We start from the raw sequence: 276654 nt of genomic DNA, 5'->3' as shown, positions 1-276654 counted from the left end.
GAAAGAAAGAAAGAAAGAAAAGAAAGAAAGAAAGAAAGAAAGAAAGAGAGAAAGAAAGAAAGAAAGAAAGAAAGAGAAAGAAGGAAGGAAGGAAGGAAGGAAGGAAGGAAGGAAGGAAGGAAGGAAGGAAGGAAGGAAGGAAGGAAAGGAGGAAGGAATCCCAAACCAGCATGTGCAATGAAGAAAACTGGTTTTTTTGTTTTTTTTGTTTTGTTTTGTTTTGTTTTGTTTTTTTAAAAGCTGGGTTTTCTGAAAAGATTTTTAGAGTCATCCCATGAGCTTGCATACAAACGGCAATTTTTAAAGACTTACAAAGTCAAAACATAAAGATTAAGCTTGAACATTATCTCCAATACTTGTATCTTGACTCCAGACATGTTGAAATTACTTCTCTTTGTCTTCTCCAATGCGAGGGTCTGAGAAAGGAGTGGCATTACATAATCCTGCATCAAATAAGGACTGTATTTCCCAAAGCACTGTAATAATGCTTAAAATCTAGAGGGATCATAGGTGTCTGTGGCAAAGCAGGGAGGTTGACTATAAAGGAGTAAGTATTTTTTTAAACAACATACCAGAACTTAAAAAACCAAACGAAATGCCATCAAAATAGTTTTCTTAGGAGGCTAGCATACATATTCTAACGATGTTTCCATTGTTTAAAATTCTTCTTTTGAAGTCACCATCAGAACTCTGAGGTAGAGCTATTCAGGGCAGTGGAAAGCTGGCTGCATTTAGAGGGAAGGACCTCCATCAATCTAATCTTGTAGAGGTGATTATTTTTCAAAAAAGAAGTACCTTTGTTTCCCAGTCCTAGAACATAATAGTGCCTGGACCATAGTGGGTGCTCAATACATCAATATTGATTACTTGATTTGAGTATGGATTGGACTACAGAGTCCATGAGGTACGTTCAAGTCTGAAGCTCTGTGATTCTATGACCTTGCATGAGTCATATTTTTTTATACCTTAGTTTGCTCATCAGTAAAATGGGGATGGATGGAGGTGGAGCTAGACCAGTGGTGTCAAACTAAATAGAATTAGGGGCCACAAAATTGTATATAAGGATCCCTATGGGTCATATATTGACTTGGAGAACTACAAATTTACATTATCTATGTTTTATTGTATTTTTATTTATTTGATTAGATATTTCCCAATTACATCTAGTTCAGGCATAGAATATATGTTTGACATCTTTGGAGAAGAAGATCTCTGAAGTCCCATCCAAGCTCTACAACTGTGGAAAGCTACACTAGAAACTTAGTACCATTCCTTTATAGTCACACTCCATATGTTTACCCTAAATGGTGTCACCCACTTTGATCAACTACTTTCTTCAAAAGGCTTTCCTCTGAATAAGTATTAGTTATTTCCATAGATCAAATCTGACCTCAAGGGACAAAGATTTGTCACCACTCATTGGGTTATTCAAAAGTATGTTTCTAAAGGCAGTTCCCAAAGGGGTGTTTCAAATAGGTTGGTCTAAGCAGATCTAAGTATTCCCTTTTGTGAAATATTCCCTTTTATGAAAAACTTTCTTTGTAAAAAATTGTTGTTCAGTTGTTTTTCATTTGTGTCAAACTCTTTGTGACCCCATTTGGGGCTTTTTTGGTAAAGATACTGGTGTGGTTTGCTATTTTCTTCTGCAGCTTATTTTATAGATGAGGAAACTGATGCAAACAGGGTTAAGTGACTTGCCAAAAATAACACTTACTCAGAGTAAGTATCTGAGGCCAGATGAGTTTTCTTGACTCCAGGGCCAGTGCTCTATCCACTAAGCCATGTAGTTGATGATAAACATCAACTAACATCAACCTTTCCATATTCAAAAAGGAGTATATGTGGAAAGGGGAATTAAATATGAAACTCTGAATCTCTACTACAATCCACTTCGAATCAGCTCAGTTGGTCTAACCAGGTCTAAGCCTACCAAGGTAACTGCTTTGAAGAGACAGCATTCATTTGGGTATTGAAGCTCTTGTGTGTTCATCAAATACATACACACACACACACACACACACACACACACACACACACAGTCAATTTGTACTGTATCTTATACATGCTGGTAGATATTTGTGGTTCAATTGATTCCCTGAAGGTAGTGGACCTTCCCAGTGGTAAAGGTGTGTCTGGAATGTTCCCAGGACCCTCCCTAAGGGAGAGGTTTAGTTTGGGAAGGCCTAGTCCCCATATGTAGCCTATAGTTTCATATAGGCTTCATTGGCCACAGCCCTTGTGAACTAATGTATGTAGAGGGAAGGGATGGGGGAGGAGGAAGATAAGAGAGAGATGGGTCAGTTCCATAGCCATTCTTCAAGACTTAGCTGAATTCTTTCTTCTGTCATTACACTTTCTGTTAGTAACAGCAATAATAATAATAACTAAAATTTATTTTGCTCTTGAAAATGTGTGAAGAGCTTTACATACATTATGTCATTTGATCCTATGAGGAGTTATTATTCCCATTTTATGAATGAGGAAATTGAGCCTCAGAGAGGTTAAGTGATTTACCCATGGTCACACAGATAGGGAGGGATTCAATATAGGTCCTCCTCCAAGTTTAATAATGATTTACATCATATTGTCCTCCTCCCTAAGCACCCTATCCAACAATAAGGTTTTCTACATATGAAATTCCTTCATGTTGTCTGCATCATGGGAGCTGGCACTTGAAGAGATCTTAAAAATTATCTAGAGCAATATCCCCTTTTATGAAAAATGTTCTTTTTTAAAATTACAAGCTTGATAAACATTGACTAACATCAACATTTCCATATTCAAAAAAGATTGTATATGGAAAAGAGAATTACAAAAAAGATTATATATGGAAAAGAGAATTATATATATAACTTTGAATCTTTAATTACAATCCAGTTCAAACCAGCTGAATTTGGTTCAGACTTGCTTTTTAAACCAGATTAGTCTGATTCTATCCAGTTCAGACCAGTTCAGTCTAGTACAAATCAATTTACCAGTTCAATCTTGTTTAAACCAGTTGAGCCCAAACCAGTTTAAACTGCTTCAACCCTCCCCCTCCCTTTTTTTTTTCTCCTGAAGGGCTATGACCAAGCTAGCTGTCCATACCTGAGCAAATTACTGTAGCCTGGACCCAGGGTCTCCACAGCACTTGAAAGAGGGAGGAGAGACCATGGTGTAGGGGTGAATTTGATTATAAGCTTGTATTGCTGCCCCTAGCATGGGAGGTGGGGGAGAAGTGCCAGGTGAGTTTAGGGTCTAGCATCAGTTCATGGGTTTCCATGGGTTCTACTTTTGTTCTCAACCTTCCTTGGGATTCTGGGTATCCTTGTGGAGACAATTGGAATTGCTTTATCTTTGCTGCATAATATCTGTTTTGGAGACCTTTGAGAGGTCATGGGGATCAGAGAGAGAAAATGTATAGTCCTCCATCTTGTTGCTCATGTGACCTGGAATCCCTAACTGGTTTGTTTTTTGGTTCTTTTCACTTCTCTCTGCATCAGTTCATTTAAGTGTTTCCCAGTTTCTCTGAATTGAGCTCTTTAGTAATTTCATACAAAGCAATAATATTCCATTACATTCATGTCCCATAATTTGTTCAACCATTCCTCAAATGATGCATACCAAACTTAATTTACAATTATTTGCTACAACAAAAAGTGCTGCTAAAATATCATTTTTACATAGACATCCTTTCCCTTTGTTTTTGACTTTATTTCTGGAGTATATGCTTAGTAGTAGTTTAGTGACTTTTAGGGTATAGTTCCCAATGCTTTCCAGAATGTCTAGACCAATGCCCAGCCCCACCAACAGTGCATTACTGTGCCTGTTCTTCCATATCTGCTCCATCAAAAGTAATTTTCTTTTTTTGTCATCTTAGCCAATCTAATGGGTGTGAGGTACAACCTCAGACTTATTTTAATTTGCATTTCTCATTATTAGTAACTTAGAGCATTTTTTCCTATAGATGTCAAAAGCTTGTGATTCTTCATTCGAAATCTGCCTATTCTTATCCTTTGGCCATTTAGCTACTGGAGAATGGATTTTGTTCTTATATATTTGCATCAACTCCGTTATGTATCTTGGATACTAAAACTTTATCAGGCAATTAAATGGCATAATGGCTACAGCACTAGACTTGGAGTCAGGAAGACCCCAGTTCAAATCCTGATTCAGAAACTTTCTAGGTGAGTGACTCTGGGCAAGTGATTTAACTTCTCTCAGCCTCAGTTTCTTCATCTATAAAATAGAGATAATAATAGCACCTATGTCAAAAGGTTGTTGAGAGGAGAAAATGAGATAACACAGTAAAAGCACTTAGTAGACTTTAAAAATACTATATAATAATAGTAACTAACTTTGATATAGTGCTTATTATATGCCGGGCACTATACTGGCAAATAGTACATCTAAATGTGAGCTATTATTATTGTTTATCAGAAAAATTTTCTACAAAGATTTTTCCCCCAATTAACTGTTTTACTTCTAATTCTGTTGATTTTGCTTGTGCAAAACCATTCAATTTTATGTAATCAAAATTGTCCATTTTATCTTTTCTAATTATCTCTAATCCTTGTTTGGTCAAGACTAGTCCCCTATCTATAACTGTGAAAGTTATTCCCTTTCCTTTTCCTCTAAATTATTTATGGTATAATCATTTATATCTATGTCATGTATCCATCAGTACCTTATTGTAGTTTATGGTATGGTGTGGGATGTTGGTCTAAACCCCAATTTTTCAAGGCTTTCTCCCAATTTACTCAATCATTCTGATGAAAATCAGGGCCTTATCCCTGTGGTGGGGGTCCTTGGGTTTACTGAACACTAAGTTAATATGTACTATTTCTTGGGGGCAGCTAGGTGGCATAGTGGATAGAGCACTGGCCTGGATTCAGGAGGACCTGAGTTCAAATCTGGTCTCAGACACAAAACACTTAGTAGCTGTGTGACCCTGGGCAAGTCACTTAACCCCATTGTCTAACGAAAAAAAAAAGAGAGAAAAAAATATGTACTATTTCTTCTGGATCTTATATATCTATTTTTTCCAGTGATTGACTTTTCTATTTTTTAATTATTATAAAAAATATTTAGTGATTCCCACTTTGAATTATAATGTTCCAAGACCTTTTCCTTCCCACCTTTTCTCATCATTTTCCTGGAGATTTTGACCTCTCATTCCTCTAGATTAATTTTGTTTTTGTTTTGTCTTGTTTTATAAAGTAAGTCTTTGGTAGTTTGTATACTATAGCCCTCAACTATAAATTAATCTAGGTAGTATAGTAATTTTTATTATATTATCAGGGCTCAATAATCAGAAATTAATGTTTCCTATCATTTGTCTTTCTTTCTGTAAAGACTATTTTGTAGTTGTATTTATACAATTCCTATGTGTGTTGTTAAGTGAGCTCTCGGATATTTTTTACATTCAGTAGTTATCTTGAATGGAAATTATCTTTTTCTTTCTCCCTGTTGGACTTTGTTGGTCAATATGGAGAAAGATCAATGATTCTGTGGGTTTCTTTTATATCTTGCCACTTGACCAAAGTTATTAGTTGTTCAATTAATTTTTATTTGAATCTCTTGACTTCTCTAAGTAAATTACCATAGATGCTAGAGCTCAGTGGGAACTTAGAGGTCACCTAGTCATTTTATAGAAAGCACAAGCAGCAAACAGAAGTGCTGGCTGAGATCTGAAACATATCCGTTGACTCCAGCTTCTAAGAGTGGTATGGTTGGGAAAGAAGAGTGTTTGGGGATGAGTAATTTGAGTTAAGACTGGACAGGCAAGATGGTTCCAGGTTGCAGAGGGCATTGAAAACCAGTCGAAGAAGTTTTAAAAATTTTACTTAGAAGGCAATAAGAAGCAATAGAAGATCTGTGAGCACAGCGGATCTTTTTATAAGAAAAAGAATTATAATAGCAGTAGTATGAAGGCTGTTCTGAAGGAAGAGACAGTACAGAGATAAGAAGATCTGTAAAAAAGACCATCTAATTTAATTTAAATAGTCTAGTCAGGTCCTAGACTAATGAAGATGTAGACTAGAGTGGTAGGAACAGGAATAGAGAAGAGGAGACAGATTTTATTGATGATGATAAGAAGTTAAAGTTTGGTCAAATAGGAGAAGATTCAATTGCTCATAAATATGGGCAATTAAGTGAATGGTGGAGGCCCTAACAGAAATTGTGAGGTCAGAAGAAGCAATAGGGTTTTGCAAAGCTAGTAAGTTTGGTTTACAGTACAATGACTTTGAGGAGTCAATGGGACTTCTAGTTAGAAATGTTCTTACAGTATCATTGATCTAGAAACGAGTGACCTTAGAGATCATCTAGGCTAGGTGTGGGGAATCTGTGGCCTCAAGGCCACATGTAGCCTTCTAGGTCCTTGGGTGTGGCCTTTTGACTGAGTCTAAGTTTTGTAGAACAAATACTTTTATTAGAGGGATTTGTTCTGTGAAGTTTGGATTCAGTAAAAGGGTCACACTTGAGGACCTAGAGGGCCACATATGCCTGGAGGCCCCAGGTTCCCCACCTCTGATCTAGGCCAATCCTCTCATTTTACAGATGAGGGAACTGAGGCCAAGAGATGTTAACTCAGTTGCTCAGGGTCATATAGGTAATATTTGGCAGAACAAGGATCTGAACACAGGATTCAGTACTCCAATTTTAGCACTCTTTCCACTGAAACAAGTTATCTTGTAAGCATTGGGAGATATGGGTCCGGATCTCACAAGAGAGTACAGAGTTGGAGACACAGATTTCAGTTAGCAAATGAGATTGCCAACAGAGGAAACACAGAGAAAGAAGAGAAGGGGACAGACTCTTGGGAGATAGATGTACATGGTCAGAGGTTGGAAAGGGAAATGAGAGGCCAGAGAAGGAGAGAGAAAAGCAGTTAGAGACACAGAAGGAGAATGAAAGGAGTGTTAAATCATCCAAAATCACAGAATTTCAGTTGGCAGAACTCTCAGTGGTCATAAAGTCCAAATCATTCCTGGAAAAAGGAATCATCTTTACAAATATCTGATAACTGGTCATCCAGACTTTACTTAAAAACTTTCAGTGAAGGAGGACTCTCTACCTCACAAAAAAATTAATTCCATGTTTGGACTGCTCTAATCATTAGCTAGGTGGAACAGTGGATAGAGTGCCGGGCCTTAGGAAGACTCATCTCCTTAAGTTCAAAACTAGCCTCAGACATTGAGTAGCTGTGTGACCTTGGGCAAGTCACTTAATCCTGTTTGCCTTAGTTTTCTCACCTGTAAAATGAACTGGAGAAGGAAATGACAAACCACTCCAGTATCTTTGCCAAGAAAACCCTAAATGAGGTCACAAAGAGTTGTACACGACTGAAACAACTGAACAGCAGTAACACCAAAGACAAGAAAGCAAGAAAGGCACAGGGAGAGTATGGAGATCCTATGATCTGGCAGCTATAAGCCAGCAACTGCCCATAAGAAGCTTAAGAGAAAGCATAGATACATGAAAAGTTAGCTAAAAGTATAAGGGAGGATATGATGGCTGCACATCCGTTCAGCATCCCTGAATGGGATATTGTGTTTTCAAATATTTTCAGGACCTGAGGATGGAATTAATCTGGGCCAGGCCACTTGAACAAATCAAGAATAACTGAGTCCTCTAGAGAGAATAGTTTCAATAGAGTCTGGGGGAAGAGGTTAGAAGCCCAGTTACAAGGAGTTAAAAAAGAGAGCAAGTTTTAGGGAAGTGTTGGCAGCAGCTGTTGACGACTTTTTCAAAAAGTTTAGGAGGGAAGGACAAGAGAGAGATGGAACAGTAGCTGAAGGCACTCAAATGCTCAAGGGAAGGGTGTTTTAGACTTGAGGAGAATTCAGCACAGTTCTAAGTTCTGAGTAGGAAGGAAACAATGATAACGAAAAGCTTATGAAAGCAAAGGCAGGAACTATTGCTTTAAGAAGGTCTTGGACATGACTAGAGAGAATAGCCTTAGCAAGTAATAGGGATATCCTTTCTATGTTGGGAACAAAGGAGAAAATCAGCAGTGTTAATGCTGGGGATATTTGAGGAGGGGCACTGAGAAAATTCAAGTTGGAGTAGCAATCAACTAAGAGGCTTGGTCAAGTGTAGAGGAAAGGGGTAATGTTGGTGAAGAAAAGACAAAAGAGAGGGTCTAAAAAGTTACTCTAAGGTAGCAATTCTCAATCTTTTTGGTCTCAGGAGTTCTTCATACTCTTAAAAATTAATCAGGACTTGAGGACCCCAAAGAGGACTTCAAATCAAAACTGATTAATCTTAAAATACTTATTAATTTATTTGAAAAATAATAACTAAAAAAACTGATTACATGTTAGCCTAAATAATGTATTTTCATGAAAAATAACTATTTTTCCAAAATAAAAGGTTTGGGATAACCATCATGTAAGGTTAGTGTTGGTGGTGAGCAGGAGATAGTTTTGAGTCCAATGCCTTTGAGTTTCAGTGGAGGATGCAGGACACTGCTTATACATTCCCACTTGGAGAGCCAGATTCAGTGACATCATCTCAAACAAAGTTAATGATACATCAAGTGGGTATAATAAGAGACCTGGTATCTTGCTGACTAAGTCTCAGTTGCAATTCACCCCTCCACATACGAAAAGAATATTTCCTGTCAAACAGTGTCTCTCAAATGTTCCATAGAGGATAAAACCAAGGAAAGGACACACACACACACACACACACACACAAACACACACACACACACACCTGATTAAAAACATGCTTCTTTGCAGTCAAATGGTCTTGGGTAGGTTTTGAAATTTTAATCCTTTCTTATTACTAGCTTGTTTCCTAAAAAGCTAAAACTGAATGGAGGGAATTTTCCCTTTTGCCAGCAATTCTAAATCCCCAGATGGATTTATATTTATATCTTGTTACAAATATTTAAATAAAAGTTAGCCAACTAAACACATGTGTGTTAAATAGACTCCCAATAATAAGGAAATCTCATGTAGGGATAAAGTATAAATACATCAACAGTGTAAGAATCACATCTCACCTGTGCAATAATTGCATGAAACAGAGTGATGGACAAGCACCAATTCTCTGTTTGAATTCTCCAGACAGAATGGTATACTACAATTGAATAAGCTTAGAATTTAATCAGATTCTCCAAGGTTAGTATAAGAAAATATTCTACATTAACAATTTTTCTGGTTTGGCTTTTTCTTTGGGATTAGTTGCATGAAAAAAATGAGCATGCAGTGCTATCTTGGCCAGGGAAACTGGTGGGGTGGAAAAGTCTGGTACAGACTCCATCATTCATTCATTCATTCATTCATTCAGAATATGATTTGTTAATGGGTAGTTGTGCCACACATACATGATAAATTAGGGTTATATATATCTATGGGTTGTATTTTCAATCTCAAATCTTAGAAGCCATAGGAACTATGGAATTCCTCATTATTACCCCAGTAACATTAGGCCTTTATAACATTTCTGAGAAACTTAGTTAATTACTAAATCTATGTGAGGACAATGGTTGATAGTAAGCCATAGAAAAAGGGTGTGTCAGATCTGGAAATACAACAGTATATCTGGGCTAGGTATGCCAAGTAAAGGGGAGGGCCTAGAAGGAATTCTGTCCCAGGGAAGTCATCATGGCTTGGTGAAAACAATATTAGTTTTGGAATCAGATGAACTGGTTTTGAATCTGAGCTAAGCTTCTTATTTATGAGGCAGCATTGTTTGATGGACAGAGCACTGAACCTGGAGTCAGGAAAGCCATGGTTCAAATCCCATCTCAGATACTAGCTATGTCTCATCCAGTTCTACAAGTATGATAAAATGATTATATTTCAGAGTGGGAAGGGACCTCAAAGCCCAACTTGTCCAATTTGCCTTCAAAAGAAACCCTTCTACAACAAGTCTTCATCCAGACCATGCTGAAGACCTTCAATGAGGGATAACTCATAGAATCAATCAATGAAGAAGCATTTATTTAAGCCTTCCAGGCACTTTGCTCAATACTATATCCTGAGGCATCCCATTCCCGTTCTGTATAGCTTTACTTCCTGGGAATCTTTTCTTTACATAGAGGCAACTAGGTGGCACAGTGGATAGCATGCTAGGCCTGGAGTCAGGAAGACCTGAGTTTAAATTTGTCTTCAGACACTCACTAGCTGTGTAACTTTGGGCAAGTCACTCAATGTTTACCTCAGTTTCTTAATCTATAAAATGGGGATAATAATAATCCCTTTCTTTTCCTAGGATTGTAATGAAAATCAAATGAGAGAATAATTATAAAGTGCTTAGCACAGTTCCTGGCACATAGTAAGTGCTATATAGAAGTTAATTATTATTAATTATTATTATGCTCCTTTCTAACTTCTCCCTTGTTCTCCCCTCTGGGGCCAAGCCCAAGCCTAATACTTACTCTTCCACAGGACAGTCCTTCACATACCTAAACACAGCAACAAGGCACTTTTTAAGTCTTCTGTTCTTTACACTAAACATCTTTATTTTCTTGAAACAACTCTTTCATATAATGATCTCAAAGCCTTTCACCATCTTGGTCAACCTCCTCTGTGTTCTCACCAGCTTATCAATGTTCTTTCTAAAATGTGGTGCCCAAAACTGAGCACAATATTTAGAATGACATCTCACCAGACTGATTAGGAGACTATAGCCTTCCTAGACCCTCTCTTAATACAGCCTAGCTGAGACTGCTACCCCAGTACACTGCTGACTCATATTAAGCTTGCAGTTCATTAAAATCTCCAAATATTATTTAGAGGAACAGTTGTCTGGCCAAAACCTCCTTCAACATTTTTCATAACTTTTTGAACTTTTATATTTTATTTTATATTTATACTTATTTTATATATAAGACTTTTATATTTACACGATCTTAAAAATTTTATATGATTAGATTTGGTCCAATGCTCTGGGCTGTTACGATTTTTTTCAATCCTAGTTCTATCATCGAATGTGTTTACTTTCCCTTTTAGCTTCATTTTACCAGCAAAATTGATAAGCTAACCATGTTTGTATTTATTCAAGTCACCAATAAAAATGTTAAACTGCCTGACGCCCAGAAACTAGGTGGTTCAGTAGATAGAACACTGAGCCTGTAATCAGGAAGACCTGAATTTAAATCCAGCCTTAGATACTCATTGTGTGAGTTTGGTTAAATCACTTAACCTCTGTCTGCCTTAGTTTTTTCAACTATAAACTGGGGGTAATAATAGTACCTACCTCCCAGGGTTGTTGTGAGGATCAAATGAGACAGTATTTGTAAAGAGCTTGGCACAATGCCTGGCACAGAGTAGGTGCTTAATAAAGCCTTTCTTCCTTCCCTTTCTTTCTTTCCTTCCCTTTCTTCATTCCTTTCCTTCCTTCTTCCTTCCTTCCTTCCTTTTTTTTCTTTTCTTCCTTCCCAGCACAGATCCCTGGGAAACTCTAGTGGAGAATTTCCAAGTTGACATTGAACCATTAATGACAACTCTTTGGGTCTAGCCTTTTCATCAGTTCTGAATCCACTTAACTGTACTGTCTTTTATCTCCCATCTCTCTATTAGGTCCTTGGGAATAGCTCAAGAGACTTTGTCAAATGCTTTGCTGAAATCCAGGAAAACCATACCAAAAGTAAATTGAATGATAGGCTTGGAATTAGGGACCCAGGGGTTTGAATCCTTCCTCTGACACTTACTTAACTGTGTGGTCTTGAAGAAGTCCCTTACCTTCTCTGTGCCTCAGTTTCTACTTTTATAAAGTCAAGATAACAGTAATACCTGTCTCATGGGGTTATTGTGAGGATTAAATGAGATAGTGTATATAAAGGACTCTGCAGAGTTTCAAGCAATCTGTATAAATGCCTGTCACAACTATCCTATCTATACTGTGTCTCCTGATCTACTACTTTAGTAATTTCATGAAAAAAGAAAGGTTGTGTGGTTTTGTTCTTTATGACAGCTTGATGGTTCTTTGTGAGCATCACCTCCTTTTCTAGATGTTTACTAACCATCATTTTCATAGTATATTCTAGGTCTAAAACTTTGAAACGGAAGTTAAGGTCACTTGTCTATAGTTTGACAATTTCATCCTCTTCTCTTTAAAAAAAAAATGGAACACCATTTGCTCTTCTCTGACATTGAATCACATGCCCTGTTCTTCAAGATCATTAGATCACTGATAGTGACTCTTCAATCCCATCCAACAGTTCTTTCACTATCTTGGGGTAGAGTTCACCTGGGACTGATTATGTGACCTCATCAAGGTCAGCTAGATATTCCATTACCATATCCTATGTCTTTAGGTGTCATCTCTCTATTAGCCATCTTTGTTCTGTCATTTCCAGTTCAAGGCACATTCTGAACCTTTGCAGATGTGAGAAAAAAAAATAAGTTAAAATACCTTGACACTTATGGATTATTTCTTTAACTCCAAACCCCAGAATTTATAGGATGTACGAGATTTTCCCATTTCTGGTCAAGTATCCCTGGGTTCTTAATGTATTTTCACTTAATCACAAAGTCTGAGAAGACATTACAAGATTATGTAGTCCAACCCATAATTGAAAAAGAGTCCTCTCTTCAACATACCCAACAAGGGGTCATCAACTCGAGAATGAAGGTCAGAAAGAGCAAACAGTTATGAACCAGGATGATGGAGATTGGAGTTAGTCAGCATGTGGGCAGGTAGTTAGCAACCCTGTAGGACAGGGGAGTCTATAGATAAGACCAAACCATTTAAAAACAGCAGTAATAAGAAGCATGTGGCTTTGTTGAAGCCTCCTCATTAGGGTCATAGGGTCAAATCTAATTTTGACAGGGCCATTAGAGGTTTTTTAGCCAGTCCCTTTTATACTACTACCACAGCTACTGAAGGCCCAGAAAAGAAAGTTCCTGTTAACAAAGTTTTTGGCACTGTCAAATGGTTCAACATCAGAAACTGATATTGTTTTATCAGTGGAAATGACATTAAGTAAGACTCATTGACATCTACTTTACTGCTGTATCCTAAGGACTATGTGACTTTTCCAACTGATGCAGCAGAAACTTTCTACATGTGTCTTTTCCCCCACTACAATCTCAGTTCTCTGAGAGCAGAGACTTTCTTTCTTCTCTATTTATGTTCCTAGCACTCAGCACTAATACTTTGCACACTGTAAGTACTTAATGGATGTTTCATTCATTCATTTTACAGAGTTACCAGAGAGGTGAGAATCAGCAAGGTACAGTGAAAAGAGTCTCAGATTTGGAATCTGACCACCTGCCACTAACTACTTATGTAACCTTTGGCAAATCACTTCAATTCTCTGGGTCTCAGTTATTTCATTTATAAAATGAAAATATTGGACCAGATGACATCTACAATCTCTTCTAGCTCTAAATTTGTGATCTTGTGATCCTGTGACAAGGGGCAGAGCTGGGATTTGAACCCAGGTTTTGCAACTTCAAATCTAATGCCCTTGGTATGACATCATACTCTTTTTTGAAGACACTATCCCTGCCCTCAGGGAGATTATGGTCTAGGAAGAGGATAGGACACACACAAATAATAATAGCATATAATAACACATTATAAATGCATAAGAGAGGTTAAAAACAAAATACTGAGTGACATCCAAAGGTCATGGCTAATCAAGGATCAGTGAAAGCTCATTGGAGCAAGTGGCATTTGAGTTGGGCTTTCAAAGCTGGGTTTTAATTCAATTTGGTTAGTGAAAGGAGTTTTCACATGCCATTTAGATTACAGAGAAAGGAAAGAAGGGAGGAAAGGAAGGAAAGAAGGGAAGGAAAGGAAGGAAAAAAGGAAAGGAAGGGAAAGAGAAAAGGGAAGGAAGAAAGGAAAGAAAAGAAAAGAAGAAAGGAAGGGAAAGGAGGAAAGAAGGGAAGGAAGGAACAAAGGAAGGAAGAGAAGAAAGAAAGGAAAGTAAGGAAGGAAAGAAGAAAGAAAAGGAAGGAAGCAAAGGAAGGAAGGGAAAGAAAAAATGGAAGGAAGAAGGAAAGAAAGAAGGAAGAATGGAAGGGAGGGAAGGAGAGAAAGAGGGAGAGAGGAAAGGAACAATGAAAGAAGGGAGAAAAGATAGGGAAGGATAAAGGAAAGGAAAGGAAAAGGAAGAGAGGAAAAAAAGGAAGGAAGGAAAGAATAAAGAGGGGTCAGCTAAGTGGCTCAGTGGCCACTTAAGAGCACCAGCCCTGAAGTCAGGAGGACCTGAGTTCAAATGTGGCCTCAGTCCAAACACTTGACACTTACTAGCTGTGTGACCCTGGGCAAGTCACTTAACCCTAATTGCCCCCCCCCCAAAAAAAAAGAATAAAGAGAAATTCAGAAGATAGTAGGAGGCCAGAGAGAGAGAGGGCATTCTAGGAATAGGGAGTAGTATGAATAAAGTTGATGTTATTTTGGGACTAAAAGGGCTTAGACTTTTCCATTTATAAATCTCTCATAATAAATAAAGCAAAAATGATAGACAAGAAGATGAAATTGATCTATACAGCTTGCCCATCATTTATCTCTTGCATTCTATTAGACCGTTATGTAAATTTTTTTTTTTTATGAGAGTTCTGGTATTCTCCCTGGGGTGGCTACATGGAGCAATCTTGAATAATCAATGATGTCTCCACAGGGTAAAGCATTGAGCTAATCACATGGAAGCAGAGAAATAGCAGTTTGACATAAACATACACTGGGCATTTGGGAAGCTTCATAATTGAAAAGCCCACACTGACTGCTGCCATCTTTTTCCTTCTCTTATTTCTCTTCTCAAAGATCATATAGGCTTAGATCATAGGTAAACCTGTTGCAAACTTCTGGTTTAAAAAAAAAAAAAACAATAACACAGACAAAAACTTGGCTTGGAGAGAGAGAAATTAAATGCTTGTTTATTGAAAAAAATAAAATTTAATAAAAACAAAAGCTAGGGTCTCCCTGATCTCAGTTTCCATGTGAAGTGGACTCAGTTTACTCTATTTTCTCTATGATTTCCTTTCATATACTTACTCTATCAATCTTCCCATGGACAGATTAGTGAGTACTGCCTATAACATGCATTAGACCATGAATTTTTTCTGTTGGCCTAGGCAAGCATATTCTGTTCTATTTCTAACCCTCTACCCCAGAAAATAAATTGTGGTGTGTATTTCTTTAAACCAAACCAATTTAAACTATTTTCATCTCAAAGAGGCACTTGTTCATAGCAGTTTCATTACTTGAAACTATTTTTACAAGCCATAGAGTAAGTACACTGTGTGCCCTATGGATGGACAGGATCTCTTGCTGCTCATTGTACAGTGATAACAGTGGTATGACTGGTAGAGAAAACAGTAACAGGGTGAAAGAGGTTTGCAGCTGCCACGGGCTCCAGCATGGTTTTATTGTAATCTTATGTGTTATTCACAGTAATGTCCAGTTTATCTGCAAGAGCTCATGGTAGAAATGGGATCAGCATACTTAAAAAAATCATTTTAGACACAGTAATAAACATGCATACCAGCTCCCTATTATAAATCCATAAGTTGCTACTATTCCCTCCTTCAAAAATCCCTTCAATGATGCTCATAGGATAACCATACATATAGAACACATGCCTGTATTTTATTATCCATATATATTCCGATCCATCAAGGATTTGTGATTTTTATTGGTTTGGGAGACACCTTCTACTGATATTGATTTCAGTCACTCCATATCTCAGGTTCATAAATGACTGAGGTCCTAAAATACATCAGTTGGAGGTTCATCTTCTGGTGGTGAGCTTTCCTGAATGTAAATGAGCTGGCTTAATGGTTAAATGGACAACAGGCATGCAATCCATTGGCAATGCTTTTCTGGCTTGGTAGGACCCCCATGGATCTGGGCTTCAAGAACCATGGGTCCCTCCCTCTCCCTGATGAGGCAACCTAGCAAGATTGTGGTAGAAGATGTATCTATTCCCATTGACCTCTCCTGATCCCTACAGTTAATGTTTTCTCCCTCAACCTTCTTCATACTAGACTGGATTTCTGTATCTTCCCAACTCAGTTCATTTTTCTAACTATGCTGCTGCCTCACTAGTAGGCTTGCTCCCCTCCAGATGCATTTGTCCTTGAGCCTGTTCACCTGATTGGTAAGTCCTTGACAAGGATTGCCATTTATTTAGAAGTTCTAGCCATTCTTACTTCATTCCCAGCTCAATCTACTCTCCAGATTGTTCCACCCCTTTTATGGTTTATTTTCCCCTTTTAGATTGTAAGCTCCTTGAGAATAGGGACTGTCTTGCTTTCTTGTATTTGTGTTTAGCACAGTGCCTAGAAAAATAAGCATTTAATAAGTGTTTTATCTTTATAACTGATATGTTCTTCCAGCAGAAGGTAAGCTCCTTGAAGGCAGGGAATGTATGTTTGTTGTTTTTTGTCTTTATATCCTTAGCACCTAGCACAAAGTAGGCATTGAGAGTTGAATTTATTTGGCAGACACAAAATCAGCCTAAGAGAGTGCTCCAAAGCCCTTCCGAGACTTTGGTGCAGGATATTAGTTGCATATGAAAGCAGCAGAAATTTAGTTGAGGTGACAGCAAAGACAATGACTTTGCCTTCAGCGTTTAAGCATCTCTGTCTTTTCCCCCATCCATTTGTCTGTGAGGAAAATGGAAGCCACTTTAGGGTTTGAAAGCCTGAGAATCCCAAATCTCAGAGCTGTTTTGTAGTTATAGGGCAAGCAATCTTTACCTGACTTAACTCCAGTCTTCAGATACTGAAAATTAGGAAGTATATGAAATATTCATAATAAGTTGACATGAGACTCCTGACGGGAATATTAGGAAAAAAATGTCACCCCAAAATCCTTAGGTAGTTTGTAGGATCCAGACTTTTACTCTAAAACACCTGGCACCTGGGACTGAGAATCTCTCGCTGTGGATATGAAAAATCAGTCAGTCAATACACATTTATTAAGTACCTACTAGGTGCCAGGCACTGTGTTAAGCACTAGAGATACAAAGTGAGGAAAAAGACAGAGCTCACAACCTAATGCAGAACATACACGAAGAGAAGCTGAAAAGGATGGTACCTGGTGGGGGGAATAATGAAGTCCTGCAACCAGGTGGGAAATTATGAGATGGCTGCCCTTGGCCCCTTCCTTGAATGGAGGATCTGGAAGGAGCTGTCTCATTCCTATCCACCACCTTCTCCTCTCAGAGGGAGGGAGGAGCCCCAGGGCTAGGGGTTACTGAGTTGTTAGTTTCAGAGTTGATGTGTTCTTAAGGAAAGATGAGTTTCTGGAAACAACGATTAGTCTAGAAAAGCAGCCAGGTAGCAAGTGATGAGGTCCCCTTCTTAAATAAAGGATCTGGGAGAAGCCAAGAAACTGTAAGAATAAGATAGGGACATGCAAAGGGAAGCATTTTGATGGTTCCTAAGCATGAGTTTCTGTCTTTAAAAAAATCTGGAAAAAAATCTATGGACGTTAATAGAGCCTGGTAACTCCAGCTGTTGCTCCAAGAGACAGTTAAGGATTTCAGCTGAGCCAGAAGCTGGAGGTGGTAAAGACCACATCCAGGCATCTGGCAGAGACTCACCACTTGGGAACTGGCCCAGAGGGAGCAGGGTGAGGTTATCCCTAGAAGAGACCTTGAACCATCAGAGATGTGAGTAACCTCTCTGTTCTTGTGCCTTGGCCATCCTGCTCCATACATATGTGCCTGTTTACTGGCATTCCCTAATTGTACGTACTCTTCCAAATAAAAATGTGTATTTGTGGGAGAATGATCCCCAGGTTTATGGAGGAAAAGGTTTATTACCATATTTCTCACTATGTCATTTCAGTAACTTTCTTTGCCTTGAACTAATTGTGTCCTCAGGCTGACTATTAAAGGTAAACAAATGGTGGGAAGGGTTTATGACCTATGATTTTAAGGAATGCAGACCCATAGAAAACTTTGAACTTGAAGTAGCCATATGCTCAGGTACCCTGCCTATGAGTTAGGTAGGGGTGCCCTCAGGCACTATATATGCATAAAGAATATTTATTTTTGTTTGTTTTGATCATTTCAGAAGTCAGTCTAAGATAAAATGTCCACTTTCCTGTCTTGTGATACAGAAGTTCCTTGAAAGCAAGGGATTAACTAAGTCAACTAAAATTTTGATTTCTCCTATTTTCTAGCATAGTGTTCTGCGTGCAACCGGTGTTTAATAAATGTTTTCTGAATTGAATTAGTTGAAATGAATTTTGTGATTGAAGCTCTTGTAAAATGTCAGCATTTCCACTTTTAATATTATTAGCATTGAATAGGATTATAGATGTGGAAAAAAGTGTAGGTGGTGGTATAAAGCAGAAATCTCAAACCTTCGGCCCTGGGCTCCCTGTGACTGGCAAAACTCCCCACCTTCCTGAGAGGGTCTGAACCAGATGTAAAGGTAATTGGGAAATGTTTAACAAAATAAATAAAAATCCTAGCTGGGTGACCTTCTTTAAAAAATTCCCTTTTGTTTTTGTAGCATGTTCGTTTTCAAATACATCCCTCCTTGGCCCCCCAGAAAACTATCCGTTCAATAAGTCAATCAGTAAACATCTATTAGCTGGCCACTCCAATCTGGTCAGGGTGCTGGTGTTGGGTACATGCAGACAAAAAAGAGAAAATCCCTTCTTTTAGTGAATTTGCATCCCAGAGGAGAGACAAAATGTATGCATATAAGTATGTACAATTTATATGTATATATATGTAATTAATATAATCAATATGATTATACAGAATCAATAAATATACATGGGCACACATATATGTAAATATATACGTATATACACACACACATCCTGGGATGGGGATCAGTTAAAAGCCTTATGTAGACAGCTACACATAAGCTAAGCTTCATAAAAATTAGAGCCTAAGAGGCAGAGGTGAGGAAGAAACCCATTTCAGGTATGGGAGCCAGCCTGTGTGAAGGCCTGGAGCTGCAAGCTGTCATACTGTGGTGTCTGAGCCACAACACCGAGGCCAGTTTGGCTGAACTGTAAAATGCATGTGAAGGGGAGTAAAGCAAGGATTAAAGATGGAAAGGTTAGTTGGAGCTAGGCTGTGATGGGCTTTTCTTTAAATGCTAAACAGAAGAGTTTGTACTGGAAGCCGGAGGTAACACAGAGTCACTGATTGAGTTAAGCAGGAGAGTAGCATGGTCAAACTCACTTGAGGATGGACACTTTTGATAGCTGTGTGAAGCATGGTTTGGAGAGGGCAGAGACTTGAGCAGGGAGACCAATTAGAAGACCATTTCAATAGGTCAAGTGAGAGGTGAAAAGATCCTGAGCTAGATTAGAGGCCCTTGTAACAAATATTAAGAAAGAGGGGGGAAAAAAAGCCAATTCAGTAAAACCAGTCAATCCATCTGTATCTGTAATATTCCTCACCAATAGTCCCCTACCTTTGTAACAAAAGAAAGAAGATACATTTTCTCAAGCCTTTTGTGAGTTCATCACTGTTTGACCTTTGACATGACACTTCATCTCAGTTTTCTCATCTGTAAAATGGGTATAGTAATACTTTTAGAACCTATATCAGAAGACTGCTTATGAGGATCAAATAAGATAGTATACACCAAGTGCTTCATAACCATAAAATGTCAAAACCAACCCCAGGTCATCTTCTGAGAAATGACTTTTGCTTTTTTAATGAAGACCCTGGTCTCAGTTTATGTTCTGGGCTGTGAGATTTTTCCCTTTCTCCTAACAGTAGAGGGCTGAAAAACAAATCCAGCTCATTGAGAGTTTTGATTAGTTGTATTCCAATTAATCTACATTCTGTTCTACCAATCTCTATGAAGACCAGATGTTGGATGTGTGTAAATAGGAACGATTATTTCAAAATCAATTGAAGTTGAACACGGCATAAAAGCACTTTTAGAAATTCATATTTTTCTCATTGGGAAAATCCAATTAATTAATTTTTCCTTTCCCCTCAAGCCCCCAAAAGGTTCAGTAACAATGGAACACTCATTTGCTGTGGCTGGTGTAGTCCTGCATGCAGATTTTTTTGCGGGGCCCTTCATTCACAGCAAGAGGGCCCTGCATGTGAAACTCATTCAAGGTTTGGTAATTTAGAGCAAAATTGAGTACACATGTGTTCAAATTCCCACATTCTACCAGACCCAAATGTCTATTCAAGAGCGACTTTAACCTTAGAGTCAAAACAAAAAATGCAAACATTTGACCAAATTAATTGCACGGTGAAAAACAGCAACAACAAAATACTTGAATAGAAATTAGTTTTCCCAGATTGATTGGGATTAATATCAAGACAATATCAAGATTCTGATTGTTACTATGTTCTCCTCTTTCATCTTGACCTTTTAGTATAGATAGTCTACATGCCTGAGGCCCCAAACTCCACTATGTAAAGATGGGATTTGAATAACATAGCCACTATAGATAACAGCTGTCATTATAGCTGTTGATTTGTACTTCTCATAATTTATACTTTGAGAGTTATCTGCTCTTGTTGATAGTACTTCTACTAATGATGACTTTGTCCAAGTCCTCCCATACATCCTCTTCCCCAATGTGCTAGAAGCCTTTCTGCAGATGTCTTAATATTTTGTGGGTACCAGCACTGTATGTAGGCTTTTCGTCTGCTGTTCTTTGTTCTCACGCCTACCACTCGTTCTGATTATTTTTGTTTTTGTTCAGTCATAACCCCGTGGGAGGTTTTCTTAGTAAAGATGCTGGAGTGGTTTGCCATTTCCTTCCCCAGTGGATTAAGGCAAACAGAGGTTAAGTGACTTGCCCAGGGTCACATAGTTAGTGAGAGTCTGAGTCGGCATTTGAACTCAGGGCTTCTTGACTCCAGGCCTAATAGTTATATCCACTAAGCCATTTAGCTGTCTCTTTTGATTTTACACGTTTCTGATGACTAATGGCCTCAACAGGCAGCAGAAAGAGCCCTATATTTGAAATCACAGAACCTTAGGTCAAGTTTCAGCTCTGCTCCTTAATACCTGTTTGACCTTCTCAGGTCACCTTACCTCCCCTAGGCCTCAGGTTCCTCATCTGTAAAGGAAGGAAGTTGGACTAGATAATTCTAAGGCGTCTATAGCAGCTCTAAACGAATGCTCCTATGTCTTAGACCATTGCTCACAGGAAAGCCATTGGTAATATTCTGGAGCCTTCTTACACCCACCAAGCATCTACTCTGGGACATGTGGAACTTTGATCCTTTGGAGATCTTCGCCATGATTTATGTAAGTCCATGACATAGAGCCACTTGGGAGAATGCTAGTGTTAGCAAGATGGTTTGGTGGCAGAGAGCTTCCTGGGATCATTGAAAGCACTGAGCAACTTCTCACATGGGCCATGAACTCATTTCTCCAATTCAAGTCTTGTAATTGATATTTTATCATAATTATTGATCCTTGAAGAGAATTTTTTTCTTCTAATCTTAACTGATTAGAATTACCACCATCAGGTCTGTTTTACACAGCCAGAAACCTTGGAAAAGAACATATAAGCGTTTTAGAACTGGGATGCAATTTGGAAATCATCAAGTCTAATTTCACTTTATAGATGGGGAAAATCCACAGAAACCAAAACAAATCAAATTAAACTTTTTGGGTCTAACTCTTCATAACCTGGACCTTTCCTATTTTCCCAGAATTCATAGACAATAATTCCTGCCACATATCCTAGAACTTGCCACTTTTGTCTACTGGCTGTTCTTCACATGTGATGCTCCCTCTCTCCTTTTGTATCTTTGCATTGGCTGTTTGTAATTTCTGGAAGGCAGTCATTCCCTTCTCCAATCCACCTCTCAGAATCCCAGGCTTCCTTCATGATTCACCTCAAATGCCACCTTTCACAGAAAGACTTTCCCATTCTCCCCAGCTGCCGCTAGTGCCTTCCCTCTAAACCAGAGGTTCTTAACCTGAGGGGGACACAAGCTTGGTTTTGGTTTTTAATATTTTGAAAGCTGTATTCTGACATGGTTGATTTCCTTTGTAATCCCATGTACCTTTATTTTATGCATTTAAAAATATTATTCTGATAAAAGGGTCTGTAGTCTTCACCAGACTGCCAAAAGGGTCAATGACTCACAAAAAGACAAGAACTCCAGTGCTGTTTACCTTGTATCTACTCTATATCTATCTTCTCTATCTTATATATCATTATGGATTTATTTATGTATACTTATGTATATACTGATTTGTTTTCCCATTCAAATATGAGATCTTAGAGGACAGAGACTCTTTTTTAATACTTTTTTGTATCCTCCAGGCTTAATGTCTGGCATAAAATAAGTGCTTAATAAATGTTTTTATTGTTTAATTATATTTATATCCCTTGGCTTTAGCACAGTGCTTTGCATGTAGAAAGCACTTGATAAAATGTTTTTTTCCACTTTCATTAATATCTTCATGGCCTCTACCTTCAGGGAGTTTTAATCTACTTAAAAAACTAATACATAAAAATGTAAAAAGTTAAATAACACCAGAATATGTGTGCAATGGGCTCAAGACAACGCTGAAGGGGATGACAGAAGGTAATATACTGTTAATTGTCAAAAAATAAAATTGTGCCAGATTGTTCACAGAGGGAGACATTTTAGGAACCAGGGAAAACTTTCCAGGAGAGATGGGCTCTGAGCTTGACCTTGAAGATTGAGTCAGATTTGGATAGGCAGAGAGATGGGAGACAGAAGATCCCAGCTGGTTGAAATAGGGTAAACAGAATACAACTCCTCAAAGTTCCTGAGGGAGGCTCTGCTGGGATTATGGCCAATACTGAGATAAGCAATCTTTTCCTTCACTGTTGATTCTCAGGACTTCAGGGTCACTCCAGAGAAACAACAGATTTTTCACAAACCGATGATTTCATCCATGTTGAAACTCCCTGCACTAATGCTGAGCTGCCATGGCTAAAAATGTTTCTCACCTGGCAACCACTTCCCTGGCGATAAGTTTTTCCCCAGCTGAGCTCAGCTGTTGCTTAAATGAGAGACACACAATTGGTCACCAAATTGTTCTGGAAACCTTTCCAGCTTGGTAGGATTTGTCTGAGCTCTCACTGTGACATCATGACCTTCAGGAAATCGGGGTCACCTCCACACCATCATAAATGCATTGTAGTTGTCGTTGATTGGAAGTAGAAAAAAAAGTGTTGATAACTAATTCACATTATCTATAATAGTCTTATGCTTGACTTCTTGAGAAAGGAGAGATGGAAGAGCTGGGACTGGGCAAAGAATTTGTGAGGGCAAGAAATTAAGCTTGAGAGTGGGTTCAGGAGACTATTGTGTGTTCTTGTTTTCACAAATTCTTTTGTCAGCTTGGACAGACTCTGATCTATGAAGCTCTTTAGGTGGCAGCTGGAAGATTCCAGTATAGAAAGTCAATTTAAGACTCTTCTGGATATGGAGAACAGCAAAGTTGCCTCTGCTACTTCTATTGGGCAGACCATCTGGGCATGATCCTGGAAGAACCAGAGAATCATTAATGCCTGTGTCCCTGCTCCAACTGTTTGTTGACTAGAAATCGGACTCCGCTCATCACATTTTAAGTGTTAAGACTGATTCTGTTTCCTTTCCCTCCTGACCCCTGAGGCTCCCCTTAAAAAAATTAACCTTAATTACTTCAACAGAATTAAACAAAATAAAAATCATAACATAATAAACTCTGAACTATTTATATCTTAATAATATATGTACATATATAAAAAATTCAAAAACTAATAAGTTCAATTTTGTGTTTCCACCCAAGCTTTTTCTTCTGAGTAATTATCAAACTTTATTACTGTTATTATTATTCCTTAGTCATAGTTACCACATTTGTTGTCTTACTTCTTCTTTCTATAACTTTGTATCCCTTCATATGTCTTTCCATGTTTCTTTGTATTTTTCATATTTGTCATTCTCAATCAATTAAACATTCAAATAACCAGGATACAAAAAAACAGATTTTTCACAGAGGATACAAAAAAACTGAAACCATCCGTACCCTTGAAGACATTCTAATAAAGGGAATGAGATATACATATATGAGAAAAACACATTTACATGCGTCTGCAAAATACATATAAAATCAATACAAGGTATACAGGAGAATTAGGAATGGCCTTATGTGGGAGATGGCATGGGAGCTGCACTTTGAAAAAAAAACTAGGAATTTTAAGAGGTGTGACAGGACATTCCAGGCATGAGAAAGAACCTTCTCTCCTACATTCTTAGCAGCAATCTTACAGCAAGTTTTTTGTCTTTCACAGGAAATTCTTAAACCACCAACTACTACACCTGGGCTACATCCCTTTTCCATTTGTATAGTTCAGAGTCGGCTATATTTTTTCCATTTGAGGGACATCCATTCTCATTCTCTCTTGTCACACTAAGATGCCTAGAAAATCTTTGCATCAAAAGGCAACATCGTCTAGTGGAGGGGGTCCTGAAAATGGAGTCTAGCATACTTGCTTTCAAGTCCTACCTTAGACTTTTACCAGCAGTATGACTCTGGGTAAGTCACTTAACCTGTCTGTGGCTCAGTTTCCTTATCTGTAAAAAGAGCTGGTTAAACTCAATGGTTTCTAAGTTTCCTTCAAGCTCTCAATCTATGGTGGAATGATTTTGTGCCCTCTATAGCCATCCATTCTTCCTGCAACATAAATAGAAAGAAGTGGGCCAAACAGAACTTAACACCAAATAGAGTTTCTTCTCTTCACTAAACAAGATCCTGGTATCTCTTCATTCCTTATCTGGATGTTCCAAAAGGAAATAGGCAACTCAATCAGGAGGAAAAGTAATAAAATGTGAGTTAGGAGCAAATAAATGTTCAGGTAAAACTCATGTTTTTAAAATGCTTTCATTACTAGCCCGAGATCAATCGTTGCTGTCTGGCTGTGTGTTTAGCATTTCAAACCTGCCTGAATGTTACAGGACTTTAATTTGAAAAAGTGATATATTGTAATTTGACCCATAGGACATATGTCTGAAATAAAATTCTCCAGAAATTCAACATGTGTAAACTTTCATCTGCCCCTCACCCCATAGACACATGCACACCCTTCTTATTTCAGTGCAGTAAGTACAGAAATCCACTTTGTCAGTTACGAGGGATTTAAAAGGCATCAGGTGGTGAATTAGAAAGTTAAAAACAAAAACCATGGGACCCTAAAAGGCCTGATGGTCCTCTATTCAGAAAGTTTTTAAACAAAAGCAAAATCAGCAGATGGATGTGAATACTTAAAACTCAGAGGAAAGGCTTTTTCCCCCCTCAGGGAAAGGAGTGAATTTTTTGCCAGATGCTTGTAAATTGATACTCTCTGAGAAACTCATAACATGGATAAACCTTTGTCAAGACTAAATACTACAATGTTCCTATAGACAGAGACATTAGCACACATACTCCTCAGCTATGTACAAGGCCACTTTTACCATTGGACAAGAGGTAGCACTCAACTCCCAAATGGAGAACTCCTTGAATGAAATAAGGGCTCATCAGTGAAGTAATGAATTTCATCATAAACTTTATGTACTACTAGCAAAGAAAAGAAAATTCAGTAGTTAGATTCTCAAAACTGCCTTGGAACTTGATATGGAAAAATGATGAGATTAAACAATTGAAAAGAAAATGAAAATGATGATGATAGCTTTGTTATTTATATACCTTTGAAGGTATGCAAAGTACTTTGCATATGTTATTTCAATTGATTCTAACAACAAATTTGTGAGGTAGAAGTCATTTTCTCCAATTTGCAGATAAGAAAACTGAAGATAAGAGAGGTTAAATGATTTGCCCAAGGTAACATAGCTAGTATTTGAAGTAGGATTCAAACTCAGCTCTTCTGAATTTCTGCCAGAAACTCAGGAAATTTCCATAGATAACTTATCTGATTCTCTATCCATAAGAGAGATTATTATTATTTAAAATTTTTTATTTATTTTATTTTTAACTTATGAAATAAAACAGATTTTCACAACAGCATAATAATGATTGCACATGAAACTGCAAATCTATTATGTACAACTTGCTATTCTTTTAAAATATAAAATAAAGTTATCACGTACATTTCTTTTCTCTTCCCCTCCCAGGTTATTATTAATATATTTTTGGTCGGGAGCTGTGGTTTCATTAGAATAGAACTCTCACTATGGAAATTCCTACTATTCGTATAAATCAGCAGCTGGAAAGGTAACTGATAGCATTAGAGAATTGCCGAGGACCACCAAGAGGTTAAAGGACTTGTTTTTGGTGAAATAACTAATACCTGTTAGAGGCAGGTCTTCCTGACTCTAATGCTGGCCCTCTGTCCATTATGCCAATCCATCTTTGAGTTTGGAGTCTGAACCCTTGGGTTTAAATATTGGTCAGACATATTATCTGTGTGACCCTTTGTGTACAAGTCATTTAATCTACCTGAAATTCATTTTTTTCATGTGTAAAATAATAATGCTAATTATTATTAATAAGAATAGGTCTGTATTTACATGGAGCCTCATTGTACCTAATTCAATTCAACAAACATTTTACAAGAACCTACTCTATAAAATGCACTGTGCACTACAATCTCTGTTCTCAAAAAGCTTTCATTCTGCACCAAGTGGTAAAGTACAGCAAGGAGAGAAGAAATATTCCATTTTTTGAGAACTATGTTGCCTTACACCTGTAGTCTCTTCATTTCTGGGCAAGCTCTATGTAAATACAGACCTATTCTAATTATGCATCAGGCTATGCTAAGCACTTTACAATGATCTCATTTGATCCTCACAACAACCCTGGGAGGTGAAGTGCTATTATTATTCGAATTTTACGGAAGAGGAAATTGAGGCTAACAGACTTTGTGACTTGCCCAGGGTCACACAGTTAGTAAGTGTCTGAGGCCACATTTGAACTCCGGTCTTCCTGACCCCAGGCCTAACACTCTATCCACTGTGCCATCTAGTTGTCCTAAAATGAGAGGGAGTGGGCTAGATGACCCCTAAGATACCTTCTAATTCTAGGTCTATGTAGGATTGATTCTAGATAGGAACATAATTTATACTTCTTTTACAGATGGAGAAACTAAGACTCAGTAGCATTAAAGTGACTTATTCTATGATCACACAGCTAATGTTATGACAAGAAGTCAAAAGTTCGGGTCTTCTAGTTCTAATTCTTGTGTTTTCCCCACCACACCGAGATACTAGGAAGTTCTGTGTTTGGGGAGAATAGCTTAGAAACTAACTGAAAGACTCATACTAATTCACACCTATAAAAACAGTATGTCTTGACCCAAGCATTTCAGGAAGTAGCACAAAAAGTTATGCCTCCTGTGCTTCCTCCTATTAGTTGAATTTTCATGTGTTACCATTTATTAGCTGCTGTCACACTGTTCACTTGGGGGTGATAGTGCATTCATGCATGTGCATTCCTGATTAATGAAATTCCCAGAGTTTAAGACATTGAATAGTGGTGGTCAAGAAGTCAGTGCTATGCATATTGTAAGGCTGAAACAGACAGTCTCATTTCAGAACTGCTTTGTTATCAAGGCAAATTATGTAAACAATTTAGTAGAGTAATATTTAGTAGAGTAATACCATTTAATGGTAGATGTTTTCACCTTTTTTTGGAGATTGTGCTCATAGATACTGACTTTCCATTTTTTCTTAAATTTTTTAAACTTAATTTTTAAAAATTTAATTTATTTATTTTTCAATTAACAAGTATTTTTTTCTTTTCCCACCTCTATGCCCCCCACTGGAAAAAAAAAAACAGAAACAGAAACCCTTTGTAACAAATATGTGTAGTTAAGCAAACAAATTTCCACATTGGTCATACCTAAAAATAAGTGTCTCATTCTGCCTATTTAGTTCATCTCTTCTCTCTTACAAGATGGGTAGCATTCCTCATTGACCAGGAATCCTCACTGGTCATCGATTTGATCAGAATCCTCAAGTGTTTCGAAGTTGTTTGTTTTTATAATGTTATGGTATGAATTTTCTCCTGGTCTGCTCACTTTACTTTGCATCAGTTCATACATACCTTCCCAGGTCCCTTTATTTTTTCTTATAGCACAATAGTATTGCATTATATTCATATATCCATAGTTTGTCTAGCCATTCTCTAATTGATGGGCACCTCCTTCGTTTCCAGTCCTTAGCTATTACCAAAAGTGCTATGGGAAAACAGTAACATTGATGCACTGTGAATTCATGGAGCTATGAATTGGTTGAGTCATGCTGAAAAGCAATTTGAAGCTATGCCCCCAAAGTTACTAAGTTGTTGTCGCCATTGAACCATTATAGGTCTACTATTAGACCTATACCCCAATAAGATCCAAGAGAGGAAAATGGACTGTGTTTCAACTGCCAGTATGCTCCTGCCTCATCGTACCTAATTCAATTCAACAAATATTTTACAAACACCTACTCTAGGAAACGCATTGTGCTAGGCACTACAATCTCTGTTCTCAAAAAGCTTTCATTCTTCACCAAGTGGTAAAGTACAGCAAGGGGAGATGAAATATTCCATTTTTTGAGAACGATGTTGCCTTAAACCTGTAGTCTCTTCAATTCTGGGCAAGCAGTGAAGCCTGAGAACAGGTATGGCAATTAGAGAGACACATGTTCAAACTTGATGCTGTTATTCATTCACGCAGATAAAATACGTGTTTCCTCATTCTTAATGATCATTCTATGTTAGGTGTTACAATGTTAAGATGACTTCTATGTAGATGAATATGTATAATTTGCTGGTAATTATAAAGTCCATTAAATTCATGAAAAGTATTCAGAACTGGAGATCCTGAAAACAGGGCTCCAATGGTTACTCTGCAGTCCCTAGTCCTGTGACTTTGTGGGGTTCTGCCTCACTGGGAAGCAGCACACATGGGCTAGCCCTTCCCACACCAAGAAGGATGCTCTAAACCATAGCAGGAGGCAAGTAAGCTTGAAGATTGTCTATAATCATCCTTAGCCCCTTGTTGTGTAGTCTGCCTGTGTCAGACTCAGAACACCATTCCTAGGCTTATCCAGGAGTTTGTGATGAATCAATCCCCTACCCCTCCACTCACCACCCCTCCTCCTGACCAGTCTGGACTTTTGCACTTTTAATCCTACCTGTATCCTTGAACTTCACATCTATTCATGCATTCCAAGATCACTGCTTTTGCTGTGTCCTCCTACTTGTTCCAGATCTCTTGACACCAACAAAGTAATGCCTCCTTGGCTATTCCTTCACATTTGGCCAACCAATTCAGACTGACTTTTGCATTGCTGTCTGATTTCACCAGATTTCCACACAGATCTGACCACAATAATTCTTTGGTCAAGAAACTTCAGTAATTCCCCATCATTTTGATGTTAAAATACAAACTCATGTGTTCTGAATTTAAAATCCTTTGTAATCTGGCTCCAGACTATGCACTCTATGCTTTAGCCAAACTGGCTTGCTTGCTGTTTCTATACTCAACCTTCTATCTCCTGCCTCCATATCTTTGCTGAGGCTATCCTGAATGCTGAGGCTATCTCAAACGCCTGGAATGCTCTCCTCACTCTTTTCTCTTGAAACCCTGGCTCCCTTCAAGACTTAACTGAAATGCTATCTCATTTGGGAGACTCTCCTAATTCCTCAGGTTAGTAACCTTTTTTCAACTCTATATTTTTTCATATAGCCTAGATTTATCTGAGAATATGTTGTCTCCTTAGCAGAATGTAAGGTCTTTGAAGGCAAGGACTGTCTCACTTTGGGATTTGAATCCATAGCACCTAATGCAGTGCATGGAATGGAGGCAATTAATAAATACTTGTTGATTGAGAAGATTGATGCCCTTTCTATGTGACTGACCACTCCCTCCGTAACTATGACTTCTCTGTTGATGTTGCATTCTCCATCAGGCCTTACCAGCTTAATCAATCCCATCTGCCTCTACTTTATCACACAGCTTCCCACAATCCAACCCAATTATCAAAAGGGAAGCATGCGGCCTTGCTTCTTATTCTTGACTCCATCAAATGGCTAGTGAGACTCTTCTCTTATATCTCAATTATCCCAGTCTACAAAATGGAGATAGATGGTACCATGGATAGAGCATTGGACTTGGAGTCAGAAAGACCTGACTTGAAATCCTGTTTCACATATTTACTAGCTGTTTAATCCTGGCCAAATCACTTAACTTCTTTCAGCCTCAATTTCCTTATCTGTAAAATGGGGAAACTAACACCTTCCTCCCAGAGTTGTTGTGAGGATAAAATGAAATAATATTTGCAAAGCACTTTCCAAACTCAAGAGCTAGATAAATGCTAGCTAAAAAAACCAAGATAAAACAACCTCCAGTTTCCCTTGTCATATGAAATACTGAGAGATTGGAAAATGAGTTTACTTCCATTTTCACATACAATCACTAGGTCAGAGCAGGGGAGCATTGTGACTTAAGAATAAAAAGCGTTGTGGACAGTCTGAGGGTCATCATTTAGCTAATTCTTCCTTTGCTTTTCTGGCATGAGAAAAGAGTTGGCTTACAGCTTCAACAAACTGGCACATCATATGTTACAAAAATTGGTCAAAGGATGCTCTAATTATGAGCCATTTTGCAAATTTTCATTTCTTTCCCAGTGAGAATTTTTTAAATGGAAATACACATATTCATTTGTTTCTAGTTCTTGTTATCTGAACTCTTGTCTCCTGAGAGAAACAGTTCAGGAGAACTTGGTTTATTTGTCCTTAGCACCTGTCCTGTTCTAAGCCCTGGCTTGTAGTATTTTCCTGATGAGGAAAACAACCTGAAGATCATTTCAGACAAAACAATGTTAGCCTTCCTTCTGGTCCCATCCCATTTTTTTTTTGGCATGTCACAAAGTTTAGTGAAATGTGTGCTGGATTCAGAACCAAGGGACTTGCGTTGAGATCCCAACTATGCTACTTATACCCTGTGTGACTTTGGGCACATCAAATTAACTTCTTTGGGTGTCAGTTTCCTCATCTGTAAAATGAGAAGGTTGGATTACATGACCTATAAGATCCCCTACAGCTCTAAATCCACATCTTACTTGGTTTTGTAACTGTCCTCCCATTCACCTATTATTAGTCCTGTGTTCATTGGTATCTAACTTTCACCTGACATTTTTAGGGAATGGATTGTCTAATCAAGGAAAGCCAAGAGCTTCAAGTCTGACAAACCCAAATGCATGGCTTTCAGTGACCTGGAGAATGAATGCAAGCATTAGATGATGTCATATTTTAAAATTAATGTAGTCCCCTTCTCTCCATCTTGTAGGGATATTCCATATTTAATTCTTACTAGTGATATTAGATTTGTTTAAAGTATATACTTTTTATTTTAAAGAAGAAATTACTTGCTAGACAAACTTTATTAACATCTTTACCTACAAAGAAATACGAGGAGGCAAGAGGGATAGGACTTAATATATCAGCAGTCACCTTAATCACATAGAGTCTTAGTCTCCAAAGTAAGGGACCAAGGCTTGATCCTAGGGATTGTGTGATCAATTAATCAGAAAGAATGGGAAGATAGGACACATTTTCATCCTTTCCACAACAGCCAATCGTAGGGTTTGTTTCCAACACAATCATACCTATACATATCCATCATACTCTCCTATTCTATCTTTTTCCTCCTCTTTATGAGTTCCGAACTTCCTCTCTTCTGATCTCGGTATTGGCTGCAGAGGGCAATTATAATCTAACCATTTTGTGCACATTTATGGGAGCAGAGTAGGTGTCTCTGGGAGAATACCCTTCTATACCTCAGAAAACCAACTAGTCTCAGGCAAGTGCCATCTACCCACTACCCCTTTTCATGTGGAACAGAGTGAGAAATTCAGAAGAAGCAGGAATGGATGGGTTGTGATCTTCATCCCCGATTTCATTAGAAGATCTTTCCTCTTCCAAACTTATCTGTTATTGTTGAAGGCACCATCATCCTTCTCTTAACTCAAGATCAAAACTTTAGTGTCATCTTTGACTTTTCATTCTACATCATTCTCTCCCCTCCTCCCATGGCTAATTTGTTGCCAAATCTTATAATTTTTATCTTTTCATCTCTTGTCCAAATTATAAATAGCCTATTCAGTTTTTATGCCTCAAAATTCTCCCTTTTTCAATCCATCCTTTCACTTGCCAAAGTGATTTTGCTGATGTGCATGTCTGATTATGTCACTTCCCTACTTAAGAATCTTCAGTGACTCCCTATTGACTATTACATTGGATGTTATTTCATCATCATCTCATGTTTTGTTTTTTTTAAAGTCTGTTTTTTTGTACAATATGCATAATTATTATTGCAGTAGTCAGTGCATATCATTTATAAACAAGCAAATATGCATATATTAGAGATACAGTCTCAAATTCTTACGGATGAGGGCAAGCTAAAGAAATGTTTGGAGACCCATGATTTAGAGGAAAAAAAGACAAAAAGAAAAAAATATTAAATATCCTAGAAGCTTTCTATACCATGAAAACCCTTAGATTTGAACCTTTCTAATTCTCCTCTCCCTTAGTTTAGGGTCTAGTTTTATATTATGCCTTTATGGATTATGACATGTCTTCAATTACATGTTCTACTAGTTGGAGGAAAAAAAGATATAGATCAGAGAAGTAATATAATAGTACTGGCCCATTGTTAATTAAACTAGAAAAACCTGATCCTTGTTGGAGTAAATTAAGACATTCTTAGACTATTTCAAAAAATTACAGCTATCAATCAAATTTCACTTTTTGTTGGACATGTAAAGAACACAGTGCTTTGATTAAATAGTACCCCTTCCTCCCCACTCTCCCTTCCTGCCCAGGGTCCATATAAATACTCTTTTACCATCCTACAGAGCATTGACATGATTAGTCAACTATGGCAGTAATTTGAAAAGCAAATTCACATTTGGCCTCTTTCCTAGGTCAAAAGAGCAGAAAGTATACCCTCAAGTTTTATCATCCTCCCCATAATGCTTAGGACATCTGGAATGATGTAGAAAAGGCAGGCAGTGCAGTAGATGAGTAGTTAGAAGTGGAATTAAGAAGATGAGTTCAAATCCAGCCTCAGACACTTACTAGCTGTGTGACCCTAGAAAAGTCACTTAACCTCTGTCTGCCTCAATTCCCCCTGCTGTAAAATGGGGATAAAAATAGCATCTATCCCTCAAGGTTATTGCGAGGATAAAATGAAATAAAATTCGTGAAGTACTTTGAAAACCTTAAAGTGCCATATAAATACTAGTTATTATTACTAAATCATTGGTCTGATTTTTCATAAGATACAGTAGGCAGTAGGCAGAATTAGATTTTCTTTCTCCCCATATTATAATGAAATTTGGCATAAAAATTTAGGCCAGTGTTCTTCATGCTAGAAATTGGGGAAGAGCAGTTTCAAGTGTTCAAGGATATACCTCACTTATCCTCCCTTTAAGCACCCCTTTAACCCACTATGTCCCAAATCAAGCATTTGTGAACTGAGAATATTGGAGAGGTGCCTTTTTCTTCAAAGTGGTTTGTTTAGTGTCACATAGTTGAACAACTGTGGCAGAAAGAAAACTATGAAGGAACAGTGGGATCACTAGAGTGAACTGGGTTTGACTCGGCTGTCTTGTACATTTATCACATACAAGCCATTGTTGGTGATACGCTGTAGTATCTACTCACAACACCATGAGGCAGCTGATGGCACAGTAGATACAGTGCAGGAAGATCTGAGTTCAAATTTGGCCTCAGATAACTTGCTTGCTGTGTGACTCTGGGCAAGTTATTTAACCTCTGTTTGCTACAGTTTCCTCATCTGTCAAATAGGGATAATAATAGCACCGACCTCCAATGGTTGTTGTGAAGACTAAATGAAATAATCGTAAAGCATTTACTTCAGTGTCTGGCACATAGAAAACACTATGTAAATGTTAGCCATTATTATTATATTTTTATTGCTCATTTGCAAGTTTTCTGCTTCAGAGATCATAGTGTTCTATGATTCCAAGCCATATACCATCACTAGGGATATTGGTGTTAAAAAGGGATTTTGCAGTAGAATCAATGAAAGTGCAGTGACACTCCCCTAATACCTTTGTAATTCTGGGCCCAGTTTACTGTCCACAACCATACCTAAGACATTTATCACTTGCAGTAACTGGGGATTGTTAGCCTAGAGGCAAGATTTCAGGAGTGGGGTGAGGAGGGAAGGGGAATGTTACTTGTCTTCAAGTCTGCTGAGGGCTGGAGCAAAGACTTGATTTGTTTTGCTTGGTCCCAGAGGATAGAAAAATGGGCAGAAGATGCATATTGTGTTTGATATCAGGAAAAACTTCTTAACAATTCAATTATTCAAGAGGGGAATGGATTGCATGGAGGAGTGGGGGGTGGTTGCCCCTCCCATGGCTTCAAACAGAAAATGACCACTTACCAAATATATTAGAGTGGGCAGTTCCTTCATGTCTGGGCTGAACTAGACAGCCCCTGAAGATCTATTGAACTCTTAAACTTGAAGATATTTTTACTAACGAACCTCAATCAGCTTCCAGTCTAACTTCAAATTAATATTGGGCAATACTTATTACAGTGAGCTATGAAATAAGGAAAAATATAAGGCAGCAAAATTTAGTAGCAGTCTAAGTATTGTTGAATTAATAATTGCATGCAAATTTCTTTTTATTTCAAAGGGAAATAGTCTGTTACCTTCAAAGCAATCATGGGATCATCATTCTTTTGGTGACTGACCGTAAGTAAACAAAGCTGACTCAGTTCTCTCTCCCCTGTGTTTTCATTAAGCACTTTGTATCTTACTGAATGAGTACACTTCCACCAAGTACACATGCTTTTATGGAAGGAAAAAAAAAAACACTGTGGTAAAATGTGATGAAATGATCCTGATTGGCTGTACTGTCAAAATGCACCCTGATTTTTGAATTCCTGCCAAACATATTTGCCTTCACAGTATTATCCTTGAAATGTCCTTGATCAATGAGATGAGATACATCTTTTAAATTGCAGCCTACTCAATTGCCTAATGTCTTTGAACTCAGTGGGATGGATTGATCATGATAGAGCAGCTCCAAGCATGTGCCCCATTATTTCCTAAGATGATTATTATCTGCAAATTAACTGAAATAATGATTAGTTTCTGATTGGTTGCTACCCATTGTTCATGTAGATATTCAAGATGGCATTTGACCCTTGCTTGGAAAATTCAAATGACAGGCAGCAGGTAGAACTTTAAAAACTACTCAAAGACCTGCTAGATTAAAATAAAAATGCCAAATGTTTGGAGGCTCTCTCTCTGTGTTGCAAATGCCATTAGGCACTGGGTTGTCAGATGTTGATGTAAGTGGTTCTTACTGGGGTTTGTTGGTGGTTGGGAATTTAGTCATTCTCAATAGGGCCATGCCAACACCATCACACTTGCCATAAACTAATGGAAACATATGTCCTGAATTTTTAATATGACTATTTTACAGAGGATAGTGGGGGGTAATGTGGCACAGTGGATAACCTTGGAGGCTAGAAGCCTTGGATTCAACTCTAGTCACTGACACAAACTATTTGTGTGAATATGGGCAAGTCGTTTCATGTCAGGCCATTTCATATCTCACTCCAGACAGCTCTCTAAGGTTAAGTTACAGAGCAATTGTTGATCTGCATTCGTAGAGGGAGTATCCATATTGGGAGTTCCCTAACCAGTGAAATTACAGATTTGGCTCAACAATACTTAGGGTAAAAAAAAATCACTAATAATTACTACTATTTTCCATTCATGCTTTTTAATTTATAAGGAATTTTAGAAATTAATAAATTCCCTCAAGCAGAATAAAAGTCCATAGAAATAGGGATTATTACTCATTATTCTTTTTAAACCCAGTTTCCTAGCTCAATGCTTGGCATATAATAGGCATTTTAATGTTTGTTGAATTGAATTGACTCAAGCCTTGAAAAAGTCACAACTGTACTCAATTTGTTTGCCTAGGGTTTATTAATGGTTCAGTTTGCAAAAATGGTTTCCAAATTGTTCTTTATCAGTCTGAGAACTTAATGATGAGCATACCTAATGTATAATACTTCCATGAACAGATGACCAAAAGCCCATCAAGAACTAGAATGAAATTGGGATGAACATCTCCAAAACGTCACCATTTGTACAAAGAGGGCAATGCAAAGTTTCCTTTCCATTGCCTTCCTGAGATTTGCTCTGAATACAACTTGCCTGTGCTTTTTTTTTTGTTTGTTGAAGCAATCAGGGTTAAGTGGCTTGCCCAGAGTCACACAGCTAGTAAGTGTTATGTGTCTGAGGACAGATTTGAACTCAGGTCCTCCTGACTCGAGAGCTGGTGCTCTATTCACTGTGCCACCTAGCTACCTCTTGCCTGTGCTTTTGAGGGAGGAAATAAGCATTTATTAAGTGCCTACAACGTGCCAGGCACTGTGCTAAGTGCATTACAAATATCTCATTTGGTCTTCACAGCAATGAGGGGCCAGGTGCCATTATTATCTCCATTTTACAGATGAAGAACCCAAGGCAGACAGATTAAATAAGTTGCCCAGCTAGAAAGTATATTAATCTGAACTCAGTATATTAATCTTCCTGACTCCAGGCCCAGCCCTCTATCCACTGTGCAACCTACTTACTTCTGAGAACAAAGCCACTACAAAACACATAACTTATGGCCTCAAAGCACTACTTGCCAAGAGGCAGCATCTTGTGTGGGCAAGAAGATCGACTTGCAGTCAGGAATATAAGGGTTTGAATTCTGCCTCAGACACTTACTCAACTTCTCTCAGCCTCAGTTTCCTCATTGGTAAAATGGGGATAATACAACCTGTAGTATGTATCTCATTTTTCAAAAAGATTCAGTAAGATAATGTCAGTAAAGCACTTTGCGAGACATCAGTTATTATTAATGTTCTTACATGAGAGATCTGTTCCTCTCTGAAAAAGTAAAAAAAAAATGTTGGCTAAAACTTGTTCTGGGTCAACAGAGAAAAAAAAAGAAATTATTCCAGTTGTTTCTTTATCTATAAAATATGGGGGTTGGATTAGACAGCCTATATGGACCCTTCTAGCTTCCTACAATGTTATGAACTACATTTTTAAAAAGTCCTTTTATCAGTCCTATTTCAAATTCAAGTAGGACTCACAACAGAAAAAATAACTTATAGAAAAGTTAGGATCTCTATATTAGATTCACAGTCCCCTCTCCCTATTTTTAGAAGAGTAGAGAGTGAAAGGACTCATGGGTTTATGAGAAATGATATACGGGAGTCCTGTATTTTCTTTGTCGGTTTCTGAAAAAGTATATTTGAAAGACAAAACCTCATAGGGCCTAATTACAAGTGGGCCTACACCATAATATTTACTTTTCCAATTATGTTCATCAAACTGTTACACTAGAAGGAGCACTCAATTTTCAGTGAGAGGAACAGGATTCAAATCCTGCCTTGGACACTTTGGGCAAGTCATATCCTTTCTGGGCTTCAGTTTTCTCAGGACTAGAGAACCTTTAAAGTCTCTTCCAGCTATAAATCTCAGATCATGTTTCCTTTTTTTTTCTTTTGGTGAGTCATAGGGTATAGAGATGGGGAGGATTCCATTTGTAAACAAAGTATTTACAGCACCATATTTTTTTAATACCTACGCAACAAATAAATGTCCATGTCTACCGTCCTATTTCCTCCAACTTAGGAGTGATTGGGTCCAATGATGGCAGAAAGAATAACACCTAAGGGAACTGAAATATCTCCTAAAACAGAAATGTGAAAACTGCAGATAATTTCAGTGTTAACAGTGTTAGATTTCTTCAAATAAAAATGAAATAATGCCTTCTCTGTAAAAACATATAAATATTTACTACTGAGGAGTCATGTGAAAGACTTGCAAGAGATGTCAGAAATAGAGGCTCAAGACAAGAAAAAACCCAATCCTGTCAGGTAAGTGTGAAATAAGCAAAGAAGTAAGAAGCTATTTTGGGAGTTGGGGTGAAACTCTTCTAGATCGGCAGGAAAATGTTGCTATAGCTACAATTAAAAGCACTGATGCTCAGAATAATGGGAATTGGGTAGAAATTCACCACAGCAGAGTTTAATCCAGACTGCTTCCAATAACTATGGTTCCTAAAGATACTATGGGGGTGGGAGATAAAAAGGATAAAGAGAAAACACCACCAAGAATGGCTGCACCAGGAGCAATTTATTAGCATAACACTTTTTTTTTTAAGATTTCATAACAACTGAAGTATGTACAAAGTCTTACAGCATTTACACCATAAAAAAAAGTTTCTTATTAGCTGATGAAGTATATAAGGTAGGGATGCAATGTACTTCAAAGCATGAATATGATAATGATGAAGCAGGCCACTGTACTTTCAACTTTTTTGCTACCACACCACAACTGTCTGCTGAATGACAGTTCATGAAATCATTGGGAAGACATCGATTGTCTTGAAAGGGGTTTGGGGGTGAGAAGCAACAGGTCAATGTGTTGCACTAACAACCATAAGAAGAAGGAAAAAGAAAAAGAGAAACTACATACTGTTGTATTTCTACAGTTTCTAGAGCTGTAACAGATGTTCACAGCCTGAGATATAACATATGCAAGACAACAGAATCACGCCTTGTCAGATATAGTTCAGCTACTGAAGATCTTTACTTTTGAATAGGAGGCTTTCTGCTAATATGGCTGTGTGTTTCCATTTTTTTTTCATGAACTCTTCAAATAGGTCTAACCCCACAAGCCCACCCGTCCCCTCAAGAAAAGAAAAAAAGAAAAAAAGAAAAAAAAGAAAACTTGGAAGAATGTATTTGATAATTTTTCAAAAGGGAGAAAAACAAGGCATTTAGTATCAGCTTTAGGGTCCAGTCATTCCTGTCAAAAGTTTAAGACTGGGAATCTTTGAATGATCCACAAAACATCGCTCCAACCCTCTGCTTCCTCACATCAAATATCACTCACACCACCACCTCCTATTTTTCCTTGGGATCAGGCTACGTAGACCCAGAGGTATTTCTATACCGACTCAAATTCAAGGTTTGGCTAAATTATTTCACTTAAAAGAAATGCTTAATAGTTTGTGTCTCCAGACTACAGCTTCAGGATGTTGCATGAAAATTTCAGGCAGAAAGTGATAAGTATTTTATTTCCCATTCTATTCCTCTAGAAACTTAGATCTCTTCAACTTTGCTTAGGCCAATGCCATCATTTTTGAGATGAAATCCACTTTCCCCCCCCATTCTTACTCTTTAACTTGTAGGCTAAGTGGGCATTATTTAAAAAAATAATTACTTAAAAAAATTACATTCCCAACTCAAAAGCCAGTAATGAAGGTTGACAAATTTTAATTAAGACACATAAAGGTGGGCTATAAAAACACAACTACATAAATATTGAAGAAGTCATTATTCCATTTTCATGTAAACAGTTCTGATTAGAGAATGAAGCCCTAACTAGATTCTAGTCTTAAACTTTTGGCAGATAACATGTATGCTCAGCCAGGCTCTGCGGTTATTGTTCAAGTGGAAGCCAGATCAGTTCACATGTTGACAGGCATGCAACTTGAAAACATTGCACAACAGGCAACACAAAGAGATTGGAGAAGTTTACGAAACTTCAAGTAGACTTCACAACCCTTCACAACTGACTATTCACAGACAAAGATATGGACCTTCCTCATCTTACTACGGGGAGTGTGCCTCCCCCCTTCTCTCACACATGAGATACTTTCTGTGACTCTCTTGCTTGCTTGATGCTATACAACCACTTGATGATTCGGGCATTTCTCTCGATTGCAGAAATGCCATATGGCACACGGTCATTGGCACTGTCGTCATTTCTAAGGTCGCTGTTGCTGTCCTGAGACTGTTCACAGTCTGAGCTGATCATGCTTGCACTGCGAAAGTTGAGGGATATTATATCGGAGTTAGCCCTTGCAAAGTTTTCCATCCCAAGGTTTTCAAGCTCTTCGGGATCCAAGCCACAGTAGTTAAAGAATCTCTCCACATCTGCATCCACACGAAAGTATCTGTCACTTAAGTCTGATTTGGACCGTTGCAGGGAAGGTCTCCGGCTGACGCCACAACTGGACTCTACTGTGTCAATTTCGGGAGATTTCATTGTGGCAATGGCAGCGACCTTGGGTTTGGGGGGCAGCGGTGGTGCTGAACTACTGCAAGGTATTGCTTTTAAAGGTTTCACGCTACTCACTTTCCGAATGTCCGAGGAGCTATGGGAAACATGCAGGAAGGACTCTGCTGAGTGTTCAAGCAGCCTTCTGCTAACATTTGAGTTGCTCTCCTGGGGGCTGCTGCGGCCTTGGGTGGGGTAAACCTTTAGGGATTCTGCAAACGAGTGTCGGTTTAGTTCCGTGGAATCCGACCTGTGGGGTGGCCAGTTTCTGGCACTGTGTTTGTGACCTGAACCTGAGCTGGAGCCTTCAGAACTATTAATAATGTTTTTCAGTATCTCAAGTTTTAAGTTCTCCCTTTGCACACCACTCTCAGTCTTTGCACTGTTGTTAAACACTTTCAGGGTAGGGCTGCCCAAGGCTCGCTTTGCAGCAGGGCAGACAGGTGGCTTCGCAAGCACAGCTGGTTTCACAGGCTCCTGTTTGGCATTGATGACCTCTTGGCTCTTGACATATTTTGCCTTATCAGCTTCTAATCTTTCCACCGCACTCAGTCTTTTGGGATTAGGCTCTGCTTGCCTGCGGAAATAGTCTGGTCCTTTGTTCAAGATGCGGAGTGGAACGGCCGATGTGAACGTAACAGCCGGACTGACAGGTTTCACCATGCTACCTGTCTGTAGTGTCTCTGTAGGCATGTTGGGTGGTCTTTCCCCCGCAGCCGTTTTGGATTCTTTTCTGGGCTCTTCTGAACGGACTTTGTAGAAACATATACATTAAGCACAAGGAATAGTGGATGAATCTTTGGAATCTGGCGTTAGCAGTGCCTCATCTCACAGAGTTCATTAAATGCTACTGTGTTTCTCTCCTCCCTTCCTTTAAAGGCAGGCTTGTGTGCAAAGGGCCACCAGGCACAAGTCCGTTTAAATATGCTCTGCTGATTCCTTTCTTCTCACTAAAGGATGTGAGAGTCTCTCTTCCGTGGTCTTTGTGCTCAAGACAGGCAGGGATCTGAAAAACAAAATAACCAACCACGGGTTAGGATCAGTGCGTGACATCATAGCTATAGCAACAGAGAAACTCTGTAGACTCCTTTAGTCACTGGCTGAATTGCAGCTCCAGGCAGTGCAGTCAAAGCAAGCTGTCTCATCGGAAGCATTCATACCATCACACCTTTGGATAGCGTGCATCAGTTACAAATGATGAAAAATTTGGATTAATGGATGAATGCACGTATGCATCTGAGCCGGCATCTAATTTAATCAATTCTACACAGACAGGCTGAAGGAAACAGCAGCTCAATCAAAACTAAGCAACTATTCCAGCTGTTTTTCCAGAAGTGAGGAGCCTCCTCTGGGCTGTGTTGAACAAAGGCGCTGTGTAGAAAGAAACATGGGCACTGGAGTCCAAGTGCTAGGAGTGGCATCTTATCTCAACTTTCTAAATGCCACTCTGTTTCTGAGAGAAATCTTACTTTGGTCTGAATTGCACTTTCCATTGTCTGTAATCCATTCTTTTTCAATGGAAAGAATGATCCTAATTTCTGGATCACGCAGGAAATAATCACTTCCTTTTCAAGTCTCTCAAAAGCAGAAAGAATGGGTCAGGGGTTTAGACAAGAGGGACAGATAGAGAGCATTAAAGCCTCTCCTTGTTATCCACACACATCCATTGTAAGACATTCTATCTCAGCATCTCAGCTCTGAGCATTTTCTGTGACTGTCCTCCGTCCCTGGAATGCTCTGAATCCTGGCTTCCCTCAAGCCCCAGCTAAAATCCCATCTCCGAGAGGAAGCCTTTCCCAACCCCTCTTAATTCTAGTGCTTTCCTTCTTTTATTTTTTTCTCTTTATGCTGAATAGAGTTTGTATATATTTATTTGCTTGTTGTCTCTTAATTCTAGTGATTTCCTTCTTTTATTTTTTTATTTATGCTGAATAGTGCTTGTTTGTATATATTTATTTGCTTGTTGTCTCACAATTACGTTGTGAGCTCCTTGAAGGTAGAGACTGTCTTTTGTCTCTTTTTTGTATTCTCAGCACTCAGTACAGTGTCTGTCACATAGCAGGCATTTAATAGTAGTAGTAAAAAAAAATAGTATAGTAGAAGTACAGTGCCTGTCACATAGTAGGCACTTTCACATACAGGTGAGAGGCAGTATTTAGGATAAAGAGCTGGCTATGGAGTCCGGAAGACCTGGATTCAAATTCTGTCTCTGATACACACTGGTATTGGTATGACCTTAAACTTCCAATGGCCAAAGTAAATATCAATTTATAGGAGTTGGTAATCTATATTAGTGGGGGGAAATTTTACATAGGAAATTCCCTAAAGTGATGAAATCAATCAAGGGATGTTTATTAAGTTTCTACTATTTCCCAGGCACTGAAGCTAAATTTTGGGAGTACAAAGACAACATCATGATAGTTCCTGCCCTCAAGAAGCTTACAAGTTTCAAGACACTGTATAATTTCAATACAATTTCTCCATGGAATTTTTAGATTTTCAATGAAATCACCTGTCCAAATACCTTCACTTGCCTAATATAAAACCAATCTTTCCCCTCGTAAAGCAAGACTATACAGTATAGTCTTAAAAGAGTTAGTCTATCAAATAATATAAACTTTTCTTTAAATATTATTTGGACAAGAAATCTAGACTGATTTAAACATCAGAAATAAGGAGAAACATTTTCCTACTTGGAATAACTGCAAATATATGGACCAAATCTTTCCTTATTAATGGAGTACGAGTTCTTACTTCCTCAGTCCTTTCCTCAGTACCTGGAACTTCTCACCTTGGAACATCCCTTTCCGTGAGGGCCCCCTTCTCTTATTTGTATGTTCCTGTGGGGGGGCCTCGGCTGGTCATGCCTCATTTCTCTCCCAGCTGAGTTTCTGACTCTATGGACTTTGCCTTGAATCCCCTGTATGGGTACCTTCATACCTTCTCCCTTCCCTTCAGCTCCAGTATTGTCTTCTCTCTTTAGAATATAAGCATTTTGAAGGCAGGGATTGTCTTTCTTTTCGCTTGTATTTGTATCTACCATGCTTCACATAGTGCCACATTATTACTTGCTTAACACCTAGCTAAAAACAGCAGTTTCTTTATATACTTAAATTCCTCAATTCCCTACATTATCAGTATCATAATCTTAAAATGTCAATCAAGTATGCTTTATACTGTTTAAAACTTGGGTAGTGTTGAACAGTATCTACTTATAGGAATAACAAGTAGCTTCCTGAATAATTTAATATTAAAAACAACAACAACCCCACGACTATACTTGCCAATATATAGCAAACAACATCCCACCATAAGATTGCTATGAAAGTCATGTTAACATTCAACTTAATACACAATGCCCTGAAATCTAACTTTTTCAGCTCGATGACTTCATTACCTATTACTTGGATCGGAGAACACATGAAAAAAAAAATCTGTATTCCAAAGCAATTGGTTAATGGACTTCTTAATTTTTATTGCTGTTTTTCAGTTATCTGTGTTGCCCCTTTTTTCACTTCTCATTTTGATTTTCAGTGAAATAAAAACAATTGCTTTGGCCAAAAGAAAAGAAAAAAAAAAAAAACGCCAAACCTACACTCACTCTCCCTCTCCCCCAACCCCTCCCTAGAGTTCTCTAGACCTAGGTTACTTTGATCTTAAATTTTCCCAAGATACAGAATCAGAGCATTTTATCATCTTCCTAAGAAAGTTGATTGCCATCACCTTCATGTAGAGTTATAATTAGGGAAACTAAAATTTAGAAGATTGAGGCACTGAACAAAAATGTCAAGTAATTATTTACCTACTCAAGTAAATACAGTGATATTCACATAAAAACGCTCCATTTCCATAGTAAGGAAAGAAATAAAGTGCATATAACTAGTAACAAAATTAGAAACAACTGATTTCTCTCCTTGAAGTCTTCTGAAATACATTCTCTAAATACAAACCATCAATTTTGCTTTGATGATAAACTAGACACGATTTCAGTAATCTGCTCAGGGGCCTGCCATACTAAAAACATTTTCTTATTCAGGGTCTAAGGAGCCCCAAGGCAACTTCTGCATAAATGATTTTCCCTGAATTTGCAATTTCACATTGACATTTCAATTCTGTTTAAAAAGAAACCTCTTCTCATTAAGCTCAGAATGTTGTTTGTTTGAACAAATCTGCAATGAAACTTAGAAGGCAAAAAGAAATTCTCCTCTTGAGAGTCAGCCACCAAGTTGCTGGAAAGTTTCACCTGGAAAAGTTGTCCCCCATCTTAAAATGTCATGACTATGAAGAGATTCCAACTTTCTCAGGGAAAAAAAAAATGATGGAAACAGTGGGCTACTGTGAGAGTAGAAGACCATCTTTACTTACATACCATACCAGAAAGGGAGGCACAAACCTGAGTACAGAAAGACATAGAAAGATGGAGTGCTGAACAATGTGGCAATTCTTTTACCCAACCATTTGGTACTATCTAGGGATAAGTCAGTCTCTAGATAGGGTGGTATTGCTAACCCCATTGACTACACTGGTGCTCTCCAATTAGCCTGCTTTGAGGAGAGAATATTAAAATCCATTGAAATCTATCAGCATTCACTCTAGTTTTACTTGATGGTCATTGTGACATGGTGGGATGGAAAAAATTCTTCACTCTACAGCCAACCTAGTGATGATTCTCTCTCCAGATTTAGTTGGGCTGGTCTTTGGACAACAGATAGGCAGGCTACAGCATTTGTACTAGAAGTCTTGCAAGTCTGGACCAATCTGCCAGAACTTACTCTCCAAATGGAATATTCTATGACAATCTAGAGTTTCCTCCTATATTTAAAAAAAAATAAAAATCTCAAAGAAAAAGCCTATCACTAATGATTTTACTTTTTTCTTCTCTAGTTCTGGTTATTTCATTGTCCTAACCAGAACAATATTTGGATTACAAAATAGTATAGCCTTCAACTTTAGAACAATAATGTTTTGTCTGAACACTCATTTCTCAAATGCCTCTCCTTTCAAGGGTAACATTTACCACTTACACAGCTCACAGAAATGTTATAAGGATTAATAATAACATATCCAGAAAGAGACTGGAATTCTGCTGTTGCAGAGAAAAGTAGTTTTTCCTCCCTTATTTTGTTATTAATAGTTGTTCTCTTTCTCTGGATTAGACTGCATTTGGTAAGGGAGCATAAAAGGTACAGATGAGAAGAGTGAGACAGAAGAAAAGCATGCCAAAGGATTATGCAATAGCCTGGGGGGAATCCCCAAAGCCTGGCCTATTTAATGCTTTTAGGAACAATTTAATCAACAAAATTAGAATGCTTACTATGTCCAGTACAGTGTTAGGTGCTGGAGATAATTAAACAAAACGGTGAGAATCCCTAAATCTTCAAGAGTTTATATTGTACTGAGGAGACAGAACATAAACATGGAAGAGCTAGGAGCCATGGGAGGCCATTGCAGAGAGGTAGATCAAAGCTTAATGTTCAAAACTGTATCGGGAGATGGTGGTCACCTCACTGGGAAGTATTCAAGCAAAGGCTGGATGACCACTTGTTGGTCTGTTTTGTTATGGGCTGGATGAGATGTCCCCTGAGCTGTGGCATTTTAATCTTCTTATCTCTATAACCTAGCACCATGTCTTATCCACAGACAGCCTAGATATATGTTTATTGAATTGCAAGGAATTCTACTTGACTCCAGAGGGGAGAAAAGCAGATGAAAATAAAATGAAACAAAACAAACCCAAACAATTACAAAGCACAATGTTCTCCCATTGGAAGTAGGCAGAACTACTAACTCCCCATTATTGGAAGTCTTCAAGCAAAGGTTGAATACTTGTAAATATTTCTTCTCAGGTCTGAGTTAAGTTAGATGATCTCTACTTCCCAGTCTCCTCCAGCCATGCCTTCGGTACGCATCTCCACTCATCATCCGAGAATGGATTCCATACCTGGAGCAACCCCTTGGATTTTGAGAAACCAGTTTTGACTTCATCTTGATCAGTTTCAGGCCTCTACTGCATTTCTGGGACATCCCCAGAAACATTACCATTTCCATATACATCTCCCCACTTCCAGCTCCCCAGTTTCCATTTATGTGTTGTTTCCACCTCCTAGAGTGGAAAGTTTTATTTGTCGTTTATTTGTCTCTCCAGCACTTAACACAGTGCTGGCACACTGTAAATGTTTAATAAATCCACTATCTATTTATAGCTACCTCTTAGGTTCTGTCCAATACTGAGATTCTATTGCAGAGGCTATGCAAGGTACCACCACTGCCTGGTAACAATTGTAGGACACAGCCTCAGATCAAAGTGAAAAAGACATCGAAGGGTACACCCATCCAATTCAATACCCCAAGGAACAATCTGAATTGATAGTCTACTAAAATTCTAGATTGGCACCCCAAATTTCTAGTATGACATGGCAAAACATCAAGCATAATTCACATTTATGTAACTGGAATAGCTATTTCATTTTGAGGTAAATTCTTAGAATTTTATGATCTGAAGGGACCTTAAAGAGTATTTGGTATAACTGCTCCATTTTCTAAATGAGTGAAAGGAACCCCCCAAAACTTAATGAATTTATCCAAAGTCAAATAGCATCGAATTGTTATTTGCTTATTAATTTTTGGCATAATAATCTAACTTGGCTAGAAGCCAATCCCTTCTGTCTATATTCTTGGTTGTTCCAATTTAGACAAGCAGATTCAAAGACTTCATAATTTATGCAAAGATAGTCCTCAAAGTATCAGCTGAATATTTAAAAACAAACATTTGAATTATCCCCAAATTAAAAAAAAGTACAAGAATGTTTCATTCCACAACTTAGGTATATCCTATCAAAAAAACAGCCAATGTTATCAAATACCTAATAGACAGAAGTCATCATGCTAGATGCAGTAAGGAACACAAAGAAGCATAGGGTACCCTCTCAGGAGGCCTAAAAGAATTTATAACCTATACAGGGAGACAAAACACATAGACGTAAAAAGCTAACCAATGAGACAAAGCCATATACTGGTGCCAAATGAATGAGCCAGATAGTAAGTGCCTCTGGAGTTTGGAGATGGATAAGAATGCCATGTTCTGAGGTGGTCAGGGAAAGTTTCATTACCCTTAAGATGGCCCTTAAAGGATGGATAAGATTTTAGATGGAAAGAAAAGACAGCTCCTTGCATGCTGGGGATGGATGGTGGTTTGAGCAAATCAATTAATCAACCAACCAATCAAGAAACATTTATTAACCAGCTAATACTGTCCCAAAGTCTTAATGTAGCTTAAAGCATTAAAACTTTCAGAAACATAAATGCTACAAAATTACAAAAGAACATAATTTGAAAGTCTGATTATTAGAAATGTAAAAACATTCATTTTTCTTATTAATATTCAACAGCCACCATATTGTGCTATATATCACTCTAGTTGACTTTTGAACTTCGTAAAAACTGTCATCAGCTGCTGCTCAGAGATGGAAAGTATTGCATTTGTAATAGCCTTATGATCACTCAAAGATAGTATTTGATGCAAGCATGACAGTTTTGACATGACCCCACATGAAAAAGTCTAATGGAGATAGATCAGGTGACCAAGGTAGTTAAGCAAGAAGATATTCTGTACTGATCCACCATTCTGAGAAACTGTTATCCAGAAAGTAGTGGACCAGCAAAATGCCTCATCTTGTTAAAATTTTTAAAAAGTACCATTCAAATTCACAAAATTAAAGAAGTACTTTCAAATGCTGGGTTTTTTTTTTTTTTTGCAAGTTTCTAATACACTTCTGAAGTTACTGAAGCGTAAAACTGCACTCATTCTTATGGGACACCCTGTATATTCCTGGCACTGGGCTAAGTGAAAGTATGGCAATGGAAACAAAAGAGGGATGCTGTCTATAAACTGCATACAAATGAGGTTGTGTTCAAAAACCAACTTCTTTGGAATGTGGTTTACTTTGTTAATAATGACACTGATCTAGAACTTTCAGGAATCCATAGAGCTATTCCACCTTACATATGTAGCATAATTTATTAATTTAAAAATTAGCAAATTAATACAAAAATAAGTTTTTACTATCTGAAATACATTAATACATGAAGGTTATGTGAAACAGTGAGAATGGAGTATCTCTGGGTATGAGCAAATCAACCCATCCATGATTTAGCAGATGAATCCCTCGGAATAGAGAGATTTAATGACTGAACCCAGTTCTTCCTAATGCCAAGTCCAGTGCTCTGTTTATACCATGCTGCCTCTAATCTATCCCTACCTTTGTAAATGGCATTTACTTGTCTCTCAAAACCATGGATTCATCCTTGACTCCTTCCTCCCTTCACTTCCACATCCAAAATATTCCATTAACTCTACATATTATTTCTTAGTTTGTAGACAATATTCCTCTTTTATTTTCATCATCACACTTTCCCTTAACCATTCCTTTTTATTTCTACTGTCAACCTATATTTGGACTATAGTATCCCTGTTGAAATTCCCCATTCCTGGTTAAAAGGTATCCTTACACTGATGAATCTTGCTTGAGAGCAATTTTGTACATGTTATTCTTTCTGAAGAAACTTTTTTCTCCCACAGGATAAAATCCTAATTTCTTAGCTCAGTATTCAAGAGTTCTCCCATTTTGGCTTCCAATCTTCTCCCTTTATCCTACAGAAGCTCTTCAGTCAAACTCAGTTGGTCTAACTATGTACATTTCTCCTTCTACACCTGTCTCCACTTAGAAGATATGATGCAAGTTGAAAAAAGAATTAGAAATACCTTCTTTTTCATTAAGCTGCTGGTATAAGGCTGTGTGACCCAATACTTTCTTCATTTTATCAATGATGCATGTTTGCCTTGCTAGTAATGTAATCACAAACCTCTGAAAACTGGAAATATTTTATTCTCTGGCTCTTCTAGCTCCCAATGGAACCCCCCACTTTCATATAATTCCATAGCTATTCTCTGCCATCTTAAATGATGCCTATTTTGGATAAATACCCCTTCTACTAATGATTCTGGATTTCTTCAATTACATTTCCTTAACATTAATGAAACAACCTTAAATACTTACAAAAGTTCGTATCTAATTAGTCCGATCAAAGTATGACAACTCATTTTGCTGAGGAGAGCATTAAGTATTGTATCCAACAGCATTAATGGAAATCAATTGCTTTTCTCTATATCTTCACATAACTATAGAACTATTCCTCATGTTACTTTTGTAGATGTATACCTAGAAACAGCTTACAATTTCCTTAGTAAAGAACTTTTATACTTAAGACTGTTTCAAAAAAGAGTAATATGGCATTGCATAAAATTTCCAGCTAAGGAACTTCTGACAAATTGTTAATGATATTCTGGTTATCATAAGAAAGATAAATTCGCATTTCAAAGCAAAACATACTTAAAATTTACTGGTCAAAGAAAGTAAATGTCATCCCTTTTGGGAAATTTTCATTTATCTATTCTAATTAACAGAAGGTTTCTTCTATCCTCTGTTTCTTCCCTTTGCATTTTAAAAACATGACCCCCTTACTGCTGGCGCACAATCAACAAGGGTAACTTGTAAATTCCATTTGCAGTTGAAGAATAACTTGCAAGGAATGCAAAAGGGGGAGAGAACAAAAGCCAAGAAAAAAATGGAAAAGGGACAATGAACCATAAGCTAAATTGGGAATGGATTTAAATTCATACCCTATAAATTGAACAGAGGCTAAAAAGCCACAAGGCCAATCAACTGGAAACAGTAAGTCAAAGCCACCATCCTTTTCATGACCTTAACTTTTTTTTCAATTATTAAATGATAAAGTATCTTCTTCTTTCTCATCTCCATGGCAAAATCCCTCATCCATGCTGCAATCATCTACTATTCTGACAAATGAAACTTCTCCTTACTGACCTCTCTAACCTGCCTTGGCAATTCAATTCAAAGTCACAGTAAAATAATGTCCCTTCCCTCCCACTACTATCACTGTGTTCTCTTGGAATCTGGTAGATTGATATTACTTTCCTAAGAGCATTTAAACCTCGTGTGTCTTTAAATTTGGTACTACTATACCCTTAGCTTGGGAACTACCATCCTGGAGCCATGCTATCTTGACTGGAGAGCCAGTTAGTGCAGAAACACATGTCCTGCTGTATCCAGCTTGCTCCAGACTCCAGATCAAGCTTCCTATCCCATCTAACCATCTATCTCAGACATCATACTGTCACTCCTAGTCATCTCTGCAGCTAGGTGGTACAGCAGATAGAGCTCTGGACTTGGAGTCAGGAAGACCTGAGTTCAAATCATATCTCACACATTTACTAGCTATGTGCCTATAGCGAAGTCACTCAACTACCCTTTTGGCTCAGTTTCCTCGGGTGTAAAATAATAGCGCCTACCTCACTGTGTTGTGAGGCTCAATTGAGGTAACACATGTAAAGGGCTTTACAATCCTAAAAGTGTCATATAAATGCTAGCTATTATTATCAACAATGCTGTTAATCCCTCTAGTCCACAGGACCTTCAGAGATCATGAGCGAGGTGCTGTCCTAACTGGTGAGTCTGTAGGTGCAAATGAACATGGTTGCACACTGTGCTTCATGCTTCCATTCTCCTTGCCATCAAGCCCATCCCTCCCCTACTTTTCAGGTTACTACTGTAAGAACAGTAATCTATAGTGGCCATTAGGTGGCACAGTGGATAGAGTGCTGGATTCAAAAAGACCTGAGTTCAAATCCAACCTCAGATACTAGCTTTGTGGCCCCTGGATGAGTCACTTAACTGCTGTGTGCCTCAGTTTCCCCATCTATAAAATGGGGATATTGATATCACCTGCTTCACAGGGTTTTAAGGACTGAATGAAATAATTGTAAAGCTTTTAGCACAGTGTCTGGCACATAGTAGGTGTTTAATAAACACTTATTTTTCCCTACTCCAATCATATCAATGTCACCATTACTTTTGGAAAGGATGTCTTAATTGATTTTCCTATGCCTCTGCCCCTGTACATCCCCATTTGAAGGAAAAGGCCAATTACCTGTTCCCTTCCACGCAGCTGAGACTATCCCCATAAGACCCACTTATGAGAAAGGCACTCCCTTGGGTACCAAGTCTATGAGCATAGAGGTAGCTATCTTCTTTTCTACTTCCTTTTCAAGTCACTCCAATTCAATAAACATTCATTGAGTACCTACTGTATCCTAAGCCCTAGGGTTATGACAAAAACAACACAGTATCTGCCCCAGAGGAATTATATTCTTGGGAGTGGGGTGGGGGGAATAGCAGGTATACGGATAAGTGAATTAAAACATACCCAAAATAACTGACGGGACACCAACAACTTGTATGTTTGTATGTGGGGGAATGGGAATCAGAAAACACCTTGTGTGACTCGTGCCCCTTGAGCTAAGCCTTGAGGAAAACTAGGGAATCAGCGAGGCAAAGAGAAAAAGGAAGGGCCTTCTGGACATGGAGGATATATTAAGTACTTAAAGTTTGAAAACTGATTCTGGAGAAAATATGTCAGGTACTGCAAACAGCAAGTAGGTCAATTTGGCTGGGACATAGTGGGTAGGAAGAAGAGGGTTGTGTCTGTAAGAGCTAGGACTAAGTCTTCTCTCAATGTGGTATTTCTCCTCACTTATTAGTTTCTGCATACAAGAGATGCATAATAAGTGTTTATTCAATGACTGAAGAAATTTTTTTTTGACTGAAGAAATTTAACCTGCACATGCTTAGAGTTTTATGAACTATAGAGCAGCTGTTCACCCCATCACCTGTTGATTAACTGACTTTATTTCTTCCCCTTTCACATATTCTCTGACTCCTGACCACTTGGCTTTAGGCCCCAAATCACCCCTTGTGACTAACTCTCAGATGAAACACCTTTTAGGTTTCCTGCTAATTGATCATCTATTCTGTTGCTGTACTCTTGGTCTCCAAAGGATAAACTACCTACTTATATATAGCAGGACTGACTGATTCCTGGCCTACTCTCACTCTTACCTGTGAGTTTGCTCCATTTGGCTGCTCCTCTGTCATGCTGGTGACCTTTGACATATCACGTTCTCCCAATCTCAGATATCTGATATGGATCTATAACCTGATGTCCTAGTACCAACAATCACCCACATTAGCATTTGGTTTCACACTTTCCATAATGTATGACCTGAGAATCATCAACTTAGAACTGGAAGGCACATCAGAAATAATTTAATCCAACCCTCTCATTTTAGAGATGAGGCAATTGAGGCCCAGACGTGAAGTGGCTTGTTCCAGGTCACAACGGAAATTGGTGGCAAAGTGGAACCAAAATTTAAACCTCATAACTTTAGTGCTCTTTCCTCTAAACCACACTGATCCTCTACATTTTAATTATTCCATTAATGTCAAATGACAGCGCATATACTAATTCACATAAAAGTGACAGGCACTGCTGGGCCATTTTGGCTGAAAAGTCACCTTCACATGACCCCACTTTGTGTTGTGCCTGCATTTCAATTGCGTAGGAAATACATGCTTTCAGAGATTAATGCCAGTAAAGTGGGAGAACTGAGCTAAAGTAGGGGATATTGTCCTATATGAAAAAGCAAAATCAAATCTAAAAACAGGTAATAGTTCTACACATAATACACATGAAATAAATGTTTATTAAATTGAATCTTTATAATTTTCTACCATTTTCATCTTATATCACTCTGGGAGATTAACTTTTTTCTTTCTTTAGTACTTTCTTTTTTGAGCAAGCACTTTGTCCAAAGTTGTGGTTTAGGGGATAATTTAAATGAAGATGTTTCTCCTTTTACACACTGAAAATGAGATTACAATTCAGAAAAATTACACTCTTGATTCAACTTTCTTCCCCAGGCATAAGGTGGAAATACACTGCCATTTCCAAATGACAGAGTGTCATAAAACCAGCAGAAACGGCCAAATAGCTTCCTTTTAACCTATAATTACAGAAATAAAAATTGCAATGTAGTTTGAGCCAAATGCCATTTGGAAATATTAGAGGAACACAATGAGCACCTTAATGAAAACTACTACGTGTAATCAAGAAGCAGGACTGCTAGAATTCTAAATGAAAATCCAATGAGTGGCCATATCTGGACAAATGTAAAAAAGGCCATCGCTGCCAGGTACATGCCTAGCTGAGATGTTTTGTTTGTCGAAGCTTTTCCATCAAGCAGTCTTATTATAATGTGAAGACATAATAAAAGGCTAAAGATCCTTTAGGCAAATATTATTTGAGAAAGGTATTCTTCATAGGCTTATACCTATCTCATTAATTGATTTGTCATTAATCTTATTAGAATGTTCTTTGTTTAATATATCATTTTATCACATTTTATCAGTTGAATCTAACAATTGTTTGTTGTTTTTTTGTTTTTTTTTGTTTTTATTTTTGGTGAGGCAATTGGGGTTAAGTGACTTGCCCAGGGTCACATAGCTAGTAAGTGTTACGTATCTGAGGCTGGATTTGAACTCAGTTCCTCCTGACTCCAGGGCCGGTACTCTATCCACTGCGCCACCTAGCTGCCCCCTAACAATTAAATGAAAAGGTGTCCTTAAAATTCATTTTCTATTTTAAAAAATCTTTTTCAATGATGTTGTTGAAGTCATTTGAGACTTATCTGACTCTCTATGACCTCATTTTTTTTTTTTTGGCAAAGGTACTGGAGTGGTTTGCCATTTCCTTCTCCAGCTCATTTGACGGACGAGGAACTAAGGTAAAGAAGGTGAAGAGAGTTACCCAGGGTCACACAGCTAGTATCTGAGGCTAGATTTGAACTCATGAAGATGAGTCTTCCTGATTCCAAGCCCAGTGCTCTATACACTGCGCCACTGAGTTGCTCCTACAACAACTTTTCTATACAAGCATAGCAAAAACCTTGATTTACGCTAGGGCTTCTTCAACTTTTTCCATTTGTGATCCCTTTTCCCATTTTGGCAGCATTCCTTGGCATTCATCAGCACTGCATGGCCTGAAGGTATGCGCAGTGAAAAGTGCGCATGCTCTGTGTTTAGAACCAAGGCTCCGGTGAAGTTGCATGATGCAAAATGGGCAAGGGCTGTGAGAAACTCCTCAGATTCATTACGTGTTTGATTTTGAATTAATTTTTGGTCGTTGTGGGTTTGAAAACCTTTTACTGTTGCCAAATTTTTCTGTGGGGTTGCAACCCACAGTTTATGAAGCACTGATTTATACCATCACAATATATGATTCCCACAACATACATTATCTTATTTTTCACATCCTTTATCTCGCTTGTCATTTGCATAGAGTGTCTAGACTTTTTATTAACTGCATTTCCCAGTATGCTCAAATTCTCCAACCTGTTAAATAAGCATCCTCATTATATGCTATGAAAACCAGAATTGCAACTCATATAAGCTCCTCATTTTAAAAAGATATGGACGTTCTACTCAAGTCCTTTTCTCTTCCTGCCCTATCAAGATGAGGTGAGAATCCTGGATCTTCCAAGGCTATTCCAACAGACCACAAGCTCTGGTGGGTCCTCCCACACTAGGAAGCCTTCATATATTGATGTCTATTCTCTTAGAAACAGTCTAGCTAAATTTGGAGAGGCTTTATCACCAAGCTGGCCACAGGTGGGATGTGTTTTTTGGCCATAGAAATGTATGAAAAATATCTGCTAGGTGACAGAGGAGACAATAATCTATTCTGTAGAGGGAATACCCTGATCAATGAATTTACTGATCACTGAACTATTCAAATAAATTTTCTGTCAGGATGGATCTCAGTAACCCAATGCTATCATGCTCAAGAGATAAACTTAAGCATTATATGTTCTACTCTACGATATTCCTATATTTTCCCTTCTCCTCAATCAGAAAATATTTGCTTGGCTTTAGATATTTCCAAATCAACAGTAGCACTCATCTCTCACCCTCCCTTAGCCTCAACTCTCCTCCCTTAGAAACCACTTAGAAAAGTAATTCTGATTCTAAAAGTTAGCTTCCACCTCAATTTAAGGAGAACTTCACACTCCCCTGGAATATTTAGGTTATGAGTGCTGTTGTATAGTACCACCCCTCCCAATCTGGTGACGAGGCCTTATGTTTATGTTAACTACTTTACTACCTGGAATCCTTAGCAATAAAAGCAATTGAAGGCTATGTTAGAATCCTTATATGCTGGAATGATTACAATATAATCTTAACTATATAATACACAAATTCTTTAAAGAATTTTAAAGTTTGTAATACCTGGTTTTAGAGCCAAAGAATGAAATATGCTTGAGACAGATGAATGTGTTACAAGGAAAGTGTCATATGTTTATATTTTGGGGGAGAAAAAGCAAGATAGCTGTCTGTGGGTGGCAGGAAGTTCACAGTGGGCAGTTTAGACAAATGAAACAAAGTAGTTATTATACTACAAAACATGCCACTTAATAAATATGTTATACTTCATTTGTTCTCAAACGCTACAAATTTAACTTAAACACCCAGGTCATACAATTTGTGGACAACCCTTATTCCTTTGTTTTGTATCTTTTTAATGTCTATCTTGGATATTTCTTTGCTCACTAGCCCCTCTACTAGACCAAAGGCATGGGAAGTAAGAGGAAATGCAAGTCAAATCAGGAAATCATATTACTTGCTGAAAACTAAAAGTATGGTGGTAAAGGCAGCAAAAAGTTAAAAATTACTCTATTATCTTCAGATTTCCTTTCTCTGAATTATCCCTGTCACCTCTTCCCATGGATATCTTAAGAGTCAGCCGTACCTTAATAATGAGGATAGACCCTACTGCAAAATAAACCCCAAATCATACGTCTTTATTGGCATGTAATATAAAGTTCAACACAAGATTTTATTTCACTGATCCTCCTTAGGTTACTAACTTTCACTGAAGGAAACAGATACGGAACTTGTCAAGTTTGGAGCACCATGTCTATCCATTTGAAACATTCAGTACTGTATATATTTTCTCCTCCTTGGAGAATAGTATACGAATATCCAGGAACTGCTTGTTCGCAATTTTGCTAATGCATCAAAACCACATTGTGCTTAAAGATGAACAAACAGAGAGCAGAAAGAACAAATCAATAAAAGGCTGGATTTTAGAGCTGAACCAATAGGATTACTGTGGAGTGTAACTGATACTTGTGTTTAGTTCCTTTGCCTGTCGACACTAAGGATTCTTTTTGCATCTCTTGGATTGCTCTAAGCAAGCACACAAGTGGCTATTAGAACAACCAGTACTTTCCTGGAATGTATTCTGAAAAGGCAAACAGAGGATGTCCTTTCCATCAAGAACATTTGGACTGGGTTTTAGGATAAGCACTGAATGAAAAGGAAAAAAAAATCTTAGTTAAAAAAAACTGCAGATGTTAAAGAAGATGAAACAACAACTTTATTTTTATGGGAAGGCTTAGCTATGAGGCAGCTTGGTGATGCAATGGAGAGAATGCTGGACCTCGAATCAGGAAGACCTGTGATCAAATTCAGCATTAGGCACTTATTTCATTGTGTGTCCCTGGGCAAGTCACTTCAAGCTTCTGAGCTACATTTCCCCCTTTTTTTTTTTTGAAAATGAAGGTATTGGATTCAATACCTTTTAGCTCTAAAACTGTGGTATCGAATCTCTAACTCCAGGTCCAGCACTCTTATTCCCAATAACACACTGATACGAAGGTGTCTGCAAAGGTAGTGTTTACATTTATTATACCCTTGCTTTCACACTTTAGGTTTAGGGCTCAAACATCTTTGGTCAAGGAAAGAAAAGCAAATCAGAACCATTAGTATATTTGTAGGGGTGTTAATGGGGATGGGATGGGATGCAACATTGGATGGTAACTGATTCTCTACTGTTTGGCCACCCCATGGCAAACATCTCTTCCGGCAAAGATTATTCTGCTTAAAGAGACCTTAGCCAATAGTAGTTATTGCTATTTCAAGAAGGGAAAAAATAAAAGGATGTTGAGAGAGAGTGGAGGGAAAAGTTTTTGTCAAAATGAAGGGGTGGGGGAGGAAGATCAATATGAGGTGAAAAAAATGCAGTAAATTCAGTATATGGTAATTTTTTTGGCAGTTCTTCTAATCATTAGTTATTTGTCTTGTGAGATCTCCTAAGGGCTCCAGGAGATTTACTAAATCTTCCCTAATGGAAAATAATTCTTCTATCCTGGGAAGGAAATTAAATGCTTTCTGAGTAACAGAAATAATAATAATTTAGTCATCATCCAACCAGGTAAAAAATATAGGGCCTGAAGGTACCAGAGAATAAAAACGGCATGCAAACTGAGACTGGGGTGAATTAACTCTTTCATGTTATTAGTGAGCCAGTTAACACACTAGGGAAAAAATACTCCTGCTGTTCAACAATAAAATCATCTTTTTGTAAATTGAAAGGATGAAAGTTTATATGTTTCTGAAAGGAACATTATCTAGGTAAGCCTACATGAGGAAGAAAACAGAGTTCACAGCAATTCTCAGGAGAGGGCAATAGGAATGAGGCTAAGAAACAACATTTATGGTCTCAGATGTATACACATAGTACTATTGATAGTGTAAGGGTAATAAAGTAAACTTGAAATTTTGTACAAGGAAGTAAAAAATGGCCTTTTGGATAACAGTTAAGACTTAGTGGGGGAGACTAATGATTAGAAAAGAGCAATGGAAGTACGTATGTATGTATGTCTTGTCCAAGAGAAACAGAACTAGAAGAAAAGAGTGGGAACTAGCACTATATTAACAAAACAAACTCCTGTATGTAAATATGTGAACCTGTGGGTGTACAGTGGAAAGCATTTGGGTAAAGATAAAAGGAGAAGGAAACATATATTATTATGGGAGTATACTATAAGCCTCCTCTCCAGATGGAAGCTATAGATAGTGTTTCTATACACATATTACAGGTTTGGCAAAGATCCAAGATACAGTAACTACCTGGGTTTCAATGTCTGCTGCTAACTCATTCTGCTGAAAGGAGAGGCTCTGATAAATTCTGGGCTTGTCTTGTTAGTAATTTCACTTGTTAGAAGGTGGAAGAAGAGACAAAAGAAATCTGATGCATTAGTCTCAATTCAGACCAATAAGGAAGACTTGGTTGCTTAAGATGGCACAGGAGAAAGTAGCCTTGTAACCCTAGACTTCTTAATAGTCAAAGAATCTTGGACATAATTAGGTGTATTTTAGAGTTTAAGGAAGCAATTTTTTTTTTTTACAGAAAACACAGATATTATCTTTTTTTTAGGCAGAAACTCTTAAATAAGCATGGGCAAACTGGGCATGGGGGCACCCATCTGTAATCTCTGCTACTGGGGAGGCTGAGAGCCGGCTTGAGTTCAGGAATGCAAAGACTCAGTGGGCTAAACCAACTGGGCTTCTGCACTCAAATTGGTTTCAATAAGTTGCCTAAGGAGGAACAAACAGACTTAAGACAGATATAGAAGGTGAAAGTTCCCATGCTGATCAGTAGTGGGATCAGGCCAGTGATTGGCTGCTGCACTTCCATCCTGGGTGAGATGGAGAGACCAAGCCTATATTAACTACACCAGAACAATTCTGGTTTTAAAAAGATGGGCCTTTATTTACATGGGAAAGTTGGGGGGTGGGTGTCATTAAAAGAACTTTGAAATTTTCCAAAGGCAATCCAGCCCATTCTTTTCCCTCTTACTTCTATTAAAAATAATCCTGCTAGGAATATATTTCTTCTTCTTCTTCTTTTTCTTCTTCTTCTTTAGGTGAAGCAATTGGGGTTAAGTGATTTCCCTGAGTCTCACAGCTGGTGAGTGTTATGTGTCTGAAGCCAGATTTGAACTCAGGTCCTCCTGACTCTAGGGCTGGTGTTTTGTCCACTGCACCACCCAGATGCCCCTAGGAATATAGTTCTAGAGAGATGTCTGTTTCTTATCAATAACTTTCTTGAGCACTCTCCTCTATAATAGTAACAGGTATGCAAATTGTATAATACCACATTATTGTCTAAAAATGTTGAAACAATTCACAAATCCACCAGCAACAAGACAGCAAGTCCATTTCCCACAGGTGTGTCCAGCAAAGAACTTTAGTTTGTATTATTTTCATTATTTTCATTGTTTTTATTATCTTCGCCATTTTGATAGGTGTTAGGTGGCATCTCAGAATCTCATTAATCTGCATTTCTTAGTTAAGAGATCTTGAATTTTTTTTCACGTGGTTGTTGACAATTTGCATTTCTTTCAAAAACTTCCTGTACATATCTTTTAACCACTTATCTGTTGCAGAATCAGAGTTCAGACTTTTAAAGGACATATGCAAAAGACAAGAAAAGCTCCATAAACAAGGACAGAAACAGAGGAGGGGTACTGACAGTGCCAGGAAAGCTAAAATCCAACACGAGTGGAGGCTTGTGAAAAACACGAATGCCAATAAAAGGGCTTTTTTGGTCCAGTTTGGGGGGGGGGGGGGGGGTTGTCATGGTGAAGAGAATAAGAAAAGGATCAGACCCCTTATTTTGTATGGATGGGAAGATCATACAGGAGAATGGAAAGAAGGCAAAACTATTCAATGCTTACTTATTTGTGTTTTTTTTCCACCCAGGGGAATGATCTTCAGATAGAAAATGATAAAACAAAAAATAATTAACAGGGATTTAAAAACCAAGATAAGCATGAAGATTACATGAGGGCATTGAGTTTAGAGGTTCTTAACCTGGGGTCCAGAATATCCACAGATAGATTTCAGGGGGTCAGTGAACTTGGATGAGAAAGAAATTACATAAGAAATTACATTATTTTTGTCAACTGTCCACTAAAATCTAGCTATTTAACTATTTAAAAAATTGATTTTAATAAGGCATTTAATAATCTTTCATTATACTCTGGATAAGATGGAAAAATGTATACAGGAAAATGCAAATACAATCAGCAGCTGGTTGAACACATGTATGTACCAAAAGAGCCTATGTAATGAATTTATATTACCTCTAAGGTGTACTGCAGAATTCTGTACTTGGCTCTGTCTTGCTCAACATTTCTATCAATCACTTGGATAAAGATATAAAAATCATGCTCATCAAATTGGTGGGAAATACAAATCTGGGATGGATCACTATCAGCTTGTTTGACAGAATTAAGATTTTAAAAGAGTGAATCTATATCAAAGGGTCAAAACAGATAAAATTTAATAGGGATGATTTTAATTTTCTACATTTAAGGCAAAAAAAAAATATTCTCCATAAATGAAAGACAGAAGAGATTTGACTTTATAATACTTTAACTAAAAAAGAAATGGCGATATTGTTGACTGTAACAATGCATATGGATAAATAGCAACCGTTTTAAAAGAACCTATTAATGTAATTACTATTTTAAATTTTATCAATATAATTAACACATTAAATATTAATGTGCTAATAATTATTATTAATATAGCAATTCATTTCCATAGCATTTTAATATTTACACAGTGCTTTCCCGCCAAGACTTATTTTACTCTTGTGAGGTAGGAAATACTAAGATCCTCTCAATTTTCTAGATGAGATATCAGTCTCAAGTTGGTGAAGCAATTTGTTCAAAGTCATACAAGCTGAGTAGTGGAATTCATCTCAGTTCTTCTGAATACAAGGTATGTGACTATTCCAATACACCATAGCTGCTTGGGGTGAGATTTTCTGCCAGTCAGATCCCATGTAGAGTATTATGTTCCATTACTGACCCATAATTTATGATAGGTATTTAAAACCGGAGCATATATAAAAAGAATAATCTGAGTAGTGAAAGGTCTGGAAAACACATCAAATGAACAGTAGAAGGAACTATATATGCTATCTGGAGAAGAGAAAGCTTGGGGGGAAGAAAATAGTAGCTGTCTTTACATGTGGGAGGAGAGGCTCCTTTCTTGTTTCTCCCCAAAACAGAACCAGGACTAATGAAAGGGACCATGAGACTTACGTAATAAAGAATAATTCTGAGAGTCATTACAACAATGGAATGGGTAGCCTTGTTAAGGCACTGTGGATGTAGCCTGCTGTATACACTGTCAGAAGGCATTTTGTTCAACAAGTTGGTTTTCCTGGATTTCCTTCATGATGATCAGTGGTGGGGAACTTACTGTCTCAGGTCTTGACACTTTAAAAAACTATTCATACTCAACATTTGTCAGGGCTCTCTCTTGCTCTCTCTCTACATTCTCTTGGAGCATGAATTCAGTTCCTATGGATTTAACTATCATATCAATAAAGATAATTTCAAATTATATACATCTATCCCTCATCTCTCTCTTGAGTTTACCCAGGCTTGTAACCTAATCAGCTTTGAATCTTGAGTCTCACCCATTCCCCATATTGAATCAATTACTGTGTCTTATCAATCCTATCTCCAGTACATCTCACGTATTTTTTTCTGCTCACACCGCAAACATTCTAATATAGGTTCTCATCACCAGTTGGCTGGTTTATTGTAACAGCTTCCTAATTAGTCTCGCTGTACTCAAACTTCTCTTCTTCAATCCCACTTCCACATGGCTGCCAAATTGGTGGCTTTAAAGCACAGGTCTGCCTATGTCACGCTATTATTCCAGAAGCTTCAGAAGTTCTCTATTGTCTCTAGGAAGACAGAATTTTCCATTTGGCCCCTCACATCTAACGTCAACTTATGTTTCCAGGCTGGTATCAATCTATGATTATATTTTACTTCCTCTCACATAAAACATATACTATCTCAACTGGCTCATTTACTACCATTCTCCATGTGACATGCCATTTTCTGTTTCTGCATTTTCACAGGCTGTTTCTCATGCCTGGAATAGACTCCATTTTCACTACTGCCTCTGAATCCTTAGCTTCTGTCAGACTCAGTTCTACTAAGCAATCAACAAGCATTTAAGAGCCTACCATGTATCATGCCCCATGTTAAATGCTGCTGATATAAAAGCAAAAATGAAAGAGTTCCTGCTCCCAAAAAGGTTATATTCTAGGGGATGGGGAAGAGAGACAACACGTACATATAAATATACCCAGAATAAATCCAAAAGCAATACAGAATAGTTTATGGAAGGAGGGTGCTAACAGTTGAGAGATGAATGATCAGCAGAAGTCTTATTTAGAAGGTAGTGCCTGGGAATAATCTCCTTCAAAAGGCCTTTCCTGATTCGCTCTGTTGTGATTTTAATTCTTGGTCTAGAAATCCAAAATCTCTTCTCTAACAACCTCTTCCTAACCACAGATCCCAAAATCACCTTTCTCTTCTGAATTAAATTATTTAAAGAATCAATAAAAGGGTTATAAAGATCACCCAATAGTTTTTAATTTCTTGCCCAGGGAATGTGCCTTCAAGTATCCTAGAGGTATCGTTTATTCCCACATAAATTACATTAAGTCGACAGTGGGCTCTATGCTATGTCTGGAAAGAAGATGGGATAGTCATGACTCATGTCAGGGGGCCAACGACCAACCATGATTTGTCTGTCTTCCTTCTGACCAATTTTCATCTTCTTTGCAGATGCACAAGGAGTCTAGCTCCATTCTCAAGGAAGAGCCTCCATTAAAACTGTTGCATTAAAAAGAGCACATACACTATAGAAAAGATCTATGAAAGTATAGTCTTACTACACAACTCCACTGTCAACAGTCCTACTTCTTGACTTCTCTTTCTTTAGCACATTCTTCTACTCTCCAATGTCTTGACACAGGTTAGGGTGCCCTTTGGCTCTTCAGATTCTTTTCTCTCTTTGTGTTCCTCTTGAAGCCCTTATCCCAGTCTTTCAGGAAACTTCATTCTCCCTGATAAGCCAGGGTCCTCCAATCAATTTTCCCCTCTTCTAGCAAGTGTGATATTTTTCACCAGACATATTTCAACTATAAAATAATCAACTGAAAGTCTGTCTTATAAATTTACTTTCTTGAAAGTTCAGTTAGTGTGAATCAATTTCCATAGAGCCTGATCCTCTGGGTAAATTAATAAAAATCAAATTCCTGAATCTAGAAAGTTAATGCATGGCAACCTCACCAAGATACACATAATCTAAAAAGCTTAGCTTTAACAGTCAACTAGTTAACTCATCTCTGTCTCTTTGTCTCTCCCTCTCTGTCTGACTGTCTGTCTCTCCCTCCCCGCCTCCTTTCCCCTTCCCTCTCCTGATGAGCTAGAGAGCATGACTGATGATTGCAAACTGTTGGAGTTAAGAGTCTGACTTCAACTTCCTGTCACTAAGGTGCATAAAAAAGCTGAATTTGACTTGGTAGGTATACATGGAGTTCACTTTACGTTTAAGATCATTTCTCTATCCAAAAAACACTCAGAAAACATTTAGCTAGCGTTGATAATAAGTCAATTAAATTACGCAATCCTTGCCTAGGAACCATGAAAGGAAGGCAGGGGGTCATTAGCTTAGCAGGGGAGGAAAGTGCCAGCCACTATTTTGTGTTGGAATGGCCCCCCTCTCACATCACATTTTTCAGATTTATGAATTTTCCCCTCCATTAGCTGAGAGTAAATCTAACTCTTCTGTGACATTCTTTTTTCTTCATTGATTTCTAGAGAAGATACTGGCTCTTTGCTTTTGTTTAATGGCCTTAAAGGCAGACAACAGTTTTTTAAAACTTTTAACTACTTTATTATGAAACCTTCTCTAGATCACTTCAACTAGATAAAGTATACCAAGAAATTCAAGGAGGCTGATCTTTTCTCTTTTTCTGAATATGTCTCTGGACAAATATTTAAACTAATAACACAACTATGAATATGAAATTACTTCAGCTTACTGACTCTTCACAATGGACTGTTATTGATAGTCCTGTGAAATTTAGGCTTACAGAGACAGAATGAAAAAGCTTTGCCTGAAAATTGCACGCTTCTCTGATAAAATTACTTTTCAATAATGATATATCTTAAGGTATTTGACAAAGAACCACTTAACATTCACTTTCTTTTTCCTCAACGGTAGATGCTTCTTCAAACATTATAAGAAAGCATGAAGTAACCCACCTGCTCTATCTCCTTTGAAGAACAGTGGCCCATAATTCCTATAGGCATTTCCCTGACCAATGGAAAAAAAGGAATATAAGTCATCTCCCACAGAAGGGAAGAAATCTATTCAGCATTTTTAAATGGACAATGAAAATTGACTGGTAAATATTGCCCTTATTCCTAGGATGAGAACTAGAACCTACAACTGAATCTTTATGAAAATGAAGGGCTAGGCAGGCCACTTCTACAGAAGGGGAAACTGAGGTTCAGAGAAGTTAAGTGATTTTTTTTAAGGGTCAGACAGCCAGCAACTGTCAGAACTTTATTCTTCTGATTCTAAATTTAAAGTTCTCTACACTATACCACATTTGCTTTTAAAAGCTCTTTTTTTTTAAGATGGTCACTAGATCTGTTCTCATACTTCTATCTTTTATCGCCTAGGTTTTGCTAAAACCAACTACACACTAGTAGGATGGCTAGTTAGGGGTAGGGTCTGTGGCCATGAAACAGAATTTATTAAAAGACCCACTTGTTAATAAAGTTCAAGACTTTGGTCTCACAAGCACTTTTTTTTTTAAGGCAATTGGGGTTAAGTGACTTGCCCAGGGTCACACAGCTAGTAAATGTCAAGTGCTTGGTCTGAGGCTGGATTTGAATTCAGGTCCTCCTGACTTCAGGGCCAGTGCTCTATCCACTGCGCCACCTAGCTGCCCCTTAAACACCTTTTTTTTTAACATGTTTTTTTTCAGTATCTGTTTCAATATGGGACATACCAAAGAAAATACTCCTCCCCTTTTACTGTCTTCCCAATCTATCTATAGGACACACTATGTATCAATTTACAATCCCCCGAAACAAAGCAAAATGGATATATTAAAAGTTATGTGGATACAAGCTTTTTATAAAAAGTTTATAAACTTAAAAAAATTATAATACATTTTTTTCTTTGAAAGAATGTTATTAATGATGCTTAGACTCCCAGGCCAGGTTTTAAAAACCTACTTAGGCCACAACATAGTTGAACTATGAACTATCATACTAATAGTGCCATTATAGAAAGTCAAAGATGTCTAAATATTTAGAATATACTGGAAGAGAGTTGCAAAAAATAATACAAACTCTAATTTGGCAAAAATGGATGTTAACTGGAAATAACAGTAGTCACTGTAGCATATAAGTACTACCAAACTTATCAACTTCCAACTTAAAGAAATACTGGAAAGGCCCAAAAGGCCAAAACTTAGCTCACCCAGAGCATGAAGGAGTTCACATGTTATAGTGGAAGAAATGTTGAATTTAGAGAAAAAGGATCTGGGTTCAATTCCAGCTTTTCTACTTACTACCTAGAAGACCTTGGCAAGCAATTTCACCTCTCATATCTTTAGTTCTCTGTCTGTAAAAATTAGAGGGTTGATCTAGATGACCTACCATATCACAGTTACACAGTCTAAGGATTCTGTCTTCCCCAAGGCATCATAATCCCTTCACAATTTGGGGCAAAGGAGACATTATAGACCAATTAACTGAACTACCTCCTTCCATTCTCACCATGTACCACAGAAAACACTCAATGTGAACTCTCAACCAGGAATAGCCACTTAAACTAGCACACTAATAGTCCTGCTATCTATGGACTATGGGTTAAATGTACTTTTGTGGGTTTGCCTGAAAACGCCAAAACCAATTAAAACATTGTTTACACAGGAAAATGTGTTCCATGTTGCACAGTCAAAAGTGAATGTGATGGCATCAAGAAGTGTCTTCTCCTGACTTTTATCACTATGTCACTTAGGTTACAGTGACCACAGACTTATTGGCTTATAGCAAGAAGCATCATGGCAGTTTATGGGGCATTTCATGCTTTTCAGAGCACTCTAGGGAACCTGACACCTCTGCCCCTACTGCAGGCTGGCCACTCATGAATATGAAACATTACAAATATTCTAAGACTGTCATGGAATACCTAAACACATCTCTGCCAACACTGACACCCTACATCTTGGATTCTGCTTTAACCTTGGCTACAGGTACATTCCTCCTGTACTTTTGACCTTGTGCTGAACTTTGGATCTTAGATTTATTTTCTAGACTCAAGTCCACATCTGGTTATATTACTCTTATACCCCTAAATCTCCACTGCCTGTCCATTGCTTAGTGAATAAAGTTCATACTCCACTGCCTAGCCTTTGAGACTTCCACAAGCAGGCTCCACCTGACCTTCGCAGATTTTATCTCCCATTTTCACCCTCTTATGCACTTCAGTCAAACAGGATGACCTCCTTATCCCAGCAAATATTCACTGAGCTTATTAAAGAATAGGCTGTGGTCACAGTGCCTTGATTACCCTCCCTTCCCTTCATCTGTTGAATTCCTACCCATCTTGTCAAGCCCAACTCAAAGGCCATTGCCTTCACAAAGCCTTCCCTGATCTCCCAGTTCAGGAATGATCTTCCTCCCAGAATTTACATTGAACTTCATTGGGTAAAAACATGTGCATTCATCATGTAATACAGAAAACACACACATAAAAGTCATCTGTGACAATTCTTATCTTCTGATTTAATTGAAAGTTCTTTAAGCGAAAGGGGTCAGTATCATATCTAGACTTGTAATCTCCCTCCCACCCCCAATGAACACCAAATAGTACACACTGCTGCATCATCATCATCATCATCATCAAAACAAGAATAATATTAAGTAACATTTCTATAGTGCTTCTGTGTCAGGAGCTTTACAATTATTGCCTCATTTAATCCTCACAACAACCCTGGAAGGTAGGTCCTATTATCATCCTCTCTTTTACAGATGAGAAAACTGAGGCAAACAGAGATTATGAGACTTGACTAGGGTCACACAGCTAGTAAGTGTCTGAGGCTGGATTTGAATTCAGGTTTTCCTGACTCTAGGCCCAGTGCTCTACCCACTAAGCCACCTAGCTGCTGCTAAATAAATGTTCATCATATTGCAATTATGTGCCATTATAAAATTATGGCCTCTGACTTTGCTCATGTTTAGAGCCTAGACGTTTGCCTAAATCTACAAGATTGTTTGATCTCTTGGTTCTACGCTTGTGTAGAAAGAGCTATCTAGCCACCATAAAGCATACATATATATTTACACATACTCACATAGATAAACATCCATTTATCTTATCTCTCCACCATAAGGACAGCCGGGTGGTGCAGTGGATAGAGCGTGGGCCTGGAGTCAGGAAGACCTGAGTTCAAATCTGTCTCAGACACTAGCTGTATGATTCCGGGCAAGTCACTTCACCCTGTTTGCCTCAGCTTCCTCATCTGTAAAGTGAACTGGAGAAGGGAATGGCAAACCACTCCAGTATCTTTGCCAAGAAAATGGGGTCATGAAGGGTCAGACGATCTGAACAACAACATCTCTCCACCAAGGCTAACTGCTATTATCCTCCACTCACTAGGTTAAAATGACAACTAAAACAAAAATGACTGGCAGTGTGATGAAACCTGGGAAAAAATATAATAAGGTGTGTCTTGGTGACATACTAACGTATCATACTGGCACTACTTTGGGAATACAGCCTTAAATCAACTGCCAGGACCAGTTATGGGGGCACATGTTAGTAAATCTGTCATCTCATTGAGGTGAGCCCTCCCTCCAATCATAAAGATTACAATCCATTCCCAACTTTGTGACCATGGTTCCCTATAGATGCTCTACACCAGGGCCACCCCACATCTTGAGAGACATGGACCTCTTGACACTATGTAAATTCCTACATAACATAAACATAACAAAGTATCTATTATTTAATCCTTGCTCACTCTTTTTGCTGTTCTTCAGTTGTTTCAGTTGTGTCTGACTCTTCAGGACCCCATTTGGGGTTTCCTTGACAAAGATATTGCAGTAGTTTGCCATTTTCTTCTCCAGCTCATTTTACAGATGAGGAAACTGAGGCAAACAGGTGCAGTGACTTGCCCGGGGTCACAGAGCTGGTAAGTGTCTGAGATCATATTTGAACTCAGGAAGATGAGTCTTGTTGACTCCAGGCCTGGCATTTTATCCACTGCCCCACTGATAACGCTCTCTCTACACGACTACATTTCTCCAAGGGTAGCCACACTACTTTTCCTAAGCAAGTCTCATTTATAACATGTTGCTGACTAACTTTTCACTGTTCTTTGGGTGACCCACAACTTTACTTCTCTGGTGACTTTAGTACTCCATGATTTGCAGCAATATAATACCAAAAGAAAAATGCTGAAATTAAAAATATGGGTCTTTGTTTCAGGAAAATACTTAAGATTTTTAAAACACTAAACCACTTCCTAAACGTAATTCATCTCAATGTCCTCCACCTGTTTCATTCTGGGCCCAGAGTACGATAACATACACTATATTAACCTCCTACCCAATGAAATTATTTGAAGTTAAATTGTACATAGAATAGGGGGCTTATAATGAATTTAAGCTTCTATTTTAACAAGTGATCTTTCTACATACTGAAATAGATAACATTAAAAAAAGAGTTGTACAGTCTGTTACTGAATCAGCCTAGGGTGAGAAAAGGGTTGTGTGATGTTTGTAGGCCAGAAATCCATGTCCACAGATTCTTGAGATAAAGATGGCTCGCCCTGCCTTCCCTCAAATCTATAACAAAGTTATAGGGCACAGGCAGTGCTGTATTTTTTTTCCTATATGTCTTTCCTTCCTCCTCATTCCTTCCCTCTTCCTCCTCCTTTGAATTTCATTTTTTTGGTGTGTATGGAGTGTCAGTCCAAGAAAGCCAGAGAATGTTGGCTATGAATTTTCAAATATATGCAGGTAGTGAAAGACAAAGAAAGGGTAATTTAATCAGCCAGCATCATGAACACAGCTAAGGCAGGACTAGAAACCAAACTCAGTAGCTGATTTTCTGAAATTATTTTGGTAGTTTTCCTCCCCTGTCATTTTAATCAACTAAACAGCTGTGTAATGAATGCATTGTCTCTCTGAAAATGCTTGATAGCTCAGTGGAAAAGGTATGTTTAAATTGAGCTCGAGCTCTTTATTAGTACTAAGAAATCAGGCAGCAAACTAAAGAAGAAAACATCTAAATAATCACATGGTCTTTAATATAGCATCCCAGGGTAAAGATCAGAGTAATTAAAATGTAAATAAAAATGCATATTGAACAATTAGGGTTTCTCCACCACATGCTGACTATTCTTAAAATGATACAACCTGAAGAAGTTTAAAAAAGGTGGTTAAAATAAAATTTGGTATAAACACCAGCAGCAAATTTTTAAAAATTCATATTTCCATATCAGAGATACCACTTCCAATCTACATGCACTCTACTACTGCACAGTTATAAGGACAATGCATCATTTTTCATTATGTTATTTCTTAGAGGCAGCTAGGTGGCACAGTGGATAGAATGTGTGTGAGTCAGGAAGACCTGAGCTCAGATCTAGCCTCAGACACTTATTGACTGTGTGACCTTGGGCAAGTCACTTAACCACTGTTTGCCTCAGTTTCCTCATCTGTCAAATGGGGATAATAATAGCACCTATCTCTTAGGGTTGACATGAGGATCAAATGAGATAATAATTGTAAAGTGTTTGGCACAGTGCCTGGCACATAATATATGCTATATAAAAGGTAGCTATTATTATTCTTAGCATCTCCAATACCCACTTAAAAGAAATCAGGTTAAAATTTAGAGGCATTACATATTAGCGATTCATCAGTACTAACACATTCATTTTAATTCTCAAATGTCTATTTTAGTCCAAACATCCTTAATTTGATTGGCAAAATTAACAGCATGTATACTGTTACACCAATTTATCAAGTAAAGAACTGCAGAATCCCAAATGTTCTACAACAGGAATCAGACAAAAGCAATTTTTCCTATGTTATCATATGCCATTCAAACAACAATAACAACAGATCCCTTAATAAGACACTAATATTTTTCTTAACCCTCAGTAAGACTTGGGATAGGACATTGATTATTTTTCTCTTCCTTCACTGAGATGGAGCTGTTTTCATAAAGGGCAGTGCCACAAGGAAAGAAAGGTATAGGGGAAACGACTGAACTATAAACAAAACAACAACGGAACAGACTGTTACAAGAGTAGTGAAGTGCATGGTGGTTTATGGTATGAGTGTATCTGATGCCAGTCCATTAGACCTATTCAAATTTTTTTTTTGGAACTGTGGTGGCAAGTTCAATTCAAGCCTATCATAGTGAGGAGGTTATCCTTAGAACCGTTTAAAGCAAGCATATTTTTGAATAGAATCACAGAACAGTAAAGCTAGAAGAAACTTAAAGATCAGGTGGTACAACTATATGGTCGATACAATCAGATTTCTGGCATCTGGTTCATTACTCAGGTATCTCAGAAGAAAACAAAATAAAAATACTATTAGGCATTTTAATTCAGTACAGGATAGGTCAATGTAAGGTAGAGTTAATTTTGAGGCACTTCAGTAAAATGTTGTAGAATGAGTGAAATGGCCTCAAAACATAAGTCAAAGAGACTCCTTGGATGGATGCTGAAAACCTGGAAAACTAACATCTGAAACTCAAGTAATTTGTTTTTGAGTGAAAAAAAAAAACCCTTATATTCAATACAACAGGATCAATTCAATTGAGCAAATGTTTAATGAATAAGTGAATAAAAACTATTTATTAAGTGCTTACTATGTACCAAAACATTAGCTATCTTATATGTATCTCAAACTTAATATGTTTAAAACACACCCCATTAGCCCCATCCCCAATCCCACCACTCCTAGTCACCCAGGTTTGCAACTCCAGTGTCACTTTGACTTCTCACTGTCATTTACTCTGGCAATCTAGCCTGTTGTCAAATATTTTCATTTTCACCTCAACAAAATTTCTAATATGCATATCTTTCCTTCCACTCAGGTGGTACATTGGACAGAACGCTGAAGGAAGATCTGAGTTCAAATCCAGCCTCACACATTTCCTAGCTGTGTGACCACAGGCAAGTTATTTAATCCCTCTCAACCTCACTTTCCTCATCTGTAAAATGGAGATAACAGCACCCATCTCTCAGGGTAGTTATGAGGATGAAATGTGATAATATTTGTAACGTACTTTATAACCTTTGAAGTGCTATGTAAATAGGTGTTCTTGTGGTCACACTGCCACTAGCCTCATTTCCTCTCCCTTGGAGTGATCTATCTCTGATCTATCCTCCACATAGCTGCCAAAGGGCTTTTCCTAAAGCACAAGTCTGATCATGTTAACCTCTACTCAATAAACTTCAATGGCCTTCTCTTAACTCTAGGGTCAACACCGGCACTGAAGTCAGGAAGACCTGAGTTCAAATTTGACTTCAGACCAAAACACTTGACACGTACTAGCTGTGTGACCCTGGGCAAGTCACTTAACCCCAATTGCCTCACCGGAAAAAAAAACAAAAACAAACAAAAAAACAAAACAAAACAAAACAAAAAAAACAAACAAAAAAACAAACAAAACAAAACCCCCAAAAAACCCAAGTAAAAGTCCTTTGTTTGGCAATCAAAATTCTTCGCAACTTGGTCCCTTTCTAATCTTACTCATTACTCCCCTCCACACACTCTAGGATCCAGCCATAATGTGGCTCTGGCCAAATCTGCTATTCTTCATGCATGTCACTTCATGTCTAGTCTCCACACTACTGCACTGGCTGTGGCCCATGCCTGAAATGCTCTCACCTCCACCCTTAGAACACCTTCTAGACGCAGCTTGACTGCCAACTTCGGAGGAAGACCTTTCCTGCTCTTACTGATTCCTCCAGCAACTAATGCCTAGCCCCTGAGGTTAACATGTTTGTTTTGTAACTATATTATATAGACCCCTCCAATCTTATAGAAATCATTCATGTGTGTGTGTGTGTATATATATATATATATATATACACACACACATTATATATATATACATACATACACACACACACATACAGATACACTTATATTCTGACATTCTCTAGTCCTTGGAGTGTTGTTTTCAGCCAATCCCATTATCTTACTTGGTAAATTTTACATATCCTGAAGAGATCGTCTTGAAATGCCAGGTACTTAATCATATAGCTTTTATATAACTATAAAATCTCAAAAATCTTGCTCTTGCCCTCTTTTCAGCACTAAAGCACTTATCCTTATCTACAAATGAAATGCTGCCATTTCTGGGATAGGATCCAAGTAGTTACCACAGCAAGAGCCCTAATTTGGTACTAAATTAAAGGAAAGATATTCACCTGTTGAACTGTTTAAAGCACTTTGTAAAGCTCTCTGGATTGATTCTTGGTAGGTGGTACCTGAAAGTGGTAGGGAGTATTCTCCTATCCTTTTTAGAACTTAAAGTCCTATGAAAGCATCATTCAGTGTTTTACAGTTTATAGAATAAGCCAAGCAATAAAAACAAGATTAACAAAATCAAAAAGAATGCACAGAGTTTAAATACAACATTTAATTATTTTCCAATTTCTTACAGCAGAATCTTGCCAGTGAGAAGCAGTATGTTACACTATTTTTAGGGTGTCTTATAAAATATTTACATACAAACATAATTTCTCTGACTGCTTTAAATATATTCATCTTATCTTCCTTTCATCTCACCCCTCCTTTCCCAAGTAGTTTTTAATCAAATATGGCATGCCTGGTGGGGAGAATCTTTCTAGTAATCACCGAACCTAAGAAGTTTGGATTTAAGACTTTTTGAGTTGTTTCTTTTACAGTCTCAGTCTAGTCTAATGCATGCCATGTTATTTCTCTATTCGGACTCCAGTCATGCAGTTTCAAGTCCCCAGTTCCCAAGTCTTACAGAAATTCTATTGGCTTTCAATCTGGGTTTCAATACTGTTGGACAGAACCATGACTACTTCCAGTTTTCTACCTGCAAGTTCCTTGAGAGTGAGGGACTGTTTCATTTTTGTCTTTGTAATTCCAGGGCCTAGGGTAGTTCTTGGCACAGATTGGCCACTGACTCGTTGCAACTGCCAAGTAGTATATTTTTATAGGGGCAGTGGATAGAGTGCTGGGCTTGGAGGCAGGAAGTTCAAATCTGGCCTCAGACCCTAACTAGCTATATGACCCTGGATAAGTCACTTACTCCTGTTTGCCTCAGTTTCCTCAGCTGTAAAATGAGCTGGAGAAAGAAACAGCAAGCCACTCCAGTATCTTTGTTGAGAAAACTCCAAATGTGATTACGAAGAGTTGGACAATATTATGTACAGGATGCCATATACTATTTACATATTAATTTTTCAGATTTTCCTGACAATCATGCAAAACTAAGACATAAAAAGAGATTTAGTTTCATTGTCATAATTATAATATCAAAATGAGTATTGGGAGTCAGATCACTTTGAAATGAATGAAATTTTCCACTGACTTCCCTAAATGTGTATCAACAGAGATTGCTAGTTAAGCGACTTTTAATGGAGTGTTTCTTCTTGGTTCTATCAACCTGTTACTGCCCTGTCTGGCCAGCACGGATGTTTCCATAATGATAATATATACTCATTCATCCAAGGGGCATGGAAAATTGTGTTAGAATACATAGTAAGTAAAGAGATGGAGAAATAGAGAAGGAAAATATCAAACATTTTTTCTATATCTATTAGCTTTCACTATATTGTAGAATTGCTTTTGTGCTAAGCGCTTTACAAATATCTCATTTGATCCTTACAACAACCCTGTGAGTTAGATGCTATTATTATGCCCATTTTACAAATGAGGAAACTGAGGCAAACAGAGGTTAAATGACTTGAAATTAATGTGCACCTGTACTTAATCTCTTCAGCATACCAAAAGACTTTAGTTGGGGTTAACTAAAGAACTTAAATATCTATCTATCTATTTATCAGTCTGTCTATCTGTCTTTTGAATTGGAAAAGAGATAGATAGACAGACAGACAAGACAGCATGCCAAAAAAAAAAAAAAGGATCTTTTCTTTAAGCCATCCTGTTGGGGACATAGGAAAAAAAACAAAAACAAAATTATTAGTCTGCTCACTTTGTCTTCTTCAAGTCCTGTAGGAAAATAAAGTTTTTATTAGAGAAATTTAAAAAAAAGTTTTAAATGATCTTCATGAATAAAATGCATGCAAAGGTTCTCCATTTACAATTCCACCATCCATACTCTATATGCAGATTTCTTCTCTAGTTCTAGAACTGGGAAGTTAACAATTAAAAATGAACTAAGTTCTTGAAAAGAATGCATTAGGTAGCACATTTATTTTGCTCAATATGAAGCCAATTAACCACTCAGCAAATCTGGTTCCCCTAATTTCAACTCATATGGGATCCAGAGTTCCTCAGGGAGGACAAGGGCTCCACGAACCATAGTGTTACCAATGGGCAACAGAAATAAAGAACTGGATTGTCCAAGAAAAGTAGGCTCTTTGATCTTAGAAATAATACTCTGACCATTTCCCTGGTGATCTTGCAGGGCTGATGAAAAACCAAAGGGCCTATTATGGAGGTTAGAACCAAATTCTGGGCAGTGAGCCAATCCTTTGACGCATCTCTCCCAGTTATAACTTTTACTCAATGAATACAAGCTACCTGCTCAAAGACTCCTGAAAAAGTGAACTCATACTGGCAATGATAAAAGGTTATGCTTTTGTTTCTTTCTCCCTCAAAGATGGACCAGAGCACAGACAGATATTTTTTATCTAATAATTTTCATTACCGTCTCTTGCTTGGATGACATACATATTTGCTATTATAGAGTGTTTAGGAAGACATAGCTTGTCTTAAAAAGTAAGCAAACAAACAAACAACAACAACAAAACCCAAAGAATTCAGCTTGCCTTCTCCTTTCACATATCCCAATGTGAGAACTAATTTATATAGTTATCTGTTACTTTACTTAAATGGCAGGCAATGGCAATGACAGGCTGACTTAGTCAATTATAGAAGGTGAGAGAAGAAAGGCATGACCAAAATAAATAACAGCAACCACATCCACTACCAATTAGGCCAGGAACAATGGTGGTACACTCCGGGAATCCTTTCTTGAAGGATGCTGAGGTTGGTGGATTGCTTGGGTTCAGGAGTTCCGAGCTCTAGTAGGTAGGGTAAAAGCCAAAAAGTCAGGCACCAATAAGACGAGCCCCAAGGAGTAGACAGTCACCACACTGTCTAAAGATAGATGACTGGCCAAGGTCAGAAAAATGAAGGTTAAAATTTCCATGCTGAGCAGTATTGGGATCTGGCCTTGTGAGTGGCTCCTGAATTTCTAACCTAGGCAAGATAGGGAGACACAGTCTTAAACAAAACAAAAATAATTAACTGAGAAACAGAAACAAAACTACACACACACACACACACACTATATTTTAGACCAGAGTAGGGAATCTGTGGCCTTGAGGCCACATGTGGCCCTCTAGGTCCTCAAGTGTGGCCCTTTGACTGAATCCAAACTTCACAGAACCACATGTGACCTCGAGGCAGCAGATTCCCCACCCCTGTATTTACACTGTTTGTCATACAATGGTATTTGCTATGGGAAGTGTCCAAACTAAGGGAGTTTAGTTTACCATCATATATTTAGAATGGAGAAGAGATTTAGGCGTTCCCCCTAAATCTCTTCTCCATTTTAAATATTTGGTAGATTCCTTCAAACAAGCCTCATATGGCATGAACTGTAGGCCTTTCACCTTTGTGGCTGCCCACTCCTAACACAGTCTCTAGCTATCAATAACCTTTTTTAAAATATAGTGTCAAAAATGAACACAATGTTCTGGATGTGCTTTGACCCAGGCAGGGTACAACATTTCTGTCCTCTCCGAAATCCTGCATGCTATGACTCTCTTAATGCAGCCTACAATTATTTTAGTTTTGGAGCTGCCATATCACACTGACTAATATTGAGCTTGCTGTGCAGGCTCCAGACCTTTCTCTCTTTATCATTATTTTTTTCTCTCTTACCTTTCTCACCCCCACACCTCTCCCACCTTGTACTTGTAAAGGCTGATTTATATATATATGCATGTAAGACTTCACATTTTCTCAATTGAATGTCATCTTAGGAGATTTTGCTCAATGATCTGGCCTGACAAACATTTCTTGAATATTGATGTTGTCATCCTGTTATTATTTTGTTAATGTATGTATATTTTGAGTTAATCCTCCTCACTTTCTGTTATTTGTAAATCTGATAAGTATTCCATGTATTCCTCTACCCAAGTCATTAATTACACGATTAAGTAGCAAGAAAGTCAAGCAAAAATGCCAGGAGCACTCCCCTAGAGACTTTGACTCTTTTTTTGTTTTTTTTTTGTTCTGGTCATTCAAATGAACAAAACCACTTAACTATATCTCTCCGTTTTATTTACAAAAAAGCATAAGAAATTTTGTCAAGTGATCGGCTGAAGCAAGTTATAAGATGGTGGCAGTTATTACCTTGACCTATCAGTCTAGTAACCAAATAAGGAAATAAAATTAATCTGATAAAGTATTTTCTTGAGGAAGCCACATTGGATCTTTATGCTCATTGATTCCTTTAATTCTTTCCATATATTACAGAGAAGGTTAGTTATTAAGATTCATGTAAAGGCAAGTGAATATTATGAGAGAAAAATTTTAAGAGTGGCAACAAAATGCAAATAATATATAAAATGAAACATTAGTTAGGCTTTAGGAATTTACAAATTGGAGTGGTGAAATAGATCCGCATAAAACTGTACAAACAACCTTTTTTATTGATATAATTTAGAAAATGGTAGGCTTGGAGTGAGAAGGACCTAGGTTCAAATACACAACCATACGAATATCTTTTTTTAAAAAAAAAATTGGTGTAATTTAGAAAGTGCTGGGCTTGAAGTGAGAAGGACCTAGGTTTAAATACAACCATACAAATATCTTTTTTATTTTTTATTTTTTCCCTTTCATTTATTTTTAGTTCAACATTTGCTTTTATAAGATTTTGAGTTTCAATTTTTTTTCTCCCTTCCTCCTTCCCCACACCCAAGACGGCAAGCAATCTGATATAGGTTATACATGTACAATCATATTAAACATATTTCCACATTAGTCATGTTGTGAAAGAATCAGAACAAAAGGGATAAACCAGGAGAAAGAAAAAAACAAAACAAAAAAGAAAATAGTATGCTTCGATCTACATTTAGACTCCATAGCTCTTTCTCTGGATATGGATAGCCTTTTCCATCATGAGTTTTTTGGAATTGTCTTCGATCACTATATTGCTGAGAACAGCTAAGTCTATTAAAGTTGATCATCGTACACAAATATCTTTTTTTAAGAAACTGGTATAATTTAGAAAGTGCTGGGCTTGCAGTGAGGAGGACCTAGGTTCACATCTCATTTCTGATCCTTATTAGCTTATATGGTTCTGGATAAGTTACTTAATCTTTATGTATCTCAAATGACTATAGTATAGTGGCCTGGCTCTGATGTTTACTACTTGGAAAAATCAATAAACTGTCTAGGCCGGAGTGGGGAGCCTCCGGCCTTGAGGCCATGTGGGTCTCTCTAGGTCCTCAAGTGCAGCCCTTAGACTGAATCCAAACTTCACAGAACAATTTGTTTGGATTCAGTCAAAGGGCTGCACTTGAGGACCTAGAGGGAGGGCCACATGTGGCCTCAAGGCCGCAGGGTCTCCATCCCTGGTCTAGGCCTTAGTTTCTTTAACTCTAAAATGAAAGAGATTGGACTAAATGCCATCCAACATTTTTTCCAGCTCTAAATTCATAATCCTCTGTTCATAGATAGGCTGTGATCTGTGTCGCTCAAGGGAGAAGCCACACCAGATGTTCCCTCTACTGAGGAAATCACAGTTCTCGTGTATTTTTCTAAGTTACAGACATGTAATCTTTTACAAAGAAAGCATTAACTACATGAATAAATGGATCCCGAGGCATCCACTGGATATACTATATAATGAAGGAATGACTACATAGTATGGACAATTGGAGGCTAGGAATTTAATCGGGTTAGGGTCACAGATAGGGTAAAAGTTCCATGGTGTACTGTTACTAGCATGGGGCACACTGAGGTATCAGATACCAGACTCTGGTTGTTCTACAGGAGGCCCTGGTCTGATTTAATCATTTACACGTAAATGAAGCTAGTTTTCTCCTCTAGAAGCTGGTTTTATACTCCCAAAGTTTCCTGGTATATTTGATTTGCATTCACAGGGAATTCAATTTTCTAGTCCCAGGAATGGAAGTAAACGAATAATTAAAGTAGCCTTTTAAAAGCTGGAGGAAGACAAGTGGGTGAGCAACAAAATGCCTTTGCAAAAATGTTATGCTCAGAATGAATCATAGGTTCAGAGAAAATGAGAGATCTGTGATTTATTCAAACTTTGCTATATTCAAGTTTTTTTTAAATTTCCCATTATAGGGGAGGATTCCTCATTAGAAAACTCAATAGTTTAATATATCCATGTGTTCCTACAGGCAGGAAGCCAGCTAAACACCTCAGGCTCAAATATTGCCTCTGGCCATTTAATGTGAGGTTGTTAGGTGTTATTAGCTGTGTGATGTTGACCATCTCACTTAACTGTGCCTGGAAATAGTAGTTACTTAATAAATTCTTGCTGATTAATTGATTAACCTTACTGAACATGTTTCTTCATCTGTAAAATCGGGGAGTTTCATCATAATACCTCTAAAATCTATAATCCTATGAACTAGGTACACTGGCATGCTGTTTTCCTCCCAAGGTACAAATACATTGAGAGATTCCTTCTTGATCCCGCCTCACAGAAGAATGATGTGTCCACTGGTTGGGCTGCATCTGAAATTAATGTAATATCCTGGACATTTACCCTCTTGCAGAGTTTTACTGACTGGTTAAATTGTTGAAGGAGCTGGGTCACAGAAAGCATAGGATGAAGAAATTTAATAAGTTTAAAAATGAGTTTAGGAAAATACCCAAAACTACAGTTGTTCATAGAAAATTATTTAGTTTTTTCATTTTTTGTAAAAAATATATTTGTGGTATCTAAAATTTAATTCCTGGGAACCCAAGCTATTGTATGTAATGGATTCAGCAATGCAAGAATATAAGACACCTCTAAAAGACTCACAATGGAAAATGCTATCTACACCCAGAGAAAGAAATATGGAGTCTGAATGCAGATGGAAGCATACTATTTGCTTTCCTTTTCCCTTGTCGTTTTGTTTTATTGCTTCATTCATGTCCGTATTTCAATGAAGACCCACAAATGTACATGTTTAACTTATACTTAATAGGCTTAATAATGTTTTGTTGATTAAGACCAACCAACATGACTTTCAATGAGTAAGACCTCTACAATTAATCACACCTTCTGCAACATGGTGACAATGGAAGTCACAAAAACATTACATCAATAAACTGAGAAAAAAAAGTCCAGTCTAGACAAATATCAGTCTTAATATATCAATGTGTTCTTAAGGGCTACAATTTTCATTAATGATAAAAAAGAGTAAATTCATTGCAGTTATAGACTTTAAAATTCTAGATAAGAAAGCAAAGGAAATTGGAGTAGACAGGAGGTGATGAAGTAACAATAACTTGTACTCTCTCTGTCCCATTTTAATATATTTGAAATATTGGTGGTTTAAAGTTCATCAATTGATAGTTTCCTCTCCTTTGTATTCATTACTGAATTTCCAATTATGTAGTAATTATTGGCATGAAGACATAATAAATTATGGTACACAACAGAGAAGTCTGTATTCAGTAGGAAGTCAATAAATACTTGATCACTACTGCCAGGCTGAGTGAGAGCAGTTTTTCTATTTTATGGCTGAGTGAAATATTAGCCTGAAAGTTATAACTCTAGAATGATATTTTCTATAGCAATGTATTTGGTAATATTAATTTTAAAAAGTAGCTCTTGACTTTGAATCTTAATTAGTACTACGCTGAAATAGGATGGGGACAGGTAGAACATATTATTCCTAAAGAGTAATTTCACTAAAAATATAACTAGGGAAATTAAAAAAAAGATATAGCTACAGTAGGACCTTGGGAATTTTCCCAAATACCCAGCATCACTGCCAAAAAGATTTTGGCATAGTCGATTTTACAACAAAGGTTACGAATCAATGTGAGAAGTACACAATGTTAGTATCCAAGTCTTGAGAACTCAGCCTTGCAAAGCTGGACATAACATCTTGTGCCTTTTCCAAATCTTTTTGTATAAAAAATCAAGTTAGTTATTACCTGCAAAAATTAATGAAGAAATGTCTGCCAACAGAGGCACTAATTAAAATTTTTAAAGTGGTTCTATACTGTCCTAAAATTCATTTTCCAAATATATTTTTTTGTTACAAGTATCTGGATATAATAAGTACTTAATAAATGTTGGTTGAATTGAATCATATTCTACAACTCATTCTGTAACACCTGGATCATCTGGTACTGTCAGGAATTGTGGAATTCTCTGTATGTGATTTTTTTTTGGGGGGGGGGATGTGAACTTTCAAGATAACTGAAGCCTGGCAAGTGGTAAGGCTTTATCATCTGGACCATTTTTGATATTTCCCTGCTTTCTTAAACAGGATATTAAAGACAATTCAATCTTTTCTTGAATGAGTGAAGTTTATTATTATGAATATCGATTTCTATTAGTGTGTAGTAATTACCTATGTCTGCTTTCATGGTTTTCTATGCCCTCCCTCATTACTAGGCTCTTTATTATTCTTTCCCCTACTATTATTGTGCCGACATCTCATAGATTCTCATCCCAACCAGCTTCCAGTTTGTTGCTGCTGGTAAGGAAAACAGGTAACTAAGCTTGTTGCTTATCATCTACTGAATACATGATAATAAAGTTCTGAGTGAAGAACTAAATAAAGTACATGACTACAGTATAGGAGAATGTGATAGATAGTTACAGTATTTGGAGGTCTTTTTTGTTTCTTTTCAGTGTCAGGGTTATGTTGCCTGGAGGAGGTATGTGATTGTGATTGTGTGTGTGTGTGTGTGTGTGTGTGTGTGTGTATGAGTGTGCCTGTATCCTCACAAAAGAGAATACTAAATACTATGTGAAACACAGAATTGAGTGCGGAGAAGAGATAGCAGTATTATAAGGATTATATTTTGTTCATTGCTCAAAAGTCCAAAATTTGTCAATTTTATCCTAGGAGGAATTGCTATAGCCAAGTTGCAATGGCCAATAAAATCAGTTTTATAAAGGAAAAAAAGCAGAAATGATACCCGCTTCTGATTAATAAAGTGTCGATATGATACTAACTCTAAGAAATTTATATTCTGTCTATTGCAAAATAGAGCCTATCCCTACAAGAATATACTTTGTTTCCATTTATAGTGATCAGCTTTTATTTGGAAAGCAATTATCACCAGTCTCTTCTCCCCTTAAAGTGTTTGGCATAATTTTACGGTTACTGTTCAATGGCATTTTAGCTGCCAAATATGTAATCAACTTTCTGTTGAAATTTTTATTTAAAAAATGGACAATGATAAGTTTTTTTTTTCTTCTTTCACCTGATTTCACATCACCTAATAAGTTTTAGTCCAAAACATGTGATAAGCACCATATTTAAGCAACAATTCCAGCTAGGTTCTAAAATAATTAGTCTAGACTTCAGAAATTTAAATCTTTCATGACCTAAAATAGACACTTTAGATTATGATGATGGAAGCTCTGTCAAATGAAACTAAGTTTATTTTAAAATATTAAACTACTTTTATCTATAACTAAATCAATTAATTTTGCATGAGTAAATGCAACTTGGAACTTAGAGCTAGAAGGGGTTTTGGAAATGTGGCCCAATGTTCTTAAGTTACAGATGATAAACTGAGGCCTTGAGAGGTGAGGTGACTAAACCAAGGTCTCACAGGTTGCAAAACAGCAGACCTGAGATCTTTGGATACTTCCAAATATGAACTTCATTTGGAACATCTTACAAAATCCTAGGCACTCAAAAAAAATTGTGATTATATTTTAATAAGCATCATAATAAAGCTGTATCTTAAGTCTGTTCATTTTGGGGGGATCTGGAATAAATTTTTAAACGGCGTATTTCCCAAAATAAAGATGCTTTAAAGATATTTTTTTCTATTTATACTCATATTCTCTCTTTAGTTCCTAATTATAAGTTTATCCTATTCTCTGCTCTAGAACAAATTATTTCACCACTGAGTGATTTTCACCAAATAAGTATAAGAGTGTCATAATCACCTACCTCAGCAGTTATTTGTGGATCGATGTTCTCAAGCAGCGAATATGCAAAATAAATGTATAGGAAAACCATAAAGGACATAATCCCCTCGCCCCAAATTAGAGAAGATGAAAGATTACCTCCTTTGGAGGAAGACTATTGCTAAAGCTGCCACTCTGGCAATCCCGTGACTTCCTTGCTTTTTTCCTCCCCATTCTGAATATCTCTGGGTCCTCTAATCCCATCCCAGCCCCCAAGCCCCCCTCAAGGGTTCTGGGCACCATGCCATTTTCAGTTCCTGTGTTTCCTTGTCTGTTTTTACCTTATCTTTGGTAGTAGAAGACTTGGAGTGGGTTGCAATTTACATGACAATCCAAGGCAGACAGCAATATGCTGACATATGCCCTCTCTATTTCCCAGAAACACCCTCACCAATCCCATACCCTGAAAATACCTTATCTAGGAACAAGAACCATAATATGGTGCTAATGTTTCATTCAATACATTACTGATAAATCCTACTAAATAATAGAGCAAAGTAGTTCATCAATATAGTTAATGTATCTCTCCTAATAACTTGCAAGTGAATTAAGTATGAATAACCTCCAATAGAAATATTAGCAGATAATTCAAAGTACAGGGTATAAGTACCCCAATATAAGGTAAATGTCAAAAGAATTCTACTGATGAAAATTTCCAAGCAGAGAAGGAATTTCGTGGTATTTCATGCTAATTTCATACCACAAAATTAGGCATTTCTGCTTCTCTTTGTTACTGTTCTTGCTAGATATCTTTAGATACTTGGAAGTGACTAAGAGGTTTAACCTGGTCTTGCACTCATCTGGATCCTGAGTGTATATTAGTCTAGGGCAGATCACTCAACTAATAAACATTAATTAAGTACCTACTACCGCCAGGTGCTATGCTAATCTACTACTCTTTGAGATTTATATAATCTTAAAAGGAGGCCTGAAGTGAATGAATATGGAGATCCTAATGACCTTTACATTCCAGGCCTCTCCCTAGGGTCTTATTCCTGATTGCAAATTGTCATTATCACTGAAAATCACAGAAGACCCTACCAAATTCTATCCTAATCCAAGATTTTTCTTTTTCTTTTCACTTTATTCCTGAAATCTCTGTTTCTACATGCAGGTAAAGTCACACTGAGGAAGAGGGCTTGACTGCTGTAAGGGACCTCAGAGTGCAATGTTAGCAATAATTTTACTTTTATCATAACAGCTATCATCTTACTGCCCCTTTCCTTTTATGTCATAGTCCTTTTCAGGGCAGGAATAATTGAATATTCATGAGAGTTTCATTTATGCTGACTGTCAATAAAGTAGTATATCACCACTCATATAGTTAAGTATATATAACTTACACATAGATAATACTCCTTCATTAAAGAGAATGACATATCATGAACTTGCAAAAAAATCAACTAGTTTTATTGCTAGGAGGCTATTAAGTAAGCTACTTAGAGAACAGTTGAAAAATACTTTCCACAGATGTAACAGAAGAACCCATGTCAATAGAATTCAAATTCCCTGTAAGGAGGGATCTTTTGATCTTTGTACTTGTATCCACAGTAACTGGTATATTTGTTATTGTTTTGTCATTTTTCAGTCCTGTCTGACTCTTTGTGTCCCCCTTTTGGGGTTTTCTTGGCAAAGATACTGGAATGCTTTACCATCTCCTTCTCTAGCTCATTTTACAGATGAAGAAACTGAGGCAAACAGGGTTAAATGAATTGCCCAAGGTCACACAGCTAGTAAAGTGTCTGAGGCCAGATTTGAACTCATGATGAGTCTTCCTGACTCCATGCCCAGAGCTCTATCCACTGCGCCACCTAACTCTGGAATGTAATAGGCACTTAAGAAATGATTGGGTTTTGCATTGAATAACTGATCAGCAGCTGATGCTCCTAAGTCTTCTTAGAAACTCATACACCTAAAACAGAATTAAACTTGAGGGTCACCCAAAGGGTAATGGAGAAGCCTGCAGGTTGTAATATATCACCAATGATCACTGTGCCATCAACCTGCTCAAAAGTAACAGAGAAGTAAAAGAGGTGGGGTAGCATTATATAAGAAGAAAGTATAAGGTATACTCCTTGAGGAAATCCACAACCCACATGGGGACACATAAGGGAGAGGATTTGGGTGACAATCTAAGGAAGAAGCAATTCTGTCATCATGGTATACTGCAGACCACATAACAAGATGAGGACATATATCACAAACTTGGTACAGAGGCATAATAAGTAATGGGAAATTTCACTTATGCAGATATTTGTGAGAGCTCTCTGATAAAACGGAGTAGTCAACAACTTTTTGACTTGCCTTAATAATTATTCTGTTTTTCAGAGGAATCAATATGAGCAAATTCTATTCTAGATCTGGTTCTCACTAATAGGGAGGAACTCATTCCTGAAGTACATGTGGTAGGAAATGTGAAGTGTGCACTCTCTTTTACCTAGCATTTGTGACAGAGGAGTATAAATCTGGGGATAGTCAGATATGTGTCCTGGATTTCAGGGTGGAGGAGGTGAATTTCACAGAGCTCAGAGAAATTACTGGGAAGACAACACTGATTAAAGTTCTATATGGAAGTTACCCCTGAGAAGGATGGGAAACTCAAGAACAAAATCCTCAGGACCCAGGGAGAAACAAGTCCTAACAGTAAGAAAATGGAAGTTGATATGGGTTCACCATGGAACTCACAAAAGCTAAAGCAAACAGAAAACAAAGGAGTAAAACAGGAGAAATACACCGGTGTTTCTTGATACTGTAAGACCACTGTCAAAAGTGCTAAATTTCAGAATGAGATGACAGCAGGAAAGAAAACTAAAGAGAATATTTTGTGTGTTCATACTAGAGGAAAAGAGGAGGATCAAAGGGATAGGATCACTCTCTCAAAAGGATGATATAGTAACAGAAAACAGATAGAAGGCAGGACTCCTATTTTTATTTTGCTTCAGTTTTCACTGACAAGATGGATGACCTTTGGAAGGGAAGATGGAACAACAACAATTTTAAAAAGCCAATATGGAAATGAGAGCCTAGATAAATAAGAAATATGGAGGTGATAAGTCTTAGTTGTATGCTGTCCTGGTCAGACTACAGCTGGAGTATTGCTTTTAGTTCTGGATGCCACAATTTAGGAAGGACATTGATAAACTGGAGAGCATCCAGAGGGAAACCAGTATAAGAAAGTGAAAGGCTTTGGGTTTAAGTCATAGAATAAGTGCTTGAAGGAACTGGGAATGGTTAGCCTGGAGCAGACATGTTTCAGGCGGGACTTGATAGCTGTGTTAAAGTATCTGAAAGGCTTTTCTTTGAGGGAAGAATTAATCTTGTTTTGTGTGCCCCAAAGGACTGAACCAGAAGCAACGTACAGAAGCTGCAAAGAAGTAAATTTAGGTTTGATGTTAGATAAAACTTTCTAACAATCATGGATAGTTCTAAGTGCAATGGGTTGTGATGGGGACTACTGCATTCCCCCTCATGTGAGAGCTCTGAGTGGAAGTGGTATAATGGGGGATTCCTCTACAGACATGGGTTAGACAAGATAGTCAGAGTGGTATCTTCCAACTCTAAATGCTATGATTCTACAGATGCAAATCCTGTGTCTGATACATACCAGCTGGGTGACCACATCTCATGCCTCAGGCAACTCTCTAAGAGGTACAAATATGTTGCTGGAGTTAGTTTCCACACCAAGGAGACTGTTTACATTGATGAGATCAAAGGCTTAGGCCCACTCTCATAAAAATAATTTTTAAAAAAATACATTCTGTCAATTTGACTTCTAAATTTTAAAAGTTCATCAACATTAGACCATGACTGCACCTATAAGAAGTAACAATCGAGAGTCTAGGTCAACAGATAGTTATTGAATTGGTGGCATTGGTCACAGAAAATGTATATGCCTTTAAAAAAACATTTTTTTCTATGGTCCAACTATTCTGGCATCTTGTATTCACAAAGATATTTGAAAAAGAATGCATGCTTTATTGAAACTTGATTCTGTGTTTTATCTGTCATATGGGACATGCATTTGTTAAGACCATTTTCTACTAATGAAAACAATAAAATTTTTAAGTTCAGAGTCCGACAAGATAAGTACTCCTTTCTTCAGTTAAAAAATAAAAAGCATGAATGGTAATAGCTGAAATGTTTGACAATAATATAAGAAAGACTCAAGCACAATAGCTCATCATTATAAAAATTTCTCTACTTAAAATTCTTTATAATTACCTTATTTGCTTTAATATGTCCCCATTCACAAATTGAGAAAATTATTTTCAAAAGGTATTTTCCCAATTTAATTCCCCATTTGCTCTTTCTCCTCTATATCACTTCTCCCCCTCAATCAGGGATTACATTGCTAGCAGGGTCTGGAAGATGGTGGTGTTAAAACTACAACACCTATGGCTAATAACAACACTTGGAAAGAATGTCATAGTTTTAAGAAGGAAAAAATTATAAGATGCACACAAAGTAAATATCTTATCTTTCTTCCTCCCCTTCCCCCACCTTCCTTCCTTCCTTCCTTCCTTCCTTCCCATAGCTAAGGGAACAAAGGGTCAGAGAAGTTAAGTGCCTTGTCCAAGTTTATAGATCTAAGAAGTGGTAAAATCTGCCCTAAAGAAAGCACAGGAACAGAGTTCAAGAGACGAGGGCACTAAACAGGCCCTTAGAGTAAGCGACGACCTCTGTGCCTCAGTCTCCTGACATGTAAAAAGAGGAGAATGAAGTGATGACAGCTGCATGGGGGCCATGAAGAAGTGCTGGAATTGGTGTCAGAAACCTATACTGAAATCCTGCTTCTGTTACTACTTGTGTGACCTTGAACAAATTGACTTGAGCTCCCGGGCTGCAGTTTCTTCATCTGTATAATGAAAATACTGAATGAGATCACTTCCTAGGTCTACTTTTAAGATCTCTATGGTATTTCTTTTTTAAGATCTTTAAAATTATATAGTATGATTCTCTAAGCAAAACCATTTTGTTATTCTTGGGACAAAGACAAAACAGATTTAATTTAAAAGAGAAGTTGAACACTTTTTTTGTTTGTTTGTTTTGGGGGGGGTTTGGGGTTTGCTAGGTGGTGCAGGGGATAAAGTGCTGGGCCTGGAGTTAGAAAGACTCCTCTTCCTGAGTTCAAATCTTGCCTCAGAAACTTATTAGCTGTGTGACCCTGGACAAATCACTGCTCACCCAGTTTGCCTCAGTTTCCTCCAGTAAAATGAGCTAGAGAAGGAAATGGCAAAACCACTGCAGTATCTTTGCCAAGAAAATCCCAAAGGGGGTCATGAAGAGTCAGACACGACTGACAAATGACTAAAATGAATACTTGTTACTCTAGCATTAAGAAGAAGGGAAACCTAATTAGCCCTCATTCTTCTACTCCAAATCAACTTTTTTCACCTTCCCTACCACTATGTCTTCTTTCTATCTCCTCTGGGCTATGGGTGCAGGGTTATTATATCATATCATAATATACCTTCCAACCCTATAGAGATGTTAGAAATGAATTGCGGGGTATAGCTGCTGCCAGGTCCTTCCTTTCCTAGAACCATAAGGGTTGAAGACACAAACTTAGGAGGTAAAAGTAAATTTTACATATTTAATACCACATTTCCATTTTATCCAATACCCATTTTCATCTCTAAGCATATGACCTTTATGTCACTTGCAAAGTACATCCTCCTTTTGTTTTAACTATGAAGGACTGCTAGTAGCAAAAGGGGCAGGGCATCTGTATTTCAAGTGGATTTGTCACTGATTACTGTATAAATTAGAAGTGATTTTCTATTTAGTAAATCACTTTGTGGAACTCAAAAGAATAATGATGGCTGCAAAGGATGGTGACAGCCAGATCTTGGATGTTCACACAGTTTCCTTTTACCATTCTCCTTGTTCTTCAAATGAGAACAACATGAGAAAAAGATAATTTTTTTATCCAAATTATATTTTCAAAAGCACTTATTTTTCATGGGCCACAAATCCAACAAAAGTCATTTTAAGGAGAAACAACATTTTTTTGGATTTGTTTCCAAAGTAAACTTTTTTCAGTTTTACTTAATTTACATGCTGATTTATTTCACAAAGAGAGCAAAGAGTTATCCTATTTAACTCACTTCTACAGAAAATAAGGTGTTATTTTTTCCCAACCTAAATGGTGGTAATATATTTGTTTTACAAATTAAGACAAGTAAAAGAAAGTGGGAAGGGGAGAAACCATAAAGTTATTTTAAGTACAGAAGTAAACATGACAGTTTTGTCTTAATTTTCTCATATCCTAAAAAAAAATGTGCAAATTGAGCATGATGGGAGGACAAAGACTGAAGGCATAAATATATATATGCATATATATATATATATATATATATCTCACTATTACAACCTTATGATGTTAACTCACATGACTGATACTGCATGTCTACAGAATGGAAGAAATGGCAAAAAGAATCACTTACTTTTGGTAAGGATGTCAAAATCTTCCTTACTTGGCTGGAAGAATGAAAAAGGGGAGGCCCTAAAGAGTCTTATTTAAGTACAAGTGTGACCGTGTCACTTACCTGCTCGAATCCCCAGTGGTTTCCTATTATTTCTAGCATCAAAAATGTTTTCTGTTTGGCATTTAAAAACCTTCATCATCTGATCTCATCTTAGCTTTCCAAACCTATTATTTGTTACTTCCTATCAAGGCTTCTACAATCCAATCATATTGGCCTGCTTAATGTCTCTCACATATGACATTCCATCACCCATCTCTACTTTTGCCCACTGCTTGGAACGCACTGCCTTTTCCCTCATCTTGACTTGTTAGAATTTCCAACCTTCTTCAAAATACAGCCTGAAGTATGATCTGCTACATAAGACTTTTCCTGTCTCTCCCCTCCCCACCCAAGCTGCTGCTAATGCCTTCCCCTCATAAGTTAGCTCATAGTTATTTTTGTATGCTTTCATATATACTTAGATACGCACTTGTTGTCTCCCTTGATCAATTGCAAACTCCTTAAACAGAGGGACTGATTTCTTTTTGCTTTTTATTCCCAGGGCCTAGCATAGTGCCTGCAACACAGTAGACACTTACTAAACGCTCGACTGTTTTCCAGTGCTTCTTACGGAATTTCAACTCCTAGTGACAAATTACCTAAAATTGTGGTCCAAATATCAAAATGTCTATATAAGTTTACAGATTGATGTAAAGGCTTGATTCATTTATTAGAAACTTTTTACTCAAAGAAACTGCTGAAGTTAGACTCTCTGTTCCAGAAAAACAAAATGAAACAAAACTTGACTGTTCTTTGAACCCTTTTCTTTGTAAATTAAGTATTGTTACTTGTTTATCACACTATATATAAGGAGTGTGCTTTCTCTAGTATGATGAAATCCTCTCCTCAAGGACCACCTTCCCCAACTAGGCTCATGATTAATTTTGAACACCTTACCCGACAACCAGAACCTGGTTTTAGTTTGCCATACTATCAAATTAACTTTGTTACTTAAATGTATTTTACTATGGTACAGCCAAGTAATAATATAAGTTTTGCATTGGTGAAGTTGATGGATTGAGGTTAGTAATTTTTGGTCACACCATTCAAATGAAAACAGAAAAAAATTCTTTACACTTAGAAAGATTTGTAGTTTTATTCAGGCAAGCAATCTCTCCACTAATGCAGATTGTAGCCTATTTACAACTTCTCATCCCACAGAATTCTTGTTCATTTTCTCCTGGAAAGTCTCCACGCAATGTGATACATTTTTTCCGCTCCCCCCTCCCCCCAATATGTCAGAGAAACAGAGTATCAAGAAGTCCTCTATACTGTGTCCAGTATTTGAGGTCAGATACTTTCTCCTTCAGTGAACTCATCAAGCTCTTATGATATCAGTTTTCATCTCTGTGCCGATCTATATCTATATATCCAGGCCTAATCATTCTCTTGAATTCCAGTTTCATGGTGCCAAGCACATGCTGCGAATCTCTGCTTTTATATTCTGGTGGGACTCAACATCACTCTCTAGCTCAGTAAACCCATTCCACATCAAAACATCTCAATTTTGGTTGCAGGTGTCACCATCTTTCCTAGAAACCCAGACTTATAACCTCAGAGCCATACCTGACTGCTCCCTTTCTTTCCAATCATCTGCCAAGTCCAATTTATTGTACCTTGACAATATTCCTTCAAATTCATCCTCTTGTGTACTCACACTACTACCATCTTAATTCAGGACCTCATCATATCTTATTTGAGCTACCTCCTAGATAATCCTCTATCCTTCACACAGCTGCCTAATGAAAGCATAGGCCCAACCATGTCTCCTCCCTCCTAAGCACCACACACATTCTCTCTCTCTCTCTCTTTCTCTCTCTGTCTCTCTCTGTCTCTCTCTGTCTCTCTCTCCTATTGTCCAGGAAGACCTCAGTTCAAATCAACCTTAAGACTCTTATTAGCTTTGTAATCCTGGTCAAGTCACTTAACTTGTTTGTCTCCGTTTCTTCAACTGTAAAATAGGGATATTAATAGCACCTACTTTGCAGGGTTGTTGAGGATCATATGAGGTACTATTTATGCACCTGGCACATAGGAGGCACTATAGAAATGCTTATTTGCTTCCTTTCCCATTTTCTCACAAAATAATAATACATACTACTTAGATATAATAAATATTCTACAAAATAATACTACTACTTAGATATTTAAAATTCTCCTCAATCTGATTCAGATTTAACTTTTAACTCCTTAAATTTTTTAATGTTTCAGTCTTAGGTCACATTCCTCTCCTTGGCCTATTTCAGCCAAGATGGACAGTTAACTGTTGCTGATCTCATCCCACATTCTTGTCCCCATCCTCCTCTTCATGGCTGCCCACTCTCTTCCTCTGCCTCCTCCCACATGTGGGATGTACTTCCTCCTTATCTCTTGCTTAATGATCTCCTTGTCTTCCTTCAAAGCTCAACTGAGACACATTTTCTTCTATGAGACCTAACCTGGTCCCACAAATGTAGGAGGAAACATCAAAAGGAGACCTGATCATTATTCATACAGAATTGTGGATAGGGCTGGTGTTCTATTGGTGTTCCATTTCAATACTATCTAAGTAAAGACACAGAAATGGGCAGTGAGGTGGCACAGTGGATAGAGTGCCAGGCTTGGAGTTAGGAAGATCCGAGTTCAAATTTGTTCTCAGTCCCTTACTAGCTGTGTGACCCAGGCAAGTCACTTAATCCTGTTTGCCTCAGTTTTGTCATCTGCAAAAAATGAGCTGGACAAGGAAATGGCAAACCACTCTAGTATTTTTGCCAAGAAAACCCCAAATGGAGTCACAAAGAGTCAGGCATGATTGACACAACTCAACAATAACAAAGACATAGAAAAGTTTCTTGTTCATTAGAAAAAATATAACTTTGTTTCCAAAAGACACCAAATAGTACACTAATGATGTGACTAACCCAACTAGATTTGTACATATGGAACAGAAATTTCTTTATATTTAATACTTTGAATTTTGTTGTTTCTAACAAGGATGTAGGTTGGGGACCCTTAACCTTTTGTAAGTGTCATGCAACCCATGATCTCCTGAGAATAAAGATTTTAAATACATGAACTAAAATATATAGAATTATAAAAGGAGTCAATTATATTGAAATAGAGCTGATTACAAATGAAGATAACACATTGAAAGTCATCAAAATATTCCTTTTTAAAGTTTGTGGACTTCAGGTTAAGAACCTCTGATATAGAAATATATCCACACTGAAGGAGTTGGTGCAGACACTAAACAGTTTGCAGAAGCAGCTTATCCTGAAAATTCGTCCCAAGGGCTCTATCAACAGCATAAGAGAACCAAAGAGCTTGGTATAGCAAAATTGGGAGTTTTCCAGTGACCTGCAGACATCACATTGAGTTTGTGTTTATGTCTCTACTAGGGCCAAGTAATAATCCCAGATATCCAAAAGGCAGATTAATTTCCATATGAAAAGAGAAGAGGATAGGACTGGTAGAATGTACCTCTAGGTTCCAGGTTATCAGATATATATCAAGTGTAGCAATGAGAAGATTAGATTAATTGGAATACCTCAATGATAGTGTCTTTATGCTTGAGACCCTATCACAGTATTTTAAGGGCCACTTCTATTTACATTAAATAGGCAAGGATCTGCTCATTGACAACCAAGGGCAGAACAAAATTGCTGTCATGTAGGAACAGGCAGGAAGCTAGCAATAAATAGCTTGGCAAATGGGTCCTATGCTATATTACTCTGCCATCAGAGTTTGCCATGAGAGCAACCAAAGGGCATTATAATGTACTGACGGTCTATACGGAAGGGACAAGGGAAAAACATTTTATAGTGATCTAAAAAGATTTGCTATGTCTGTGTTTCTGCTAATGCTTAAAACCACATTATTATATACAAAAAGTACAGAGATTCTCCTAAGAAGATGTTAAAGGACTGGAAAAGATAAATAATTGTTTTCTAAGTTATCAGGGAGAAAAAAGTGTTCCTTGAAAGATGGAAAAAAAAAATCCAGTGATGCTCAGAGGAAGAAGAGATGGTTGCTGGTGACTCCTATCAAGAGGTAAATTCAAGTGGCTATTTGTCTACCTGATAAATAAAAGTATGTGCCTTCCCAGGTGACTCATCTAGGATGATACAGAAAGCCTCCCAAGACTTGTGAAACAGATGACCACTACTGCCAATTCATTTGGGGACCAACAATATTACTTGAAATAACTTAGCAAGTATTGCTACATATGAATAATTACGATGATGACATCTAGAATTCATATAAGATTTTATCATTTGCAAAGTCTCTTACAAATATTATGCCATTTCAATCTTACAATAACCCTAGGCAAAAAAACATTTTAAAAAAACTTACTTTTTTAATCTCTATTTACAAATGAGGAAACAGACAGATAGAGGTTAAGTGATTTGCTCAAAGTTACACAGCTAGTGTTTGAGGATAGATTTGAATTCAAGTCTTCCTGTGCCATAGCTGCCTCTAGAAGATAAGAATTGAAGATTTTAAGTGAGGTTTTTGATCACTTCTACCAATAAAAAGAGATTTGGCTTCAGAAAAAAAAAAAGGATACCTATGAGGTTTGTCTCCTTGGATTAGAATTTCCTTTTTTTTGTTGAGGAAGACAAATGTCAGTAGAGAGGGCCAGTCACACAAGGAGATAATATTTAAGAATAAAGTCAGCAATAAAAGATGATCCTGATTGGGAAGTTATGGCTAGATCACCATTTGTATATGGGAAAAAAAATCTTAGTGTTTCAGTGTACACATTCAGTTCAACACGAGGCAACAGGTGACCTGGAAGTCAAACAAGTCTCTTCATTCTAAATGAAGCCTCATGCACCAAACCAAGGAAAGTTATAGCCCCAGATGTATTCTACTCTGGTCATGTCACACTGGGAGTACGGCATTTAGTTTTGGAAGCTTTATTTCAGGAAGGACCCTGACAAGCTGAATGGGACTAGTGGAGGAAGAGAGAGACAAGGTTAGAAATGGACTAGAGTTGATGCTACAATGAGAATTAGTTGAAGGAACTGGTATGTTTAACCTGGAAAAGAGAAGACTTCTGGCCAACACATTAGCTATCCAGTATTTAAAAGGAAAACCCTTTAAACATGTAGAAGAAGGATCAGAGCTTTTCTCCTTCGCCCCGAAGGGTAAAATAAGAAGCCATGTATGAAAGATACAACGACAGAGATTTCAGGGAAATTAAAAAAAAAACAAAAACACCATAACACCAACAACCCTTCCTTACAATCAGAATTATCTAAAAATAGAATGGGCTTCCTCAGGAGATAACAGGTTTCTCCTCTTTTGTGTGTTCCCAAAGTTTAACTTTCAGGAAAAACTGTAAGATTGAGTTGTAGAACAATTGCTGGTCTGAACTGGGAGAGGGAAATTTCTATACTGTCGGTTTTGCAAACCAATGCCAATGAAATCAAAGATCCAGTCCCAAAGTCTACAGGTACATTTTCTTCTTTCTTTGTTTTGTTCTATTTTGTATGATCATGTCCATCAGAGAAGGAGAGGAGGGGGAGATGTTAATTATTTTTAGTAATATTTTTCTCTATCATCAAAGTTGTAAATCGAGACTTTTTTTTTCGTTCTACCACATCAAAGTTCTATGCATTCTTCAGTCCTCATGGCTCTCTCTGCATGGGGGCCACTGGTGAGTTGGAGTAAACCACCAGAGGTCTGCTCTTGACAAGTAAAATATAAAGAGCAAGAATTCGATTAAGTTGTGCTTAGTGGGAAACATCAGAAAATACTTCTTTTAAAGCACAGAAGTCTTCTCACAGTGCAAAAAAATTTTTCACCAAAAGCATGATAAATACCTCCAGTTATTTAACACCGTGGCACATTATATTAAAGGAAAAAAGAAACTAACAGGTTAGAAAGTTTGATTAGTCAACATAGTCAGTAAGAAACCACAGGAATATTAACAACTTCATAAAGACAAAGAAACCATGAGTATAGTTTGGGGTCTGCCTACCTGCAGGAAGTTCAGCTTTCTCCTGCAACTCCCCCTCCACCCCACCCCTGCCTCCTCATGGTAGTAAATCTAAATAGTCACTAGGAATTATTTGACATTAAATGACTATTTAGATAAAGGACTGAATAGAATTCCTATTAATGTAAGAATAAACTCAAGGAAGGAGGCATTGCCAATCTAATTAGAATCATCTTTACTATTGTCTTGTAGCTCCACTGAGCACAAATGACCGGAATTCTTCTGTGTTCATTTCTTTTGGGCTCAGACTTCCCATTTCCTCACATGCCTACAGTGAGATCCACTTGCATGCCTGTAGGAAATTGGAACTGAATATAAGAGTAGTAAGACTTCTTCTAGTGGATCCTTTTGAAGAAATGAAATAAATGTGATTCATCTAGCATGGTCTAGTGATAAAGGAAAATATTTAGCAATGAGATGCATTTAGGCCACATTTGGGAAGCAAGGGACTTGTAGAGGCAGGAACAGTGAAAGATGTCATGAAAATGCACTGAAGAGAATGAACTGCCAATCTGAATTTTAAAACCACAGAAAAGATGATTACTGTCTAAAGCATAGGAGAGCCTGACTTAGATTATGGAACTCAGGTTGCATGGCTTAAAATTATTCATTTGAGGAAGAGAGTAAATCTAAAGGGAAAAAAAAAAGAGGAAGAAGTATTTCCCTCCTCCCTCCAAAGAATTTCTGGTCTGGGAAACGATAAACCTGACATGCTGTGTCAGTAATATGAAGAGACTAAAGGGAAGTCAGAAGGTTAAGTTGAAAGGAAATATACATCCCCAGGAGGCAATGGGCTTTTGGTTTCTCTACTGACAATTGGTATTTTTATAGTTGGATAAATCATTAACCAACTCATTTAAGAAACATTTCAAAATGGTGCTTGAGATGATGCCATTTTGTTCTGATTGTTTGTTGTGTCATTTAAAAACCCAGGGTTGTAAAAATTCAAGTTTGGCAATGGAAATAAAAGATAACCTGATTTTTATTTAAGGAAAGAAAGATGTTAGGATTTTTTTAAATTGTAAACAGTAATTGTAACAGTAATGTAAATTGTAAACAGTAATCTCTCTCAAATTGCCTCGGAAGTTCCAACACAAAAATTCACCAGAACTCCCTAAAAAAATTTGGAAAAGAGATAAGAAGATAAAGCACAAAATCTAAATCATGAGGAGTAGCATATTTTTAAAAAGAAGATTTCAGAGTCAGGAAAATGGGATTTGAACTTTGGCTCTGCTGTGAACAAGCAGTGTTATCTTCGTCACTGACTCAACTGGTCTGAGGAATGCTATCTCGCATAGTAGAAAGAACACTAGACTGAGAGTCAAAAGATTGGTTTCCAATTCTAGCTCTAAGGCATTGTCTGACTGTTCAATTCTATGGTTCAAGATAAGGAGTACTAGTGCAAATATCTTTAGACATTACCAATAGCGTGCCAGCAATTGGAGCAAATTATACCAATCCAACCCTACAACCAGCGCTGACACTATGTCCTTGGCCAAAATCTCCACTTTACTTCAAGCCCTGACAATTAGCTAAGGGAAGGTAATAATAAATTTTAAGAAAACAGTGCCTAGAAGGGATACAGAAAGAGCTTTCATTATTTATATAGAAAATCCCAGCATTTGGAAAAACATAGGGAGATTCTAACTCTGAAGTTTCTGGGATTATAATTCTTTTTCCTAATTTTGCAGTTCTTGAAAGGAGAATACAATCATAAAAACAATGGAGATGAGGCTAATATGTATTCAGTGTTTATGACTAACATTATTATAAGTCTGAAGCTGACAACATTGACTGACCAGCTATTGTAAAAATATGGTATGGCTAAATCAATTCTATGACCTTTGCCATTAAATGTCATCAAACTTTCCTTCACTTTGAGAAACAATTTCACCCAAAATGACTTTGCTCAACAAAAGATAAGAAATGTGAAGAAACCTGTGACTTAAGGATTTAGCTTCATGCTTCTAGTTTTGCCTAAGGTGGACCAGATACTCAAGTAGTAATATCAGTGGCATTTTTATAAAGGGAATTGCTACAAAGAGATACTGCAGAATAAGACTAAAAAGTTTTGCTGTTGTGTCTGAAATAGTCATTATTACATATTCTAATTGGCTCTATGAGTCAGTTTAAATCTGACTTTGTTTTCTAGATGGTAACTTGCTTAATGCCTCATTTAAAGGTACAAAATGACAAAGATCTTAGAACAAAGACTTTTTTGCTTTGCCATGTGAATCATTGAACCCACACATAAAACAGGGAACAAGATCATAGACTTGAGGCTGGAAGAAAACTTAAGTGGCCACTTGGTCCAACCTCTTCATCTTAAAAATAAAGAAAATGAAACTTAGAGGTTAAGAGATTTACTCAAGATCATATATGCAGTAAGATTAAAATTCAAATCCTCCAACTACAAGTCTTACGCTTCTCTCCACCACATCACAAAGTTTTTCTGTCCCCCAATGCAAATCAACAGTTTCTCTGTTTTACTGCTTGATCTTACCAATGATCAAAGACAGTTTCCCTAGTAAATAGTAAAAAAAACCTCACAATATATTTAATTATTAAAATACGTAGTTGTGGGAGAAAAAAGATAATCTGTCTTGAAGAAACCAAAACCAGTTTATTTCTACTAACAATATGATTAGTCACATAGAAATACTTGCAAAAATAAATTCATTAGCATAATCACAACTATGTTGTAGTCCACTAGTTGAATAAACTTTTAAATATGTCCTATTTATGTTAATTTACAAATATCCAGAAGCCAAAGTTAGAGCTAAATAATATTAATTTTACAGAATGCTAAATTATGTAAGCAGTGGTGATAACTTATATACTAACAAAATAACAATTCATATTTACACAGCATGTTATGGTCACAAAATATTTTACATGGAACTCTATGATCATGTGCAAATTTCTTCTTCAGGCCTTAGTTCCTGATCTGTAGAGTGAAGAGGTTGGATTAAATGATCTCAAGTCCCTTCTCTTCATAATGATTAATGTATGAACTATAATTTGATTATTTATAATAACCTGAGGTAGATAATATTATTAGCTCTACTTTATAGATGAGGAAGTATGCTTTATCAAGGTTAATGGATGTAGGATCAAAGATTTAGAACTGGAAAGACAGTTAATAAGCACTTTTAAGCACATATGCCAGGCACTGTGCTAAGCCCCAGGGATACCAAGAAAAAAAAAAAAAAAGGCAAAAGACAGTCCCTGCCTTTAAAGAGCTCATAATCCAATAGGGACAGGAGAAGTCATCTACACCAACTCATTATTGTATAAATGACAAAACTGAGGCCTTAAGCGGTAAGTAAGTTGCCCAAGACCACTGCAGTAGTGAGAAGTAGAGCTGAGATTTAAATATAGATCATCTGATTACATATACAGTCAATGTTATTCCTACTATATTATGCTCCCTCACTGGTTAAACAAGTGTCAGAGCCTAGACTCAGGTTTCTGGATATTTTCCATGTGAACAGGCTGTATCTCTTTCAAACAATCAAGGCCAGAGGCCCCATGATATTAAAATCTTGGGATACAAGTTCTCAAAGATTGTATGCCAAAGGTAGGATTTGAATCCAGGTCCTCTGATTCTAAATTCAGCGGAATTTCCTACGTACCACATTACCATACACAAGCCACTTCAAGACAAGCTGGATACCACAGGGCACCAGGACCAGCTCACGGGAGACTGGGAAGAAATATAGGTAAGACATATGAAGTGAAACGCGATTGGTGCCCTCCTAAGGGGCTTTTGATTTTAAACATGACTATATTACATTATAGAATACAATCATATAGACCTTTTAATTCTTGAAATATATAAAATGTTAGCTTTGAGAAGTCATTTTATCTAAACCAGAATAAATATGGTTCTAATTAATGTTAACCGTGTTTAATTTGAAATTATAAATCCATTATGATGTCTGATTTATTTAAAAAGAAAACAAAGATCCAGTTTTGAATCTGAAAGAAAATACCAATTGATGAAAAGGTTAAAAATGACATTTAGACATTTCATTGCCATCTGGCAATAACAACAAATTCTGGCAGCCAGTTCAGAGACAATTAATATATTTTAAAATGAGATTCATAGACTTCTATTAATAACAAATAGAACACCCAGGTGCATGAACAATTAGAGTTCATGACAGCAAAGCAGGGAATGCTGAACATGGTGCATAATATGCATCTAAGCGTTTAGGAAAATGAATTTCAAAAAGTTCAGAAAAAAAGTCATGTATAATCTCATGGCTTGAGGGAAATGGGAAAGTGGCTTAAGAAGAACGACTTTCAAGATGAAACTCTTGACCACACTGTCAAAATGAACTTGATCAGAAAGTAATGGGGAATCACATGAAAGAATGCTCCAAATCACAAACAATAAGAAAAATGTAAATCAAAGCAGTCCTGAGATTTTACTTCATACTTTGCAATTAGCAAAGATAACAAAAGATGGGAATGGTTAATGTTGGAGGAGTTGTGGGAAGATCGGTATTCATTGCTGGTGGAACTGTGAATCAGTACAACCATTTTGGAAAGCAATTTGGAATTACGCAAATTAAATCACTAATGTAACCCAGAAATTCTATCACTAAGATAAGAAAAAAGTTCCTATACACACCAAAATAATTATAGCAGTACTTTTTATGGTAGCAAAGATTGAAAAAAAAAAAGATGTCCATTGATTGGGGTGGGGGTTAAACAAAACGTGGTACATAAAGGCAATGGTAAGAAATGATGAATGGGAAGAATACAGAGAAGCATGAAAAGATCTACAAGAACTGATGCAGGGTGAAGTAAGCAGAGCTAAGAAAGCAATATAAATAATAACTACAACAATGTAAACATAATGAACATCTATACAAAAAAAGTCAAAAAATGAATGTTGTAAAATTGTAAAGAACAAACACAGCCTGAGATACAGAAAGACACTCCTTCTTCGTAGAGGTGGGAAGTTTACAAATGTTTTCAGACATTTTTATATATTGATCAATTTTGTTTGTTTTTTTTTCTCTTGGTCTTTTGTAATACAAGATGGCTCTCTGGTAGGGGTAGGAAGAGATATACTGAGGGAAACTATAATTATATAAAAAAAACAATAAAAACTTATTTAAAAAAAGAAGCAAACTCAAAGGAAAAAATGAAATGGGGGAACATCTCAAGATCCCAATGGGACCACAGAAGGAGTTCTTCAATGAGCTCTGATTTTAAAGGGACAAGTTCAAAATATGCAACCAAAATATAATATAATCTCCAAGAGGGCAGGGGCAGCTTAATTTTTTTTTGATTCTGTATTCCCAGCACCGTACTGAGTACACAGTCACAATAAATACATGTTGTTGATTGAGTGAATGTTTAATTACAGTAGGGGAAAGTAAAAGACAAATACGGAAGAATGGCAGGAATCCGTAAGAATAACATTAAGAAAACTAAAGCCTGACATGAAAGAGTCTTGCAAAATTGACTAAGGACAGCAAAAGGAGCTTAAATATGCTAAACTGTTGGGGGAAAGAGGGAGACCAAAGACCAAAAGAAGGTACAGGACTATTGCTTTTGATAATGGGCAGTAATATGTAAATGAACAACAAAGAGGAAAAATTACTCAAAATCTATTTTGCTTGTTTTCTCTATCCAGGAGAGTTATTTTCCATACAAAAGGGTTAGAATACAAGTGATTAACAATGAATTCAAAGACAAGAGGGGTAGGTGAGAATATGGCAGTAAGACTACCTATATGTTCCCCACCCCTGTTAGCAGAAAGACCCTTGGATCTGGAGTCTGAAGACCTCATCTCTGCTAGTTATTAGCTAGTCACTTCTTTAAAATTTCCTTTTCTCATCTGTATAATGAGGTGTTCTAATTAGATGGCTTCTTTGAGCACTTCCATCCAGCTTTAAAATCTCAAATCCTTTGGTCTGGCCGGGATGAACTACAAATAGGATTATGGAACCACTACTTAAGATCTTGAAGATATCATGGAGAACAAGAGGGGTGCAATAATACTAGAGATGTCCCAGTTTTCACACAAGGGCGATTCTCAAACTAAAAGCCAGTAAGCTTAATGCCAATTCCCAGAAACATTCCAAAATTAATGATTAAAAAGGAGATTTGTGAGCACTTAGGCACCCATTAGATTAATGACTAGGTCATCATTTGCATAGCTATATAGATTAGAGTAGCTCTGAAAACATCCCAACTCCTGTATTTCTGGAGAGTTTAAAGGAACAGGAATAATTAGAAATATCAAAATGATACCAAATTCATTAACAATCTTTCCACTGTCAAGGAAATGTGACTAAATATATTTTAAGAATTTGCTAGTTATTATTTACTAAGGACTCATCAAGTACTTGGCATGGTACAAATTCCAGCATCCAGAAGATGTATTCTTTGCTTGCTAGGAGAGTTTAGACACAATCTGATGAGAAAGACATACATGAAGACAAGGTAAAAGAATTAGTTGTTTTTTTTTAAAGCAAGGAGATTGGCAACCTGTTCTAGTTGAATGAGATGTCATATGTAAGAGGTAAGTTAGTAGAAAAAAAAATGTTAAATCCATGCAAATATAAAAGGCAAGTAGTAGGAAGGAAATAAACATTTATATAGAGCCTACTCTATGTCGGGCACTGTGTTCAGTTTTTCTTCTCCCCTCTACAAATATGATCTCATTTGATCCTCACAACAACCCTGCAGGATAGATTTTTTTTTTTACAGGTTAGGAAACTAAGGTAAACAGAAGTTAAGTTACTTGCCGAGGATCACACAGTTGATGTGTATGAGGCTGGATTTGAACTCAGGTCTTACTGACTCCAGGCTCAGCACTCTATCTACTGTGCCACCAGCTGCCTAGTAGAATAAGAAGAAAAATATGGCTAAAAACAAAGATGAAAGAAGAGATGAAAAGTTTATAATTAGAACACTGGTGAATTTAGAGATAATGTGTTCTTATCAGGAGAGTCAGGCATAGAAGTCAAGAAGGTGAGGATACTTGATGCACAATATATATAAAATTTCATTTTTGGAGGGAGAGGGGACACTAGGCAGGGAAGAAAGACTTCTGAGTATTCTGAGTATTAAAAAACTATGTAGATTGCCACAAGCAATATAATTTTTAAAGATAAAAGAAAGTTCATATAATGAGAGAAATATCTTCAAACAAAAACCATATTCCCAAGAGAACTAATCTTATGTCAAAGGCACTTTCTTATAGGAACAAAAAGTTGAGGAGAACCTGGTGCCAATTCACAAGAGCCAATTCATCTGCCTCTTGTGGTCAGAATCATGCAGGTCCCAACCTCTATACATCTGTTTTCTCCCAATTGCCTTAACCATTTAAAAGTCATTGAGATTTTGAGTCTTAGATGTTTGCTTTGTATACTAGTATAGAGTTAATGTTCTTGGAAGTAGCCTGAAGGGTTTCTAAACCAGTAAGTGTGTTTCCATGGTAACAGACTGAATTAATGAGTGAAATCATTTCACACATTCCGAGGAGCCCAGTGACTAGGCAATAGGTAAAAAACGCTCCAGGTTAGGTTTTGGTTTTATAGTATCTTCCCATTCAAATCAATTCAACATTTGCTACATGAGAATACTGGGCATCATTACGGATGATTTTCAAATGTTCTTTTGGTATGGTATCAGCTTTTGTCCCAGAGAATAATGTGGCCAGTTATGTATTTATTTTCTGAAGTTCTCTGGGCTCCCTGGGTCTCATCCTTATTTTCCTGCCCTACCATCACATTCATATGCTTTGTCTGTTTTAGCAGTGACATGGTGCTAAAGAAAGCGGTCCACAGATTCCACCTTAATTTCATTAGAAGAGTTAGACCAGATGAGAATATAATGTAGCAATCTGGAATCCTTGGCTGAAAAAAAAATGAGACAAGACTTGGAGTGGAGAGGCTCTTTAATGAATGATCTTCAACAAAGCCAGAGAAATGACTATGCTTTGTAAAAAGCAAGCACTTAAGAAATGCTTGGATGAATTGATATTTTAAAATTGAACTAGTGTCCACGTGGACAAGCTTCTTCTTATGCTAAGTGAAGGAGCTTAAACTATAATTGGAGGTGTTTGCAAAAAAAACTTTTAAGACTGAGGAGAACCTTGCATGAGCTAGGGAGCACTGCATTTGGAGCCAGAGAGCCTGGGTTTGAATCCTGTATTGCTGCCTAGTACTTCTCCCTTAGACCAGTTAGTCCATCTCCCTATCTTGGTGCCTTTGCACTGTCCCCTTTACCTGAAATGCACTCTCTTCTCACACCACCCTCCTGGAATCCCTGGATGACCTTTAAGATTAGTTTAAGTGCAACATTTTACATGAAATCTTTCTTGATCACCTGGGGCTGCTTAAAAGATACATATATATTATGTACACACACACACACACATATATAAATATATGTAAACAAATGACATATATAAATATATTATGTACAAAATGTAACACAAATCTATGTGATTGATATATATATATATATATATATATATATATATATATAATATATATATATACACATGGATGCTTATATATGTACAGGTTGTCTTCTCAGTTACAAAACAAGCTCCTTGTAGCAGGGACTGTTTTGCTTTGGTCTTTTTATTTCCAGATCTTAGCTCAATGGCTGGCATAGGTTAAGTGCTTGATAAAGGCTTATTGATTAGTTTTTGATTGATTGATTGATTGGTTGGCAAGTCACAGCCTCTCTAGGTCTCAGGTTCTTCAGCAATAAAATGGAGGGACATTAGGTGGGTTACAGATGGAAGGGATCTTAGGTCATCTAGTACAAACCCCTCCTTTGACAGATGAGGCCCAGAGAAGTTCAGTGACTTGAGGAGCCAATGAGAGTCTTTTGGGAAAATATTAAAAATACTTGAGCTAAATCTATGCTGTTATGATGGCACAAATGAAGGATGTGAATGAGTTTTCTTTAAGGATTTTAAAGGGAAAAGGCCAAGTATATATTTTCTTATTCTTTGAAGCAACAGTCATGCCCGGAGGTATGAAAATTACTTCCCTTCTATTAGAAGGTGCATTTTTTTGAAGCTTCATTAACTTTCCAACCATTAGGGGACTATTTGGTGAACTAAAAGTACAACATTCACTAAATAGTCTTAGGTAAGTACCTAAGAATGCTAAGACTCATCAGTAAAATCGACAGTTCTTGTCTGCTCACTAGCAACATTCAGACTGTGACAGATATTTCAGGAAAGCTAATTATTTCATTTTAAATTAGACTTCATACTTAATGAGTCTTGTGGGAAAACATACAAGTTAATCTTTCTCTGTGACAAAATAAGACTCTAGGATTCTCAATGGGACATTAAAAAAATGTAATGGTAACGGGTTTTATTGTTGTTATAACAGGCTAAGAGGGGGTCTGTTACTAAGAAATAAATCTAAAAACTAAAGTATATATTCTAATCAATGTGAAATCATATTTTAGATCATAATAATAATGCTGATATATAATTATAATAACATTTGTAAAGTACTTTAAGTTTTATAAAGCACTTTACAAATATTACCTCATTTGATCCTCACAACAACCCTGGGAGACAGGTGCTATTATTATCCCCATTTTACAGAGGAGTAAACTGAGGTAGTCAGGGATCAAGTGACTTGCCCTGAGTCACACAGTTAGTAAATGTATGAGGCCAAATTTGAAATTAAGTCTTCCTCACTCTATTCCCAGTGTTCTGTCTATTGTACCTCCTCTTTAACATAGCCTTTTCTCCACAACAATTTTACAAAGGGAGTAGTGCAAGTATTTTATATTATCCATTTGTCAGTTGAGGACACTGAAACTCTGAAAGGTTAAATGTCTTACCTATTTAGGATCACAAAGAGCAAGTGTAAGAGTTGAGATTTGAACCTGGGTCATGTAATTCGAATTCTAGTTAGTTCTTACCCTACCTACCAAGCTACTCAAATAAAATATAAATTTTATATGAATATCTCAATAATATAAGAAGTTCCCTAAATTAATGTCAAAATCTGAAATAACTCACAATCTAAAGAAACTCTACTATTAACACCTAATTGTACTTGCTAGAGATTGATTTTATTCAAGCAGCATCCATAATTTATAGTCATTATGGTAAAATAATTTTCTTGGAAGAAGAACTTCACCCAGTTGACTATAAGTTTCTCAGTTGTTACCATAATCTTGATCCTCTTTGGAGGACTGACCAGGTGACTAGAATCAGAAACACTTTTCTTCATTCTAATAATAATAATTATTAATAATAAAAATTTCCTACAATTCTCATAAGAATTAAAAAACATCCATGTGTGTTAACAGCTAAGCATACTCTTTTTATTAGAGTTCTAAAATTTAAAATAAGCTTCCTATAGTACATCCTCATAGGGAAGTCAAAGTTTATACCAATCAATTTTAATCTTTGTGCTAAGGAAAGTAAGGATTTTTATATCACAGGCAGTGTGGTACACTGGAAAGAACAAGAGATTTGTAGTTAGAGGACCCAGGTTTGAATCCTTGCTCTGCCACTTACTCTGAGTGACCTTGGACAAATTGCTTAAGCTCTGGAACTCAGTTACCTCATCTGTAAAATGGTCAGGGAGAGGGGATTGGTATAGATTTCCTCCAAAGTCCCTTCCAGTTCTAAACCTATTATCTTATATTGGGATTAACACAAATTACAGCAGCAGGAAAAAAAAAAATCTTAAAGCAAGATCTTGACAGGAGTGAAATGAGGAAAACAGGCAGTTAGCATAACACAAATGAATAGTTTTCGATTCCAAGACTGTTTGTTTCCTTTCGAACAGAAAAATAATAGTTATTAAACTATGGGATTATAAAAGGGAAATGATTTCCCGACTAAATAATGGCCACTTAATACAACGTTTTAAATATTCAAACTGTAGAATGTAACTCATTTCAAGGAACAATATTCTAAAAATAGATCTATCGTTTAAATCACAACATCTGGATAACAGGAGTTTGTGATATGACTTTTCTCAGAATGGAAGGACTCCAGTTCAAAGGTAGCAGGTTTGCCAAAAGAAGACATTATCTACAAATCCTAATCTTTTCAAAATCTTTGATTCACTGGTATACTGCATATAGGAGTACCAGATGTTCTCTTGTTAGGAATGAATACTCTTTTTTTTTTTTAATTAAAGGAAAATCCATCAGTTGCAATACATAAGTAATTTTAATCTCTATCTGCCCCTTGATCATAGTAAGCTCATCTGATTGCCATCTTTAAAACTTGAGAATTTTACTGCAGACTTTTCACCAGTTACTGAAAGATTATTCAAGACCTGCTTTCTTGTCTTGTCAAAGGCAATATTTATGTACATGAGAATTTAAAACTCCCCTAACAAGGTAAAATGTCACAAATTTATAAGGGATAAGACTTATAAGGGAACAAAGTTGATGCATACTGGCATCACCTTGTAAGCCATCTGATTAAAAAAAAAGGTAGTTCTAAAGAAGGAAAAAAAGATCTTGATGGCTTTTGGAAAAAATATTATTTCACCTTGCTATAGCACTCATAATTCCTTCACCCTTCTTTCCCACTCCAAGGACATCACTGCATCAAGGATGAAGGCATAATTTTGAATTGTTGTTCAGTTTTCTAGTAACCTCCATAAAAAATTCTAGTGCACTCAATCAATGCTGTGCCATAAACCTCTCTGAAGTTTAGAAAGTGAGAAAATATAATTTGGTTTGTTAAAAAATATTCGTATTCATAGCATCCCATAAAAAGTAACTACCCACATATACAAATCATTTCATTTTGACAAGCTACTGGAGTCTGACAAAAAGAAAGTGAAAATAAAACAGAAATCTTGTTGCAGTAAAGGGGAATGAACTCCGCACTCAATGGAAAGTTAAGTTAGAAGGGTAGATGGTTCTATGTGGAAATGCCCTTTTATGTACTTAGTTCTTAATATGCCTTACGGATTACTGGGTAAAGGATCTGTCTTAGTCTTGATGGCACTGCTGTTGATCAATTATCAAGTCAGTCAATTAGCTGATAGCTGGATGAGTAGCTAACAGATAGGATGGCCGTGTACCTATGGCAGTGGCATATGTCAAAAAACACCTAAAATAACTTCTGATAATGAACCCAAAATGCTATATTATCATTCCTTCAAAATTAGTTATAATATTTATAATCCTGACAAATTAAAAGGTATCTGAATTGGATGTCTTGCTTTTTTTTTCCTGGAGAGCTCACTACCATTGACAAAAATATCATATAATTTATATATACAATGCCTTTGATTTCATTAGCATAGGGAACTCAAGATAAAGAAACTAACTCGACCAGTACAGATATGCAACTACTCTAAAACTAACCGATCAATAATTTATTAAGCACCTACAATACGCAAGGCATTGTGCTAAGGGCAGAGGAAAGAAAGACAAAAATGAAAAAGACCCAGCCCTTCAGGTGCTTATCTTTTATTGCGGCAAATATACATAGTGTGTATACATACATACATACGCACATACTACATACATACATGTACATATCTACATTTAGCTATAAAATAAAAGTATATTCAACATATGAGGTAATTTAGACAGTACAAGGAGTTGAGAAAGGTGGTGCTTAAACAGTTTGGAAGGAAATGATGTTCTCACAGATAAAGATGACTTATAGTCCTCCAGTTTCCTTGACTCACTGAGAGGTTGGATGACTTGCTTGGGTCACATAGGCAGTAGAGGCTAGTGGGAGAACTTGAACTCGGATCTTCTTACCTCCCTCTCTATCCATGCTATTTATCACTCTGCCTCTCATTTATACACAATAAATATAATCACGAAAATATACAAATTCAACTTTTAAATACAAACCATATTTTTTCATTAATATCTCCAATATACTCATCTTAATTTCTAACTTGGTTTCTGTAGGGAGTGGTCCCAAGGGCATTATGTTTGAAAACCCACCTCAAACTGTATATCGGAATTCATAGGGTCACAAACTTCGAGCTCGATGGCACCATAGGGGTCACTGAATCCAACTCCCTATCTTTACAGGTGAGGAACCTGAAGCATATAAAAGTAAAGTACCTCACACCTGGCTAATAAGCATCTGGGGCAGGATTTGAGCTCAGGTCTCCTCAATTCTAAGTCCACCAACTCTACCCACTATGCCATCTCATGCTTTCGTTTTTTATTATGATCAGGGCCTGTGATTTCATCCTAGTAGGGAGCTCTTGGTGGACAAAGTCCCTTTAGTACCCACTTCAAAATCTTTGTTACTTTGTTACTAGAAGGGCTATGGTGGCACCAGCTTGAACTGGAGAGCTGACTTTTAAATTTTCAGCATGAGTAGGTAAGCACCTTGGAAATGCTAAAAATCAGGGCTAGATTTGTTGTTCTGCTGATTGTCTAGAAGGACTCAAGAAAGTGATGTAGAAAATGTTAATACAGATTAAAAGTGTGCCCTGCATTTTTCCCCCCTGGCGAGCCCACCACCATAAACAAACAATTATACTCACAAAACTAGAGTTGAAAAGAATCTTACTTAGGTACATTTGGTCCAAACTCTTCAATTTACAAATGAAGAAATTGACACCTACCACCACTAAATGACTTGTCAAAGGTTATAAAGCGAGTTAATAGCAAGTAGAGCCTTGTTTGAAATCCAGCTATCTTGACTCCCAGACCTGTGTACCTTCTACTGCTATAGGTCTTCTTAAATATAATTTAAGTGGTCCGTCTTAAAGAAATCCCAGAGCATATACTTTTGTGAAGAAAAATGAATTTGTAAAGCAAATGATCAAATTTCTCAGTTTTGTGAGCATATGCCTTAATAACTGGATCTTTATTATTGGAGACAGAACTTTTGCTATCTCTGTGAAGGGAGGGACAGGCTTTGGTGTCTCCTCCAATATCCAACACAATCCACTGCACTTATCTGGTTCCTAATAAATGGTTACTGAGTCTCAGAAACTCCCAAAGAATCGGGTAGTCTACCAAATGGTATCTTTAATGACTTTATTATTACTTAAAAAAAAATAAAACAAAAATACATTTTTGATGGGACTTGCAAAAATAAAGACAAATACAGTTTGGAAATGCATCATCTATTATCAAAAACAAAGCATGGGAGCTCCTTCAAACAATATAATAATATTATACCACCATTTAAGACAGGAAAATATCTCCTCTGCAGAACATCACAAGACTCTTACAGTTTTCCTACTTATCTATTAGGATAATTGCTATTAAAGTGGGAACTTATTAGTTTAAGAAGTACAAGAGTCCTTGTCAGAACTTCAAAACTAAGATTCAATAGCCTTAAAAACAAATCTATCAACAGGAGACATCATATCTCATTTTCATAATAATACTATGATAAACATCAGTTTTTTCTCCAGAGCTCTCAAAATACTTTGCAACATGTTTTTATTTTTACAGGTCAATTATTTCTATTTAGAAATAAGCCACTGTGAGTCTTCTTGGTCTTTAGGAAATGGAAAACTCTTTCAGGCCTGAGAACATTTGTTTGTAGTGAATACATATAGAACTGCCTTCTCCCTTTGTATAATTCTTGGTGATAATTCTTCCTAAAAGGATTGAACCTGCAAGTTATACTTTCTCCTTACATCTCACAGAATTTAGATTTTTCACTCAACCTACACATTCGAAAACATTGTCCTTGTATCTAAGGATATGCGCATATCAAGGCAAAGGGATCTTTGGTTGGTTTCACGCACAGGCAGTCAAAATTCTGTATTAGCAAGTTACTTGGCTCTCCAGGTTCAGGAACCTGTATCTCTACACAGGGAAACAAAAAGGGGAAGAAGGAAAAAGAAGATTGTCCCAACCACCTTTACGCAGGAATTGCTTATCTCTGGATCTGCTGCTCAATGGGAATAGGGCTTAGCTCACATAGCTCCAAAAGGAACACAAAAGAAACAGTTAAGGTGTACCTACAATGCATCTGGTCAAAAAATCACCAGCTCCCCAGGAGGGGCCATTACTTGAAGGAAATATTGAATTTTTCTTAAAAAAAAAAAGGTGTATGGGATGTTAAGCTACAAGTAAATCTAAGGAAGTAATAAAGAGAATGAAGTAAGGGGTGTTTTCTTGATACTTAATGCTGATGTGTTATATTAAAAGAATACCTCTCATGGAGTTAAGCACAGTGAGTTGATGGGAAAGCCGGGATAATGACTCAATTTCCAATTCTGTTTTAATAGGGACACTCTGTGAGCCTCAGTAATGATGCTGACACTTTTTATAGCAGTAGTGTGGTATAGACAACTCTTGGAAAATTTATGTGTATGTCCTACTGCAAGAAATAGGGGCCTGACTACCCCTGACTGAATAAAAACTAGATTACTCAGAAATTGAATGCCATTTTAAATTACCTCAGCAGTGGCTCAGGAATTCTCTAGTGGGCCTTGACTGCTGCTCCTTGAAAAGATTCACATTAATAAGAGAACACAAAAGCTCTGATAATTTAGCCTAATTGGAGGGTAAGGTGGGGTTTATAGGGGAAAAATGGGAATGCCAGGAAAAGAGACAAAGGGGAAAAGTCAATCTGACAGGGAAAATTGTAATTAAAAAAAAAACTATCCATAAGCATATTAGTAACAGAATGGGGAAAGCTTGATGTCTTTAGATATTCTTTTAAGTGCTTAATTAACAATGACAATTCATTATAGCATAAAGTGGTGTTTGAAAAGTGTCTGTTGACCTTCACTCTGAGCAAATATTTCCATTGTTAATGCATTAGTAAGGCTATCTGACTCATTATCTACCCACCACCCCCAGCTCCTTGTAACATCACACATCCATATACATACAAAGGACACACTTTTGACTTTATGGCCAAATAAATAACCACAAATTATGAATTAGTATAATCTGAATTAACGAAGTTTCACTGTACTGAAATCCGAAATTTTGCCTGTGGAGATGTTCTCGTGTAATGACTGCAAGAACACCATACAAAACAGGGCACAAAATTAGGTTGTTCTAAAAACTGAATATAAAGAGAAATTTTGCAGAAATAACTCCTAGATAAGGGGGCAGCCAGGTGGTACAGTGGATAGAGTACTGGGTTTGGAATCAGGAAGACTCATGAGTTCAAATCCTTCTTCAGATACTTACTAGCTGTGGGAGCTTGGTCAAGTCACTTAACTCTGCTTCAGTTCCTCATCTATAAAATGAGCTGGAGATGAAAATGACAAACCACTCTAGTATCTTTTCCAAGAAAACCCCAAATGGGGTCATGAAGAGTCAGACTCGACTGAAAGGACTCAACAACAACAAAAAAGTAGAGATGACCTGACATCAAGAAGAGTGTCTTAGGGAAACTCACACAACTTCTAAGTTAAAGCATTTAAAAAAAAAAGTCAAATTCATTTATTTGGGTTACCTCTGTGCTTTGAGATGATTGGGAGGAAGTAGATACAACTGAAGATGAAATTTGAAAAGCATTTTTTTTCACTCAAAAAGGGTATTTCAAGATATAAACAAACACTATTAGGATTGGCCTCTGCCACTGACTGACCTGCATATTTGGCTTATTAGTTGAAGCAAACAGAAATTTGGATCAACTTTCAATCTGGAGAGGGCACTGTTTCCATTCCAAAGTTTCACACTCTAATTACTTTATGTGATAAATATGCATGCTAAAAAAGGGCATTTCAATTTCACTGGACAAACATTTATATTATTTTGAGCAACAGATGTGTACCTGAAAAACTGTACAAAAACTGTTTTTTTTTTTTGAAAGGAGGAAATCTTTTCTTAGTTTAAAAAGGTAGCATAGAATATTTAGAATAGAAGAATAACTTGGTGAAATAAAGAATCCTTTCATAATGGAATTATTTTTTAAATTCATATTTGGTGAATAAAAGGGCTTTATCAGATTGAGATACAATTCCCTAAATATATTAAGCTGCACCATATTTTTACAGTTACCTTTAGAAAAAAACAATTTGTCATGTTTTCACATAACACAAAAGATCTAACCCAATTTTCCTTCATTTATGTCTGCTCATCCTTCTTTTATGACTATTTTTGCTCTCTTAATTCTGTATGACCTTTCCTACTTCTCACTGAAACAATCATACTAGCTCTCAACACCAGTGTCACTGACTTCCAAATCTAAAGAGGCTTCTACCTCCTAACTCCATATTTCCCCTATGTGTGGTGGTGGTATTAATTGAAAGCCTGAGTAACCATTTGCACCTTCCTTACTGCACACTCATAAACGCAGTCCTTTGGTTTACAGCCATAGTTGTTGCTTACTGGGATTAATAAAACAGGACATGAGCTTCTTGAGAATAGAGACAATTTCATTTTTGCTTTTGCATCTTGACCACTTAGCACAGTGCCTTGTGCATATGGAGTAGGTTTTCAGGACATGCTTGTTAAGTGTTGAGTGACTAACTTCCTTCCTTTCCCTCAAGGCCTATGCTCATTCATCTACCTAATATTTTCCCTCAAAGATGCCATTCATCTCTTGGTGCAGCAGAAATGGTTTTATTTGGTACATTCCTGCTCCCCAGAGGTCCAAACCTAGGCTGCCTGGCATCTTGCCCAACTTCCTTGCATTCATACTATATCAGATCACTATATGCTAGCTATTTAGGTAACTAGCTTTTTGTCTATACTTCATTCCTCTTGGGGGACCTGTATTACAGTAAGTATAACCTCTTGGTCAGTGAATTTACCAACCTAGTTGGTGCCTCTAGCGCCTTAATGATGCATTTTGATAAGACGTTAGAGTTGTTTTATTAAGAATGCTTGCAGGGATTGGGGGTTATGCTTCTGAAACTGCTTTAAACAAGACATAAGTGAATACGATGTTTATGGTGGATCTAAGTATCATAAGTCATGTCAAAGTCTGGTCACTACAGTCTTGGTTTCAGCCTAAAGCTTAATGTCCCATTGCCAGCATATTCAGTCTTCATGCTGAATTTCTTGATTTGGTTTTCCACTTGTCTATCCACATGTCATTGTGCTAAGGTGCCAGTATTAACAATAGCTTTCAATTCTACATTATCAACTAAAATTTGACTGTATGGTTGGTTACCCTGGTTGGTACAATAATTTCACTTATTTCCAGGGAAAGTATGCTCAGTCCATAGAACTGCGTTGACACTAACTATATCATGATTGGGATCATTCATTTTAATGTTTCCCAGGACAGTATATTCTCTTACAGAACATGTCAGGATTTAGAGATTTCTGGATTACTTAATGATACAATTCTTCAATTTTTCCTAGTAAGCATTTGCTAAAAGTCTGAGTATCTCATAGTTCTATAAATAAAGAGGAAATGAAAAAGAAGACCACAGAGTCTTTGCCCTAAAAGGTACTAGCACAATCCATTTGGGGAGGCAAAGTATACTGCCATTTACAAAAAAATAGGAAAGAGCTACAATAATAAGAGTTAGCATTTCTATGGTGCTTTAAGGTTTATGAAGTGCTTTACAAATATTTTCTCATTTGATCTTCATGTCAACCCTAAGAGATAAGTGCTGCTATTATTATCCTCATTTTACAGATGAGGAAACTGAGGCAGACAGAGGTTCAGTTACTTGTCCATGGTCACACAGCTAACTGAGCCACCGAGTTAGTTACTTGAAGGTATAGTGACACACAAGATAAAGGGAATTATCAGAAAGCAGGGCTGTTTTTTTTTTTTTTTTTTGAGCAGTGGAGTTTTAAACTTAGTCTTAAAGGAAGTAATGAACATTGGCAGAGCTTTACAGAAAAGAACAACATAAGGAAGGTCCTCAGGTGGGAATGAGTAATATGCATGCAGAGGATAGTAAGGATGGTGGGAAAAGGAAAATGCCATTAGTAGCTGAATAATGATGACTCATAAGACAATCAGTACGTAGGAGCCAGGTAATTGAGGACCTGCTTGGCTTTTTAGATTGAATTTTATATAAAAATCATTTTTGCAATAGACTAGAGAACTAGCCTGAGAACTAGATGAACTGAAGGCTAGAAAACCACTTTAAGCTACTGAGTTAAGCCAGGGAATGAATGATATAAATAGTGATTGTGGAAATGGAAAGGAAATGTGAAATCTGAGAGACAATGCAGAGGAGGAACATGCATGACTAAGAAATTGACTAGGGATTAGGGACAAAAGAGTAAGGAAGGAATGAGGACAAAGAAAGAGTAAAAGATAACTGATATTTAGAGATGAGAAAGTCAGAAAGACATTGTCATTGACACTGAGGGAGAGAGTTGAGAAATCATACCTATGGATGAGGAGGGGTCAGGCTAAGTTAAGTTGTCAAGCTGTCTTAAGGACATTTTGGAGACATGGGATTCAAAGAAGGCAGCAAACGCAGAACAGCAGAGATTCAGAAGTTATCTATGCACAAGTAGTAGCCAGGAGTTTAAAAGTAGATAAGCTTTCATTGAGAGGGAGTGAGGAGGGAAGATGCTCAAGGCTCCTTAATCTCATGAATTTTCTGAAGGATCAGAAATGGTCTAGCAAGAGTTCAGGTTTCACAGTGCATCCTTGAGAACAGTCACATAAAAATAGAACAGAATAACAGCAAATATTTCCCAGAATTCTTTCCCACTCTATTGGTAAGTATTAGATTGAAGAGTCTACTATCATGGATTATCATTAGCACCAATCTAAATTTACCCAGGTATTCAAATCTGCATGATAACAGCTTGAACCTAGACTTGGTAACAGGGTCGTACACTGTAGATTGATTAATACAATTTAAAAGACTTAAATCTCCTTTATCACCTTTGGATCTATACTTCCATCTCTTGGCTTCTGCTTTCCTCACTTTCTGCTCATCTAATTACTCTCCTTGGTTATTTAACTACCTCTTCTGACTTGTCTCCTTGGAAGACTTAATTGAAGTGTATCATAGCTCCCATCTGCGGGGCCTGATATCTCACCAAGCTACTAATCTCCCCTTACAACCCACATGTTCCAAATTGCTGGAATGTCACCTTTCCCACTCACTGCTTCTTTTCTTTCACTACCCACTTTCCATTCCATTTCTGCCCCTATCACTTATATGAAATTATTTAGAAGATTGAAATAACTAAAATGAGTTTAAAAAATTTTATAGATTTCAATTGTGTTATTTCTTCCCTTTGCCTCCCCTGTTACCATAGATAATAGAAATATCTTTTTGAGGATATTCAAAACAAATACTTTAAACATGCTAAATAACATTGGTCAATTTAGCATTTATAAAATAGTTTATAAATGTAAATACATTATACAAATATAAATATACAAGTCATACTTATGTAAAATATAAAATTTAAAACACCAGTGGCTCTTTTAACTAAAGAGAATAAGGCCCTTAAAATTCTTGTTCCCCAACTCCAAACCTGCCCTACCAGAATTTTCTTCTTTTTCTCTAAAAACAAACATAGAGAAATGCCTGGCTCAGCAGGAACCTCTCATTAGCATGGCCAACTTCCCTGTCTTGCAGGGAACTCCCCTAGTCAGAGCCAACTGTAAGCATTGTGGGGGAGCCTGTACCTGACTGCACTCCCCTGCCAAACAGCTGATTAGGGAAGAAACAAAGTCCCAGCTGCTTAGCAGAGAGAGGTAGATGAGCCAGAGACAAGTTACTTAGGGCACAGACTGCCTTTGGCAGCCATTAAGAGATGTGGAGAGAAGGAAGGCGCAGCTTCAAGCACAAGTAAGATATAGAAGAAAAAAAAAAGTATCCTAGGGAAACCACAGTGTATTTTTGGCCAGGACCATTTAAACACACAGAAAATCTACAAATGTTGTTCTTTCCTGGAAGTTTCCTAGGGAACCAGCTCATACTACGTAAAAGATTAAATTTGTCCCTGAGTTTCTCAAAAGAAAAATACTGTATCAATTAAGAGTTTGACTCAGATTGCAAAGAAACAAAATGTTTAAAGAAAACCTTTAAATTACTGACTGAATGAAGAATATACAAAGAAGTATGCATGTATCAATAATCTCTTTAAAAGATGACCTATCAATGCATGTACCAGGAAAGGTGGGCATCTTTTACAGGTGGGTACAAAATCAACACAATTTTATTAAAGATGTTATTTTGTTTTTCAGATTCTTCATTTTTCAGATTCTTCAAGTTAGTTTTCACTCAGAAATGGGCCCCTCCTCCATGCTTCTAAACATGAGAAACATATTAGGTATAGTTCTTTTTTTCCCCTCTAGACTTATGATTTCACTGGTGAAGGTAATTTTGAATGAAAGGAATCTCTCTACCAATGGAGATAGGACCTTTTCTGCAACTGCCTCAGAGAGTTGCTTAGGGCAATTAGATATTAGGTACTTACATAGATAGGGTCACATAGCCAGCAAGATCCCCCTTGAAGAGTATAGGAAATTTGAATTTAATATACCTTAACAGTAACATTCAATCAATGAAGGACCTGTTATTTAGTCAGCCTGGAGAACTTCCTCCCCCAAAGCAGATCTCAACTCACCTATGACTTAGTAGATATGTCCCACCTCAGGAGTTGCCCAGTTAATAAGTAAATATAAGTGTGAGAGACAAGAGGCAGTTAGGTGGTGTAGTGGATAGAGTGCTGGGCCTGAAGTCAGGAAGACTCATCTTCCTGAGTTTAAATCTGGCCTCAGATACTAGCTGTGTGAGCCTGGACAAGTCACTTGACCTTGTTTGCTTCAGTTTCCTCATCTGTAAAAGGAGCTGGAGAAGGAAATGAGAAACTACTCTAGTATCTTTGCCAAGAAAACCCCAAATGGGGTCATGAGGAGTCAGACATGATTGAAACAACTCAACAACACAAAAGACAAGATTTGAACTTGGGTCTTTTTGGCTCCAGGCCCTAGTGTTCAATCCATTAAGTTGCCTGCAGTATAATAGAAATAATACTAATAATACATAACACTCACACAGCTACGTGTGACAGCTGTATGCATGCACATACATATATGTGCATGTATATATGTAAATGTATGTATATACTCTTATTGGACTCTATTCTCAGCACTATCAGAAAGTAATTTAGACACCTATGGAAGCAACCTAGCTGTAATACACTAAGTGGTATGTATACTAACAGCCTTAAAGGAGTTAATACATCTTCCTAAATGCCTAATTGACTAAGAAAGGATAATAGCAGCAGCGGGAGAAAGAAAGCTCATGAATTCTCATAGTATCCTTTTGAGATTACTTACTCACATTTTTATTTCCATTTTATATATGGGGGCAATAATGTGGGCAAGTTACCCAAGGAGTTTTCCAATCACTTGATATTTGTGCTACAAATAGAGACAGGATTCAAGTTTCTAGATTCGCCGTGTAATACCTTATTTTGCTAAAATTATTTCTACTCTTGTCCCTCTCAGGAATATACAAAAAATATACACTGTTACAAATGCTTAGGTCTTTTCAAAAGCATTCTATACCAGGAAAAACAGTACTCATATCCAACATCAAGCATAAACGGGGTGGGGGACAATAAGGACAGGACCCAATTAATAATGTGCTAAAGAAGTACATTCAAATCTTTATTTTTTAATCATTGACTGTGTGTAGAACATTGTGTTATGTAGGCAAGGCGCAAATCCTTGCTATCAGACCTATCAACCGGAAAGATAAAAAATATTTAAGTTATATTACTCTATCCACAGAGATCTATCAAATAATTTATTGTTATAGTTAATAAGGAAGGAGTGTGGTTCAATGCAAAGAATACTAACTCTAGAATTAGAGGTCAAATTGTGTCTCTGATGTTTACTTTTTGTGTCACCTTGAGCAGGTGACTTCACTTCCCTGGGCCTCAGTTTCCTCCTTTGTAAAAATGAGGGGGTTGGATTAGATGCCACTAAGGTCAAGTCAAATCAACAAGAATATATTAAGCACATACTATGTGCCAGGTACTGTGCTAAGTGCTGGGGATACAAAGAAATGCAAATATGATCCCTCCTTTTTTGGAGCTACTAAATCTTCAAACTGTCCTAAGACTTTTAGAACAATGGGCAGACAATGTGCAAATAACTATAAAATATATACAGGATAAACTGTAGATAATCAACAGAGAGGAAAGCATTACATTAAGAGGGGATTGGGAAAGGCTTCCTGTAGAAAGGATTTTAACTGAGACAAAAAGGAAAATTAGATTTGAAGGAACTCAATAAAACTAGGAGATAAAGAGGAGGAAGAGAATTCCAAGCATGAGGGACAGCCACTAAAAAAATGCAGAGTCAGGAGTCAGTCTCTTTTAGCTCAAAATCTATGATCCTCTAATCCTGGGATTTATATAGCACTTTAAAGTTTGCAAGGCTCTTTAAATATATTATTTCATCTGATCATCATAACGACCTTGTGGGGTACTATGGGTAGCATTCTCCTCCTTTTACAAATAAGATAGCACTCAGAGTGAAGTGGTTTGCCCACAGTCAAACATGGGGAAAATGCTTGAGGCAGGTGGTTTTATGAATGTGACATAAATATCAGCTGATTTTCTAATCTAGTGCTTAAATGAGACATCATGTCCATGAATATTTACTTTCTTTCATGTTATACTGTTTTCATTTGCAGTTAGCAAATTCTGGGAAGTCTTTTTTTTAATTAAATTTTATTTTTTCCATTCAACAAAAGTCAATTTTTTTCTCCCTCTATTTCTTCATTATTGTGGGGGTGGGAAGGGAGAAAAGAGAGGACCCTTGTAACAAATCTGTATAGTCAAGCAAAACAAATGGCTACACTGACTATGTCCAGAAAATGTCTCCTTCTGCATTGATAATCTATCATCTCTTTGTCAGGAGTGGCATAGCATGCCTCATCATTGAGCCTTGGGAATCAGTGTTGGTCACTGCACTAATCAGAGTTCTCAAGTCTTTCAAAGTTGCTTCCTTTTACAGTGTTGCTGTCGTTGCATAAATTGTTTTCTTGTTCTACTCACTTCTCTCTGCATCAGTTCATGAGTCCTGTGAAATTGCTCTTAGTCTGCCTACACTCAATGCAGCCCAGGCCAGCCAATGATGAGTGAGGAATTCCAATTAGCCTCATTGTATGAGGAGACTTTCTCCATTTGCTCCTTTAGTAAATTTTTGTTAGTTTTTCTTGTTTCTTACATGTTGGCTAAGGTTAGTCAGTCAATAGTCAGTCAATAACCATTTATTATGCTCCTACCATATGCTGGGCACTATGCTAAACTGTAGATTGTAAAATCAGTAAGCCGGGGAAGCCATCTTTCTGACAACAATATAATGCAAATGATACTTGCATTATAGAAATAATAATATAATAATATAATGCAAACAATATAATACAAAGTAATAACATTAAATATGACATGGTATGAAAGTATGCTACAGCAAGACTCATCAAATTTTGAGAAAGGCTGCCAATCAAATTAGAATATTCTGCAGACAGCTGATAAGCAGCTGGGGACAAGGGGGAGAAATGATTGGGTCTAAGCAGTGCACTTATTAATTTATTTTTTTCATCCACTCCACGAAAACTACCAACACCACCACCCAAAATCTTTGGGTTCAATGAGAGTGAATTAAAATGCCCACAAACGGGGAGAGCTGAGTTGTAGAAACCTCAGACCTATGGCCTGTGGGTAACCACGCCTGATCAGTTTCCTTAGCCCAGATGCAAGCAGGATTCAGTAGTCATCAACTGTGGAATGACAACAAAATTTTCCCATGCTTTAGGTCAGAATGTGATAGAGCTACATGAAGGTAATGTAGAATGGAAAAAAATCCACACCTAGTGCAAGTCAGACTCATCCCTTATTGTTGCCCCCCCCAACTCCGTACCACCCCCACCTTCCCACACACTCTGGGCATCCCTGGGGTTGAGCTACTGTTCAAGGGTTTCATCTCACCTGGAATGCTTTCCTCTCTCCTCTCAGCCTATCTGAATCCCTTAAGACCTTGTTTGAGTATCACTTCTTTTGTGAAGCCTTCCCTGACAACTCCAGCTCATAATGTCTCCCTCCTCACAACTCCTACTACACTATTTACATGGCACAGCTTCACACAGCATAATATACCATATTGTTCCATAATCATAAATTTTGTCTCTCCAATAAGCTTATAACTGGTTGAAGAAAGCATGAGGCTTTGTGTGTATGTATATTTATAATATATACAAAAAATAAGTGGCAGTACTTTACTATTTTATACATTTTAAGAAAAGGATTATCCTTAAACACTGAGGTTTAGTAACTTAACAATTGTAAAAATCCAGAAAGAGATCCTAGAAACCTACATGCCAATATGATGAACATTACTAGTGATAACCAGATCAATTAAGGGAGGTCATGGATACATTGCCTAAATATTAAAGGGTAACAGGTATAATTTAGTCTTCTTGTTTTTATGTATTAATGATGCCAATATTTTTGTTTAAAAAAGAAAGAAAACGCCAAGACAAATATACAACATGAATAATGGTATTTACCTGCAATGAAGAAGTGAATGGTAACCAAATGTGATGTAAATTCTTCTCTTTGAAATATGAGCTTGAGTGCTATATCTGAAACAAAGAAACAAAAAAGATTGTTATCACTTTTGGTTTAATAAAGTGTGTATATATTTGGCAAAATATTCAAAAATTTGTCAGAACTTTGGAGGAAGTTAATTTTGCAGGCTATCAAATAAGCAAAAATAATGGTTTTCTTCTTTATCATTTAACTTTCTACTCAGACTCCTCAGCAGCCAAAATGTGTTTTTCCTGTCATTTTTACCAGTTGGCCCTAACTCTGTCTTTTGGAGTCAAGCAAGTCTAATTCCTCTTCCATAACAGAATCATTGATGAAAAACTGCACAGGGGAAGTAGTACAAAGATGATTAAAGAAATAAACAGAAAAATAGGCTGGGTGGTCATGCAGCAAAACCAAAGGATAATAAATGAGTAGCCCATTCATTCCCCTGTGAGGAGATCTAGAAGGAAACAGCAAATCCAGTGCTCTGTGAAATAAGAGATAAGAAGGCCTGGATGGAACAATCAATACTATTGGTATACAATAGTTCTCCCTCACAAAGATGAGCTCACAGGTCCATTAAAAAACAAAACAAAACAGAGAATTTGAAGACTACCATGTTCCCTATAAGTTTTCTCAAGGCTAAACATAGCCAGTTCCTTTAACCAATCCACACATGGTATGGTCTAAAATTTATCCTGGTTACCCTCCTCCAGATTAATTCTAACTCATCATTAGAATTGGACATGATACTCCACTGGTGGGCTAACCAATGCGAGAGGACTTTCACTCCCTTCATTGTGCTCATTATGCTTTCGTTGACAGAGTCATAATCTCTTCACTTTTATCCTGGTATCCCTAAGCAGTTGGCACAGTACCTTGAGCTAGTAGACCCTTAATGAAATTCTTGTTGAATTTAATGGGAAAAGTCAATGTGAAATGCCTGGCATTTGAGACCTATCATAACCTGGTAGAAACGGCCTCACATACTACTAGGCTTATACTCCTCCGATATATCTATCATAAGATATGGTGATATTTTCATTTTTTAAAATTGAATTTGGCTATTTGTGTATAAGCCACAGTTCTTCATTAGATTATAAACTCCTTGAGGGAGAGGACATATTATCTAAACTTTATCTCTTTAATATCCACTCTACATGTGAAGGATAGAGGTGTTTGGGGGACATTGAGGGAGGAAAAAAGAAATAATCAGAAGTGGTTGCTAGGTGACAAGAGGTAGAGTTCATCAATGGCAAGTGTAATGGTACAAGGTCATCCCAAGACTTTTCTGCTCAGGCCAGAGAAAGGAACAAATGATAAGAGAATATACTGATACCAAGATTAGCATAGAGGTCAGCATTAATTCAGGCCTATTTCTTAAACTCTATCCTCATGTACCTCTCTGTTCCAATCTGACCTACTAGCAGTTCCCTACACATGACACTTCACTTCCTGAGATTTTGCAAAGGATATCCCCCCCATCCTCAGAATATATTCTCTGCTCACTTGTCTCTTAGAATCCCCGGTTTCCTTCAAAAGGGATAACACAGGTGGTATAATGGATAAAGTGCTGGACCTGTAGTGATGAAACCCTGAGTTCAAATCTAGCCTCAGACACTTACTAGCCATGTAATCTTGGACCAGTAACTTACCTCTGTCTGCCTTAGTTTCCTCATGTGTAAAATGGGAATAATAATACTACCTACCTCCTGGGATTGTAAAGAAGATAACATGAGATAATATTTGTAAAGTACTTTTCAAATCTCAAAGTGCTTTATGATTGCTAGCTATTATTACTAATATTCACGGCTTAATGACTTTCTATATGAAACCCTTCACAATCCCACCAGCTGCTAGTTCACTGATTCTCAAAATTATCTTCTATTCATCAGGTACATTTTAAGTATACATTTCTACATATACATGTTGTCTCTCCCATTACAATGTAAGCTTTTTGAGGGTAGGGGCTATTCAACTTTGTCTTTGTATCCACAGAGTCTGGCACATAGTAGATGCCTAATAAATGCCTGTTAAATCAATTATTGATTGAATATATAAAACCAAGAACCAGTAAGCAAAAACTGGCCAAAAGATCAGCAAACAATTCTCAAGACAACTGCAAACAATAAACAGCCATATGGAAGTTTGCTATCAATCACTCATAAGTGAAATTCAAATAAACACAAATCTAAAGTTTCATCTCATGCTCAGAAAATTGGCAAAGATTACAAATGATGAGACTAGTCAATAATGGAGGAATGATAAAAAAACAAAACAAAACAAACAACAACAAAAAATCCCAAACCAAAACAAAACCTTGGGCATACTTTGTCCACTGCTGAAGCTGTGAATTAGTCTAACCATTCTGAAAATCAATTTGGAATCATGCTAAGAAAGTGGCTAAAATGTCCACATCACTGACTCAGAGGTTCTACTGCTAGGAATATACGTCAGGGAGATCCATGAGCCTCCACATACACTATTATATTTATAGTAGCCCTGTTTGTATTAGCAGAGAATTGCAAACAAAGTAGATGCCCATTGACTAGAGAATAACTAAATAAACTGTAGTACTTAGTAATTTGGTAATATGTGAGGCCAAATATGAAGAATTCAGGGAATGAATGAAAAATCAGTTAAGTGTTTACCATGTACCAAACACTGTGTGCTAAGCATGAAGGACCCAAAGAGAAAGGAACAAAAAATTGACAAAAAAACCCAAACAAGCCGGGCAGTCCCTTCTCTCAAGGAGCTCCCACTCTCTAACTGGGGGAGACAATACATAAAAGAAAATTCAGCAGTAGGGCTTGGAAATCTGAATGATTGCTTAGCAATGGGGCAGCAATGGAGCAAGACTGTGGCACCTTCACGATTTACGGATTTACATTATATCCTAGCGGCAAAAGGGAGTCACTACTTTTTTTAGCAGGTAATTATGAGCTGATTACTTTATTCTTATTTGGGGGGCGGGAAAGTGGAGGGGGGGGGTCTAAAGGGCAGAGAGGCAGGGCAGATGGTAAACCTGAAGAGGAAGTGGTAGGAAAGATGGGTAGGGCCTAGTGGTCATCTGATTCATGAGCAGGAATAGAGCTGGTGAATCCAATCTCATTGAAGCCATGTGAGCATTTAAGCAAGCCTATCTGTATGTTTTGGGTGGCGGGGATAGGGCGAGGTAAGAAGGCATGGGAAGCATAAGATTTTTAAGAATTAGGGCATGAAATATACAGAACAGGGAGAGAAAAGATAATGTCTGCAACAATGTAAATGGAAAAAACAAACAAAACCAGAAATATCCCAAAACTGAATGTTGTATAAGTATATTGACCAAGATAGACCCAGGAGAAGACATGAGAAAATGCACCTGACCTTTCTCTCCTTAAATGGGAGAAGTATGAGTGCGAAATATTACATGTATAGTCAAACTCGGTCATTTACTCTTGATCTTTTTTTTTTTTAACATTTTTTTATTTAAAGTTTTGAGTTCCAAATTTTTTTGGGGGGGGGGGGCTACGCAATGGGGTTAAGTGACTTGCCCAGGGTCACACAGCTAGTGTCAAGTGTTTGGTCTGAGGCCGGATTTGAACTCAGGTCCTCCTGCCTTCAGAGCCGGTGCTCCATCCACTGGGCCACCTAGCTGCCCCTACTCTTGATCTTGTTAAATGGAATTCAACAACCTGTTCAGATTTTAAAAGGGGGTAGGAGTGGAGCAGGAAGCCAAGTGTGAGATTATGTACTGGAAGAATGAAAAAAAAAAAAAGATTTGGTTTTCACATATTAACAATGGTGCTGAAGGTGGCCACTGGTTTAGAGTAATGTTTTTCCCCCAAACAAAGATTAAAACTAAACAGAAGTGACAAACAACACAAATAATACTTTTTCCACTTTATCAGCAGCTGGTTTCAACTCACGCAGCTAGAATAGACAAGCACCTATATGTATCCTACCCTAATGCAGAGAAATAGAGTCTGGTAGTTTTCAAATTAGATATAACACTTCTACATTACAATTCAAAACTACCAGTTCAGGTGCCCATCTTTGTAACTGACCCACAATTAACAGATAAGTCAGGGTTTGTTACTCTGGCTTCCCATCCATGTGACAGCACAATGCTCACTTAATGAGAGCAACAACAGACAGTAATGGCTCATTACGGAGCTATTGTAGCATTCACTAGACATATAACTCTCTTAATGACTAGGACACCCTTGGCTACTTTAAAAAAGAAAATAAAAAAAAAACTCTGGGATTTTCTAATAATTATTACCATCCTTTATGATTTTGTGAAAAACATTTCAGAGCAACTAAGTAATTAAATCACAGCAGCTCAATGTGGGGGGGGGGACAGGAATGTAACAAAATTTGCATCTCTGTATAAGGCAGCTAGGTGGCACATTAGAAGATAGAATCTGGAATCAGGGTGACCTGAGTTCAAATCCCGCTTAGCACACTAAATGATATAACCCCTGGATGCCTCAGTTCCTCATCTGTAAAACGGGGATAATAATAGCAACTACCTCCCAGGATTGTTGTAAGTAAAAACTGAGATATCTGTAAAGCATTTTGCAATCCTTAAAGCAATATATAAATACTAGGTATTACTAGGTATATTATAATTATTATCACTAACCTATAATAATATATTATTATTGTTATTATCACTAACCTCAGATACAATATATGGTGCAAAATACAGTACGTATATAAAGATTTCTTCCTGTTGCAAAGTCAAACAATCTCTTCAGAGCTTTCTCATCAGATAAAAAAATTGGGGGGAGTGGCAGGGGGTCTATCTACCTGACAGTTATAAAATTCTCTGATGATATAATTATGGTCAGCAGGAAAGTAAGATTCAAAATTTCACCTTTTATACAACAATAACTCACATTTCTATTTAATATATACAAATTATTTTGATTCAATTGGATAAATTTTTACTATGTGCCTAATACGTGCAAAGCACTAACCATGCTAGGTCCTGTATAGGACATAAATGACATAAGACATAAATGAAACAATGCCTGCCCTCAAGGGAAGACGTAAGATGTACACAAATAAACACAAGGAATTTGATAGGCTGAGTACTGACAATGAATAAGGGATCAGCCTTATAATCAGGAGGACTGGGGTTCACAACCAGCCTTCACATATTCTAGCTGTGTGACTTTGGGCAAGTCATTAAACTCTCAGTAATCCAAGAGCATAATGCCCTAAACCCCAGAGGAAGAGATGTAATGTCAAGTATAGTAAGAGTTTGTGGAATAGTTTGGATGGAATGTAGTGTTTGAAGAGGAGTGGTATAAAGTAACAGCTAGAAAGGTTCAATGGAGCAAGACTGTGGCATCCTCATGACTTACATTATACCTAGTGGCAAAAGGGAGTCACTATAGTCTTGTTTTGTTTTGTTTTTTAGCAAATAATGACAAGCTCAGATCCTTGCTTTAGAAATAATATTTTGTTGCATTTGTATGAGAGATTGATAGGAATATAATGGAAACAGCACTAGATTTGACTTTAAGAAGCTGGGTTCAAATGCTAGCTCTGCTGTTTGCTAAAACTACAAGGTCTTGGGCAACTAATATAACCATTTTGAGCCTCAGTTTGCTTAATAGTAAAACAAGGTTATCTGCTTCAGGGATTCTTAATTTGGGGTCTGAGAACTTTTAGAAAATATTTTTACAACTGTATTTCAATACTGATTTCCTATGTAATCCTATATATTTTATTTTATTTATTTTGCTTTTAATTTATGGAATAAAACAAGTATTTCCACAACATAGTATAATAATAAAAAAGATGATTGCACATGAAATTGCGAATCTATTATATACACCTTGCTATTCCTTCTAAATATAGAATAAAATTATCATGTAAATTTCTTCTTTTTCCTTTTTTCTTCCCCCCATAACTTCCATTAGACACAAATATGTATATACATATAAAATGGTTTTACATAAATGTATGTTTATAATTACATATATGTATATAAACTCATTTTATATGTAATTTGTTTTATGAATTTTAAAACATTCTGAGAAGTTATCTGTGGACTTCACTGGAATGCCCAAAAGGGTTCATGGTACAAAAAAGGTTAAGAATCCCTGGGTTAGATAATCTCTTGGGTACCAGCCTGATCTAACCATCTTTGATGCTGTGGACAATAAAGTGCTGAATTAGGGTGCTGGTCATAGGAAAAGGAGACAAATGTGAATGTTTGGGAAGTTAAATTCATGAAGTTAGCAACTGACAGGATTGGAAGGTGGGAGGAAGGGGAATGCAAGGAAAAATGAAAAGTAAAACATTATTTGAAATTACAAACTTGGGTAACAAGGAAGACCTTAACAGAAATAAGTAAGTTTGGAAGGAGGCAGGGCAGAGTGGAATATGATAAACTCTATAATAGACATGTTGAATCTGAAGTAGCAGAAGGACATCTAGGTAGTAACCAGCAAGTTGCTGGTCTGATTTCCTCACAACACCACTGTGGGCACAAGAATTATGCTCATTTTACTTCCTGAGGAAACTAAGGTCCAGAAAAATTGAACTGGACACTGCCAATCAGGACATGAGTTTTGGATATGAGATTAATCAAGGTCCCCTGAATCCAAGTACAGTGTCTTTTTGCCTACACAGTTACCTTTCTAACTTTTTATGATCATCAAGTCTGTATCATGTCAGAAGTCTGGAATTATACTAATTTCTTTGCATTATTTGACTATAACATATCACAGACACTCATAGTGCATATCCCACAATAAAATACTGTACAATTCTCTATTTTTTAATATGAGATCTTTCAGTGTTTGAATATGCCAGACCAAACTGATGTATTAGTTCTAAAATTAACTGCTACTTTAAATCTGGTAGTTTTAAGTACATCTAAATTCATTTAATAGCTAACAAAACAGAACATTTTAATCAAAGTTTTATCGTACTGTTACAATCTTGCTACTGATTTCCCAAGTCTTATTGGACTTTTAATGAAAAGCCATAAAACAGTACATTAAAAAAATCAAATATAGAAACAAAATTTAAACGTTAATTCCAGGAAACTTCAGTAGTTTCAAAAGGATTAACTATACAAGGAAACATCTTTGATGTAATAAATATTTCAAAAAATGTTTTGTGTTCCCTTTGCCAGAGATACATCTCAGCTGATAGATAACAAAATATCTCCAATTTATATGTACCACCTTCTTTTTAATTTGACTCTATCAGTACTGAAATTATCCTTATTCATTGTGTTATGGGAAGAATTTGCACAAGTAAATTTGCTTTAAATACAGAACTAGCAGGAAATCATGGATAAGACACTGCACACTGGAGTCAAGAGATACCAGGGCTCACATCCCACCTGGAACAAGTTTAACTCTCACAGCTTCCATTTCTTCATCTGTAAAATGGAGATAATAGCTGGAGCATTTAACTCATGAGGTGGTTTTGAGGAAATATATGTAAAGTGCTTTGTAAACCTAAAAGTGCTACATAAAAATCAGATATTATTATGTGTAAGAAAACATATAATTTTCAAGGTTTTGTCAGACCAAAATCAATACAGCAAGAATACAAATCAATTGAAAAACATTTATTAAGCACCTACTACAGACAACATGTAAGCATTAGGGATAGAGGCATATACCAAAGTGAGACTGTCTCTTCCTTACTTCCTTCAAGAAGCTTATATTCTCCTGGAAAGATACAACATATCTGCAAATATAAATACATTATACATACATACATATATATTTGAAGAGAGAGAAAGAGACACAGACAGACAGACAGTCAGACACGGACAGACAGAGATAGACAGACAGACAGACAATTATGGGGAAGGGGAGGCACTGAGGATTCCTGAAGGGTCTCTTAAAGGGGGTGGCACTTGAACTTTGAAAGTTACTCTGAATGAAACAAGGACCTAAGAGGCGGTGGAGAGTAGGGAGAGCATTCCAGGTATGAGGGTCAGCCTATGCAAAAGGCCAAAGAGAGACAGCACATGAAATGTTGTTTACAGGGAAAAAGCAAGCAGACCAGTCTTGCTGGAGTTATAGCATACATAAAGGGGAGGGATGAGTAATCAGAATGAAAGAATAAAGCCAGTTTGAGAAAGCCTTTAGGTACTAAATGGGGAATTCCAAAGTTTGTCCATTAAAGGCAGTGGGGAACCAATGAAGCTTCTTGAACAGAAGATCACTTGGAATTTTAGGATTTGAAATTTGGAAGCAATGTAGAGGAAGATGTATTTGAGAGGGGAGAGACCGATCTGGGAAGACCAATTATAAGGTTATTATAGCTGGCCAATTGAAAGGTGATGAAGACCTAATTTAGGGTGATGGTTGTAGGAGCAGAATAAAAGGGATATCGGGGTGGAGAACTTGTGGCCTCAAGGCCACATGTGGCCTTCTAGGTCCTCATATGCGGCTTTTGACTGTGTTCACGTTTTATAGGAGAAATCCTTTTATTAAGGCTATTTGTTCTGTGAAGTTTTGATTCACTTAAAGGGCCGCACGTGAGAACCTACAGGGCCACACATAGGCTTGAGGCTGCAGGTTCCCTATCCCTGGTAGATGTTAGAGATGTGGAGGAGGTGGAATCGATAAGACAACAAGAAGAATAACAACAAAAACAAAAATAATAATAGTTAGCATTTACATAACACTTTAAGGTTTGTAAAGAATTTTACAAGTACCTCACAACAACCCTGGGAACAATGTGTTATTATTATTTCCATTTTACAAATTTAGAAACTGAGACAGGGGCAGTTAGGTGGCACAGTGGATAGAGCTCTGGCCTTGGAGTCAGCAGGACCTGAGTTCAAATCTGGCCCCAGATACTTAATACTTACTAGCTGTGTGACCCTGGGCAAGTCACTTAACCCCAATTGCCTCACCAAAAAAAAAGAAAGAAAAAGAATAAAAAACTGAGACAGACAAAATTTAAGTGACTTGCCCAAGGTCATACAGCTAGTAGATTTGAACTGAGGTCTGCTTTTTTTTTTTAAATAGTCTAAGATATTAGCTTTTATACCTGTCATATCTCTGTTTTGAGCTTGTAGTTGACTAAATCTCTCTGCTCTTTTTTAGACTAACTTCTACCCACTGTATCTACCCTTCCAACTTGTCTACTGCTTGCAAAATTTAAGTTAACTCAAACAGAACTTTAAATTTATTACTAATTAACTTTCATGTTATTATTCAGCAATCACAAAATCCTATCAAGATCTTTCTGCAGCTTGACTTTGTTTATCCAACAAGTTAGCTCTTTACCAGCCTTTTTTTTTAATCTTCTATGCCTTCATCTGTCACTAACTAAAAATTCTGAATAGCACAGGACCATGGACAGATCCCTGAGGACAGTCTACTATAGATCTCCCTCCAAGTTGCTATCAACTCATTAATGTCTAGTCATTCAATTAGTTCTGAATAAACAAAATTACACTATTTATAACTCAATCTTTCTCATATTTTTTGAGTTTAATATACATTGCATTATACTGATGCCTAGTATTATTGTCATATTTGCTCAGAACGTTTTCATTTTACAAATACATTTTTATCTTGCATCAACACTGAAGCATAGAGAAACAATTCAGCATGTACAAGACATTTATTTTCTATACTCCTATGAAATGCAAAAAAAATCAGTAAAGAAAAAATATAGTGTATACATCATATTTCTAATCCTTTTAAATATAAGAGTAACCAAGATGTACATCTTTGTTACTTTACAGAGACAATGTTTTACTAGTGACAATTCTCTAGAACTGTGTTCCTTTAAGTGAGGTTAGTTTTAAAAGATAGTACTGTGCATTATACTATTAAATCACCACAACCTGAACTCAATTTTATATTTTTAAATGATATAAAACTTCATGACACAGAAAAATATCCTAAATATAAATTCGTGGGAATTCCCACATCAATTAGTAACTGATTTGGGGATCTCAATCTCCCCATACATAGCTCAATAGTGACATGCTTCAAAAGCAGCAAAATTTGCTTTTGAATAATCTAAGTAATGCACACATTTTAAGCTTAGATTTGATATTGTTCAGCAAGGGGGGAAAAACATCGACAATTTTCTTTTAAATCAGGCTACTTCTTATAGTCATTAGAAGAGCCTGAATGATTTAGTAGGTATTTCAGAAGACAAAGGAAATAGAGGAAGATGACTGAGGTGCCTACGTTCTGTTCTCATCATCACTGCCCATTCCTAACTGTTGATACACAGAAAGTTTGCCAGCCAAGTATAAAGGAGTAAAGCATTTCATGGAAAGAACAAAAGACACAAAATGTACAAACACAGGGCAGTAAACTATCATCACAAATTTTGCTGCCATCATTGATGCAGCCATGTAATCTTGTTAAATCACAGCAAAGCACAGCCTTTTAATCAATTATGCTGAAATGTTAACCAAGTGCCATTATTAGAGTTACAGTTCTAATGTTTACATTGATCACACCTGGCATGTTGAAACTAAAAAGAATACAAATTTAAGGTCATACAAAATGCTCAATTGTGGTAATTTTCGGTGAAACTTATTCTTTCTAAGATATTTTTTCTCAAATGTGTTATTTATGAAAAAAAAATCCTGATACACAGATAATCTATTAGACTTAAATGTGGACTCTGAAAGAAATGAATGTTTGGGGAGGGAAGGCAACAGAGAATGTTAGCATGGAGCTTTTAAATACAGCAAAAGATACACTATTTCTGAAAGTATATATTTTTAAAATGAAGTCAGCTATTTAATAAACAATTACTTAAAAAGATGGCCTGCTAAACTATTTTGTCTCTGCAGAAAAAGGAAGGAAAAGAAACATTTCCTTATACCTTTTGGATTTTAGCAAAGCTTTTCATCGTTACCAGACGCATGGTGGCAGACAGCCAGCTGAATGACTGGTGACTCAAGACACAAGTTTCTGTGGACTCTACAGTCTGATAAAGACAAGGGCATCAATTTTAAGTTGTGACAGCCAGCTGTAGCTGTAATCTATTTTTATATAAAACTGGCAAACATGTAGAGAAGATAGTTTCAGGTAAATATACATTTTATCAATGGTCTCTTCTCCCCCCACCCTCAATCTTGTATATTAAATACAAATGCCTTTAAATATGCCATTTCTAAACTAAGAGTTAAGGCCCTTTAAAAATGTAGTGTAAGAACAAGAATTGGAATGCAATAATACGTTCAATAAAAACTGTACAGAAAATGTCTGAAACAAATTCAAAGTGAATGATAGGAACCCCACCTTCCTACTCTCTCATTCCAACTCTAAAGGCAATGCTTGTCCATACCAAAACAAGCCCACGAGCCAAATTTGTCTCTTGGAAATAATTACACAATGAACCTTTTCCTCCCTAGACTGGGATATGCAATAACTTACTACTTAATTTTTAAAAAGAGCCTCTTAATGGAAAATACAGAAAGAGGAAACAAAGAAACCATCCAAAATGAAGGCTGAGAGCATCTCTGAAAAAATAACAACAACACATTACTTCCCGTTCTTCAGTCTCTTAGGATAGTTACTGCCCTATGTCTCATTAGAATACATTTCACAAAATTTCCGCTGACCTCTCGTTATTCAGAACAATCTTATCTCAATACAAACAGAAGCTACCAGGGATAGACATGAAGCGGCAAAGATACCTGAATCCATGAAATGACTAGGATTACCAAAACAAAAGAGGACCAATAAGAATTCCTCACATGCACATGCACCCTAGAATTCATGTTAAAAACAATGTTCCCACATGAATATATTCGATATTTTCTCAAGTATTTTTTTTTTAGGGGAACATGTTTAATATTAGAAGCTGTACTACACATGCTATTAACAAAAGCAAGATCAAATTAAACAGATGACAAGATTAACAGTATTCATTTCATGCACGGCTGTGCTTTATGGCATAGATAAAGACAGAAAGTAATTACCATGAACTGAAACTCCTCCACTGACCCTGCTTGCTGCTAGCAGCCGTTCACTAGTGATGTTTTACAACAAAGACTAATGCCTTTCTTCCATCAGAGGCTTTCTCTTTCTTTTATGCTACAAGCTAAGCACCTCTACTGTTGCAAGAACACAGTACAGTACCTCTGTATCTATGTCTCTAATGCAGCATAAAGATTACTGTGGAAACCTATCAAACTGGCGAGCAGCAATGTCAACAGCCAATGGGAAAAAGGCACATGTAGAATCTAGCACATGCTCTCTGAGGCTCAGATACTGTCACCACTGCTTAGCAGCCTGGTAATCTAATTATAGCCATTTGCTAGCACAGTGCTATTGGAGCAAAGCACATGAGCAAATTAAATTTTAATAAATTAAACCTCATAGACAAAACAATCATGATTTTGTCATTTGGAGGACTGTCTCACCTTACAATCTATAAGTGATTCTAAAGATTTTCCTCCCAATCCAAAGAAACAAAGTGATTAAATCACATTCAATCCAACACCAGCTTGTTTAAATTTAATCTATTCTAGTGTTGAAGCTCAAATATAAAATCCATATTGTATACTTATCATTAGTGCAATAAATTCATATTCAGATTTGATTTACCTTGATTAGCAATTTGATGCACATTGGTACAATTCCTTCTATATTTTTTGAAATGCCACATAAATTTCTGCCACATTGGAAAAGTGGGAAGCAGTTCTGAAAACTTATATCATGGGCTTTTATATCTTATTTCAGAGAATTAAGATGGGTAGGTCCTTGGAGATCATCCAGTTCATCTTATAGCATACATGATGATGAAACTGAGACACAGGGAAGTGAAATACCTACAGAGCCAACACTCAAACTTTTCCCTTCTTAAATAATTCATTCTGTCACTATTTATCAAGCATCTATTTCTGTGCAAGCATGATACTTTTTCTACTACACCAAGAGGACTGATCCAGCTTGGACAGTCCTGTAACAAAGTATCTATCCAACAAGCATAAGCTAGTAAAGATCCATTAGGAGTTAAGATAAAATCAAAGCATTTTTTGATTCAATAAGTTATTATATAATTTTCTGATGTTGGACCCTTTCTTTCTAATACTTAAATGATTAAAAGGTAATGACAGAGTGTTTTTAATGAAAAATTTTAAATTAGTTAAATTATTTTTAAAACTTCTTTTGTTACAAAAATAACCATTAAGTTTTACTAGATTCTACATGCACCCAAGCTTACTAAACCAATGATCTGAGACCAAACAAAAAGCATACCTTGTGCAGATCAGAAATGTCTTACAACAAGTACGATTACCAAGTATAATGGTATTTTTTCCCTTGATTCTTTATCAATGGTCACCAATAAAATTAACATTTCTGCTGTTGTGTCACATTTTCATTGATAGTGGAATCAATTTGTTATTCCTTATAAGTCTTGGTCACAAGAACCTTCTTTCACTCTATCAGTCAGATTCAAATTCGTGGATAAAGTTAGAATGTATAAGCACCAGAACTTTTTCATTCTGCTACTAAAAACTTCAAGTTGTCATATTCAACAAGGAATTATTTGGTCTTTGGAACAATCAATCATCAAACTAATGAGCCTTTATCAAACCCTTATTATGTGCCAAGCACTACCACTAAAAAATGATACAAATACAATCAAATAGTTTTTACCCTCAAGAAACTTATACTCCATAGGGAGAGACAATACAAACCTATAAGTATATTCAAAATATATACAAAAGAATTTTCCCCTTTTTGGGAGGTGGAGAGGGAGATACTAGCTCCTGCAGGGATCAAGAAAAACTTCATGTAGAAAGGGTTGCTTGATTAAAACTTTGAAGAAAACAGAAATTCTCAGAGGCATGGATGACGAAGGTGTGCATTCCAAAAATTGGGAAGAGGCAATGCAAAGGCTCAGAGACAAGAGACTGATTATAATGAATGGCAAAAAGGTCAGTGTGACTGGACCAGAGCATAAGAGCAGTAACGATTGCTAAACCTAAAGAGGTTGGATGCAGGTTTTGAAGGCATCAAAAGCCAAACAGAGAATTTTGTATTTGATTCTACTTGGCAGTGAACATGTTATTTTGGAACATCACTTGGCAGCTACGCAGTGGATCGATTGGAGAGAAGAGACACTTAAGGCAGGTGGACAAATTAAGAGACACTAGTCTCGTCACGAAGTGGAGAATGCTGAAGGAAGAATGCGCTGTGAGTAAAGAGAGTGAGATGATGCAAGAAATGCCATGGAGGTAAAATCAACAAGATGTGGCAACTGACTGGATGGGAGATGAGGGAATGAGGAAGTGAAGATGACTCCTAGTTTTCCTACCTTTATGACTGGAGTTGCAGACTAGTAGATAATGATAAGGAATGCTGACTCAGCTGCATTCCATTCCTCCCTTCAATCTTTGTACATTAAAAACTATTCTGGAAACATCAGTGACAGGAGAGACATGATCCCTGAACTTTGTGAAAAACCATAGAAACATACAGGTCTTAAACTCTAGCATGGAAAAAATGCACAAGAATACAGACAACCAAACTAGAAAATATAATTGAGACAAATCTATAAAAGGAAATTACTGTTCTGTTACTACGGAACACTCACCTATGGAAATTATCAAAGGAGGAGAAAATCCAAGAGGAATTGGCTTCAGTAATTTTGGCCTAAGGCACAACTCAATAAAGACTGACAGTATATAGACTAGTAAAACTTCTAGGCATTCATGTAGAAAACATCTAACAATTCTGATTTTCTGTTCAGTTAAGAAAATGCCAACCTGAAAAGACACTATAAAAGCTATCTTGCCAAATATGTCAAGCCTGTGTTCCATGAGACACTCTGAAGCAACTTTCCAAAAGGGCAGAGTCTGTTCTTAGGTCAAATCTTTAAACATGTCAAGATCATCAACTTTTGTTTAAAAAATTAGAAAAAAAAAACTACTCAAAAATGCTTTTATCTGTCTCTACGTCCAGCCACTCTGCTCCCATACTACCCAGGCTCCCACAGATTTCCTTTAACTTTTTTTTTTGGCTTTGTTGTGAGTTGATCGGGTTAAGTAACTTGCCCAGGGTCACACAGACTAAGTGTCAAGTGTCTGAGGTCTGATTTGAACTCAGGTCCTCCTGACTCCAAGGCCGGAGCTCTATCCACTGTGTCACCTAGCTGCCCTCCTTCAACTTTTATTAACTAATCATAGGATCCTAAGTCTCTGGTTGCAAATGACCTCAAATGCCATCCAGTTCAACCTAAAAGTCCAACCTAAAATTTTGCCTAAAAGATCCTAGGAGTTTGACTACCGTTCTTCCCTTTCTCTTGTTATTGTAATTCTCTCTAATTCATTCCCTCCATATCCAAATCAGCAAACACTTTTACTGGCATCTTTCGCAATAAGATATGTCCACATTAGGACATAAAAAACACAATCAGAGATTCAGAGTTGGAAGCAACTTTATAGGCCATCTATTACAACCTCTTCATTTTACAGGTGGGAACACTGAAGCCCAGAGAGGTTAAATGATGGCCCAAGATTACAGAGGTAATAAGTAATGAAGGCAGAATTTGAACCCAGGTCCCCTAACTCCAAAGCCAGTGTTTTGTTTATAACATAGTTGTTTAGAACTTAGAATTAGTTTCCCTATATAAATGGTGGTCAGCCAGCCCATAAACCCTATTTAGTCATAGCAATTAGACCAGGGTTCTTAATATTTTGTGTGTCTCACTGACCCTTATGGCAGTCTGGGGAAGCCTATGAAAAACTATTCTCAGGAAAAAAAATGTTTTTAAATGCACAGCATGAAATATTTGGATTATAAAATAAAGCAATTATATTGAAATGTAGTTATCAAAATACTTAAACAACCCCAAAAAACAAGTTTATGGACTCCAGGTTAGGAATCCCTGATAAAATAATATAAATTCTATGAGTAAAGAGATTGTGCCTCACCTAAACTTTGTATCACTGCCACTACCCTGACCCAAAAATTATTTTGCATTTATTTTGAACATATTTCATACATACTTATATATTTATATGTTGCCTCCTCCTACAGAATGCAAGCTTCTTGTAAACACCGGCAGTTTCCTCTGTCTTTGAATTCCCACTTCCTAGGCCAGTGCCTGGCATACAATAGGCACTTAACAAATGTCTGATGATTGATCCTATAGCTCCCTGCTCCCCAGATATATTCTGGGTTAAATAATGCTTCAAGAGGCAGCCTCAAAACTGAACTAAACTGTTTTAGTCAGGAAATAAATTCTAAGTTCAGAAGCTTTAACATAAGTTATACATTTCTATCAGTAGAGGGAGTTTCTACAGAGGACGTTGCTTTACTAAGATGAAATCACAAGACCAAAATGAAACAAAAAACATATTCTAGAGGGATGAGATAGAGATCGACAGGTGACACAATTAACAGGTGAATGAGTCAACCCATAAAAATTCCTTTAGTGAAAGTAAGCCCATCATCTTATGCTGTTTTAACACACACACAGACACACTCTCTCTCTCTCTCTCTCCTTCCCTGCCTCCCCTTTCCTTTCCCTCCCAAACAAACAAAACAGAAAACATGTGTACGGTTCATCACACATAGACAATCACAGTTTGCAGTATTATTACTTATGTTTATTTCTTATATCACTTTCTGTATTATAAGCTCCCTAAGGTAGGAGCTTACCTTCCACTTCCTTTATAACCCCATAGTGCCCAGTGCAATGACCTATACAACACAGAAATTCAAAAAAAATCTTTGATGAATGAGAGGACAAACTAAAAACCAAGCAAATAAGTAATTCAGCTATTTTTATTTCTTATTTATTGACACAAGCAGAGATAATTCATCAAGTTGAATATTATAACTTCCACAGGGCAAAGACTATATTTCCTTAGTTCACTTATAGCACCTAGCACAATACTTTATGGGGTACAGAAAATGACAAATAATGGCAACAATATTAGCCCACTGTATACTAAACACTTAACTGTTACATTCCTCCACCTAAGTCTAATGCCTTGCTTGGGTCATCAAGCGATCCTAGTCATACCTGAGTAAACCTTATTTTTAAAGACAGTATTGAGGCCGCCTCTAAAAGCTTTATTTAATCCAAAATATATCTAGAGTGCCAGGGGGTTATGGGAGCAATCATCATACATTTATTAAGTGCCAATTACATGCCAGGCAGTGCCTTAGGAAGAGGAGAACTCAAAGTCAAAGGAAACTGCCCCAGCTTTCAAGAAGCTATTTGTAAAGGTACACAGTAGTGTTCCTGAAAAGTGGGAAATGGATAAGAAAGACATCAACATGGAACATCACCATTCCTTAGAATGCTAAACAATGACCGCAACAAGGAGACCAAAAGGACTCAGAAACTGTCTCAACTTGCAAATGCTTTATTTCTGTACCAAGCCAAGAGACAGAAGACAAAGGGAAGACTGGTGTGGGATATACTTTTATTTATAAAACACAACAGCAGAAGATAGTAGATACTGGCATTTTCATCTTATTAAAAAAGTGGAAAGCAGTGCTTGCAAAAGTCTGATGTGAGACCCAATTAATTATGCCAGACTATTCAAAAAAAAATCTACCCATGGAGGAAACTGGAAGCAAGGGAACAACCAGAAAAAAATATACATCTATCAGTGTTTGTCTAAATTAATGACATTGGGACCACTACATTTAGACTCTGACATCTTTTACTTGAAGAAGTAGAAACAGTGATAAAGAAAACCAACCTAGAAAGTACAGTTGGAACAGATCAAGTACACATTTTAAAAAAAAAATCCATGCTAGAAATTACAGAGTTTCAAAAACACCGATGGATCAATTTTCAAGATATGCAAAAGAGGCTAAAATACTGAACAAATGTGGGGGGGGAGGCAAGGCAATCATGGCTAGTATGGCTACAGAAAAAATGTGTTTGACCTAAAACCTGCAGCAAGCATCATATATAATAGGGGCAAGCTAGAAGCATTTCCAATAAGATCAGGGGTGAAATAAGGATGTCCATCATCACCACTGTTGTTCAATATCGTACTGGAAACGTTAGGTTTAGCAATAAGAGAAGAAAAAGAAATTGAAGGTATTAGAATAGGCAAAGAAGAAACAAAGCTATCACTCTTTGCAGATGGCATGATGATATACTTAGAATCCTAGAGAATCAAGTAAAAAACTACTTGAAATAATAAACAACTTTAGCAAAGTTGCAGGCTATAAAATAAACCCACATAAATCATTGGGATTTCTATATATTACCAACAAAGCCCAACAGCAAGAGATTGAAAGAGAAATTCCATTTAAAGTTACCGTAGATATTACAAAATATTTAGGAGTCTACCTCTCGAAATAAACCCAGGAACTATATGAACACAGTTACAAAACACTTTTCACACAAATAAAGTCAGATCTAAATAACTGGAAAAACATCAGTTGCTCATGGGTAGGCTGAGCTAATATAATAAAAATGACAATTCTACCTAAGCTAATTTACTTATTCAGTGCCATACCAATCAAACTACCAAAAACTATTTTACAGAGTTAGAAAAAATAATAACAAGATTCATTTGGAATAACAAAAGGTCCAGAATATCAAGGGAACTAAGGGAAGGTAGCCTAGCCGTTCCAGATCTTAAATTGTATTATAAAGCAGCAATCATCAAAATGGCTTGGTATTGGCTAAGAAATAGAATGGTGGATCAGTGGAATAGGTTAAGTATGCAAGACACAGTAGTAAATGACTACAGTAATCTATTATTTGATAAACCCAAAGACCCCAGCTTCTGGGATAAGAACTCACTATTTGACACAAACTGCTGGGAAAACTGGAAGAGAGTATGGCAGAAACTAGGCATAGATCAAAATCTCACACCATGTACCAAAATAAAGTCAAAATAGGCTCATGATTTAGATGTAAAGGCTGATATTGTAAGCAAACTGGGAGAGCAAGGAATAGTTTACCTACCAGATTTAAGGAGAACAGAAGAATTCATGACCGAACAGGAAATAGAGAACATTACAAAATGCAAAATGGATAACTTTAATTACATTAAATTGAAAAGTTTTTGCACAAACAAAGCCAATGAAACCAAGGTTAGGAGGGAAGTACAAAATTGGGAAAGAATTTTTACAACCAGTCTTTCTGATAAGGGCCTCATTTCTAAAATATATAGAAAATTAAGTCAAATTTATAAGAATACAAGTCATTCCCCAATTGATAAATGGTCAAAGGATATGAACAGGCAGTTCTCAGATGAAGAAATTAAAGCCATCTATAGTCATATGAAAAAATGCTCTAAATCACTATTGATTAGAGAAATGCAAATCAAAACAACTCTGAGGTACCACATCATACCTATCAGATTAGCCAACATGACAAAACAGGAAAATGATAAATGATGGAGAAGATGTGGGAAAATTGGAACACTTATACATTGTGGGTGGAGTTATGAAATGATCCAACCATTGTGGAGAGCAATTTGGAACTATGCCCAAAGGACTATAAAAATGTGCATATCCTTTGACCCAGCAATAGCACTTCTAGGGCTATATCCCAAAGAGATGATACAAATGGGAAAAGGACCCACATGTACAAAAATTTTTACAGCAGCTTGAGAGGATGCCCAACAATTGGGGAATGGCTGAACAAGTTGTGGTATATGAATGTAATAGAATACTATTGTGCCATAAGAAATGATGAACAGGCTGACTTCAGAAAAACCTGGAAGGACTTGTATGGTTTGATGCTGAATGAAGTGAGCAGAACCAGGAGAACGTTGTACACAGTAACAGCCACGTTGTGCGATGACTAATATTGATAGACTTTTTAACCCTTTTAACCCTATTAACCCTTTTCAGCAATACAAGGATCTAAGACATCTCCAAAGCCCTCATGATGGAAAATGCTATCCACATCCAAAGAAAGAACTATGGAGTTTGAATGCAGATGGAAGCATACTATTTGCTGTTTTTTATCTTCTGTAGTGTTTTGTTTCCTCTTTCTGGTGGTTCCTCCTATTGATTCTAATTCTTACTTACAACATCACTAATATCAAAATATGTTTAATAGGAATGTATATGTATAGCCTATATCAGATTGCATGCCATCTTTGGGAGGGAGGGGCAGAAAAATTTAAAACTCAAAAGCTTATGGAAGTGATGTTGATAATTCAAAATAAATAAATAAATAAAATAAAAAAATGTGTTTGAATCATTTCTTTTTTTTTTTTAGGCAGTTGGGGTTAAGTGACTTGCCCAGGGTCACACAGCTAATAAGTGTCAAGTGTTTGGTCTGAGGTCGGATTTGAACTCTGGTACTCCTGACTTCAGGGCCGGTGCTCTATCCACTGCACCACCTAGCTGCCCCTGAATCATTTCTAAAATTACCAACCTATATGCCAACCTTTTCTTATCCATAAAATTTGTGGAAGCAAGATCTACACATATATTTTGGGTTTTGCAACCTAATTGAAAATGAGAAGGAAAAATAGAGGATTTTGCAATTGATATTCTATAGAAGACACAACTTCTCAGTCCAAAATGGCTGAAATATAGTGAATAGTAGGTCTTATTCTATGATATTGATAGTTTTAAAGTATTTTATTTGACAGAATAAGAGATTCTTCTTTAACAAAGATACCTCATCCATGCATGTATTAAGATTATGCAATATACCTTGACAGAACAGAGAATTTTTTTATTGATCTTATCAATTCAATTCAACAAGAAATTTTTAAGCATCAATTATATGCCAGGCACTGTAGTAACCACTAGAAATTTTAAAGAAGACATATAAACAAAACAGTCCCTGCCCTCAAGGACTTACATACCAATGGAGGAAAAGGATAAAGGCCTAAAACAAACAAAAAAAAATTATACCAACCAAAGGTTTTTTCACACTATGATGGGGTGTGACTAGAGCAGACTAGAAAAAGGAAAAGGGATTGTATATTAATGGCATTGTTTTCCATGTGCATCTGCTTCTTCATGACATGTTTTGATTACAGTAAGTCCTAGACTCTCTAATAAAATCCATAATCACACAGTAGAGTTTGGCTTAACAATCAACAGAGGAAAAACCAAGTGGATGAAAAATGTTTACTGTAAAAGGATGAGATGTCTTTGGAGAATCCACTGAGTTCATCCATCTATACACATATCTTAAACAGATACTATCACTGGACAAGGATCCAGGCCCAGAATTGAATAGTAGGAAGACAATAAGCTGTACTGCGTTTGGGAAACTGAATAGAATTTTCAATGATTTCAAGATGATCTCTAAAACAAAAACCTAACTCCAAGCCTTTTTTCTGGGTAATTTTACATTATCTGAATCATGTAATATCACAATCTCTAACAAATGAAAATTGTAGATAACCCAAAGACATTGGAGATATGTATAATGAAAATAACTTGCTATATATTAACAAAATATGACTTGCACAAAAGTGTCATAAAAGATAGGTTTTCATAAATGTATGACTGGAAAATGAGGTGGACTGCTCAAGTGCTGAAAACAAGTGATAATACTGATGGATTTATGCCCATGTTAAAACAAATTTAGAAGAAAGCCACTAGAATATTGGTGGATCCTCTATGGAGGATTTAAATTCATGTTTGCTGGCATCTTCTTGTATGTATAAAGAATTCTTCAGTTCAAGTTTATTTCTATTCTAACTTGGTTTATCCTTAGTGGAGGAAGGTTAACAATAAAACCAATACCTCACACTTAAAATTTGCAAACTAATTTTCTATTTTCCTCACAATGACCCTGTGAGGAATAGTGTAAATATTATTATCCTCTTCCTATGGATGGGGAAACTGAGGCTCAGAGTTGTTCAGTGACTTGTACAGAGTCATATAGCTAGTAAGTGTCAGAGTTGGAACTCTAATCCAGGTCTACTGACTCCAAATGTACTTTTCTATCTAGTAAAGTATACTAAGATGGATAATTTATTTCTTATCCAGTACATAATAATTCCATATGAAAAGAATCTATGATTTCAGTCTTCTTCAATAAGTGAAAATAAATTTATTAGGCGCTTACTATGTGCTACACTACAGAGACAAGTAGAAAAAAAAGACAATGCCCATTCTCAACATGCACACTTTTATTGGGGTAGACAAGAAAGCTGAGCAGCAGTGCAGATGGAAAGTCACAGAAGGCCTAAGGATTCAGTTGGGGGGGCAGAGCGCAAAGCCCAGTGGTCTTTGGAGTATATCAGTAGGTCAGATAATAGGCAGCAAGGGTGTAGAGGGTATAGTGGCATGGCAGATGTTGGGATCTGGTGGTCCTCCTTCACATCAGAAGGAATGGAATTGGTTATTCCCATTTCATCCAAGTTATATGAGCTGTCAAACATTCTGGGTGGGTTCTAGGCAGATAAGGGTTAAAAAGAAAGCAAGTCAGGATGGACGCTCCCCCTCAACTACCATCTTCTTTACCTACCTGGATGAGTTCTGGGTAAGGTCTCAAGGGGAAGGCTGGTGGGGGTGGAGGTAAGGATTAAGAATAATGTTGAAATGGAAAAGAAAGAACATGTAACAAGAGGAATGTATTATTTTATAAACCAAATAACTGTACAAATAATGTGAGATTTTGATGCAAAGATTTATGCAAAAGATGGTTTATTTCACTTTTAAGTGTAACGAATGCATCACACCAAGTTGAATATTCATTAAAATAATTGACTTAGTTCAACCTCTCAAGGCTACAATTTGGAAATGTACACATTATTTACTGTCTTTAGAAAAGCATCTTTTTGATTCACTTGTCCTCCAAGGCAGCTCAATTTTATTCAAAGAATGTTTTTTTCACTGTAAAGCTAAACAGCCTTTCATAGATACTTAATGTAAACACTATGTAAGTCTGCAAGTGTTATCTGGTATAAATGCTTTTCCTCCCATATGTTTAAAAAAATTTTCTCCCACACTGGGAGATATGTTCTGAAAATCAGAGTTGGGGTTATTCAGATAATTTGGTTTGTTTAGGTAAATTTCAAAATCTGGAAGCGCCTACTGGCCTGTACATATTTGAGCAGAACCTGGAAAACTGATCATCTAGTCTGAGATTAACTATGTCGGCCTGGGAGTCACCAAGGACATTTGTTTTATTGCTCTGGGGAAGCTACGCTAAGCACAATTCTTCCCATTCTGAATTAGATATGAAATTTGCCTGAAACTACCTAGACTTTACTTGTGCCTCACACGCTCAGCCTTGTCTTTCTCCAAAGTGACAGGTGAGTAGTGAGCACAAGACGTCCCATCTGGCAGAATGAGGAAGGGATCAAGACCAAGAAGGAAAAGGATGTTGTACTCTGAGACTGAAAACTGTGGGAGAAGAACTTTGTCATGTCATTCTGTTTCTGCTCTGTCTTTCACAGAGGGAGATAGAATTAGAAAGTAGAAATAAAACCTTGTTTACAATCTTCGTGTCCATATGATGTCAAAAGAAGCAGCTGATTCGTTTAAGTACTGGCCTTTGTCCTGATTAAAATACTAAGCAATAACTTAGATGAAAACTATAAATGATAGGCTTACCAAATTTGCAGATAATAGAAGATGATACAAAGATGAAAAAGCAATAGCACACTGGAGGAGAGAAATCAGGATCTAAAAAGGGACTCAGAACAATGCATGAAATGTAATATGATGAAATTTCAGAGATAAATGGAAATGTTATCTAGGTGGGGAAAAAAAGCAACCAAACGAAAAGAAGCATGATATGGCTGTCTTAAACTGCATTAATAGCAAAGTCATAACTAGGGAAGGGGTGACTGAGTTCTTTCCCTAGGATGCAAAAGTTTAAATGGTAGCGATAACACGCTTCCTCCTCCTGCTCCCAGAAGCTTTACCCTAGGTGATATCTTCCCCAACCCACCCTATTCTTGATGACAACAGCTTCTTCACAATGACACTAACACTCCTTAGCAGCAGATGCCCTAGCATCCACATCTCCTTTTCGGCTGGTCCCGAACAGCGTAACAACTGTGAAGTATGTTGCAATATGCTTCGTCTCCCTGATGACCATATGCTAGGTAAGCTTCCCCAGACCCACAGCCCGCACCACTCCCTTTATCCCAGGCCCCCAAAGCACAGGTTACAGTGATGGCTCTGATTAAGAGAATTACAGTGTCTACGCACAGGAGATGATACAGTTCCCCTGTGTTCTTTACTAGTTATAATACATCTGGAATACTGTATTCTATTCTGAGCATCACATTTTAAGAGGGTCATTGGCTAATCAGAGAGAAATCAAGGAGAACAACCAAGATATTAAGCAGATTCATAAACTTATCATACAGTATGAGGAACAGGAGAAGGAACCGAGAACATTTAGCCCTGAGAAAAGACTTGGTGAGTAATTAGGGAGATTGGGGAGGGAAGAGGAAGGAGATGGTAAAGGTCTTTATATATTTAAAGAAATGTTAAGTGAAAAACAATTAGACTTATTCTGTGTAGTACTGAAAAGCCGTAGAAACAAAGATGGAAGTTTCAGGAAGGTAGACCTTAGCTCAATGTGTAACAGAATGGTCCAAAAATAGAATGGATAATTTTGTAAAGTAGTGAGTTCATCATTAGATGTAGGTACATTATAAATGCATTTGTTAGAGCCAGACTAAAAGTTTTCAAAATTCTCATCTAATATTCTATAATTTGATGTTCAGATTTAGATTAAGATTAGATTTAGATAAAGATAGGGGAAAAGGGGGTTTAAGTCATCTGCTAGATTTATATTTTATATTTATAAATATATATTTTAATATATATATAATATATTTATATTTTTTATGAAATCCTGAGAAGAAACCCCTTGTATCTGTTTTCTCAACTGGAATGCTAGAAATTTTTCAGCTAATTGGTACGCTCATTAATTACAGGTAATACTATAGTTTTAAATAGTCTTTTTGTTATGTTTTACCATTAGACAGCATCATAGACTTACTTTCAATGTGAAGATTCTATTTAAAATAAATGTCCACATTCCTGAGGAGTGTTAAGAGACTTTGTACATGTTTGGAGGAATAAGCCTGGAGTTTTAGCTATTTAGTTTGGAGTTTTAGAAGTGTCATCAATTTACACTACTACAAACCTAGCAGAAACAAAAGCTATACTGATACTAAAAAAAAAAAAAAAAAAAAAAAAAAAAAAAATCAGTCAAAAGCCTTAATTTTGCTACTTGAGAAATTAACACTTCCTACCTTGAACAAAGTATTTAATTTTAAACACCTGAAAAATGTCTGATTTTGGTTACAGCTAAAAGGTGGACTTTTTGGAAATATTGTACACTCACATACACACACGTTCAGTTTTTTCAGTTATGTCTGATTCTTCGTGACCCCATTTGGGGTTTTCTTGGCAAAGATACTGGAGTGATTTGCCATTTCTTCCTCCAGCTCATTTTTTACAGGTGAGGAACTGAGGCAAACAGGGTTAAGTGACTTGCCCAGGTTCACACTGCTCATAAATATGTGAGGACAGATTTGAACACAGGAAGATGAATCTTCCTGACTTCAGGCCTGGTGCTCAATTCTCACACGCATACACACATACACACACACACACACACACACACAGACACACACACACACACACACACAGAGATATATAGATGTCTCTATATATCTATATATGTGTGTGTATGTATCCATGTGCTTACATGGGTATATATGTGTATGTGTGTGTGTGTGTGTGTGTGTGTGTGTATAGATATATATATATATATATATATGGATGTATATGAAAATCCACTTCTATGTCAATAGTATTTGGCATTTTTTGTGGTTCCTTCTAGAACTAATTTGATTGTCTCCCTGTCCTCTCCACTATTCTCAATAAAAATAAAATAATAAAAAAAAATAAAAATAAAAACCTTGGCTGTGGGGGTGGGGAGGTACTGAATGAGGACAATGCACAGGAATCCTAAAAAACATTATATAACTAATCCCACATTGAAAACCTTGAGTCATAAATAGCATAAATGCTCATAATTCTCTATTAACCAAAGATCTTTTATTCATACTGAAAGGTACAAACAGCTAGATCTTTAAACAAAACTGATGCCTCATTAATGACTATTTCAGATCCTTATTCATTATGAAATCAATCTGGGGTCTTTCTGAATCCCAAGGGCTTAGTGTTTGTTTCTAAGATCCACATGGTACGAGTGATTTGGAGTCACACTCACTCAAGGCTTCTCAATCTTCAGTGTCCCTTGCTGTCATAAGAAAAGACAGCTCACCGGGGAGAAAATTTTCACTTGCTATATTTACCAAATAGTTTAATTGTCTCTCCCTTTAACGCATACACCCTTTCTGGCAAAGGAATAATTGTTCAAAAGGCTATATATTTTAAAAAATAGAAAAAAATAATACATGCAAATAAAGTTAATATATACAACATAAAACTAATAGCCAGTATTTATATAGTGTTTTAAAGTTCACAAAGTACTTTACCAATATTATTACATTTGATCCTCACAAGCACAGCACCTACTACAGATGTAGGTGCTATTATTACCCCCATTTTACAGATGAGGAAATTGAGGCAGGCAGTAGTTAAATAACTTTCCCAAGGTCACACAATAAGTATCTGAGTTTCAAGTTAAGTCTTCCTGATTCCAGGTCCCTCCCTCTCTCTATTGTGCCCCCTAGCTGCCCGTATAAAACCAGAATTGTGGCTGGCAAAAAAAAAAAAAATCTTCAAGGGAAAGCACTTCCATGTTGAAATGTGAATTAGCTGGCCAATTCATCTTCTGGACAAAGTAAGTGCCTTACTAATGGGCCATCAAGAGCAGATGAGGGATCAGCAGATTTTCTGTTAGGTATCTATTTCCAGGAAATACAATAAGCTGCAAACACAGTATTTAGACACAGATTTTTGAAGTCAGAAGGCTAGTGGGCAGCATAACTTAAAAAGCTATTCAGTGAAAATGAATTTGTCATGATTCATTTCATTTCATAAACCACATGGAGTCAAAGGGTGAGATTGAAGAAGTCAATGAAAACATATGTAAGTAAAGACTAGAAAGAAGGTAAGATTTAGTAAATTCAAAAGGCAGATTAAGACTAATTAAAAAGAATTGCACAGAGGTAAAATTAAATAATCTTTTTGAGAAATGTGCTGTATTACTTATTGGTTTTGCTTTGTATCAGTTCATTTGCTTTTCTATGGGCTATATTTTCCTAAACTTGGAAAAGGTTGCACTTGGTACACAGTATAGTGGGAAACTAAAAACTCTGTGGGCTGGAAGAAAGAAAAGAGCAAGAAAGAATCCTTGGAGAATTTCATGACACACAAAAAGGAAATTTTTTAAAAAAGGTACAGTACAGGATAAAAAGGACCTTCTTACTTCCATGCTATCTAATGTATCAGTATCCATATGGCTTACTCCCCGGCTCTTTGACTCTCTCATAACTGGGTTTTATAGGCCTTTAAGCTACCACTGAAACCTATCAATAAAATACAGACATCTTAACCAACTGACGGAAGAATTTAGAGAAGAGACTTCCTACTTAATTCTTCAGGCCAAAGGATCTAATTTCTCCTGAAGAAGAAAATGTATCTATTGTTGATAATTAATGTTAAGAATTATGATTATAGTATTTTAAAGTTTGCAAAGCACATACAGAGAATTTCCTTGGAGACTCATAACAATCCTGTGAGATCACTTCAGATATTTCAGATACTTCAGATATTATCCCCATTTTACAGAAAAGAAAACTGAGGCTCAAAGACGGTAAGTGGCATGTGCACAGTCCCACAGCTACTAAGTATCAGAAGTAGGATTCAAACCCAGGTCTTTCTTATTCTAAGCTCAGTTTTCTCTCCACTAGGCAAGCCTCTCAGGAAAATTAAACAAACTCCCTCCTACCCTCACTTAGCAACTTCAGCTTCAGAAACTTCAAATTCCAAGAAAAATAGTCTGGTACAGGTGGCTTTCTTGGTCAGGGCAATAGAATTTTTGACAGTTACTCTTTCCTTCTGAGAGAAACAGATTAAACCTTTTAAAAAGCTTCTTCAAAGTTCTAAAAATGTAAGGATGTAATCAAGACGTCAGGTGTACAATGCACGCTCCCACCTCCTAGACTACCGAGGGTTGGGTAGTGAGTGCTTTTTTTCACTAATGCAATAGCTACTTAGTGCTATTTACTCCTATTACAGAATATTTCAGCGACATTAATTTAAAAGCCTTCCATAAAATTCAACCCACAAAACAGTTGTGTGGGTTGGATTCAAATTTTATGAAAAAACAAAAACACAACACTTCGTGTTCTGTCCCCTATGAGTGGAATTTAAAGCCCCCTCTTCGTTAAGAAGCCTGTCTACAGTGGGATTAGAATATCATTACCCAAAATGAAAGCATTGACTTGGCACAGATCACGAGGAGCCATTCAAGAAGAATGTATTCTAACACCTGAAACTTAAATCACCCTGTGATCTGACTTTGAACATAAAGTTAAAGACAAACTCAAGGAAGTTTCATTGAGGTAGGTTAATGTTCTTCAAGTCACATTCAACTTTAAAACTAATACATAAGATCAAAAGGAAATCCGAGGAATTCAACCCCCCCACCCTGTGTTTGTTATCACGCATCTCTTATTTAGAGAGGAAAAATGCCTTAAGTAAAGTGAACATTTGCAAAAAAGATCTTCTAATGTTAACAAAGGGGCTCCTGGAACATTCCAGAGTAAGTTTTTAAGGACAACAATACTGTGATTTATATTTAAACACTGATTCTGCAACTGCATTATTTTGTTGGGGGGAGATAGTGTGGAGAGACAGAGGGGCTTAGTGGCTGAGAGAGCCAGCCTGAGAGCCAGAAGGCCCGGATTCAAGGCCTGCTTGTGACTGTGAGACCAAGAGCAAGGCATCTCATTTCTCAATGTCCCAGACTACTCTCCAAACAGATAAGCTGTCAAGGGGACTGGTACATGTTGCTCACCAAGAGCTTCCCACACCAATGAAATCACAGGCTCATAAAAAGAAAATGCTAAAGTCAAATAAAGCTGTTGGTAAGTGACAGGAATTTACTTTGCATCTTGAAACTCTCCTGATATTTTCATTTGCAGGGAGTTTTAGTTCCCTGTTCCTCTAACGATAGAAAACTTTCTAGTGAAGTGACTTTTGCTATGGGGAAGTAAATAGCAGATTAGGAATACGGAAGCTTTCTTTATAAATATTACAACAATGTCACATCTTCAATTTGGAACACATACTCGCATCTCACCAAAAACAAAAAACAAAAAACCCCAAAACTCCTCCTCCCAACTCTCCCCACTCCCAAACCTCATTCAATAAATTGTCAAGGTTGGTCTACTGCTTCTGGATAATCTCTCACATCTCTTGGCTTCTCTCCAGTTAGGTGGCATAGTACTGGAGTTCAAATCCAGCATCAGACATGTACTAGATGTGTGATCCTAAGTAAGTCACTTAACCTTTGCTGCCTTGGTTTCCTCAACTGTAAAATGGGGATAATAACAACACCTTTCTGGTAGGGTTATTGTGAGGATCAAATGAGATAATATTTGTAAAGTGCTTAGTCCAGCTCCTGGCATATACTAGAAACTTAACAAATGCTTATTCCCTTCCCTTCTCTTCCATTGTCATCATAGTCTACCCTAACCTAACAACTTAACAACTGATTTTCCCATCTCCAAGGATCCCTTCCCCTTTATCCTACATGCATTACTGATCATCTTTCTGAGCAATAACTTTAAAAACTTCAAACGATCTCTATTATTTCTGCATATACTCATGTAAGCTGCTCCATTGGGTTTCATCTTCAGAACCTCTGCCTTGGGTTCCCAGTGTCTTGACTGGTCATTGTACCACCTGATCCATTATTCCTGGAAAATTCCAGGCATCCTTCATGTCACTATCTATTCCTCAGCAATCTCACCAGCTGTGGCATGTACCATCTTTCTCCCCTGCCCCCAGTCCTCTCTAGTTCTGGAACTATGACCAAATCAATTCAACCTTTGTTCCTAGAAAGGATGTATCAATCTATTCCCATTTGGTCCCACTTTCTGGACCAGAGTACCAGTCTCTGGCCACTAGTTTCCTATGTGTCCTGTTTATGCCATTACAACATAAGCTCCTTGAAAGCAGGGGCTGTCTTTGGTTTTCTATTTATATCCTAATGTTTGGTATTAGTAAATACTTAATAAATGTTCATTCATTCAATGGCTACCACTGACTACCACATAAAGTCCAAAGTACTCGGTCTAGTGGTAACGTGCCTTTACATCTAGCTCCAACCCAATTTCTTTCCAGCTTTGGCTCAAAATATTCTCATATTCAGGGGTGCGGAGCCTGCGGCCTGGAGGCCACATGTGACCTTCTAGGTCTTTGGGTGTGGCCTTTTGACTGAGTCCAAGTTTTAAAAAACGAATCTTTTTATTAAGGGGATTTGTTCTGTTAAGTTTGGATTCAGTCAAAGGGCCGCATTTGAGGACCTAAAGGGTCACACGTGGCCTTGAGGCTGCAGGTTCCCCACCCCAGTGTCTACACAATCTATATTCCAACTAAACAGGACTATCCACAATCCCCTTAACACATTCCATACTTTCTTACTTCCATACCATTAATCACATCATTCTTTAAGCATGAAATTCCTGCCCACCATCCTATGTCATTTAAAATTCTAATCATTCTGTTAAAGCCTAACTCAAATGTCACCTCCTCCTAAACCTTCCCCAATTCCCTACCTGGGAGCTCTATGGGGGCAGAGACAGTATTATTTCCTTTCTTTGTCTCCCTACAGTTTAGTACAGTGTTTGGTATACAATAAGCTTGTTATTTAATTTAATTTATTTATTAATATTTGTTATAATACATAATTATTATACAATCATACATAATATATAATTATACTTATATATTTATATTATATTATACAATATTATTTATTATAAATTTATTTAATTTAATAAATACTGATTGACTACCTGACAACAATTAATAGGAGCCACTGGACTTTCTTTGTCTCCCTAGAGTTTAGTACAGTATTTGGTATACAATAAGCTTGTTATTTAATTTATTTTATTTATTAATATTATTTATTATTATATAATAATATTATTTATTATAAATTTATTTAATTTAATAAATGCTGATTGACTACCTGACAACAATTAATAGGAACCACTGGACTTCATTGAGCAAGGAGGTGACGTGGTCAGACCAGCACTTTAGAAAAAATCAACTTGGCAATTGAGTGGAAGATGGGAAGTGTCTTAAAGTGAGAAGACTAGTTAGAAGGCTGCTGCAATAGTCCAGGGGAGCAGTGATTAAGGCCTGAACTATAGCGAGAGAAGTAAATACATTAGACATTTTCTGAAGGTAGAAATTACAAGATCTGGAAAAGAATGAAATATTGGGGGAGTCAAAGGTAACACTGGGGTTGAGGACATGTGTGTATGGGAGGATGGTGGTACTCTTAGAAAGACAGAGAAGTTTGAAGAGGAAAGGGTTTGGGGAGAAAGATAATGAGACCATGATAAGATTGAGATGCCTATGGAACATACCAAACACAACTGGTGATTCGGGACTGTGTAGCTTGGCTGAAAGATGTGGATTTTACAATAGATTTGGAAGTCATCTGCACATAGATGGTAAAGGAACCCATGGTAGCTGAAAAGGACACCATATAGGATAGTCTGGAGCAGGGGTGGTGAACCTACAGCCTTGAGGCCACATGTGGCCCTCAGTCAAATGGCTGCACTTGAGGACCTAGGGGGCTATATGGGGCCTCAAGGCCACATGTTCACCACTTACGGTCTGGAGCAAAAAGAGAAGAAGGCCTATGACAGAGCCTTGAAAAACACCCATTGCTAAGGGGATTGAAATTAACGAAGAAACCATAAAGGAGACTGAAAAAGACTGGTGGACAATCAATCAATCAAAAAGCCTTGAATGTGCTTGTCAAGGATGTCACCTAAGTTATGAGCCCAGGTGGTTGGGAGGGTGGTGTTGCCCTTGACAACAGGTAGGAGGAGAATCCAGAGAGAAAAATGCCATGAAACCCTAGAAAGGAAAGAGAATCCAGGAGAAGAAGGAGATTAACAGAATCAAATCATGCAGAAAGAACAAGAAGAGTGAGTATTGATAAAAGGTTATTAGATCTGGCAAGTAAAAAATCACTGGGTACTTTGGAGAAGGTAATTTCATTTCATCAATTGAACGATGAGGCTGAAAGGGAGACAGAAGAGTTTAGAAGAGTGTGAGCAAAGTAAGAGATAGAGTGCAGATTTGTTTCCAAGGGGCAGGAGAGACATATGACAATGGCTTGGGGGAAGCAGGATCAAATGCGGGTTGTTTTTGTTTGTTTTTGTCCCTTTTTAAATGGTGGGGCCATGTTTGTAGGGAGCAAGGAAGGAGTTAGTATATGAGGAGAGACTGGGAATAAGAGACGGGGAGAAGGATTATAGAGTGGGCAACCTTGGTGAGGAGTAGGTTAGGGAATAGGCATTTATGTACGGACTGCTATGTGCCAGGCACTGTGCTAAGTGTTTTGCAAATATTATTTCATTTAATCCTTACAGCAACCCTGCTAGATAGGTGCTATTATCAACCCCATTTAACTACTGAAGAAACCGATGTGAACAGGAGGTTAAGAGACTTGTCCAGGGTCACACTGCCAGTGTCTGAGGCTGGATTTAAACTGAGGTCTTCCTGACTTCAGGCTGGGCACTCTATCTCCTGTACCATCCAGGTGTTTCTTTAAAAAAAAAAAAAAAGATGAAAGTGTATATACAGGTGATGGATTTGACAAGGAAAAGGGAGAAATCCAGAAAAATCAGGACAAAGAATGGACCCCTTGTGACAAATTTTGGGAGGAAATGGATTCTCAGTATGAGCAAACATGGATGGGCTTCAGTTTATATCACTGGAGGAAAACTCCTGAATCAATGAAATAACTGATTCATTTAAGTATTTGAGGATGATAAACTACCATATGTAATATGCTATGCTAAGTGCTAGAAAGTAATAAATTAAGGAGGAAATCAAAATTTAAGAGAAAAATATCTCTGGTGTGGAAAAGATCATGGCCTCCCCTGATCTCCAGAAGGGATTAATCTGTGATTTACCTAAAGAAAGTGCCCTCCCATTTTTTTTTTCCAGAAGTGCCTCTTGTTATACAGTAGATATTAATATCCTCTCGATCTTTGAGAGGAATGGTCAAGGAAGGATATGAGTTGAAGATTAAGTGACTTCTGGAACGTTAACCTCAAGCTGTATCTTTTCTTTGTTTAAGATTTCTACAAATGTGACCTTAAATTTTCCTGGAGTAGTGATTTTTGCATGAGTATGGAGTTACCACGTCAGTTTGGACATGGTTCTCTCTAAGCTAGAAATGTTTATGTTAAATTAATAAAAAGCTGTTTTTTGGCAGAGTACCGTAACATTTTTTTCCCTTTGATAACACTTAACAGGTGCTCAATACTTGCTGGATTGAACTGAAATAATGCTCCTTTAATCAATCAAAAAACATCTGGAGGGGCTTACTATGTGCCAGATACAAACACAGGACCTACTCCTTAGTTTTAATTGAGATTTGGTATAATAAAAGAATTGGGAGAACACTGTTAAATTATTTTTTTAATTATATTTTAAATTTAAAATTAAATATTTTTTAAAAAAAGATAAATTAGCAAAATAGATAATTCAATGAAAATCTAAAGTGGTATTTGCCTAGATATTTTAGGATAGATAAAAGGAGTATTTCCTTTTCTTTTATGACAATTAAAATGCTTTTTAAATAAAGTTACCATATAATCAAATGAGAACAAGTAACAAAGTATGGCCAAGTTTCCTGACAATTTTGTATTTTAGAATGGCATAGTTTTTCTTTCTTTCTTTTTTGGGAGGGGGAGGAAAAGAAGGGGAACTGAACCTGTAATTTTATTAGCATAGGAAACACCCAATGAGGAAACTCCTCCCAATATAACTGATCTGCAATTTATAATACTAGAGAGGCATCCAGGGCACTGAGGAGTTACGTGACTTATTCACAAAACAGTTCTTCAAAGTGAATTCCACAGAAAACTAATAATCATACTGTCCTAATCCTGTGAAACTTACAAATTCATGACCTCCACATAACATGCAAATATTTTTTTTAAATTTCTAACTCATTTAAAGGGCAGTAATATCTTATATTTAAATAAAAAATTCATCCACTCACCCCACAGGTACCCACTAGAATAACAATAATAATGTATGTGCCTGTACTGCCTATTATATATGAACAAATATTAAAAGACAATAGTCTACCCCAAGATCAAGTGCTACGATAACAGGATAAGACTCGGAGCATAATTTTCCTCCAAGTATAGCTTTTGAATCTCAGAATCTTACCCATGTAAGTGACTTTGGAGGTCACCCAATCGAACTGGTATCTAGGCAGGAACCCCCCACCCCCACCCCCACCCATAGCTTCTCTGAGAAACAATCATCTGACTGCCTCTCGAAGACCTCCAGTGATGGGAATATCATTATCTTCCACCAAGGTTGCCCATTCCACTTTTGCACAGTTTGACATGAATTCGATTGAATGCATCTTCCACACATCGTTCCTTGTTCTGGCCTCTGAGGCGTGGCAGAATAAGCCTAATCCCTCTTCCATATTACGACCCACTGTTGTTGTTGTTTGTCCTTCATTTTCAAAGAGGACAACCCTCCAAATACTTAAAGACAGTTATCATTTGCCTTAATCTTCTCTTCCCCAGGATAAACATCCTTTAGTTCCTTCAAACTATTCCTGTTTGCCATGCCTTGCCAAGACCTCCCTCACTAGTCATTTAACCTCTTTAAGCAGAAGGGAAAAAAGCATTTATATAGTGCTTACTATGTACCAGGCACTTTTTATTTTTTAAACAAATATCTCATTTGATCTTCACAACAATCCCGGGAAGTAGGTGCTATTATTATCCTCATTTTATAGTTGAGTAAGCTAAGCCAAACAGAGGCTAAGTGACTTGCCCAGGGTCACACAGCTAATTTGAACTGAAGTCTTCCTGAGCCTAGGTCACAGCGCTCTCTCCACTAAGCCACCAGCTGCCTCAGATTCTTAACTGTAAGATGAAGAGGGTCATAAGAAATGAATTCTAAGATCCATGCCCCCTCTAAGTCTATGATCATATGCACTGGAATACTCGGTGAACATGCTCCCATTTGTCACTGCCCTTAAAATGTTATGCCAAAGACAAGGAAAATCTCATTTCCCTCATTCTGGATGTCAGACTTCTTGGATGCAGCCTAAAACATCTTTGGCTGCCAAAACACACAGCTGATACACTGAATTTGCAATCCACTAAACTAAAACCCTGAGGACTTTTTCAGAAGAAATGCTATTGATCCAAGTCTTCCCTATACATTCAAATGATTGAGGTAATCAGCAGATGAGGTTAAAAAAATCACTGGTGGGGAAATAGAGGAGGGTCTAAAACATGAGAAGAAACCAGGAAATCAAATCCAACAAGATGAACCTGGTAGGGAATCGCCAGGAATGGAGTTGGGATTTCAAGGCAGGAAGGTCTGGAGATCAGAAGGTCATCCATTAGAAGGGTTAGAGAAACATCAGTCTGTCGCATGCAATCGTCTCCATACAGCTCCTCTTTTTCATTACAGCTTAAAATGCCCCTCATCCCTGTTGGGCTCTGTCTTTATTTTTATTTTTTTTTTGAGGCAATTGGGGTTAAATGATTTGCCCAGGGTCATGCAGCTACTAATACTAAGTGTATGAGGCTGGATTTGAAGTCTGGTCCTCCTGACTCCACCGCTGGTGCTCCATCCACTGTACCAGCTAGCTGCCTCAAGGGCTCTGCCTTTTGTTGTGGGAAAACTTCCTTGCTCATGGTGTGGGTAAAGCCAGGAATGAGCACTTCAAATTATGCTATTAACTTCTTTCAGAAGGATGGATGAAAATGGTTTGCTTTGGACAGACAATTCACCTTAGAGATCATTTAGTCCAATACTCTCATTTTATAGATAAGGAAAATGAAGCTGAGATGTTAAGTAACGTGTATGTTTTGTAAGTCAAGGCACGAACTGCTGTTGGCATCCATTGTTCTCTCCAACATGTAATAAAGGAGGTAAAACTCCTTTATTTCCTTCTTAAAATATGGGAGTGAAAATATCTGAGTAAACATTGTATGGCTGACTGTGACTTCCTATTTAATTAAGAACTAAGTGTTGCTTTCAGATGGCTAAGGATAGCCCACCTGAGGCACCAAACCCAAGAAACTGGGCACTTCAGTGGCACAGTGAAGAGTAAGCTGGACTTGGGAGTCAGGGGGTCAAATCTTGCCTTAGTTTTCATTTCCTTATGTGTAAAATGGGAGTAATAATAGCATTTATACCTTACACAGTTGCTCTGAGGATTAAATGAAATAATATATGTAAAGTCCTTTGCAAACTTTAGATATGCAAAACACAAATGCTAGCTATGCTAGCAATGAATGAGTTCAAGCTTGCTTTAAGGTAATGTAAATTAATGTCCCCACCTTCCTATCAAGGAGACAAACTCCAAGTCCTTGCATAAATCATTACCTTGGAAAATTCCTACAAATCATATTTCAAGCATTTTTCATCAGTACAGACCATTTTCCTGCTTATTTTTGCCTTTCCAAATCCTAAGTGACTTTTCAGAAATGAGTTTTCAATAATCTATCCATATAAAGGCAAGAATTTTCAGGGTCAAGAAAATGCTAAATTTTAGGATGGAGATGGAGGAAAGAGGAGGCAGGAAGAGGAAGAGAATGGGGTCTAGCAAAGCAGCAGAATGCTATATGTGGACCTTCAGTAAGGAGAACAATGCAAGGTGGTATGTGTTTGTTGATGAAGTAAAAGGAATGGGGAGAAATCAGTAATTCATTAGTGCCTTCTCACAGCTAATTATTTCCTATTTATCCTGTACATAGCTTGCTTTGTCTGTATTTGTTTGCATGCTGTCTTCCTTATTAGATTGTGAGCTCCAGGAGGGCAGGGACTGTCTTTTGTCTCTTTTTGTATCCCCAAGGCTTAGCACCGTGCCTGGCACACGGCAGGCCCTTAATAAATTTTATTGATCAACTGACCATTGCTGAAGGTTCTCTGAAATTTATTGCAGTTTTTTGCTTCCCAATTACAAGAGGGATAATAATAGCACCTATGTCCCATGATTGTTGTAAGGATAAAATGATATGTTTATAAAATGTTTTGCAAACTTTAAGTACTATGTAAATGCTATTATTGTTATTATTATTATGGGGTAGGGGGAAATTTATTTAAAATTGAATTTGGAGGACAATTGTATTCCTTCAGATTGGTTTGCAGCAGTGAAAGAAACCACAAAATTAGAAGGGCTAAGGTCCTAGCTACCTTTCATAACAACAACAAATATTTATATAGCACTTATTATGTGCCAGGCACTGTGCCAAGAGCTTTACAATTATCATCTCATTTGATCCTCAATACCCTAGGAGGTAGGTGCCATTATTACCCCTATTTTACAGATGAGGAAACTGAGGCAGGGAGCGGTTAAGTGACTTGCCCAGCGTCACACAGTCAGTAAAAAGGTCCAAGGCTGGATCTGAACTCAGGTCTTCTTGACTTCAGGCCCAGCACTCCATCTATTGCACCGCCTAGCTGGCCTGTAATTTGGAGAGAAGCAAGGAAGGTGAGGCTTAATTTCTCTGCCTCCAACCTTCAGGGACAAGCAGTGGTGCCAACAAGCTCTTGCTCCTCCATGGGGCTTAGACTGGTGGAGGTCTCATTCACAGGACAAAAATACAAAAAACAAAAAACAAGAATGCAGAAATGTGACCACCTCACTAGGCATCACGCACACTAACCACTGCACTTCCTCCTGAAACAGCAACGACGTCCACGATCAGTGCTTCCTGCTCCCTCTCACTTGGCTGATTTGGTTGATTTGGTTTTCTCTTCGGAGATGGCTTCATACATCAAGGATCATCTGGTCTCTGGGTGCCTGTTCGATCTTTTCCCTCTGCAGCGGAAAGTTAAGTGTAGTGAACCTCGAGGACAGCAGAGGGCGATGGCTGCTCTCCTCTGCTGGATGGTCTTTCCAGGGTTCCCAGGACATAGCAGGGAGCTGGGTTTGTTTTCATGGAAGTGAACTCATCCTTCAGACATTGTATAAATGTGGCTTTAAATCAAACTGTAATTAGATTTTGCTGCATTTCACAAACCCTTCTGTTACTCTTCTTTCCAAGCCCAAAACAGGAAATAAAAGCATTGTATTTCTACCCCTCATCCCAATTTTGTGCTTCTTCATTTTGGTCTATCTTATGCCTGCAATATATAGAGAAGTAAAGCCAGGGTTGAAAAGCCAGCTGCTTAGCTGTGGAGCCTAGATTATTTAAAGATATCCTGCAGCTAACCACCTAGGAAAATGCCAAAGAAAATTTTTTTTTCAGTAAACAACAAATTAATATTTACTATAATAACGATAATAATGTCATACATCTATTATAGCACTTTAAAATTCACAAAGCACTTTGATCACATCTCTAGAATAACAAATTTAATTACCTGTCAAAAGGGCAAAAAAACCAGAAATCTTCTGTACAAACCTCAGGCAAACTATATTGCTAAGTAATTTCCCCCCTCATTTTTGTTCTCTATCCATAGGCATTCAATATTACATAAGTCTTATTATGCCATTCACTTTGAAATTTCTGCCCTAGACGAAAATAAAATAAAAATCTCTTAAGTTTCAAGCATTTGCATTAATACTTGTGATGGCTTTAACTGAAATTTCAATTTCTAGAAAGTTCTAAGAAAACTAAAAAAAAAATAGGAAGGGCACTTTTCAGAATTTGCTGATAGTTGACCTTAGTTCATGATTTTATTTTCTTTACTCTTCTAAGCAAACTAAGACTTAGGGATAACCCTTGGAAATCTGTAAGAAAAAAAATACATGTATAAGCAAATATATATGTATATATATATAAGAATATAAGTACAAGAATAAATACATAAAAATACTATTAATCTACCTTAGACCAGCTTTTAAAAACTATAAGCGAATAGTCCTTAAAACATTTGGAATAGGGGCTGAACCTGTGATTCAGGGTAGGTAAATCTCAAGTGAGGAAACTCTTTTCCAATACAGGTCAGCTACATAGCACAGGAGATAGAGCACTGGGCCTGTAGTCAGGTAGACCCAAGTTCAGATTTAGCTGCAGATACTTATTAGCTATGTGATACTGGGTAGGACACTTCACCTCTGTTTGCTCCAGTTTCTTCTACTGTAAAATGTGGATAATAATAGCACCTCCTCGCCAGGATTGTTGTGACGATAAAATGAGATTATGTTTGCATGGTGCCAGGCATATAGTAGATAAATGCTCATTTCCTTCCTTCTCTCCTTCCCTGTAACTTAGAGGCTTAGACTGAAAGTTGTCTATTTTTGAGAGGTTCAAAATAAAGATTATTTCAGACTCTAAATTGTAACTTAAACTATAAGATTCATAAATCCAAATCAAACTTCAGAATAAAATCACTAGCACACTGATACTTTTGAGCAAGACAAAACTATAAAAGGCCCATTGTATGTTGCTGAAATGTGGGAAATTCCTCTCTTGTGAAGTTTCTGTCCCCAAACCTGAGATGTGATAGTGTTTATCCTTACTTGCATTAACAGGTGTTAATGCTGATAAATCTAGAAACATGAGCATGCCTTATGTGTGGTTCGACAATAGCCACATGCAATGCTCTAGTTTCAGAGTCCTTCATTTGGCCTGCATCTCAATAAGCCGAACAGGTATCTTTTTTTTTTTAATCACTTATATCATTTAAGAACACAGTTGATTCCTTTCACTTCATAAAGGCAGTAGAAAATGTCACATTCTTTTTTAAAAAAATGCCAATATAGAAGGTGACATGCCAGGATGCACACCCTTCATATGCCACGTGTTTGCATGGGGAGCATGGATCGTTAAAAAAAAATGTAATCTTTTAAATAAGAATAAGGAATACTTCCTTAAGGAGTAAATAAAATAAAACAAAAACAATAATAATAACAACAAATGGTGAAAGAAAGCTTTTGCAAATGAAGAAGACTAAACCTACTCAAATTAAATCTCATTTGATTTCATCAACTCCCATGGGTTCAATTATCATCTTTGTGCAGATGATTCCCAGAACCAGTCTTAGTGACTGTCCTGAGCTACTATGATGCATTACCATTTGCTTTTTTGATGTCACTAAATGACTAACCCCAAACCATCTAACTAAGGTTAACTATCAGCAAATTCTAAGAAGTGCCCTTCTTATTTTTTTAGTTTTAATAGAACTTCCTAGAAATTTTAATTAAATTCAATTAAAGCCATCACAAATATTAATGCAGATGCTTGAAACTTAAGGGTTGAATTGTCCAAAGCTGAACTAATTTTTTTTTCTCCCCCAAATCTTTCTTCTTCTGAACGTCCCTATTACTCTTGGATGTGCTACCATCTGGACAGTTATCCAAAACCACAACTTGGTGTCATCCTCAACTATTCACTCTTTCCCTACATATTGAATCCATTATCAAATGTTATTTCTATCGTCACAACATCTCTGTTATATGTCCCATTTCTTTCCATTCACACAGCTACCATCAGAGTCGAGGAATATTGCTAAAGCCTTTTCATCAGTCTCCCTGCCTTAATTCTTTGCCTGTGCTAATCCTCCTCCTTCTCAGTTGCCAAGGTGATTTTTCTAAAGCGCAGGTCTGACCATGTCACCCCATCTGCTTCATGAGCTCCAGTAGCTCCCAATTACTTCCAGAATCAAATTTATTTGTTTCTTTAAAGCCCTTCCAACCTTCTTATACTTGACTACCCCTCCACTATGATCCAGCAATACTGGCCCTGTTGTTGTTTCTGGAACAAGATATTCTATCACCAGCACAATGACTTTTCACGGGCTGTCCTGCGTATATGGAATGTTCTCCCTTCTCGCTTTCAATTTCTGGCTTCCCTGGCTTCCTTAAACACTCAGCTCAAATCCCACCTTTTTAAAAGACATTTTGCTAATTGTTCCACTCCTCAGAGATTACCTCCCATTTACACTGCTTATATCTTATACACACATAGTTGTTTGAATGTTCTCTCCCACATGAGAATGTGAGCTCCGTGAGAGCAGGGATCCTGTTTTATGTCTTTCTTTGTATCTTTAGTGCTTGGCATAGTGCCTGGTATATAGTAAGTGCTTACTAAATACTTACTGACTCACTGACTGAGAGAAAAAGCAAATAAACTAGAATGGCGCACAGAAAATCATAGGCAACCCTCTTGGCTGGCTCTGAGATACTTACTCTAGCAAAATGTTGAAGTTCACGCTGGACTAAATAATGTTCAGGAAATCCAATAATAGCAAGTGACTTTTCCTACCCCAAAATGGCACAAAATGTTAGCCAGGAACCCAGTGGGAAATTCCCAAGTCCCTTCCACTATTAAAGCCAGAGTCAGTGTGGGGTAGCCTCCCAGTCAGAGATAGCCAAGGACAATGATACCATAGCAAGACTTTGTGATAGGAGGCATCAAGTGCAGAAGACAATCCCCAAGAAAGCCACCAAGGTAGCCTGAACTCCCAAGGGTGGGGACATCTGGAGATCCTCTGATCATCAATCTAGCAATCTTCCTAATGGTGAAGGTGTGTTTGTTTATTTGTTTTGATACCTATGGTTGTATGCATATATCTAGTCAACTCTCAGGTCAAATTTTAGATCATCCTGGTAAATTTTTATTTTTATTTACCTACTGTTTGCTAAAATAAAAATAATAATATACATATAATACTTTTAAGATTTATAAAGACTTTGCATATATTTTCTTATTTGATTCTCAAAAACCCTGTGAAGTACATGCTACTATTACCATCCCCATTTTGCAGATGAGAATATTGAGGCTGAGACAGATTAAGAGACTTGCCCAGGATCACATGGGTACTATATGAGGCAAAATTTGAATTCAGGTTTTCCTGAGTCCAAGTCTAGTGTTCTATCCATGATACTACCTTACTACCTCAATTAAAATACTCTCTTAATACTTCTACTTAGATACCATATCACGACCCAGAGGTGATTCTAGATTCTAAAAGGTAATTTAAGGTTCATCAGGTTCTAAAATGCTCAAAAGGCTTCAAGTATGGTACAAGCCATACTTGAATACATAGTCTGCTAGCCCAAGGTCATTACCAATAGACCAATTATTAGGTGATGAATTCTTTAACCACGGCAACCGTTGGAAGAAAGGAAAACACAAGCTAGTCCTCAGTCCTTTGTAACTCACTTTCACTTCTACCTTGATTGAGTACCAGAAAGAGATGAGAGAGAACGTAAGTAATTGCATTTATGCATAGTTTTATTAATCAATCTATAAACATTAACTTAGCTCTTGGTACTTTAAATGTGAGGACCTTGCTTGACTAATGCTCAAGACTGCACATACTACTGAAGGAACTGAAATCATGTAAAAATTCATATCCTCACCCTAAATGAAACTGGAAAATACAATGGTGGAAAGACGGTTCTTCACGGTTCTCTATGGTGGCTTGGTTGGTTTGATCAAGCATTTAAAAACAAAAAGAAACATTGTTAAGTGGGATAACTGGTCATCTCATATTGAAGTGTTTTTGATGAGTTTTTATAAAAATACCATAAAAATAACTGTAGCTTAAGTGCCATCTGCTGCAGAGGATGAAAGAATAGATAATTCGATGAAAAATTGGCTAAGACCACTCAAATTAAAGCAACACACTTCAATGTTTAATGAGCTCAATGTAAAGGTGGCAATGGGGGAGAATAGCAAAAAAAAAATAAGAAAATATGGCTCGTGATTAAGAAATGAGAGATGACAAAGGTTTATAAGCTACACAGAAGCCTTATTCCTATATAATATGGACATATTCTCAGGACACATCAAATTGAAAATAATGATATAAGGTATTTAAAGGCATAATATCATACCTTAAAAGACAGGAAACAATTGGTTACTCAGAGTTCAGCATAGCTCCTTGCACATAATAGACACTTAATGTTTACTGAATTAAATTAGTATGGGAATCATGTCTGAATCAACTGAATGCATATAGTCATACCACTAACTTGTTAGAATTAGGGCGAAGATTGAAGTCAAAACCAAATAAGAAAGAAAAAAAATTAAAAATAAGAAGATACGGTATGCAGTAAGTGTTTTATGGATGCCGTTTGTTTGGACATCACAGTCATTTCAATCTTCATCCCCAAACAAACACACCCTTTTGACAAGGAAAAGGAATTAAGCAGAAATATTCAATATGATGATACATCTTAAATACAGGATAGTGTTAGTAGTAGCCAACCTTGCTACCATGATGGGAGAAGTAAATTCTACCTCCAAGTTACTCACAGAATCTTTTAATTTACACTATTATTGCCCATTTTAAAGCATCTAGGTGGTGCAGTGAACAGAGCACTGGACTTGGAATCAGGATGACTCATCTTCATGAGTTCAAATTCAGCTTCAGACACTTAGAAGCTGTGTGACCCTGGACAAGTCACTTCACCCTGTTTGCCTCAGTTTCCTCATCTGTCAAATGAGCTAGAGAAAGAAATGGCAAACCATTCCAGTATCTTTGCCAAGGAAATCCCAAAAACATGTACATGAAGAGTTGGACACAACTGAAACAACTGAACAATAAGAAGTCAATTTTAAATGTTGCTCTCTTGGTTCTGCTTATTTTACTCTATATGATGCACACAAATCTTTCATATTTGCCTAAATTTTTAATATTCATCATTTCTTAGGCCACAATCATATTCCATAACAATCATTTGCCATGACTTTTGTACACTTTGTTTCTGCTTCCTTGCTACCATAAAAGGTGCCTATGCTATTGCATTTATTGTCCTTCTGTTCCACCTCTGACATAATTAGAATTCATATGCAGCAGTAGCTATCGCAAAGGTTGTGGACAGTTTTGTAACTTATCTTCTACAATTTCAAACTCTTGTTGACAAACAATATCTCTATGTTGATGATTCTCAAACCTACCTATCCAGTCCCAACTTCTCTCATTATTAAAATCAAACAAAACATAAAATAGACCCAACCACAGGATTGCCAAAGGTGATGATTACTTTCATGAAGAATGTATAGCAAGGATTCCAAATGGAAGAGGGGTTTTCTGTTGATGGCAAGGTTCTCCAAATGCTCCTTTCTGTCAATAATGTTATACAGATTGCCCCAAGCCACAGAGCATTGAATGAGACTCCATAATTACTAAAAAGAGTTTTAGCCTATCCCACTCTTAACTCACTAAGCAAAGTAGGTAAAAATGACCATCATACCCATTATGAAATAGTGTGAATGAGAACTCCAGGCATATTTTCTATTTGTTTGTTTCTGGCCCTAGTAAGCATTGGCTTCTTCCAATATCTTTGAGAGCAAGAGGTAGTGAAATATTGCTTCAAAAACAATCACTGAGTCTGACTAACAGGAGTTCTGTAGAAATGTAACTTGTGTGTGCATGCCGTGTATGTGTGTGTGTGTTTATGTTAAAGGCCAAAATGGAAGAAGGAAGAAATTATAATGGTCAGCAATTAATAATAGTAACTGAAATGTACATATTATTGAAGTTGGCAAAGCACTTTCAATATATTATCTCATTTCACCCTCAATACAACCCCAAGAAGTATGTTTTACAGGTATTATTTTATTTAGTGTGATAGTGTTTTAGTATTTTCCAATTATGTGTAAAGACAATTTTTTGCATCCATTTTGACAAAATTTTGAGTTCCAAATTTTTCTCCCTCCCCTCTTCCTAAATCAGTAAGCAATGTGATATAGGTTACATATGGGCAATTATGTTTCAAGATATTATCCCCATTTTAAAGATGAGAAAACTGATACCCAAACCCAGGCATTATCTGATTTCTAGTCCAGGGCTCTTCCCAATACACCATTAACAATATTTGAGGAAATATAGTCAAAACTTAAAATGAAAATGTGGCAGATGGTCCTTTAAATCCTTTCAAATACAGACTAGGTATTATCTATAATGACTTCTTTCTCCTGTTCAAAAATTATTTTTCATTTATTTTTGTTTCCTCATTTCCAAACTTCAACTAAAATACTCAAGTGAGCTTCTAAAATGATCTGTTTATATTTTCAAATAACGCAAACCAATTTAATTTTTAAAAGAATAGAAAAAATTTAATGTAGAAATCAAGTATTGAATAAAAGTTTCTAATACAAACCACTGATATAAAAGGACTAACCAAAGGAGGTTTATTGCTTTATTGTGCAGATGTTTACAATCAAAAAAATCTGGATTTCAAGCAACTTCTTCAATGCCACTGTTAGCTTGGAATTTCTATAAAGAAAAATGGACTTCAGGCTGTTGCAGCATCATTGCATCATGTTTTGGTTAGTGGTAGAAGATAAATTAAATGTTTTCCCCTTCCATGGTAAAGGAACTATACAGTTTTGTTTTTATTTCAAGTACCATTTCAAGGATGGAAAACTTTATTCAACTATGTGGCAAGAATTCTATGTTTAATATTTGGAAGGCAGCAATTTATACTTATGTGAAAACAGATGTGTCTACTTTGCAGTTCCAAGGCTTACACATGATTTCTGTGTTTTGTTTTGCTTGTTTTTTTTTTAATTCTAAAACTCTTCAGTCAAATTGCAGAAGGAATAGGAAGTAAAAGCCAAAACTCCCTTTGGGGAAAGAGGCTCCAGGATAATAATGAATTTGTGAATAGTACACTGATCAGAACAAAGATAAAACCATGATATTTGCAAGCTGTGAGCAGAATATCACTGGAAGTTATACGTATCACTGGAAACAATTAATGAATAAATGTTTTTCAATTCACCTCATTTAAAGCAAATGCTCCAGTAACAGTAGGAAGGAACACAAATCTTATATCATCAGCAAAATACGTAAAAAACCTATATATCTGGCAATCATTTTATCCAATGCGCTTCTGGTTGGATATTTTTAATGATAAAGAAAACAAATTGATTTTTAGTTAAAATCATATTCATACTGAAGTGGCAATTCTTCATTACTTAACTTATTGATGGTTTCAAATTTGCTTTTTCAAAGAGTTCTGAAACTATCCTATCTACTACGATAAGGGCCAAAACAATTCTTTCATATATTCTCTGTCTCTGTCTCTCTCTCTCTCTTTGCTGAAAGAATCCTTTAAAAGAGCCATTCTTAAGTTATTTATTTTGTATAAATCACATATATCATACCAGTACTATCTGGTATTTGTGATAGCAAAACGCTGGGGGAAAAGTATATGCCATTTGGAAACATTGCAGATTAGGGAATAAATAGCCAAACTAATTGTGGTACATGAATAAAATGGGATATTGCTACATAGCAAGACATGAGGAAGTCAGAGAAGACATGAATTCATGAGAGTGAATTAGGTGGAATCTGAAATACAATAACAATGTAAATGAAAAGAAGAAGGAAGGAAGGAAGGAAAGAAAGAAACAAAGACAGAGACAATACTGTTTAGTCATACTGGCCAAATCTGGGCCCTGAGAAAGGAGAAAATAACTTCTCTCCCTTTACAAAGTGGGGCATTCTGTATCTGGAATACCACATATACTATCAGATTCAGCTGATGTGTTAATTTTACTGAATAGCTTCCCCTACCTCCTCCTTTTTCCTTAGTTATAGGGAATGATTCTCTGGGTATTGGAAGGGGAGAAATATACACAGAAATTAAGGTACAGAAACAAAATAAATGTAAATTTAAAATTTTTAAAGAAAGAAAAAGCATTCAGCCCAACTTTCTCACTTAATAATTAGACAGCAGAGCCAAAAGCAGAACAGCTAGAGTAGAGCACTGGAGTAGGAATCAGGAAGATTCGAGTTCAAATTCTCTGATACTTACCAGCTATTTCACCCTGGTCAAATAACTTAACCTCTGTTTGCCTCAACTTCTTTAACTGTTAAAAAAGGCAAAATAATAGTACTTACTATCTAGGGTTGTTATGAGATAATACATATATTTTGCTTTGTAAACCTTAAAGTGCTATATAAATGTTATTATTCCTCACTTCATGCCTCCTAATCCAGTATATTTTGCACTAGAAGCTGTCACCTATTCTTGCCACTGACTTTTATAGTATTATTTGTGATTCCTTTTTCTATTGTTTTATTTCACAATGGAACTACAGGTGTAAGAGAAAGCCCAGAAAAGGAATTTACCATGATGCTGCCATTAATTTTTGTAACTTGACTTGCATACAATAACTTACAATAGTAAATGTTTAAGGTTGAATTGTCAGATAAAATGAACACTTAAGACCAATAACCATCCCACCACCAATCTTTCCTACAAACTAGCATTCATGCTTGAACTACTTAACTGGTTTTTCTGCTTCTTCTTTTCCTTTGCAATGATCCAACTTATATGTATATACATACATACATACACACACATAAAATTTATATATGTATATAAGTATATATATATCCAACTTATATGTATATATAAAACTTTTATATATAAGTATATATAACTAACATATACACACACACATATATATAAAAGTTGGATCATTACAAAGGGAAAGAAGAAGCATATGCATACATACATCTATACATCTATACACACATATATATATACACACACACACACACATACATATACACACACACATATAAAGCTGCCAAATCATAGGATCATAGATTCAAAGCTGGAAGGGATCTGAAAGACCATCAGTCCTTAATCTTCCTAAATAACCCCTTATATCATGTCACTCCTTTGTTAAGTTTCCTCACGTATAAAAATGAGAGGGTTAGGGTATAGACGAGGCATGAATGCTAAATCTCCCTACAGCCTATTACATCAATCTCATATTCTTTTGTCTGGTCCATTAACTGGCTTACCAGAACCATCCAACTCAGTACCCCCAACACATATCCTCTGACCAAATCATGTTGGATTGTGAAAGGCTTTAAAAGCCATAGAGAGAAAACTGTATCTTACTCTAGAGGCAATAGGGAGCCAATGGGAGTTTATTTAGTAGGGGGAAGAGGTAACATGGTCAGTTGTATACATTAGGAATATCCCTTTGGCAGTTAAGTAGAGGTTACACTGGAGTGGGGAAAGACTTGAGGCAGGGAGATTGACCAGAGGGCTATTTACAATAGTTTAAGTGTGAGATGATTAAGGACCTTCACTAGTAATGCAGACACGTAAGAAGAGAAAAGGGGATGTATATAAGAGATGTTAAGAAGGTAGAAACAACACTTGGCAACTAATTAAATATGGAGAAGGAAGGTCTTTGAGGGCAAGTGATGAGTCAAGAATGATATCTAGGTTGTGAGCCTGGATGACTGGGAGGATGATGATGCCTTTGACAGTAATAGGGAAAGTAGAAAGATGGGAGGACGTCAACAGAAAGATAATGGGTTCTGTTCTGGACATGGTAAGTTTGAGATGCTTATGAGATATCCAGTTCAAGATATCCAACAAGAAATTGGTGATGCAAGACTGGAGTTCAGGAGAGAGATTGGGGCTGGATAAACATATCTGAGAATCACTCGCAAAGAGATGATAATTGAACCCAGGAGTTTCAGCTCACCAAGTAAGCTAGTATAGAGGGAGAAGAGAAGAGGGCCGAGGACAGAGCTTTGGGGGACAAGTTTCAACAATATGATATGGTAGAAGAAGAAATGGGTTGAAGTTACATCACAACTCTATATATTGCTTTTCATTTATTTATTTTTGGCCAGGCAACTGGGGTTAAGTGATTTGCCCAAGGTCACCCAGCTAGTGAGTATCATGTGTCTGAGGCCAGTTTTGAACTCAGGTCCCCCATGACTCCAGGGCTGGTGCTCTACCCAATATGCCATCTAGCCCCACAACTCTATATATTGCAAAGAGTGCTGGCTACTTATTAGTCTATGTGACCTCAGGGAAGTCACTAACTCTCTAGGCCTCAGTTTCCTCATCTAAAAGAAGGAGGGGGTTGACCAGATGAATCCCAGGGTAGGTGCTTTTCAGTTCTAAATCTACCACCCTCTGACATTTATTTCCTGAGGGGTCCTTAGCACTCAATTTCACCTTTCTAGGCCTTACTTTACCTATCTATAAAATAAGAAATAAAATAAAACCTTCCAACTGAGATACTTGGGACATATAGAAGTTAAGTGATTTTTCCACTATCACATAGCTATTATGTATTAATGGTCAGCAGTTAAATCTATCTCTTCTCTATTTTGAGACTAGCCTCTTTTCCAATATCACACTGCCCCTTTCAAAGATGGAGAATGCCATTGTGAAAAGTGAAATTAGGGGTAAAATCTGGATAACATTAGATCAAATTAAATCCATTTGCATATATCCCAGTCTGTCACATGCAAAAAGTATTTTTTGTAGGTGAACCAATGGGCAATGGAGAGTTATATGGTCAGAATAAATAAAGGGTAGTATGTTACAAATGAAAACTTGATACATAAAGACATTTAATAAATACAGCATCAAAGACATATTAAATGATATTTATGATTAGAAGAGACAAGAACAAAGGACAGTCCAAGTGTCGCTTTGGTATCTACCCTATAAAGAAGGCCTCAAGGCCATTGGCTAGATCCTTTGTGAAGATCTTTGTGAAGAATTTGTAGAAAATCATGGTCACCTTTCACCCAGGCTTCTCATCCTGGCAAGACCCAAGTGAGGTTGCAATTTATGCCAGGGAAAGGAGTATCCACATGGATAAAATAATTCAGACACTTACACATCAGCAGTATAAAAGAATGTGAATGATTCATGTGGCTTTATTGTGTAATATAATTTCATATGTAACATTACAGAAAGAAAAGTATCCGCATAAAAATGTTCTCACAGAGCTCACATTCACATAGAATAGATCATTTTTGTGCAAGAACAAAGTTTGAAGATGATGCCCCAAGGAAAGTTCCCAAAATGAACATGTTATGTATGATGCTAGGTTTGTAAGAGGTAGCTCCTTCCCGTCACCAGGGTATTATGGATTTATCTCCTTGTCTCATATAAACTACTCAAACTTGTGGTGCATTTTCTTTTCTTTTCGCTTTTAAAAACCACCCCTTGGATACCTTATCAATGAACTGTCAACCAAAGTATACATTATTTTGTGAAATGTTTATGGACATTAACTACTTCATGGGCTTAAGCCATGGCACAAATTTACATACATGCATAGGTTTGTATGTGTGTAATTTTAAGTAACAAATTTAGTAAGAGCAAAGAGCACCTCTATTCCCTTTTCCCTGTTCAAATTTCTTAGCCCAGGACCAAACATGAACGAGTATTACATTAAATTGCTTATGACCATTGATAGGATCTTAGAGCTAGAAGTGGTATTAGAAGCCAGCAAGTCCAACAAACCCCTCTTTTTACAGATGAAGAAACTGAGGCCCAGAGAAGTTAAGTGATATAGCTCATAAATCTATAAGAGCAAGATTTGAATCTAGCTAGGTCTTCCTAACTCCAAATTCAGAACTCTATCCACTACATCCTGCTTATTCTTCTCACTAAGAAGATAACTCAATCTTAATCAAACAACAGTCATTTAGTAAACAATTATGATGTGCTAGGCACTGGAGTTACCCCCCCCCCCAAAAAAAGAAGCAGTTCCTGTCCTCAAGGAGCTCATCTTCTATCATGGAAAAAAAAACTTAACACAAATAGACACAAAACATATATAAGACATATATATATATATTTTGGGGGCCAGAAAGAGAATTGGTGGTGGGAAGGGCTATAGGGGTAAGGAGAGAAGGGAAAAAGGAAAGGTTTCTTGTAGGAGATGGCAATGGTAGTTTAAGGAGAAAAATGCTAGAATGATTTTACCTTATTTGTTTACACAAATAATAAATATAGATAGGAGATAAAGATCACTAACCTAATTTTTCAACTGAAAAACCTAATGCACTAAAAAAGATAAGCAATTTGTTCTGGGTTCAAGAATTAGTGATTGTCTAGAATAAAAAAAAAAAATCCCTTGACTGTCAGTCTGGCACTGTTAACATTCAGTCCCACTGGCTTTTGGACCAGAAACTAATTCGATGGACTACGGAGTTAGATTGGACCATAGAGGCCATCAAGTCCAACTCCCTTATTTTACAAAAGAGTAAACTGAGGCTGAGAGAAATTAAGTAACTTGCTAAGGGTCACAGAGCTAGTAAAAACCTGAGGCAGAATTTGGACTCCGGTCTTCCTGACTCTAAACTCAGTGCTCGATCCACTATACCACTTAGTTGCTTCACCTTCACTAGGTGAAACATGGGATTTAAAAATTTCCAATGTGTTTTCACTATCATAATGTACTGTTTATTACGATAATGCCCTGCTAAGGGACAGTTTGCTTTTTTTCATTGTGACTTTGTACCCCCAATCCCTTGTACATAGAGCTTTCTTAATGAATGTGAGCTGAATTGAACAGTTTGGATACCAATGCCTGTCCCTTTCTGATTGCCTATGGTCACACCCCAGACCTGCCTCCTCTCTGCCAAATGTATATGTCCACTGGTCAAAACAACTCTACCAAACAACTAACATCCAGTCTGGCTTGCAAAATCTGAGAGAAAACAACGCCCATGGGTGTCACCTTGGTGAAGCCTGTGCTGTTTTGATTTAATTTAAAATACACACTAATCCTTAGAGTGCTATTGTCTTACCTGAAAAGAAGACTTCATTCTCTTGGGTTCAAGCAGGGTCCAAGATGCTTGGACCCTGAGGGAGAAGCATGTTTTAGGGAACTGAAAACGTTATACTGTGAATACACGACTGACTGAAAGGGTCCAGGCTGATCCACAGAATTTGAAGTGCTATATCTGGAGATCAGAATAAACACAGTCCTTGGCATGCTATCTGGGGGTATGTCTGATCCTAGTTTAAGCACAGAAGATTTTTTTTTAAATGGCAGAACTGGTTTTGCACTGAGTAAAGTTTTTAGAGAGCATAGAAGCAGAAACTTTTTATGACTGACAGTCATTTCTGCTAAAATGAGACATGTTTCTTCCCAAAAAACACTTCGCTATGTAAAATCTCACAATAAAAAACCACAGGGTTTATGGGGAAAACAGGGTTAGGAGCATAACACTCAAAAACTTCATCAATGACACATAAAAAAGACAGGAACCTAATAAAAATGGTAGCATAGTTTTATACACGTCAAATGACTAAGAAATACATAAATATTACAATAAATAGTGGTAGCATCAGTGACTCAGACTACTGCTTGGCCTCTACCCCAGTTCCCACAGGGACTGGGCTGGCACTATCTGAAAAGTTAGGCCTCAGACTTGGAGGCCATGGCCTAAGTGGGGTGGGGGTTGGGGATGGTGAACCAGCTCTCCTCCTTCCCATAGCTCCTACTACAGCAGAAGACATAATAAATACATGGTACTTTACCTCGAAAAAACCCCAATTTGCTTGTGGAAGGGAGTGTCAGAAAGATTGCAGCTTGTGAGTTATTGTGAAGTGTTGCAGTTTTCTTCATTCTCTTTCTACAGGAAGAAATCTCTCGATATTCGAAGAGCATGCTCAAATTGTTTTCTAATACATCAGTCAGTTTGGAACAAATTTGCGTTTTCAAAATAAGCATTATAACAAAACTTGACTGTACAGCAAAGGCAATGTTCTCTTGATTTATATATAATGAGCAGATTTTAATTTAATTTAATTATTGCTATTGGTCATTTTAATTCAACCTTCAGAACATCCAGAACTAGCACTAGAAAAGCTTAATAGATGACAATGTAGCAAGATTCTGGGCACACAAGGGCCATTCTGAACCACACACAGTATGGGGATGGGCAAAAACCAAGTGTGTCTAAGGATGTGTCCGTGACCCTTTCCTCACTGTGTCAGCAGCTTCTCACCAGCCCCTTTCCCAGGAGAGAGGTCAGAGAGATCTCAGTGTGTGAACTGAAAGCTTGTGTTTATAAAATCTGGACAGACTAGAGATGTATCAATCTGCCAGAACTGGCTATGAGAAGGTACTGTACAATCTGAACCAGAAAAAAGTTTAAAAGGTAACCCTGCATGATGCTAAGGGCACTGGACTTGGAATAAGGAAACTTGGTGTTTAAATCCCAGCTTTGACACTGACCAGCTGTGGGTCCTTAAGTGGCTAGTGGTCACTTAATCTTTCTAAGCCTCATTTCATTCATCTGTGAAATACTTACACTCCCTAGCTCACAGGGCTGTTGTGTGTAAAGTGCTTTGTAAATGTTAAAAGCATTGTATAAATGAAGGCTATTATACATTATCACCACTAGTATCATATTTATTCCTGGATGTCTAAAAGAGAAGTCACCCTGCCATTACATCCTTAACTCTCAGCCCCTTAGAAACTCTAAGTGCTTCATTTTCAAAGAAAATGTGTGTAAATATAGGAGTTCTTTACTGTGACTGCAAGTAGTAGTTCCTTAATAATTGCTTCTTAAATTGAATCGAACTATCTGAAACAAGTTTAGCATAAACTAACAAAGAACATACGTAATTCAGTTTATAACTGCTCTAACTTTTAGGAGAGGAAGCAAACCAATGAATCCCAGTCTTCTGTAGGTCTGGAAAGGCCCTTAGTGATCATCATCAATCAACCCACTGCCCTTATTTTACAGATAAGGGGTCCTAGGGCTAACGAGAAGACCAATGATTTGTTATACAAGACAACAGAGATGGGATTGAAATGAGTCTTCAAAGGTCCTGATCCAAAACTACCTGAACCTCTACTTTCCCATTATCTAACCAGGGTGGGGAACCCTGAATAAAAGGATTTGTTCTGTGAAGTTTGGATTTAGTCGAAGGGCTGCACTTGAGGACCTAGAGGATCACAAGTGGCCTTGAGGCCCCAGGCTTCCCACCCTTGAAGCCCATTATCTCAAAGATGGAAGAGGAATTTTCAACTTGAATCAATAGCCTAACCTCAGTGACATCAAACATCTGGTAATCAAAAAACAAGGAATGATTTGTTCAAGGCCCCAAGACAAGAGGCAAAACAGATCCTACCCATGAGAAGCGTACATTCTATTAGGGGAAACAACGTGTATAAGCAGTATTAGTAAATACAAATTACGTACAAAGTAAGGGATAGGAACTAAACCTGACATGTAGCTGGAAAAGGGAAGAGTATTTTAATAGATAAATAGCGTTTTAATGTTATTATGAAAATAATTTTAATCTCATGAACCCCCTGAAAGGGTCTGACCACACTGAGAACTATTTTGCTAGAGGCAGTTGAATCTTATAGTCAAGGACAACTCTACCCACTGCTCCACACTACCTCATTGCCAAAGTAACAAATAAGAGTGACTAACATTTCAACAGTCTTAGTGTAGTTTTAAGCTAAAATTGAACTAAGCTTTAATAACTTAAAACTGCTGTAAGACTTTTGGGACACACTGTATAGTGCTTGAAGGTGGTTGTTGTTGTTTTTAAGTGATTCATATGCAATTATTGAGCCCCATTTACAGGTGGGGAAACTTTTGATTTATAGAAGTTAAGTAACTTGTCCTGGGGTCACAAAGCTAATAAGTATCTGAAATACGTTTCTAACTCAGGTCTCCATAACTCCAAGTTCACTGCTCTATGCACTCTCTCAGGCTACCTTGATGCCAAAGCAAATACAAGATAAATTGCTACATAAATGCTAGCTATTATAGGGTTGCTAGGTGGCACAGTGGAGTCGGGAAGACTCTTCTCGAGTTCAGTCCAGCCTCAGACACTTACTAGCTGTGTGACTCTGGGCAAGTCACTTAACCCTGTTTGCCTCAGTTTCCTCATGGGTAAAATGAGCCGGAGAAGGAAATGGCAAACCACTCTCTAGTATCTTGGCCAAAAAAATACCAAAAGGGGTCACAAAGAGTCAGACACGACTGAACAATATCAATTATTGTTACTACCATTAACTACTGGATTTTTTGGGGGAGGGGGAGGTTCAGGGAAAAAAATAATGAAAGCTAATGTAGGAGGTTCTCATTTAGATGAACTTTAAAGGAAGTTTGAGATTCTTAAGAGGCAGAAGGAAAGGAGGGAAAGCATGGGGGTCAGCCTATACAAAAGTCTAGGCACAGGAAATGGAATGTCACCATATTCATCACTTAATTACTGGGTTCTCTGTGGGCAGGAAAGAGAATAGGAGTGGGAGAAAGGAAAGCAGTGGTATCAGTGGCGTGTTAGCCTAGTCAGGGAAAAGACTGAAGCCTCCAGATTCACAACCAGGATAATGTTAGGTCTTCCAACTTACCCCTCTACCACTCAGAGCAGAATAGCAGTAATTTCAGTTTGTTCCATTCACCTAATATATTAAGCTCTTACTTTAAAAACAGCATACTGGGTGAGTTAATATAATAGGGGAGAGAGAAATTTTAAATAAGAAAGAAATGATCCCTTCTTACTAAAGCTTGCAGTCTGGTTGTGAGGGAAAAGGGAGAGCCTTTGGCACACAGATAATTAAAATATCAAACTATACATAATGTGCATTTTGTCAATGTCTCATGTGTGCAGATGATTATATGTACATGGTGAGTGTCATCATGGTACATTAGAAAGAATACTGCCTCCGGAGTCTGAGGGCCTGAGTTCAAATCCCGACACTATCATTTTCTACTTGCGTGACTTAACCTCCCTGGGCCCTGGTTTTCCAATCTGTAAAATGAAGGCGGTGAACTAGATATTCTGAGGTGTCTTAGAGCTTGAGACCTACCTACAATCTAGGACAATGCTGACTACATTGTCCTTGAGGTATAAGTCTTAACAAAAGTCTAATTTTGTTCTTATTCTTCTTTTATTACACCAAATGGTCAAACACAACCCCCAAGTTTCTAAAGGAATGGACCCCCAATGAAGAAAATGGAACCATTACGACTATAAAGAGGTATTCAGCTTAAATCCCCAACCTCTACCATCCTGACATATTCAATGTGTTAGACTAATAATTTAATTCAGTAAACATTTGTTGATTGAGGTCTATGAATATGACCCAGTGCAAGATGCATGAAGGTTGGAGGAGAAGGCCCAAGTAAAAGATGAAATGGGAAGGAGGGAGGGAAGAAGCACTTATATGGTACCTACTATGTTCCAGGTACTGTGCTAAGCTCTTTTTCCATATATGTTCTCATTTTATTCCCACAACAACCTTGGGAGGTAGGTACTATTATGATCCACATTTTACAGCTGAGAAAACAGAGGCAAACAGAAGTTTAGTGACTTGCCCAGGGTTACATAGCTAGTAAGTGTCTGAAGTAAATTTGAACACAGTACTTCCTGATTCCAGGCCCAGCATTATGCATGGTGCCACCGGGCTGCCCCTAGCTAGGTACTTCTATATACAGAAAATCAAACCTATAGAAACAAGAAAGCACAGGATATATTTAGATTATGAAAAACTCTCTAGTTTAATGACGTAAGGTTGGAGCCAGGCTATCGACAACCTCGAATGACAAACTAATTTGGTTTTATTTTATTAGGAAGACAAAGTCCTTGAATGTTTTGACCTTGAGTAATATGATCTCATTTGGGCATCAGGAGGGTGATGTGGTCAGTAATGTATATGACAGACTACAGTGAGAAGAGAGGTGGGGAACTAGTTAGGAGCCTACTGCAATACTCCAGGGAAAATGCATGGAGGGCTTGAACAAAGGTGGAGTCGATGAGAATGGAGAAGAAGCATTAGATAACAGGAGCAAAAACTATGATGAAACAATGGGACCTTTAATAACTCAAGTGCACTCAGTGGGAGAAGGGAAAGGAGACGGAACTCCAAAGTTAAAGCCTGCATGACCAGAAAAATTTCAATGTCATTAACAGAAAGTGGAAACACAAGAGAAAGGAAGTTTGAAAAGGAAAATGAGTTTCATTTTAGTCATAATAAGTTCAGAGTGCTTGTGAAATGTCTAAAAGACATTCAGGGTCACAGAGCTCAGATTTGAACCCAAGTTCTTTAATGTCAAACCCTGGATCCTTTAATATCAATAATATTTACTACTAGTAGTAATAACAAAAAATAACATGTATATAGGACTTACTATGTGCCAGGCACTGTGCTAAGTGCTTTGCAATAATTATCTCATTTGATTTTCACAATAACCCTGGGAGCTGGGTGCTATTATTCTCATTTTGCCGATTAGGAAACTGAGACAAACAGATGTTAAGTGACTTGCCCAGGGTCACACAGCTAGTAAGTGTCTGAGGCTAGGTTTGAACTCAGGTCTCCCTGACTCCAGGGAGTCTATCCATTGTACCACCTAGCTGCCCCATATCCTAATCCTCCTCCAAGTAGGTCAGCTATACCTGAATGGCCTCAGGAATACAGCGGTTTTCCTGCAGCACAAAGAAAAGATACAGCCAAAAAAAAATGACTGGGTAAATATCCAGCTTAGCAAAGAGTTAAAAGTTTAATCTTAAAATAAAGATTTGGGAGTCATCTGCATAAAAGCTAGGGGAGTAGATGAGATAAAGGATTAAGGGAAAGAATATAGACAGAAAAGACTATTAAATATTCTCATAATTATTTGGCAACTAATCTTGTGATAACAAATTGAGAAAGTTGTAGAAGTATAATACATGTATACATATGTAGATATACATATATATGAATAGACACATATATACAAATACATAGACATACATATATAAATATAAAATGTCTGGGCTCATGCAGGGTAGGGGGTAGGAAAGGATATATTCAGAAATTAATGTGGTATATAAACAAAAGGCATCAATAAAATAATATTTTTAAATGTCTGACACCAACTAGAAAATAATCCTCAATATTTATTGAGCAAGAAAGACATAATCTTATAATAGGACACTTTCAGCCGTGGAAGAGGAGATGCAGTGCTAGAGAAAAAGAGACCTTTTAGAAGGAAGGATCTTGATTCAGTTTCTTGATGGAATAAATTGTTTTATTCAATGTTTACTCACTAGGTAACCTTAGTGTAGTCTACTCTAGCAATTTATAACTTTGCAATGTTTTATTCTCCTGCCAGAGAGCATTTATGCATTAGCAGTTTACATTTATTTTACCATTAACCTTTATACACCAGCAGAGACTTGCTGAAATAAGAATGGCGGGAAATGGAAAGATGCCATAAAAGAACACTTTTAAGCTCTATGTGTGCTGTGATTCCACTGTTCTGGTATGAAATATATACTCGTACTCCCCTTTCCAATTCCTCTCCCTATTCTTCTTATAAATGAGGTCTCTCTAGATTTCCTAGTCAGAAAAGGCAAAACACACATTAAAAAAAGTTGGTGAAAGGAGAAACATGAGGACTTGAAAGTGCAAGAAAATGGACATAATTTCTTCAAACAATTTTGTATCTGTTCTTAATACAACTGATCAAATCAAGAAGTCTAACACTGGTTATTGGCTATTCCTACCCAAAGCCCTACCCCTACAACAACCACCCTCAACACCTACCCTATATGTTTTTGATTTGATGCTTTACTTCTAGGCCTTACAGTACCTGGGACTAAATGCTTATATCATAGAAGATGAACTGTATATCCAATCAGCTCCCAGCTCCTATTGATTTGACATCAACTCCACTAATAGTGCCACCACTCCAGTTTAGGCTTTCATTCAGTTCTTATTTAGACCATTATATTAACCTCCTATCTGGTCTTCCTACCTCCACTTCTCCTTTCTCCAATCCATCCTTCCTTCACCTACCAATCCTCAACTCAAAAACCTTCAATGAAAGGGAAGCTGTGATTACTAAGCACCAGCATGGGTTCACCTAGAATGTCATACCATACTAACTTCTCTCTTCCTTTTCATACCGAGCGAACAGACATGGTATATATCTGGATTTTAGCCACGCTTTTGAGAAAGTCTCATCTGGGCTTTGGGAGGAAAAGGTGGAGAGTCATGAACTAAACAACCTGTGTGTGTGTGTGTGTGTGTGGTGGATTCAAAATTGATGGAATGGCTAGACTCACACAGCACTGAAAAATGGACTGAAGTCAACTTTGGGGTGAAGTATCTAGTGGTGTGCCCTAGGGACGTCGTTCTTGGTTTTTGTGCTACAGGAAAACCACTGTATTCCTCAGGTAAGTCAGTTCAAACTGAATCACTTGGTGGAAATGAGGGTAGTACTGTGGAGTGTAAAGAGATCAGAATTTGAGGTTAAAAGACTTGGGATAAAATCCTAGCTCTGTCACTTAATTAGCTCTATAATAATCATTCCCTCCCCCAGTTTCTTCCTCTGTAAAATATTTTGATAACTGTAAGATATTTTAATGACCAGAATTCAACATAATTGATTTTCTTTGAAATCCTATGTGTTTAATGCATTGAAAGACTTTATTCTGAGAAGGGGTCCACAGCTTGAATAGGATGCCAAAAGGATCCATGATTAAAAAAAAAAACAAAAACAACACTTCACCCATGGACTAGATGGTCTCTAATGTCCCTTCCAGTTCTAAATCCTTTGACCTTATAATCTACTCCAAAAGCCAGACTAACACCAAGCTCCCCCAGAGATGTACTGCCAACAGCAGAAACCCAAGTAGTTAAATTGGCAATGACCGATCATTAGTCACAAAGTTCCCTAAAAGAATTAGATTCATCCTCCTACATGTCTGACCATCCAGAATGGGTCTGACGCATCATCATTATGCCCCACAATGTTGGGTCTATCCTCGGGTTCTGCCTATCCTATATTCATTGACCATTCTACTTTCTCCCCACGCCCACCCCCAAACATTATACACAGTAAATACAAAGTAAAGGCTCTTAATAAATTCTTGGTGATTTATTGGACAAAATTGAGAAGAGCCTACAAAGTAGGGCAATTTAAATGTTTCTTCTTTCATTATATTCAGTGCTCTCTTCTGCCTCCTCATTAACTCTAGAACACAAAGCACAGTTCAAGGTGTGCTCCATTTTAATCAAACCTGACAGAAGAAAAATCCTAATTTAAAGATGCATTTAGAGGAGAATTCTTAAATTTGTAAAAGGAATTCTTTTAAACAGCAAGTGGCCTCTCTCCCATACTTCCTTATCATTTGAAAAAGGATTTGATTTACAGACCACTTTTCACAGCTCTGCCACAGCAGGTTCTTGATTTCCTTTCCATCTTGCTCCCAGAACTTCATCATCCTACAAGAATACATCATCTCTGGTACTCACACCACCAGTATCCTCTGCCCCAGGGACCCATCTGAACCGAGGGTGGAGAGCTCCTCACAGAACCTCCATTTGAGGAGGGCTCCCAGACTAGCCCTCTCTTCATTTCCCACCTGCCTGCACTGCTTTGGACTTTACCATCCATGCTCTTCCTTCCCTCACCTTTCCTTCCTTCCCCCAAATTTTTCCAACTTCCTTTGATGTGTTCTTTTTCCCCATTAGATTGCAAGCTACTTGAGAGCAGGGTCTATTTTGCTTGTCTGTTTTTTTAAATATTTCTTTGTATCCTCAGCACTTAGAAAACTGCCTGGCACTTAATAAATATTTATCGACCGACAGACAGTAACTTGCTCAGAGGAGGCACTTAATGAATATTGTTAAATTCAATTTTAAGGAACACTGCTATTGCATAACATTAAGATACAGAAATACCAGGCATACAAAAGGGATACTTTAAAAAGTTTACAATCCGGTAAAGAAAGGCAAAAAAGGTAGATGAGGCAATTCTAGAACAATTCCAAAACATATCAACATTCAATACACAATTAATATAAAAGCGGCTCCTATGAATTAACTACTAGTGCCATTCCCCCACCCCACTGTGTTTACTTAGTATTTACTTATATGTGTACATGGTTCCCCCACTTAATGAATATAAGTTTTCTGAAGGCAGGAACTATTTGTTTTTTTTTTGTCCATCTATATCTTCAGCACCTAGCACAGTGCTTGGGAAATGGTAGAGAGTAAATGCTTAGTGAATGATTGATTGGTTGAAGCTAGAAGAACCCTATCATTTTACAGATGAGAAGAGTGGCAGAGGTGAAAGGACAAGTAACAGCCTGAATTTGAACAGGAAACCTTAACTCCAAATCCAGTTTCCTTTCCAGTATTCCGTATTGCTCAACAGGTAAGTTCCATGGACACAGAATACAGGAATAAATAATTAGAGCAGAAGGTGAGAGGAAAGAGGGGCAGTGAAGGGACTGAAGCCCAAATTCTTCACTGCCTTAGACCTAGAGTGCTAAACATTAAACTCAAAATTTTATTTAAAGGATTTTTAATACATTCATGTACTATTAACAAATGCTGGGAAAGAGGATATACTTTTTCATTAGAAACAATTACCCTACTAGATTCTTTTTAAAATGCAAAACCAAAATAACAAAAACAAAAACACCAACAAGAAAATGGGTCTAGCTACTAGGTCAGAACAATCTTGAATTCATTTTGTCCACTACAAGCTGTATTTCCAATCCAGACAGTCTCCAGCTTGTGTCACTGTATAGTGATGCCTATCTGTCAGCTGACAGACTCCAAAGAGAGAAAAGTAGCCTCTGAAATGAAATGGTAATTGCAGTGGGTGGAGGGAGGGAACAAGAATCAAGATAGTAAGGTCTGGTAGCGCTGAACAACAATGGGAAAGGAAAAAAAAAAACCTGTATTATCCAGTTCTAACTAACTCACAAAACAAGTCAGAGAACAGTGCCAAGGACAGTAGGCTATTGCAAAGAGCCAGCATCAAAAAAGATAAAAGGGGAATGTAAATAGCATATGCCATTAAAATTCAAAAATCACGATTATTGGAGTTAACAGGGTTCTTTGATTCTAGCTAGCTCAGAATTTAAGTCAGAAAAATATCTAATTAACAATTAGCAAATTTCCAATTTTGCATAGTGTACAAAGTTCTAAAAATTGAAAAGTTTTATTCTTAAAGAAGAGCAAAAAGAATGATAGATGCTTAAAGAACAGTAAAAATGATGATAAAGATGATCAAAGATGACAAATAAGAATTCAATTAGGGTCAAATCAATAAGCATTAATTTATTAAGTGCCAAGTATGTGCTAAGCATTAGTAATTCAAAGAAAGGCAAAAAGAATGCAGTCTTTGCTTTCAAGGAGCTCACAGTCTAATGGGAGAGACAACAGGCACACAACTACTTACAAACAAGATAAATTGGAGATAAATTGGAAATGATCAAAGGAGAGACTGGACTAGCCATTAGTGTGGCAAACAAGTTTTTCAGATATAAGATCGATTAGTAATACAATGTGAAGAACTACTTCAAAAGAGGAAGAAAAGGGTTGTTGTTCGATTGTGTCCAATTCTTTGTGACCCCATGGACTATAATTATCCAAGGGGTTTTCTTGGCAAAGATACTGAAGTAGTTTGCCATTTCCTTCTCCATTGGATTCTTTTGTCAGGCAACCAGAGGTTAAGTGACTTGCCCAGGGTCACAAAGCTAGGAAGTATCTGAGGGTGGATTTGAACTCAGGTCTTCCTGACTCTCAGTCCACTACTCTTCCACTAAGCTACAAGCAGCTTCTGAAAAGAAGGGTATCTTTGTCAAAGAAACAGTAGAGTACAAGAGCTAAAGTACTGATTTGGAGTCAAGAAGAAGTGAATTAGAATTTCAGTCCTGACACTATGTGACCATGTACAGATCTCTTAAATCCCCCAACCATCCCTTTCCTCAAGTGTAAAATAATGACACTATACGTAAAATACCTCATTGCAAGAGGCTGTGTCATAATGGATACAGTGCTGGCCTTGAAATCAGGAAGAAATGAATTCAAATCCTGCCTCTGACACATACTGGCTGTGGCACCCTGAGCCTGGCATTTAACCTTCAAGTCCTCTGGGCAACTCTTTGAGACCTTAAGTTGCAGAGAGGGTGTCAACCTTCATCAGTACAGGGAATGTCTTCACTTGGGAGTTCTCCAAATCAGAGTAACCACAGGTCTAGTACTTATCCTTAGTAACACATGGGGTAAAGACAAAATGAGATTCCATTCCACAGATAAATTAGGCACCTACCAGGAACAAGACTTGTTCCAGATGCTGAGAATCCAGAGACAGTCTATGCTCCAAAGAGGCATGCACTCTAAAGAAAAACAAGTATGTGATTAAGTCATTAAAATATATGTACAACTATAAAGTAAATGCATATATGAACATATGCAAAGTGAAATAGGTAGAACAGGGAAAAAAGATACATTTAAACAACATCAGTGTAAAGGAAAAGAACAGTCAACTGAAACCAAACACCGAAATGCTGAGTAAGACAGCTGGTGGTACAGTGGATAGAGAGCAAGGCATGGAGTAATGACGAACAGAGTTCAAATCTACCTCCCCATACTTCCTTGCTATGTAACCCTGGGCAAGTCACTTACGCAATGTTTGCTTCAATTTCCTCAACTGTCAAATAGCAATAACAATAGCACCTACATTATGGTGTTGTTGTCAAATTAAATGAGATAATATTTGTAAATAATTTAACACAATACATCATGTGCTTAATAAATGTTTATTTCTTTCCTTACCTGTTACCCCCTCCCCACCCCATCCTGTGTAATTTTAATGACCAAATTTGACATCAGAGAGGTGGGGAAAACAAACCCTCCCTTTCTTCATTACAGAGGCAGAGGTCTACAGTTGTGGAATATTCTATGTAACACAAGAAACTGTTGATGTTTTGGTTGGTTTTGCTAAATTACTTCTCCATCCCCTCCTCTTTTTCAAATCCTGTTACCAGAACCAACTCACTTATTAGGCTATTTTACCTGTGTGAGCTTTGGGCCACTCATTAAACTTCTCCAGATCTGTTTCTTCATCAATAAAACAAGGGGATTGGACAATCTGATGTCCCTTCTCATTTCAGATCTATGATCCCATGAGAAATAGGAGAGAGGCAGGGGAATAAGAAAATACTAAGAAATAAATGTGATTTAACAAAAAAAATGCATTCATAAAATTGTTTAGATTTATAATAATAATAATGATAGCAAACATTTATATAGCATATTGAGGTTTGCAAAGTGCTTTTACATGCCATCCCATGTGATCTTCCCAACAGTGATGTAAGGTTTTATTGTTGTTATCCACATTTTACAAAATGAGAGTGGTTAAGTGACTTATAAATACAAAAAAAAAAAAAATTAGGGATGATAGGAGGTGAGAGAGAGGCTTATGTAGGGAAAGGTAGCACTCCAGCTGAGCCCTGAAGGAAGCCAGGGATTCCAAGAGGTGGAGAGAGGAGGGGATGAATTCCAGGCATGGGGAAGGGCCAATGCAAAGTCATAGAAATGGGACACTGAATGGATCTAGGCAATAGTAAGATGCCCAGTTTTACTGGAATGTAGAATATGAGAAGGGGAGAATGAAAGTCTAGAAGGATAGGCTGGAGCCAAAACTGTGAAGGGCTATCTCTCACCTCCCACATCTAATCTGTTGCCAGGGCCTGTCAATTTCACCTTTGCAGTATCTCTTGAACATGCCTCCTTCCCTCTTCCACCACTCCAGTGCAGGCCCTTACCATCTAATACCTGGATTACTGCAATAGCCTGCTAGTTAGGTCTGCTTGCTTCAGGTCTCTCTCCACTCCAATCCATACTCCACTCAGACACTAAAGTGATTTTCCTAAATTGCAGGTCCAATCACATCCCCTTCCTACTCAACAAACTCTAGGGGCTTTGTATTGCCTCCAGGATCAAACACAAAATCCTCTGTTTGGCATCCAAGTCTTTCATAACTTAGCCCCCCTCCAACCTTTCCAATCTTCTTACACCTTATTCTCCATCACATACTCTTTGATCCAGAGACATTAATCTCCCTGCTGTTCCATAAACAAGACACTCCATTTCTTGGCTCTGGCTATTTTCTTTGCCTGTTCCCCATGCCCAGGATCTTCTCCCTCCTTATCCCTACCTGGCTTCCTTTAAGTTCCAACTAAAATCACATCTACAATAAGCCTTTCCCAACCTCTCTTATTTCTAGTGCTTCCCTCTATTAATCATTTCCTATTTATCCCATACATACCTTGTTTGTATGTTTTTGTTTTCTTGTGGCCTCCTCCATTAAACCATGAGCCCCTTGAGAATATGGACTGTCTCTTGTCTCTTTTTGTATTCTCAGTGTTCAGCACAATGCCTGGCACCTAGTAGGTGCTTAATAAATGTTTATGGACTCACTATAGGCAGTCTGGATTTTTTTTTTCCTGGAGGCAATTAGGAGTCACTGAAGCTTCTAAGGAAAGGAGTGATGGGATCAAATCTGTGCTGTAAGAATATCAATACAGCAACTGTAAAGAGGAAACAATGGAAAGGGGGAGAGATTTAAAGCAGATAGACAATTAAAAGGCTATTTCATTAATCGAGGAGGTGATGAGGGCCTGAATTAGGGTGGTGGCCATATAAGCAGAGAGAAGATTGAGGTAGAATTAATAAAAGTTGGCAAATAATGAGACTAAATGACCGATTAGATAAACGAGATGAGGGAGAGTGAAATATGCAGGATGACTACAAGATCGCAAACCTTAGTGTCTGGAGGGATGATGATGTCAGTGGCAGAAACAGGGAAGCCAGGGACAAGGATAGTTTTCAGAAGCCAGAAAATGAGTTATCTTTTGGAAAGGCTGAATTTGGGATGCCTATGGACCATGCAGTTGGACATACGGTATTAGCAGTTGTGATCAGGGCTGAATGAGTGGATTGAGAGTCATCTGCATAGAGATAATTTTGCCAGGGGAACTGATGAGGGCATAGACATAAAAGAGTCTAGGACAAAGCCCTGAATCCACCAAAGGAAACTAAGAAGGAATGGAGATGTAGGAGAGAGTAGAGGCATAAAAACCTAGGATCGAGGGAGGAGTGTCCAGGAAGAGGGGCTGCTCAACATCGGAGCAGCAGAGTGGTCAAGAAGGGTAAGGGCTAGGAAAAGGACACTGGATTTGACAAATAAGAGATTCTATGATCTTATCTATACAACTAAAAGGCACTTTAGAGATTGAGTACAATTATCTCATTCTACAGTGGAGAAAACAGAGGTTCAGAGTGTTTAATTGACTTGCCTAGGGCCACACAGTTAAGCCTAAGAGGCAAAATTCAACTCATGTCTTCGAGAGACTCCAACTCCAGGGCTCTAGTTATTATACCCCATGGGCTCAGTTGACCTTTGAGGGCTCAGTGATTGGGCCAAAAGCCAGACTGGAGGGGGTTGTGGGGAAGTATGGACAACGAGTGAAAGAGAGAATACAAGCTGATAGTTTGAGGAAATGGCTCAAGTGAAGGTTTTGAAGGATGAGGGAGACCTGGGTATGTTTATAAAGAGCAAGAAAAAGCCAGTGGAAGATAAAGAAAGATGGAAGGTTTGAAAGAGAGAGGATGATCGAAAGGGCAAGCTCCCAGAAGAGAGAGTAGGGAATGTATCAAGGGCACAAGTTCAGGAGCTGTCCTTGACAAGGAGAAGAAAGATGTCCTCCTCTGAGACTGGAACAAAGGAAGAGAGAATGAAAGATAACAAATGGGGAGCAGAGGGAAGAATCTATGTAAAGTGCTTTGCACACTATAAAGACCTATATGTTTATTTTTATTATTTAAAAACCTGCAGATTTAAAGGATTGTTCAGGGGTGGAGAGAGATACAGGGGGAAATCTAGATGACATAAAAACAAAAAGATAAATATTTATTAAGAAAAACACATCTACCATATGTACCTATTTAGTAAAAAACGTCTATCAAAAAAATACAAAAATTCTTAGCTTCCTTCAAGACTCAATTCAGGTGCTACCTCTTAAGAGAAGTGTTTCTTGGGTTATTACTGCTCTCTTCCTCCTTATTTATTTATCTGTATATTTACTGCATTCTCCCAAAAGAACATAATCTCCTTGAGGGCAGGGTCTATTTAAAGGCAAGTAAGTGGCATGGCAGAGAGAGCACTCAGCCTGAAATCAGGAAGACCTTAGTTCAAATTTAGCCTCAGACACTTACTAATTATGTGACCCTGGGCAAGTCACTCAACCTCTGCTTGCCTCAGTTTCCTTGTGGGGATAATAATAGCACCTACCTCCTAGTGTTGTGAGGATCAAATGAGATATTTCTAAAGTGCTTAGCACAGCGCCTGGAACATAGAAGGTGTTACACACATGCTAGCTATTGTCATTATTATTGCTATTATTAATGTTATTATTATTAGTGTCTTTCTAACCTCACAGTGTAGCACAGTATCTTACAAGGTTATGCTCACTGACAAATATTTTCCCCAAAGTTTAAAAATGAACGTCAGTAAACATCCCATAAAACATACCAAAATTTTAGTTAACAGGTCTGGACTAAGCTCTGCAAAAGGGGAAGGTGGATTTCTTTTTTTCTAAAGAAAAGTGTTATTAAATTTAAAAATAACTATGACAATCCAGATAACTAACTGTATATTACAGGAACTCATTGTTTAAGACTTTCAAAAGAAGAAATTCAAATACTTAAGAGGGCTTAAAGGACTATTAAATCATACACAATGACTACATGTTAAAATAAACTCTTGCTTAAAGTGCTCTGTCGCTCCTTTGTCGCTTTGAATTAATATTGAAAGCAAATAAACCAAAAAGAGAGTTCAAATCAAAGATCACTCTAGGATATCACTAAAAACAATTGTAGATTGGATACAGTGTACTGCTACCTGAACTCCCTGAATTTATTCCCGGTGCTGCAATTCAGGAATGCCAGGGCATGATATGAATCTTTGTTTGATTTCTAGAACAAACCATGAACTAAAAGCAAACATAAGGAAAAAAAAGGCAAATAGCCAAAGCCTACAGCCTGATTTCTGTAGACTTCATACTTATTCTCAAGGCCCAGTGTTACTTGCAGCTTTCCTTACAAAACACATAAATACAAATAATCACTCTCAAAATTCCTTGTGCTATTCAGTTTAAAGAGATCCACATGTTTAAACTACAATTATCTTTTATGGTTCATTTTTTTACATAAAAAATGAACCATGAAATTAAAACTCACATTGAATTGCAAATTCTGCCACTTATGAACCTTAACTTTTAGTTTGGCTACAATAAAATTAACACCTGTGATTTTTCTGTACACTCCTAAAAATGAACACTTTTTGCTTTAGGCAATCATAAATAGGCCACATAGATTTTTCCATGACTTACTGCATACCTAATTTTCATTTAATTAATCTCATCCTTGGTTAACAGCATTGTACAATAGATAAAACCACAGTTTTAATGGAACTCTCTTAAAATTACTAATCATATAACGTACGGATATAGGTGAATTGAATAAGGTAGGTGGATTGTATTTATGTTAAAACTATCAACTGCCTAGAAGCTCATGTCTATAGCAGTAAAGGGCAATTAACAAATTTATAAATCAATATTTGATTTAGGTGTCTACTATAAGAGATAATAACTTGCCAGGTTAAATAAAACTTTAGGTCAATTATAAACAGAAGTATGTGAAAATTATTAAATCACATTATCTTTTGTACAATGCAAACATAATTGTGGAAATTCAAACATTATTTTTGAGGTAGCTAGGTGGTTCAGTGAGTAGAAAGCCTTGAAAAGAAGATATGAGTTCAAATCTAGTCTGTACACTTAACTAGCTGTGTCACCCTGGACAAGTCACTTAACCTCTGTCCACTTCAGTTTCCTCATTTGTAGATGGGGATGATAACAGAATTGTCCTTATAGAGTTGCTGTGAGGATCAAATGAGATTACATTTGTAAAGCACTTAATTTTTTTTTTTATTCTGAACTTAACAAACACCAAATAAAATGAAGATCTCCATAGATATAGAACAAAAAGGGGGCTGGTTTTACATGAAATTTTAAATTTCTATTATAAAGCTAGATTTTCTGTTAAAATATGATAAATTGAACACGTAATAGTTGTATAATTCAAAGCTGCCCTGCTTTTCTGATACTATTGATAGCCTTACTTCTCCTCTCTCTCTTTTTTCTGCTTTAAATTTTTTTTTCAATCTGCAAAGAATCCACATTTTCTCCCTCATATCTTTCCCCCCCTAAATAAGAAGGGGGGAGGGAACAAGCACTTATTAAATACATACTATGTGTCAGACACTGTGCTAAGCACTCTACAAATGTTTCATTTGGTTTTCACAATAACCCTTCGAGAGGGGCGCTATTACTATTCTCCATTTTACAGGCTGAGGAAACTAAGGCAGATAGAGGTTAAATGACTTGCCCATAGTTATACAGATATTAAGTGTCAGAAGCTGTATTTGGACTCAAGTCTTCCAGACTCTATGGCCAGCACTCTATCCACTAAAATACCCAGCTACTTCTAGAGCATTGGATAGAGCATTGCACCTCAAGTAAGTATTGAAAGAAACGAAAGAAAAACAAAACAAAACAAAACAAAACAAAACAACCCCCGTTATAAACATGATAGTCAAGCAAAACAACGTCTGCATTGGCCATGACCATAAAAGTTTCTCTTGCCTCACTACCAGAAGATGGGTAGTATGTTTCATCATTAGTCCTTTGTCATCACGCTGTTAGAGTTCCTAAATCTTTCAAAGTTGGCTTTACAATATTGTTGTCATCAATAAATCTTTCCCCTGGTTCCACTTTGCACTGGTTCATACGAGTCTTCTTAGGTTTCTCTGAAACCTTTACCTTCATCATTTTTTACCGCACAACATCACCATCATATACCAAACTTACTCAGCAATTCCCCAATTGATTGGTATCCCTTCAGTTTATAATTCTTCAGTTTGCCAAAAAAAAATAAAGATTTTTGTACATTCTTGGCTAGAATTTGTTTTGTTTAGGACTAATCCCTCCCTTAATTTACCTTTGCTCTAATTCCCCTTTCTTCCTTTACCCTTTCCCTACATCCCTATTGAATGAAGTGTTTCTGTACTTCATGCATGTGTATTCTTTCTGCCTTTGACCAATTCAGATAAGTGAGTTTCAAATGTCAATTGTTTCCCCCTCCCAACTTCTTTCTCCTTGTTGACATAAACTTCTACATGTGCAACCCAATTATGAGATATAATTTTCCTTAACCTTCTCTCTTCTCCCTCTCCCAATGTATTCCTTGTTCCTTCCCTTCCCATTCTTATTTTAAAATCATCAAGACATGTCAGTCTAGGTCCTCATTAAACTTCTTCTATGACCCTGATGATGAATAGATGATAGGAGCTTCCAAGTGGACTAAGCCAGGATAAAGCCTGATTTCTGACCTCTTGGTCTGGGCTCTGCAATTTCCTGACCTGGGTTTGATTTGAGCAACAGGCACATGTTTTCCCAGTTTACGGTTTCAATAGACTATACTGCTGGATTCAGCCACTATCAGCCCAGTAAAAAACATTGCTGTTTCAGAGAGACAGAACTCCAGGCTTCCCTTTGGTCTAGGATTCTCACACTGGTTATTCCTCTTCAAGCCTCTGACTGGGCAAACAGCTTGAATGAGAGTCATTAAGCCACATAGCTACTGCTTGATTCTGAACTTACTCCTTGCTTAGTACACTGCCTAAAACCCACAATCACTCCTCATTCCGGAACCTTGCTCTTTAGCATAGGTCCTCTTGCAGTTCACCCTGGATTTGTGACCTGAACCTGGGTGGTGAGAGACGGAGATGCCAGTTGCTTGGCTGTGACTCCTTGTAAAGCACTTTGTAAACCTTAAAGCACTATGTCAATGCTAGCTATTATTTCTGGCAGGCACTAATAATGTCATTGAAGGTGGAGAAAAACATTTCAAAGAAATTATCAGAACTGACAATGGAGCTAATTTGACAAGCCTAATGTTTTAAAGGCACTTGAATAAATATGCAGAGATAAAAACCTCAGCATTTATAACTTCAAGCTAATACATTTCTCCACTGTATATACTTATACAGATTTCAAGATAGATTTTCATTTGACCTAGTATCTAGACAGCTTACAATATTTCTTGGGACTCATCATATGATTTCATTGGTAGAACGAACTTCAATGAGAAAATGGCACTAGCAAAAACCCAGCCATGGCTGGTTCTCTACCTATTACATCCCACTGCCTCTCATATGTCTAGAACACATGTTTGTTTACATTTATTACAAATTATATATCTTATAAACCATATTTATATTAGCAAGATATACATTATTACATTATTAGAGACTCCAGGATTACTGCTTACTGACAGAGTAAATATATCAATCAAAAAGCATTTATTAAATGCCTACTATGTGTGCTAGATACTGTATTAGATGCTGGGGACAGAAATATAAAAACTACAACAGTATCTAACCTCAAGGATCTTATATTCTATCTGGGGAGATATGTACCTATTGAAGTATAGGTATACACGTTTATATGCAGAATAAATACATGGTAGTTAGGGAGTGACAGTAATGAAAGAAGAATCATTAAGAACCTCATTGATGATTATACTGTAGAAGTTTCTTATTCTTCTAACATTTCAGATGAGAACTACATCAACAAGGAGTTTTATTCCTGATGAGTAAGTACTAAACAGTTATGTCCCCTCACAGAATACTGATTTTTTTTTTTTGGCTAGGCAATGCGGTGAAGTGACTTGCCCAGGGTCACACAGATAGTAAGTGTTATGTGTCTGAGACCAGATTTGAACTCAGGTCCTCCTGAATCCAGGGCCAGTGCTCTATCTACCAGTGAGCCACCTCGCTGTCCCAGAATATTGATTTTTTGAGATGAACAAGTAATTAATGCATTTCATTTTCATCAGACTATATATTTGTCATGGGTTGTCATTTTTCTGATAAGAAATGTAAACCTATCATAGCAGTCGATGAAACTAAAGAAACACACAGGCCTTTTTGAAGAGGCAAATATAGGTGAGAAGGTGGCAAAGGACAACTTTCAATCCCTACATATTTTTCCAAACCTAAAAGCAAAAAGGTAAAAAACAAATAAAGAGAAAAATTCCAGTATATGGAGACATAAATCTGGCCAGTGCTGTTGAAAGTTGAGGAAAAAAACTCAAACTGGATGCCCCAAACAGTTTGCACTTTAGTGACAGGAAGTAGAAGGGTGGTGATTGCTTTGACAGAAATATGGAAGTTTGGAAGAAGGAAGAATTTAGAGATAAAGATAACAAGTTTAGTTTTGGAAGTGTCTAATTTGAGATGTCTGTAGGACACCTAGTTTGAAGTACACAATAAGCAACTGGTGAACTCTTAGTCAAGTGCCGATTGTGATATAAGACAGGGGTTTGTAACCATTTTTGTGTGACAGACACCTTTGACAGTCTGGGGAAACTGGACCACTTCTAAATTTTTAAATACATAGAATACTAATAATACAGGACTACAAAAGAAACCAAATCTACTGAAAGGCTATGACTTCATCCTATTCATTGCACTTTGTACTATACCACTCTTCTTTTGAAGAATCAACATCTGGTTACAGGACCAGCCCCATGCCCTGCCAAAGAAGCAGTAGCAATGACAGGAAAACTTCTCTATCAACAATAATACTTTGTAAATAAATACACCAGCTGACTACCACTCTCTCAGGGGCAGCTATGGCCCTCCCAGGAAGAACTGATTTATGTTGAGACACGATGGTTGTCTGAGTTATGCTTCATGTGGAGTCTAATGAATAAAGGTTATTTTTGGAGTGTGATCATCATCATTAAATGCATGAATTTCATTTTTTAAATGTTAATTTAGTATCTAAGAACAAAAAAAGGTGGGAAACAATACTATCAGTTTCCATGTAGAATCCATCATAGATTCCACAAAATATTAAGGTTAAAAAGGATCTTAGAGATCAATTTTTATACCCAGTGGCACAATGAAAAGACCTTGTCTAACCTCCTAATTTCATAAACATCAATAAACTACATAGATATACGTACATATATCTGTGTGTGTACATATAAACACATATATACATATACACACACACATATAACCGACAAGGAGGGAGCTCAGAAAAAAAGAACTAATATAAGAGGCAAACAATTCTAATTTTTATTTCTCTTATTTCTGAGGTAAACACTGTTCATGGGGAAAAGTCTGTCCTATAAGCAAAAGTGTGACATAGAATCTTAGATTCTTAGAGTTGTACAGGAACTTGGAAAGTCATCTAGTTCAACTTTTACCTCAATAAATAATAAAAACCCAAAACCTTGATAAAAGCAAACCAGCTTTTGTTTGAGATCTGTAAGAATGAAAACCTTTCCTAATATAAATGGGAGAGGGGAGGGAGATACTGATTTGCTTTACAAGGAAATAAAAAAATGTCAGCCAAACACTAAGCTGCACCAAATAGGTAATCTTCCACCTCAAACAGGAATTTGTTTTTAGGATAATTTCCTTGGAGGGCCCCAAACACTTACCATCTTAACTTTCTTTCTATAGCCTCTTCAGTGTCATTGAGCCCAACTGTGAAACAAAATTGACAAACCATGGCAGAATACTAATACTATAGATCTCAATATCAATGCATCATACTGGGATACAGTTGGGTAACAGGGCAAGGAATCAAAATAGATGTAAAATAAATTCCTGTGGCACAATTTAAAAACCTTTATTGTGTGTGTTCTTCAGTATAAAGAAAAAAAGCATTCATGATATTCAGTTCAGTATACCTAGCTCTCAAGGTCTTCACTTCAAATTCCACATGTCCAAAATATTCCAAAAAGGAGCTCACAGGACCAGATTTAGAGATGGAAAGATCATCTAGTCCAAGCCCTTCACTTATGACCTGAAAGATCCAGAGAGATTAGGTTACTTGCCCAGGGTCACACAGGTAGCAAAGTTGCAGAGTTGGAGGGCCAATGTGAAATGTCATATCTAGGAAGCTTAAATCAGAGAGGCTCACCCTAACTCAGTGACCAGATTGGGTTAAAAACCCAAAGTTCAAACCTCCCAGATTCTTGGTACCCAGTGCACCACTGGGGGGAAAAAAGGAGTGTGAAGCTCTTGGATAAATGCTGAACATAAATGTCATCTGGACATCTGGCAATAAAAAATAAAATACTATGATGGCAAAATGAACAATCTTCTACTCAAGCATCTGTTTTAAACCCTAATGCCATACATCGAGATAACTGCATCTTTGTTTACTTGGTAGTGGGAGGTGGCAGGCAGTGGAAGAAAAATGTTCTGACTAAAATGGGTATTTGTCATAGGGGATTTGCAATGTATTTTACATTGTTGTTAAGAACAGCCAATGGGAAAATGCTTTAAGAAAGCCTTTGGGACTCCAGAAGATGATGGCTAAGAACCAGTTCATTCATTTCAGTGACAATCTCCTCAACATTTTCCTTAATTTTTTTTTGTGGTTATGAGTAGTGAACAAAATCATAAATGTTATTAATAAAACAAAGCTGCAAATCTTAACCTAGATTTTACATAGCTTTAGAAAAGGAATTCTGAATTTTTCTATTTAAATACCAACTAGAAATGATACTTCCCACTCTCACATTTAAAACTTTCAAAACAACCTGCAACCTCCACCAAACTTGGCCTGAGATGAGAACATAAAGTACAAAGTAATAATATTTGATTAAAATAGAAACTTAACTCCAAGCTGGGGTAATTTACCTACTGAGATAATTGCTGAAGACTACACAGGTATTCAGATTAATATATGTGATTTAATAAACTTTGGCAAAAAATGCTTTCTTCAAAATTATAAAGAATAAGTTCAGGGTCTCTTAAGCTATGCTGGCCTTTTAAGACAGTTCAAAAATCAAAATTTTGCACTTACTTTGTTCTTAGATTCTTCTAGTAGAGTCTTTTTATTCTTATTGTTATTGTTACTCTTATAGTTCTCTCACTTCTTTCGGTATACTTAATCTATTAAAATAAGGAAATGCCAAGGAAATTAATTTCTTACTTGCAGTACTAGAAATATAAAAATGCAAAAGATATAACATAATGGTATGATCAGGATGAAGCTATACTACCAATTACAAATAGCTTTGCTATCTCTGTGTAATAATGCTTGGTCAAAGTGAAATTATCCTAAAAAATTTTAATTTAATTCTTTAAATTCACATGAATTATTAAGAACTTGGTTTAAGGTCCAAAGGCTATGTAAGAGTACATTTTCATACAGTGAACATTAGGAAAATATTCAACAGTGTAGAAATACATGAACCTGAGGGGAAAGGAGAAGGAAGATGGAAATTATTTGGGTAGGGATCAAAGGAGGAAAAACAATGAAAGAGTGGTGGAGCATACTATAGGGCTCAGGGCCAGCTGAGACAAATGGACAAAGTCCTGACAATGAACAAAGAGGTAGAATGTTTTGTTTTCATGAGACTGGGTCTCTCTACCTTGCCAAGGCTGTAAGTGCAGTGGCCACCCATTGGAGTGCATGGAGACATTATTAATCTACTTAGTTCTCTCCTCCTTGGGTAAATAGTCTGGTGGTCCTCTGTTCCTGGGGCATTCCTCCTGCTGTTGCCAGATTTAGTGTGAACAACCAATCAGCTTTAGCCTTACCTACTACAACTCAGAATAAACTCAAGAAATCTACCAGCCTCAGCATCCCCAGGAGTAGGGATCACAAGTAGGTGCCACCATGCCCAGACAGAATATGGTTTTGTTGGGAGACTCTACCTATTTGGACATCTGTTGATTTCTCTTTCTATACAAAGGAAATAATCAGAGAAATTCTTGACTTATCTTGCAGATAATTTAACCTTTTATAAGTTAGAGGGAACACCAAGAATAAGTATTGCTGTTGGTAAAGGAGAAATGACAGGAACTCTGGGAGGCAGTGATCACACCATTTTAGAATTCAGAATCAATGAGGTAGGCAATACTAGAGTACTCCCACCATTATGTCCTTGTTTCTCCATCTTCTGCTCTTCATCCAAATGCTCTCCACTGAACCTCTCTTCCCAGGTTCACGAATGTGCATCACTCCACTTTATGAAAGCAGATTTCAAAGAGTTTAGAGATAAGGAAAGTAAGATTCCGTGGGCTAAGACTTGAAAGAAGAAGTCAGCTCGAGTGGTGAATTTTAAAAACAAAATTTTGGTAACATTTGCAAGTGATTCAGATTATGAAGGTAAGGAGGTATATTTAAATAGATTTATGTTGCTTGAACTAACTACTGCTTTCTTGGATTGACTGAAATTTCAAAAGTAGACATACAAGAGCACATAGAAGTGAAGGCTGATAACTTAGGATGAATACAAAAGAAAGGTAAGGGTCTGTAAACTTCAATAAATGCCAAAGATAATAAAAAAAGGCATCTTTAGTTACTGAGGGCAAGAAGATCAAATAGATGATAGGAACCCTGATTATCAAGGATGAGAAGATAGGAAAGTACAATGGTGAAAAAGAACTATTTAAACGATTTTGCTTTTTTTTTTTCTTTTCACCATAGAGAACAGCTAATCCCTGTCACTCTTACTCTTTCCACACAATCATGAATGCAGTTAGAAAAACCTTCTTGAGAGTCAACCTAAATACAATGTATCTACCTAGCTATACTACTGCACTGTGAGATCATATTATGTATTAAAAAAAAATAAACCTACTGATTTTCAAAAATGGAAAGAAGGTAAGTATTTCAAACTACAAGTAACTACCTTGGTAGATTTCTGGCAAATTTCTAGAATATGTTGCTAAAGGGATAACCTGTAGGCAATGATGGGAAACAATGATTAACATGGGTTCATGAACACATGAATGCATGAACAAATTTTTTTTAAATTATGAATTATATGCAAAGTATTGTGCTAAGGACTAGAGACTAGGTACTAGGGACACATATAGAAAAGTAAGAGTAAGTACCTGCTTTCAAGATGCTCCCATTCTAACACAAAGATACAATACCCTGCCCAGGATACAAATGCAGGGAAGATGGAAAAGCACAGTGAGACTTAGGGTCTAGGAAAAGGGCAGATGTCAAAGCCTGAGGGTAGATGAATTTGCCAAGTTGAGTCATAGAATTTGCTGGAACTAAAGCTGCTTCACTGACTAGACCTAAACAACAGTGACTGAAATCAGTACTCACTGATACCAAGATGAAGGGAGGACTCAATATTTAAAGAAGGTACTCTATTATCTTTGTCCCTGTTCTGCCCTGAAAACTTGAAAACATAGACAGCATGTTTACCCAATTTTTCAGAGTGCATGAAGCTGAGCAACACAGCTTCCATTCACTGGTTCTTGTCCCTTAACTATGTTAAATAATATTTCTCCTAAGCTATTTTTGAACGAAAAGTTATTTCCCAGGTATAAACTAAAAATTGGCAATAAACAGACAAAATCAATAAAATTCTTGAATAGAGTTAATAGAAGGCAGTGATGTTAAATTGTCTGACTGTTAAAGAATCACACAATTTAAAGTTGGAAAGCATTTCCAAGATTATTTAGTCCCTCTCTTTGCCCAAAGTTCGAGGGAATGAACATTTATATATTGCCTACTATGTGCCAGGCACTGTCCTAAAAGAGTTTTACAAATATTTACAAATATTATCTCACAACAACCATGTGAGGTAGGTGGTGTTATTATCCCCATTACAGTTGAGGAAACTGAGGCAAACAGAGGTGAAGTGACTTGTCCAGGGTCACACAGATAGTAAGGGTCTAAGGTAGGATTTGAACTCAAGTCTTCCCAATTCCAGGTTCAGCGCTCTACCCACTGTGCCATAAGTTGCCCCAATATGCTTGAAGGCACACTGGCCATGCCTTTATCCAAGTCACTGATAAAAAATTTTTGAATAGAGACATTGTGTTATAGTAGAAAGAATACTGGGACTTGGAGACAAGAAATTAGAGTTTTGAGTTTGCTATCTGTGCAACCACGGGCAAGTCAATTAATCTCTGAATTTCAGCATTTTCATCTCTAAAATGGGGATAATAACGCTTGGACCATCTTAACTAATGGGATTGTTGTCTGGAAAGCGCTTTGTGGATCTTAAAATGCCATTTAAATGTGGGTTATTAGTATTATTATTATTATAACAAAGGCCAGAGGCATTCAACATTCTCCAAGTTTCCATTTATAATCAGCAAAGAACTGGACAAATACAGCTTCCCTAAGGTTTATTTTGTTTTGTTTTGTTTTGTTTTGTTTTTAAGGGTTATGTCACTTTTACCCCCGAGATCCTTCCCCGCCTCCCACCTTCCCTCTATTGTGGAGGGGAACACTATCCTCCTTGTCCCTCAGGCTCCCAAACTAGGAGTCGTCCCAGTCACCTCAGTATCTCTCACCCTCCCATGTCCAATCTGTTCCCAAGGTCTGTCAGTTTCACCATGTCTCCAATACAACCCCTTCTCTCCTCTGACATCGCCGCTACTCTAGTGCAGGCTCTAATCACCTCACACCTCAATGACTGAAATAGCTGCTGGAAGTCTACTTGCCTCAAGTCTCTCCCCCTCAACCCATCCTCCATTCAGCCACTTAAAGTGATTTTCCTAAAGCATAAGTCTGATCATGTCACACACATACTGCTTCCTCTGCCCCTGACACTCCAATGGCTTAGTGCCCTCTGGGAACAAATGCACAGTACTCCTTTTTGGCATTCAAAACTCTTCATAACCTAGTTCCCTCCTACCTTTCCAGGCTTCTTACACCTTAATCCTCACCACATACTCTCAGATCCAGTGACAGAGGTCTTCTGGCTGTTCCATAAACAAGATGCTCCAATTCTCAGCTCCAGGCGTTTTCTATGGCTGTCCCCCATGCTTGGAACCTCTCCTTTGGAATGACCTCCTTGGCTTCCCTAAAGTCCCAACTAAAATCCCATCTTTTACTAGCAGCCTTCCCCTATTCCCTCTTAATTCTAGTGCCTTCCCTGTTAATTATTTCCTATTAATCCTGTACATAGCTTGATACATATATATGTATACACACACATATATATTTGTTTGCATGTTGTTTTCTTCATGAGCCTTCCCCAATTTAAGTTCCTTGAGAACAGGGGCTATCTTTCACCCCTTTTTTATATACTCAACAATATTAGCACCATGGCTGGAACACTGATTGATTTATTATTGTGCATGAGAGTCACAAATCATGCAGTTAGAGAAAAATTATTATGTTTTACAAATATATTTATATTTACATCTCAAAGAATCAACTGAAGATTTACCACCTATCATACAAATGCTTTAAAAATGAGCATATCAGCTAAGGGACTCAGGAACCACTTATATAGTAATTGTCAGGGGTTAATGATTATTAAATAAACAAAGAAGAATATAGTGACTTGGAAGTTACCTATACAAAGCACATTTAGAAAGAATTGTAAAGGTTAGAAAGCATAAATAGTTGATAATAAAATGACTGCTCAAAATACAATGAAGTAGCTAGACTATAATACCTCTTGTTTCCATAAATATAAGAATAAGCAAAAATAGTTTCTAAAACATGTAGCAATTTTGGAAAGATTATTATTTGAGAGGAAAAGAACAGCGAGGCTATCCTTGAGAAAGTTATCTTATTTAAGAAAGAATACAAAGATGTCTCAAGTCTACATTGTATTTAGTAAAAGATTTCCCTTCAACAACAACTTCTCCAAATCAATGAACTTCTTTGTTTGAGGTAGCAGAACCTGGCCAAAGAAAAAGAAAAAAACAGAAGCCATAATACAGAAGATCTCTTTTCTAGCTTAAGTCAGCAGAAACTTTTACAGAAAACATATGCGTTTTGTAATTACCTAAAATCTTTACATGATGAATGCTCCATTACTATTACTTTATGGAAAATTCTTCTTTAAAAAAAAAAAGAAAAATGAACAAACAGAAGCATAGGGAAATCACCAAAATCGGTTAGCATGAAGATAACTATGTTCATATTTAACATCTGATTCTTGTGGCTAATGTAAGTGGAAAAAATTAAATGGCATCAAAGCATTTAAAAAAAAGGAAAATATAGAAGAGGGAAATGACAAACGTTGGAGGGGATGTGGAAAAATTGGGACAAAAATATACTGTTGAATATACTGTGAACTGATCCAAACATTTTGGAGAGCAATCTGGAATCATGCCCAAAGAGTTATTAAATTGCCTATACCCTTTAATCCAGCAATACCACTATTAGGTCTGTTTCCCAAGGTGATCAGGGAAAAAGGAAAAGAACCTATACGTTCTAAAATATTTGTAGCAGTTCTCTGTGGTGGCAAAGAACTAGAAATTGAGGGCATGCCTATCAGTTGGGGAATGGTTAAACAAGTTGTGGCATATGATTGTGACGGAGTAAGACTGCTATAAGAAATGATGAACAGGTTGATTTTAGTAAAACATGGAAAGATTTGCATGCAATAAAAAAGAATGAAACGAGTAGAACCCAGAGAAGGTTGTATACAGTAACAGCAATATTTTTCAAAGAACAACTATGAATAAGCTATTCTGAGTGTTATAAATATTCAAATCAGCTACAAATGACGTATGAAGGAAGATGCTATCCACCTCCAGAAAAAGAACAGAAAAATGGGAATACACACAGAATGGTTGTACAAATATACATATATATATATGTGTGTGTGTACATATATATACACACACATATACAATATGTATGTATATATGCATACACACATACATATACATACATACATATATATGTATATATAAATCTGTGTTAAATGGTGGCCTTCTCTAGTGCGGATGGGGAAGAGAGTTTGAAACTTAAAAAGTAACAAAATGAAACAAATGTAACAAAAATATAAATTAAATTAAGTTTAATTTATTTAGAAATTTTAAAAAGAAAAAATAGAAAAAAGAAGTCATATAATTTTAGGATACGATGCCAAGAAATGTAAAGCTTGGCATACTCCTTTGCCATGCTCTATTTGGTACCGCCATTGTAAAGTGGCCGTTTTCTGCCCTCATCACTTCAAGTAACTCTCAACACCAAACAAGGAAGAAGAAAGTGATCACCACCCTCCAAAAGAAGTCACTACAAAATACTGAAAGTTTAAATCATTTGAATGAAGAGCATTGTTTAAACCATCTGAAAGAAGAGTATGCAAGTTATAAGCCAAATTAAAAATGGCCTCTTCACTCTTCTAGTTCCTCAAGAAACCCCTAGTCAATTGCCCATTAACAACTGAGATCTCACAGCCATCTTTTCTGAGGGTAAAAGGGTCTCACTTTGAGTGAGTCCTCCAGACAAAATGGGAGTGACTATATTGCCAAGGTATCCTTTGTTTATCCCCTAAAATGGATTTTCATTTCCCCAAAAAACAGAAAGACATACTGAATTTAGAACACTAACATCCACAAGATTCATTTTTCATGCTTAACAGAAAAATATTTCAGCATAATGCTGGCAAAATAGACTACAAACCTCTGGGTCCTTCTTGTGATTCATTTCACATTACATCTTAGCTTTCAAAGCAAAGGGAAAAAAAAGGTGAAGCCAGGTGTTTTTTACCACTAATGCCCTGTCCAAACTGTATACTTAATGTGTAATTTCGCTGTTCATTAAAGTAAGAAGTTTACAGTACTAACAAGATCCTGAACACTGACCTTCTCTACTCCAATCTACCCTTTCACTTTTAGTGCCTCTTCTATTCCAGTTCTTGGTCTTTCTCAGTGGAGAAGCTCCCTGCCCGTCACATCAGGCTGAGCTTAGACAACGTAGACTGTAGAGATTCCCCTTTCTGCTTTCAATATTTGAGAATGCATGACATCATTAAACACAGCTAGTGCTAGCCAACCTATTCTAGACTGGTTAGAAATTATTGTTTACTACTGGGACAATTCTACAATCATAAGCTGTGTCTCTAGATTTGGAAACTCCCCACATGCAAGGAACAAGTCTTCAATTTCTTTTGTCTTCATCACTTGCATAATCCCTCCACCAGCGGTGCCCACCGCAGGACAAGCACTTAGAGAATGAGTAAGCAGTGGGCAGAAAAAAACAAAACAAAATACCACTTTTTAATATATTTTTTTTTCTTTCACAGAAGATGTTTTGTGAAGGATTTAACACACTTTGATTCTGACAAGGGCATGGTATTTAAAAAGGTATTTAAACAAAGTTAAATGTTTCAGGGAAAAATCAAGGTGCTTTATCATTCCTGTAACTGCTCTTGTGACATTTTTTTTTAACACTTTGCTAATGGAATATTGTTATCGGCTTTCTTTAAACAATGACTTATTTTCTTTCTCCCAACTACTGATGGCCCGTAGGCCATTTTAAAATATCACTAAACTGCTGAAATAGAGATGTGAAATACCTTAATACTGGCAGCTCAGAGACTCCCTAGGGTTCTTCCTCTACCAGCTATGTCTTCTAAAAGTTCTTCTCTAAGTCAGAGGCTGGTCTCTCTAAGGGTTCTTAACTTTCCTTTAAAAGGAGGTACATATAATTTCAGTCGGTCTCACAGTCTCTGATTTCCTAAACACTTGTAGGTGATATGACCTGCCCTTTTTATTTAAAAAAAAAAAAAAGTCCCTTTTCCTTCCTTACAACTTGAAATAAAACAATGGTTTTTAATGTTAAGCAAGGGTAATGTTCATGGAACTGACAACATATACTGTGAACAAAACAATGAAACCACACTGGCTTAAATCACTCAATGCCTCCCTGTTTACACTCCATCCATAGAAAGGACTACTTTCGAGGTCTCAAACAGTCAGCTTGTGGCTCTCGACACTCCAAAGTTCCTGAACCAGAATAAAAGTAATCAGGAGTTATTTAACAAAATTAATAAAAATACAATAAAACATAGATAATGTTAATATGTGGTTTTCTAAGTCAGTGTAGGGTCCAGTTCAGTGGCCTTCATTTCTATTTGAGTTTGATATCACTGGACTACATCATAATTAGGATGACAAAAAGGACCAGAGTCTAGTCACTAGACTAAGACAGCTAAAATCTCTGAAAGGTTGATGGTTCATGGCTTCCCTGCAGAAGATAAATATTAGCTTTAAAAAACCCTCTTCTCTCAGCTTACGCTGAATTAGATGATCCATTTATGTCAATAATGTTCTCAAACCCACAGAGTATGCAACAAGAGCAGTAAGAGTTTGAAAGCAAGATTTACTTGGAATATTTCACAATGCAGAAAAAAAATCAGAGGATGATGGTATATGTATATATTTATATAACAGTCATTTGGGTTTAACCAGTATATATATGCATTCTTTCTATCAGCTGATACTTGCAGAAACAAAGGGGGATAGTTTAGGCAGGTTGATAGCAACGAGGGATGACCCTTTACTCATCTACATACCTACTGGATTTCATCTCATTGGGGTTTTCTTCTTAGGCAATTATATCCTGATAGATATTATATTTACCTCTACACATATCTCCTCACTATTTCATTGTAAAGGGCAGCTAGGAGGCGCAGCGGATTGTGCACTGGGCCTAGAGGCAGGAAGCCGTGAGTTCAAATCTGGCCTCAGATATTAGCTGTGTGACCCTGGGAAAGCCACTTAACCCTATTTGCCTCCATTTCCTCATTTTCAAAATGAGCTGGAGAAGGAAATAGCAAATATCTTTGCCAAGAAAACCCCCATAGAGGGGGGTGGGTAATGATGTGGGAGGAAGTAAAAAATCCTACTATGAAGGTTTGAGAGGAATTGCTAATACTGGAGAAAGTGACAAGGAATATGGTGTTTTCAGTGGGAAGCCAGTCATAGAGAGTCAGACATGACTGAACAGCAACAAAACACAGCACTGTAAGTTCCTTGAGGACAGAACCATTTCCTTATAGTATTGTATTTCTCTAAAGGCATAGAAAAATGGATTATGCACAAGATACATGTTTGTTGAATGAATTAAAATATGAAGCATTCAGGCTACTTCTCTCAAAAGCCTGGCCTTTTAACTTCCATAGATCCCAACAAATCAGTTGATATGATCCATAGTAGACTGAGAAGTACTAATTCTTTCTCTCAAATTGAGAGGATAACCGAGGCTTCTCAGAAATAGCTAAGAATAGGGTTAACAAGAAAGTGAGGGAAGTAAAGCCAGAACAAGACTAGGATTGACTAAAACCTGGTGATTTACTAGGACAAACTAGGACTGAAGGTACACCCAAGAATGAAGAGCAGGTTCCAGAGCAGGAGGCCATGGGAAAGGTGAAAGGACAGGAGAATGATAAGAGAGAGGAATTTCTCAATGTAGGTGAGTCTAAGTATAACCTCCCTTACAGGAAACTGAGCTCAAGTGGTCGAAGGTCATAGAAGTTGGGAGGGGAAGGGGGTAGGGTGGGGGGTGTTGAAGAACTTGGAGGGTTATCAGTGTATTAAAGTTACCTCGGATAATGAAGGGTTGGAATGAAGAGGAAAGAATTTAACCAGGTGCTGAAATCATTTAGGAAGGTTGGAATGTGACCTGAAGGTTGGAAAATGGCAGCTACAGGGACCCAGACAAGGGATATAATCAGATTGTTTAAACTTCAAAGGAGGAGAGGTTACTGAATGATATCTGGAAGAGAAGCAAGGATGATGGGGAATTCTGGGGGGAGGGGGGTGGGTAATGATGTGGGAGGAAGTAAAAAATCCTACTATGAAGGTCTGAGAGGAATTGCTAGTACTGGAGAAAGTGACAAGGAATATGGTGTTTTCAGTGGGAAGCCAGGTTTCTTAAGCTCATACATCCCAAAATCATTACATGAGGAGGGGTGGGTGGAATGTAAACTATACTGGACACTGAGGCAAAAGAGGCCTGGGTTCAATTCCCAGCTCTGACACTCATTTGGTACAAGTCACTTAGCCTCTATGAACCTGAATCTCAGTTTCCTAATCTATAAAATGGGGATAATACCTACAGTATTTACCTCACAGGGAAATTTTTAAGATCTAGTGAGATAATGTAGACAAAGCACTTAAAAAATCTTAAAGTGACACATAAACTTCAGCTATTTCTTTTAAAAGGCCACAAAGAATATGTATCCTAACTCCCTCTAGTCAGGCTCACCTAAAATGAAATTCCCTCTACCCCTAAAAGGAAAAAAAAAGCATAAGAATCTAAGGATTTTTAAGATGCCCAAATTTATGTCTGGTTTTACTAGGGCTTAAATAAAACAACTTTATATATAATACAAGTTCAGTGTCCCATAAAAACACTAACATTTCTTTCTAGAAAGATGGATTCACTTTAATTACAGCTTACAGATTTTACTAGATTTCACTAACCCCTTCCTCATATTTTTTCATAAAGATATGATCAGTTCACTTAATGGTTATTATTTAGTTTGTGACCTGAGACGGAATTGGTTTTAGAAATTATTATTTTCATTATCTTCTTCCAAATTCAATCATGATAATAGTGACCACATCTGTTTTCATCAATTTAAAAAGTACACCCTCCATAATATAAATTTTGTGTGTCTTGGCAACAAAAAAAGAGCAAAGCTATTTGAGAAGACAATAAAATTGCTGGATTTAAAGACTGAGGATAACCTAAGATTCCTAAGAAAAGTAAATAGTGCAAATGAAACTATGTTTTTAAGAAACTAAATCTTAAATAAATAAAATATCCCACATCTTTTCAAGGCCTGAATTAATAAGGTTACCAAAGGTTCCTAATAATTAACTGGCATTTCCCCACCTTAATTATGGCAATACAATTTCCAAATACTATTAAATATCCATTTCCCCCTTGTTTTAATGGGAGAAGGGAGAGAAAAAGGAGGAAGAAACTTGTAATTGTAGTTGTATGGAGTACTTACAGTATAGAACCTCACTTCGCCAACACAGATCAGCAATTCATCTGTACTTTGTAGTTTCTGAAGATCTGCTGGGGAACCAGCTTCTACAATCACACAGCTATCATGGACCAAAGGCAAGACTTGAAGCCAGTCCTTAAAATGGAGGTTATGAACCAAAGTCAAAATGCCATTTCAGTCTACTTCCCCGTTACACTGTTGCTCGTTCCTGTCGCTTCCTCCGAAATCGTCATTCCTATCCAGAACATTTCTGCTCTTCCTCAGGCTCCTCCTACCCTGGGTTTGGCCTTCTTACTAGCCCGTTCCACTCTCCCCTTTAGAATCCCTGATACTTAACAAACTCCCTTAAATTCTCAAACTTTTCTTCTAAACTCCATCGACCAACTCACTTTAACTGAAACCTGGCTCTCCCCTGAAGATATCCCTTGCAATTCTCTCCATTGAAAACAATTCCTACTTCTACTCACAGGGTCAGGAAATGGGGTGCTTCCCATGCCATTTTCAGACCACTCACTAGTTAAAAACAACACAACAACAACAAAATCCCTAGACTTAGAAAAGAATCAGGTTCAGATCCCATTTCTGCGACTTACAAGCCATATGACTCTGGGCTACGTATCTTAGTTTCCTCATCTGTAAAAATGAAAAAAAAATTATCTCTAAGGACCCTTTTGGTACTAAAATCCTATAATTCATAACCATTTCTTCTTTTAGGTTCATAAAATTTGTTGATGCCATCCCCTTTCCATCTATATTCTTGTCTCATCATCTACTAACCTCAAGGTCACTCTCCCAACTTTTTCACTGACTTTAGCACCAAATTTACCTAGTCCCCACCATCAGCCTCAGGGATTTTGGGGCACAACTTTTGTATCACTCTGACCATACATTTAATGAACTTTTTCAGCTTCAAATTGGTTCTAGACAGGAGGTCTTCCCCTCCTAGACTGAGTCTTTTATGAAGGCAAACTAGGCCATCTTTAGCCTCAATACTTACCTAGCCTTTAATCACTGAATGGGTGTTGCCTGAGAAAAACTGAGTTTAAAATGGCCTGGGTCTCCCACTGTATCTGGAGCTATCACCAGTCATCTTGACTTATGTCTTGCGACTGGACTCTAATGACTCTAGAGGAGAGAGTGAAGCTATTGATCTTGCACAGTTCTGCCTTACTTAAATCTAATTCTCTATTAAGTCAAGACATCAGCCTCCTGATGTCATTGATCCTCTTCAAGAATGAAGGAGGAACATATCAGATTGTGCGCCATTTTGGGGAAGGTGGTGGGGAGGAAGGGGGAGAAAAATTTTAAACTCAAAAGCATATGGAAGTGATTGTTGATAAGTCAAAATAAATTAATTAATACATACATATGTATATATATGTATATATATACATATTATATATATATATATATACACACACACATATATATAACAGAAGAATGAAGGAGGAACAACTATAATAATCAGCTTCAATAATAGCCTGCTGGTTCTAATCCATCTTCCACTCAGCTGTCAATTCGATCTTCCCAAAACATAGGAGTAACTATGTCACCCTCTCCCAATCCAAAAAAATTCTAGTGGCTCCCTATTTTCTTCAGGATCAAATATAACATCCTCTGTCAGGTTTTTAAAACTCTTCATATCCTTGAGGGCAGCTAGGTGGCGTAGTGGATAGAGCACTGGTCCTGGACTCAAGAGGACCTGAGTTCAAATCCGGCCTCAGACACATAACACTTACTAGCTGTGGGACCCTGAGCAAGTCACTTAACCCCACCGCCTAGCCGAAAAAAAAAACAAAAACCCAAAACTCTTCAAATCCTAACCCCTTCTTACCTTCCCTCTCTCTTTTCCCCTCCCAGTACTCTTTGATATAACAACAATAGCTTTCCTCGCACATCCAATACTACATGTCCAGAATTCAGGCATTTTTGTGAGTTGTCCCCTCTGCATAGAATTCCTTCCCTCCTCATCTTCACCTCCTGGCTTCCTTTAAGTCTCAGCTAAAGTTCCTCTTTCTGCAAGGTTTCCTCTTTAATCTCAATGGCTTCCCTTTGAGATTATCTCCAGTTTATACTACACACACACACACACACACACACATATATATATATATATATTTTATTTCTACATAGCTATTTGTATGTTGTCTCTCCCATTTATTTTGAGCCCCGTGAAGTCGGGATTTGGCTTTTCTTCATATCCCAGCACTTAGCACAGTGCGTGGCACATAACAGACAGTCAATAAATGCTTGTTGACTCCGCTGCTGTCCTAATTGCACCACACTCCATTTGACTTCTAATTTTGTATAGTTACTCCTTGGGATTTGCCCTTGCCAATGAATTCCCTTATCCAGTCAAAAAATAAAAGTTAAATGATGTAGAAAGCTTAACTAAGATCCAAAAAGGCTATCTTAGGTAAACAAAAAGTTCTGGCAGGTCTCTCAAGCTGGATACATGTCAAGTTTGGGCCTGGTAGCTGACTACCTCTTGTCTAAGGACCAGCCTAGCTAAGGTCAGAGAAGCACGTCACCAGGTTGACTGGAGAGTCGTGAATTTTTCAATCGGTTTAATTCTCAAAGATCATTTAAGTCATGGAGAGGTTGTGGTCAACCTACTCTATACCAGTTTCTTCAACAATTCCTGGGGTGCTAGATGATGCAGTGGATAGAGCACTGGCCTGGAGTCAGGAGGACCTGAGTTCAAATCTGGCCTCACACACATAACACTAGCTGTATGAGCCTGTGCAAGTCACTTAACTCCAGTTGCCTCACCAAAAAACAAAACAAAACAAAACAAAACAAAAACAATTCCTCATATCCCGTCCCATTGTGGCTTCATTCTAGACTCGACAGCTACCTCAGGTAGTAAGGCTGATAATTACTTGCAATACCCACAACTGCAACAACAACTCACTTATACAGAGCTTTAAAGCTTACCAAGTACATTCCTCAACAACAACTTTGTGAAGTGGGAGCTACTATTACCATTTTACTGATGAGAAAATTGAGGTTCAGAGGTTAAGTGGCCCATGATGAATTAGCTAATAAATGTCAAAAGTGGAATTTAAATACAGTTTTCCTGACTCCAAGTCTAGCTTTCCCCCCCATATTAACACAATTCAGTAGAAAGAATCCAATAATGCATTATTCTGTCCAGCCCAAAAAAATCACTTCAGAGTTTGTAACAGTTAATTTCTAGAAAATGAATTTCCTTAAAATAATGTAGGTCGGTCTTCCTGCTTCCCAAGCATATTTAATATATTGTAACAAATATTGTGGTTTTGAAGATTAAAAAAAAAGAAGAAATCCTCCTGCCTGTATTTGGCACTTTGCTAGCAAGCATTTATCAGGCTGTTTCCCTGCTGAAGGGAGCTGACCTTATTTTCAAACCCTTTGTCCCTAAGAAATTGCCCTGAATAGACTGTTAAGTCTTCCATGAAACGAAGTCTCACGCTGCTTCTAAGGTACAGGGAACTGGTTTCACAATAGGGAGAAAAAAGATATTTAATGTTAGAAATGCAGGAGAATGGATAAAAAGTATTGCTTGGACTTAGGAAGGCCTGGTTTCAAGTTCCACCCCTAACACACACTTCATGTGTGACCCTAGGTAAGTTACTTAAACACTTGGTGCCCCTAGGAAACTGATCGGAAGTGCAGAGGATGTGACCATTTGTGCTCGTAGAGGGGTGTTTTCTCACTGAGAGTTCCCTGTCTGGTTCAAAAAGGAGAAAATTTTAGAAAGCACATTCAGTGACAATAGGTGAAAAGTATTTGCCCCATAATGAAATTATAGCATTCTTGTGTAAGAAGGAAACCTTTCTTGTTGAGTGTTTTCAGTCATGTCTGCTTCATGACCCCATTTGGAGTCTTCCTGGCAAAGATACTAGAGTGATTTGCCATTTTCTTCTCCAGCTCATTTTACGGATGTGGAAACTGAGGCAAACAGGGTTAAGTGACTTGCTCGGGGTCACACAGATAGTAAGCGTCTGAGGCCAGATTTGAACTTAGGTCCTCCTGACTCTCAGACCAGTGCTCTAACCACTCTGCCACACTACCTCGAAGCCCCAAGAAAGAACTGAGGAGGTCATTTAATCAAACTATTCTAATTGAGGTCTATCTTGCACAGTTATAACATTTGAGGAGGAGGTTGCAATAATCTATCAGCATCCCCAAATATTATTATATTTTCAAAAGATAAACCAACAAAATGACAAACACTGTAGACTTATTCAATATGAACTTTCCCTCCCACTTCTAATCTTGACTGGTTTAAAACCAGTTCTCAGCTGCTGTTTCATTCTTCCCCTCATCGCTTAGGTACTCCTTGCCCTGGAACACCCAACCACCTCTGCATCCTTCTTGCTCTGGAATACTCTTCCACCAGGCCAGCCCCCCTTGTCCCACTGGTGAGTTCCTACTGGGGCATCTATTTTGTGGAGAGGCCCAGGCCAACAAACCTGTATTCCTTTCCTGACTCTGATTTTGATTTCCCAACTTCAACGCCATGCCTCCATGCTGGGTACCTTCAATCCCTACCTCCCTTTATGTGCTATCTTCTCCCATTAGAATGTAAGTTCCTTGAGGATAGGAACTATCTTTCTTTTTTGCTTGTATTTCTATCCCCAGTGTTTAGCTCAGTACCTGGCACATTATAAGCCCTTAATAAATGACTGTTTCTTTCCTTCCTTAAAATACTCAAGTCAGTTTTTGACATTATATGTGAAAATGTTTCTTCCAATGATATAGCTTCCCCTCCCCGACCCATGCCTACCCATTCTGTGACTATGCCTTCCCCTTAAATTCTTCAAAGAGTTCCATCCAAATGTTAGGTGCCTTCCTCATTTTCTTTTGATGTTGAGGTGATACCAATAGAACATGGATGTCCTTTCAATTATCCTCACTCTTACCAACCCACTTTCTTTTCAATTAGATATTTCTTTAGATTAGAAATTTCTATTGTCTATTTTAGGCTATGATAGTAAATTGAAGCAAAAACAAAGGTGGCTCAGTCATCCAGTTTCTGCTTGAACCCTATACATGATAGGAAACTCACTACTTAAAAGGTAATTCTTCCATTGTCGGGCAGTTCTAATTGTTAGGTTATTCTTGATAGTCAGAGCTAAGATATAGCATCCATGGCCTGGTAGAGCATACCATCCATCTGAAGCTACAAGGAAAATAAAACTCTTTCCTATGAAAACCTTTCAAACATATAATAAGGCCTCTCATCCTCCTCCTTCTCCCTCTCTCCAATCCAAGTTTTCTCATCTTCAGTCCATTCCAGTTTCTTCAACAATTCCTCATATCCCGTCCCATCCTGGCTTCATTCCAGGGTATCAACATTCCTCTTAAAACATGGCACTGAGATTGAAAACAGTACTCCAGACATAAGCTGACCACTGCCAAGTACAGCACAACATCTCCCTTGTCCTGTACACTATATTAATATAACCCAAGGAGGTCAAAGCACATTACTAAACAGTCAAGCAAAAACTAGAGGTCTTTATTTCACATGAAGTACTCTTTATCCACATCTTCCCAAATCTGTATTTACAGACTTGATTTTTTTGAACCCACATACTGGGCTTCATAATCATCTTTATTAAATTTCATCTTATTGGCTTTGGCATATTATTCCAGCCTATCAAGATCTATTGGCATACTGATTCTGTCATCTAATATGTCAATTCTGTCATTTCTGTTTCATGTTATTCCCAAATTTAATAAGTATGCCACCAATGTCTTCATTCATGACATGAACAAAAAAAAAAACTCAAAACAAAAAATGAGCTGAAACCAATTGAAGTACAGAACCCCAAAGAATATAACAGCAAGGATGGTCCTCCAAGCTAATATTAATATATTATTCCGTGTATTAATTCATTAATGTTAGATAGACTTAGCCAGCTGTGAATCTACCTAATTATAATATAATTTGGCCACCTTTTTTATCTTGTCCAGAAGGGTATCATAAGAAATTTTTGTTGAAATCAACATAGGAATATGACATAAGCATAGAGTTTTATCTACCTGTTTGGTAAAACTATGACTAAAAAAAAAGGTAAGCTTAGTATAGAATGTTCTTTGTGAACCCATACTAGTTCCTAGAGATCACCACTTTATTTTATAAATGCTCACACCCTATAATTAATGATCCATTTAAAATATTTTGTGGCTCATTAGTCTATAGGGGCAGCATGGTATGGTGCAGGGAAAGGCAGAATGAATATAGAGTTGGAGGACTTTGTTTTGAATTCTTACAAGCTGTTTGCCCTTGGACAAATCACTGAAGCTCTGTGAACCTAAAGTTCCTTTTCTATAAAATAGGCAGGTTAGAATGGATGGCCTATAAACTCCCTTTTAAATCTAGATTCTACAAATCTACTTTTTTAAAACTGAAAAAGGATATTGGTTCATTTTCAGCCTTCTGACCCATCTACAAATCTTTTATGATTTTTCAGTGGTTATCTCCAGTGGTTCAATTGTTACATCTATTAGGTTTTTGTTTTTTTTGTTTTTTTCTCTATACTGTCACATTTAATTCACTTGGCCCAGAAGACTTAGGGTCACAGTCTTAGAATGAAAGAGGGCTGCAGAAATCATCCATGCCAACCTTATCATTTTGAGAAAGAAGAAACTGAAACTCTGAAGTGATTTGGCCAAGGTCTCAAAAAGAGTAAGGAAACTGAGATTTTAAACCAAGTCCTGCCTGACTCCAAGGCTAGCAGTCCTTATACTCTACGACACTGCAAAATGTTAGGATGAAAATAAAATAACATGTAAATAGGTATTGAGAGAAATAAATTGTAAATCTACATATAACTGAGAGCAACTACTTCTTTGATAAATCTTTAAAAATAGAGAGAAAAAGGCACAAAGCAGAGAGAGAGAAAGAAAGAGAGAAAAGGAGGGAGAGAACCTGTGCCCTAATTTTAAATTGGCCCCCTCTCAAGCTGCATCAATTCATATTCAAATTGGTCTATGATCTCATCGATGTCCTTATTCTCTCCAACAACACAGATAAAACAATACAGCCATCCCTGCCCATCCTGTGGTACTCTTTTCCATTGTACTCTTGTCCATGTCTACCCATAATTTTACCACGAGGAGTTCACCCAATATGCTCAGTGCCTTCCACCCTTTCTCTAGATATCCTCAGAACATCCAAGGAGTATGTAAGCTCAACCTTTGGTATCCCTTGTTTTCCCCGTGTTTGAAATGTAGCAGCAGCTTACTCAGACCCATGATGGCTTTTTGGATAAAATTCAGTTTCTTTTTTTTTTTTTTAAAGAGAACATAGTGTTCCAAGACATGCAGTCATACAACATCACTACAATGATACTGCCACTTGAAGAGATGAACCTTTGTTTCAGGGAGAAGCTTGGGGCTATTAAAAAAGAATTTCACATTTTCTCATAAGCAATTTTAACCTCTTACACCTTATGATCACTGCCACTCCACCCAAAAAGGTGACTGAAAACATATCCTCCTAACTCTCCTTTCCCATCTATGTAATAATGCTTGAGTATAAATAATCTACATTTACATCTGAGAGCATTCGTGATGACAGTGTGAGAAGGAAATAGGCTGTCAAATGTAAAATTCCACAAGAGACCATTCTTCAACAATTACAAAATTGTCCAGAAAGATTTAAAGAATAGGAGATCTTACTGGGATTATTGTTTGGTAATGTCTGTCTCCTATGTATATGTCAAATTTATAAATGGATCCTTAAAGTACCCAACAGAAATAACTTTGTTCAAAGACATTCCCCCCTCCCCAATAATTAATATCAAGGATGGCACGGGTATTTTAGGCTCTAAGGTGTTTACCACTGATAGGAGATGAAGAAGAATTCAATTCCCTAAAGATGGTGAGGCCCTCCAAATGCTAGTGTTTTTGGATGACATTGTGATGATTCCTTTCGGAAACATCATAGCACATCCTTTAATGAGATTCACAATCTCTCTCTCTCTTCCTCCCCCTCTCCGAGAGGGGGAGGAAGAGAGAGAGAGAGAGACAGAGAGAGAGAGAGAGAGAGAGAGAGAGAGAGAGATTGGACTAAATATCCACACAGAAAAAAATGAAAAACAAAAAAAAGTGTATGAAAAATGCTTATTGTTTAGACTATGACATTCAATTAAACAGTAAGCCCAAAAAGCTCATTCATCAGAATATATCTTGGACATACTTTTTTAAATGGACAATGAGTTGGGCCCAGAACTAAATAGGAAGATGAAAGTGAAGATTCATATTGGTCTAAACTGCCACATACAGCATGCTATTAGGCAGTATGAGACCTGATTTTGGAGTTAGGAGACACCTGGATTCAAATTCCCAGTCTATAACTTATTAACTATATATATGATCATGAACAAATCATTTAACTTTAGATTGATAGAGAGAGCATTTATTAAGTGTTTACAATGTGCCAGACAGACACTGTGCTAACTGCTAGGGACACAAGAAAACAAGATGGCCCCTACAATCAAGGACCTTATATTCTAATAGGGCAAGATGAATGATAGAGGAGAGTTGGAATATGGAACCAGGGAGAAGTAAGAATTAAGCTTCTGGTGAAGAGGTGGGGCAGTCTGGAGAGTGAGCTAAGCCAGGAGTTATGCAATCACTCCTGGAGCAACAATCCTACTCAGGAACTCACCAATTAGGAGAGCAGGTGCCAGGGAGGTATCTCAAGGGTGGGCAAGACAGCTGGGGATGATGTAGAACAGTTCAGAGTGGTCTGAGCTAATGTTTCCTCGTATATAAAATGGAGATAATAATACCTATAGTATCTATGTCATAGGGTGGGCATGAGGATAAAATGATGTTACATACATAAAGTTCCTTGTAAACCCTTAAAGTGTTACATAAGTATCAACTATTACCTATATATTATACTAAGGATTAGAGAGTTAGCTATTTAAAGATAATGAACCTCTAAAAAAGCAATATTGTTGCCTTTGTCACAGAAAGAATAAAAAATACATATATATCATAATCATATGTATTTATATTTCTATGTAAATATATCTCATATATGCATATACACATACAATTTTGAAATCCTCATCCAAGATATTAGTAAATCTTTAATGAGGTTTAATATCATGGAAACTTTTAAGAGCTGCCAATATCAGGAATATGATGAACAAAAACACTAGCCAAACTTTATGACAGTAATAACTTGGCAAGTTCAATAACTGAGATTTTGGTTCAACTAAAAGAAAAAAAACACTTTGTAACAATTAGCAAAATGAAAAAATCCCCCAAAAGCTGCCTTGAGAGGTATTAAGGTTCTCAAACAGGGGGATGATCACTTGCTAGTGATAATGGAGAGGAAATTCATACATTAGATAGCATGCTAGATGATCTCTAAGGTTCCTCCCAGCTTTAAGTGAATTTACAAAAAAAAAAATCAAGAAAACCTATATAATTCCTAAGTTAGTCATGTCTACAATCAATTCTACTTGATTTTTACTTAATTCATTTAAATAAAATAGCCAGTGTTCTGGCAAAGGTTTGTAGTTCTAGAACTAAGAAAATGAAGACTCTCAGAAATAATGAGAAATAAGGCCAGGTTTAAAAAAAATACAGCTATGAGATATCCACAAAAATGCAAGGTATTGGTACTATATATATATATTCAATTCACTGGTGATCCATGACACCAAATGCATTAACACAAAGCTACTGGTTAGAAGTTAAAGGTTCCTAAAGGTAACTTTTAAAACTTGACTTGAAGGATGATTACATCATAATTTAATGGTGTTTATACAAGGTAATGAGTTAAAATCTGTCTCTGGGCTATGTGCTAGTGATAAGGAGCTTTGTAAGCCTTAAAGCACAAGACAAAAGCAATGTTATCATTATTGTACTAGGGCTAAAATAGATAAATATCTACTAGTCCACATTGTTCAGTTTTTTAATTATTTGAAAAGAAAAAAATATTGGAGGATTGAAACATCTCCCTAAGGGTTTTGGGAAGATTAAAACATCTCCTTCCACCCAATCTTCCCCCATAGTCTCCTGACTTTCATGCCTCTCCATGCTGGACTCAGAATTATGCAATACTAGACAGCCATTTTAATGTATTCTTAAGCTGCATTAAGAAAGGCACAGCATCTAGAACTGGGAGTGGTGGGGGTAGGAAGGGTGGGCATGCAGTGATGCTCTTGTTGAGTTCTACCCTGATCATACACCTAGAATATTCAGTTCTAGGCATCACTTTAGAAAAAAAAAAGTCACTGATAAGCCGAAAAGTAATCCCATAACAGGGATTCCAAGATGTGGAAGGGACTCTAGAACATGTACCAGTTGAAGAAAGTGAAAATGTGGGTATATCTAACCTATAGAAGAGAAAACTTGGGGAGGGGGCACCTGATAACTTTTCTCTTGTATCTTAAGGGCTGTCCTGTGGCAGCAGAATTAGACTTGTTCTTTTTGGTCTTAGAAATCACTGGGTAGAAGATAGGGAGAGGCAAACGTAGACTTCACGAAAAGGAAAACTTCCTAACTATTGTAAGATATCCCAAAGCTGAACAGACAGCTCCTAGGAAGCAGGAGGTTCCCCCTCCCTAGAGATCTTCAGGGAGAGGCTGGATGAACAAATATTACCTTAGGTAAGGTAGGAGTGGACTAAAAGGCCTCTGAATTCCTACTAACTAATATTTTGGCACACTGATTCTATGAGGAAGTAAGTGGAATGGAGGGAAATCTGGGTCTGAGAGCATTGGAAGTTGCATGGCCAGCGCTAGCAGACTTTAGTATTTTCATTTTTTTTTTGCATTAGTCAATATGCATTTATGAAGTGCCTATTACGTGCCAGGCACTGTGCTAAGCACTAGGGATGAAAATAAAAAGGCAAAAGAAAAGTCCCTTCCCTCAAGAAGCTCACAATCTAATGAAATGGCATTCCATGGTGGTCCACGGGTTTTCTGTCTCTACTGTTCATCATGCATTTTAGATAGAGGTCTAATATTAGTAATGAGGGTTTACCTCCAAAAAATGGAGGAATTTCTCCTTTCTCTTGAATTCATTATCCTATGTGATGTACTTGGGGGTCACTCAACAAACTGACTGTTAGCATCTGAATGTGGAATCCAATCTCTGTCTGTAATAAACCACTGTCTGCCACCTTAAAAGAAACGCCAGCCAATATTGAGGCATCATTTCTTTTTAATGAGATTAAACTAGGTGTTAGTCTTACCTTAGGTGGTGCAGAAAAAATTTTTTCCTGTGCCAGGAACCTTTTCATGGTTCTCAGTGTTCTTTCATGAGACTATAAGGTGACAAATTATCTATTTTAAAAATCTATTAGCACAGATAAGAGTTGTCTTGTCTGTTACGAGGTTTGCTGTTTGAAGCTTTGGAATTTAGCCTCTTTCTGACAAAGAACAGCTTTTTCCTCATAGGAGTTTTATGATTTGACACAACAAATGCAAGAAAACAAAGAAACTTTTATTACTTTATTAACCAAAAAAGGGGCAGGAGGAAAAAATAGGGAAAATGACACTGAAAATCCCACCATCAAGCAAAACAAAAGCTAGCAAACCCTCTTTTTTCTCCTTTTAATAGGCATTCTCTGTTACATTAACATTGCACCACTGATCTCAAATAGGCAATACTGAGCCGTACATCCTTCATGTTAACAAGCTACCCAGAGAGTGTGCACAATAGGGGCCGCCCTTTAAGGCCACATCTACACACGGTAAATGTCATTTCAGAGAACAATCAGCACAGTTTAGCGTTCATGATACACTTACACCATCAGCAGCTTGGTGTTATATGCGAAAGAAGAATGGAATTAGAACCATTGGACAGCTAGAGAGTTGGCTCATGGGCATGTGGTCCTAATCCTTTTGTTGGGGGGGGGGGGTTACATGCAGGGAGACACGTGGCAGCAGTGGCAAGAGGAAAGAGAAGGCAGGAGTATGGTGTGCTGCTCATCACAACTCACATCAAAAGGCACAAAATCCTAGCACTTGGTCTAGGCAGAACAGGCCAATTCACTCAGTCATTGGTACTAGTTTCCCAATATGGAAAGTAGGCTGTTCTGAAAAGACATTCCAGCTCAGTCTGGTTCACTTCAAGAGGAAGTTTCTTGCCAGAACTGTTCAATGGTTTATAATAAAGACTGTCAAAACAATCAATTAGAGATGGCCTCAACCACATACCCCCTCTTTTTTTTTTTTTTTTTACAGTCCAGTTGGACATACAAAGCTCAACTTCCCAGCCACTGGAGCCTACACTCTGGCCATCCTCTAAAGTGCCTTTGTTCTCCCTCCCACCAAAATAATGGATTCTAATAGGTGAGCTTTTTGCCATATCTTACCTGGAACCAAGCCTCTCTTTCACTTCCTATCCATTTCCAAACCATGTTTCCACACATGTACTCTGTCCCTCTCTAGCTTCCCCTTATTGTCTTCCACCATTAAAATGTAAGGTCCTTGAAGGAAGGGATTTGTATAAATTTGTTTGCATATTGTCTGGCCCATTAGATTGTAAACTCCTTGAGGACAGAGATTGCCTCTTCTTGTATCCCTAGCACTTAGCACAGCACCTGCCATATAGTAGTACTTAATGAATGCATGATGGATGAATTAATGACTGCCTCATATATATGCTTACTTTCAATTATAGATATATCTAACATTCTGAAAATTCACAACACTTCAAACTGTCAATATCAGCAAAGCAGTCAGGATCACAGAGCAGTCATTCCCTGAAAGAGCATGAGTACAAGAAGGTGGAACTTATCAGCACAAAAGGCACTAACAACAACAGCTTGTTTATATAGTTTTTTTTTTAAGTTTTTCTCAGAGAGGTACAATTTATAAGCACAAAAGGCACTAATAATAACAGCTGACTTTTATATAGTGCTTTAAGTTTTTCAAGAGCTGTATCTCATTTAATACTCTCAGCCCTATTTTTTAAAAAATTAAAAAAAAATTTTTTTTTTTTGTTTTTAGGCAATTGGGTTTAAGTGACTTGCCCAGGGGCACACAGCTAGCAGGTGTCAAGTGTTTGGTCTGAGGCCAGATTTGCACTCAGGTCCTCCTGACTTCAGGGCTGGTGCTCTATCCACTGCACCACCTAGCTGTCCCAGTATCCCCATTTTAACAGATGAGGAAACCTACTCTGAGAGATTAAGTGACTTGCTCAAGGGAATACAGTTACTATGTGTCATAAGGCAGGGTTCCAAAACAATCAGATCCAATAAGTATTTAAGTGCCTATGCTAGGCACTAGTGATACAAGGACAAAAATCAAAAAGGGTCCCTACCTTCAAGAAGCCAAGATTCTACTAGGTAAATGACATATAAAGATAAATATACAACTTGAGAAAGGAAAGAACATGAATAACTTTGAGGTCCAAAAGGGCTTCTCCTGAAAGGTGACCCATGAGATGAACCTTGAACGAGGCAAGGGATTTTAATAAGTGGGGGCGAGGGTTGCAAACATTCCAGGCATGGGGGACAGCCTGTGAAAAGACAAGGAGGAAGGAAATGGAATGTTGAGTTCAGGGAACAGCAGTTGGACCAGTTTGGAAGGAATGCAGAGTACCTAAAGTGCTATTAAGTGAAATCAGCATAGAAAGGGAAGCTAGAGAGGGACTATGAAGAATATACCAAGCAGAGACATTTGAGGCAGAGACATTCGAGGTTTTTCATGAAAGCAAAATGGAAACACTGAAGCTTGAGTCTGGGAAGGACCTGGTCAGATTTGTGTCATTTGAAAATTATTTTGATACCTGTGTGGAAGATTGATTGACACAGAGAAATACAGAGTCAGACAATCAATTAAGAAGCTATTGTAATATTGCAGCCAAGAGGTAATGAGGGCGAGAATTTAGGCGGTAGTCATGTGAATGGAGAGAAAGGGATAGGTACGACATAAATTATAAAGGTAAAATCAATAAGACTTGACAAGCCATTGGACATGAGGGATGATGGAGAAGTGATACTGGGCAATAGCTTAACAGGATGCACAGTAGAGCCAAATGAAGATTCATTAAGGATAGGAAAGACCTGGGTAGGTTTGTAAAGCTGCGGAAAAGGTGTTACTAAATAGGGAGAAAACTGAAGATCAAAGTTAAATAAAGAGAAGGAAGATGCAAGGGACAATATCCAGGAAATGGGCTGGAATCCCTGTGCACAGTGGCTGTCCTGGAGCAAGGTGATGGGCTACCTCTTTGTCAGGGAATGGAATAAGGAGTAAACAAGGGAAGATGATGTAGAAGGGGTCTGAGGAATACATGGGGAAGAGGAGAATTCAGGACAGATGGCCTCTGTTTCCTTGGCAGATCAAGCAATAAGGTCGTCTGCTGAGAATGAGGGTGAAGGAGTGGTTATAGGATGCTTGAGAAGAGGTTTAGAAAAGACTGTGGGAAATGTGATAGACAGTCATTTAGGGGCGAATGAAAGGATAGCCACACAGCAGTGAAGGACTAGTTGGGATTATATAACATAAATGTGTTGCACATCCAAAGACAAAATATAACTGGAATTGGGGAAAGGAAGTGGAGTTCTGGACTTTACAATGGGGTTTGGTTTTTAATGTGTTAATGATATTATTATGAAATGATAGTGGTAAGGGCAAGCATATGCAGATGTGCCTATAAAATATTTAGATGATGCTTAGGAACAGCTGGCCTGATTGTTAATTGATTGTATTACAGAAATTATGTCACTGAATTAATGAAAAACAGAAGTTAAAACAAGAGTACTTTAGCTCTTTTGGGCACTAAATAACAAGATGTGAGGCAGTATACTGTTTAAAAAAAATCCACAAAAAACCTTTTGAGTTCTGCTTTATCTTTAATCCACAGGGTCTGATAGCAGTGTGGGAAATGACCAGAGTGAGGCATGTGCTTCTCATCACAATATCTGTTTTGAACTGAGGCTTTGCCGTCAGAATTCTTCACGTTAGAATGACTCTGGAAAAGTCATTTGGAAATATCAACAAGGGATTATTAGCCTGGCGGTTCACTTCAGTGCTGGTGAGTTCAAAAAGAAAAAAGGTGTCACACAGCTACAAGGCATCATCTTCTCAAAATAGGACACATAAGTAGCCATCGATTTCACAGAAGTACACACTTAAAAATCATTTCTAACTGGGGAAATGCAGAGACTTATTTACTAACACTGAATAAAATGAATCTTAACTAAACACACACACAAATTACTTTACATATTTACATTATTTTTCATTTTATTCATATTTTCTAAGTAAAATTCATTTTAAATGAATATAAATCTTTCTCATATAAGCTTATCCTATATTCAGCAGTGTCAGGCACCTGGTAGGTACTTAATAAGTGCTTATTGATTGACTGATTGATCTTTACAATACAATTGGACATTAAGTACAGGCATACCTCTCAGATGTTGTGGGTTCAGCTCCAGACCACTACAATAGAGCAAAAATCACAATAAATCAAATCACGTGAAATTTTTGGTTTCCTAGTATATATATATATATATATATATGTTATGTTTATACTATAGTACAGCCTATTAAGTTTGCAATAGTATTATGTCTAAACAAAATGTGCATACTTTAACTAAAAAATAATTTATTGCTAAAAAATGCTAATCATCACCTGAGCCTTCAGTGAGTCTTAAATCTTTTTGCTGGTGGAGGGTCTTGGTTCAATGTTGACAGCTCCTCACTCATCACAGTGGTTATTGTGACAGTTTGTTAAAATAAGATAACAATGTCATAGATTGACTCTTCTTTTCATTTGAACACTTAAAGGCCATTGTAGGATTATTAATTGGCCTAATTTCAATATTGCTATGCCTCAAAGAATAGGGAGGCCCAAGGAGAGGGAGAGGAAAATGCTGGTCAATGGAGCAGTCAGAACACACACAACATGTATTGATTAAGTTTGCTATCTTACATGGGTGTGGTTTGTGGTGTCCCAAACAATTACAATAGTAACATCAAAGATCACAGATCACTATAAAAGATATGATAATAATGAAAAAATCTGCAATATCACAAGGATTACCAAAATGTGACACAGAGACATAATGTGAGTACGTGATGTGGGAAATATGGCATTGATAGACTTGCTTGACAAGGTTGCTACAAACCTCCAATTTGTTAAAAACACACACACACACACACAATATCTGTGAAGCACAATAACACAAGGTACGTCTGTACTCCTTAGTGTGGTCCAATTGTGTAGTTTGGACTATAACATCTATTAGATTCTAACTTTCCTCCAAATACATAGTTATAATTTCAAATTATAACTGTGACTTCCTTTAATAGGCACTTTAAAGCTATTATCCAAAGATCCTAGAGGCTGACCCAATAAGAACATCTGGAACATACACTCAAAAAGTTCCAACATTTGACACTGGATTTTCAGTTAATTATCAAATAGCCTATCCCTCAAAAGGGGTTAATGTCTCTGGTCAGTGCCCCATGCCTACTCACAATCTAATTTCCTAGGCCAAAATTCAGCAAAGAGAAACTGTGACCTCATACTAACAACCAAAAATCATTTCTACTCTCTCCACATAGTCACTGAATAAGAATAGATCTTGATGGAAAGAAAAACATGTCTGATGCTTAATAACCTCAGCATTCCAATCATTGAACATTCAAATGAGCACAAACCAGGGAGTAGATTAAAAGGATCAAACACCCTCAAGTAACAAAAAGTTATATGTACAACATCACAGAATCAAAAACTTATAGATTTAGAGCTGGAAAAGACATTGTAGATCATCTAATGCACTTCCCTCACTACATAGATGAGGAACAGAGGCCTGGAGAGGTTGTGATTTGCCCAAAGTCACACAGGGACAAGTAAAAAAGCCAGGATATGAAGCCAGATACTTTGACACCAAAATCAACATTTTTGCCATACCAAAGTATGCCTAATTCATCATTTCCCAAACAATCTGCCATGACACTATTTGACTCCTTGATATCATTCCCTCCTCCTTTCTCCTATTTTAAACTTTTTAATTCTCTTCACTGATTTTGTACCAAGAGATTACGGAAACCATGGTATCTAGGGAGGACAGTTAATGCATTTCTGTGTATGCATGGGTATCTGTATTCATCTTTATCCATCAATTACATTGCTGCTTGAGAAGCAGTATAGTTTAAAAGACAGTAACTTGGCCCTGGAGTCAGGAAAATCGGACTTCAAGTTACCATTTCACATACATTCTGTAGGGCAGATCATTTAAAATGGACTGGAATGGGGAGAAATTTCAGGAGGGCAGATCCATTAGCATGCTATTACAAGAAATAGTTTGTCTATGATCATATAGTGATAATGATGAGGATGGCGAGGATAATGATAAGTAACATTTACATAGCACTTACTATGTGCCAGGCACTGCTCTAAGCACTTCACAATTTTCGTCTCTTGCGATCCTCACAAGAACCCTAGGAGATAAGTGCTATATAGTATGTTTGACAGGCAAGATTTTAACCCAAGCGTCTCATCAAAAATGAATGTATTCATTTACTTATTCAACAAACACTTCTTAAACGAATACTATGCGCAAGGCATTGTGCTGTTGAAATAATAATGGTGATCCATGCTGAAGTACATTCGTGGAAATACACAAAGTGTCTTAACTAAGAAGGTACCTGAAAATACAATTCAGTAAAAACTAAAGAGAAAGACAGATTCCAAAGCAATTTCCAGGGCTCTGCCCAGCCAGGCTTCATCCAGCAGTGTAGTTCTGTCAGGCTGCCAACAATATCCTATATTCCAGTCCAACATTTGGCAGAACACATTGCCTTTATCATATGGGGTGCACAAAGCTTCAAATCATTAGTTGCTTTTAGAGCCTTGCTTGTATTGTTCAAAATGTTCGTTATCAAGTTAGTTATGATTGGGCAATTCCAAACAACCAGCATCTCACACTGTTAATTCAATTCACACAAACATTTACTCATTCAATTCAAACAAACAAATTTTATTAAACCCTTACTATGTGACCTCTATAAATGTCCCATTGCAATGTTTCATAAATGTCCAGAGGTAATTTCAAGTTCTTAAAAGACATTACCAGGTAGTGTAGCCAGTGAACTCTGAACAGTTTAGTCTACTGTCCAGGAATCATCCTACTTAAAGTACTGAATGGCTTATTATCACAAGGTTGACCACTAGATTATGAACAAAATTTTGGAGGCCCATTTCCCCCAAGATGCCACCAAAGGCAGCAAAGGGAGTATCTGGGACAAAAGCTAAGTCAAAGACCAGGAAAGCCCTGTTGAAAGGTATTTGTAGGAACAGAATGAAGAAAACCAATTGCAGCCCAGCTTCTGGAGACCCTACAGACTTTGATTTCACAGGAAACCCAAGGAGCCTAGGAAAAGCATCCCTAGGAAGAACAAATCTGATCGCTTTGCTATCGCTGGTTTCCCTTACCATTGAGTCTGTGATGAAGAAGACTGAAGACATCACCTGATATCCATGTGGATATCAAGGCCAATAAACATCAAAAGGCCGTAAAGAAACTGCATGACAATGATGGGATAACATACTACTCAGGACTAAGAGGAGGCCTATATCCCATCTGCCTCAAACTAATATGCTATGGATCTTGCCAATAAAACTGAAATTGTGTAAGATACACCTAGCTAGCCTATTCCACAGGCAATAAATATTGCCATAAAAACATTAAAAAATTGTAATTGGTGACCATGAAATTGGCAAAGATACAAAATAGCCCTCTATCTTGTTCTGTTCCCTTCTTCTTTTGCAGGGAGAGTGGTAGAGTAGGAGAAACTGAGGCAGAGGATGTTAACCTCATATTTTTGAAGTCTTCTATAAATATTAAGTTAACTACTGGGAATCCGAATCCATGTGTGATCTTTTTTCCAACAATCCACAGGTTGATACAACTAGAAACACTCAACAATTCCATTCATGTCGATATTTTTGTTATAAAAGAAACTAGAAGTTATATATGCTTAGAAAACAAGGTGGCCGGTCATGTGGCAAGACTGAGAGATAACAGATAGCCTCTACGTAATGTTAGGGTATTCAGGACAGTAAAGCCAGTGGATGGGGGTACATCCCCTTGGGATGATTTACAGAAAGCCTGGAAGGGTTTCAATCTGCACCTGTGGAGGGGAACAGCAACATGATTGAGATCACAGATCCATCTACGTATCTTCTAAGGGGAAGATTCTAGGCTAAGTGCTAGGAGATACAGTCCCCATCCTCACTCAAGGAATTTACAATCACCAGAGGAAGGGGAGAGGATATGTATGATAGGAGAGGTTCTGTATGATAGGCTCCAAATGAAATGAAATATAAAACATGGAAATGTCCTCTGAAACACATGAGCAAGACAACAGGAAAGCTGTAATAGCCTAAAGAAACTTAAATTGCCCATTATTCCATAATCTTCTTAATTGTAAACACCATACAACTTGTCTGTCAGACCCAAGGTAAATGAACTTTGTTTAGAACGACAGCTCCAATTTGTTTTTGTTCTGTTTGACCCTTAAGTTGAAGAAACCCAGCTCTCCCTCTGGCCCCGTGGCCACTGACCTTCTCCACTATCTTCCTGGCACCCTTAGGAGTGTTGTAAAATCCCAAAGAGCATGGTAAGAATAGGAGCAGCTTGCTTAACCATCTGCTTGCCAACTGTGAGGTATGAGCCCTGGGACTAACGCAGTGCCTTCCCTTAGCAATCTCCTTCCTTATAATCACAGAGGAAAATGGAATATGGATGAGTGAAGCTTTACTTCAGCTCCACCAGCTATAGAAAGGCCAGGAACAAAAACAACTTGTATGGTTTGGGGTGGGTGGGTAGTACCATGCAGTTAGGGGTACAAAAAATGTCTATGTGAGGAGCAATACTAGAGGAAACAGTGTGTAGTGTCTGTATGGATTCTGCAGGTCAAGGAAAATAGTGTGGTAAAATGGAGAATAAAAGCTCCAGAGTCAAAGGACTTAGATTTAAGTCACAGCACTTCAACTTCTCATATGGATGACTTTGGGCAAGTTATCTAACCTCTCAGGGACTCAGTTTCCTCATCTGCAAAATGAAGCTGCTATTATCAGATGGCATCTGAGGTAAAATGAATCTAGATGTGTGATAGTATGTGTGGACCTTTTTTTCCTTCAAAAAATTTTACAAACTAAACTCAGCAGACTCTCTGTTTTTCTAATTCTCTTCTTTCAGACAGGTGATTTCACTAAATTGACTTCCTGAGATTCTAATTCTCAAAATCTATTCATGATTTGGATAAAAAAAAATCACAACAAAAAGATAAGAGATGAACTGTTTTCTTTTTGATCATCAATCTCTTTACAATAACCTCTAATCTATTTAGTAAAACTGTCACCAAAAAATAGATATTGAAGCATACTATAATTCTTCCTGAAAAAAGACTATTAAACTATATGAAACATAAATTCTGTGTAGGATATCTGAAACAAAACACTCTGCATCACTACATAACTCTTTAAAGAGTTCCCATATGCCTGTGTATTTTTTAAAGCCTTATCTGGAATAGCCCAATTTCAAAACCCATTGATCTTGCCTTGATGCATAAAACATACTGAGGGATTCTTACTAATTCTTCCAAAAACCTGTCGGCCTAAATAACTTATCATTTCCTCTGACTTAGGTAGTGACCTTTGAACTTTTCTCTAAAGTATTTACAATTTTAGAATCACAGCTTGAAGCCAGTTTCAAATTGTTTAATTGTCCACATGTTCTCTATTTTACCACCAAACATGCTAGAAAAAAGGAAGTAATTTGTTTTACTTATTGAGGCTTGCCAATAGAAAGATCATGTCTTGGAAATTTTTAATTTTTGTGTGACTTTCTTAAGAAAACTGAAACTTTTTTTTGCAAAAACAACAAAACCTAGTACTTTCTATGAATTTTAGAGATGATCGAATTAACAAACTGTGTTGTTAAATTAACTGTGTTTTTTAGTTCCTTCTCATAAGCAGAAGGAAGAAAATGTAAGGTGACAGAAATCACTCCTGATTTTAACCTCTGCTAATTTCCTATCACAAGGAAGAAAATCACTGAAGAGGACAAAATAGTATTTCAGAAGCTCATCCATGTGGTCTCAAGCCTGACAGGAAAAGGACATGACAGGATTTAGCAATCCTTCTCTCTATCTAAACTATAGTTAATAATGTGTCTTCTCGAATTAATCCTTAAAAGCTCAAAGTTCACTCTTTTTGGAGAAGATTCACTTCATAATTGACAGTTTTAAAAGGCCAATATTGAGGTTTGTCTCCTGATAAATGAATCACAAGCTTATTTGAAAAAATCCAAAATGATCTCTCAACTTTTTGCAAAACATTGCTTCAAAACATCCTTGATATCAAAAATTTCAACACATTTTTAAGGCCAATTCGGTCCTATAAGTTACAAGGTAAAAACAATGGATGCATAAGGGAAGGATTTGAATCAATAATCTTCAGAGTTTTCTGGGAGACAGAAAGATGATTATAGGTAAAAGGTATCATTTTACACAAGGAAAATCAAGGGGTCAAAAAAAAAAAAAAGGTAAGGCTTTCTCTAGATCAAGTAATTGATGGACCCAAAAAAGAAGGCTCTAGATAGTCATGTTTTCATTTATCCATACACAGTTCATAAGATCATATATTTAAGAGCTGGAAGAATCTTTAGAAGCCATCAGTTCTAAACCTCTCATTTTACAGGTGAAGAATGATAGAAGAAAGGGTAAGTGAATTGTCCCAGGTTATACAGTAGTAAAAGAAGTGAAATTTGAACCCAGGTCCTCTGACTCCAGTCTTTAGGGTTCAAACACTCTGCAGTAACTTCAGTTCAAGTCATCAATATAGAGTAATCTTGGCTCCAGGCTCAAAGAAAAAAAAAAAAAAAAAGGAATAGAGCAAAACTTTAGTTAACCAAAATGCTTGCCGAACACAGGTTATTCTCCTTAGCAAAGTTTTCGGGTTAACTGAGAGTTTATCAGGAAACACTTCTTTTGGTGAAAATCCATTCTTAAATTCTCTAGCACAATTTCCAGCATTACTGCACATGCTGAAATTACACACACACAACGATTTTGTTGTTGAGTCGTTTCAGTCATGCCCAACTCTCAGTGACCCTATGTGGGGTTTTTTTGGCAAAGATACTAGAGGAGTTTGCCATTTCCTCTTCCAGCTCCTTTTACAGATGAGGAAACTGAGGCAAACAGGCTGAAGTGACTTTCCCAGGGTCACACAGCTAGTAAGTGTCAGAGGTTTTTGAATTCAGGTCTTCCCAATTCCAGGGCCAGCACTCTACCCACTGCGCCACCTAGCTGCCTTACAGGTTAATTAGATAAAGACATATAGATACCTTTCTTAAATGATTCAGCATCTTGGAGTGCTTTATGGTCATCAACGATATAGTCATACCTATTCTCAATATGTGGCACTGTAGCTAAAGAAAGAGAGACAGAGTATTGTGCTGAATAAAACTCTGGAATTTTTTTTAATACATTCCTGTTTAGAATTTGTTTTCCTACTATTTCTGTCTTTCTGCTAAAAGTAGCAAAGAAAATTCAAATTAATTGAAGGTTTCTCTTATTTGGGCTTCACTAATAAATGTTCTACTGTATTAAGAGAAGGGAAAGAAAGAGGGAAGAGTCCTTTCATCTAATTATACTTGATAATCACATGAAACATTTGTCTAACACCTTGGCTCTTTCAGTGAAAACCTGGCCTAGTGTAAAGTCCAAAAGCATGAAAGAATAATAGAAACAAATATTTAAAAGATTTCAAGCTGTTAACTCCCTTTATCTTTGGAAATCGGGCTGAGGCAGCTAGGTGATACAGTGCCTAGAGCTCGGGGCCTAGGATCATAAAGACTTGAGTTCAAGTATCACCTTAAACAAGTACTAGCTGTCTAACCCCGGGCAAGTAACTTAACCTAGGTTTGCCTCAGTTTCCTCATCTGTGAAAATGGAGATAATAATCGCACCTCCCCCCCACGGTTATTGTGAGGATTAAATGAGATCAATGTAAAGTGCTTAGCATAGTCCCTGGCACACAGGAGGCGTCATTTAAATAATAGCTATTATTATTGTTATTATTATTATTATTGAGGCAAGGAGGGTTAAAAACAGAGAGCCAACTAGTCCAATCCACTCTCCTCACCAATGAGGAAAGTGCCCAAAGAAGTTAAATGACCAGTCTAGGGTCATACTTCTGATTAAAGTCAGGGCACATCTCCAGATTCCCAATCCAATGCTTTTCCCACTATGAAATGTGATATCCTACTTTCTCAATAAATGTGACACAGTATGCTACTCTACACAGCACCATCTACTGCCACTGCACTATTTTTGCTTCCAAGAGCCAATAACGTACTTTTCTTAGCTATTAAGTTATTCCAGAAAACTGTACTTTTCAAGAGCAGAAGATGAACCTGAAAGTTAAAAAAAAAGTTTACTTTCTTGAAAAAAAATTTAAATATGAAACTTCTTTGAGAAAATTTGCATAATTTTCCTTTAATCAGGCACATTAGAAGGAAAGACATTTTTCCCATTATCCACATAATTACTAGACAGGCATTACATTCTAGCAGTTTCAACATAAGGATAAGAATGAAGATACTATAATTTTATTTTTTATTCTCTTAAATATGGTGTGATACTTTAAGCAATCCCTTAATATTCTTATGGTAATAAATTCTTTTTGACTGAGAATATTACTATCAACCTATATAAGAAAAATATTCCGAGACCAGTTTAAACTTTTAAGCAATAATGCAACTCACTAAAGGATTCAGGAGCATAGGCAAGAGAGATACTGTCTAGCTAGATTCTTTCCAATTTCTGGGACCCTTTATACTGCTAGGTGCCTAGGGAGGCTTTGTCTATTCATTCTTTTAGGATGCTGCACTTAGGTACCAGGGCAGTGTACTGCTGCAGTAGTGTACCTTTAGATACTGGGTAGTCGATCCAACTTTACCAGGCAGTAAGAATATGCAAATCAATATTTCAGTCTAAAAAAGAAACCCACAGTATCATTAATTTTGATGTAGAGGTAACCACAAACATATTTGGGGGCACAGCTAAAAGGGTTTGGCACAAACAACAAATTTCCAAATAGCTCCAATATATTTCACCAGCTAAAGTTTACTCAATTTTCATTGATTACCAAGAAGTTAAAAAAAATTACTCCTATCCAAATCATTTTTATTTCTGATTTGATCCTGATGTATCATATGTTTGGTTTAAGCCATTATCAGCTAAAATAATATACTGAGATATCATCAATACAGAAATCCAGCTTGTCAATCAGGTAAAACTTGGCAATAAAGTTAATGGTTTGATATCATATTTGGCTGACCACAGGTTGTGATACCATATATTAAACAAAATAAACAGTCATAAAAGTGAACAAAACAGAGTTGAATAGAAAAAAAATAAACAAAAGATCTTTGATATCAACAGAGGGAAACCAAGGAAATATCTTTTGAATTGAAGGCTCTTTAATCTGACTGTCATAGTCCCTTTTGAAAATAGACCAGTCAGTAGCCCTTTCAAAGTCAACCGCTGAAACAGTTAGTCTCGTGTAATGTTGTGACAGATGTGTGCCAGATTTTGCATAGGACATAAGTTTAGCCCCAAGGAAAAGCCCAGAGTATGCCTACATCACAGGCAGAATAGAAAAATAAGCACATTTAGCATGATGCTTATTCAATTTGCCTAATAACCTGAAGGGGTTAAACAGCACAGTCCTCAGAGTCTCCCTTGCACCAGGTGTTTTCTCTCCACTTTACTGAGGAATTAAAGGACACACCAAAGATCTCTTCCTTCCCCATAAAGCTGCTTAAAGAGTAGTGGGGGGGGGGGGATGTTGAGGGAAGGCGTCCCTGTTCTTTGCACTATCCATGTCTGTAGTAATAACAATAATAGAACAGAAATCCAATGCTCAGGCAGCAAAAATCAGGGGCTTCCCACAGCATGGATATGTTTTATTGCCTAGTTACTGAACTCTACTGAGCGATCTGGGGCACTAGTGAAACAAAGATAATTTAATTCTCCTTCAAATTTGTGTGCTTTCAAAGAAAGCATAGACATTTGAGACCATAATGGGCGGAGGAAGGGGGACAACTTCCAGAGCCCCAGGATTTATAGTTGTTGCAACCTCCCAAATAGAGATGGGAAGACAAAGCAAGGTTATTATCATTGATGTAGTTTCCTCAGAAGTATTTTGCATAAAGGATTCGATTTTCTTTAAGGAATAACCACAGAAACCTGGCTAGGAAAGCAGGTCTGAAGCTCTGGCTACACGGTGATCCCTTCCCCCCTTCCAGATTAACTTCTGAAGCTGCAACTTCAAGAGGGGCTGGGTGGGGGTTTTCTAAACATGTAACCGACACACACACACACACACACACACACACACTTCAAAGCAGCAGTTTTCTTCTGCTTCTTACTGAAAGCTGGAAACTTCAGCTGCTTGACCTAATAACCGCCACCCCTTCCTCCGAAACTAAATCAAGCAAAACCAATAAAGATAGGACAGACGGGCAAAGAAGAAAGGGGGGTGGGGGAGTGACCATATCCCAGAGAGAGACCTGCGGCTGATCCGCATTGTTGCCACCCGCAGATTGGGGCTGGATGCTACCCTGGAGCCGGTACTGGCCAGCTCGTAGAAGGGGTACGAGGACAAGGGTGGAGAGCGAGGACCTGGGGGGAGGGGGCGGGATCTCGCTGGCTTTCGCCCTGGATCCCAGGCAGCAGCGGCGCCTGCCACCCCTGGAAGTGCACGCGCCGCGGCGGCCGAGGCGGAGGCAGCTGGGCAGCTGTGCGCTGCCCCGCCATCCCCAGCTTCCAGGCTCGCAGGCTCGCTGGGACCGGGAGCAGCCCCTCGTCGGCGGCGCGCATCCCCAACCTCCCAGGCTCCCCGGCCAAGCCTCACCTCCTGCCTCCGCAAACACGTCCCCGGCAGCCTCCCGGGAGCCGCCGACTAACGAGCCCCGAAGGCAGAAGTGGAGCGAGAGTCCTCGGAGGAGCCGCCGCCTCCTGCAGCGCACCAACCGCTTCCTCTAAACCCTGAATGAAACTCCCCGGAGCTGGAGCCGCCGCTGGCAGAGGAGAGAAGAGCTCGGCAAAAGCGGGCCCTACCCACTGCCCCTGCGCCCGCGGGGGAGCGTGGCGGCGGGCTGCTGCTGGCCCCCGTGGGCCTTGCGCCCCAGCTGGCAGGGGAGACCGGCGGCGAGCAAGATGAGGGCCGGCGAGGCTCTGGACGGGATCTGCAAGCTTGCAAAGTCCCGGGCCAGAGGGATAGCGATGTTGGTTTTATGGCCTCCTTAGCTTGTGGTGGCAATGGTTTGGTCCACACCGAAGTGGGAGGGCTTAAGGGATGTTTAACTGTGCAATTGAGGGAGGGAACTTAGTTTGAGTTGGGGCTGTGGCGTGTGGAAGCTTGTGTGTGCACGCTCTGGTCAAGCTTTATTATTGTTGTTATTGTTATTATTATTATTATTAATTTCAGAGCAGGACCACGGGGAGTTCAGAGTATAAAACCCCTGAAAAACACACCAAACAACCGAAATGACAAAAGGTAAAATTCTAAGGGCTGGGGTAACCTGCCCCTGTTCAATCCATCAAATTAACCAGTCAGTAAATTAACATTTATAAAGCACCTATAATGTGCCACGGATTGTGCTAAAAGCTGGGAATACAAAAGAAAGATATAAAACAGTCCCTAACTCCCAAGGAGCTCACAGTCTAATGGAGAAGACAAGATGCAAACAACTATGTCTAAGCAAGATAGATAGAAGATAAATTGGAAATAATCAACAGAGAAATCATTAACGTTATAGGAGATCGGAAAAGGTTTGCTGTAGAAGGTGGGAATAGATGAGGAAGGAGCATATCAGGAAAGCTGACAGCAAGTGAACGTGCCCTGAGTTAGTGTCTTGTTCCAGAAACTGCCAGGAGGGCAGTAGCCTTGGGTCTCGGAGTAGGGAGTTGGGGGAGAGGGCAGGGATTAAGATATAAGAAAAATGGAAAGGTATACAGGGGTCAGGTTTTGAACCCCCAAAAGGATTTTGTTTGACCCTGAAGGCGATAGGAAGCCACTGGGGTTAATGGGGGGGGAAGGGAGAGAGAGGGAGAAGGGTAGCATGGTTAGATCTTCAGAATTACTCACCTTGGTGACCATGGTTATATGAGAACCTTTTGCATTTTCTAAATTTTGTGTTGCTCAATATAACCTTTTAAAATTTTTTTTAGAATTTTTTAGTTTTAATTTTTTTTGAGGCACTTTCATCATCAAGATTTTTAAAAGGAATTATGAAGAACAAAAAAAAGGGAAATATTTAATTATAAAAAGTTATAGTCTCTCTCCCCCCATACTACCAATTCTTATAATTGTTTAGTTAATATTCCTAAAGTGCAGCTCTGACCATACACCTCTTCTACTCAGGAAACTTCAATGGTTCCCTATTACCTTGAGGATAAAATACAGACTTTAATTTGGCATTTTAAAGTCTTTGTTCTGGCTCTACCTAGTATTCTTATAGGCTGATTATGCGTTATCCTCCTTTATACACTGTTCACACGGCAGTCCACGTATCAGTCTGCCATTCTTGCTCCTTCCTGTTACAAGATATTCCGTCTTCCAATCTGTGGGTCTTTGTACCAATTGTTTCCCATGGAAGGAATATTCTCCCTTTTCTCCTCAGTCTCTCAGAGTTCCTACCGCCCAACAAGGTTCATTTGAAGTGCCACCTTCTGTAAAAGATGAGATTCCTATCTTTGGGATTCCCCCAGTCATTAGTGCCCTTGGACCTGTATTTATTTGGTATGTATCCTGTATTTGTTTATCTGTGAACATCCCCTCAGTCCAGAAGTTCTTAACCTTTTTTGCGCCATTTGGCAGCCTAGTGAAGTCTATCAAGCCTTTCTCATAATAACATTTTTAAATGCATAAAATAATATACATAGGATTACAAAGGAAACCAATTATATTTAGAGAGAGGTAGCTAGCTAGCTAGATAAAAGTTACTCCAGGTTAAGAATCTAATCTTCTCAAGGGTAGGCATTGTCTTACTTGAGTATTTGTATCCCCAGTGCCTGGAATATAGTATGCCAGTGCTTGGCATATAGTAAGGGCATAATAGTTGCTTACTGATTGATTCATTGACAAAGTTTCTACAATGTGACCCCCAAATCTACTTTTAAATTAATGAAGTTTTTTGAAGCACTCAAAATTACTTCTCTTATTTTTAGTTATATTTGTTGACATTTCCCTTCAGAATTTTGTAATAACTAGAACTTTAAAAAGGACTAATCATATGAAATCTAAACTGACATAATCATTTATTATTTTAGCCTGGCTTAAGCAGACATATTAAAAATCAGTTCAGCATTAGCTGTTCATTTTCGAAAGAATTATTCACTTAAAAAAGTTCATCATGGAATTATTTATAGCAAACTCTCCTGCAATTTAAACTATGATTCAATTAATATACAACTTTTCCTTTATATTGTATTGTATTGTATTGCATTGTATAAGAAAGTTATACCTACATTTGAATTTTATGAAAAATGCTTATGTACCAAAGGAAGAAAATTTTTCTCAGCTTCAACTCAGAAATGACTACACGTATTTAACTCTCATAATACTTTTTTGCTGCCAAAAATAGATATATTTTAAGAAGGATAATATGAAAAATAGGTTTTAAATAGAACTTCTCTTTGGCATGCTAATGTCAGCACTGTAATAATAAATCATATCAGTATTATTCTCTCATTAATTCAGTTTAACTGACATGTATAAAAGATTATCTTATTTGAGCTTCACAGTAACATTTTGAGGGTAGGTGCTATAGTTATTGTTATCCTTATTTTACAGATAAAGAAACTGAGACTGGAATGTATTAAGTGACTTGCCCCAGGTCACATAGATAGGAATACTTAAGAGGCAGGATCTGAACTCATCCCTTCCTGATCTTAAGTTTAGCTCTCTATCCATAATGCCAGTCATATTACTAAAAAGAACATGTAATAATGGAGAAATTCTACTGTTGATACTCATATGGCAAAAAGAACCAAATTCTTCCATTCTTTTTCTTTATTCCTTTGATCCTTTTGATCTTAGAATTTGAAGACATAGCTTCCTATAGGTTTGTTCTATAAGGACCCAGATAATACTGAAAGAGTCACTAACATTTTGTGTAAATAGGTTGCCTAACATTTCCTCAGCATTCTAATATTAATAATATGCATTCAGAGATAGGAAAATAATGAAATGTTCAAGTCAGAAAGTCCCAGTAATTGTTTTTCTTATCAATTATTTTTGAAAAAACTAGGCCTTATCATCATCCCATTTGTTTGAAAATAAAGAAAGATAAAATCCTACAATAGTAACCTCTAAGGCACTTTCCAAATTCTTTTGTTCTACTGGAATTTTCCTGCATAGAATATCACTCAAAAAAAAAAAAAAACCAAAAAACTGAGTCATCAGCCTAGAGACTAAGAAATCTTTTGTTTTAGAATTGTGGTTGTTGTTGTTGTTGTTCTTGTTCTAAAAGGACATAGCAGGATTTGACCCTCCATTCCTTATTCAACGTATTACTTAGACATTTTTCACAGGACATTACAAATATTTAAAGTATTTGTAGCATAGCAAATGCATTGCTCTCTGTTTTGTAGAGGATGGGTCAAGCAAACACCAAGAATTACCCCTGGGGATGCAGTTGCAAGAGCAAGTTAATGTAAGAAAATATTAGTATTTGAACAGTATTACATTTCTTAAAATAAGAACATAGCCCAGTCAACAATCAGTATGATTTGTTTTACAAATTCCTATTTACTACATTTCAATATATCATAAAAATATATAACAAGATCAAGAGAAACAGATAAGAAGTCAGGAAGAAGGCACCGTCTCTTTCAACAAGGTAATATAATTAAATGAAGATAGGGAAACAAAGTCGAAAATTAATACTGTTAGTTGGTTCCTGCTCTGACTCTAAGGCTGTTCAATTTACCTCAGTATTTTTATGGAGGGATTTCCAGTTAAGGCATGACTCTAAGGTCATAGAGGAGCCCAGCTCTCCCACATTATCTCCAGGAAGAATATAAAAAGGTACCAGATCATACAATGATTAAGAAATCCAAAGAGAAACATCAATAAACCCCTTCATGTAGGCCAGGACTACACAAAAAAGATAACCAGAAGCCCACAGTAGCACCACAATTGGGTTGTCCCGGAGGAATGGAAGCCTGCCACAGCACCCTTAATAAGAATGTCCCAGGGGATCCAGGAGTCCCAACAACCCTCCAAACAGGGACGCTTTGGGGAGAGTGGAAGACCACACCAGCATCTTAACTGAAGATTTTCCAAAGGTTAGGGGAGTGAGGCAAAAGACCACAAAATTATTATTGGAAACACTGAAACCTATCATAGGTATAAGCACAGGCATATCAAGACAGATGGAAACCAATGACTGTAGCCTAAGAAATTAAGGTCATGACTAGGTCTGACCATACCAGTATAGGAGAAATAGCCTTAGCATAAAATCCAAAATGAAGACCTCAGGCTGGAAATGTGAGTAAAAAGAAGACACCACCAACACTATGAAAAACTTATGGATTAAGAGATGCATAGGAAACAAACCCAGGAGAGAAGAATAACTCCAGAAAAAATTATAAGCAAAACCTCAGTGAGAAAAAAGTTTGGCCACGGATGGCAGGAAGGTTGGGGCGGGGGGGAAATGGAGAAACAAATAAAAGTACAATTCAAAGTGAAATAAGAGCCCCTTAGGAAAGAATTGGAGGGGAAATAAATAGCTTAAAACAGAGAATGGAAGACCTTTCTCAGTGGACTCTGAAAATCATACTGGAACAAATAGACTTCAATGTCTCCATGAGACAATCATAAACACTGGAATAAAATGGAAATTTTTTTAAAAGAAGGAAATCTAAGATACCTACTATCAAAAACAACTGATTTAGAAAGCATGTTGAGAAATAATTATTAAATTCCTTGAAAACCACAACCAAAAAACAACATAAAAGCTGAAATACCATATTTTAAGAAATCATAAGTGAAAGTTGTTCACATTTGTTAGGACTACAGGGCAATGTAAAAAGTGAAAAGAATCCACTAGTTACTTCTCCAAGAATTCCAAAGTGAAACCTCCCAGGAATGCCACAATTGAGATCTATAACTTCCAATTAAAAGAAAAAATTATGCAAGCAACCAAAATGAAAGTGCTCACGTAACAAGGAACCAGAGTCAGTACTACATAAAACCTGGCAGCAACTACTATGAAACAGATGAAAATCTTGGAATAGGATATTCCAAAAGACAAAAGGTGAAAGATTATACTTTGTCCAGGAAAACTGAATATAATCCTACTGGAGGTGGGGGTGGGAATGAATATTTAATGAAATAAAGGATTTTAAAGCAACCATTATTTAAAAAAAAAAATAATACTAGACTGAGTAGAAACTTTGAAAGGAAAATGCAGGAGTCAAGGGAAACCCAGGAAGGTAAATACACTTGAGAAATTTAATGGGACTAAGTGATAATAAAGTGCTTATATTCTTGCAGGTGAAGAAGAAAAAAAAGAGTGTCTCTTCAGAATCCTGCTGTTTTCAAGGGACCCAGATGGAAAGATATCTGAAACAAAGAGTCTGTGGGGTGGTTTTAATTCCATTCTGATGGTCTTAAGAGAGAAAGAAAAAGAGAATAAAAAGGAATACACAAGGGAAGAAATGAGGAAGAATAGGATAGAAACCACTATTTCACATTAAAATGGGATCCTAAAAAGACCTTAGTTTAAAAGGACCAATGTCTCCCATTGCATTGTGGGCTATTTCCAGTCCTCCTGATGAGCATCTGGCCACTGGACCGAGATGAGAAAGTGAGGCTGGTGACTTTGCACAGCCTTCCCTCACTCAAATCAAAGTCAATTGCAAATCATGTCATCATCTTCCTGATGTTATGGTCCTCTTAGAGAATGGAGGACAAACACAATCTGTGAGTAGTTCAAGCTGCCTGAATGAGGACCCAACTGGCCAGTTGGGTCACTCAGGTGCACCAGAATATGAATATACAAACATGCAGGAAGAGGTGGCGGGGGGAGGCAGGCACTCATATAAAAGCTCACTTTTTTTCTGAATCAGACAAAGGATATTTAAACACACATACACAGACATTAAATGTAGTAAAACAACAATGAAACAAGGAGATACAAGGAAAGAGGAAAGAAGGGTTTAAGAGGGAAAATAGGGTTAAGGAGGTAATAATCACAAGCAAAACAAACTTCAGCCTCAGAGAGTGGATTTTAAAGAAAAGAAAGAAAAATATATGATCCGTTGAGCAGTATCTGGATGAGGGGAAGACATAAAGGGCAGGTGAAGTTGAAGCAGAACTCTTTAATTATGGATTACTAGTATTGATCAAATTCCTTTTTTATGACCATAATGTTTATAATGTGATTGGTGCAGGGTATAGAGGGCAGAGAAAGGAGGAGATGATGTAGGGAAATAGAGAATTGATGATCATGAACATGAATGGAATAAACTCACCAATAAAATGGAAAAGTATAGAATCATTAGAAAGCAGAATCCAACAATACTTTGTTTATAAAAAACACATGAAACATAAAAATTGACACAGAGTAAATGAGGTGCTGTCAAAGAACAACTGATTCCTATATTATGTAAACTACAAAAATAGGAAAAGAAGGGATCCTACCAAATTATGCTTGAAGTAAATGAAAAAAAAGCAAGGGAATAATCATGATCTCAGATAAGCCAATAATAAAAATAGACATGATTAAAAGAGATAAGCAGGGAAACTATTATGCTTAAAGATGACGGACAATGAAAGAATTTTAACACTGCATATGCATGCAGTGGTGTGACATTGAAGAAGTACTTGGAGGAAAAATTAACCAAATTATGATTAGGAAAACTATGAACATTATTGTTGTGATTGAGTTATTTCAACACATTTGGGGTTTTCTTGGCAAAGATATTGGAAGGGTTTGCCATTTTCTCCTTCAGTTCATTTTACAAATGAGGAAATTGAGGCAAACAGGGTTAAGTGACTTGCCTGAGGAACCACAGCTAGCAAGGGATTGAGGTCAGATTTGAACTCAGGTCTTGGCACTCTATCCCCTGAATCACCAAGCTGCCCCATATTGATTACAAAAACAGTAAAAATCACATGATTCTATCAATTGATATAGAACATTTCTTGACAATACCCATTTTTATTAAAATATTTTCATATTTGTCTTTGTAAAAAAAAAAAGGTAAATGGACCTTTAATTAATATGCTAAATAGTATGTATCTAAAATGCAGAAATAGTAATAATACATGTAATGGAGAAATACTAGTCTTTCCAGTAAACTAAGAAAGAAAACAAGGATGTCCATCATCACCATCTTTATTTTATAGAATGCTAGAAATGTTACCTATAGCAATAAAACAAGAAAAAGAAATCAAGGAAATAAGTATGGGCAAAGAAGAAACAACTTTTTTGCAGATGGCATGATAATCTATTTAGAGAACCCTGGAGATTCTCCTAAAATGAATTCAAACAGTTAACAATTTCAATAAAGTATCAAGATATAAAAGAAGCCCACACAAATCATTAGCCTTTCTGTATATTGTGAACAAAACCCAGAAGGAAAAGACAGAAAAATTATACTCAAAATAACTGTTAGGATGTATAAAATATTTGGGAGCTTGTACCCCACAGGATTGTTGCATCAAATAAGATAACTTGAAAAGTCCTTTGCAAACCTTTAAAAGCTATTATTTAAATACTAGCTATTGTTATTATTTGTTACCAAGACACACAGAGGAATTATATAACTGCAACTATAAAACATTCCTTACAGAAAGGCAGATCTAAATAATTGGAAATATATTAATTGCTCATAGGCCGTGCCAATATAATTATAATTAAATCATTAGCTAAAACAATTTACTTTATTCAATGCCATACCAATCTAACTACCAAAGGGTTACGTTAGGCATACACCCTATGGGGAGGTCCTCACATGGAAGATGCCAGGGACCTGCTTCTAGGAGAACTGGCCCTTGCATGGACGTCCCGCACTAGTCTACCATGTGCGAACAGCCTCTTGCCATTGACTTAGAAGCTAGAGCTATCTCTCTCTTTAAATTTACCTGACTCAGGCAGAGTTGTTTGCTCTTTCAGGCAGAGTCTGTGGTAAAGGACTCATTCACTTACAGCAAGGGCACCATACAGGAATTTGGAGGGAAATACCCAAGAACTCCTTTCCCTTCCCTTTAGTCCCTGTGGCCCTGAAAAATGGACTTGGGGCTTTGTCTTGTTTTGTTTGTGCATTTCAGTTCTAGATGCAGGGAATAGAGTCCCTGACCTAAGAATGCAATCCATGGAAACTTTGGAACTCATCATTCCAGGGTGGATGTTATAGCCAGCCCAGCAAGGAACCCCTGAGAAGCCAGAGTCTGGGGATGCAAGCCCAGGGGACACTTTGGTCTTGGAACTTGATGGGACTAACGCTATGTAGGAACTGGGTTAAACTGTGAATCCAATGTTCCTCACCTTCCCAGAGATGGAGGTCAAGTAGGGAGATTCTGAAGGTTGGGAAAAACGTTTGTATGTTTGTTCTTTGAAGTAATTGTTCCCTTATTTAAAAAAAAAAACTAATCTGACTTTTGTGGTTAAATAGAACTGAGATGCCTAAATCCCAAGTACTGGGGGAACATATTGGTGGGAGTTTGAAGCAATGGTAGAGATGAGAGACTCCTCAACTCTCTAAGTGTATGGAAAACCCTGGAGGATGGTTAGAAATACAATAAACCTGGCCTTCAGGTAGTAAGGGCTGGAGAATCACTGTTAGAAATTACATACTTTAAAAAAAACAGCCAAAATAAATAATAGGAATTCATGGTTTCTTATGCCATCTTTTCCTATTCTTCTTTGTATATGAAAATGTTTATATTCATGGGTGTTTGTCAAGTTTGGAATAACACAAAAATTAAATATTTACAAAAAGAGACATTCAACAGATTGATGATGTCACTAATGTCCTAGAATACTCTCTTCTTTGGTACTGGTTGTAATCCAAACATGTTTTCTCATCTTTTAGCATTCTTGAATTTGACTTGCCATATATTCTTCATGAATTATCTTATACTAGAAGACGACAATCCTCACAGTGCTGCCTTTGGTCTCTGCACTTCTGATCCCTTTCTCTCTGTGTGACCAGCCTACCTCTTTTTTCAGTATCAAATACCTACTTGATGCATTTTATGCCACCTCTAAAGCATTAGTCATCATCGATAATCTGCAGTAGTCTACTGTACTTAGATGCAAATATGAATCTTTGTAGATTTTGTAACATTGTGTTAAACATGCTCTGATTTTCAGTCAACCACCCAGTGTTTGCAAATAGCTGGATGTTTGATGTCATATGATCTTAGGCTAGTAATTCTTTGTGCATGAAAATATAATTCTAGTAATGCCCCAGTTATCCAGCTTTCAGATTTCCCATAATTTCAGTAAATTAGAATATAACTTTGAACCCAAAAATGAAAGAAGCCTCTCTGTACTCTAAAGAAAATACTTGTTACCAAGTCTGGGTACTGGGGTGTTCCAAAATAGCAAAAAAGAATTTTGCCCAGCAACCTAGCACAATGCCTTGCATATAGTAGGTGCTCACTAATTATTTATTGAATTTTAGTGCCTATTATGGTACAACACATAGTGATTAATTATGGAAATAAGGATCACGGGTGGCTAAGCAAGAGAAAAAAAATCCACAAATCCTCTAATCTCTTTTCAACTTTGCTTTGAAAAAATCTCTTGAAGTAGAAAAATTACTTCACCTGTGTTTTGCTTTTCCTTCCTTTCCTTTCTAAATGGTGGAAATGTTAATGAACAATGGACGACAAGGAGGAAGATGCCAGGGAAAGGAATAGGAGGAAAAGTAAATAGTCATTGTTTAAATAATTAAAAGTTGAGTATACATACAATTTTGTTTTAGAGTTTAAAAGTCACTTTTTAGGGTTTGCACACAGATTGTACAGAGTTAGCACTTATTAAGTGTTTATTGAACTGAATCAGTAGAATTTTCCCCTTGGATATTTAAATGATATGCTGAGTCCTAAATTCTTTATAAAAAATTTTAAATGTGTGGCAGAAAGAGCACTGGAGACTAGCTTTGGAGACTGAGGACCTGGGTTTCCCCTGGCTGTCTCTGTGTCTGGCTCCTCTGTCACTACCAGGGTGACCACTTAATCTCTCTTGGCCTCAGGCAGTTGACAAACATTTATAAAGCACCTTCTATATGTCAGGCATTGTACTAAACTCTAGAGATACAAAAAGAGGTAAAAGACAATTCCTGCCCTCAAGGAGCTCACAATCTAGTGAGAGAAACAAATAAATAAAAATGTTTCAACAAATATAAGCAGGAAATAATTAAAAGAGGGACGGGCACTAGAATTAAGAAAGGTTGGGGAAAGTTTCCTATAGAAAATGGGGTTTTAATTGAAATTTAAAGGAAGCCCCGGAAGCCAGTAGGTGATGAAGAGGGAAAGCATTCCAAGGATGAGGGACAGAAAAAATACCTGGAGCGTTTTCCTCAGCAATTTCCTACTGGGGCAGTGTCCTGATCTGTAAAATGAGAGAGTTTTATTATGTAACTACTAAGTTCCCTAGCTTTAACTTTATGATTCTATGATTTCCCCATCCTGCAGTGTTACTCTAAATGATAAGTAATAGCATTTCTCAAAATTGTACCAAATTACAAAGAAAATTTATAGCATAATGCAAAAGTCATGATCCTATAGATGTGAATTTTAGCAAATTATCCACCTTTACCTCATTTCATCTTTCTGGAACGTTATTAAGCCCACTTTCTCATTTTAGTACATTCATATGCTTTTTAATCTACTCAGCTTATTAAATGTCCCAGTTAATTGCCTCATTATGAAATTCAATTCAACAAATATTTATTCCTACCCAATCCAGCAGATAAACACTTCCTGTCCTCTTTCTAGGTCATTTTTGGATTAGAATGATTTGGATTTGTCAGTTTCCCAACACTCAAGCTAAATTAAATACCTGACCAATATTTTGCCTAACCTCCAGTTTGTTTTCCTATGTATTTGTAGATTTTCTCTTTGCTCAACTGATGCAAAACTTCAGGCAAATACAAGACAGGGTCTTACTATCCAGAGTACTTTGGGTAGTTGGGCATTTGCAGAGTCCAGCCTGAAGAGGACAGAATAGAAGAGGAGGTAAAAAGGGAGAAAAAGAAGAGGAGGAAGAGAAGGAAATCCAAGAGTATAGTATGATTTGGGGGAGGAGAAGAAACTCACTATTAGAGTACATATATGTATATGCATATGATGAACATGCATATGCACACATGTATAGATACACATACCATAATGTGCATGATCATATATTTATATATGGATACATGTATTGTAAGCATATGGTATATACAAACGTATGCATACATGTATACACACACATATTATGTGTATTTACATACACATACACACGTACATACATATACATACTTACATATATTTGGTTTTGGTCCATGTCTATGATGCCCTTGGCTCAGAAAACTCCAGGTAAGGAAACTTTCTCTGCCATTAAAGATAGTATTATTTTACAATTTATAATCTTTACACAATTGCCTGAAGACCTAAGAGGTTAAATGACTTGCCCAGTTTTGTCTCAGCATCCCTTTACATTCTGAAAAAGTACTGAGGACCCCTAAAGAACTTTTGTTTATGTGGGTTATATCTATTGATATATACTATATTAGAAATTAAAACATCTTTGTATTATTATAAAAAAGAGTTTTGACTTCAAGGATGCTCTGAAAGCACCACCAAGCGTTCCAGGCCACTCTTTAAGAACCCCTGCACTAGGCCATGCTACCTTCTTCAGAGCTTGTATAAAGAGTACTAAATCAATATTATGACAAAATCTCTTAAAACCATGAGAATAGTTTTTGATGCTGCTAATGTAATACAATCATGTAAACATGTTCTATAGACATAACTATCATCAAGAAGCAATCATTAAACATCAACATGCCCATAGTACATCACACAATTTGAGAGAGGCTTTCCAACCCAATCTAGGATTTTATGAATAAGATAGAAGTAAGAAAGAAATTAAAATCATATCTATTTTCCCAATAGGATAATATTATCTGTAATAATTCTATACTTTATACTTACAATTTTTATGCTTATAATAAAATAAAATATTCATAATAACTTATGAATCACTGAGAGGCTATATCCTCAAACACTTAACAACAATTTTACCTTGTGCTAAAGGATTTCTTGTGGTAAGCCATTTAGTCTCATCCTTTTCTGAATTCCACCTGTGTTATTGTCAATATCACACAATTTAGTGCTTAATTACGTGGTATCTAGTGTTGTTTGTTATCAGAATCTTAGAGACTTTAAAGATCATGTAATCTAGTTCCCTCCTCCCCCACCCACCTAGAGGCAAGGGGATAGCTGAGGCAGGCAGGTAGTATGGTGGATAAAACTCAGTGGCTGGAGTCAGAAAAACCTGAGTACATATCTGGCCTTAGATACTAGCTGTATGGTTCTGGGCAAGTCATATTTCTGTCTTAGTTCGCTCAACTATAAAATAGGGATACTAATTGCACCAATTTTCCCGATTGTTTTGAGGATCAAATGTGATAATATTTGCAAAGTGGCAAAATACTTAGCTCAGTGTCTGTCATAGTAAGTGCTTAATAAATGCTTGTTTCTCTTCCTCTGTTACACAGGTGAATAAACTGAGACCCTAAAGAGATTAAGTGACTTGCCCAAGGTAACATAGCTAGTTAGTAAGAGAAACAAGACTAAAAAACAAGTCTTCATGACTCTCAGTTAAGGCCTCTTTACACTGCTTTTTGTTTCATGGGTACCGTCTTATCTAATCTAATGATTTTAAGCACCTTGAGGGCCAGGAACATGTCTAATGTTCTAGTAACACTTTTCTGATCTCTTGCCCTATACTATTAAATGCTTATTCATTAATAAAACCTATTAAAATCAGGTTCAGAACCATAGCTCTAAGCTCCCAAGGACCTGAGATCTTCTTAGAAAGTGTGCTCTTTGGCTTTTGCCTGAATATAGGATTTTCTCTGGGAACACAAGAATTTGGCTTGTGTTTAGGTCAAAAAGAGGAAAAGGGACCTTGGGTCCCACACAAGTTTTTGAATAGAAAATTTAATACAAACCAGACTTTATTTAACCCACCAAAAATACACAGGACCATACCTGAACCCACAAGCAATTAGTACAACTTCTTTTTCCTCACAGGTAGGCATCTGATTTCCGGAGACCTCAATAATACTTAAGACTCATAGCACTACCCTGCAAGGCAAAAGTGCTTTGGGTTCTAGAGTTGATCTGTTTCCATTAGACTTGTACAATCCACATGACTCACAGTACCCTTGAAGGGCAAGGTCTAAGGTTTTGTTTTTTTTGTTTTTTTTTTAATCTACACTGCATCTTGCCCTTTGCTATTTTATTCAGCTATGACTCCCATTTAGTTCATGAATTCCTCTTCTTGTTCTAGAACTTCATATGGTCCATGAACTCATTTCCTTGGTCCTCTTCATCTTGTGCCAGTCGCACAATGCACACCATTTCCTGAAAGGGCTGCATGGTTCCCTAGATGAGTGTTGGTTCCCTGAAAGGCCTCATAGGACTACCTCTAATCATCCCAATTCATGTATCTGAATAATCCCTCTCTTCTGAATTTCTTTCCAGCTCTGTAATCTCCATCCTTTCTCTCTCTCTCCTCACTTTCTTTCCTTCCCTCTTTCTCCCTACATCTTTCAAAACTTAAGCTTATAGCTCAGTTCTACCAATCAATCAACAAACATTATTAAGGACCTATTACCAAAATGAAAACATCCTTGCTCTTGAGGAGTTTTCATTCTATTAGAGAGACAATACAGAAAAATATAAATAATCAAATTAGTCAATTTGGGTGAGTAGGGGAAGGAGCTGGGGGAATCAAGAGAAGTCTCATGTATGTGGTGGCACTTATGCTGACTTTTGAACGAAACAAGAAATTTTAAAATGCTTAAGTGAGGAGGAAATGCAATCTAGGTGTGGGGGACAGCCAGTGGAAAGAAATGGAAGCGGGAGAAGATGTGTGACATTTGAACAGAAAGAAGGCCAATTTGGCTGGGCCACGGTGTACAAAGAGAAGATTAATGTGGAAATAAGGCTACAAAGATAGGTTAGGGCCAGGTTGTGAGGGTTTTAATAGATAGAAAGTTTATATTTTATCCTAGTGTCAATAAGGAACCATTTTAATTTATTGAGTAGGGAATGGCATGGTCAGACCTGTGCTTTAGGAAAAGTGCTTTAGTAGCTGTGTGGTGGATGTATTAGAGAGGGGAGAGACTGAGGTAGGGAAGCCAATAAGGGGGCATTGAGATAGTCCATGCCACAGGAAATGAGGATCTGAACTAGAGTGGTGGCTATGTGAGGGGAGAGAAGGATATGAATGCAAGGAATGCTTTATAAGTAAAAAACATCTAATTTGTTTACAATTGCTCAGTTGTTTACAATTGATTTGGTATGTGGGATGAGGGAGAATAAGGAGTTAAGGATAAGGTTAAGATTTTAATCCTTGGTGACTGGAAAAATGGTGGTGCCCTTAGGGGCAGCTAGGTGGTATGGTGGATAGAACACTGGCCCTGGAGTCAGGAGGACCTGAGTTAAAATAGGACCTCAAACACTTAACTCTTAGTAGCTGTATGACCCTGGCCAAGTCACTTAACCCTGATTGCCTCCCTTCCCCCCCCCCCCCCCCGCCAAAAAAAAAAGAATGGTGGTGCTCCCTACAGAAATAGGGAAGTTTGGAAGAGGGGTAGGGTTTTTTGGGGAAAGATATTAAGTTCTGTTTTTAATTGTTTAGGAGGCCCTGAATCAATAGTAATCAATAACCAGTCACCATCTATGTGGTGTCAATGGGATAATTGCCACACAGGACAAAGGGAGCAAAAGAACAAGCATAAGCAACTAAAGTTAAATGACTTGCCCAGAGTCACACAGCTAATAAATGTCTGAGGCATGACTGAAAATGACTCAACAACAACAAAAATAGAAGGAAAAAAAACAAACAAACTTGGAAAGAGCTTTCCAGTAGAGTATCCCAGGGATCTGTGTTTGGCCTTATGCTTTTTGACACTTTTACCAGTGACTTGAATAAAAGGACAGATGGCATAATTATCAAATTTTTAGATGACACAAAACTAGGAAGGAAAAGTAACACAAGGATTGACAGAGGCAGGATCCAAAAAGATTTTGGCAAGCTAGAATATTGGGTCAAATTTAATAATATGAGATGCAGTGGGGATAAATGTAAAGTCTTATATTTGACTTTAAAAATAGAATTTAAGTGTACAAGATTTTTGGATAGGCATGGTTAGACAAGGTCAGTTTGTCTGAAAGAGAACTTGGGATTTAAGTGGACTGCCAGATTGATATTAATCAATAATGAGTTATGGTAACCAAGAAAATTAATGCATTTTTAGGTTGCATTATAAAAGGCATCGCGTCCAAGAATAAAGACTCTATCAATGATGAAGTGATAATCCTCCTGTACTTTGCCCTGCTCAAACCACATCTGAAGTGTTGTGTACATGTGTAACAACCTGTTATGATAATTAGTTCATTTTAGGTTTGGGGTACCATAATGTTCCCTCTGGTTTTCGTGATTGTCTCCTCTGTTGTTTTAGGGAGTTTATTTTGTACACACACACAAAAATATAATCACAATTGCTCTGAGCCCCCAGTTAAGAAAATTCTCAACATTTAGCCAAGGATTGGCCTCTGTAATTTACACTTACATTTATATCTATCTCTTGGCAATCAATGCCTCTTTGTGGTTAAGAAAAGTTTCATGTTGCCAGAAATATTTGAGTAAATGAAATAGAAATTTGTGATAGTGTTTGTAGATAATGAGGCACTGGGAGAAAAAAAGAGTCCTTTTGTCTGAGCTGTCTTTAGTCCCTAAGTGGGTAGGTGCCACTAATGGCATCTTCACTGTCTACTCTTCTGCTCTGAGATGCTTCTTAGGGCTGACAGTCCTCGATATCTTTCTTCTATACCTCAGCTCAGTCCTATCTTCTCCTCCTTTTGCAAGTTGCCAGTTCTTTCCAAGCTTTTTCTGAAATAGCTTCTCATTTTTATGCAAATATTTCAACTAATACCTTTGACAGATTCAAATAGGTGGGCAGGCCTTGTTCTCACCTAAATCCAATGGACAGATTCAATCAAAAAATGTTCTTGTCTAACACAAGTAATTACTTTTAAGTCCTCTGGAGGTAATCAGCGGAGTCCCACTCTTATAGACATAATATGTTGTTTCCCCTATTTGTATGTAAACTCCTTAGGAAGCTTCACTTCTATCTTTGTATACCCAGATCTTAACACTGTGCCTGGCACATGGAAAGTACTTAATGCTTATTAATTGATTGATTGGTTCTAGGCAGTACATTTTAGGATGGACTTTGGTAAGCAGGAAGGCATTCAGTGGAGGATAATCATGATGCTAGAGGGCCTTGAATTCATGTCAAATGAGAAAACACAGAAGGAACTGAGAACATTTAGCCACAAGAAGGTTCAGAAGGAAAGAAACTGAAGGGCTGTCTTGTAAAAACAGGATTAGATTTAATCTGCTTGACCCTAGAAAGTAGAAGTAGGAACAGAGGGTGGAGGTTAAAAGAGGTAAATATAGACCAGATAGAAGTTTCAAAACAAACAAACAAACAAAAAACTTCCTTTGCAATTAAAGTCGAAGGAGAATGAGCTGCCCTGGGGTGTAGTGGGTCCTCCTCCATTAAAGATCTTTAAGCAGACTTGATTGCTTGTTGGCTGTGTTGTAGGGAAAAATTTTGTTCAAGTGTGATTTCTCCATACATCTCTTTCAACTCTGAAATTCTGTGATTCAGTGAAAAAAAAAATGAAATCCAAATAAGATGACCCTGGTCATGGTGTATCTTGAATGAAGATGCAAAAATAAACCTTCCCTCTCACTCCATCCCCAAGGTATGAAGATGAGACCATTCTATTAATTTCCTGTGCTTTATAGCCCTTTAAAAAACAAAACAAAACACCAGAGTGTGTATAGTGGAAAGAAAACAGGCTTTGGAGTCAGAAGAGCTAGGTTTTAGTTATAGATCTTCTACTAACTGTATGACCTTAGGCAGATCATTTCACATCTCTGGTGGTGGTGATGATGGTGATGGCGGTGATGGTGGTAGCAGCTTATGACTTTTTTTTGGGGGGGGTGAGGCAATTGGGGTTAAGTGACTTGCCCAGAGTCACACAGCTAGTAAGTGTTATGTGTCTGAGGTCAGATTTGAACTCAGGCCCTCCTGACTCTAGGGCTGGTGCTGTGTCCACTGTACCACCTAGCTGCCCCACAGCTAACAATTCTAAGCAACCTTACTTTACCACAATCCTATGAAGCAGGCAATTACATAATTTTTACCCCTACACAGTGCTTTAGAAATGTTATCCATCATTTAAAATATCATTCCTCTCCAAGGGCAGAAAAAAATGAAGGTGAGAGTGAAGAAGAAGATTCATTTCTTCTCCAAAGCCAGGAGCTCTCATGAAGCAATGAGTTTGGTCATACCATTTGTATGATCTAATGCTGGTATGCAGTTAATTCTTTAAGAATGCTCTACTCAGTCTCTGAGAAGCAAAGTGTAATAAATGCAGCTGTCATCCTTGAATATTTACCAGCATATATACAATGTTTTATATAAACATATTAAATGTACTTAAGTAAATAATATTTTGGTAAAATGCATAGCAGCTTGCTTTGTCAAGTAGTTAGTTATATGTTGTGCCATCCTGTTTCCAATTATGAAAAAATTTCAGGGTACACTATCTAAAAGATAAAACTTCCTAAAATAGTTTTTTTCCTCTTCCCATATCATTCATATGTCTTCTACTACCATCTCCTCCTTCACGCCTGTTTCAGATGATTAAATGGCCTCACTCCTTACCAAGACAAACCTCTCTACCTGCTCAGGGGATCATATTCCACCCTGTTTTCTCCAACAGACTGCCCTCTCTCTCAGCTCCACTCTTTCACCTATTTCCCATCTCTCCCTATCTACTTGGTCATTAGTTACTGCCTATAAACATGCCCATATCTTCTATATCCTATATCTATATCCTCATCTGACCCTTCCATCCCTGTTAACTCTTGTCCTATATTTCTTCTGCCCTTTGTGGCTATATCCCTTGAAAAATCTATCTACATAGGTGCCTCCACTTTCCTTCCTCTTTTTTGCTTCTTAAGTTTTTATAATCCAGCTTCTGACCCCATTATCTCATCATTTCACCAAAACTGCTCACTCCAAACTTTAGTTTCTAAATTCAATGGTCTTTTTTCATCCTCTTCTCTTTGACCTGTCTGCAGCCTTTGATGCTGTTGATCACCCTCTTCTCTTTGATTCTTCTTATTTGGGTTTTCAGGACACCATTCTCTTCTGGTTCTTCTTCTATATGTGAGAACAACACTTCTCAGTCTCCTTTGCTGAATCTTCTTCCAAATCACACCCTCTAATTGTAGGGGTCACACAGAATTCTATCCTGGGTTTTCTTCTCTTCTCCTTCTATACTACTTCACTTGGTGATCACATCAACTCCTATGGATTTTATTACCATTTCTAAGCAGATGACTCTCAAATCTACCCACCCTGCTTTAACCTTCTGCTGACCCTCAGAGTCTCATCTCCAGTTGTCTTTCAGACATCTCAAACTGGATGTCCAGTAGACATCTTAAGCTCAACATGTCCAAAATAGAACTCCATGTCTTCCCCCCAAACTGTCCACCCTTCCAAATTTCCCTCTTACAGGAGAGGGTACCCCATCCTCCAGGTCCCCCAGGCTCACAACCTAGGTGTCATCCTTAACTCTTCTCTATCTCTCCATTTCCATATCTTAATCTGTTGCCAAGGTGTGTCAACCTCACCTTTGCAACATCTCTCAAATACTCCTTTCCTCTGACATTGCTAGCACTCTCATATAGGTTCTCATCACCTCATACCTTGATGATTGTTACAGCCTGCTAGTTGGTCTGTCTGCCTAGGTTCTCTCCCCACTCCAATCAATCCTCCATTCCAGCCCCCAAAATGATTTTTCTAAAGTGGAGGTCTGACCATATCACCCTCTCCCCAACCCCAACTCAATAAACTCTAGTGGCTTCCTATTGCCACCATGATAAAATACAAATGCTATTAGGCATTTAAAGCCCTTGGTAACCCAGGCCCCTCTTACCTTTCTAGTCTTCCTACACCTTACTTCTTGCCATGTGCTCTTCAATCCAGTTCAGTGACACTGGCCTCCTTACTGTTCCACGATCAAAACACTTCATCTCTTTGCTCTGGGCTGTTCCTCATGCCTGGAATGCTCTCCCTTGTCATCTCCACTAACTGCCTTCCCTAAATTCCTTTAAGTCCCAACCAAAATCTCATCTTCTACTGGAAGCTTTTTCCAGACTCTCTTATTTCTAGTTCCTTCTCCTCTCCTAATCCTTTCCTATTTATCCTGTAGAGGGTTTGTATATATTTGTTTGCTTGTTAGATTAGGAGCTTCTTGAAGATATGAAGTATCTTTTGCTTCTTTTTGTACCCCCAGTGCTTAGCATTAGATGCTTAACAAATATTTATTGACTGATTGACTGAGTTTTTTACATTTTTTGTGTGTCATTGACTCCTTTGGCTGCCTGGTGAAACCTATGGACTCCAGCCCAGAATAATGTTTTTAAGTGCTTAGGATAAAATGCATAGAATTACAAAGGCAATCAAGTCTAAAGCAATAAAGATGCAATTTGTTTTTTCCACATCTAGGTTTCATGGACCCCCTAAAATTTATCCAAGGATCAGAACCAATATAAGAACCCCTTATCTAAACATAACTTGGGATTCTGAGAGACATCCCACAGTAGATAATTAATGCCTGCTTGCAATAGTTTAGACTTATTAATTTCTCTAATAGTACATTCATTTTGATAATTGCTTAAATTGTAATTTATTTCACCCAGATGGTAGTCCAGCAGGCTTTTACATAGAAACAGTAATATTATTAAAAATGCCTTTTTTCTCATCCTAGGATATAGGGCCATGAAAGTTTTTATAAGTCTTTATAATGAATTTAAGTAACATAGAGACTGTAAAGCAGTAGTAAAAAGCTAAGAAGTTTATTATATTTTGTCCTTTAAATTATTTTGAAATATACTCTAAATGTTGCAATACTTATGCAGTAAATTTTCCCTTTTAAGTCTTAGTGACATATTTGTATTTGCTGTAGTACGTTATAGAAATATGTATTTTATTTATAAGCTTATTTTTTTCCTATTGCAGTTTACCTTTAGTTCTTTCTGAATTATCTATGATTTCTGTAGTATCTGTAGCTGCGGTATCTGTGATTTCCTCAATGTGAGGAACACCTAGTGAGGGACCTCTTTTCACGCATTAATATGGTAACCTTTCTATAATTTAGTAGATAAATCCAAGGCACATAGAGTTTAAATGCTTTACCCAGAGACACACAACTAGTAAATGTCAGAGTGAGGATTTGTACCCATATTCCTGACTTCAGTTCTATAATTCTACCTAATGCATCATACTGCCTCAGTTTTCTTCTAAAGAGAAAAACAAACAAAATCTTCTTAGTCTGTTATCTCAAGTGATGCCAAAATATCAAAACATAGATAATGATAATATTAAACTCTCTAGCTGAGGAAGGGGTACTAGAATATTAAATGTGATAAAATGCCACAATATGCTATGCTTGATCTATACTTAACATTTTTCTTCTCATGGCTTTTCATGGTGTTTTTTTTTTAACTTGAATTTTCTCATTTGTAACCATGGCAACAATAATGTAACTACACATGTGGTATAAATCATTTTAGGTAATCATTTGGCTTTACAGCATAGTATCTGAAATGAATTGTGATGTTTATAAACTTATGTGTGTTTGTGATGCATTTTTTTCTGATGCGTACATATCCATATACGTGTTTTCTGGTCACAGTGATTAGCCATTGTAAGGAAAAAGAAAAGCTTACTTAAGAATAGTAGGTTTTTTTTATTTCAAACCATATTATTCTATTCCATATTACTAAGTGGTATTTCATAATATCATTTCTGCATTTTAGTACTTGGCATTATCCTGTCCCATGAAGTCTTCCCTCAATTATTCTAATTGGAAGTAGTATTTATTTGAATTTCCAATAGCATTCTTTTTGTGTCTCTTTTAAACATAATCATGACATTCTAGTTTATATTTAATCATGTTTTTATCTTATTTTTGAAAAGCAGCATGATATAGCGGATAGATATCCAGCTTTGGGGTCAGGAAGAAGGTGGGTTCAAGCCCCACTTCTGATACTTGGTTTTGTGACCTTGGGAAAGATGTTTAAACTTTCAGGACCCTGAGCAACTCTCAAAGACTATAAAATTGCTAATACTCTAAGAAGGAATCACTTTTTTGGGTTAAGAGTTAAAGGAGAAAAGTATCTTGGCCTTATCCCCCAACTCACTCCTCCTTTTTAGAGAGGAGTATTTTGTGAACTTTGGAGGGTCAGAGGATTTGGGGTTTCCTATTGGTGTCCCAATCTTTTTTTTTTTTTGGCAGGGCAGTGGGGTTAAGTGTCTTGCCCAAGGTCACACAGCTAGTAAGTGTCAAGTGTCTGAAGCTGGAATTGAACTCAGGTCCTCCTGACTTCAGGACCCGTGCTCTATTCATTGTGCCACCTAGCTGCCTGGTGTCCCAGTCTTAACGGTGTCTCTGGAGCAGTAGCTATTAGAGTATCTACATTGCAAGCTGAGAACAAAGTAGGCACCTGGAGGAAAGACAATTTTATGACTACAAGAAACACAGCAGAAAAGCTTCAACTTGTCTAAAGGGAACAACTTCAGTATTTTAGAAAAATGACTTCCAACAGTTGAGAGTTAGCTCCTTTATCACAGAGATACCCCAATCGTTAGCACTTTCCCCTGGACTCTTTGTACTTGAAATAGAATGCTTTTGTTGATTTGTTTTGTGCCAAACTTTCTTATTATATCATCTTAGTAAATATCCCTTTCTAAAACCTAATTAAGTCTGGCTAACTAATTGATATCAAACAGTAGTCATGGAGTGGGGGAAATACATCAAAGGAAGCTAGAAACCTACCCCCAGCCTCTCAGGGTTCTAGAAGACTCTGAGGAGAGAAGGGGCAGTCTTGCTCTGAGGACCCAACGTACCAGTGCCAGAGCCTTTGTTACATAGTTGTGTTTCATTGCTAGTTTGTTTTGTTGTTGTTGTTTGTTTATTTGTTTGTTTTTGTTTTGTGGTCCCCATTACTACTTGCCCAGATGTTTGCAAATGCCTCTGCTATTTCTCCCCTTCTTTCTATTCTTCATACCATCACCAAAATGTCCTTTTTTTATCAAAATATGGACAAGTCACTACTTAGCTCTAAAATCTTAAATGTTTCCATGTTATCAAACAATTTAAAATAAAAACACCTTTTTCCCCCTGGCATTTCATGTCTTCCACAACCTGGTACTGCCTTACTTTCCCAGACTTATTTCGTATTACTCACCTCCATGTACTCCATGCTCCAGGCAAAATGAACTGTTTTTTTTTTTTGCTCTGTGAACAAACTCTGGGTTTTCTCACTTTCCCGTGTATACTTAATATGTTTTACTAAGGAGATACAAGTCAAATTAGTTTAAACAGGGCTTTCAAAAATATATTTTAAATGGGCAGTGATTAGGAAGGGCTCTAACAACTCAGGGAATTGGGAAAAGCCTCTTGAGGGGAGCTATAGGGTCCTAGAGACAGAGATAAGAAGAGAAAATATTCTAGTCAAGGGGAAGAGGCTGTGTAAAGGTATGGAGATGGAAATGGAGCATCATGTATAGAGTACAGTAAGTAGGCAAGTTTGGCTGGCTCTTGGAAAGCATGAAGAGGAACAATGTAAGGGCAGCTATGAAAATTGACTCTTGCTTCATTTCTTCCATGAATTCTAGTTTGCCTTGTGGATAACCTGTATTTTTCTCTGAAGTTTTGCCTTTTCTTCTGGGTTTGTGTTTTCTGTCATCTGTTTCTTCATACTAATTCTTTATCATAAATGCATTACTTCTCTTCCTGTTCCCTATATGGACAGCCACTTGTCCCATCTCAGTCCCTACGCTGGAAGTTATATTTAGGCCTTCCTGCTGAATCTCCTCTTCAGTGCCCACAAACCTCTGGAAATCTCCTTGTGATGACCTGGGCTGGAAGAATGATACGCTGTGGTTTTTCCTCCTATTTCTTGGTCACTACTTGGTATGGTGCTATTCCTTGATTTTTGTTGGAGTTGTTGTGGGAGAAAACTGGATTATGCTATTTCCTCTTACTTCACCATTTTTGCTGGTCTTGCACAAGGGGAAATTAAAGTTGGCTATGGACACTGGAGAGATAGAGATGACACGGACAGGTTTTAGGGAGTGGGGAATAGTGATCAATAAAGGAAGCTTTGTTTTTAAACAGTCTACTGCTAAGAATCACAGGAATTCTGACTGGAATCATATAGCATTAAATTGACACACCCTTCCCAGAAGTAATGGTAATGTTGATTTGTTTCAATTATTATTCCCTGAGGAAGAACTGGAAAAGGATAGAAATGACATACATTAGGGGAAAGGGCATTTGGCAAAGACACCCACAACTAGTCCCTGGTGTCCTGCTAGGGTGAAGTTTGAGATAAAACTTACTATGGATTAAAGTACAGTTTCACTTAATCTCTACATTGCCTCAATTTATGACCTAGAATTAAACGGATTAAAGCCACCAGTGGAGTAAACGTCCCTGGAGGTCCAGATGGTCCTGTTCTTGGTGGTGAGGGTTGTAAGAAAGATAAGACATGAACTCAAATGTCTCTAATTCCAAGAAGAATGGGATAAAAGAGACAAGTGGTACAAAGTGTTATGCATATTCAGAAGAATATAGAATATTACTGCTGGAGTTGGACCCATTCCAAGTGGTCTTTCACTTCTGATGGCTGTATGTTACAAAAGGACATGTTTGTCTTCCTTGAAGTCAACTTTTTTTTTTTCCTGCTCTCAGTAAGTTTACTTTCAATCAAGGAAGAGAACATGTACAAATCTACAAATGAGAGGCCCAGTAGATAGAATATTGGACTTGGAATCAGGAAGACCTGAGTTTAAATCCTCCCACAAATACTAAAATTTATGTGACAGCTGGGCTGATTCAGTTTTCTTATATGTAATAGCAACTAGTCATACTATTGTTGTGAGGATCAAATGAAATAATATATATCAAGCAATTTGCAAACCTGAAAACCTAAAAAAATTCTAATTATTAATAACTATGTACAAAATAAACAAAAGGTAATTTGTTAGAACAAAACCAATGCAACCAAAATTATAAGGAAATCAGAAAACTAGAAAAAAAATTTTGCAACAAATATTTCTGATAAAGGCCTCATTTCTCAAATATTTAGAGAACTGAGTCAAATTTATAAAAATACAAGTCATTCTCCAATTGGTAAATGGTCAAAGGATATGAACAGACAGTTTTCAGACAAATCAAAGTTATCTACAGTCATATTAAAATGCTCTGAATCACTAATGATTAGAGAAATCCAAATTAAAACAACTCTGAAGTACTACCTCACACCTATCAGATTGGCTAATATGACTAAAAAGGAAAATGTTGGATGTTGGAGAGGATATGGGAAAACTAGGACACTAATACACACTTGGTAGAGTTGTGAACTGATCCAACCATTCTGGAGAGCAATTTGGAACTATGCCCAAAGGGCTATAAAACTGTGCACACCCTTTGATCTAGCAATATCACTGCCAGGTCTATTTCAAAGATATCCAAAAAAAAAGGAAAAAGACCTATTTGTTTATAAATATCTATAGCATCTCTTTTTTTGTGGTAGCCAAGAATTGGAAATCAAAGGGATGCACATCAATTGAGGAATGGCTAAACAAGCTATGGTATGTGATTGTAATGGGATATTATTTTGCTCTAAGAAATGATGAGCAGGCATATTTCAGAAAAACCTGGAAATACTTATATGAACTGCTGCAAAGTGAAGTGAACAGAACAAGGAGAATGTTGTACACAGTAACAAATATTGTTTGATGAAGAATGAAGTCAACTTTCTAAGGATATACTCTAAGAATTCTATTTTTCTTTAATCAATCCAATCCTTTATGGTTATATCATCCATTAATTTTACCTAAAGCTTTTTTCTTTTTGATCCAAGCCAATCCTTCATTATTTTATAAACCTTAATAACATCTTCATCTTCTCATGGTACAGTTCCAAGAACACTGACTCTAAAGTCAGAAAACCTGGATTCAAAAGCTGCCTCAGTTACTTACTATCTGTGCTGTATTGGGCAAGGTTCCCTAGAACCTCTCTGATCTAATTTTCCTCATCTTTAAAATGAAAAAGCTTGCTTAGCTAGCATTTGAGATTTCTTCTAGCTCTAGATCTCAGACCTTATGACTCCAAGACTGATGAGGCCTAATTTTTTTCATTTGGTTTAAATGCAATGGATGCCCTGTCCCCATGAAGACTATGGTTTCCCTTCTCTAGTTCTTTGACGCCTTATTTTAGGCAATCACGAGAAATGAAAATATTAAAACAATGCTCAATTGAATTTTCTTATGATGATCATGATGGTTGTGATGCTTGATAGATATAGTTAGAAAATATACAGATAAATTAATAACTTATTTAATTAATTAACTTACTTTCAGTAAGTAAAATTAGGAAAAGATTCTTATAAGAGGTATCATTTAATCTGGGTCTTAAAAATGCAAAGGATTTCAAGAGGTGAGAATTTCAACTACAGGAAATGAATTAAATGAGCAAAAACACAGAGGTGGGAACCTCAAATAGTCCACTTTTGCTGGAACATAGGTTATATGGCTAAGATATAAAAGCATTGTGAAGTAAGCCTAGAAAGGTGGGTTTAAAAGCAGATTATAAATGGCCTTGAGTTCCAAATTAAAAAAGACTGGATTTTAGTTGATGATCAGTGGGGAGCTATTGAAGTTCTTTGAAGACCAGAGTGATGTGGTCATAGGTATCATTTAGGAAGATTGATCTAGGGGCACCTTGGTGGTGCAGTGGATAGAGTATTGGACCTGGAGTCAGGAAGACTTGAGTTCAAATCCAGCCTCAGACACATAACACTCACTAGCTATGTGACTCTGGGCAAGTCACTTAACCCCAATTGCCTCACATAAAAAAAGGAAGATTGATCTGGAAGCACTAGGTAAGGAAGACTAGAAGGATAAGAGCCTGAGAGCCGAGAAACTGGTTAGGGGTCCTGTTGACAACCATTCTTCCATTCCAGGTAGTTTCTAAATAGCTTTTAAAAATACTGTATAGTAAAACTGAAGTCATTAGACATTTCTCTTTTACTTTAATGAAAGATGCAATACTACTGCATGTCAATTTACACATTTTTGTTTCTCAACAAGGTTGAATTATAAAGTAAGCCACTTTTAATGTATAAATAAAGATAGGAGTAGCTGAAATATGTAGTAATGAGAACCATAATTATATGGTTATTTCTAACAAATTTTTGAACCAAACAGATGGTTTCAAAACATTTAGAAAATAAACAATTGTGTAGTCTTTGAGGGGTAAAAAAAATAATTCTAATCTATGAAATGGCTTTTCAATATGATTTTTATAGGGATTATAAGGCAGTATTATGAAGCAATATAGCAAAATGAAAGTTATGGAAGAATGGAAAATTAACTTTAAGGCTTCATGGGTTTTTGGTTTATTTTAAACTAAAAAAAGTACATCTTTATATAACACTAATCAAAGAACATTTAGTGTTAGAAACAGAACTTTATGATACTTTCTATGAAGCCAATTATCGCAATTTCTCTATCCAGAAGACTCATCAATACCTTTAACTTCATATGCCCTAAACTGAATTAATAATTTTTCCCCTCAGATATGCCCATCTTCCACCTTTCCTAACTCTGTTAGGCATGTTCACAGTTGAGTTCAAAACTATGAAGACTCTTTTTTTTTTAAACTCTTTCCCCTTCCTTTCCCACGCATCTAATAAATCAATTAGAAATTGTTGCTTTTGTTTTGGCAATATCTTTCATATCTGTCTGTTCCTTTCCACTACCACTGCTATCATCCCTAAACAGATATTCCTCACTACTCACTTTCCCTATTATGGAAGCATCTTATTTTGTTTTTATTCTTTTCCTCTTTTCTCCAATCCATCATTTGCAAGGTTGCCAAAACTATTTTCCTGATGTACAGCTCTGCTCATGACCTCCCCATATCAAAGAATTTCAGTGACTCCCTAATGCTCAAAGGAAGAAATACAAATTCCTCATTTATTAATTCAATTCAGCAAAGCTTTACTAAGCACCTTCAACAGGCAGAATAATGTATGAGGTCCTGGGGGAAATGCAAAGTTTAGCTCCCATGGAGCTTATAGTCTACTGTAGTGTGTTTATTCTGACATTTGAGTTCCTTCATAGTCTAACTCCAACTTATTTTTTCTGTCATATTTTACATAAATCTCTTTTGTGCTATCTGCCAAAATGGACTATTCACTGTTCAGTGATCCAGTACTATCCTCTCTTGCTCTTGTGTCTTTAAAAAAGATCTCTATTTAGGGCAAAACCACCACCTCCCAAGATGATCCATTTCACTTTTCCTCTCATTTCTAGCAAATATTTCCTAATAGCAAAAAAGTATAAATCTGTTTGTTGAAAACTTCCACTCTTTTCTCTTAGTCCTGTCCTCTGAGGCGAAGCAGAATAAGTCTAATCTGTTTCCCACAAGGCAACTTTCAAATACTTGAAAACAGCTGCATCACATCCTCCTAAGGTTTCTTTTTTCCAGATTAAACATCCTAGATTTCTTCAACTGATCTTCATAATGGCATTGTATTAAGACTTTCCACTGGATGCTTTTTAGCTTATTGATGTCCTTTCAACAATGTGCCACCTAGAATTGAACAGGATACTCTATATGTGTTCTGACTAGGCGGATCCATCAGCTTCCTTTTTTTGGGATCTATGCCTCTATTAATGTAGCCTAAGCTTACATTAGGTTATTTTTGTTTTTGTTTTTTTTGGCTATGTCAAACAATAGGCTCATTTTACTGTCGCTTAGCCATGCCTCTCCTATCTTGTTTCTTGGGAAGTTGATTTTTCAAACCAAAGTGTGAGACATTTGTACTTATTAAATTCATGCCATTCAATTTGACCCAATGTTCTACTTTGTTGAGAATTTTCTGGATCCTGACTTTATTATCCAACATGTTAGCTAACCCTCCTATTTTTACCTCATTAGCAAATTTAATGAGTATATGATCTTAGTCATCACATCTCCTAGTTTTTTCAGTACCTTGGGATGTGTTTTATTTGAACCTAATGGCTTGGAATCATCAATGAAGCCTAGGTGCATATATATTATCTCTGTACTAGTCCTAGGTTTCAACTCTCAGTAGTTATGATGAATTTTAGGGAATTCATGAAGGATTTCTGGTTTTTTGTTTGCTTGTTTTTAATTTTTAATGCTGTAGCATGGCAAGTATCCCCTGAAGACTTTTCATATTTGCATGTGTATGTTTTCGTAGCCCATAGTTGGATAGCAATGTTTCATAATGTACTGTAACTTTTATAAGCCAGAGCATTTGACTTTAAAATAACTGTTATGCTCTTATGTGTCAAAGTGTTTCTGAAGTTTTGTTGTATGTTATTGAAGTGATATCATAAGATTATAATTGTACATTTAATTTTTTGAATTGCCATAGGTGATCAGTTATTAGAAAACTTGTGCTCCATGGTAGGTCTTATGATTGGTTTGGAGGAAACTAGTGACTATGTGTGATGAAAGTTTTAAAATACTTGACACAGTCTTCAAAAACACCAGGGAAATATTAGATGTTTTCTATGGTAAAAAGGGATGATGATAAAATGATAGCTATATCATTTGTGTAAATTGTTTGAAGAAGTCAGCATTCCCAAAGAGATAAGTATTAATGGAGCTGTAAGGAGATTTATTATTAAATTGCCTATTTTTAGGCAATTAATTTATCTCCTAGTAGATGGTGAAGACTTTAAAAGCCTTCTTGAGAAAGATTGACTGAAGACAATGGGCATGTCCTTTGGGCAGGTAGAAGAAAACACAATTCTTATCTATCAGAAATTTGGTGCCCATTTCTTCCTTCATGTTATCATGTATCAATAGTTATTCATGGAAATCAATCTATCAGTCCAACAGCCCCACTACAGAGGACCCATTGGGTGGAAGGAAAAGTGTCTCAAGTGCTCTGATACAATCACCTGGCAGGTAGAAGAAAATTTTACAGAGTATGTTGAGGTAACAATAAGTGACTCCTTTAAATACGGGTTATAGGGACTCAAGTAGTGACTGACCTTATGGAAACACATGTGGTCCTAGCTAGATTTCATGTTAGTATTTAGAGCTGTTCCTTTCAGAAGGACACAGAGGGTCCGAAACTGAGGCAGGACACTCAGAGGTTTAAGCAGAGCGTAGCCAAAGAGTCCAAGATGTACTTTGCTACAAATTTGCTGAATTCCAAGGAAATTTCAGGGAATAGATATGAGTTTGACTGTGTCATTGAAAGTGTCACCCATCCCTCCCAGCTTTGTGTCATCGACAAATTTGATGTCTTTATCCAAATCATTGATAAAAATGTTAAGCAACCCAACCACCAAAGAACCTAATTCCTACTTTTGAAACCTTTCCTGTTTTATTATTTCATTTTATAGTTCCCCCATGCAAACAACAAAAGGGGGATTGAAGGAACAAACTGTTGAACATCAATACATCAAAAGTACACATGTAAGAGAAAACAAAAAGTTCAGATGGGGGACTTGGAAACAAACTAAATAATTATGCCACTCACTTCTGAAATCTAATAAGCACTTCTTTTGAAAATAGACTGTAATGGAAGTGCATAGTCCTATATACAATCTTTTTGTTTGTTTGTTTATTTGAACATATTTGTTGATGACTGTTAAATCCATGCTTTCCAAAAGAAAAATAGTGTTCTGCTCTGTTGGATAGTGGTTCTCTACTGACAATTATGTTCTAGTCATTTTGGAACAACTACATCTATAACCTATGCAGGAATTTAGTCTGTATGGATTGTGAGGGCCCATATTTGGATTATACTTGAGTGAGTTTGAAGCTCACAGGTATCAGCAGGAAATCAGACACCATGGCCCTCAGTATGCCAGGATCCAGCAAACATCTTTGATGTGTCAACACTTATTGCACTCAACTATTAAGAGAGTGGCAGAAGTTGGAGCTGTAAAATGAATTATTGTGCTGGACTATAACTGATCCAAAATAAGATATGGTTGTTAGCACTTGGCACCTCTCAAGTTATATTGCTCCATGACCATGAAAGCAGTACGTGGTGATTTTGGATATTTGTACAAAAGGAAAATTGTGAAGGTCGTATGAAGTGAATTCTATTGGTCCAAGATGGAAGCAGATATATGCAAAAAATGTGAGACATATGTTCATTGTTTTCAAAAGAATACCGTACTGACTTATACTGCTTTTCTGGAGGGTATAGATACCAGAAGCCCCCTGAGGTTATGCATATATGCCTTTTATCTTTGGAAGGAAACAGGAAGAACAGAAGCAATATCCTGGTGGTGACAGGGCATTTCCCTCGGTATGTACAGGCATATTCAACCCCAAACCAAAAGGCTTCACCATCCAATATTATGAGAGAAGTATTTCTTGGTGTATGGCTTACCTATCAAGATCTATCCATTCTGGCAAAGGCTGAGATTTTGACAGCAAACTTCTCAATGAAATATTAAGTTCATCAGGAACCAAGCAACCTAAAACCTTGCTATGATATTCCTCAAGGATATCTGTAGTCACCATTTTAATTATAACATGCTGGAGATTCTGAGGCCAGAGCAGAGGTCTCAGCGAGGCCAGCACATGGTATTTCTAGTACACATGTGCAATATTATCAAGAATGTTACCAAAGGTTCATTCTGATGTTTGAGAAAAAGCCATAACCTATTCACTTGTGCTTTGGGTTTTGGATTATAGAGAAAACATGGAGAATCACAACTAAAATACTTTGTTGCCAAGAAACCAATTCAAGACCTATCTATAGCCTCAGCTCAGAAAAGCTCAGGGAAGAGCTTCTGATGTTCAAGTTTACTGTCAAGAACTCCAGCTAGGGAATGGAGCCCTGCAAAGAAATCTTGATGTCAAGAGAAATCACAATATCATAGGATCATAGATTGAGTGTTGAAAGGGACCTTTGAGTTCAAGTCCAACTCTGGCATTTTGTAGATGAAAGAACTGAGAAACCTCTCCAGGCCACATAGTGTCTGAAATAGCATTAGAATGTAAACTTACTGTGAATAAGAATTTTTTTTATTTTTTGAACTTGCATCCCCAGTGCTTAACACAGTGTCTGATCCCAAACAGGTGCATAATAAATACTTGTTGACTAACTGACTGATTGGAAAAACTCAGGTTTTCCTGACCTAAGTACATTGCTTTATCCCCTATTTCACTCTGCTTCCCAGTGAACTGGTAGAGAGAGTCACTTCATACAAGATAGCTGAAAGACTGGAAGAATCTACCAATCTATTAAAATAGCCCCAGAAAACCATTAGGGCCTTGTGAAGGCAATGCACTGTAACCAGGTCCTGCCCTTTGGGAAGTTAGTTGGATTCACTGACAATCTGGAGGAGAGGATCTATGGACAGTCATCAAGGCAGGATTTAATAAGGGCTGATCCATTCAATACAGACGGAATATTGGAGTCAAATGATGACAAATAGGAAAAGGACATTAATCATCATTCTTATAAAGGAGAAGTTGCATGACCCTCTTGAGGGCCAATAAAGTCAGAGGCAAGACTGTCAGAGCCTGAGAGGAACCTCTGGTTAGACATAGGGAAGTTTGAGTCTAGAGATGGATCTTTTCTTGCCTAATGCTCTAGTACTAGAGGGTCCAAGCAAAGAGATGACATCTGAAGAGTCTAACTTAATGGGTACTGGGAACAGTGATGGCCCATCTGGATTATTAGGGGGAATGAAGAGGAAGCTAGAATCTCAAAGGAGCATGCTGCATACCTTCCCCTTTGCTAGGACTTTATTCGGGGCAATGCTGTGAGTCATGGAGCCTGAAGAGGACTCTGGAAAGTGGAAGATATTCCTTTAAAAAAAAGAAAGGAGCTCATTTGATTTTCCATGGACTAGGTAAAAAAATCGATGTTCTTTATTATATTGATAAGACCTGCCCTTGTTTGATGTCTTATTGGAGTGCTTGCTGGAGAGTTAATGGCTATCCTTTAGGGATAGCTGAAGTTTCCAGGATTCCCTTGGGTGGGAGCAGGTGATCCTGAGAAAAGGAAGAAATCCCCAAAGTTGCCTGGGCACTTTTTGCCTAGAAGGATTTTTGCCTGTTGAAAGGATTACATTTAGGGGGCTTATCTGGAATGCTTTTTTTTTTTAATAATGATAATAGCTAACATTTATTTATATAGTTCCTACTCTGTGCCAGGTGTTGTACTAAGTTCTTTACAATTATTATCTCATTTGATCCTCACAACAACCCTGGAAGATAGGTGTTATTATTATGCCTATTTTACAGATGAGGAAGCTCCAGCAAACAGATGTTAAGTGACTTCTCCAGGGACACACAATTAGTAATTTTCTGAGGCCAGATTTGAACTCAGATTTTCCTAACTCCAGGCCTGGTCCTCTGTCTAGATGCGACCAAGCATAGGCCTCCTTTTACTAGCATTGACTGAGTCAAGGCAGTACCTCTATAAACACCAAAGAAGGTGTGAGTCTAGTGGCTATTGTACAACTTCACATTATTGTGAGTTTAGGGAAATGAATGACCACTACAGATTCCCAGTTCTTAAAGGTCTGCTACACAGGTATGGGTATGTACCCTCAGAAAAGACTCTTGAAGTTTTTGGGTACTATTGAAAAAAAATTTAGCTTGCTGTGGACTCTTGAGTGGTGCGAATAAAACACAGGGTGAAGATATTTGTAAAGAAAGACAATGAAAGTACAGCTTTGTATGAGCCATCTGAAATTGTGGAGCCTTCCAAGATATAATAGCTAGCATTTATTTGTAAACCTCTTTAAGGTTTGCAAAGCACTTTTCAAATATTATCTCATTTTATTGTCAAAACAACCCTGAGAGGTAGGTGATACTATTATCCTCAGTTCACAGATGAGGAAACAGAAGCAGACAGTGACTTGCCCTGGATCACACAGCCAGTGAGTATATGAGTCAGGATTTGAGCTCAGATCTTCCTTATTCCAGTTCCAGGGCTCAGATAAACTAATTACTAAACCCTTTACTCCTGGGGAAAAAATCACCAAGCAAGATGAAATCCATGGAAGAAAAGCATGGATATAGACTGGAACATTTTGTAAATGGTTCCAGGTCAGCTAACTACATAATAACTTTGGATATGGAAACATTCAAAAAGGCCAAGTGACTAGAACCTTCGCTATTTTATTTTTTAGTCATACTCTTGTTATTTGACTAAATTATCAGTCAAAGAGCATCCTATTTGCTACATGGTTAGCTGTCTCTCCAAGGCATTTCCTGGAACCACAACTGTCCCCGAAGCAGGCTCCCTAGGCTGTCCATGTGGGGAGATAGTGTCATAGGTGTTCTTGAGTGTGTCAGACTCCTCTTACAGATAGGTCGTGGAAAATGTAATAGGACCACAAGGGGCTGGGATACCTTCCTTTTCGGTTCATGATCTGATCCCATCAAAGGCATAGACTCATGCTGCAGTAAAATCCTTAAGCAAACAGTTTAACCTGAGGTCACCCTTTAGCTCATCACAGAGATTTCCACAGGACAGTGTTCAATTACCTGGAAAGGAAACCTTTGAACCATGACTAGAATTCACCAAAGAATGTTTTCAGACTGAGAGAGGCATGGTGCAGAAAAAATATAGATACTTACTAGAGAGCAATTTGCCTTTGATATTCTATTCACCTTAAAGATGCAATAGACTTATGTACATTACAGGGAATGGACAGTCAATTTGATAGCAAGGACAGCACAGAAGACACATTAATTTCCCCAATTTGTGGGGGAAGGGATCTAGCTTCTTGCAAGAGCTGGAGAGATTGTGAAGAAAGCAAATCAAAGGTATAGAACAGAGTTCATGGACCACACTATTTTCATTTTTTGATGATAATCCTAGCTTTCGCTGTTTTGGCAAATGATTTGGTTCTACTTCTTCTCAACACCCTCACCTTGTGACTTCTCTCATTATATTGTACTGATTTTAATTAAAAAGAAAACAACCCACAACTAGGAATGTAAATGTTCTCCCAGTTGGAACTGAGCAGGCCTCTGAAAATATCATTGTTGGTATTTGCTTATTAGCTTTTATAGTTTAACCTGGTATAGACAATAGCATGGGTTACCTCATTCTTATTACCACTGATAGACATGCTAATAAACTCAATTTAAAGCAAAAGTAGAAAAGTTGGTGTGTTTCGTGGTATTTCCTTTTTGAAGATGGAGAGTACAAAATGTGGTTATAGATGTAGTGTTAAAGTATACTTTAAGTAGGGAGTCATTTTTGAAGGAGTAATTTTCTTTTTTTCTTTAAAAGAAAATCTTTTATTCAAAACTTACCCACTTGCTCAAAAAAAGACAATTTCCATATGCTCTACAGAACACAGAAAGAGGATTCTATGTGAAACCATGAATCTCCATTTCACCTTGTTTGCTTTTGAAAAAAAAGTATATAATAAATTTCACTCATTACTTTCAAAACTGTCCTGTTTGAACATGCTTTTTTTCTGTACTTATTTTTGTTTTCTTTCACATGTTTAAAAAATGTTACTATTGCCCTTTCTGGTTTCACCATTGTCAATTATTCTTCTCCACTCCCATTATACTGAGAACAAGAAAAGGAGGAAATGTCTCTTTTAACAAGTAAGAACACAACCAAAAAACAACAACATAGAGTGACCATGTTAAAAAATGCCTACCTTTGCATGTTTATGTACATGACCTGTCAGGAGGTAGGAAACATACTTTATCACAGGATCTCTGGAGATATGGTTGGTCATTACTTTAATCATTGTTTTTAAATCTTTCAAAGTTGTTTTTCTTTACAGTGTTGTTGATTTTGTATAAATTATTCTTCTGAATCTACTCACTTCACTTTTTTTTCAGTTCATACTGCTCAAGGTTCCTTGAAATTTTCTCTTTCATCATTTCTAATGGAAAAGTAATATTCCATTACAATCATGTAGCGTAATTTGTTCAGTACTTCCCCAGTTGTCTCAGATGCAATCAAAGGTATTCTCTCAAATTCTAGTTCTTTTTTTTACCCCCTTCCTTTTCAACTCCACCTTCAGGATTAGGAAATTGTTTTGGTCATGACTCTATTTCAAGTGATTATCCTTTCTCTTAACAGCACCCTCTCTATCCTTGATTGTTTCCTTCTTGATTTGATGCATTTTTGACCCTAAACTGTGTGTGTTCAACTCTTCTTTGTCATTATGATAAGAATGAGGTTTATCTGATGACCACTTGCCCTGCCCCTTTTTCTATGTTTTCCATGTTCCATTCTTCTCACACATTCCAATTATGTGAAATAGCAAATTCCGTTCCTTTCTTCTACATTTCTACTCTAGTATTCTTTTTTTTCACCTTTCCTTATCTTCCCCCTCTTAAAACTCTTAAATCTGAAACAATTCCTACTCCAGATGTACTTTACTTTTTCCTTATAGAACTTCCTCAGTACCCTTTAAAGATATTAAGATTCTGAAGGCAAATGTGTGTCTTCTCCTCTCAATATTGGCACCATTTGGTTTCTATTGATTGCTCAGATAAAATTACCTTTCTAGGTTACTCTGGACTCTGGTGTTTATATTTCAAAGATCCTAATCAGTTTTGATCTTTTCATCAGAAATACTTGAAAGTCTTCTATCCTATTAAAGGTCCAATTTTTCTCCCTTTGTAAAATTATTCTGAGCTTTGCAGGGTTATTCTTGGTTATAAGACTATGTCTTTTGTCCTACGGTCTACTATATTTCAAAATCTTCTCTGCTTTTTAGCAGAAGTTACCAGGTCTTGGGGCATCTAGGTGGCACAGTGGATAGAGCACCAGCCCTGAAGTTGGGAGTACCTGAGTTGGAATCCGGACTTAGACCAAATACTTAACACTTACTAGCTGTGTGACTCTGGGCAAAGTCACTTAATCCCAATTACCTAAATAACAAAAAACAAAAGTTTATGGAAGTGATTGTTGATAACTCAAAATCAATTAATTAAAGTAAAAAAAAAAAAAGAAGTTACCAGGTCTTGTGTGATCCTGACCTTAGTTTGCTGGTAATTGAACAACTTCTTTCTGAATGCTTCCAATATTTTTTCTTTGATCATCTTTAGATTTTGAAAAGTCCTAGACTTTTCCTTTTTTTAAGTAGTTGATTGTTGGATTCTTTCTAATTTTACTTTGCCTTCTAGTTCTATAAGATTTAGGAAATTTTCATTCATGATTTCTTGAAATATATTGTCCAGGTTTTTAATTTTTTTTGCATCATACTTTTCAGTGGGTTATATAATTCTTAAATTTTCTCTTCTTGTTTGACTAATTTTTCAGGTCAGTTATTTTTCATATCAGATATCTTAGTTTATTCTATTTTTTCATTTTTTAAATTTTCTTTTTCTAATATTTCTTGCTATCTCATGGAGTACTTGATTTAAGATTGGTCTATTCTAGTGTTCAGGGATTACATTTCTAGGGTAGAATTTACTATCTTTTCTTCTAAACAGCTTATTCTCTTTCCAACTCTTTTCACAAGAGCTTTTATTTAATTTTTTACATCTCTTGCTTCATTTCTCCTAGGTATTCATAGAGTCCTTGTGGAAAACTTATTTTCCTCCTTTGAGTCTCTGCTTGCAGTTGTTCTGGAATTAGATTTGCAATTATTTTTAATACTAGTTAGGTTGTTTTTAGATTTACTCATCTCTTTGTTCCTGAATTGGGCCTTTGTGCCAAGCCAGGCTCTGTTTCCTGTTGTACTTTTGGGTGGAGTGGTCAGCCCTCCTTGATCTTACTCAGGATTCACTGGGTTCTTGCACTGACCACCACCTAATGGCATTACCTCTTCTTTCCCCCTTCTTCCCCATACTTTTGAAGTTCAAAGCACTGGATCTTCAAGGTCTGCCTTTCATGTCTCAGTGCAGAGTGGGAGAGACCTCAGAGCCTAGGGTTCCTGGTGTGAGAACAATAATACTACACTGGTCAATCAATCAATCAATCAATCAATAAACAGTTATTAAGCACCTACTATGTATTAGGCACTGGGCTAAGCACTGAGGATAAAAAAAAATGGCAAAAGACAGTCCCTGCCCTCAAGGAGCTCATAATCTAGTAGGGGAGATAACATGCAGACATCCAAACCAATATATACAAAGCAAGCCAAATATAGGATAAATAGAAAACAATTAACAAAGGGAAGGCATTAGAATTAATTGGGTTTGGGGAAGGCTTATTGTAGAAGGCAGAACTTTAGTTGGAATTTTAAAAAATCTAGGGAGTTTTAGAGTTGCAATGGAGGAGGGACAGTGTTCTGGGCATGGGTACAGTTAGAGAGACTGCCTGGAGTGGAGAGATGAGCGTCCTGTTTGTGGAACAGCCAGGAGGCCAGTGTCACAGGATTGAAGAATACATGGCAGGAAGTAAGGTGTAAGAAGACTAGAAAGGTAGGAGAGGGCTTTGAATGCCAAATAGCATTTTGTATTTGCTCTTGGAGGCAATAGAAAGACCTTGGAGTTAGTGAGTAGAGGGGTGGAGGAGTGACATGATGAGACCTGAATTTTAGGAAAAACACTTTACTGGTCAAATGGAGGATGGATTGGAGTGAGGAGAAAATCAAGGCAGGAGACCCACCAGTAGGCATCCAATAGTTCAGGCTTGCACTAGAGTGGTAGCAATGCCTTGGCTGCAGAATGGATATGGAGGGTAAGAGAATGAGGAATCGAGCATGACTTGTAGGTTGTGAGCTTGAAGGACTGGGAGGATGATGTTGCCCCTCTACAGTAATAAGGAAGGTGCTGGTGTTGGGGGCGGGGGCGGTGGGAGTTCAAGGGGGAAAGATAATAAGTTAGATTTTTGACATACTGAGTTTAAGATGTCTACTGGACATCCAATTTGAGATGTCTGAAAGGCCCTTGGAGATGCAAGATTGGAAGTCAGCAGAGAGATTGGGGCGGGAAAGGTAGATTGGAGTATCAGTATACATAGAGATGGTAATTAAGTCTATTGGAGCTGATGAGATTTCATCAGCTACCAAATGAAGAGGGAGAAGTGGAAAGGGCTCAGGATAGAACCTTGAGGGACACCTACAATTAGAGGGAATGATCTGGAAGAGGATCCAACAAAGGAGACAGAGAAGGAGTGGTCAGATAGGTAGGAGAAGAATCAGGAGAGAGTGGTTTTGCAAAGACCTAAGGCAGCACTGAGCTAGTCTCTGACTGCTACTGCTTCTTGGTGCCTCCAAGGTCCCCCCACCATTTGGCTTTCTGCCCACCCTGTGGCTTTCTCTAGAGAAAGCATCTTTTTCACTCTGGACACAGTCTGTCCAGTCTCTGGTTGAGCTGTCATTCACTTTCCTTCAGGGACACTCTTTTCTATTGCCCTGAAGCTTCTAGTAGAATTTTTTGTTTGATTCTGGGGTAGAAGATGTCACTGTAGTTCCTCATTGGATTTTTTTACTGTTATTTGATTTGATGTGAACTTCAGGGCTTTGCTGGTGTAGCTGTTGGGCAGCTGGGCAGGCTCCTGACAGTTCAGGCAACCATCTTCAGGAAGAATTTTCAATGTATTTTCTTATGTTTCTTATAAAGTATTGGTAAAATCTGAATAAAATATGTAAGTAATATGATATAGTAACAGAATACCATGCAATAAAGCACTTACTATGATTTTCCATGAGCTTGGGTAAGCCGCATGATACAGATGTGGTGAAATAAATATATGCTGCAAATATGTTGATATATACTCATTTTAAATTTCTTTTAATTTAATAGACTTGCTTTCTTTTCTCTAGAGTGATAAAGAAAACTTTCACTTCCATATCTTTTATGAAAGGCAAGTTTGCTCTAAAAAAGATATTGTTTCTGAAAAAAAGATAGTGTAGCAACAAGGTTCCTTGGATAAGATTTGGAAATAAACTTCTCTTTTACTTGATTAAACTTGAATAGGGCAGTGAACTAATAAAATATCTGTAGTGCTATACTAAACCAATTATAGACTTTCTTTTAAGTTTTATTTATGTGTTTTGTTTTTACATTGCATTTACAAATTACTTCCAGTTATGAAAGATTTCTTACAATTTGAAAGTGAAATGGTTAAGTAAAACTAATAATAGAGTGACCTCATCTAAAAGAACATGTAATATTTCACATCTGTAAAATTACCTCTACTTTTCTATTTTAAAAAATGGAAAGAAGTTTATTTTCTCTCTCGCCTACTCCATACTTCAGTGGAAGAAAAAAAAAGAAATTCCTTGTAACAAATATGCATAGTCAAGCAAAACAAATTCCCTCAGTGTCTGCATGGTCCACAGCACAAAATTAGGCAACATAGGCAACAAAAGCCTTGTTCAATAAGATTTACCTGTCCAAACAGCCATGATTAAGAAGGGCTTTGAGAAGTCATCCCAGAATCCAACCCAAATTCTCCACATTGCTGTATCTGAAAAATGAATACAAAGTGAGATGCTCAAGTTGGAATGGTGGTTATTTTGCAAATGTGGAAATATTTTTACCTATGAATTATTTTAGCTAAGATTAAGATTTCCTGTAGTTGAAGTAAAAGGCATCCATCTGTGGGTATTAGTAATGGTTATCCAAAAAAGGAGATTTCTAGTTGAAGGTATCAAAAATAGCACAGCACTTGCAATAATTTAGCTGACACATGTCATTTTTAGAGTGCAAACATTGAATACTAAGCAAGATAAAAGAAAGTTGGTGTGGCCTGGGAATTTATGATGTATGACCTTTGAGCTCTGTTTCCACAGACTTCTTTTGGTCTGGAATTGTGATTTCTTTGTGGTAGGGAGCTTCCTGGTAAGGAAACACCATCCACCTTTGGTAACTGGGAACTATCTTTCAAAATATAATCCTAGACACAAATATATACATATATACATACACACACACATATATGAAATCATTCTATACATACTTCTATTCATCAGTTCTTTCTCTGCATGCAGACAACCACCTTCCTTCATATGTCCTTTATGTCTAATAGTAGCCATCTCTAGGGTGTGGGGGGGAAGGAAGAAAAAAAAGAAAAAAATTTACATGATAACTTTATTATATTTTTAAAAGGAATAGCAAGTTGTACATAATAGATTTGCAATTTCATGTGTAATCATCTTTTTAAGAAATTCTATGTTATGGAAATGCTTGTTTAATTTCAAAAATTGAAAATAAAATAAATAAAATTAATATATATATATATATTTATATACATATAAAATCTTAGAGAGTTGTCTGGGGGTACTCCCCTTTCCCAGAACTAGAAAAGGAGCTATTTGAAGAAATCAGTGACTTCAGTAAAACAACAGGATGAAAATACACTGCACCACTCCTCCCTGCCACACACACAAATCAACAGCATTTCTATATAATAATTACAAAATCCAGGAGAAAAATAAAAGAAAGGGAGATCTATAAAAATAACTCAAAAATACATAAAATATCTGGAAATCAGTCTGCAAAGACATATTCAAGGTATGTAAACACAACTACAAAATATTCATTTAAGAGTTGCTTGGGACACTGAACAGTTAAGAGATTCGGTCTGGGTCACACAGGCAACCTGTATTAGAGGTAAGCCTTGACCTCAGGGCTTTCTAACTGAGGCCAGATTGCTAGTCACTGACCCCATGCTGCTTTAGCAAAAGAAGGAAACTCTGCTTCTCTACCAGCATGCTCACATCTTGCCTATCCTTAAAAAAAGAAAGCCCTTCACGTGACCTTATCATTTTCTCAAGCTGTTTCCCTAAATCCCTCTTGGGTTTACTGTTAAACTCTTAAGAAGAATGTTGTGTATACACTGGCTTTACCTTCTCCACTATCCTTTCACTTCCCTTACACTGGCTCTGGGCTGATGATCAAATACCTCCATTATTTCATCCTCCCAATCTTTTGCATTTGTGTAATTCTTCAGAATCTGATCTCCAGTGATCTCTGGACTGCTGAATTTAAGGACTTTTCCTTCTAGACCTCCTTCTTGCTTTAGACAACATTCACTGCACCTCTGCTTTTGGATACTGTCTCCTCCCTCGGCTTCTCTAACTTTTCTCTTTTGCTTCTTCTTCTACTTATCTATTTCTTTTCAGTCTGCTTTACTGGATCATCATTCATCTCCAGCTCCATTAACACAGGTATCCTCCAAAGCCCTATCTTGGGCTCCCTTTTCTTCTTTTTCTGCATTCTCTCTCTTAAAGAACTCATTGGGTATCAAGGATTAAGTTATCATAACTATAGAGATTATTCTCAAATCTATATATCTACCCTCGATCCCCACCCTGAACTGTGTCCTGTGTCTCCAACTGCTTTCTGGACATTTCCAACTGAATATCCTATGATCCCCTCAAATGCAAAATGTCCAAATCAGAAATTAACATGTTACTTCTACTATTCTCCTCTCTCCAAACTTTTAATTAATATTAATAAAATTATACTAATATTAATAAACTTTTAAATTAATTTTTATTTATATTTTTATAAAGCTTCAGAATTGGGAAGGACCTCAATGGCTGTCTAGTTGAACCCATACCTGAAAAGAATCCTTACTATAACATGTGAGAAGTGGCCTCTGCTTGAAGGTTTCTAAGAAGGAACTCATCATTTTTTGGGGCATCCCATTCCACTTTTGAACAGCTCCAATTATTAGGAAAGTTTTCCTTATATTAAGCTTACATTTGCATCTTTGGAACTTCTACCAGTGGTTCCACCCTTTGGGCCCAACTAGACCAAATCCCTCTTGGATGTGCTAACTCTTCAGATACTTGAATAAAGCTATCATATTGCCTCTTTTGCAAGCTAAATGTCCCCTGTTCCTTCAACTGATCTGCATATAACATGGACTTAAGACCCTTCACCATCCTTTGGATGTCCTTTCTAAAATATGGTGCAGAGAATTGAACCCAACCCTCTAGATGAGGTCAGATGAATGTAGAGTACAGAGAAATTATCACTTTATTCCTAGCAACTTTGCCTCACTTATCATAGCCCATAACTGTATTAGCTTTTTTTTCCCCCTTTGGATATCATATCCTACTGATACCTCATATTAAGACTGTGGTCCACGAAAATGCCCAGCCTTTCTCTAAACAAACTTCTGACCAGCCATGCCTTCTAATCTTGTTATTGTTTTTGTGAATCAACTTGTACAGTTTATTTTTTTTTGCATCCAAGTGTGAGACTTTATATTTATCCCTATTAAATTTAATCTTAGAACATTTACTGTGCTCTAGCCCAGATGTATCAAACACATGACCCAACAGGTTGCATGGGGCTTGCAACACTCCCAAATGGTGGAGCCAGATAAAAGGTAATTGGGAAATATGAAACAAATTAAGTATACAATAAAGCATAGATAAAGGTAATTTGGGGTTTTCTAAGTCAATATGTGGCAGCAGAGATCCCCATGTATGGTTGAGCAGCCCCAGTTTCTATTTGAGTTTGGTGGAACTGCTCTAGCCTGTGAAGATCTTTTTGGTATCAAACCTGATACCAAGTTTAGTATCAATACCTGACTTTGCTATCAGGTGTTGAGGATCTCTCTGCATTTTCTTGACTCTGAAGCTCTTGGCTCACTATGCTGTTATGCCACACTCTCTAGTGCCCTCATTTTATTTTGTAAAATGTTCATGCTTTGATTTTGAAAGTGTTACACATTTCACAAATAAATTGATGAATACCAAAGATCAGTATCTTGACCAAGGCCTCTGACACATACTAGCTAATATCACCTTAGGAAAAATCATGTAACATCTCAAGTAACTGTACAAGACTAAGTAGCAGGACAGATGCTCATCTTCAGTGATAGATGGAGTTTCCTCCTCACTAATTTCCTGTACAAGTGCAGTCCATACAGAGGGTATCCCAAAAGTCTTAGTGCAGGTAAATAGCTTCTTTAGCTTAAAACTGCACTAGGATTTTTGGGATGTATCAGAATGCACAATATTCTATATTATATTATGTGTATTTTATATTTATATATATTTATGCATATTATATAACATTTTGGAATGATGATATTATTACATAATGTCTTACAGCAAAGGAAAAAAATTAAAAAAAAAGCAGGAGCTTAGGGAACTGTTTTTAATTAGGTATTTTAACCAATACAATGCAAAATAGAGTATAGTCGCTTTCTCAACAAATAATGCTTCATGACAATGTTGCGCAAAGATGAATTCTTTGGTGGTGGCAACACGCAGAATGAAAGAATATTTTAAAATAGCCTTCAGTCTTGTGTGTATCTCTTTTGCTTTTCCAGGGACAATAGAAATTGAAAGAAGAGGGACATAGGATGCTAAGAATCATAGCTCATCTGAGCTTCTTCTTTTTTTCTTGGTGAGGCAATTGGGGTTAAGTGACTTGCCCAAGGTCACACAGCTGGTAAGTGTTAAGTTTCTGAGGACAGATTTGAACTCAGGTCCTCCTGACTTCAGGACAGGTGCTCTATCCACTGTGCCACCTAGCTGCCCCTTGGCTTATTTTTTTTTAAAAAGTTGCTGAAAACACTGTAAACTATGAAGTAGATGAAGTTAAGGATATTGAGTCAGATTATTAACCATGACAAGTTTAACTGATACAAACCAGTTACCACAATGAAGAGCTCAGAAATTGTTTCCACTGACAAAAACTTGATGTCGTTACTAAGAGGTAAGATATAATAGCCACAGAAACACTGGTTTACAGTAAATATTCATTTGAGATAAAGGAGTATAGTAGATTATGTGTAGTATTATCACAAAATAGTGAAAAACAATGAAGGAAATAAACCTGAAGAAACCTTGCTATCAGACAGGTCTAAACCAGATCATCCCAACAACATTTATAGATGAAATTGAAAGAACAACAAATAATGTCAAAGTAGAACAGATTTGCTAGTATTCTTATCCTGGGTTCAGTCTGCTATGTGAGGAAGTGTAAATGATCCTAAAGAAGAAGTAGTTAGAGTATCAGATCAGGTATACATAGAATAAAATCTCTGCTGGAGGTGATATAATTTTAAAAGCACTCAGGGACTGATTTTTAAGTTATCTCATATTGGAGAAGATGCAAAAAGAATGAGAAAAATCACCATTACCATTATTATCCAAAATAGGCAACTGAGAAGGTATCTGATAGTTAGCTGATCCATGGAACCCTTATTTTTCATCTTTATGAGAATATTTTATGAATCTATTGATGGTAACTTTAATGAAAACATGAGAAAGGAATAGAATAGCTTTTAAATATGATTTTCTATAGCATATTGTATCTTTCCATTTTATATAATTGGATGAGTTGTAGGAAACACACAATATTGCTGTGTTTGTGGTTTGGCCATTACAAAAGAGCACTTGACTTGGTAGTTAAACATAGCCTGAAAAGCAACTCTTTTCTACAAATTGTGGCTTGTATATATGTCAAGGACATATAAGATTCCTTGATCAATGACACCGTGGAGGATTAATGATCTGATTATTAATAATAAAAAGGCATACAAGGAGGTGATGCTTACCACTGTCATAGGTGATGCCCTGAACTGAGTATAAATGAAGAAGTATTATCTGTTGATGGAGAAGTACTTAAGATGATCCTGTTTCTGGATGACATGGTGCTGATTACACCAAACTCCAGAACACTCTAGAACCTTCTTAATGAGATGCATGGCCACTCAGAGGAGATTGGCTCACCAATCCCCATGGGAAAATCCAAGTGGATGAAGAATGCCTATAACACATTTTATGAGACTACTCCATGAAAGTTCACTAGACAATCTATTGACTTGGTTTATTAACATACATATCTTAGACAGGCACTGAAACTGAACAATGAGTTGGGTCTGGAATTAAAAAGGAGAAAGAGGGAATTGTATAGGACTTTCAA

The 276654-nt window shown here is 37.2% G+C and overlaps 1 protein-coding gene across 3 annotated transcripts; it reads right to left on the bottom strand.

Annotated features, from left to right (window-relative positions):
* Positions 1 to 38612: 38612 nt before the first annotated feature.
* LOC114054124 (protein FAM110B) lies at positions 38613 to 231439 on the bottom strand. Of its 3 annotated transcripts, none has more exons than XM_027877260.1 (3): positions 231319 to 231439; positions 119936 to 120010; positions 38613 to 40981 (listed from the first exon to the last, which is right to left on the bottom strand). In XM_027877260.1, the coding sequence occupies exon 3, from the start codon at positions 40666 to 40668 to the stop codon at positions 39556 to 39558; it is 1113 nt and encodes a 370-aa protein (XP_027733061.1). In that variant the 5' UTR covers positions 40669 to 40981; positions 119936 to 120010; positions 231319 to 231439; the 3' UTR covers positions 38613 to 39555. The 3 variants fall into 3 exon arrangements, with proteins under 3 accessions (XP_027733061.1, XP_027733062.1, XP_027733063.1); XM_027877261.1 differs by lacking the exon at positions 231319 to 231439 and adding an exon at positions 205420 to 205624; XM_027877262.1 differs by lacking the exon at positions 231319 to 231439 and adding an exon at positions 182846 to 182901.
* Positions 231440 to 276654: the final 45215 nt, after the last annotated feature.

This window comes from Vombatus ursinus, unplaced genomic scaffold, assembly GCF_900497805.2.
Source record: "Vombatus ursinus unplaced genomic scaffold, bare-nosed wombat genome assembly UNPS02014812.1, whole genome shotgun sequence".
NCBI lineage: Eukaryota > Metazoa > Chordata > Mammalia > Diprotodontia > Vombatidae > Vombatus > Vombatus ursinus.
The sequence above is the reverse complement of the archived record's forward strand: the minus strand, read 5'-3'. Positions and strand labels throughout refer to the sequence as shown.

Excerpts from the sequence above, each read along its gene's own strand:
- LOC114054124 (XM_027877260.1), bottom strand. The coding sequence starts at position 40,668 with ATGCCTACAGAGACACTACAGACAGGTAGCATGGTGAAACCTGTCAGT.